Consider the following 288,358-nt stretch of genomic DNA (forward strand, 5'->3'; position numbering starts at 1 on the left):
CGCCGTTATTTACAAGCCTGGTAAAGACGGAACTCAATGCGAACTCTTTCACGTGAATTCTGCAAAGATGGCAGAGCAACAAAAGAGACAAAATAGTTTAGCCACACGGTTGCTAACAGTCATATGCTATAGTTTCCCACAACTGGATTCATTATCTTATTATTATTCGTCCTTCACACAGCCGCTAGAAACAGAAATGTTGTTTAATCCATCTGCAGGCGACCGGGAGATTGATTTTTGATTCATTGATGATTTTACGACACTGTGAGCTGGTCCTAATGGAAAACGCAGTGCTGGTTCTGATGGGAAACCAAGGGCGCAGGTTTGCATAGGGACGGTAGGGACAACTTTTACCAACTTTTCAGGATGCTCAAATTGTTCCCACCAACTTTTAAGCCAAATTATTTTCATTAGACAATGAGTTCAGTTACATGGGTAATTTTGACTGTCTTCCCATATACAGCGGGGCAAATAAGTATTTAGTCATACACTAATTGTGCAAGTTCTCCCACTTGAAAATATTAGAGAGGCCTGTAATTGTCAACATGGGTAAATCTCAACCATGAGAGACAGAAGGTGGAAAAAAAAACAGAAAATCACATTGCTTGATTTTTAAATAATTTATTTGCAAATCATTGTGGAGAAAATACGTATTTGGTCAATACCAAGAGTTCACCACAATACTTTGTTATGTACCCTTTGTTGGCCAAACATTTTCTGTAACTCTTCACAAGCTTTTCACACACTGTTGCTGGTATTTTGGCCCATTCCTTCATGCAGATCTCCTCTAGAGCAGTGATGTTTTGGGCTGTCGTTGGGCAACACGGACTTTCAACTCCCTCCACAGATTTTCTATGGGGTTGAGATCTGGAGACTGGCTGGGCCACTCCAGGACCTTGAAATGCTTCTTACGAAGCCACTCCTTTGTTTCCCTGGCTGTTTGTTCGGGATCATTGTCATGCTGAAAGACCCAGCCACGTCTCATTTTCAATGCCCTTGCTGATGGAAAGAGATTTTCACTCAAAATCTCTCGATACAGGCTCCATTCATTCTTTCCTTTACACCACAGGTGTCAAACCGATTCCAGAAAGGGCCTAGTGGGTGCAGATTTGCTTTCCAACCAATGGGGAGGACACCTTTTCACCAATTAGATCTTGTACATGTGTAATCAGTTAAACTTTGTCAGGTGCTGCTTGTTTCAGCAGGAAGTTCATTGGTTAAACTCTCTGCGCGTTATCGGTTGGAACAAAATCCAGCACCCACTAGGCTCTTTCTGGAATCGGTTTAACACCTGTGCTTTACACAGATCAGTCGTCCTGGTCCCTTTGCAGAAAAACAGCCCCAAAGCAGGATGTTTCCACCCCCATGCTTCAAAGTGGGTATGGTGTTCTTCGGATGCAATTCAGTATTCTTTATCCTCCAAACACAAGAACCTGTGTTTCTACCAAAAAGTTCTATTTTTGTTACATCTGACCATAACACATTCTCCCAGTCCTCTTCTGGATCATCCAAATGCTCTCTGGCGAACCGCAGACGGGCCTGGACGTGTCCTGGCTTCAGCAGGGGGACACGTCTGGCAGTGCAGGATTTGAGTCCCTGGCGGTGCATTGTGTTACTGATAGTGCCCTTTGTTACTGTGGTCCCAGCTCTCTGTAGGTCATTCACTAGGTCCCCCCGTGGTTCTGGGATTTTCGCTCACCGTTCTTGTTATCATTTTGACGCCATGGGGTGAGATCTTGCATGGAGCCCCAGATCGAGACAGATTATCAGTGGTCTTGTATGTCTTCCATTTTCTAATAATTGCTCCCACAGTTGATTTCTTTACACAAAGCATTTTACCTAATGCAGATTCAGTCTTCCCAGCCTGTCTCTGGTGTCCTTTGACAGCTCTTTGGTCTTGACCATAGTGGAGTTTGGAATGTGACTAACTGAGGTTGTGGACAGGTGTGTTTTATACTGATAATGAGTTAAAACAGGTGCCATTAATACAGGTAACGAGTGGAGCCTCGTTAGACCTCGTGAGAAGAAGTTAGACTTCTTTGACAGCCAGTAATCTTGCTTGTTTGTAGGTTACCAAATACTTATTTTCCACTCTAATTTGGAAATAAATTCTTTAAAAATGAAACAATGTGATTTTCTGGGTTTTTTTTCCACATTCGGTCTCTCATGGTTGAAGTTTACCCATGTTGACAATTACAGGCCTCACTAATCTTTTCAAGTAGGAGAACTTGCACAATTGGTGGTTGACTAAATACTTATTTGCCCCACTGTATTGTAAGGATAGAATAGAGCGTACCATTATTAAGTGAATTATTTTCATTATGTTCAGACTTACATTTATCCCTTTTCACGTCATGAATGTGCCGGTCCATTTTTCCCCCTCAAACGCACGTGTGATTGGCTGGTGACTTGATCGCCTGCTCTTTCCTCCTGCCACACAGACACACGCAAACTCACACAACCCTGCCGACAGAAATACAACATGCCGCCTCCTCTACCCCCTTCGAAGACGAGTTTTATTAGATTTTTTTTTTTTTTTGGTCATCCAAGCGGTCCATTTCATTCAGGAACATTTTTATTTTAGATTTCACGCGGTATTGTGTCAATTTTTTTTTTCTGTTGGTCTGTGTGATATGGACACCTTGTGTGATTCCGGAATAAAGATCATATATAAATATGAAATAATCATGGTTTTTGCTGTCATAGGCACTTTAAGGCTGCTTTTGTCCACCGGCGTCGCTAAAATCAACCAAAACTGAAAAGTTACAATGTCTTGCTTTAATTCATCTTTGCACGTGTTAAGTTGCCCAACTCTTATTTATTATGAGGCTTAAATTTGAATTATGTAAAGTAAGCACTTAGGTCACCTCTTAGGTGTGTTTAAAACTTACAATATATGTAATGATATTTGCATTTTAAAAAAATCTCCCCAAAAAAAGTGAATAATTCCGAGTTAACTATGGATCGCAGGCTATAGGCAGAGTTTGACTTTTGGGGCAGGGGGGCACAACATGTTGATGACCCCAAAATGCAGTGTCAGCAATAAAATCAACTTAAAAGAATATTTAAAATAATAAGTTGACAATGTGCGTTTTTTGTTTCCCATCATTCTAGAGGGGAATCCTAAATCAGGCTGCTTCGGACAGTTATACCTTTCGCTAAGATCGTCATCCATTGAATATGGTGTGCCCGCGGGTGTCGTGCCAATGTAGTTACCCCTGTCAAAAATTGTATCCCCTGGGCGGAGCCATATGGAGGTAGATTTGTGTCTTTATTATTCAATCAAAAAAGTTGCTTCAATTCAATTCAAGAAAAATGTCAATATATATACAGCATATACAGGGTGACCCAAAAAAAAGTTTACACTCAGTTGACTGCTTGTTTAAAAGCCATTGAAACATATCTAAATAGGTTGTCATGCTTAAGTGATTCATTAAGGTCACTCAATGCAGCTGGTAATCTCTCGTCTCTACAATTCCTGTGCTTCTGCTGAAAATGAAGAAAACTTTAGCCGTACCTGAATTGCTGCGTGCCGGTCTGACACCTACTGAGATTGCAGCAAATCTGATAATGTCCAGATGTGCAGTCTACCAAGTTAAAAAGAAGCTGAAAGATACTGGAACAGCCTCACGAAAACCTGGGTCTGGAAGTGCCCGATCTGTGGGGACCAAAAAGTTGATTGACAAGGTGATATGTGGCCACCCAGAGTCCAGATCTCAATCCCCTGGATTATAGCATTTGGGCAACTGTGGAGGACAGTGCCTGTAAGAAGCCACAAACTTCTGTGGCAGCCTTGGAGAGGTCCATTGTTAGATCTTGGGAAAAGATGACAGCATCCTACCTAAAGAAGACCTGCAAGCATTCCGCAGGCGCCTGGAGGCTGTTGTGACACTTAACTCATTTGCTCCCAGAAACGTGTAAATACGTTCTATTTTTAAATGCTTCACTGTCCCAAAAACGTATTTATACGTCTTTTGTGTTTTTTTCATAAGGAGCATATATAGCTTCCGCTATATCTGAGAAACAAAGAACAATGCTCCAAAGCCCAGTTTAAAGCAATCAAACTGGCCACTGGAGAGCAGTAGCGCATTTTGTAAGACAAGGCAACCCGATTCAACAGCAGTTTAATCAACAGCGCTGGCGGCATGATGCCAGGCGGCGCTCTGAGCGAACAAAACAACCGAGAGGACGCCTGGAAGGCCAGGCGCTGGACGACCGAGCAAAACGAGTGAGACCCCCAGTGCAGCGGCTCGCCGAGCAGACCCCGCAAAAACGCAAAAATAATCCATCTTTGTGAGACAGACAACGATGAGGGAAAAGTTTACACGGCTGATGTGGCGACAACGGCGTCATCTCAGCGACAAACCGTCATCTCTCAGTAGTCGTGTGAATAAATTGTTACTTTGCTCTCAAAAGCTCTATTTGTCTGGTTGTTCATGGTATTTTGTAACAGGAAAACATGATTCAGATGTTTGGGATGTAACTAATGCAAAAAATAGTTTGTTTAAAGTCAAAGCTATGTTTGAAATGTATGCGTTTACAAAAGCTCATTTTCTCTGTTTTTTCATCAGAAATTGGAAAATTGCTCAAACTAAGTTATTTTCTAATGCTGATTTTTTTCTGCTGAAAGAAGAGAGTCTAATCTTTCTTTTGGTGGGTTCCATGTTTATATAGCAATAGAACAGATTTTTCTGTGGGCCATGCAAAATCAGTCAAAATCCAGAAAAACGGCCGGGAGTGAAGGGCCTTGCTCTGGTGAAAATGGCTGGGAGTGAATGAGTTAAGGGAGGACACATTGAAAAATATAGTGTACTGTATATGTTCTTTACAATAATGTAAAATTTGTGATTAAATTCTAATTCTAAGATGAATAAACATGGCATTTAAGTTGTATTATGGCAGTGTAAACTTTTTTTGGGGTCACCCTGTATATCTAAATATATAAATATATATATATATTTTTTTATTATGTGCAAAGCAAATGACTGTCTAAGGCAGGGGTCCCCAAACTTTTTCCTGTGAGAGCCACATAACTTTTCCCTTCTCTGATGAGGGGCCGGGGTCAGTTTGTAACAGAAAAAGTATGACGATTGCAGGAGTGCCTCAATGTAAAAATGTATTGTTTTTCAGAAGCCACAGTCAAATAACCCTTTCTGGATTCTTCACGGAACAAAAGTAAATAAAATAATAATATAATATAATTAGGGCTGTCAAAATTATCGCGTTAACGGGCGTTAATTAATTTTTAAAATTAATCACGTTAAAATATTTGACGCAATTAACGCAGATGTCCCGCTCAGACAGATTTAAATGACAGTACACTGAAACGCTCACTTGTTGTTATGGAGTTTTGCCGCCCTCTGCTGGCGCTTGGGTGAATGACCATCTCGCATATTGCCTCAAACAGATTACAATGAGGCCGTTTATGGACATTAAGAGTGAAGAGAATGCCACCGGCCGCTTGGGGGCAGCGCCGTTCCATACTCATGTAATTTCTTCTAAACATGGGAGAATTAGTAGTTGTGAGACGTTTATGCTGTATTCACAATGCAATGCAAATTGCTATTTGTGCTCCACACATATTTCGGTACGTTTTCGTTCTTTTAGTGGCAATTATGTGTCTCTTGTGGTATTTTGGGTAAGATATGTACAGATACTGTAAGTATCGTTTAGTGAAAGCACAACAAAAATAATATTCCTATCTCTCCCCAAAAAAATAATGTTCACAAAAAGAAAAGCACTTCAATCTATAGTAATGAGGCCCTATTCTGACACACAGTTAAACAACAATGCAAAATGAACTGGCATTCCATATCAAAATAGCTATGCAAAATACACGTAAAACTTAGACTTTAGTCACTCTATTTTTATTATTGTTATTTTTATTCTTCTTATTATATTAGCTCTACTTTTGATTGAAAATTTTACAAATTTTATTAAAACGAAAACATGAAGAGGGGTTTTAATATAAAATTACTATAACTTGTAACTATAACATTTATCGTTTAAGAACTACAAGTCTTTCTATCCGTGGATCACTTTAACAGAAAGAATGTTAATGCCATTTGTGGATTTAATGTTACAATAAACAAATACAGTACTTATGTACAGTATATTGTATGTATATGTCCGTTGTGTGTCTTATATTTCCATTCCAACAATAATTTACAGAAAAATATGGCATATTTTAGAGATGGTTTGAATTGCGATTAATTACGATTAATTAATTTTTAAGCCGTAATTAACTCGATTAAAAATTTTAATCGTTTGACAGCCCTAAATATAATATAATATAATATAATAATAACACTATTAATAAATAGATAATAACCAAATAAGCCAGGAAATAAATAACACAAGTAAAAAAAAAAAAAAAAAAAAAAAGTTGTTCAGAGGACCGGACCAAATGTGGAGGCGGGCCGCATCCGGCCCACGGTCCGTAGTTTGGGGACCACTGGTCTAATGTGCTCGGAAAATAATTTTGAACCATTATAAAAATATGTTTTTTATTTGTTTATTTCATTCATTTTTGTTGCAGTTTTATTGCTTTACAACTTATATATATATATATATATAAAAGAAAGTTAATTACATGCAATGACACTTTTCGGCCACCAGGGGGGACTGGCCCCCCTTAAAATCCACTTATGTCGCAGGCGATTAAAAATTACAGTACAGTATTAGTTACAGTACAACGACTTTATAGGTAAATAAAGCACTTGCCTGTTTTTTTTCTAAAATAATAGACTTTGTAACAAATCAAAGCCACAACATACCCATTGTTATAATTATAACTCACATTGCACACAATGTCCTTGCAAGTTGTTCCACTATCAGACGCTGTTTCAGTGTTGTGCTCCAGCGCAGTCGTTACGTCACTGTCCGGGGTTTCCTAGCGAAGCGAACCCAGCGGCGTCATGGCGGAGGCCGGTTGTCGGAAGACCCTGGAATGAAATGCCAGCTTTTTTTCATTTTACAGCCTTGATTGACCATCAAGCACGGGATTCGCTCACACAGCTCAGCGCAAAGAGGGTTTACCTCTTCGCCCATCTTCGAGGCATAGAGGAAACGCCACTTCAAAAGCTCCGCTGAAGTGGGTCGTTCCAGGCTGCTCTCCCGAACTGGGAGATAGCTAGCCAGCTAAGGCGAGATTGTATTATCGCTCAAATTGTTGTTCCTATAAAAGAAAGAAAGTCTGGAGCCGGCGTGTGGACTTTTTCGACAGTTTCATCGGAGGAGCTAAGCTAACTAACACAAGGCAAGAAGAACTTATTTGCACGAGAACATGCATCTTAACATGTTGATGTGGTAAAGCCGCGAGAAGTGAGCGGCGGATGAAAACAAGATGGAGAGGACGAAGTTGGGTTAGCTTATTTGGATATGTGGGCTTTCTTATAAACCCAATGGATGTTAAATATTCTGCAGGTCACATTTACAAAGATATTTCCATCGGGCGCCATTCGCCGATATAGCGAGGCTACTGCTCGTGACTAGAAAACAAAATTATTTGCGGCTGCTCATTAGAGGAAGCGCAAAGTTTGCTCATTTTGTTAGCTTCCGTGCTAGCCTCGTGTTTCATTTACGTTACAAAAGCAGCTTGAACGTTGCGCTTTCACCCGGCTGGAAAGCTTGTTTTCCAAGCTAATGTTACTTTTATTGGATTTGTGTGGAACGTTAATTGTTTTTTACGACGCACATTGAAGTTAAGTGCAGTAAGGCTTAAGATTCTTACGCTAGTCACCTTAAAATCGTATACATTGGCATGTCCGCGTACTCATATTAAAGAAAGCTTTTGTAGAATTCGTCTTTTAGTAAAGTTAGTTGTTTATTCTTACGCTCGGATATGAAGTGTGCGACTGGCGCGTTAGCTGTCTGCACACACAACTTCCCCCGCCAATAGCCGACGCTGGCTTTAGCCGGTATTAGCTAGATAGCTCAAAAGCGAAACTGTTCCTTTCACCAGAAGGCTAAGTGTCGCTAATATTGACCTAGCTCGAGCAGGCGTGGAAGTGGGGCGACTAAAAGCTCTCGTGTTGTCAAGTTAGGTATATCTACCTTGACAATTTGCTTGTTTTTTTAGCTTCTACGGGCTTTTGTTGAGACGTAAACACGCTGTTGGTGCGCAGGCCTGATAGGCCTCAGTCCGTAGGGGCTAATAGTGTTCTACTCATAGTGGCTAAAGCTGCATCTCAATAGTCGTTGCTGTCATCGCTTGTTTTAACTGTAAATATTCATACTATATGACTCCTGGCTTCTTGTTACAGCCACACGAGCAATTTGTAGTTTTAATTATTATTTTATTTTGTTTGTTAATGAGATATAACATGATGATAAATCATCTGTCTGCAAAGGATAGCTGAGCTTTGATTTGATAACAGTCAGCATACAGACCTAAGAATACTCTACAGAAAGTGGAAAAAGCTATGGTGGAGAAACCAGACTGTGTTGATGAAAGTACATAATTTCATTGCATTAACAAGGTATGTAAAACAAAAAAAAAAACCCTGCTTTGAAATAAGGTCATTTGGCAACAGTGAATATGATATAACTTATTTCACATGGCTGAATCCAGCTGCTACCTGTTAAGACCAACCATAGATTTCATAATGTATTGAGGGGGTGCGGGGCCGATAAATAGGGGGCCTGAATTGTTGGCGAGGCTGTCAAAGCTGACCAAGTGGAATCCCAGACAAGGAGTTTTTTTCGTTGAAAATTCTTGTGAATTATTGATATGGACGTAAAACAGTCTTGATTCTTGGTTAAAAGAAAAAAAAAACGTGCAGTTAGCATTTATTTGACATAAATATGTCGAAGTACAATGCTAGTCTGTTAGTGGATGTAGCTAGCGGCCACTTGATGTAAACAGAGCTTTTCCGGTGAAATTTCTTGTGAATAAATGCTTAAATCCCTGAATTCATTATCGATATGGACGCAAAACAGGCTCCATTCTTGGTTAAAAGCAAAAAAAAAAAAAAAAAACTACAAAAACGTGCAGTTAGCATTTATTTTTCATAAATATGTCAAAGTACAATGGTAAACAGAGCTTTTCCAGTGAAAATTCTTTTGAATAATTGCTTAAATCCCTGAATTCTTTATAGATATGGATGTAAAACAGTCTCAATTTTTGGTTAGAAGCAAAAAATTCTGTGCAGTTAGTATTTATGTAAATATGTCCAAGTACAATGCTAGTCTGTTAGTAAATGTAGCTAGTGGCCACCTGATGTAAAGAGAGCTTTTCCAGTGAAAATTCTTGTTAATAAATGCTTAAATCCCCAAATTCTTTATAGATATGAATGTAAAACAGTCTCGATTCTTGGTTAAAAGAAAAAAAATATGCAGTTAGCATTTATTTTACGTAAATATGTCGAAGTACAATGCTAGTCTGTTAGTGAATGTAGCTAGCGGCCACCTGATGTAAACAGAGCTTTTGCGGTGAAAACTATAGTGAATAAATGCTTAAATCCCTGAATTCTTCATAGATATGGACGTAAAACAGTCTCAATTCTTGGTTAAAAGCAAAAAACAAACATGCAGTTAGCATTTATTTTACGTAAATATGTTGAAGTACAATGCTAATCTTTTAATGAATGTATCTAGCATCCGCTTGATGTAAACAGAGCTTTTCTGGTGAAAATTCTTGTGAATAAATGCTTAAATCCCCGAACTCTTTACAGATATGGATGTAAACCAGTCTCAATTCTTAGTTAAAAGCAACAACAAAAAAACGTGCTGTTAGCATTTATTTTACATAAAAATGTCAAAGTACAATGCTAGTCTGTTAGTGAATCTAGTTAGCGGCCGCCTGATGTAAACAGCTTTTTTGGTGAAATTCTTGTGAATAAATGCTTAAATCCACGAATTCTCTTTAGATGTGGACGTAAAATGGTCTGGTTGAAAGCACACAAAAAAAACGTGCAGTTAGCATTCATTTGACCTATATATGTTGAAGTACAATGCTGGTCTGTTTGTGAATGTAGCTAGCGGCCGCCTAATGTAAACTGAGCTTTTCTGGTGAAAATTCTTGTGAATAAATGCTTAAATCCCTGAACTCTTTATAGATATGGACGTAAAACAGTCTCAATTCTTAGTTAAAAGCAACGACAACAAAAAGTGCTGTTAGCATTTATTTAACGTAAATATGTCAAAGTGCAATGCTAGTCCGTTAGTAAATGTAGCTAGCGGCTGCCTGATGTAAACAGCTTTTCCAGTGAAAATTCTTGTGAATAAATGCTTAAATCCCCTAATTCTTTATATATATGGACGTAAAACTGTTTCAATTCTTGGTTAAAAGCAAAGGAAAAAAATGCAGTTAGCATTTATTTTCCGTAAATATGTTGAAGTACAATGCAAGTCTGTTAGTGAATGTAGCTAGCGGCTGCCTGATGTAAACAGAGCTTTTCTGATAAAAATTCTTGTGAATAGATGCTTAAATCCCCAAATTCTTTATAGATACGTCGCGATTCTTGGTTAAAAGAAAAAAAATATGCAGTTAGCATTTATTTTACGTAAATATGTCGAAGTACAATGCTAGTCTGTTAGTGAATGTAGCTAGCGGCCACCTGATGTAAACAGAGCTTTTGCGGTGAAAACTATAGTGAATAAATGCTTAAATCCCTGAATTCTTCATAGATATGGACGTAAAACAGTCTCAATTCTTGGTTAAAAGCAAAAAACAAACATGCAGTTAGCATTTATTTTACGTAAATATGTTGAAGTACAATGCTAATCTTTTAATGAATGTATCTAGCATCCGCTTGATGTAAACAGAGCTTTTCTGGTGAAAATTCTTGTGAATAAATGCTTAAATCCCCGAACTCTTTACAGATATGGATGTAAACCAGTCTCAATTCTTAGTTAAAAGCAACAACAAAAAAACGTGCTGTTAGCATTTATTTTACATAAAAATGTCAAAGTACAATGCTAGTCTGTTAGTGAATCTAGTTAGCGGCCGCCTGATGTAAACAGCTTTTTTGGTGAAATTCTTGTGAATAAATGCTTAAATCCACGAATTCTCTTTAGATGTGGACGTAAAATGGTCTGGTTGAAAGCACACAAAAAAAACGTGCAGTTAGCATTCATTTGACCTATATATGTTGAAGTACAATGCTGGTCTGTTTGTGAATGTAGCTAGCGGCCGCCTAATGTAAACTGAGCTTTTCTGGTGAAAATTCTTGTGAATAAATGCTTAAATCCCTGAACTCTTTATAGATATGGACGTAAAACAGTCTCAATTCTTAGTTAAAAGCAACGACAACAAAAAGTGCTGTTAGCATTTATTTAACGTAAATATGTCAAAGTGCAATGCTAGTCCGTTAGTAAATGTAGCTAGCGGCTGCCTGATGTAAACAGCTTTTCCAGTGAAAATTCTTGTGAATAAATGCTTAAATCCCCTAATTCTTTATATATATGGACGTAAAACTGTTTCAATTCTTGGTTAAAAGCAAAGGAAAAAAATGCAGTTAGCATTTATTTTCCGTAAATATGTTGAAGTACAATGCAAGTCTGTTAGTGAATGTAGCTAGCGGCTGCCTGATGTAAACAGAGCTTTTCTGATAAAAATTCTTGTGAATAGATGCTTAAATCCCCAAATTCTTTATAGATACGTCGCGATTCTTGGTTAAAAGAAAAAAACATGCAGTTAGCATTTATTTTACGTAAATATGTCGAAGTGCAATGCTTGTCTGTTCGTGAATGTAGCTAGCGGCCGCCTGTTGTGAACAGAGCTTTTCCGGTGAATGATGATGTGGGCTGCCTCCTACTTGAATGCGAGGCGCAGTGCGTGTTCGATCTGATCGTTGATATATTATGAAGTCTATGGAGCTACATAAGTTAATTTTTTTTTGATGCATTCGAAATTTAGTTTAGAGGTATATTTATCTGTTTTTTTGTGGGAATATGTGTTTGAACCATTTGGTAAGAGTGTTGTTTAAAAAAAAGAAAAAGAACATTTGCATTTTATAGCATTTAAGCTCGCGGATTTTGGTTATGTAAGTCAATTGTTCTTTTGTTGTACTTAAATCCTCTATCAACATTTTTTTATACCGTTTGAGGCTCAGCTCAGGTATCTAACTTTTTTTTTTGTTCCTTATCCGATTAATCGATTATTCGAACTAGCTAGCTCATCGATTAATCGACTACTGAAATAATCGATAGCTGCATCCCTACATTGGTTAGAGATGTAAAAATGAATGATGATGAAACAAGCATTTAATGCCACTGCCTAAATCACGAGTTTGCCAAATCTGATTAAATCTACATTTTTGCAGAAACCTTGTCTCATGAACATGCAATTAATTGCTTGAACGATCTGAATCCTGACCGTGACGGGTGCAAACTAATAATAGATTTGCATAAAACTCCTTGGAAAGCAAGAATAAGATAATTCACTTTGTCACACCCATGAAAGATTTGGAAATCCTATGAACTCGTGATCTTGAACGCTGAAATCAAGGAGCAATTCCAGTTTTGTCGGAACTGCAATATTAAACTAACAGAAATTTAAAAAAAAAATAAGATTCACTCTGTGAGTCAGCTGCGGCTTCAGTACTATTCTGAATAGTCAGTGTTAAAAAGTGGTGGAAAAAGACCGCGTTGATGAAAACTCATCTTTACATTTTGCAATAAGCATATAATAATGTACATTTCAATCTTGCGTTTCAGTTTGACCACGTTGACCACAAGATTAGAGGTGGTGTGGGGGAAGTCTGCATTCTAGACTGCAGGATGGCAGGACGCAGTGAGGATGAAAGTGTTAGCAACAGCAGTGGCGAATCAAGGTAAGTCAAACTACATAAATTGAGTCCAAGTGACTTTTGTGGTCTGTCGTACTATTTTCGCTTTAATACAGTAAATTCTCAAGCCCCGTTCAGACATGCTCTGAAGTCCGATAGTGTTCTACTATTTATCTGGTACGCGGTCCTGTGTGAGCGCAATTTGCTGGCTCGGTTGACTCAAAAATTAGCCAGAAATGTATCGGTTTGCAACTAGGCATGTGCCGGTAAGAGATTCTGACGGTATGATAGCCTTAAGCCAAAATATCACGGTATTGCAATTACAGCTCTAAAATGTGTTACTTTGAGATATCTGCTTTAAAAATTGAACAAGAATTGTATTTTTCAAAGCATATTAGCAAATTAAAACATAAGTATAATGTTAAAATAAATTTAAAAAATAACTGAAATATTCAAAATAAAATTAACATAAATGCAGTCCTTTATGTGAGCGTAAACCCACAGCCACAGCTCAAGATTATTACCATCAGAACAAAAATATTGAAATATTTTCCATAAAAGCACGTGTGTATGACTCGCATCATATTTACATTATACGCACACTCTTTCCCAACACAGTTGTCAGAGAGAAAAAACACGTTTTACCACCGCTAGACACACTAAACACACTGGAGTTAAATCATGTAGCTAGTGAGAAACGTTCATGATAGTGTTTACTAGACGTTTGCAAATTACCGGTTTAAAGTATACCGTGGATTGAAAATGTCACGGTTTCAAAACCGCAAAAATTTTCCATCATACCGTCCCTAAGTTATTAGCTTTTTTTTTTTTTTTTTTTTTTGGCCCAAAAATGCATGGAGAAATCCCTGCCTTGCATCTGCAAGGCTCAACACTCCCTCACCGGTTGTTGCTCAGTTTCAGTGAGTCAGCTGTGCTGGACAATTCCTGGAGGAGGTGAAACTCCTGAACTTCCCCCCCCCCATTGAAGAAAATGAAATCGCCGGTATGGTAATACTTCGGCTACAGAAAAGTTACAGACGGCCGCGGCTTAGAGGAGGAAGGCCAACCAACGTAAAACATGTTTGCGGAGGGTGGCTGATGAGGAGGCAATATCTCCAGTATGATTTCGCATTTATACAAAATGAAAGGACTGCCTTTTTTCAAATTGTATTTTTGAAAATTTTTTGTTTTGTTTTTTGTTTTATTTAACATTATACTTATGTTCCAATTTGCTAATGTTTTGAAAAACAAAAATCGTATTCAATGGAACAAAAACATTGTTTTTTTTTTTAACCCAGATTTATCAAAGTAACACATTTTAGAGCTGTAATTGCAATTAGGGCTGCAGCTATCGATTATTTTAGTAGTCGATTAATCAATGAACTAGTTTGTTCGAATAATCGAGTAATCGGATAAGGAACATAAAAAATACGTTAGCTGAGCCTTAGACGGTATAAAAAATTAACAAATAAGGATCTATGTACAACAAATGAACAATTGGCTAACTTACATAGCAAATATATAGCTTAAATGCTATAAAATACTAACATTTTTTAATGGGCTTAACAAATGGTTCAGCCACATATTACCACAAAAATTGGCTAAAAATACCTTAAAACTAAATTACGAATGCATTAAAAGTCACATTAGCTCTAACAAAACTTAGCTTATGTTGGCCTTAACAGGGAGCAGCTGGATTCAGCCATGTGAAATGAGGCAGACAAGAGGGCTGTGTATCCACCAAATCAATAAAACTAAATGCAAACACTTTCAAAACAAACCATTAAAATGTCACTTTAATTAAACGAATACTCGAAGCAGCAAAATGTAATTCGACTTTTTTTTTTTTTTTCCTAATCGAATACTCGAGTTAATCGATTAATCGTTGCAGCACTAATTGCAATACCGTGAAACCGTGATATTTTGGCTAAAGGTTATCGTACCGTCAGAATATCATACCGGCACATGACTGGTGTTTACTAACTTTTAATTTTGTATAAATGCGAAATCATATTGGAGGTATTGCCTCCACAGCAGACACCCTCCACAAACATGTTTTACATGTCGGTTGGCCCGTTTCCTTTATGCCGCGGCCGTCTGTATCTTTTCTGTAGCCGAAGTATTCCCATACCAGCGATTTCGTTTTCTCAGATGGGGGAGGGGGGGGAGTTCTGGAGTTTCACCTCCTCCAGACATCGTGTAGCACAGCTGAATCACTGACACTGAGCAACAACCGGTTGGGGAGGGATTTTTCCATGCATTTTAGGGACATAAAAAATAGCTAATACCGTAGGGATGGTATGACGGAAAATTTTTGCAGTTTTGAAACCGTGATATTTTCATACCACAAGATACCTTGAAAACGGTAATCAGCACATGTCTATTTTAGTGCTGCAACGATTAATCGATTAACTCGAGTAATTGATTAGAGAAAAAAGATTCAAATTTTGCTGCTTCGAGTATTCGTTTAATTTAAGTGGCGTTTTAATGGTTTATTTTGAAAGTGTTTGCATTTAGTTTTATTGATTTGGGTGGATACACTGCCTTCCAGTCTGCCTCATTTTATCATGGCTGAATCCAGGTGCTCCCTGTTAAGTCAACATAAGCTACGTTTTTGTTTGAGCTGATGTTTTTTTTTAATGCATTCGTTATTTAATTTATAAGTATTTTTAGCCTTTTTTGTGGGAATATGAGTCTGAACCATTTGTTAAGACCATTGTAAAAAAAAAAATAAAAAAAGTTCGCATTTTATAGCATTTAAACGAGCAGACTTTTGCTATGTAAGTTAGCCAATTGTCCTTTTGTTGTAGATAGATCCTCATTTATTTATGTTTTATACCGTTTGAGGCTCAGCTCTGGTAATTTAATTTTTCATATTCCTTATCTGATTACTCGATTATTCGAACTAATGGTTCATCAATTAATCGACTACTAAAATAATCGATAGAAGCAGCCCTAGTCTATTTGCAACCACCTCACAAGTCCGGTACCTTGCCGTGTCGCCATATGTCTGGATTCAGCAGGTAATGTTCCACTTCAGAGTGCAGAGGTTGATGACGAAGCTATCACGTGACTACACTATACTACACTACAGGCAGTAAACCTATTGACTATATAGATAGCAAACAAGATCTGACAACCTTTCACCGATTTTTTTAGTGATTTCTTGGGAAGAGACTTAGCGTTTGAATGGGACCGCGAGGGACACTGTAGCAGAGCAACGGCAGTACAAGTGTTTATAGCGTTTTTTTTTTTTTTTGGTTTGTTTTTTAAATAAACGTTGTGATTGAGAATGTGTCGTTGTGCAGTCTGGTCTCTTACAAATGAAAGGGTCAAATTACTCGGGTAAGCATCGGTCCATTTCCCTGTCTGATAGGCATGAATCAGGTAGATTGTGGGTCACATCACACCGTAATGTTATGGTTTATTATGTCTGAACCAGCCTTCATTGTCAGTTACTGCACGACAGTATGCCCCATACTGTGCCTCAACATTGTGAAACTATAAGTCAAGTTCTCCAGTTTTACACAACAGTGTCCTAAGATTCTCACTAGCTCTGTGTGACATTTACATGTTTTCTTTTTCCTATTCAAATTTAACAGCAATTCAGATGATGAATCCGGTTCTGGATCGGCATCTGGATCCGGCTCAGGTTCCAGTTCAAGTTCCTCAAGCAGCAGTAGCCAGTCGGGGAGCAGCGACTCAGGAAGTGGCTCAGACTCTGGCAGTCAATCAGAATCTGAGACGGAGAAATCCAAGGAAAAAATTGATCCTCCAAATAAGTCAAACATTGATGGCGCGGAGGTACAGTTTTATTTCAATTTGTATCTGTATTGTATTAATTTTAAAACCGAATTGTCTATAAACTTAGAGCTGTTTTTAGCGCACATCTTGCTGTTTCATTTCATCACATAATGCCCAACTATTGTTGTTGAACATTTAACTTTTCTTTCTAATGACTAAATGCAGTTTTGGAAGTCCAACCCAAGTATCCTAGCAGTCCAACGATCTGCTATGCTCAGGAAACAACAGCTCCAGCAGCACCAACAGCAGAGACAAAGCTCTTCAAACAGTGGATCTGATGAGGTGATGTGGTGTAACGGCTTATTGTTAACTTATCGTGGATTAGAACTCTCCAAATATTTACGAGTAAGTTATTATTGTGAAATTATCCCAGGACTCATCAAGTAGCGATGAATCTGACTCTTCAAGTGGATCCAAAAGGAGAAGAAATTCAGGCTCCTCTGACTCCGGATCAGGCTCTGGATCAGGAAGTGGATCTGGATCAGACTCCTCTGATGAGAACAATAGTCATGAAACCGTCTCAGACTATGAGCCCAGTCAAACAACAAAAAACAGAAAGCCTCCAACTAAGTAAGTAGATGTGACCTGTGAATTGTAAATACAGTAGATGGTTGCATTATCTCTTCGAGTGACTACATTCTATCTTTATGAAATAAATATATGCTAATTTGAATGTTAATTCAACTGAACAAACAGAAACCTAGTTTTACGCACTAGACACAAGAGTTTTGTCAACTAAGGCTAGGTTCATACTGCAGGTCTTAATGCACAATTCCGATTTTTTTGTCATATTGTTTTTTTGGTGTGCCCGTTTAGTATGCCTTTGTCCATTGAGCCCGTTCAAGTATTTTGCATGCGCAAATAATTCGCAGTACGACACGTGCTGAGCAAACTGACCCACATGGGCAGATGCATCAAAACAAATGACTACACATGCTGTCCGTACATCATTCCAGGGTGATCATATTTTGATTTGCCAAAAAACACAAATAACAGACATTAATATTCCCTGTTTAGTCTTATATTCAAAGTTTATATGGATTGATAGAACGCAGGCACGCACTGTGCGTCATTTTGCCCCGACTCAGCAATGTAAGCAAGTTTGAAATATTGATTATTGGGCGCACAGAAAAAAGCCCACCTCCTGCGTAAAAACCTAGTTCAAGCTAGGCGCTAAAGCTAATGCACAGCTACATCGCTGCCATCCTGCCTGCCTCTCTTGCTCTTTGCTGACGTAATTGCTGCATGAATTGCGATTTGGGAGACTTGACAGTTCAGACCACCGCCACATTCTTGAAAAATGTGTCCCTAAAATTTTTTAGCCCAGATTAAACCACATACGAAAGTGACTCAGATCGGATTTGAAATGTTCCACCGTTATGCGATTTGTTCCGTTCAGACTATCAAGTTAATGCCTCACTCGAGTCTGAAAAACATGAAAAAATTGGATTCATGCATTAAGACCTGCGGTCTGAACCTAGCCTGAATCAGTTCCATCTTTGTTGTCAACCGAATTTCTGAAATGTTCACCTATTACAGACTTTAATGAGCTTCGGGGGTCTGCATTTGTTGTAGTAATAACCACGCCATCCACTGGTTTGAGTTGTTGAGCAGAACTAGTAATGGTTTGTTTTGAAAGTTTAGTTTCATTGATTTGGGTAGATACACTGCCCTCAAGTGGCAACAGTCAATATGACATACCTCATTTCACATGGCTGAATCCTGCTGCTCCCTGTGAAGACCAACATAAGCCAAGTTTTTGTTTGAGCTAATGTTTTTTAATGCATTCGTAATTTAGTTTATTGGTATATTTAGCCGTTTGTGGGAATATGTGTTTGAACCATTTTTAAGAATATTGTTTAAAAAAAAAAAAAAAATTAAGATAGCATTTGTAGAATTTAAGCTAGCAGGATTTTGCTATGTAAGTTAGCCAATTGTTCTTTTGTACATAGATCCTCATTTTTTTAATACAGTTTGAGGCTCAGCTCAGGTATTTTAATTTATGTTCCTTAGCCAATTATTCGAACTAACTAGTTAATCAATTAATCGACTACTAAAACAATTGATAGCTGCAGCCCTAAAATGGATTATCATCTGATTTGTGTGATGTTTGTATTATGAAATGAAAAAGGTGATTCAATTTTGAGGTAAAAAGGTCAAAGGTCACAGAGGTCAGAGAATGAATGTCTCAATAAATTGATACCCAATTAGCCTATTTAACTTAAATTTGTAGGTTAGGTGATATGTTAAGAAAAGTAAGAAGTCACAAATATGGCTTTTTTTTTAAATCAAAATATTTTTGTCCCGGATGTAGACAGTTTACAATTTTTTTTAATTTTAAACTTTCGTAGTGTCCAAGTCCATATTTTTGTTATCTTTTGTCAGAATGAATTTTCGAAACGGCAAGAAGAGCAGCTCCCAGAAAAAGAAAACCCAGAAATGTTCATCTTCTGAGGACGAGGAGAACTATAAGAAGGTCGTCGCCGCTGGTCCACGACGGCAGGCCACAGTCAACATCAGCTATAAGGAAGACGAGGAGTTGAAAACAGACTCGGATGACCTTGTGGAAGTTCTTGGGGAAGATGTCCCTCAACCGGAGGAAGATGAGTTTGAAACACTGGAGAGAGTGATGGACAGCAGATTCGGAAGAAAAAGGGGTAAGAATAACGTTGACCTTTGCACTTTCCTAAAAACTAATGTTTAATATCATTTAAACAGCTGTGGGAAGTGTGACTACTGTATACGCAGTAGAAGCAGATGGAGACCCAAATGCGAACTTCAATTCAAATAAGGAGGCAGGAGAAATCCAGTACCTTATAAAGTGGAAGAACTGGGCCCACATTCATAACACTTGGGAAACAGAAGAGACCCTTAAGTTGCAAAATGTCAGGGGTATGAAGAAACTGGACAATTTTAAGAAGAAGGATCAGGAGAAAAAGAAATGGTAAGAACAGCATTTTGTACTCGTATTCTGCGTGTGATCTTGCACTAAAAGTCAGGTGTCTCTAGTGGATTTGATTTTGTTCTCACAAAAATAGCTTTGTTTTTGAGCAGAGTGAATCTTAGGAATTATGACCATAGTTCTTACATGATTTTATCCTTTATCGCCAGGTTAAAGGCAGCCTCACCTGAGGATATTGAGTATTTCAATTGTCAAGAAGAACTAATTGATGACCTGCACTCTCAGTACCAACTTGTGGAGAGGATCATAGGTAAGCTTTCAATGTAATTTGTTTATTAGGTTAAGGCCTAGTCTGTCAATGTGGCGGCCGCCATATGTAAACAGAGCTTTTTTCGGGGGAAAATTGTTGTAAATAAATTAGGGCTGTCAAACGATTAAAATTTTTAATCGGGTTAATTACAGCTTAAAAATTAATTAATCGCAATTAATCGCAATTCAAACCATCTATAAAATATGCCATATTTTTCTGTAAATTATTGTTGGAATGGAAAGATATGACACAACATGGATATACACATTCAACATATGATACATAAAGACTGTATTTGTTTATTATAACAATAAATCAACAAGATGGCATTAACATTATTAACATTCTGTTAAAGCGATCCATGGATAGAGGGACTTGTAGTTCTTAAAAGAAAAATGTTAGTACAAGTTATAGAAATTTTATATTAAAACCCCTCTTAATGTTTTTGTTTTAATAAAATTTGTAAAATTTTCAATCAAAAAATAAACTAGTAGCCCGCCGTTGTTGATGTCAATAATTACTTACACAATGCTCATGGCTGCTGAAGCCTATAAAATCAGTCGCACCCAAGTGCCAGCAGAGGGCGGCAAAACTCCATAAAACACAAGTGAGCATTTCACTGTACTGTCATTTAAATATGACTGAGCGGGGCATCTGCGTTAATTGCGTCAAATATTTTAACGTGATTTATTTAAAAAATTAACGCCCGTTAACGCGATAATTTTGACACCCCTAAAATAAATGCTTAAAGAGTATTAAAACACCTGGGGAAATGCCAATATTCCATCATATATCCATAAACGCATGCCTTTTGGATTCATATCATGCCACTTCGTGTAATTGCACACATCGCAACACTAAGAAAATGATAGAAATTTGCGTCGATTGTCAATCTAAAATGACCGGCACCCGAGATCTCGGAAATCTAGCATATTGTGTGCGTGACGTCACGACTAGTGCTTGGGTCCTGACAAAGTACTGAATGGCGGCGATTAGGCATGTGCCGGTATGAGATTTTGACGGTACGATAACCGTGAGCAAAAATATAGCGGTTTCACGGTATCACGGTATTGCAATTATAGCTCCCAAATTTTGAGATGTATGGGTTTAAAAAAAAAAAAAAAAAAATTCCATTGAACAGGTTTTTTTTTTTTTTCAGAACATATTTGCAAATTGGAACATGAATATAATGTGAAAATAAATTAATGTGAAAATAAATAAATTAACAAAAACTAACAAATATTTTATATAAAATTAAAATAAATAGAACCTAGACTATACCCACAGCCAGAGCTCAAGTTGCTCAATAATAGAGCAAGAACAAAATAATTGCTATAAAAAAGTAAGAACACTTCTAAATAAAATTAAAAATATATACCGTATGACTTTTTTTGAGGGGGAGAAGCTGAAGTTTCGCCATTTTCAGCCACTGTGTCAACTCTCTTCTACACGATGTCATGCCTTTGTGTTAAAAAGAACAACGAATTCATAAGTTAATAAGTTAGTTAAAAATGTGTAAGTTAGTTTTATAAGTTAGTTAAAATGTAAATATTGTTGAGGTTTCAAGGTTTCATTTAAAACAAAAAGTGAGGAGTGAGACCTCCTTTCGCAATTAGCGATCTTTGACGCGATCCTTTTTTTTCTCCCCCCTTCATTCAAGCTTGTTTCTCACTCAGCGGCTGTGAGACATAAAACGTCGACCAAGCTGCTCTCCCAGCTTAGCCTAGGCTAACATTAGTCTTTGTAAGTTTTAGTTAGTTTGTATATTGAATTTGAAAGGAAAATGTATGTTTTGTTTTTGGCGACCTTTTTCATGGTGCTACTGCTATCCTGTTGAACCTACTCACATGTGGAAAAATACAATTGTATAACGTTTTAAATGTATTCATTTGTATATTTCACCACGATTTGAGGTCAATAAATTGAAGAAAAGTACGCCTTGTGTTTCGAGGGTTGGTTTTTGGGTTTGCTGGCTGTTTAGCAGAATAGCGTTACTGACACTCACGGCAATAAACGGGAAGGGTGAGCGCTGCCGCACCAAGCCACTTCGGCTGCATTTTGGCACATGAAAAATAGTGAATACCATACTAAGGTATGACGGAAAATTTTAGTGGTTTTGAAACCGCGACGTTTTCACACCACGGTAAACCGTGAAACCGATAACCGGCACATGTCTAGCGGCGATGATAGCGGACAATTTTGTTTCTAGTTGCAGCAATGAGTCCGACGTAACGAACGTTCTTCTAATGGTGACGAGGAGAGTTATGAACCTTTCTTTGGTATTTTGGGTTATCAATTTGAGCCCAAACAAAAGCAAATGCGGCCTAATGAAATGATCATTGAGGGGAGCAATCACACTGATGAAACACCGGCAACAGATCGTGTGGGAAACACCGAATGGTTTGTTTTGCATTTCTTTTTGTGAAGCTGATACACCGTGACCGCAAAATAAAGTAATGTATAGAATAATTATCATTTATTGTGCTATCATAGGTTTTCGCTCTGCCAACAGACACAAATATGAATGGGATTAGAGGATTTGTTGTATATATTTTACGAGCGATAATTCATACATGTGTCCAGTCCTATACCCAATGCGTGATATGTTTTTTTATTTTCAAAGAGTACTCACTCTGGCCATCTCGAGCTTGGCTACTCCCCTCCCTTGCTTTGCCTGGGGTGGTGGGGTGGTCTCATCAGTGCCAGTCATCGTCCTCTTTCTTGATATCTCGGGACATTTAGGTGGCTGTGCGTGTATGGTGGGCAACGCATCTGCTTTCAGCAGCAATTTCTTAGCAAAACCTGATTTCATTTGTCCGTAGTTTGAATAGCTTTCAGTTGTAAAATACGCACCACACAAAACCGTGCCGGAGGCTGGGTCTGCAAAATTAGCCCTCTTTGCATGGACGAACTTTACTCATTGTCTGCGTAGTCCAGCTCTTTTTCTCTAGTTCGGGAACTCATGGGTACTACATTGCGACAAATGGCTATTTGTAAACCACATAGCATGACAGGTGTGAACCATATAGGGATTTTTTGATAAAACACAAACACAACTCTCTCGTCAATAAACAACGATGGCACCTGCCTCGACCTTTTGTTTCCTGGCTGTGACGTCACAGCCCCATTCAGCTGTTTCCGGGCTACATTCGGAAATGTTCGTAATTTTCGATAATTGGTCATTAATGTGATTTATTTTTTTGTTAACTTTATCGATATTTGTTATCTTGCCACATAACTGTTCTATTGACATCTCAGAGCCCCTTAATATTATAATTCTCTTTAAATCCCTAAATTCTTTATAGATATGGATGTAAAACAGTCTTGATTCTTAGTTTAAAAAAAAAAAAAAAAGTACAGGTACCATTTATTTTACGTAAATATTGCTAAATGGTGCACTGAAAGTCGAATCTGACCAGTCAATATCATTTTGAAGTCTATGATACGTACCCCAAAAGGTTATCAATATGCTCCCCACCAAGAATCGAAATACTGTTTTAAAAATACTGTTTGAAAAATAAAATGAACCAACAGGTTGCTACCAAAATTTTCTACTAGAATATTGTCTGTTAACTCATTAGCTGCCATTGACTGTGCTGGACGTCCAATCCATTTTGACTGAGAGGGGATGAATGAACATGGGTCACTTCCTGTCAATTTTGGGGACATTTACGGATCACTTCTTGTTGATTTTGAGTCGCTTCGTATTCATTTTGGAACATAACCTCCAGTTCAGTAACCCAAAAATAAATAGCAAATTACCTGAAATGCCCCAAAATTAACTCGACGGCCGTTGTTGACGGCAATAGATGTCCATCCCGTTCGAAGTGTCAAGGATGGCAGCCAATCACCCTCCTAGCTCAAATAAATTGGACATCTACTTGTGATCAACACATTAAAATTCTCATCAGAAGGATTAAAAGTTTTTGTTTTTATTAGTTGTAGATTATTGTATGATTTCCTGACCGATGTATTGGTAATTGTTGTATCGCCATACCGTGATCATATTTTTAGATAAATATAGGAAATTTCTTCAAACTTTCATTTTTATTTTTTTTTACCTTGACACATGATCCGGTCAAAACACGTCGGGTACGATAAGAAAACACTTGGGTGTCAGAAGAAAATAAATATTTTGAGATTGAAGTTGAAGTAGATTTTCATCTGTGTCTGAATATTTTTGAACAGGTCACTCTAACCAGAAGTCAGCTGCTGGTTACCCAGACTACCTGTGCAAGTGGCAGGGATTACCGTATTCAGAATGTAGTTGGGAAGATGGAGCTCTGATTTCCAAGAAGTTCCAGAAATGTATTGATGACTACATGAGCAGAAACCAATCAAAGACCATTCCATCCAGAGATTGCAAGGTATGGAAAAAACTGTTTAAATCTCTTACTTGATGTATTACAGTGTTAAAATGAGTCAAACGTGAATGTAAGTGGTCCTGTTTTTTAGTGTACTCAAACAGCGTCACTTTTTCTTCAGGTGCTGAAACAGAGACCAAGGTTTGCGCCTATGAAGCAGCAGCCCCATTACATAGGAGGTGATGGATTAGAGCTCCGAGACTACCAGTTGGACAGTTTGAACTGGATGGCACACTCGTGGTGCAAGTACGACTCGATCAATCTTGCCTCTCATCAACGTAAGCTAGCGTCTGTGTGTTTTCAATTAACCAAAATGTTTTCTTCTGTTCTGTCGGAATATTTAGAGGCAATAGCTGCATCCTCGCTGATGAGATGGGTTTAGGGAAGACCATCCAGACCATCTCTTTCCTCAACTATTTGTTTAATGAGCACCAGCTTTTTGGGCCTTTCTTGCTTGTTGTACCGCTTTCAACGTTAACCTCATGGCAAAGAGAAATCCAGTTGTGGACACCTCAAATGAATATTGTCGTCTACTTGGGGGATATAAGTAGTAGGAATATGGTAAGATGAATCCTTGGTTGACATACTTCCTTAACTACTGAGCCCCTAAAGGTACATTGACAAAATAAAATAAATTTAAGCAATTAAGGCCAATTGTTGCAATTGGCTAACTTGCATAGCAAAAGTCCGCTAGCTTAAATGCTATTTAATGCTAATTTTTACAACAGTTGGCTAACTTGCATAGCAAAAGTCAGCTAGCTCAAATGCTGTATAATGCTAATGTTTACAACAGTTGGCTAACTTGCATAGCAAAAGTGTGCTAGCTTAAATGCTGTATAATGCTAATGTTTACAAAAATTGGATAACTTGCATAGCAAAAATCTGGTAGCTTAAATGCTACATACAGTGGGGAGAACAAGTATTTGGTACACTGCCAATAAGAAAACCCATTGGCAGTGTATCAAATACTTGTTCTCCCCACTGTAATACTAATGTGTACAACATTTGGCTAACTTGCATAGCAAAAGTCTGCTAGCTTAAATGCTATATAACACTAATGTTTACAATTAGCTAACTTGCATAGCAAAAATCCGTTAGCTTAAATGCTATATAATGCTAATGTTTACAACAATTGGCTAACTTGCATAGCAAACGTCTGCTAGCTAAAATGTTATATAATGCTAATGTTTGCAACAATTGGCTAACTTGCATAGCAAAGGCCACTATGTAAAATGTTATATATTCTAATGTTTGCAACAATTAGCTAACTTGCATAGCAAAAGGCTGCTAGCTTAAATGCTATATAATACTAATGTTTACAACAATTAGCTAACTTGCATGGCAAAAGTCCACTCGCTTAAATACTATATAATGCTAATGTTTACAACAATTGGCTAACTTGCATAGCAAAAGTCTGCTAGCTTGAATGCTATATCATGCTAATAGTTACTAGATAGTTTGTTGTGCACCAGATTGCTTAAATGTATTTTATTTCTATCGATGTCCCTTTAGGGATTCCGTACTTAACTATTTAAGTGGGAAATTGCGACATGCAACATTGCTCACTTTCACAAGCCCGAGCTGCATGGATTACTAATTTGTACCAGAAGATGGCAGACATTTAGTAACTAAGGATGTCTCGATGCTGATTTTTTTACTTTAGATCTGATTTTTTTTCAAAATATATTTTATAATGATATTTTTAGACCAGTAATATTAATGCAAAAAAAAACTTTTTTGTATTAAACCTCTGCTGGTACCTCCTCAAGAATATTACACAATGCTCTGTTACTTTCATTAATTTTTAAAGAGCAGTAGGCTCACTCGGCGGACATATTTGTTGCCTAGTAGTTTGATTTACAGCAGCCAAAGAGCACTATGGTACAGAAAACATGCGATCACCTGATCGGATCCAATCAATCCAATACTGTCCAATACTCCTAAAATTGGGTGCTGATACTGAGTATCAGAACGGGACATTCCTACATGAGGAACCATATTTGCAGCTCCAGCTTGTTAGTTAGCAATGTTGCTTGTTGCAGTGTTGCGACTTTAACGCTTAAAGAGTAAACTTAACAAACATTACCAATGCAGTTATACCATGAAAATTTTAATAACAGAATCAATTCTTTTCCCCATTTGTAGATCAGAACACATGAATGGATGCATGTTCATTCCAAGAGGCTGAAATTCAACATCCTCCTTACCACATATGAGATTCTTCTCAAGGACAAGGCTAGTAGCTATGTCACGTAAACATCTATTAGCAACAGTTCTTTATTTCTAAGTCATCCACACTGTTGTGCACAGCTTATAGTATAATGTATTATGCTAATAGCATAAAAAAAATGCTGTGTCTGAAACATTCCTTTATGAAATATGCTTCCTTTGACTTTTTGTTTCTCTGTAACTTCATATACTTTAACAAATAAATGTATTATTTTTTATTAAAGTGAGGGGAAATTAATTAAAAATGGGGACTTGGATTATTGTTGTTGCTATTGTTAGCATTTAAACTAAACTTGACCAATATGTCTGCAGTCTTTTTTGGGCAGCGTTAATTGGGCATTCATTGGTGTGGATGAGGCACATCGACTGAAGAATGATGACTCGCTCCTCTACAAGACTATGATTGACTTCAAGTCCAACCACAGGCTTCTGATCACGGGAACGCCTTTGCAAAACTCTCTCAAAGAGCTATGGTCCCTGCTGCATTTCATTATGCCCGAAAAGTAGGCAACACCATTTGCTACCTTATAACAGTTTTCAAATTACCCGTCTATTTTTCGAGTAAAGCAAGTAAACAAAACAACTAATTTCTGCATGTAAACATTATATTTACTGCTTATACTTTGTTGATTCTGAGAATGATTAAAATATCTAGCCTTAACTCTCATTTTATTGTATTTTTTTTCCCTTCCAAGATTTCACTCGTGGGAAATGTTTGAGGAGGAACATGGTAAAGGACGGGATTCTGGCTACACCAGTCTGCACAAAGAACTGGAACCTTTTCTTCTACGCAGAGTCAAGAAGGATGTGGAGAAATCTCTCCCTGCCAAAGTGGAGCAGATCCTCCGAGTAGAAATGAGCGCTATCCAGAAACAGTATTACAAGTAAGGACCATAAAAATGTTTAAGTCTGTTAGAAACACTGAACAATTTCCTCTATCTATTGTGAATGTAGATGGATCCTGACCAGGAACTACAAGGCTCTGAGTAAAGGTACCAAAGGCAGTACATCAGGTTTCCTAAACATTATGATGGAGTTGAAGAAGTGCTGTAACCACTGTTACCTGATTAAACCTCCCGAGGACCATGAGTTCCTCAACAGAGCTGAAGCATTGCAGGTTTGATTTTTAGAATTGCATTTTGTTACATTTCAATGCATCTACAGTATATTTAAGCTGCAGTATGTGTTTGCTACTTAGCCTATTAATGGGTTTTATCATCAATTTAGGTCGAAATGATTTTTTTCTTCTAACTTTCTCATAGTGTCTGTAGTAATAGCTGCACTTCAATACAGTACACCACCCCAAAAAAATGTTCAGTCGTTACTAATTCATTCAAAAGTACTTACGTATTTTTTTTATGCTTTTATTACAATGGTCAGATGCGGCGCCAACTGTCTGCATTAAAGTGCTCTAATGACAAACCCGTCCCAGCAGACTAAAAGCCTTTTACTTTGCAAAAGCAAACCGTTTCGGGTACATCATCTTTCCAAATGCTTTCTTGAAAATTCTAACGCCATGTGTGATGCAACAAATGGAACACAGTCAACCTTTATGGATTACTAATTTCCTTCTGCATTCCTGCAATTAACGACAGACGTCCAAGTCATTTAAAAGCGCAATACAGGTAGTCCCCAATTTACGAATGAGTTCTGTTTCTGCGCTGGCCATGTAACCGCTTAAGTTGGAATCAACCCTTTAAATATCTCAAAAACACCCTCTTAATTAAAAAAAAAAAAAAAAAAAAAAAAAAAAAACTATCCATGTATTACAGTGGGATGAAAAAGTATCTGAACCTTTTGGAATTTCTTACATATCTGCATAAAATCATCACCAAATATTAGGGTTGTTCCGATCATGTTTTTTTGCTCCCGATCCGATCGTTTTAGTTTGAGTATCTGCCGATTCCAATATTTCCCGATCCGATTGCTTTTTTTTGCTCCCGATTCAATTCCAATCATTCCCGATAATTTTTCCCGATCATATACATTTTGGCAATGCATTAGGAAAAAAATGAATAAAACTCGGATGAATATACAGTGCTGCTCAAAAGTTTGTGAACCCCCTCAACATTTTGGAATTTTCTATTATTTCAACCTGATTTCCTAATCAATCAATTCAGTAGTTTTTTTTTGTTTTTTTAACAGTTGTGTTGTCGAGACTAAATTAAAAAGAGTTTTCATCAACTGATGTAGGTGCAAAATTGAACTGTTTGGTCACAACCAAAACCGCCATGTCTGGCGAAAAGTCAACACTGCATACCACCAAAAGAACCTTCTCCCAACAGTGAAGCATGGAGGTGGGAATGTCAAGATCTGGGCTTGCTTTTCATCCTCAGGACCTGGACAACTCCACATAGTCCAGGGAATCATGAATTCTGAGGAATATTGTCAAATCCTAGAACATAACCTGACACCATCTGTTTTGAAGTTAAAGCTTGGCAGAAGGTGGATCATGCAACATGATAATGATCCAAAGCATTCCAGCAATACAACCAAGGAATGGCTGAAAAAGAAGAAGATTCGTGTTCTGGACTGGCCCAGTCAAAGTCCTGACCTAAATCCCATTGAAATGCTGTGGCGGGACCTGAAGCGAGCAGTTCATGCCAGACGCCCATCAAACCTCTCTCAACTGACTGCGTTCTGCAAGGAAGAATGGGCAAAAATCCCCCAAAGTAGATGTGAGAGGCTGATTAGTCACTACAGAAACCGTTTGGTTGAGGTAATCTCTGCAAAAGGAGGCGCAATATCCTATTAACTGAAGGGGTTCACATACTTTTGCACACATGATATCTGAGTTTTTCTTAAATCAACCACTTTTGTTAAATAAAGAATGACAATATAACTATTTCTTTTGTTTCAGTCCATTATTTGGAATGTCAGTATTGTGGATTTGGGTATAACTTAACATTTAATAAGGTTATTTTAGTTTTTTTTACAAAAAAATCTGACCATCGCTGTGGGGTTCACAAACTTTCGAGCAGCACTGTATACATTCAACATACAGTACATAAGTACTGTATTCGTTTATTATGACAATAAATCCTCAAGATGGCATTTACATTATTAACATTCCTTCTGTGAGAGGGATCCACGGATAGAAAGACTTGTGACTTTGTATATTGTGACTAAATATTGCCATCTAGTGTATTTGTTGGGCTTTCGGTAAATGATACTGTAGCCATGCCCCAATACATGATGGGAAGTGGAACCATGACTGTGCGTAGTGCTACCAATTGATATATCTTCTATGCGTTGGGAAATAAAATAAGGTGTTAAGAAAAAGATCAATTGCTACATTGTTTCCCATGATATTTCTAATCGGAGGGAGAGGGATTGTAAGGCTTTAGTCAATTAAATTAAACCTCCAAAGGCTGCCAAAGCTCATTCTTATTTTTCGCTGCCTTTTATATCTCTATTTAGGTAAAATGGTGCCATTACAGACTGAGCGCGACAATGCGTGAGTGGGTCGTGTAATGCATGCATTAATTGCGTTAAATATTTTAACGCGATACATTTTTAAAATAACTTATTACCACCGTTATCAGGATAAATTTGATAACCCTACCTTAAGCCTAAACTAAAGACTCTGGATGAGTGTAACATATTATGTCTGTGACGTTAAATACCATTAGAAAACGATTTAATTAAAAAATATATACAGTGGGGAGAACAAGTATTTGATACACTGCCAATGGGTTTTCCCATTGGCAGTGGCCACTGTATATATTAAAAAAAGGCATGGCCGATATTTTTTTGCCGATTCCGGTATTTTGAAAATGACGTGATCGGACCCGATCGATCGGCATCCTGATCGATCTGGACATCTCTACCAAATATGATTTTATCTTTTTCATGATTTTTTCATCTGTGTGATTTTGACAAAGATCAGCTCACATTTGATGATTTTATGCAGAAATTTGAGAAATTCCAAAAGGTTCAGATACTTTTTCACACCAATATATACGTAATTGTACTGTCCTCACCAAGACATTGGAGCCAAATCCTAGTTAGACTGCTAAGCTCCGAAATGAACACGTCAGACATCCGTGTGGTTTGCTGACATTATTAAGCTGCTCATGACATCAACACTTGCAGAATGAAACTAAAATAAAATTAAATCAGTCTAGGGCTGCAGCTATCGAATATTTGAGTAATCGAGTAATCGACTGAAAATTCTATCGATTAATCGAGTAATCGGATAAAACAAATATATTTTTAGGTGAAGAGCAATTATAAATATACATGAGAAAACAAGACATTTCATCTAAACTTGAACCATTTTCAGTCAATCAATGTCTTTATTTTCGATGTATATTGTTGAAAACAGTCAACAATTGCATCTCAGATGTAACTAGAATAAAAAAAGACTAATTCAGTGCTTTCACGCAAAAAACTTTTAGATCTTATTAAAAAAAAATATATATATATATATATATATATATATATATATATATATATATATATATATATATATATATCTTACCTAAAAATGCCGTTATGCTTGATAACACACATCACTTAAAAGTTTGGATTTTTTTCCCACTTGTTTCAATTGAATTTCTCTTTGTGTCAAGCCATTTTTTAAGTTCTAGTCAAGTTTTAAGTTAGTCTAAACTGTAAGTCCTGATAGGATTTTGAGTTTTTGCAGTGTTCAAAATAAATGTATGATACAGGCTGTATTGGAGCACATTAGGGACCAGTGCTATTTGGTGTTTTATCAAGAAATGACTACTGAGCTAAAATTGATAGTTAGCATGATTAAGTTTTTATTTTACACCCTCATCACGCCACAATGCTATGTTATGTTAAAGCCTGTATGTAAGACACGTTAGCCACGCATCGACAGTGGTCATAATTAATTGAAACCTAGCCCTCCGCAGGGCTAACGTTACATGAGCTTGTAGCGACAGTAACGTTAATCTTATTTATTAGCGCTCTACTGCTTTAAGATGGCGGCTGTTTACTAACGCTGCCCAGACGCGGCCGAGTCTGTCATTTCGCATCTAGTTCAACATACATGTGATCTCTATGAGATGCATCAGACGCTACCTGTACCAACGTAGCATCGTGCGGGCTAGTATTTAGCAACGTCGGCGTCGTTTGTGGCGGCTGTTGGCTGCAGTAAGTTTTTTTTTTTTTTTTCCTTCTTCCTCTCTGCACGTGACAGCGCGTTGTCCCGCATTAAAAGTAGTCCGAGCAAAACGTGATGCTTAGAGCTGTCAAAATAAACGATTACTCGAGGTGAATAAAATTACTCGGATCAGTTTTTAAACTCGAGTTACTCGAGTTGCTCGAGTACTCGTTTCAGCTCTAAATCAGCCCCTTCAATAAGGGCAATTCAAATTTGCGTTTACAATTAGCTGCTGATACAGCAATATCTAACAATTAGCATGTATCAGTTAGTGTCTACACATCATCAAAAGCAATCACATAAACTTGCCCCAAGTATTCGACCACAATTGAAAACGCACAATAAACATTAGAAGGGAGACGTACTGCTGTAAACTAAGATGACTTGTTGCGAATGCTCATCTTTCAATTCCATTGATTGGACGTCTAGCGTTGTCAATTGTTATTAATGAGTTAAGATGTATGGATAGGGAGAAAACGTCTTTGCTTATAGCCTGAAATTTAAACGATACGTTTTGGATCTTTTCCTTTCAGCAACTTATCCGCAGCAGTGGCAAGCTGGTGTTATTGGACAAGCTGCTGGTGCGTCTGAAAGAGAGAGGCCACAGAGTTCTTATCTTCTCCCAGATGGTTCGGATGCTGGATATCCTTGCTGATTACCTGAGAAGCCGACAGTTCCTCTTTCAGGTGTCTTTTCACCTCCGTCGCCATAAGAAGCGTTTTAAAAGCATTGATCTGCAATTCCTGGCTATTCTGTCTTTTCTTTCTCTTTGCTGATCCAATTAGCGATTAGATGGCTCTATCAAGGGTGAGATGAGGAAGCAGGCGTTAGATCATTTTAATGCTGATGGCTCAGAGGCAAGTTAAAGTTGTATTAAAAATGTATTCTGAGAAATACATTAATTGAAATAAGGATCTATCATATACCCAAATTTCTTCCTCTTTATGTCCACAGGATTTCTGTTTCCTCTTGTCCACACGGGCTGGTGGACTTGGTATCAATCTGGCTTCGGCTGACACAGTTGTTATCTTCGACTCTGACTGGAACCCCCAAAATGATCTTCAAGCCCAGGCCAGAGCTCACAGAATTGGACAAAAGCGACAAGTAAGCAAATGAGTATACTAGGCTCGGGTGATTAATTAACACTATAACCGAGCAATCGAGTTGTTGGTCAGATGGCACGGTAAAATTCATTATAGTTATCTATAACTGTTTCTCCTTCCAGGTGAACATCTACCGTTTGGTGACAAAGGGTTCAGTGGAAGAGGAAATAATAGAGCGAGCAAAGAAGAAGATGGTGCTGGATCACCTTGTCATTCAGAGGATGGACACGACAGGAAAAACGGTTCTCCACACGGGCACTGCTCCCTCAAGGTAAGCCACACTTGAGAATATCTTGCTGTTTGACATGTCAGAGAAATCTGAATTTTCATATCATTTTGTTATATGCAGTTCAGCACCATTCAACAAGGAAGAGTTGTCTGCAATCTTGAAATTTGGTGCTGAGGAGCTTTTTAAAGAGCCAGAAGGCGAAGAGCAGGAGCCCCAGGTAAAGAAAGAAAAAAAGAAAACAGAACTGGGCAATTACATTATTTTAATCGTGATTAATAGCATGAGCTCCTTAAATAATCGCCTCATTTTGCACAAAATGGATTCAGAAGTAGTATATTGTGCAGTTAATATCTTGAATGTACTGCCATACGAATGAAAGTGCCGTGGCATTTATTGGGCAACACTTTGAACTAGAATTGTCCCATATTGACCTTTAAACAGTTATCCAAATATTGTCCAACTCCAAAAGTTCGATATCAAACCGTTAGAGGTAGAGTTGTTTATTATGCCAGTGCTTCTCAATTATTTTCTATTACGCCCCCCAATTCTCTGCTGCCACTGTAAATGGTATCATATGTCTACAAAATAATTATTTTTATAAGCTCTTTATAACATTGTGTCCTTTTTTTATATTAAAGGAAAACAAACAACTTCAACTTAGAATAAAGTATAACAGAGGTTAGCATATACTGCGCATCAATAGGTTACTGTAAACGTAAAATACTTATAGACATATATTTCCGAGGCAGAACCGTAGCAGAAAGCACTCACGAATGTCAATGCGACCAATATACACAGCACTGTGCAAGTAAATAAATACCTTGTGAGTCAAACTGGGTCACAAAATAGATGCAGTGAATTATTTTGACTGACAGGTGGCAGCCACGCACTTCAAAATGTCAACTGGTTTCCCACACTGGCGCATATAGACAGCACAGACGTATTGTTATGCAAATTACAAATTAGAATGTATCTTGAAATTTAAAAAAAAAAAAATCTCATTTGCAAGGCGTGGCGGCTTATGTTTTAGTGTGGCGGTGCGCCACAATCTTCCGTGTGTTGGGGAAACCTTCCATACAATCATTAGTGTTGGCAATGTTTCCAGGATAAACTTATTAAAACTTACCATTGCATGTCAATAATTGCAGTATGAACGGCAACATTTGTAATCCAGCAGCTCTGCAGGGAGCAGGCTGTCTAGGCAAGCAGGGCGGAGTGATATCACATTGTTTTTTTGCCACAGCTGATTTTTTTATTTATATGTTATTATTATTATTATTATTATTATTATTTTATTTTATTTTATTTTTTTTTTTTTTTTTTTTTGTGGGAATGAAAGGGACTCCACAGTAGACTGAGCATGAGTGGCTTAAGCACTCCTCTCTATTGTGGACATATTACAGATCTAAAAAAAAAAGTCCTATAGAATGAAATGAATGACAGCAGTTTGGTGTGACGTTGTTTTGGCCGCATGGGTATTTCGAACAATGATCTGCATTTTGGATTTATTTGACTTCCGTTAGATCTGTTGATATTGTTTTTAATTGGCATGCTAAGCAGGCACCATTGACTCGTGCTAGCTAGGGCACTCCGGAGCCCTGAAACTAACAAATAACTGACAAACGGCACAGAAATTGTTGAAATCAACTCCCCTGACTACTGTAATTTTCGGACTGTAAGCCACTACTTTTTCCCCCTCATTTTGAATCCTACGGCTTATAGTCCAGAGCGGTTTATTGTAGAGGTGCATGATAATTATTGGTCTGATAATTATCGGTCCGATAATAGGAAATATGACGTCATCCCAATAAAACCAATAACATTATATGTTATCGGGCCTATTAATTTTGGCACGGTGTCGATGGATTGGGATGTGTGCGTTTGTTTCCACTCCTGTTTTGCCAGTATGCAAAGTTTTGTTACTGTTCTAGAGGGCCTTATTTTTCCATCATTGAGTGATGAACCTTACTATGGCAATTAGCAAATGTTAGCATTTTACAGTTATTGAGAGGCATTTTGGTTATTGATAAGCTTGCTGTCCTATAATTGCCAGGATAAGAAAGTTGTTTCATGTACCAAGACGACAAAAGTCACCTTTCCTGTTGCACCAAATGTTTTATCTGCTGACAAAGCACCTTTTGGGTTTATGCTTGTTTTAGTTCTGTGCTTATTGTTCAAAGGAACACATCGTCAATGATATTGACTGATTGATTGTGATTGACTCAAATTATATTTATTTGAAAAAATTAATATGGGCACTTTATTTGAAGTCAAAACTGTTCTTGTCTTTGTTTTGTGCATTATAATAATGTTCATGTCATCATGAAAATTCTGGTTGGTATCGGTTATCGTATCGGTATTGGCCTCACGGAGCAGGAAGTTAGCGATATCGGTATCGGTTTCAAAAATGGATATCGTGCACCTGTAGTTTATTTGTTGATTTATTTTGGTTAATAGGTAACACTTTATTTGACAGCGGTGTCATAAGACTGCTGTAAGACCTTCATAATTATGACACTATCATGGGCATTAATGAATGCTTGTATGATCCGGCAAATTATGTCACTAACTCCATTTACGTCACGGTCAGATCTTTTGCATCCATTCAAAAGTGAGATCATTTGCCGGATGACACAAAATTATATGTCATAAGCATTTGTTCATGCTCAGGGCAGGTTCATGCCGTAATTATGACGGTCAAATAAAGTGTTACCAAATACCATAGCTAGCAATTCATGAAATAACTGGAACAGTAACTGAAGAAATGATTACCACAGAACATGAATTATGATTATTTACATCTGTAGTGCTGCAATGCATGCTAGGAGGCATGTTGGATGACAACAGTGTTGACAGCAGGTGGTAGCAGAGGTTGACTGTCTGCCCCAAGGGAGCAGTGATGGCCAAGTGAAGCTTCTTGAAGCAAAGTCATGGTGGTTCATTTGGTCTTAGACAGTCTTATGATGCTGCTGTCAAATAAAGTTTTACCGGTTAATATTTTTTGGTGTAAATATCCCATTAGGACAACTGCGGCTTATAGTCCAGTGCGGCTTATATATGAACACATGCCATTTTCGTGTCAAATTTTACAGGAGGCGGCTTATGGAACTCTCCAAAGGGACAAATAAAGTTTATTGGATTGAACTGAATATTAATAAACATCTTAATGTCTTCTTTTGTGGCTCTGCTGTTAATGCGTGATTGAAATAACTAACTGCTTTGATTAGTGAGTTAACTCAAGAGTTGCTGTTCTGTAGGAAATGGATATTGACGAGATTCTCAAAAGAGCTGAGACCAGAGAGAATGATCCCGGACCTTCCACGGTGGGAGAAGAACTGCTATCTCAGTTCAAGGTGAAATTTTAAGAATTGTTTTTCTCGTCAGCAATGTCTGCCAGGTGCTAGCATGAACCTTTCTTTCAAGTTAGCATCTGCTAAATGGGTGTGGTTCTTTGGCCCGTGCAGGTTGCAAACTTTAGCATGATGGAAGAAGAGGAAATAGACATGGACTCTGAGCGTAGCCAGCGGAGTTGGGATAGCATCATTCCTGAGGAACAGCGGCGGAGGATGGAGGAGGAGGAGCGACAGAAGGAGCTGGAGGAGATCTACATGCTGCCGCGGATGAGGAATTGTGCCAAACAGGTCATTAGTAAAACCTCAGTTCAACAGGTTGTTTATTTTGCATACACGACATTTATATTTGTGGTTTTAACAGATAAGCTTTAATGCCGGTGAAGGCAGAAGACAAGGCAGGAGCAGAAGATACTCGGGGTCCGACAGTGACTCTCACTCAGATCGAAAGAGGCCAAAGAAACGAGGTCGGCCTCGGACCATTCCACGGGAAAATATCAAGGGTTTCAGTGACGCCGAGATCCGAAGGTGACTGACAACTTCCCATTTGAGTGTATGGCCTGTTTCCACACGCTTGTCAATATTTATTTGAACTTTTTATCAGGTTTGTCAAAAGTTACAAGAAATTTGGGGGACCACTGGAACGGTGAGTGAAAAAATTATGGCATATCAAGATTTATTCTTGATGCATTGCACTCTTGAACATTTCTTCTCCAATTTTGTAAATTCAGGTTGGACGCCATAGCTCGTGATGCAGAACTCGTAGATAAGTCTGAACACGACCTCAAACGTTTGGCTGAAACTGTTCATAACGGCTGTGTGCGAACGCTAAGGGAAAATCCTTGTGGACCGGAAAAAGCTTCTGGTAATTAAAGAACTCATTATGATCAAGGGAACATTGCCTTTTAGCTACTAATGCTAGTTCCTACTCGACTACTACTACTCTACTAGTTTTACTACAAGACTATTTGCCGTGGGTTTGCAGGATACTAATTTGTCTAAATGTTTTCTTTCACTAGGAGGCAGGAGAGGGAAAGTAAAAGGACCCACATTTAGGATCTCTGGTGTTCAAGTCAACGCCAAGCTTGTTATTTCTCATGAGGAAGAGCTGGCTCCACTTCACAAAGCCATTCCTGCAGACCCAGAGGAGAGGAAAAAGTGTGTTTAAAAAATAAAAAAAAAAAGCTAAAATATTGTCATTTTGCAAATATAAACTATAGGGGAAAATCTTCCGGTTGTACAGATCAACTACAATGGTATGAAAAAGTATCTGAACCTTTTGGAATTTGTCACATTTCTGCATAGAATCATCATCAAATGTGATATATTTGACAAAATCACACAGATGAAAAAAAATGTCTGCTATAACTAAAACCACCCAAACATTTGTAGGTTTTCATATTTTACTATCGAGAAGAATGGGCCAAGATTAGTCCTGATCGATGTGCCAGACTGATCCGCAGCTACAGGAAGTGTCTGGTTGAAGTTATTGCTGCCAAAGGGGGGCCACAAAATATTAAATGTGATGGTTCACTTATTTTCCCCATTCTGTCATTGTTTGCATACTATAGTCATTAAAATATGACAACCTAAAAATGTTTGGGTGGTTTTAGTTAAAGCGGACGGTTTTTTTCCCCCATCTGTTTGATTTTGACGAAGATCAGATCACATTTGATGATTTTATGCAGAAATTGGAGAAATTCCAAAAGGTTCAGATACTTTTTTTTTTATACCACTGTAAATAATTGTATACCATTGAAATGATAATAATGCCTCGTTGGATTTTGCACTAACCGGACAAATCCGTTTGTAGAGACATTCGTAAGTAGAGGGTGCTTTGCTGAATTTTTCTGTTGTTCTTAGGTATATGATTCCATGCCACTCAAAAGCAGCGCACTTTGACCTCGAGTGGGGGAAAGAGGATGACTCCAGCCTGCTAATCGGAATCTATGAATACGGTTACGGCAGCTGGGAGATGATTAAAATGGACCCAGACCTCAATCTAACACACAAGGTGAGTTCTGAGCAGTGTTGTTTTTGTTTTGTTTTGTTTTTTTGGTTGTATTTTTGTATAAAAATTTGACTTTCTGAACAGCTTTATAAAACAGAAGACAAAATAATAGACCTGGTGGCAATACGCAATACAGTACACGTGAGCAAACACGGCTAGGATTCATTCTGACAAAGTGTCACGAGCAATAAGCCAAAAATGTCATGCACCACGAACATCTGCTAGAAACTACTCAGCATGCTTGTCTCGTCAGACGTAAACCAGCAAACGACTTGGTTTTTAGTCATTTAAAATGTGTGTTTAGCTGATTATTGTTACATTATTGTAATAAAAAAAGGGGTCGTCAACAAAATATAATGAAAACAACACTGGTTCGGGTTGTCTTGCACACCTTTGATGTCAATAATGTAAATAAGATGGGGTTTTTTTCTTGTCTGATGGTTCAGTGCCAGACTTTTTTTTTTTTTTTTTTAAAGCCATTTACTTGCAGAAAAATGGAACTTAATGCCATGAATTATCATGCAGGGAAGTCACCAGCGTGACATCACAAGCGCAAATCAGCATTTTACATTTTTTAAAGGGAACCACGGACAGAAAGCCTTCTTAAAAGATAAATGTTACTATGAGTTCTGATAATTTGGTATTCAAACCCCTCTTAATGTTTTAGTTTTTAACTAGTAGGTCGCCATTGTTGTTGACGACGCAATGCACTCTGGGCGGTGACATCACTGGGCAGCGCTGCCGTACCTCTACAGTGTCAGACTACATAAACATGTCGCAGAAAAGTGATGAGCAGGACACCACTGTTAATATTTCACAAACCAAGCAGGAAAAGCAATTAAATGAAGGTCTCCAGCGCGTTTTCCGTGCAACAGACGAGAGCGTAGACCACATGACTATACTTCTGCGTGACGTTGGAGTCATGATTTTCCTTATAAAGAAATCGCAACCCATATGCGTTGTCTGTCTGTGCGGTAAAACCTGAAAGGGAAACCTAACTGAAAAAAAAAGTGCTGCTGGCTTGACCACGGAATTACAAAACGCGACTCTTTTCAGACAGGAATCCGACAACAATAGCATAGGGATTGCGTAAAACGGTTTATTGAACACAAAAACAAAACGCGATTGAGAAAAGCGAGAGACAAAAAGGGTCTGCGACAGTAGGTCGGGATCAAAACAAAACAAAAAAACCGAGGGAAAACTGCGGTGAGAGGTAGACAAACGTAAAAAACAAGGCAATGATGCAACTAGCAACGAAGGGATATATAAACTTTCAAATGGCAGCAAGTCAAAATCTTGGCAAGCCGCCTAGGATCGGTTATAAGACACTGCTGATGAACTGGAATTGGATGCAGGTACGACATTGAGAACTCGTTCCACAGCTCTGTAACAAAACAATCTGACCAGCAGCAGAATGTGACAAAATCATGCCAGTCCTCATACTAGCTTTGCTTGCTAGCTTCTCCCAGTCCAGCCCAACCGCGTTATCATCCCTAACTTGCATTGTGCGCGTAAAATATGGCACCCCCGTATTTCAAAACATGTAGATATTATAGATTTTAAAATGAATGGCATTAATATGTGTTTCTAACAACATATTTTAGTAAAGGAAAACAAGTGTCTTATTAGAGCCTACAAGTCTTTCATATCAATGATCTGTTTCAGCTGCTACCAGATGACCCTGATAAGAAACCCCAGGCCAAACAGCTACAGACCAGAGCAGACTACCTCATCAAGTTGCTGAGCAAGGACCTCGCCAAAAAAGAAGCTCAGAAACAAGGAGGAACAGTATGTTGCACATTTGTTTTCTCTTCATGTATTTGTGAATTCTTTGGATTAACACGACTTTTATTTGAAGGCAAATTCTCGGAAGAGGAAGCCAAGAAGCAAAAAGAGAGAAACTCTGAAGCCAACTCCGATAGACGAGATGATTAAGAGCGCTTCGTCGGATCCCCCGTCGGACAAACGGTCTGACGATGAGGATGAAATCGAGGAGGAAAAGGTACTTTGAAAATCCGCCGGTATGTTTGACTCGGTGATGAAAGCGCTCGAGTTGATGCGGGACCGTCAACTATTACAGGAGGAGACGCCGGCGAAGGCTCCGAGCAGACGAAGCAGAGATCCAATAAAGGAAGAGAATCAGGACGAAGAGGAAGATGAGGAGGAGGAAGATGAGGACGACGACGAGGAAGATGAGGAGGATGCCCAACACGACGATGGCTCTTCATCTGGTGAAAGGGAGTATCATGAGGATGTTAAGATAGAAGGCAAAAAGGAGCAAAAAGAAGACATCTGGGACAGTAAAGAATCAAAGGAGCCAAAAGAGAAAAAAGAAGTCAAACCTTTAGAAGTGGTCCACAAACAGGAGGACGACACGGAAGAGGTGAGCCCAGTTGAATGAGAAACTTCACAAAAGGCACAAGTTAAAACTCTGTTTGACTTCATCTTCCAACAGGCCGAAAGCAAAGCTGAGGTCAGAGAACGAATAAAGAAAGCTCCTGATCTACCGGTCCATATAATGGCAAGTGGAGATAATTTTCCAATATCTGAGGAATCTGAAGAACTCGACCAGAAAACCTTTAGCGTGGTATGTTCAAAACTTTTCTGAACGCCAACAACAACGAGCCAATTGATGAGTTAATCGTAAACATTGTTGTTTGCAGTGTAAGGAGAGGATGCGGCCTGTAAAAGCGGCGCTTAAGCAGCTGGACCGACCGGAGAAGGGACTATCTGAACGGGAGCAGCTCGAGCATACGAGGCAATGTCTCATCAAGATTGGTGACCACATCACCGAGTGTCTCAAGGAGTATTCCAATCCTGACCTCATCAAACAGTGGAGAAAGTAAGAAGGATTTCTCAACAACAGAGTATTTGGTCTTTCTCAAAATGAATCATTTGTTGAATAGGGCAAGTGACTATTATTCTGATTCAATTTATTTCGGGCCATTCGGCGGAGTCAAAACCCAGACCACAATCCTATAGAGAATTTGCGGCTGGAATTGAAAAGGGCTGTTCATGCCCGATACCTGCGCAAGTATCCATACATTCATCATCTACCGCTTAGTCCGGGGTTGGGTCGTGGAGGCAGCAGCTTTAGCAGGGAAGCCCAGACTTCCCTCTCCCCATCCACTTCAACCAGCTCTTCCGGCGGGATCCCAAGGCGTTCCCAGGCCAGCCGAGAGACAGTCTCTCCAGCATGTCCTGGGTCGTCCCCAGGGCCTCCCGCCGGTGTTACATGCCCCGAACACCCCGTCAAGGAGGTGTCCAGGAGGCATCCGAACCAGATGCCCAAGCCACCTCAGCTGGCTCCTCTCTACGCGGAGGAGTACCGGCTCGACACAGAGTCTCTCCCGGATGACCGAACTTCTGACCCTATCTCTAAGGGAGAGCCTTGACACCCTGCGGAGGAAACTCATTTTGGCCGCATGCATCTGGGATCTTGTTCTTTCGGTCACACAGCTCGGGACCATAGGTGAGGCTAGGAACATGGATCGACTGGTAGATCGAGAGCTCCTTCTTCACTACGGACCGGCGCAGAGTCCGCATCACTGAAGACGCTGCACCGATCCGCCTGTCGATCTACCCTCACTCATAAACAAGACCGCGAGATACTTGAACTCCTCCACTTGGGGCAGGATCTCATCCCCGACCTGGAGAGGGCACACCACCCTTTTACGACTGAGGACCATGGTGTCGGCTTTGGAGGTGCCAATGATCCTATCTTGTCTGGGGCTTTATGCCCCAGGCAGGGTCACCCCTGGCAACAGGTCCTAGGTGAGGGACTAGACAAAGCATGACTCCAAAGACTCCCTATAATAATGAACACAAATAGTCAGTTTTCCCTTGCCTGGACGTGGGTTTACCTGGGCCCCCCTCTGGAGCCAGGCCTGGAGGTGGGGCTCGAAGGTGAGCGTCTGGTGGCCGGGCCAGTTCCCATGGAGCCTGGCCGGGCACAGCCCGAAAAGGAAACATGGTTCCCCTTTGACATGGGCTCACCACCTGTGGGAGGGGCCCAACGGGGTCGGGTGCGTAGGGTGTTGGACGGCAGCTAAAGGTAGGGGCCTGGGCAGTCCGACCCCCAGCTACAGAAACCAACTCTTTACAAAGTATTTTCCAATAAATTTTTGTTGTAAAAATTAGAGATAGACTGATATATCGGGCCGATATTTGGAAATTTGACGTATACTGGTATCGGCCTTTTTCTTAATCCGACCGGTCGATATGAAAACGTCAATTTAAAACTAGGGATAGGGCCCAGGAATCACACCATTTTTCAGAGGATGGCAATCGGGCGAAAAGGATCAAGTTTTTAATGAAGAAAAATATATTTGTTTTTCAGCTTCATGCTTGTACAGTCTCACTCTCCTTCTTGCTGCTTTTCTTGGTCAGCAGTGCACTGCGAGTTTTGCTTGTTAAAGTTAACGTTGATTGACAGTCGTTGAAGCTTTGATCTCGCCAGAGAAGCTTGGAAGCGCTACCTTCAAAGACGCCGAAAATGTTAATCATCGTTTAGCTTGCTAAAAACTCTAGCGTGCTGTGGCAACTCATTGTGTGCGGCCGTTCGTCAGCTATGACGATAACGAAAATATTTCTTCAACAAACAATTTTTCATCACGATGACACACTGAAAATGTGTCTTGGGAGACTAAAACATAACGGGATGGATGCCAGTTGTTGTCTGACGACATTAGAACAAGATAAATTCACCATACTTTCCGTCATAAATTAACTTATGTGTAGTAAGCACACATTCAGCAGTGTTTGGTCGTGTCACTAATGTGTGACGTGCTGCGCCTTCTCCCCCACACCCCACACAAACGCTTAAACGTGTGCCCTTTCCAGGCTCCTTTTGTGAAACATATGTGTCAGGTGCTGCTTGGTAAATTTTTGCTTTCTTATCTTGGCTAGATATGCCATATTGCTTTAGCCTTTAAAGGTCTGTGCTGAGTGATCATCACACACTAAACTAATTTGTAGTGTTAGCATAGTGTTCGCATTAGCATTTAGCGTGGTGACTTGGTGTCTTCTTGAACTCTTGGAAAGCATTTTACATACATTTTGTGGTGTCCAGCTGAGTTTAATTCATTGCGAATAACGGTCTGTTTTCCTGCTGAGTGTGTATTATCACCATGAAAATGGTGATTTACTTGTAGACTACAATTATGTGCCCCTATGTCATGTTCATTCGAAATTTTTGGAAACATTTATTCATGATTCTAAAACGACGAAAACATTTTGAGAATTGTCGACTAAAACTAGACGAAATGTGAGTTTTCATTGACTAAAACTAAACGACGACGAATACATTTTGAAATGACTAAAATATGACTAAGATTAATAAGTATTTTTGTTCTAAAGACTATGACGAAAATTAAAATGGCTGCCAAAAACAGAACTGTTACCAGAGAAGCTTGGAAGTGCTACCTTCAAAGACGCCGAATGTGTTAATCCTTGTTTAGCTTGTTTAACTCCAGTGTGCTGTGGCAACTCATTGTGTGTGTGCGCGCGGCTGCTCTCAGCAGTGAGCGGATTTGACTGGACTCACTCGGTAAAGCATTTTTCCACGTTATTCCTGTTTGAAAATAATTCACATTATGAAGGCGGCACGGTGGGACTGTAACAAGTTAGACTTAAAGTGCATGTGACACGAAAAAGCATGTTTATTTCATAATACACGTGGTATTTTATGCTCCTGAATGATATGGACCGCTTGGATGTGTGTGGAAGCGATCGCTATATTTATTTAGTTTTTTTAATCCCGCGCCATGAAAATGAGTGACTTCCGGCATGGGTCTTGCATTGAGGAGGAGGGCACTGTGACGTGTACGGCTGAAGATGTCCTATTCACTACAGCCGTACTGTTGTGTATGAGGACGAAGGATTCAGCTGATTTTGCGGATTAATACGTTTATTTTTCGCACCACGCCAGCCAAACGGCTGCAGAAAAATCTTGCTTTATGAGGGAGAGGCATATGCGCCTTTTTGCAATTTCAAAAGGTTCCCATTCACCGTGGATATTGGCCAAAACAAGCCCTACTATTGGATTTACAAGGAAGTGAGTAAACATCTTGTTTTGTATTATGTCAAATACGAATACAGCGATTACAAAGTAAACACTACAAACTTTCTTTAAATAAAGGACTACTTACGTTTGATCATTGATGGGCATGTAAAAAGCTCTCCTCATGCACATTAGCTGAACGTTAGCTGCACAACAACTGGAGCTGCCCTCCTCCGGGGAACGAGCTATAAATTGCTCTCCGCCGGGCGGTTTGCCGGTCCGCGAAGACAATCGACAACCCGCTCGTCATGTCAAATAATCCGGGCTAGTTATGTGTGATTTTCTGCTTCGAAGACTTTGAAACATCACTCGGTTTGGGTTAGCATGCCGGCTAGCTGTCACGCCTCTTGGTTTGTTTACATCCTCCGAAGCCGGGGAAGGGAAATGACATATGTCCGATTTAGGTGTCATAAAATATTGTTCGGGAGGTGCGACAGTAAAGGTGAAGTCGACAGTTTTGACCATTATGGAGTAATTTTGCCATGTCGTCCTGAATAAGTGCATTTTTATGATTTCATATTCCATTTAGCACAAGACTGTATTTGTCATGACCATGCCATTTATTTAGCAATTGGGGGAAATACTTGGATAAAAAGAATATCCTGTAAAAATATTGGAGTAGAGAGACTGAAACAATGACATTTCGCGGCTCTCTTCGTCGCGTTTTCCTCATTCTGAATAATTCCCCTTCAATGGGCTGAATAGTAAAACCGATGATCCCAGTCTACCGCTGACGTCATCCACCTGTTGGGGACGCTAAAGCCCTATAATGGTAGGCGTGGCTAACCGGCAGATTAAAAGACTCATTTCTCGTCATCTGCTCTTTGCGAAATTGTTGTATATAGTCGAATCGTCTCAAAATATGATTCTAATTCACATAATAATCTTATTTAAGACTTTTTTTTCTCCTGTCGTATGCTCTTTAAACTTTGGAACAAGGGTTTTTTCATGAGAGCAATTTCTAATCTAGGAAATTTAGACACTTCTAGAGCTATTATTTTTTTATTTGTGTGATTAAATAAACCTGCTTTTAAGCATTTTAATGAAGTTCATTGTTTGCATTATTCAAATTATTTTTACGCCATTTTATTTATTTTTTTTACACTTTTACTGCAAATGTATATCGGCTGCAAAAATCGGTTAACCTCTAACTACTAACAATCGGTATCGGTACTGGAAAAACTCATATCGGTCAATCTCTAGTAAAAATGCCAAATTGTTTTGACAAACTGATTGATGATTGATTTACGAATGCAATAAAAGGGGAAAACATCCAAGTGCGTGAATACTATGATAGGGACTGTATGTATCGCACAAAATGACACATTTTCTACCACTATTACGATTGCGAATGTTGTTTTAATGAGGCATCTAAAGCCCTTCATGTTCGGTGCTAATATTGTTTTTCTTTTACAGAAACCTGTGGATATTTGTTTCGAAATTCACTGAATTTGACGCCAGGAAACTGCATAAATTATACAAACACGCCATCAAGAAAAGGCAAGAAAATGCTCAGGTACGTACCATAACCATCAAATATTCAATTGACACTTTTCAATTTATCAAATTAATTCATCTGCTATTTCAACTAGTCATGCATGAATTTAATTGCAAATTTGCATTTTTGGTTGTTCACAATCCTTTTTTTGGAACCGCCAACTGACATGAAAACTAATGAAATTTTTTAAACCAGTGCTGCGACAATTAATCGATTAACTTAAGTAATTCGATTAGAAAAAAAAAGCTTCGAATCAAATTTTGCTGCTTTGAATACTCATGTAATTAGAGTGGTCTTGTAATGGTTAGTTTTGAAAGGGTTTGCATTTAGTTTGATTTGGCAGTGAATGTCATAACTCATGAAACATGGCTGAATCCAGCTGCTCCCTGTTAAGACCAACTTAAGGCAAGTTTTTGAGCTAATGTTTTTTTAATGCATTCGTAATTTAGTTTAGAGGTGTATTTAGCTGTTGTTTTTTTGTGGGAATATGTGTTTGAACGATTTGTTGAGAGCATGTTTTAAAAACGCTGGCATTTTTTAGCATTTAAGCTAGCTGACTGTAGCTATACAATTGTTCTTTTGGTGCACTTAGATCCTCATTCTTTGTTTTTTATACCATTCGAGGCTTAACTCAGGTATTTTAATTTATTTTTAAATGAAAGTGCAATTGTGCATAGTTTGAAGAAACACTCAGGAATTTTATTTTGAAAGTACAATCTTAGCAAGCTTTTGTTTTGCATCGCTAAATTTTATTCTGCAACGCATTAAATGTTCCTAATCCGATTACTCGATTATTCGAACTAGAGCTGTCCCGACTAGTCGACATAGTCGACGTCATCGATGACGTAAATCCTCGTCGACGGTTAATGAAGGGTTAAAAATATATATGCGTGGAGATTTCAGAATGTCGACGCTCTGTATGCAAGCGGGGAAAGCGGCACAAAGCCAAAAAAGCGCACCAGAGTGTCCAAAACATTGACTTATTTCAAAGAAACAAAGGACGGTACACTCTTGTGTCCTGTCTCTTCAATGCCAAGCTTGGCTGCATGTCGGCCGTGAATAAACACCTAAAGCGCCGTCACCCAGTTTGTAAGTCCATCTAACTATCTAACGACATGTTTTATTGAAGTTGCTAAGCTTTTCACGATATGCAATTTATCGCACGGCAAATAAAAATGAGGGCGGTAATTTTCACGGCTGCCTTTTATCGCTGCGCACATGCGCGCGTGCATACATTGGTGCGTGCGTGCTGATGGCATATGAGACTCCAGTTCCTTTCTCTTATCAACACGCTGTAGAATTAAAGTTCAGACATACAAAATAAGAAAACACATCTATATTAAACACTGTAACATTAGCACTGCTACACTGAGGTGAATGGGGGGAAAAAGGCAACTTACTTTAGCCTGCCATAAAACATTGGCAGTTGTCTCGTGAAAGCAAACTTGCGGTTAAAAGGTGACACTTCTGACATGAAAAATCGCTGGTTAACAGCATTTGCAAACTTGCCAAAAAAATGACCAAAAAAATCTATTACTGACACTACATGCAATGACAAAAAGTGCTTTTTTTGCAGCATGTAAAGCTGAAGTTAGCGGTTTAGCGAACGTACTTCCGGTGAACATTTCAAAATAAAAGCATGTCATGTTCATCATATAAATAGCGATTTCTGGAGTTAATCCCACATACTTCAGAATTCTGATTCTACACTAAGCCTTTAAAATGACACCCTTTATGAAAAATCTATTAACGTGTTTATTTGTACTTTATTAAATAAATGTAAGTGTTCCAATATGTTTTTGTGAATTGATAAGCGTCAACAAAAATTTCATTTTCACAATTTTTTTATTATTAGATTAGTCTACTAATCGTAAAAATAGTCTGCTGACTAATCGGGAGAAAATTAGTCGTTTGGGACAGCCCTAATTCGAACTAACTAGTTGATAGATTAATCAGCTACTAAAATAATTCATAGCTGCAGAGCTAGTTTAAACTACAAATCAGAATGTATATGAATGTCATTGTAATTAGCTGGAGCAAGCCATTTCTACATCATGTGTGATATTTTTTAATTCAGATAATCTTCCAAAAATTAGAAGCACTTTTTTAATCAATCCATGATTGTGTTTGTTATTTGTAAACAGGCAATGGAGCAAAACACCAGGAATTCAAACCCAATCGGTTTTAAAAACACAGGTAATTTCTCCATTTTACGTTCAGCGTGAGCTCACTTTGTCACCGCTTTCCTCTTGACTAATAATTTTGTACCTTTTATCTCAAGATATCGAACGTCTGAGAGACAACTCCCACCAGGACGACAGCAGCAGGGACAGTTACAGCTCCGACAGGCACCAGCCCTCTGCTCGTTTCCACGACGGCAGCAAGGAGAGGCACTCCGCGGAGGCCCACAGGAAGCCCGCCGGAGAGTCGCGAAAGCGGCCGTACTCCACGTTCAGCAACGGCAAAGACCACAGAGACAACTACAGACCCGACAGCAGGGATCGAGACAGGCACGACAGGTGAGCGGGTAAAAATCCATTCGAGATTGAAGTTTTTAAAAATAAACCTTCTCTCTTCTGATTTTCTGCTCATAAAAGGGAATAACTATTAAAGGGCAAGTGTAACTTTCCAAATATAAATGTGTTCATCAAAACAACCATGACATTTTTAACGCGTAACTGCGAGGATAATTTGCGTTTTTTTTTTTTTTTTTAACTGATTACTAAGGATGTAACGGTACATGTATTTGTATTGAACCGTTTCGGTACGTGGTGCTCGGTTCGGAACGATGGCGTACCGAATGAGTTTCTGACGTAATGTAACCCTTACTTTTCGAGGCTGTGAGTCAATCGGGTTACAGTTTCTTTGTGTAGATTATATTTACTCAGTCTTCTCTACTATAATGAGGACCATCACGGTAGGACAGTGTATAACCCAGAAACGTCAACGGCGCGACAACGTGGCTGCCACGAGAACGCAGTAAAACGCGGGAGTTAAAGTCAATCAGCCAATGCACACCAGTTGCAGTGTTAGACACGTCCCAGAAGCGGCTCAACACGACGCACGCGAAAAGAACGGGAGAACTTATTATTTGACGCAAGACTCGATCCTCCTCCGTCATTACTACTACCGGTAGCTTGGATCGGGCAGACCGGAAGTCACTCGTATAAAAATACGGTGGATCCGGTCTATTTTCAAACTAATATGCAATCGTAACCCACTTTTTGAGTCCATCAGATCTCTTGAGTGGTAGATCGGGGCACAGTTGACTTGTCTTTCTTGATTTACTGCTGTCTTCTCTGCTATAATAATAATCAACACGGCCCCGTGTTCAATACAAAACCCTCCTACCACAACAAAACAAGTAGGAACTAATATTCAAATAGGAACTAAAGTTATACAACAAAAAATATACAATATAAAAGAATACTGCAAAACTGTAAAATATAAACACATAATAAAATAAATAATAGCCCATTTAAATTGAAATGAGCTAAAACACCTGTAATAAAAAATTAAGAATAATACACAGATCCTGCCTACATAATTAAATTTATTAATTTCTGTGTGGCGCTTTAACTTGAGAAAATCCACCAATAAAGCTTTTGAAAACCGTTCATAAGAAAAAAATGATTCATTGAGGCATTTCATTTGTAAAATACATGTTAAAATCTTTGTCATTGGGATTGCTTTTCTCTTTAGCACAGGACTTTTTCCTCTTTCTTTCATAAGAAAGCTGATCGATACGCGGGGTCTGAAACGCAAATTGTTGTTTGATTAGCTTTAAATACCCGCTACTTTTTGAGCGGAATTCTAGCTTTGTATAGGCTAAAGTTCCTATTGTTGAAAGCACAAAGGTGGCTAAGTTAAATGGTTGCACTTCCTATCATGCATTTGGGCAGAACAGTTAAATGGCTACAGTATCATTTACTGACAGCTCAACAAATGCACTAGATGGCCATATTTAGTCACAATATACAAAGTCACATTTATCCTTTAAGAATTACAAGTCTTTCTATCCGTTGATCCCTCTCACAGAAAGAATGTTAATAATGTAAATGGCCTCTTGAGGATTTATTGTCATAATAAACAAATAAAGTACTTATGTACTGTATGTTGAATGTACGGTATATTCGTCCGAGTTTTATTCTTTTTTTTTTTTTTTTCTTAATGCATTGCCAAAATGTATATGATCGGGAAAAATTATCGGGAATGATTGGAATTGAATCGGGAGCCAAAAAAAAGCAATCGGATCGGGAAATATCGGGATCGGCAGATACTCAAACTAAAACGATCGGGATAGGATCGGGAGGAAAAAAACATGATCGGAACAACCGTATTATTATTATTTATTTTTTTTATAAGATCTAAAAGTTTTTGGAGTGAAAGCAGTGAATTAGTCTTTTTTTTTTTTTTAAGTCACATTGGAGATGAAATTGTTGGCTGTTTTCAACAATGTGCATCGAAAATACATTGATAGACTGAAAATGGTTCAATATTACATGAAATGTCTTGTTTTCTCATCCATATGTGTAATTGCTCTTTACCTAAAAAAAAAGTTTTATCCGATTACTCGATTAATAGATAGAATTTTCAGTCGATTACTTAATTACCAAAATACTGATAGCTGCAGCCCTACACTGTACTTCCTGGTCTCACGCGCACATCGGCCACTATTTTCGACAGCAAAATACGGCAACCCCACTTGAACAGTGTCTCTGCCTCATCTGCGTTGCCAATGCAATTGATAGATAATAAAATATAGACACAACGACATGGATTTTTACCACTTTCCCACTAAAATGACTGTGAACCAGCTTTCTAGTCGCCGGTTTTAATATATGGACTACATGTCCCAAGATCACCCTGGGCTCACGCAGCCAATTGCATGGGACTTGGGGGATCTAACGTAGCACATTGAGGTTGCTATTTGATTATATCTAGTGCGGAAGTGTTGTCGGAGCATTGAAAAAGTTAACATACGCCGCAAAAGTCACGTATGCTCATTACTGCAGCTGTCAAAAGAGCCAGATCCGGCTCGCGAGCCATAGATTCCCGACCCCTGCTAATCCAAGTACTACAAGTGTGCGCACCTAGCCATTAAAGTATTATGTCTTTTGACTGAAACTTCTTAATGTTTTGTCTTTGATAAATATTTCTTCCTTGCTTAGACGTCGACTGTGACAAATTGATTGACATGTGCGCCTTGCAGACTTTACAGCGACGGTAAGCAACGAAAGCTAGAGGAAGCGCGCCCCGGCAGAGACCACCGGCCGGACCCGAAAGATCTCTCGCACTCGGACCAGCGCTCGTCTTACCGCTACCACTCGGACTGGCAGACGGAGCAGCGGTCCTCGGCCGGCGGACCCCGCTCCCCCCGGGACCAGCGCTCCCCGTACGACTCGCGCTCCCCGTTGGGCCACCGCTCTCCTTTCGACTACTCGTCCGACCACAAGAGCACACCGGAGCAGATCTGGAGCGGGCGCAAGACATAACAGGAGCTACCCGGGCTGGCTAACGCAGCCCACTCCACTCCCCCCCGGTGCCTTACAGGGAAACTGTAGAAAGCACTGTGCCACGACCGGAGATGAACGCTAAACGGCGCCTCGAAACCAGGCAGCAAAGAAAGAAAAAAAAAGACAAAAAAAAAAATCATAGCATATTTTTGTATTTAAGAGTTCAACGCTGCACGCAGCACATTTTTTGTTATTTTTTATAAAGTTTCCTTTTCTTTTTACCTCTGGACACAATCGACCCTGAGCGCTGCCTCATACTCCCACCGACCCGTGACACTGGATCCTGCGTTTTGACTGTTGTTCATGTCCGTCTCTCCATTTTTATTCAAATGTGATTACCTTATTTAAGTGTTAAGTCAGTCGAAGCGTCAGACGTCACACCAATCAAGCTGACGTAAAGGTCCAGACTGGGCTCAGGCTCGCTACCTGACGTACCTCATTTACAGAATTTCTCAGTTGTTGGTGAGAGGAGTAATTTAAGAAGATTTTAGCTGTAAAAAATGCATTTGCTTTCGACATTTTATGAGCAATTTCTTCCCTTCCGTGACCTTGTTTGTATATTGATGTAAGATAGTAAATCGGTGGTCTCTTTCCTCAGGCTTTTTGGAATTTATTAAGATTTTACTTTATCAACTCAGGCAACTTTTTTTTTTGTTCCGCGACGAGTTTCTGTATCATAGTCCTTTCACGCTTTCAGAATGTAACTTTTTGCTAAAGGGAAAGTTTGTTTTGAGTGCTTCTTTGTTGAAATCAGTCTAAAAAGACCTGCTTAGATATTTTTTTCCACATTTGTTTCTCTTTTCTGTTTGGCATTTCGATGTAGGCAATAATAATGTCAATGTTCTATGCAGCCAAGTATATTTGTGGTGAACCACCTAAACGAATGAAGTCACTGCTACGGTTCGGTGTTGTACATAATTTCCCCTCTATATTTCAAATTTACACTGAGAGTGCATGGATTTTTATGAACCGTTTTTATATAGTTGTTTATGAAGCCATTAAAATCAATCACTGTACTCTTCAACTAGCGCCGAATATGATTACTCGTTGTATTCGAATGATTCTGTGCGAGAGTAATTGGGCAAGGGTTTAGGTTTGGTCTCAACATTGGTAGGGACGATATGACGGCATAACATTTTTTGAAGGGAGCGGGAAATCAGGGCTACATTTCTCACCAATATGGACCTAATTAATTGATAGGCTGGAATTTAGTCGATCAATTATTTTGATTTATTGTGCATTGATCAATGCAAAATATTGAATTTTACTAGCTTTCATGTCTATTAGTTCAGGTGAAACCAAGAGCGTAGGTTTGCATAGGGTTACAGTGCCCTCCATAATTATTGGCACCCCTGAAAAAGATAGGGCTGTCAAACGATTAACATTTTTAATCGAGTTAATCACAGCTTAAAAAATAATTAATCGCAATTCAAAACATCTATATAATATGCCATATTTTTCTGTAAATTATTGTTGGAAGGGAAAGATAAGACACAAGATGGATATATTTTAGGGCTGTCAAAATTATTGCGTTAACGAGCAGTAATTCATTTTTTTAATTAATCACGTTAAAATATTTGACGCAATTAACGCACACGTCCCGCTAAGACAGTATTCTGCCGTTTGCCAAGTTTTACAGCAAGGCTTTTTGTGCTGTCTAACAGCGAACTCTTGTGGTCGCTTTGCGACATAACACCATTTACCATTTCTTGCCATTTCAATATGGCTGCACGACGTCTCGGGCTGACGCCTACGTTGTAATGTTGTGCTTATATGATCCTTGGACAAGATTTGTCCGTAAGTATGGTTGTTGTAAAGAATGTACATATTATGTTAGTAAGCGAATTGTTATATTTTTTGTATGAGACGCTTCTTGTTTATGTTTAGTGAACCTGTATAGCGTGCTAAGCTAACGTTGTTGCTAATGCAATGCTTGTGTACTGTTTTTTTTGTAGTTTTACGACGGTCTAAAGAGGACAATGGTTTGAGGCCATTTTATTAATAAATCAGATGAAAAAGGAAGAAATCTGATTATTAAGGCGTCGTTCACTCTAGCTAGCGTCGTCTAGCTTTGGAAAAAGTAGACGCTTCAGAGTGAGGACAGCATAGACAGATTTAAATGACAGTAGAGTGAAATGCCCACTACAGTCCTTATTTACCGTATGTTGACTGTATATATCCATCTTGTGTCTTATCTTTCCATTCCAACAATTTATTTTACAGAATATACATATAATTTACAGAAAAATATGGCATATTTTATAGATGGTTTGAATTGCGATTAATTACGATTAATTTTTAAGCTGTAATTAACTCGATTAAAAATTTTAATCGTTTGACAGCCCTAATATATATATATATTCAACATGCAGTACATAAGGACTGTATTTGTTTATTATAACAATAAATCAACAAAATGGCATTAACATTCTGTTAAAGCGATCCATGGATAGAAAGACTTGTAGTTCTTAAAAGAAAAATGTTAGTACAAGTTATTGAAATTTTATATTAAAACCCCTCCATGTTTTCGTTTGAATAAAATTTGTAAAATTTTCAATCAAAAAATAAACTAGTAGCCCGCCACTGTTGATGTCAGTAATTACTTACACAATGCTCCTGGGTGCTGAAGCCTATAAAATCAGTCGCACCCAAGCGCCAGCAGAGGGCAGCAAAACTCCGCAAAACACAACAAGTGGGCCTTTCACTCTCTGTCATTTAAATCTGTCTGAGCTGGGCAAGTGCGTTAATTGCGTCAAATATTTTAACGTGATTAATTACCGCTCGTTAACGCGGTAATTTTGACAGCCCTAGTTTTTTAGCTTCTAGTATATATATATTTTTTAATTCAAATAATATGGGACCTTAATGGAAAAAAAGAAAAATCCAACCTTTAATATAAGTGCATTCATTCAGTGGGGGAAAAAATCCCACATGAAGAAAAAATTATTTGACATCAAATAATGTGTGTCACAATTATTTGCACCCCTGGTGTTAATGCATTGTACAACCCCCTTTTGCCAACAGAACAAGGTCTGGGGACTGAGATGGCCATGGAAGGAGCTTGATTTTGTGTCTGGTGAACCATTTCTGTGTAGATTTGGCCATATATTTAGGGTCATTGTCTTGCTGAAAGACCCAATGACGACACATCTTCAGCTTTTGGGCAGAGGGCAACAGATTTTGATTTAAAATGTCCTGGAATTTCAAAACCTTCATGATGCCATGCACCCTAACAAGGTTCCCAGGGCGTTTGGAAGCGAAACAGCCCCACAGCATCACTGACCCACCCCCATACTTCACAGTGGGTATGTTAATGTGTGTGAGATATTGGACTGTGCCAGTGATTTCTGTAAGTCTTTAGCAGACACTGTAGGGTTCTTTTTTTTACCTGAGTATTCTGCGCTGAACATTTGGCATCATCTTTGGTGGACGGCCACTCCTTGGGAGAGAAGCAACAATGCCAAACTCTCTTCATTTATAGACAACCTCTGACTGTCGATTGATGAACACCCAGACTTTTAGAGATGGTTTTGTTTTTTATACAAATCAACAATCCTTGATCGCAGGTCTTTAGACAGCTCTTTTGACCGAGCCATGATGCACATCAGACAGTGCTTCTCATCAAGACAATTCTCAACAGGTGTGTTTTTTATAGTGGGCAAGGACAGCTTTAAACAACTCATCAGTGATTGGGCAATGTGCACACACCTGACTTAAATAGTTTGATAAAAATTGGTTTCAATTGCTCTATAAGTCTCCTTAGGCAGAGGGTTCACTTATTTTCACGCCTTCTGTCATTGTTTGCATACGATCCTCATTCAAATATGAAAACCTATAAATGTTTGGGTGGTTTTAGTTTAAGCAGACGCTGTATTTTCATCTGTGTGATTTTGACTAAGATCAGATCACATTTGATGGTGATCTTATGCAGAAATGTGAGAAATTCCAAAAGGTTTAGATACTTTTTCATATCACTGTACCAACTTTTCAGGATGCTCAAATTGTTCCCACCAACTTTTAAGCAACCATATTTGCTTTATATAATTAGTTAAGTTATATAAGTAATTTAGATTGTCTTCTTGCAAGGATGGAATAAATCCTGCCATTATTAAGTTCATTATTTTCATTATTTTCAGAATTGCATTTATCCCTTTTCACTTGCTTAATGTTTCAGTCCATCTTTTCTGCCCCATACAAGTTTGATTGGCTGATGACTTGACCCGCCCCCTCCCGCTAAACAGACGCCCCACTGACAGCCCGACAGGAATACCACATGCCGCCGCCTCCTTCGAAGAGGAAGGATATAAGAAGGTTTTTTTTTTTCAAGCAGCAGCCTCTGTAAGTACTGTAAAAAGACGTAAATGTTGTGGAGGTGGGGCAAACACCACTAATTTTGCTGCTGAAAGTCCGACCTGCATCAGAGTTAGCATAGCATTAAACTTGCTAGCCGCCAAAACTACTGTGGTCAGGCCAGCCTCCAAAAGGAACAGAAGTCAAGCTAGCCGTCCCTCAATTAGATCATTATGTGCATTACGGTAATGCAAAATAATTGCTGGTCATGTGATGCAGGACGTTTATCGGTATTCATTAGCTAGCACTGCGACAATCGATTAACTCGAGTAATTCGATTAGAAAAATGCTTCGAATCAAATTTTGTTGCTTCAAGTATTCGTTAGAGTGGCGTTGGAATGGTTTGTTTTGAAAGTGTTTGCGTTTAGTTTTATTGATTTGGGTGGATACACTGCCCTCTAGTGGCAACAGTGAATATTACATCACTCATTTTACATCATAGGCAGAGTTTGACTTTTGTGGCAGGGTGGGGGGGGGGGGGGGGGGTAAAATATGTTGATGACCCCGAAACACGGGGGTCATCCCCCATGACCCTAGTAAGGATTAGCGGCTCGGAAAATGAATGAATGTATATCCATCTTGCTTCTTCTGTCCTCAGGTGGTTTATGCTAAGCTAAGCAAATGACCGTCTCTAAGGTGCTAGTCACATGATGTTCGAAAAATAATTTTGACCCATTATAATCTTTTTTTTTTTGTTATTGTCATTCATTTTTGTTGTTGTATTGCTTTAAAACTTACTATAACAACTAACCAACTATAGACAGCATTTTACCGGCAAAGTCTTAATTTTAAATTCATATATAGGAAAGTCAATCCACCTACCAGGGGGGGATTTGTCCCCCGGCCCCCTCCTTAATCTCCGCGTATGGCTGAATTCAGCTGCTCCCTGTTAAGGCCAACATAAGGAATGTTTTGAACTAAAGTTTTTTTTATGAATTTGTAACTTAGTTTATAGGTGTATTTAGCTATTTTTTTGGGATATGTGTTTGAGCGATTTGTTATGAGCATTGTAAAAAAAAAAAAAAAAAAAAAAAGGCATTTTATAGCATTTAAGCTAGTGAGCTTTGGATATGATTCAAGTATTTGTTTAATGAGCGTGGCATTGTAATGGTTTGTTGAATGTTGTTGTTGTGAAACGGTGAATATAATATTCTTAACTCATTTAACATGGTTAAATCCAGCAGCTCCCTGTTAAGACCAACGTAAGTTAAGTTTTTGTTTGAGCAAAATTTTTTTTTTTATGCTTTCGTAATTTATTTTACAGGTGTATTTAGCCGTTTTTTGTGGGAATATGCGTTTCAATGATTTGTGAAGAGCATTTTCAAAAAACGTTAGCATTTTATAGCATTTAAGCTAGCGGATTTTTGCTAAGCAAGTTAGCCAGTTGCTCTGTTGTTGTACTTAGATCCTCCTTTATTTATTTTTTGTATTGTTTGAGGCCAAGCTCAGGTATTTTAATTCATTTATAAATGAAAGTGCAATTCTGCATACTTTGAAGAAACACTCAGGAATTTTATTTTGAAAGTGCAATTTTAGCAAGCCTGTTTTACATCTCCTTTAATTCATTCTGCAACACATTAAATGTTCCTAATCCGATGACTCGATTAATCTATCAACTAGTTGGTTCGAATAATCTACTGCTATAGGGCTGCAGCTATAGATTATTTTAGTTGTCGATTAATCGATGAACTAATTAGTTCGAATAATGGAGTCATTGAATCAGGGCCGGCCCAGGCCATTTTGGGGCCCTGAGCAAAATAATGCAAAGGGGCCCATATTTTTGGCCCACCATTTCTTCAGAGTGTACTGTGAAACCCATACATCCAATCCAACCCATACGTCCATATTTTGTTGCACTGCATACTTCAAACTTCTCACCCTAAATGATTGTCAGTAATTACAGTAGATAGCGCTAAACCTTTTTCTAAAAGAGGAAAGAAAGAAGAATTTTTCTAAGCTTGTAATCAAGTATCAAAACTCACAAAAGTCAAATAAAGCAAACTGTAGTAAACAAACAAAAAAAATTAAACAATTGCCAGATTGGGGGCCCCCCAAAGTTGTCAGGGGCCCTAAGCAGCTGCATAGTCTGCGTTTAGGCTGGGATCGGATAAGGAACATAAAAAATTAAAATACCTGAGCTGAGCCTCAAATGGTATAAAAAAATAATAATGAGGATCTATGTGCATAAGCATTCAGTAATGTCCACGATAGTGTCATGTCATAATTTTGACGATCTTATGACAGTCTTATGACACCGCTGTCAAATAAAGTGTTACCTAAAAAAATCAACTATAAGCCACAGGTATCAAAATGAAGGAAAAAAGTAGCGGCTTATAGTCTGAAAATAACGGTAGTTCGAATGATCGAGTAATCGGATAAGGAACATAAAAAATTAAAATACCTGAGCTGAGCCTCAAACGTTATAAAAAAAAGAAGAAAAAAGAGGATCTGTGTACAACAAAAGAATATTTAGCTAACTTACATAGCAAAAGGCCGCTATCTTAAATTCTATAAAACGCTAATGTTTTTTTTTTTTTTAAAACAATGTTCCTAACAAATAGTTCACATATTCCCACAAAAAAACGGCTAAATATACCCATAAACTACTTTACAAATGCATTTAAAAAAACATTAGCTCAAACAAAAACTTAGCTTATGTTGGTCTTAACAAGGAGCACCTGGATTGTGTCACGTCAAATGAGGCAGACTAGAGGGCAGTGTATCCACCCAAATCAATAAAACTAAATGCAAACACTTTCAAAACAAACCATTAGAATGTCACTTTAATTAAACGAATACTCGAAGCAGAAAAATTGAATCCAAATATTTTCTTTCTAATCGAATACTCGAGTTAATCGATTAATCGTTGCAGCACTAGACTGCTACAATAATTGATAGCTTCATCCCTAATTGTATGCCTATTGCCATCAATGGCAATTTGCTAAACGTGATCACCGAAATATTAGGTAACGCTTCTTAACGTGATGATATCATTCATGTTGTCGTGGCGGAAAACATTCAACCAATTCCAGTTAGAAGTTTATTGGGTTCACCCAGGGTTGATGTACAGTTACTTGTCAAACAAGTACTGACAAAGGGAAATGGCTTTGACGTTACACAGCAGACAAGTCATCCATTAAATACAACAAGGCAACATTATTTTTCGTAACAGCTCTGCAGAAATCGTCCCGGTTAGGAGCTCTTCTTCTCCTCAAACATGATGTTGGCGGTGGCTTTTTTGGCTGGGAACACACACGAGAGTAAAGTGTCACTGATGTTGAGTCACTTGACTGGTAAAATGTGTATGACTCACCTTCATCTTTAAACTTATCAGCAGCTTCTGATGCCTTATCCTTAATGTTCTTGACCGCGTCGTCTATCTTGGCTTCGTTCTTAAGGAAAAAGGGGCGGATGATGCGGTTGTAAATCTGGACCGAGCCGTTGGAAGGAGTCGGAGCCATGCACCACACCAGGAAGGCACACTGGCAAACAGGAAAAGGATGGGCTCATATATCAAATTGACCAGGATATTTGATATTGATAGCGGTGTCAAAACAAAAGAGCAGACGACACCCAGGTTACCTTTCCGATGTAGTAAAATGGGAACCAGGAGAGGAAAATGTCCGCAAAGAACTCAGCCACGCTGAAGAGCCCGTACACCACCCAGTAAGTCAGCCATTTTGTATCGTCATCTTTGGTGGCACTTTCTATAGCCTTGATGCTGCAGGAAAGATGCAAACATCAAGATTTTGATGCTAAATATTTTTACAGCACAAACAACTGACACCACTTTTAGCTGGTTTACCTCAGATTGACCTATAAAAGAACTAGGGCTGCAGCTATCGAATATTTTAGTAATCGACTGAAAATTCTATCGATTAATCGAGTAATTGGATAAAACAAATATATTTGTAGGTGAAGAGCAATTATAAGTATCCATGAGAAAACAAGACATTTTATCTAATGTTGAACCATTTTCAGTCAATCAGTCTTTATTTTCGATGTATATTGTTGAAAACAGCCAACAATTGCATCTCAGATGTAACTAGAATTTTAAAAAAAAGACTAATTCACTGCTTTCACTCAAAAAACTTTTAGATCTTATTAAAAAAAATAATAATAATTTTACCTAAAAATGCCGTTACGCTTGATAACACACATCACTTAAAAGTTAGGATTTTTTTCCACGTGTTTCAATTGAATTTCTCTTTGTGTCAAGCCTTTTTTAAGTTCTAGTTAAGTTTTAAGTTAGTCTAAACCGTAAGTCCTGATAGGATTTTGAGTTTTTGCAGTGTTCAAAATAAATGTATGATACAGGCTGTATTGGAGCACATTAGGGACCAGTGCTACTTGGTGTTTTATCCAGCAATGACTACTAAGCTAAAATTGATAGTTAGCATGATAAGTTTTTATTTTACACCCTCATCACTCCACAATGCTATGTTATGTTAAAGCCTGTATGTAAGACACGTTAGCCACGCATCAACAGTGGTCATAATTAATTGAAACTTAGCCCTCCCGCAGGGCTAACGTTACGTGAGCTAGTAGCGACAGTAACGTTAATCTTATTTATTAGCGCTTAGCGCTCTACTGCTTTAAGATGGCGGCTGTTTACTAACGCTGCCCAGATGCAGCAGAGTCTGTCAATGTGCATCTAGCTCAACATACATGTGATCTCTATGAGACGCATCAGACGCTACCTGTACCAACGTAGCATCGTGAGGGCTAGTATTTAGCAACGTCGGCGTCGTTTGTGGCGGCTGTCGGCTGTAATAAGTTTTTTTTGTTTTTTTTACCTTCTTCCTCTCCGCACGTGACAGCGCGTTGTCCCGCATTAAAAGTAGTCCGAGCAAAAGGTGATGCTTAGAGCTGTCAAAATAAACGATTACTCGAGGTGAATAAAATTACTCGGATCAGTTTTTAAACTCGAGTTGCTTGAGTACTCGTTTCAGCTCTAAAAAGAACTGTAAATACAGTGGGACAAATAAGTATTTAGTCAACCACTAATAGTGCAAGTTCTCCCACTTGAAAATAATATTATAGAGGCCTGTAATTGTCAACATGGGTAAACCTCAACCATGAGAGACAGAATGTGGGGAAAAAAACAGAAAATTACATTGTTTGATTTTTAAAAAATTTATTTGCAAATCATGGTGGAAAATAAGTATTTGGTCAATACCAAAAGTTCATCTCAATACTTTGTTATGTACCCTTTGTTGGATATAACCGAGGCAGAACGTTTTCTGTAACTCTTCACAAGCTTTTCACACACTGTTGCTGGTATTTTGGCCCATTCCTCCATGCAGAGCTCCTCTAGAGCAGTGATGTTTTGGGGCTGTCGTTGGGCAACACGGACTTTCAATTCCCTCCACAGATTTTCTATGGGGTTGAGTTCTGGAGACTGGCTATTCTGCATAGCCAGGTATCGGGGCCAAAAATGGTATCGGTGCAACACTGATGCTAAAGTTTACAGCAAATGGCTAACTTGCATAACAAAAGTTCACTAGCTTAAATGCTATATAATGCTAATGTTTACCAGATAGTTTCTGGTGCACACTAGAAACAATCGGGTGTGCACCAAAAATAAGCTCGTAAAATTAGCATTGTATAGCATTTAAACTAGTGGACCTTTGCTATGCAAGTTAGCCAATTGTTTCAAACATTACCATTATATAGCATTTATGCTAGTTGACGTTGCTATGCAAGTTAGCCAGTTGCTGTAAACAGTAGCATTACAGTATATAGCATTTAAGCTAGCTATGCAAGTTAGCCAATTGTTGCAAATGGTGTACCATATGCAGGCTATTTTTAGACCGTGACGTCGCATCGTAAAGCGGAAGTAAAGCCGAAGTGGGACATTATAGACCCGCCCTCGCATAGACCCAACGTAAAAAGTGCTACTTTTCGCCGGTAATCTTTCAAAAACGAACATGCCGATCACGCATTGCTTTTTTGGAACTTGTAGAAACGACTCTAGACATTACGACCATGAAGGATGTTTTCCTCATACGTTCCCGGAAACCAAAAACTCGCGAGGAAAAAATGTGAAAACCGAATCAACTTGCGCGGTCTTTCACACCAGCTCGGCGAATCCATTCACATTTCATATGCAGTAAACATTATGTTGGGTTGGCATGGTCTTTCAGAGGACAAAGAGGCTGACAATGAATGACCTGAAAAAAATTACAATGGTATCTGACTGCCACTGTTACCGTTTCTGTTATATATATATAAACAACTTTAGTAAGGGGGAAGTGTAAATAAATTATAGGATTAAGATGTGTTATCAATGAAAAAATTAAAAGTGTTCGTTGGCTGTCACTGAGTAGCATTTGCGATCGCTACACAAAGCTAACTAAATTACCCCCAAGAACGGTAAGAGACGTAGGACAACCAGAGGATATATAAGAAAGACAGGGCTGATGGTAAAGGATAGCTTGTTGAAACCGGAGAATGTCATTGTCAGTTGCGTCGATAAAAAAAAAAAAAAGCTAAAGCTATGCTTAGGTCGGCTCGTTTTTTTTCGTCTTTTTCAGCCTTCGACACTAAAGCCATCTCTTGAACTGAACATTTTTATGTTCTTCCACATCTATGCCAGTCAATTTGGCACCAGGCACATCATTTTCGGAGAGAATTGTAGGTTTAGCGCTGTAAACATCTCCTTCGTACACGATTTCCATTCATTTCCTATTAGGGACAAACGGTGGCTTGTCCTAGCTTTGTCCTAGCTTAGCAACAGTAGCTAATGCCATGAATATTAATGAGCGGAAGTGACGTGTTGCTTGCGGTACGCCATTGCTAACTTGCATAGCAAAGTCTGCTAGCTTAAATGCTATATAATGTTAACGTTTGAAACAATTGGCTAACTTGCATAGCAAAAGTCCACTAGCTTAAATGCTATATAATGCTAATGTTGACCAGCTTGTTTTTGGTGCACACCAGATTGTTTCTAGTGTGCACCAGATAGTTTCTGATAAACATTAGGCTTATTTAGCATTTAAGCTAGTGGAATTTTGCTATGCAAGTTAGCCAGTGGTTGTAAACATTAGCGTTATATAGGATTTAAGCTAGCGGAGTTTTGTTATGCAAATTAGCCAATTGTTGCCATGTTGCAAATTACTAACTTGCATAGCAAAGGTCTGCTAGCTTAAATGCTAAATAATGCTAATGTTTACCAGATTGTTTCTAGTGGGCAACCAAAACTATCTGGTTTGCACCAAAAACAAGCTGGTAAACATTAGCATTATATAGCATTTGCTATGCCAGTTAGCCAATTGTTGCAAATTGCTAACTGGTATAGCAAAATTCCACTAGCTTAAATGCTGTATAATGCTAATGTTTAAAACAATTGGCTAACTTGCATAGCAAAAGTCCAATATCTTAAATGCTATTTTTTGCACAACCAAAGTCCCCTAGCTTAAATGCTAAATAATGCTAATGCTTACCAGATAGTTTCTGTTGCTCACTAGAAACAATCTGGTGTGAACCAAAAACAAGCTGGTAGACATTAGCGTTATATAGCATTTAAGCTAGTGGACTTTTGCAATGCGAGTTAGCCAGTTGTTTTAAACATTAGCATTATAAAGCATTTAAGCTAGCGGACATTTGCTATGCCAGTTAGCAATTTACAACAATTGGCTAACTGGCATTGCTAATGCTAATGTTTACAACAATTGGCTATTTTGCAAAACCAAAGTCCACTAGCTTAAATGCTAAATAATGCTATTTTTTACCAGCTTGTTTTTGGTTCACATCAGATTGTTTTTTCTAAACTTATCTGGTAAACATTAGCGTTATTTAGCATTTAAGCTTGTGGACTTTGGTTGTGCAAAATAGCCAATTGTTGTAAACATTAGCATTACATAGCATTTGCTATGGCAGTTAGCCAATTGCTGCAAATTGCTAACTTGTACAGCAAATATCCACTAGCTTAAATGCTATATAATGCTAATGTTTAAAACAATTGGCTAACTTGCAAAATAGCCAATTGTTGTAAACATTAGCATTATATAGCATTTGCTATGGCAGTTAGCCAATTGTTGCAAATTGCTAACTTGTATAGCAAATATCCACTAGCTTAAATGCTATATAATGCTAATGTTTAAAACAATTGGCTAACTTGCATAGCAAAAGTCCACTAGCTTAAATGCTATATAATGCTAATGTTTACAAGCTTGTTTTTGGTGCACACCAGATTGTTTCTAGTGGGCAACAGAAACTATCTGATAAACATTAGCATTATTTAGCATTTAAGCTAGTGGACTTTGGTTGTGCAAAATAGCCAATTGTTGTAAACATTAGCATTATATAGCATTTGCTATGGCAGTTAGCCAATTGCTGCAAATTGCTAACTTGTATAGCAAATATCCACTAGCTTAAATGCTATATAATGCTAATGTTTAAAACAATTGGCTAACTTGCATAGCAAAAGTCCACTAGCTTAAATGCTATATAATGCTAATGTTTACAAGCTTGTTTTTGGTGCACACCAGATTGTTTCTAGTGGGCAACAGAAACTATCTGGTAAACATTAGCATTATTTAACATTTAAGCTAGGGGACTTTGGTTGTGCAAAATAGCCAATTGTTGTAAACATTAGCATTATATAGCATTTGCTATGCCAGTTAGCCACTTGTTGCAAATTGCTAACTGGCATAGCAAATGTCCGCTAGCTTAAATGCTATATAATGCTAATGTTTAAAACATTGGCTAACTTGCATAGCAAAAGTCCACTAGCTTAAATGCTATATAATGCTATTGTTTACAAGCTTGTTTTTGGTGTACACCAGATTGGTTAAATTTATTTTATTTCTGTCAAAGAACCTTTTCAAGCTACCAGATCGGTTAAATTTACAGTATTTTATTTTGTGTCGATGTGCCTTTTCAAGCTAAATTGATTTTTTTAAAACACTACAAAACCAAAATGTTCAAACTGATATTTGTGTTGACAGCTCGATGAGTTTCAACACCGTCCATTAAGTGGGTCGGTCTTTCAATGACTCCCGGGCCACCCCACCCCAGTCCCCCCCTGACTGTGTCAATACTCAATACACCTCTGTTGGGGTTGGGTCACATCATAATCCTCTCACTCCCAGTCACACCCCCATAAGTACAAACACACACAAGGCTGTTGAGAGATGACGTTTATGCAAATCAACAGTAAAGTATAGGTTGCTGTGTGTTTAGACTTTTCTCTCTCCACGCCATGTCCTTGAATTGTAACACGTAAAAAAACTAACACTAATGTATCTAGTTCTTTTGCCCTGACCTTCAAATTGGTTTCACTGCGGCCCGCAATCTGTTTGTGGGATTGTAGGCAATCGCGTGAGTTGTTGCTTAATGAAAAAAAAATATTAAACTCGGTGTCTCATGATTGTACAACAAGGCCTAGTTTTGTCTGAGCTTTTAAGTTTGTAACATGAAACTCCTTGTTTGTGTTCAAAAAGTAAACAAAACATTCTTAAAAGTTATGTGTATTTTTGAACATTTTTCAAACTTGTGACCTGGATTCAGTAATTAAAAAATAAAGGAAAACAACTAATGAGTTGGTTGTGATTTAAATGCGGAGAAGGCAGATGCGCTATACTGCTGACGTTGTGGACTGAGTGAAAATGAAATTATGACGATAATTTTATGATGCGGATGTCCTGACCACAATTTTTTACACCCTAGTCTGAGTCACTTGATTTTAAGCATCTAATTAGGCCGCAGCCTGATTCCTCAAGAGATGCATTGAGAATGAAAAAAAAAATCAAATAATTGGTCATTCAATTACAATTAATCAGTTCTAATTTCAATATGCGACGGTAAAATACAGGAATACTAATACCTTGATTAAAGAAACTAATGTATTGATGCGTTAAGCACAATCATATGACGGACGCCCAAACGAGAAAAAAAACAAGGAATATAAAATGTCGTACTGTTAGTATGAGAATACAGCGATCCCTCGTTTTTTGCGATTAATGGGGAACCCGCTGCAAAACGTGAAAAACCCCAAAGTAGCAATTTTTTTAAAATTGTGTATTCAGATTGTGCATTGGAAAGAGATACATATAAGACATGTTTTTTCACTTTTTTTCCCCAAAATTTCCCCAAAACTTATGTGAATATAATAGGGCTGCAGCTATCAATTATTTTAGTAATCAAATAATCTATCAACTAGTTAGTTCGAATAATCGAGTCATTGGATTACGAACATTTAATATGTTGCAGAGGTAATTTTAGGACATGTACGGTGGTGTGAAAAAGTATCTGAACCTTTTGGAATTTCACATTTCTGCATAAAATTACCATCAAATGTGATCTGATCGTTGTCAAAATCACACAGATGAAAATACAGTGTCTGCTTTAACTAAAACCACCCAGACATTCATAGGTTTTAATTAGGGTTGTTCCGATCATGTTTTTTTGCTCCCGATCCGATCGTTTTAGTTTGAGTATCTGCCGATCCCGATATTTCCCAATCCGATTGCTTTTTTTTTTGCTCCCGATTCGATTCCCCGATCATATACATTTTGGCAATGCATTAAGAAAAAAAATGAATAAAACTCGGACGAATATATACATTCAACATACAGTACATAAGTACTGTATTTGTTTATTATGACAATAAATCCTCAAGATGGCATTTACATTATTAACATTCTTTCTGTGAGAGGGATCCACGGATAGAAAGACTTGTGACTTTGTATATTGTGACTAAATATTGCCATCTAGTGTATTTGTTGAGCTTTCAGTAAATGATACTGTAGCCATGCACAAATGCATGATGGGAAGTGGAACCATGACTGTGCGTAGTGCTACCAATTGATATATCTTCTCTGCGTTGGGAAATAACATAAGGTGTTAAGAAAAAGATCAATTGCTACATTGCTTCCCCATATTGCTTCCCATGATATTTGTGATTGTAAGGAGAGGGATTGTAAGGCTTTAGCCAATTAAAAAAAGGCTCCAAAGGCTGCCAAAATTCATTCTACTCATTTTACGCTGCCTTTTATCTCTCTATAAAGGTAAAACGGCGTCATTACAGATTGAGCGCGACAATGCGTGAGTGGATCGTGCGGCGCATGCATTAATTGCGTTAAATATTTTATCGTGATACATTTTAAAAAAAAATAATTTCCGCCGTTATCGGGATAAATTTGATAACCCTACCTTAAGCCTAAACTAAAGACTCTGGATGAGTGTAACATATTATGTCTGTAACGTTAAATACAATCAGAAAACGATTTAACTAAAAAGTATATATTAAAAAAAGGCTTGGCCGATATTTTTTTGCCGATTCCGATACTTTGAAAATGACGTGATCGGACCCGATCGATCGGGACATCTCTAGTTTTAATATTTTAATGAGGACAGCATTCATACAATGACAGAATGGAGAACAATAAGTAAGTAAACCCTCTGCCTAAGGCAATACTTTTCCAATAGAGGGGCGGGTCCCCCCAGTGGGGCGCAGAGTGATGCTGGGGGTGGCGCACGTGACCTTGGTGAACACACTTTTTTGCCGAACTAGAATAAAGTGTAATTGCACATCTGCTGAGTGGATGGCAGTAGAGCCGGGTGGTATACCGAAAATTTACCATTACCGAAATTCTTCACGATAACCGACGTAATTTTGACCATATCGGTAAATTCGGTAATTGAATACAACAATAGAATGTAATCTTTTCATCCCGCTTTGACTCTGTGTTATGCGGCTGTGTTCATTCCCCTTTAAGAAAGCAGTCAGTGTGCTTATGTATGAAGTCACGTGGTTAACAAGAACTCAAACAGAAACCTGGTAGGCTAACGCTAACGGCTAAGGCTTCTGCGAACTTTCACCCGACATTAAGACTCTTGGTGGCCACCAGACGTGCTTTCACCCACTGTCCTCCCTGGTTCTCACACTAAAAGGCAGCAGCACTCAAAGCAACATTACCCCGCGTGACTTCCAATATTCTAAAATAGCGACAATCAACAAAAAAACACTGCAACGGCCAACTATTTCTTCACTAAAATACGCAGCAACTGTGTCCGTCTCATTTGCAAAGAGACAGTCGCTGTTTATAAAGAGTTCAAAATGTGAGGCGATATTACAAACGAGACACGCTGACATATCCGACCAGATTACAGGGAACTTTACGCAGCGAGAAATTGAAGCAACTTGAAGCTAGTTCAATTTCACAGCAGCAGTATTTTGCAGGAGCCCGAGAGTTGAAAGAGAACGCCACAAAGGCTAGTTGCGAGATTGTTGAAATTGTTAATAAAAAAATAATAAATGTGAAAAAATGAAAATGTGACACACAGAATGGGTTGCTAAAATTGCTTAAATATATTGTTCTACGTAAAGGGCGTCAGCCAAGTTCGGCCCCCGACATTTTTACTACACCAAATCTGGCTCCCTTTGCAAAAAGTTTGGACACTCCTGGATTAGGGTGTAAAATAAAAACATGATAATGCTAACTGTCAATTTTAGCTCAGTAGTCATTGCTGGATAAAACACCAAGTAGCACTGGTGCCTAATGTGCTCCAATACAGCACAGCATTAATTTTGAACACTGCAAAAACTCAAAATCCTATCAGGTTTAGACTAATTTAAAACTTAACTAGACCTAATAGCTTGACACAAGTGGAAATTCAATTGAAACACGCAGAAAAAACACCTAACTTTTAAGTAGAGCTGGGAATCTTTGGGCACCTAACGATTCGATTACGATTCAGAGGCTCCGATTCAATTATAAAACGATTATTGATGCACCCTCCTTCTTTTTTTTTTTTTTTTTTTTTTTTATGTTTTGTACATTAGTTCCAAAATTGTTCAAAAATACTCTCAGGCTAAACCAAACTACTATTTCAGTATCAAGTTAACATATAGCAGTAAAAAAATATACAAAAATAAATAAACAGTAAATAAAAAACTCCAGTCCCCATTCTGTATCAGCAGCTTTAAACTACATTCAATTAATTTAATGTTGTGAATCAACCGTTAAAGTTGTTAAAATTGCTCCCGTTATTCCATAATTTCCCTTTTGTCTACTTTCGACATGTGAAAGTTTTAAAACTATTTTAAAGATAGATTCAAGTCAATATTTTACCGATTTAGGAGTATTTTAGATAAAAAGTTAATTAGGTTCGCTTGGAAGGTTCGCTACAACAGCCTTGCAGGGAAGTGTACTGCTTTAAGATGGCGGCCGTTTACTAACGCCCGCATCTAGTAGATGTGCAGCTAACGCTAGCGAATCTTTATTGCATCTAGTCCTATATAAATGATATCTACCGTCACATTATGTGGACGTACTTTGTAGCAGCTTTTCGGCAGCAGTCAGGTATATTGTTGTGTTTTTTTATCTCGTGGCATGAGTTGAGCTAGAGCTGCGAGTTGAGCATTGGCATTACCCGAGGGGCCGGGTAATGAGAAGCATGATGTCTAGGTACTCTCGCTTCGTTCCTCATTGCGACCCGAAGACCGCGCGGCGCACTGAGTGTGTTGTACTTCCGCTTTACTTCGCATATTTCAATAATCGGAATTCGGATGTTTGTGAATCTTTCTCGAATCTTTCACGGCTGAATCGCGAATAATCTAAGAATCGGAAATTTTGCACAACTCTACTTTTAAGTCGTGTGTTATCAAGCGTAATGACATTTTTAGGTAAGAAATATATATATTTTTTATAAGATCTAAAAATTGTTGGAGTGAAAGCAGTGAATTAGTCTTTTTTTTTGTCACATTTGAGATGCAATTGTTGGCTGTTTTCAACAATGTACATCGAAAATAAAGACATTGATTGACTGAAAATGGTTCAATATTACATGAAATGTATTGTTTTCTCATCTATATGTATCATTGCTCTTTACCTAAAAAAAAAAGTTTTATCCGATTACTCGATAGAATTTTCAGTCGATTACTCGATTACTAAAATATTCGATAGCTGCACCCCTAGAAAGCAGTGAATTCAATTTATTATTTTTTTTCAAGTCACATCTGAGATGCAATTGTTGGCCGTTTTCAACAATGTACAGTACATCTTAAATAAAGACATTGATTATCTAAAAATGGTTCAGTGTTAGGTGAAATGTGTCTTGTTTTCTTATGTTTATTTATAATTGCTCTTATCTTAAAGAAAATGTTTTATTCGATTACTCGATGGATTTTTCAGTAGAACACTCGATTGCTAAAATATTCGATAGCTGCAGCCCTAGCTAACTTAATACATAACTACTGTACTCCAATGCGTTTCGCTATAACTTGACAAGAAATAGGTTATTAGGAAGTGCGTGTATATGTTTGTTTGTGCGGGTGGGTGTGGTCCCTCCTTGATATTGCCCGGTCGACTTACGATATGTAGGCTGGGTAAAGAAAGCCGATGAGGTTGCACAGCAAGGAGGCTCCATAACCGATGACCAAGTACACTGCGATGATCCCAACGATAGCTGGAATACAACAGCACAGCTGCTTGACACAAATAAACTACACCATATCATTCCTTGTTACGGTTTACGCGTCTTTATTTAGAAATGGCTTAAAATATTCACACACACGCTATCGTTATCTGACGGCATTTTACACGTCAGAGGAGCAACGACCGCCACGGTGCTGCTGACTCGCCAATGCAGTCTTTTCTTTTCCCATTAACACTCACCGAGAGCGATATACGTCCTACTAACTCCGGTTTTTGCTTCGATTTTAGCAAGAACGTCAGTCAGGAGGTTCTTCTCGTGGAGAAACTTGTCAAATCTTTCTTTGAGTGCCTGTGCCATGGTTGCTCTTCCTTCCCGGACGAGGATGAATTAGGAAGTTGATCTATGGTAAACTGCGACACTCGTGAAACCCAACACTCCCGTTAGTTGTAAAGCAACAAGGTAGAGAGGATATTAGCAACCGCTTCCGGTAAATGTTTTCAGAATAAAGACAGCATCTTGCTAAAAGCTAAAAGCACGCATTTGATAAATGCTACATTATTAAATGGGGTTTTGCATAGCAAAGGCCCATATAACTGTTTGACCGATCGGCACCGTTCAAATATAGAAACTACCGGAATTTTCGCGCGACACGGGGACTTTTTCGAACAACCCTCAAAAAATTTCCGTTCGTCCGTAAATGCCGATTTAAAAAATATATGGCGGAAAACACAGACAAGACTGAAAAAGCAGTTTCTGCTCTTGCACTCCTCTTTAAAAGAAACTGCTGTATTTTAATCTAAAACAACTGTTGTGTTTGATAGAACAATATGTCTACATGCTGCCATAGCAGATTCATGGCACATGAAGCCCCCGAACTATTTTTAATTTGTCCGTTTTACCCTGAAAACCCCGTTTACATACGTCGCGCAACCGCTTTTGTTTTAACCCAGCAATAAAACAAAGGTAATTAATTATATTTATTATTCAAAATGTCTGTCGTTTTTATCTTAGAATCATTCATTGATGTCTCATATTTCGTTTAAAAAAAAAAACGACTTAAAAAAAATCATTCACTCACATATTTTAAACTTTTAAACAAATTATGTCACAATGAAAAAAATGGCGTCTGTAAAAAAGTCACGGCTATCTACCTCATAACTCGCTTAATTGTAATTTTTTTGTTAGTGTCACATTTTCTCCAATATGTTAGATGATAAATAATTGATCCAAACAAAAAAAAGTTGAAAAAAACGTTTAAAAGGGAAAATATATGAAAAAGAAAATCTCGACCACTCCTTGATGTCTGCGATTTCTGCATCGCGACCCTTGTTATATTACCCTGTTTCACACATAAAAACCCCCCAAAATCCAGCTTTGGCCATTCACAGCTGTGTCTTGACACTCAGTGATTCATACTACGTGGAATTTTTGGATGAAAACAAGATAAGTATGTGATAATATCTCATTAAAGTCATGGCGTCTGTAATTCTGTTCTCGCGTGCTCTCACCTCCAGATAGGGTTTTGCTGTTTAGAATTTTTTTTTTTTTTTAAATGCCCTCCTGCTCAAATTTTTTCTTCCCCTAGAAAACTGAGATTTTAAGCTTTCCAATGATGTATCACACATGCATATCGGACAATTTTGAAAGTTGGCTAAATTGGGGGTCTCAGAGCGGAACTTCAAGTCACCTGAGTGTTTTCCGCCATATATATTTTTTTCAAAATGTATCTAGTCCACCAAATATCACATAATTTGGACATAAAAAATTCCGGGATGGCCAGGGACAGAAAAGTTGTATACAGAATTTGGAAAAAACTTCACCAAAAACGGTCCCATTCATTTTTAATGGGATGCCATTGACAGCCTTTTGAGTCCAAATTTCCCATTCATTTCCAATGCCGTTTACTTTGCATTGACGCCCATGTAAACAGATGCCAATGAGGACGATGCACGTCAGTGCCATTGACAGCCATGTATGTCAATTCTATTGATGCCAATGTACTTGGATTCCATTGACGTATATGTAAGTCAAAGCCATTGGCGGCCATGCGCGTCCAAATTTCCCTTTCATTTCCAATGGCATGTACATTGCATTGACGCCCATGTACACTGATGCCACTGACGGCCATGTATGTCGATTCTATTGATGCCAATGTACTTGGATTCCATTGACGCATATGTACGTCAGTGCCATTGACGGCCATGTACGTCCAAATTTCCCATTCATTTTCAATGGTAAAAAACCTATGTCCCATGTATGTCCATTCTATTAATGACAACGTACTTGGATTCCACCGACGCATATGGAAGTCGATGCCATTGGAAGCCATGAACGTCCAAATTTCCCTTTCATTTGCAATGGCATGTGCATTGCATTGACGCCCACGTACACTGATGCCATTGACGACCATGTATGTCAATTCCAATGATGCCAATGTACTTGGATTCCATTGACGCATATGTAAGTCGATGCCATTGACGGCCATGTGCATCCAAATTTCCCATTCATTTCCAATGACATTAACATTGCATTGACGTCCATGCACACTGATGCCATTGACGGCCATGTATGTCGATTCTACTGAAACCAATGTACTTGGATTCCATTGATGCATATGTTAGTCCATGCCGTTGACGGCCATGTACGTCCAAATTTCCCATTCATTCCCATTGGCATTTACGTTGCATTGACCTGATATCATCAGGACATGTCCCAGAAATGTCCCCAAATCAACAGGTAGTGACCGGATAGTGTCCCCGAAATGTCCCCAAATCAACCTGGGCGGGCCTAAGATCTGTGGCAAAGCCCCATAGTAATTTCTCCAGAAATTGCAGTTTCTAGATGTAAAATATTTATGTCACACTGCTGTTGCCATAGTGTTGCACTTCCTGTGGGTGTGGGATTACAGTATAAAAGGATTCTCTGTGATGTGTCGGGGGCAATATTGAGAAGCACACTGAATAAAGAAGTGTTTTTCCATTCAAGTCTCGGCCTAACATGTACTTCGATTAAGGAAGTACATAACACTAGCATTATTTTAAAATGTTGAAAACTTTTCACCACATACAGTACTATCCTATTGCAGTTTAAGGCGAATGAACATCATCATTACTCACGTTCAGGGCCGGCCCAGGCCATTTGGGGGCCCTAAGCAAAGTAATGCAAAGGGGCCCATATTTTTGGCCTACCATTTCATCACAATGTACTGTGAAACCCATACATGCTATCCAACCCATACATCCATATTTTGTATATTAGTCAGATTTTGTTGCACTGCATACTTCAAACTTCTCACCCCAAATGATTGTCAGTACTTACAGTAGATAGCGCCAAACCTTTTTCTAAAAGAAGAAAGAAATAAGTTAAGGAAGAACTTATATTTTTTTAAGCTTGTAATCAAGTATCAAAACTCACAAAAGTCAAATAAAGCAAACTGTAGTAAACAAAATAGAATATAAATTAAACAATTGCCAGATTGGGGGCCCCCTAGTGATCAGGGGTCCTAAGCAGCTGCATAGTCTGCGTATAGGCTGGACCGGCCCTGCTCACGTTCTAAAAACTGGCTGACTTGATATAACTGAAAAACGGAAGTCTGTGACCACATGGCAAGCATTTTTGTCGGTATTTTGGTTGTCATTGTATTTATCACTAGTAATTAAACCCGTTGATTAAAAATGCTATTATTTAATTCCCAATACTATAATTAATCGGTGAATTTAAAGAGTTAAAAACAACAACAACCATTTTTCGTTAATTCATTGTTCCTGCGAGACCCAGTCCAGGGCAAAGTCAAGCCAACATTCAGTTTGGTCGGCAGTTTGTGCAGCCACGCCTCTTAAAAAAGATTTTTCTTTTTTGAGCTCCAATGATATTGCCAAATACAGTAAGTACGGGCAATACAGGCAACAATTAGTGACTGTGGTATGCATTTACGACAGTTTTATCTGTTTTTTTAAAAAAAGAGGACATCAATGTTCAGACATCCGTTTAAAAATCCAAATCATATACGCCATTGTTAGAGGAGTTGACGTGTTTATATGATGAGCTCGACAAACACTATTTGGAACCCCAGTGTCATAAGCGGATGGCTCCATACATCAACAAAATGCTTGTCGCTAAAATATGCACACATACATTATAATGAAACAAAAAGTGTTTTTTTTTTTTTTTTTTTTTTTTTAAATAAACAGCAGTCTCGTGTTAGCTTAGTTTTGCTACGCGCAGGCCTAACAAACTTGATAGGTGATGGCGCGGTTTTGTCTTGACGGACATCACAACGCACCAATAACATTCAAAGGAAAAACTCGCGCTATCTCCTGATTGGATAGTTCACTTCCTGTTTTCTAGTGTCTCTGTTCTCGCCAGAGAAGTTCGGAAGCAATATTTACAAGTTTTTATCGACTGCGGAGTCGTGTGAGGACTCCTTCGGTAATAAGGATGTAAGTAGAGACACGCGGATGTAGCTTGGTCCGCCTATGGCTTTTGTTCTAGTTCAATTTACGCGAGAGACTCGACGTTTTCGACCAACATGGAAACAAAAAGACTAGAGATACCTTCTGGGATACTGGACGACCTCTGCAGGTAATTTGATGCTTGGTTGTTTGATAGCAATTCTCATAATTACAGTGGGTTCACGTTCACGTTAAATCAGTTTCTTATTTCGAATGAAATTTCTTCGCAGATCTCCACTGCTTTATCGAACGAAAAGGCAACGTCTCAAGAGGTTCTGTTGCTTCTTTTTTGTGCATAGAGATGCGTAATCCAGAATCTTTTGCCACAAATCCCTTTTATCTTTGTTTGAACTGAATTGATGCGAGCATATTCGAGGCTTTATATCAAAGGGCGTCGGTTTGGTCTCAACATTGGTAGGGACGATATAACAGCATACCCTGCATTGGTGCTGCAACGATTAATCGATTAACTCGAGTACTTGGTTAGCAAAAAAAAGATTCAAATTAAATTTTGCTGCTTTGGGTATTCGTGTAATTAACTCATTTGCTCCCCAAAACGTATGAATACGTTCTATTTTTAATTGTTTCAGTGTCACAAAAAACATATTTATACGTCTTTTACGTATTGTTGCACCTAAACTGCAATGCACAATGCTCAAAACTCATTTTAAAGCAATAAAACTGGCCACTGGAGGGCAGTAGTGCAATTTGTAAGAACTCATCTCGGGCCAAGAAAGGAAGTGAAGAAAAATAGTCAGTAAACGGAAGTTGGAGGGATCTTGTGAAGACGCGTGAGAATTTGAGAAAAATGTGGGGAACGATCGGAAAAAAAGGCAAACGACTCTGGAAGAGTGTTTTGAAAAGAGAACGAAACCATTGTCAAAGAAGGATTCCAAAAAATTATTTTGATGAGACAGACGGTGACTGCCACAACAGCGTCAGGTTCCGCACGTGTTCTGTGGAGCTCACGTTGCGTTACTTCTGAGCCCGAGGTTGAAACCAACGATGAAGATGATGAAAAAAGTGAGACCGATCTTGATTCGGACTCATCAGATTACTGGGAGCCACCTCATTCAACCGGGAGCAGCCAAGAGACTTCCTCGTGGCTATGTGCGCAAATAGTTCAACAGTTCAATAGTTTAGTTATGTGTAAATAAATTGTTACTTTGCGATCTAAAGCTCTATTTGTCTTGTTGTTTATGTTATTTTGTAGAACAAAAACATTATTCAGATGTTTGGGATGTCACAAAAGCGAAAAATAGCTATGTTAAAGTCAAAGTTTGAAATGTATGCTTTTACAAAAAGCTCAATTTCTCTGTTTTTTCATCAGAAATTGGAAAATTGCTCAAACTAAGCTATTTTCTAATGCTGATTTCTAAAGAATGGAAAAAGATATGAACTAACTTTTTTTCTGCTGAAAGAAGAGAGTCTAATCTTTCTTTTGGTGGGTTCCATGTTTATATAGCAATAGAACAGAATTTTCTGTGGGCCTTGCAAAATCAGTCAAAATCCAGTAAAACGGCCAGGAGCGAAGGGCCTTGCTCCGGTGAAAATGGCTGGGAGTGAATTAGTTAAAGTGGCGTTGTAATTGTTTGTTTTGAAAGTGTTTGCATTTAGCTTTATTGATTTGGGTGGATACACTGCTCTCTAGTCTGCTTCATTTCACTTGGCTGAATCCAGCTGCTCCCTGTTAAGACCAACCTAAGCTAAGTTTTTGTTTGAGCTAAAGTTTTTTTTAATGCATTCGTTTTGTAGTTTATCGGTATATTTAGCCATCTTTTTTGGGAAAATGTCTGAACCATTTGTTAAGTGCATGTAAAATTAAAAGTTAGCATTTTATAGCATTTAAGCTAGCGAACTTTTACTTTTTTGTTGTACTTATATTCTCATTTATTTATGTTTTATGCAAAATGCAAGCCATTTCCTTATTAAAACGTGTGCCATGATCCCAGTATTTGACATAATACAAAACACTGTGTTTACTCGCCTCTTACTTCCTTGTAAATCCAGTGGTCCTACAGATGTAGTGCTGCAACGATTAATCGATTAACTCGAGTATTCGATTAGAAAAAAATATTCGAATTAAATTTTGCTGCTTCGAGTATTCGTTTAATTAAAGGGGTGTTGCAATGGTTTATTTTTAAAGTGTTTGCATTGATCTGGGTGGATGCGCTGGCCTTTATTCGGCCTCATTTCACATTGCTGAATTCAGCTGCTCCTTGTTAAGATCAACTTAAGTTTTTGTTTGAGCTAATGTTTTTTTTAAATGCATTCGTAATTTATAGATATATTTAGCCGTTTTTTGTGGGGATATGTGTCTGAACCATTTGTTACGAACATTGTAGGAAAAAAAAAAAAAGTTTGTGGCTCAGATCAGGAAGTTTAATTTTTCATGTTCCTTATCCGATAACTGATTATTCGAACTAACTAGTTCATCGATTAATCAACTACTAAAATAATCGGTAGCTGCAGCCCTACACAGATGTATGTCACACTTTTTATTTGGATCGAATGTTTTTGCGTATTGAATCGAAGAGGGCGTATCGAACGGTTCAATACAAAATACTTGAAATATTTTTCACATCACACTCTACGGTGCTTTGGTTTAAAGTGGATTGTGGGAAAAGCAACGAACTGTTAAAGTCAATTAGACACACATGCTTTAGTCCTTTATTCCAATTGGCAGATACAAGTCCCGTGAACATTGGAAATTCTAAACTTCTGAGAAATGGCAGCTAAATAGATCATGTTTCTTGAGTTCCTCCCATTTAGGGGGGTTCGTCAAGTGTTTAATTACAAGTTAAGGTAGGTTAACAATTCTGGTAAATTTCTTCTCCACTAATAATCTCTGTCCTGTGTCTCAACAGTCGATTCATCCTACACATTCCTAGTGAGGAAAGGGATAATGCCATCCGGGTGTGCTTCCAGATTGAGTTAGCTCACTGGTTTTACCTGGACTTCTGCATCCCGACCACACCTGCCGCTCCACACTGTGGAATCAGAGACTTTGCAAGAGCTGATATCCTTTTTCACGATTGCGCTGTGCTCTAAAATGTCCTTCTTAGAACTGAATGTTATTGTTTGAATGGCAAAAATATCCATTTATTCTACATATGAAGAGCAACGGCATGTGCCGGTATGAGATTTTGACAGTATGAAAAAAATGCCGCAGTTTCATGGTATCACGATATTGCAATTATAGCTCTAAAATGTGTTATTTTGAAATGTATGGGTTAATATTTTTTTCCATTGAATGGATTTTTATTTTTCATAATTATTGGCACCCCTGGTTAAGATGTGTTTTTTAGCTTCTAATAATTTTTTTTAATTCAAATAATATGGGACCTTAATGGAAAAAAAGAAAAAAATCCAACCTTCAATACAAATTCATTTATTCAGTGGGGAAAAAATCCCACATAAAGAAACAATTATTTGACATCAAATAATGTGTGTCACAATTATTAGCACCCCTGGTGTTAATACTTTGTACAACCCCCTTTTGCCAACAAAACAAGGTCTGGGGACTGAGATGGCCATGGGAGGAGCTTGATTTTGTGTCTGGTGAACCATTTCTGTGTAGATTTGGCCATATGTTTAGGGTCATTGTCTTGCTGAAAGACCCAGTGACGACCCATCTTCAGCTTTCGGGCAGAGGTCAACAGATTTTGATTTAAAATGTCCTGGTATTTCAAAGCATTCATGATGCCATGCACCCTAATAAGGTTCCCAGGGCCTTTGGAAGTGAAACAGCCCCACAGCATCACTGACCCACCCCTATACTTCACAGTGGGTATGAGGTGCTTTTCAGCAAGCAAATCTTTCGTGGCACGTCAGACCCACTTAAGAGTGTTTGTTGCCCAAAAGCTCAATCTTGGTCTCATCTGACCAAAGTACACGGTCCCAGGCTTCAACTGGGTCCCAGGCTTCAACTGGGACCGTGTGCTTTGGTCAGATGAAACCAAGATTTGAGCTTCTAAATATTAGAAGCTAAAAAACACATCTTAACCAGGGGTGCCAATAATTATGGAGGGCACTGTATTTGCAAATAGGAACATATATACATTGGGGCAAATAAGTATTTAGTCAACCACCAACCGTGCAAGTTCTCCTCCGTGAAAAGATTAGAGAGGGCTGTAATTGTCAACATGGGTAAACCTCAACCTCATGAGAGACAGAATGCGGGGAAAAAAAACCCCAGAAAATCACATTGTTTGATTTTTAAAGATTTTTTTCCAAATTAGAGTGGAAAATAAGTATTTGGTCACCTATAAACAAGCAAGATTTCTGGCTGTCAAAGAGGTCTAACCACTTCTAACGAGGTCTAACGGGGCTCCACTCGTAACCTGTATTAATGGCACCTGTTTTAACTCATTATCGGTATAAAAGACACCTGTCCACAAGCTCAGTCAGTCACACTCCAAACTCCACTATGGCCAAGACCAAAGAGCTGTCGAAGGACACCATGGGGATGGCGTGGCTCAGTGGTAGAGTAGTTGTCCCCCAGCCCAGAGGTTGTGGGTTTGATTCTGTGAACTCTGATGAACTCGCCAAAGTATCCTTGAGCAAGATACTGAACCCCACATTGCTCCTGGTGCTGTGTCACCAGTAGGTAGATGACGATGTAGTGTGATGTGCTTTGAGCGCCTCAAGGTGGAAAAGCGCTATACAAGTATAACAGAGACAAAATTGTAGACCTGCACCAGGCTGGGAAGACTGAATCTGCAATAGGTATAACGCTTGGTGTAAAGAAATCAACTGTGGGAGCAATTATTAGAAAATGGAAGACATACAAGACCACTGATAATCTCCATCGATCTGGGTCTCCATGCAAGATCTCACCACGTGGCGTCAAAATGATAACAAGAACGGTGAGCAAAAATCCCAGAACCACACGGTGGGACCAACAGAGAGCTGGGACCACAGTAACAAAGGCTACTATCAGTAACACAGTGCGCCGCCAGGGACTCAAATCCTGCACTGCCAGACGTGTCCCCCTGCTGAAGACAGTACACGTCCAGGCCCGTCTGCGGTTCGCTAGAGAGCATTTGGATGATCCAGAAGAGGACTGGGAGAATGTGTTATGGTCAGATGAAACCAAAATAGAACTTTTTGGTACAAACACAGGTTCTCGTGTTTGGAGGAGAAAGAATACTGAATTAAAGCCGAAGAAGACCATACCCACTGTGAAGCATGGGGGTGGAAACATCATGCTTTGGGGCTGTTTTTCTGCAAAGGGACCAGGACGACTGATCTGTGTAAAGGAAAGAATGAATGGGGCCATGTATCGGGAGATTTTGAGTGAAAATCTCCTTCCAACAGCAAGGGCATTGAAGATGAGACGTGGCTGGGTCTTTCAGCATGACATTGATCCCAAACACACAGCTAGGGCAACAAAGGAGTGGCTTCGTAAGAAGCATTTCAAGTTCCTGGAGTGGCCTAGCCAGTCTCCAGATCTCAACCCCATAAAAAATCTGTGGGGGGAGTTGAAAGTCTGTGTTGCCCAACGACAGCCTCAAAACATCACTGCTATAGAGGAGATCTGCATGGAGGATGGGCTAAAATACTAGCAACAGTGTGTGAAAAGCTTGTGAAGAGTTACAGAAAACGTTTGGCCTCCGTTATTGCCAACAAAGGGTACATAACAAAGTATTGACATGAACTTTTGGGATTGACCAAATACTTTCTTTCCACCATGATTTGCAAATAAATTCTTTAAAAATCAAACAATGTGATTTTCTGTTTTTTTCCCCACATTCTGTCTCTCATGGTTGAGGTTTACCCATGTTGACAATTACAGGCCTCTCTAATATTTTCAAGTGGGAGAACTTGCACAATTAGTGGTTGACTAAATACTTATTTGCCCCACTGTAAATGGGAAATCATGATAGCGGTGTTGCCTGCACTTCGGCTGTCCTTCTTCCTCTAAGCCATGGCCGTCTGTTTCTTTTCGGTAGCTAAAATACTCCCATACTAGCGACTTTTTTATCGGGAAAAAAGCTCAGGTGTAGTTTTGACAGCGACAGCCATGGTGTAGCACAGCTGACTCACTGAGCAACAACCGGAGGGAGAGGGGTGAGCACTCCCGCTCCAAGCCATTTCAAGCTGCATTTTCGGGACATAAAAAATACCTAATACCGTACGACGGTTTGAAGGTAAATTTAGCGGTTTTGAAACCATGACGTTTTCATACCACAGTAAATAAACCTTGAAACCAGTAACTTACACATGCCTAGCGGAACAATTGTAGAAAAGAATGTCTCAGTTTAATAAGGGTCAATTAGTGAATTTGTTGTCTCTGACTGAACATGTTAGAAAAATAAGAATCAAATAACTGCTTGTTAGTTTAAGGAACACATAAGTTTTCTTGACAACTGCAAACTTTTCCAACACTGTCCATTCCTGTTGCCCCATGGAGAGGATGTCCAGAAAGTCCTCGAGAAGTGGAAGGAGTACAAGATGGGTGTGCCTACATATGGAGCTATCATTCTTGATGAGTCATTAGAAAGTGTGAGTTTTCATTCATTAACAGTAACATTACATTTTTTAGTAAAAACGGTGCTAAATATTGATATTATTTTTCGTTATGGTGCTCCTCACAGTTGAAACGTGCATCTGTAAAATGCATGGACAATATCGTAGTATAAATATGTGATGTAAAAGTAGTAATGGTGTAGTTTATGGCTCTTTGCATGATGCAACGGTGTTCTGCCCACACTCTGTTTGTTTAGTGTAATTTAGCAGCTAACATTTTCTCAAAAATAATCCTTTTTTTTTTTTTATTTATTTAAGCTTTTCATTGACATTTCTGTTGAAATTCACGATTAAACTAAACATGGAACTAGAGGTGCAACAATTAGTCGACAACTAATCGATAAGCAAGTTAATCGACAACTATTTTGATCAACAAATCATTATTTACGACCTTCTTCATCTTAAACTTGTCTAAATTCTGGAAATCATAACATCCAAAGAACATCTCAGTTGTAAATATTATCAGATTTCTCTATTATATTTTTGTTAAATCAAAGTAGGACCTGAACAGAAATCTGCTTTTACTTTGGAAAACAATGATTCACATTTTTGCCAATTTTCAGACATCTTACTGTCTAAACTAGCTTCTTATTAAGGATGCGACAACTAATGGATTAACTCGATTAAATCCAATTGATAAATTAGATGCCAATGAATATGATAATTGATACAGGTGTAGACTACAGTTGTCATGAAGCTGTAATAAAATTTAATTTTAGAAGGAAATAGTCATTTTTTCTTCAAATTATAATTTACAGCATGCCTAAAACAACTTCAAGGAGAATTTTAAAGGTAATTCAAAAAAGTGGCATTTATGCAATTATCGTTTAATTAATCATCCAATTACCGTAATTTTCGGACTGTAAGGTACACCTGATTATAAGCCGCCACTCACCAAATTTGACACGAAAACGGCATTTGTTCATAGAGAAGCCGCACTTGACAATAAGCTACAGCTTTCCTCACTGTATTATGGGATATTTAAATCAAAAGATATTAACTGGTAACTATTTATTTGACAGCTGCATCATAATACTGTCATCAGAACAAATGAACCACCATGAAGCTTTGAACCAATTGGCTGCAAAGCTTCATTGCTTCAAGAAGCTACATTTGTCCATCACTGCTCCCTTGGGGGAGACAGTCAACCTCTACTGCCACCTGCTGTCAACACTTATCATCCAACATGCGTCCTAGCATGTATTGCAGCGCTATAGATGTAAATAACAATCAAAATTCATGTTCTGTGCGAATTATTTCTTCAGTTACTGTTCCAGTTGTTTCATTAATTGCAAGTTACGGTATTTGGTGAGACTTTATTTGACAGTGGCGCCATAAGAATGTCATTAGACAATCATAATTATGAAATGACACTGTCATGAGCACTAATAAATGCTTATGGCAGATGTCATTTCGTGTTTTTCGGCAAATTATCTCAATTTTGAATGCATGTTAAAGATCTGAGCTAGACATAAATGGAGTTAGTGACATACAGTAATTTGCCGGATGACGCTTCATATCACCTGTCATTAGCATTCAGTAATGCCCATGATAGTGTCATGTCATCATGTTGACGGTCTTATAACAGTCTTAGGACACCGCTGTCAAAAAAAGTGTTACGTATAACCCAAATAAATACACAAATAAGCCTCAGGATTCAAAATGAAAGAAAAAAGTAGCGGCTTATAGTCCGAAAATTACGGTAATCGATTATGAAAATAATTGTTTGTGTCAGCCCGACATGGAACACAAGAATTACTTATTTAAATCACGTTTAAATTTACAAACAACGCCAGCTTAATGCTAACACATTTTGAAATGCTAATGATTGGCTAACAGAAGTTAGCATTGAAGTTGCAGTAGTTCTATACATCCAATCAAGAAATACTGGCATACAAACACATGAGTAATATATTGTATACAAACAGTATGTAACAATACTCATAGGCATTGATTTGTCCTACTCCGTTATACTAATAAAGACTAATAGTAGTTGTGTTATTTCTGTTCATACTTCACTGTAAAAGGATCCCTCAAAATGTATTTACTCGTGTTTACTAGTAGTTGAGTAAATCTGAATCCTAGTTTGCCTACTGGTGAGAGCCAAAGTGTTTCAGCAGAACTTTTGCTCATTCATTAACATTACATTCACAAATAGCTTTGTTCATGTTAGCCAAGTAATCCACAGCTAAGACTTGCCAAAGTTTTATTAATGTATTTTTTTAATAATAAATTGTGCCGTTTTTCCCCTCTCTCTTTCCAGGTATTGCTTGTTCAGGGCTACCTTGCCAAATCAGGCTGGGGCTTTCCCAAAGGGAAAGTGAATGAGGATGAAGCACCTCATGATTGTGCAGTCCGTGAAGTGAGTCATGTGTGGTTTTGCCTGTAACTGACAAGTCAACAACTGCTATCACGAGATTCGTATGTTTAAATGTCAGTACATGCTGCATTTATTTCTTTTGTTTTCTCCCCAAGGTCTTCGAGGAAACGGGATTTGACATAAAGAACCGCATTAGCAAAGATATGTACATAGAGCAGAAAATCACCGACCAGGTTGTGAGGCTCTATATCATTCCAGGAGTATCCAAGGATACAAAGTTTAATCCCAAAACAAGAAAGGAAATCAAGGTATGAAATCATTATGCTCATTCTTGTTTTGCTTCATTAGAAGGTTTAGTAATCATGTATTTTTCTTTTGCTTGTCTTTTAGAATATTGAGTGGTTCCCGATCGAGAAGCTGCCATGTCACAGGAACGACATGACCCCAAAGTCTAAACTTGGACTTGCCCCCAATAGGTTTTTTATGGCAATTCCATTTATAAGGTATGTCTGATGAAAATGTAGTTACTGTAATTTTTGCACTATAGGGCGCACCTGACTTTAAGCCACTACCCTCTAGACATGTGCCGGTTACCGGTTTCACGGTTTACCGTGGTGTGAAAACGTCGTGGTTTCAAAACCACTAAAATTTTCCGTCATTCCTTAGTACGGTATTCGCTATTTTTCATGTGCCAAAATGCAGCCGAAGTGGCTCGGTGCGGCAGCGCTCACCCTTCCACTGTTTGTTGCCGTGAGTGTCAGTGACACTATTCTGCTCAATAACCCAAAAACAATCCCTCCAAACACAAGGCGTTCTTTTCTTCAATTTATTGAGCTCTCAAATCGTGGTGAAATATACAAATGAATACATTTAAAACGTTATACAATTGTATTTTTCCACATGTGAGTAGGTTCAACGGGATAGCAGTAGCACCATGAAAAAGGTCGCCAAAATCAAAACATACATTTTCCTTTCAAATTGAATATACAAACTAACTAAAACTTACAAAGACGAATGTTAGCCTAGGCTAAGCTGGGAGAGCAGCTTCGTCGACGTTTTGTGTCTCACAGCCGCTGAGTGAGAAACGAGCTTGAATGAAAGGGGGGAGAGAAAAAAAAGGGATCGCGTCAAAGATAGCTAATTGCGAAGAGAGGTCTCACTCCTCACTTTTTGTTTTAGATGAAACCTTTCCTCAACAAAATTTACATTTTAACTAACTTATACATTTTTAACTAACTTATTAACTTATGAATTCTTTGTTCTTTTTAACACAAAGGCATGACATCATGTAGAAGAAAGTTGACACAGTGGCTGAAAATGGCAAAACTTCAGCTTCTCACCCTCAAAAAAAGTCATACAGTATATATTTTTAATTTTATTTAGAAGTGTTTTTACTTTTTTATAGCAATTATTTTGTTCTTGCTCTAATATTGAGCAACTTGAGCTGTGGCTGTGGGTATAGTCTAGGTTCTATTTATTTTAATTTTATATAAAACATTTGTTATTTTTTATTAATTTATTTATTTTCACATTAATTTATTTTCACATTATATTCATGTTCCAATTTGCAAATATGTTCTGAAAAAAAAACTTGTTCAATGGAAAAATGTTTGGTTTTTATTAAAAAAAAAAAAAAAAAAAAACATCTCAAAATTTTGGAGCTATAATTGCAATACCGTGATACCGTGAAACCGCGGTATTTTTGCTCACGGTTATCGTACCGTCAAAATCTCATACCGGCACATGCCTACTACCCACCAAATTTGGCACAAAAACGGCATTTGTTCATAGATAAGCCGGACTGGACTATAATCCGCAGCTGTCCTCACCGTATTATAGGATATTTACACTAAAAGATATTAACGGTAACACGTTATTTGACACCGGCATCATACAACTGTCATAAGACTAGGAGTGGGAACCTCAAGGCACCTCACGATACGATACGATTCGCGATACAAGGCTCACGATAACGATTATCTCACGATATCACGATACAGCAAATATCGATATATTGGTCAGAAATTTGATACATGATATTCTACGATACAACTGTTGAAACGAAAAAACATATTTAAAAAAAATAGGAAAAATACTGTTTAAGTCATTTATTAAACAGTGACACCTTTTCAGTGCAACATTGCTGTAAAATATAAATCTACTGATAATTGTGTACCTGCACATATAGAGTAAACAAACCACAACCACTGATATTTCTTGGCGAAATCATGATGAATGGCACCCTTAATTTCTTAAGTTTTAAATCTTTTGAAAAATTTTAACAGTGCTGTAAGTGTCAGTCGGCAGTTGAGCTTGGAGTGGGGCAATGATAAAATTGGTGGCTCTTTTCTTTGTATATGACCTTTGTTGTAGAAAGCATTGTTTTGAGCACTTCCACCATCTGCTTCAGCATTTGTGACGTCAGACTCAGTCAGTTACATTCTTCCTCACCTTAAAAACAACAAAATAAATAACAAATATTAGCTACTCAATAGCTTTTGAGTTGAAATTCTGATTTTTTGTGTGTGTTGGAAGTATTGAGTGAATTGAAAAAAATATGAATTGAATGTATAGAAATTAAAAATGAAATAATTACCTGTTTTTAATATGTAGGACACATTAATTATTATATGCACGTCACCTTATATATCTTGGAAGCTATTCAAACCGTTTTTATAGCTTATTGTATCAAAATGGCAGTCATAACAGTTTGTGTAGTAAACTAGATGGAAAGTGGTTCTCAAATATGTCATCAAAATAATACATTTCAATTAAAAAATCAATTACTAGTACATTGCAAAACTTTCTTGCCTCAAGTGATGCTCCATAGAAATCCGGTGTCCAATTAGTAACCAGCTGCCAGTGAACCTTATTTTATTAGACAATTCTTGCATACAGCAAAGTCCTTGTTCACCTTACTTCCTTTATTGTTGGTGTAAAATCCAAAGTGTGTCCACATGTGTGATTTTCAGCAATATTTTTCTCACTTTTTCCTCCACCGTTCTCACGAAGCTTTTTTATTTTTTTCAACCCACTTGGGGCCGCTGTTCTTCTCTAGGCGACTTGTACGCACTTTACCTTCACCGCCACTGTTGAGCGCCCCCTAGTGGACCGCCAAGGAATTGCTCAACATTGAGCAGTTTACAGCATCCATACTCCATTGTATGGCCAATATGTAAAATAAAAGTATCGATACTTGGCGGGAGCATATCGATAACCAATCGGGTTGCAAAATATCGCGATATATAGTCACACTCTTACATAGCCCAAATGAACCACCATGAAGCTTTGCAGCCAATTGGTTCATTGCTTCAAGAAGTTTCATTTGGCCATCACTGCTCCCTTGGGGTAGACAATCAAACTCTGCTGCCACCTGCTATCAACACTGTTGTTGTCCAACAAACCGCATGGAAGTCATACAAAATATTAAATTTGGATTTCACAGCACCACTACTTAATTCACTTTTGTTATGTAAAATATTTTTGTATTTGAAGTACATTTTTTGTTCAATTTTCACACTTTCTGTAGGCGACAAAATGCCAAAATTTGACCTTTATGTCCTGATTAAATGATTTTTTCAGTGTAACAAATATATTTTTGTACATTCCACATCATTTGGGAGGATCTTAGCTTTCATATGAGCCATTTCTGAAACCAATTAAATAATTAAAAGTCAGGTTATGAGCAATTGTTTCGACAAAATGGATAAGAGACAAGACTGTCAGGGACTGTATGTAACCTCAAAAGTCCAGCTTGCTCTTTTCTCAGCTCTGGTAATGAGTTTTCATCAAGGGCAATCATATAAATCATATGTACTTGATTGTAGACAAAACATAACAGCTAAACCTCTGATTGTTTCGTGTTTGGCTATTTATATTTGGTTATTGGCGCTTCCCCGGTGCAGGCCGCTAAGAGAATGGATCAGCAGGGTAAAAGGCGAGCCTTCGGATAGTGATGAAGACTTTGCAAGCAATGGCACCACTCCAAGCAAAACCCCAGACAATGCAAGGTAAACACAGCTCATCAGTCACCACTGAAATTTGGTGTGCTTGGTCATTCGCTTACTATATAAGGTTCATAAAAATAAAGGACATCAAGACCACTCATTTTTTTTGCTGCAAACAACTGAATAGAGGGAAAATTTAACAAAAAGATGTGGTTTTTCAGATTTTCGTATTTAATTTGTATATGGCGGAAAACACTCGGGTGACTTGAAGTTCCGCTCTGTCCGATACGCATGTGTAATACATCATTGGAAAGCTTAAAATCTCAATTTTCTGGGGGAAGAAAAATTTTGGACAGGAGGGCATTTTTAGAAAGAAAAATCCCTATCTGGAGGTGAGAGCACGCGAGAGCAGGATTACAGACGCCATGACTTTAACGAGATATTATCGCGTACTTACCTTGTTTCGATCCAAAAACTCCCATGTCGCATGTAATACTGAGTGTCAAGACACAGCTGTGAATGGCCAAATCTGGATTTTTTTGAGGATTTTATGGGTGAAACATGGTAATATAACAAGGGTCGCGATGCAGAAATCGCAGACATCAAGAAGTGGTCGAGATTTTCTTTTTCATATCTTTACACTTTTAACTTTTTTTTTCAATTTTTCTTTGTTTGGATCAATTATTTATCATCTAACATATCGGAGAAAATGCGACAGTAACAAAAAAAATACAATTTAGCGATAGTTATGAGGTAGATATCCGTGACTTTTTACAGATGCCATTTTTTTCATTGTGATGTAATTTGTTTAAAAGTTATAAGGTAAATAATATAATTACTTACCTTGTTTTCGTGGCTGGGTTGAAACAAAAACGGTCGGGCGACATCTGTAAACGGGGGTTTCCAGGGTAAAATGGGCAAATTAAAAATAGTTCGGGGTCTTAATGCGCCATGAATCTGCTATGGCAGAATATAGACTTGTTCTATTAAAGACAACAGTTGTTTTGGCTTAGAATACAGCAGTTTATTACCTGGTCTTTCCTTTGGAAAGATCAGGTAGTGAGATTCTACGGCCTCCCCCTATATGTTATTCTGTTTTTTGTTTTTTTTGAATGGGAATCCTTCGTCCCGCCGCACAGCCCAAACCGTAGCACCGATCGGCACCGTTCATGTATGGGCACGACCGGAATTCTCACGCGACGATGGGAATTTTTCAAACGGCCCCGAAAATGTTTCGGTTCGTCGGTAAACAGCAATTTTCCGGGAAAAAAGCAATTTTCAAAATGTATCTAGTCCTACAATTTTTTACCAAATTACATAATTTAGGTATCAAAAATTCCGGGACGGTGAGGGGCATAAAAGTTGTATACAGAATTTGGAAAAAATTTACGGTTCCCCAGAAATTTGACAAAAACCTGCCCATTCATTTTTAATGAGAAAAAAAAAGTTTCAAAATGTATCTAGTCCTACAATTTTTCACCAAATCACACAATTTGGGCATCAAAAATTCCAGGACAGGGAGGGGAATAAAGGTTATTAATACAATTTGGAAAAAATATACGGTTCCCCGGAAATTTGCCAAAAACCTGCCCATTCATTTTTAATGGGAAAAAAAGACAAGTTTCAAACTGTTACTAGTCCGTCAATTTTTGACGAAAACACACAAGATGGGCGTCAAAAATTCCGGGATGGCGAGGGGCATAAAAATGACAGTTGTAAATTTTTTGATAAAATGTACGGTTTCCCGGCAATTTGCCAAAAACTGGCCCATTCATTTTTAATGGGAAACAAAGAAAAGTTTCAAAATGTATCTAGTTTTAAAGAGGAGTGCAAGAGCAGAAACTGCTTTTTCAGTCTTGCCTGTGTTTTCTGCCATATAACCTCCCGCTATTTAAACTACCAAACGGAATTGGACAGTATTTATTGTCATGACTGTATCAGAGACGTGTGTCAACTAGGGTTGTGAATCTTTTTTCACTCAAAAAATGATTCAATTCACAATCCAAATATTTTTTATTTTAACGCTTAAAGCCAAACACTTTGGGAAAGCTATAATTTCTAAATAAAAATGAATAACAAATTATCCTTAAAATGCTTTTCTTTCATTTTGTTCATTATATAGCTTTCCATGTTTCTTGAAAAAAATCCAAATGATTTCCAATGCTGTATATTTCATCCACGTTGTCCAACATATTGTAGCTTTGCGAGTAGCTCCTCATGCCTCCTGGCATGCATGGCGCTACTGATCTAAAAATCTTTTAAAGTTCGTGTTCGGTGGAAATTATTCAATTACTGTTCCAGTTGTTTCATTACTTGCTAATTATGCTATTTGTTATTAGGTGATCTTTTTTTTTTTTTTTCTAAAACCAGACGCTTTGAATGACATTTACGTTAATGACCTATCATTTCTCACTGAATTGAGTTGGGATGGGTTAAAAGCTATGCTTTTGCTTGCAAAATGTAAATACAATTTGTTCCTTGATGGTGGCTGTTGGCTCACGTGGTTGACATCACCACTTTTACACGGTAAAGCTGTCCGTATATATCTATGTATTTACTACTTTTTGCGCTTTGTGTTTTTAATGTGCTCTATTTCTCTTAGGTCGAAATCCAGGCGCCTCACTGGTATAGAACTATTTCTTGGAGATGGTTATACCAAACACAAGTGGCCGAAGGAGCTGAGCCAGTTTGAACATAACCAGGTTAGAAAAGACATGATCTCAACAGTTGACGTTAACTGCGGCAGATTTGTCAAATATTTTAAAGAAAGTCACCCATTTAAATTGACTGCTGTTAAATCCAAATGTAACAACCAAATTTAACATAATTTTGTTCTGTAATTGTAGAGCCATCACATAAAAAGCAATGGGAAGAAATGCCAAGAGTCGCCTTACCTAAAGAAAGGAACCAATGAAAATGGTTTCAGCAGTCAGCAGATCAAAATATTATCAGTAAGTACAAGTTGTATTTAAAGTTATTCATTTGTCGTATTTTTCAATTTTTATGCCATTTTATTTACTATTCATGCAGAAGGAAGATAAACGGCTTCAACCCAGGAGACTACAAGATAGATTTGAGAAAGGTATGGTTTGATTGATTCCTCAATACAACACTAGGAAAACAAAACTCAAAAATCACACAGCGTATACTTGGTATGAAATTATTCCTGTACTACCAAAAGTAGTCAACGGTCAAACTAGGAAACCCATGATTGCGTCTTGGGCACCTGAAGTCACCTGAAATGTAGGGAAGGCTAACCTGCAATTAATAATACCACAAAAGTGATTATGTAAAGTGTAGACCAGGGGTCGGCAACCTATCGCTCTTTGAACCCATTGATGGAGCTCAGTTTTTTATTAAATAAATGAATATTTGATTAAACTCTTCATCTGGCACTTGCGAGATTTAACAAAGAAGTTTAACTTTCCTTCTGTTAGCAGCTCAAGTCCAGCTCACTGTTACGTGTGTGATTTCTTGTAAACAATAAAAATTCAAGTAAGAACATTTATAACTGCTTGTATGACTTGAACAATGTGCAACACTATAAAAATCAATACGACGACTGTGCAAACATGTCATTTCAACACAAATGACTCACAGCTTGAACAGTACACTTCAAACAGACAATTTATTGTTAATGGCTGCTGTGACATAATTACTTAACACAAGTGTTTACTTCGTTTCAATTTTTTTTTTTCCCCCAGAGCATTTTTTTAATACATACGTGCATACATGCAGCGCCCCCCCCCCCCCCCCCCCCACACACACACACACACACACATGAAGCTACACTGCTCTTAAGCCAATGAAACATTTAAGGTTTTTTGATGGCAGTAATGACACAGAATAAAGCAAACACATACAGAAAAATATCTGTGGACATTAAACGGTCATATTATTGGCTTCACTGCATTGAAATCAATGATGAATTTTTTACTAGGGTTGTTCCGATCTTGTTTTTTTACTCCCGATCCGATCCCGATCGTTTTACTTTGAGTATCTGCCGATCCCGATATTTCCCGATCCGATTGCTTTTTTTTTTTTTTTTTTTTTGCTCCCGATTCAATTCCAATCATTCCCGATAATTTTTCCCGATCATATACATTTTGGCAATGCATTAAGAAAAAAATGAATAAAACTCGGCCCGGGTCCGATCACGTCATTTTCAAAGTCTCGGAATCGGCAAAAAAATATCGGACATGCCTTTTTACATTTTTTTTTTTTTTTTTTTTAATTAAATCGTTTTCTAATTGTATTTAACGTTACATACAAAATGTCTTACACTCATCCAGAGTCTTTAGTTTTGGCTTAAAGTAGGGCTATTAAATTTATTGCGTTAACGGCGGTAATATTTAACGCAGTTAACGCATGCGCTGCACGACCCACTCACACATTGTCGCGTTCAATCTATAACAGCGCCGTTTTACCTATAGAGCTAACAGGCAGTGTAAAATGAGTAGAGTGAATTTTGACAGTCTTTGGAGCCTTTTTTTTTTAATTGGCTAAAGGCTTGAAATCCCTCTCTCAACAATTAGAAATATCATGGGAAGCAATGTGGGGAAGAAAGGTATTAGTTGATCTTTTTCTTAACACCCTATGGTATTTCCCAACGCAGAGAAGATATATCAATTGGTGCCACTACGCACAGTCACGGTTGCACTTCCCATCATGCATTTGGGCAGAACAGTTAAATGGCTACAGTATCATTTACTGAAAGCTCAACAAATACACTAGATGGCAATATCTAGTCACAATATACAAAGTCACATTTATCCTTTAAGAATTACAAGTCTTTCTATCCGTGGATCCCTCTGACAGAAAGAATGTTAATAATGTAAATGCCATCTTGAGGATTTATTGTCATCATAAAGAAATACAGTATTTATGTACTGTATGTTGAATGTATATATTCGTCCGAGTTTTATTCATTTTTTTCTTAATGCATTGCCAAAATGTATATGATCGGGAAAAATTATCGGGAATGATTGGAATTGAATCGGGAGCAAAAAAACGCAATCGGATCGGGAAATATCGGGATCGGCAGATACTCAAACTAAAACGATCGGGATCGGATCAGGAGCAAAAAAACATGAACGGAACAACCCCATCTGTATGTATTCAGGAAATTGGTGACCAACCCTCTTACTTAAGCCATGCTATTGTATTTCGTTGGGTATGTCATGCTTGAACATTTTCTTGTCATACAAATCTTGTCTGTCCAGTATTAGTGTGTAAATAAACCTCCCTTTTTACAGATGGAACTCCATGCAGCTCTTTTAATGGTCAACAGACTGCCCATCAAAAAGATTTTGAGCGCACCTTCTCATCAAAAACCTTCCTCACATTTAAATTCGACAAGGATGCCATTATGAGGTGTTTTGACTTCTGACCTCTCCTGTGATCTGATTCAACTTCGCCCGATCAGAAGTTATTTAACATGGTGTACCAGAGGAGGGTTGAAAGAACACGCCATTTATTTGTTTGTCAGTTTGACATGGCAACGTATGAAGTGAAAGGAGTGCTTCAGTGGACTTGACATTTCCGAGAACAAGTATGGCTTGCCCGGAAATTATTCTTCATGTTTTTGTTTTAAATACTGTTGAATACTAACATAAAATAAATGGGTATTAAGATTGTTTTCGGCGTTACGAGAATGTAATGGATTTTAGTGAAACAAAGTTCCGTTTGTTCGCAGTTTTTTCAAACCTGTATGGTGGCGTACAGAAGTTCGTGGTTACAATTATTTAAATAAATGAACAAGAATGGAATTTGAAAAACTTTTTTAAAGTTAGAGTGAATGGATCTGTGTTCTAAGTAGGTCATCCATTCTTTAACTTAAGAGTAATGTTTGCTGATTTCCAAAACAAGTTATTTTATTGACATTCTACATCATAGTTGTCTATGTTGCCGCATCCCCAGATATATATATATATTGGTAATTGTAACCACTGAGCTCCACTTCATCATTTGACTGAAATGTGTAGCACCGTTTACTTGTCTGATTGAATTGCTACAGTACAATAAACCCCTAGATTCATTGATTTCCCCAAAGTTTTATCACTTGTATTAAAGCCACAATGAATTTCTTGCTTTTATATTGAAAAGTCATCAGTTCTTTTAATTGTTATATTTGTTATGTTCTCTTACGGGAGTTGTAAATTGATGTGAAATGACTGCATTTATATCTCAGAGATGTTACGACGTTTGTACTGTGGTTATTATTGTACAGTTGATGTGCTTCATGAAGTTGTTTGACCTCACAAATGTAAATTAGAAATAAAGTCAAGTTTTCCTAATGTGTTTGTTTTTCTGTATTCCATGATGACAATTGAGTTTTTTATTTACTTTTATTTCTAAGGTAAAACAATTGAGAACATACACTGCTGGCCAAAAATATTGGCACCCCTGCAATTCTGTAAGATAATGGTCAATTTCTCGCAGAAAATGATTGCAGTTACAAATGCTTTGGTAGTAATAGCTTCATTTGTTTTGCCTGCAATGAAAAATCGCAAAAGAGAATGGGGGAAAAAAATAATTCATCATTTTACACAAAACAAAAATTGCCACACTTTGAACATAAGCGGATTTTTAAGGGTGGGGCAGGCCTGCCTGGTGGCTGAAAAGTGTCATTGCATGAAATTGACTTTCCTATTTATATATATATATAAGTTGTAAAGCAATAAAACTGCAACAAAAATGAATGAGATTAACAAAAAAAATATTTTTATAATGGGTCAAATTTATTTTTCAAACAGATCATGTGACTAGCACCTTAGATGGTCATTTGCTTGGCATATTGTTTAAAAAAAAATAGGGGAGAGCAATTTTATTTTTCAAATGATTTTTTTCTTTGAAAATATATTAGGGCTGTCAAAATTATCGCGTTAACGGGCGTTAATTTTTTAAATTAATCACGTTAAAATATTTGACGCAATTAACGCAGACGCCCCCTCAGACAGATTTGAATGACGGTACAGTGAAACGCTCACTTGTTAGTTGTGTTTTATGGAGTTTTGCTGCCCTCTGCTGGCGCTTGGGTGCGACTAATTTTATAGGCTTCAGCACCCATGAGCATTGTGTAAGTAATTATTGACATCAACAATAGCGGGTTACTAGTTTATTTTTTGATTGAAAATTTTACAAATTTTATTAAAATGAAAACATTAAGAGGGATTTTAATATAAAATTTCTATAACTTATACTAACATTTTTCTTTTAGAACTACAAGTCTTTCTATCCATGGATCGTTTAACAGAATATTAATAATGTTAATGCCATCTTGTTGATTTATTGTTATAATAAACAAATACAGTCCTTATGTACCGTATGTTGAATGTATATATCCATCTTGTGTCTTATCTTTCCATTCCAACAATAATTTACAGAAAAATATGGCATATTTTATAGATGGTTTGAATTGCGATTAAATTCGATTAATTACGATTAATTAATTTTTAAGCTGTAATTAACTCGATTAAAAATTTTAATCGTTTGACAGCCCTAAAATATATATATTTTTTGATTGAAGCAACTTTTTTGAGATTGAATGATTTAGACAAAAATGTCCTACCCATAATATGGCCCAAACACAAAAAGTTTTGCTTCAATCAACTTTTTCAATGAAAAATTAAGTGTTCAAATGCAAATCTTTCAATCTCAAATATTTTTTCTTATTCAAAAACGTTTTCTATGATTGATTTTTTTTTTTTTTTTTGAAGTGATTTTTCTTTTGAAAATATATATTTTTTGTATGAAGCAACTTATTTATTGATTGAATAATAAAGACAAAAATGTCCTAGCCAAAATGTGGCCCAAACACAAATCAACATTACTTCAATCAAAAATGTTGCTTCAATCAAAAAAAAAAATCATATAAAAATGGCTTTCACATGCATTTTTTTCAGTTTCAAATTTATTTTTGCATTTAAAAACATTTTTTTAAATTATTTTTATTGAAGCGACTTTTTTTTTTTTTGAAAATATATATTTTGATTGAAGCAACTTTTTTTTTGAGTTGAATAATAAAGACACACATCTACCTCCATATGTCTCCGCCCAGGGGATACAATTTTTGACTAGGGTAACTACATTGGAACGACACCGGCGGGCGTACCATATTCAATGGATGACGATCTTGGCGAAAAGTATAGCTGTCCTAAGCAGCCTGATTTAGAATTCCCCTCAAGAATGATGGGAAATAAAAAAACGCTCATTGTCAACTTATTATTATAAATATTCTTGTAAATTAATTTTATGGCTGACACTGTGTTTCGAGGTCATCAACATGTTGTGCCCCCCCCCCCCGCCCCAAAAGTCAAACTCCACTTATGTCTTTGAAAAATCATGTGATGCTTCTCTAATTTGTGTAATTAACAGCACCTGTTCCATACATGTGGCACATAACAGGTGGTAGGAATAACTAAATCACATTTGCAGTCAGTTAAAATGGATTAAAGTTGACTCAAGCTGTGTCCTGTGTGGACAACATTGAGCAAAGAAAAGAAAAAAAGACCAAAGAACTGTCTGAGGACTTAAGAAGTAAAATTGTGAGGAATCATGAGCAATCTCAAGGCTACAAGTCCATCTCCAAAGACCTGAATGTTCATATGTCTACCGTGCGCAGTGTCATTAATAAGTGTAAAGCCCATGGCATTGTGGCTGACCTCCCTAGATGTGGACGGAAAAGAAAAACTGACGTGAGATTTTTACGTAAGATTGTGCAGATGGTGGATAAAGAACCTCGACTAACATCCAAACAAGTTAAAGCTGTCCTGCAGTCCGAGGGTACAACAGTGTCAACCCGTGGTATCAGTCGGCGTATGAATGAAAACGGACTTAATGGTAGAAGGATACCCAGGGAGACCCTACTTCTGACCCAGAGACATAAAAAAGCCAGGCTGGAGTTTGCCAAAACTTACCTGAGAAAGCCAAAACATTTTGGAATAATGTTCTCTGGTCAGATGAGACAAAAGTAGAGCTTTTTGGGAAAATGCATCTAACATAGAGTTTACAGGAAAAAAATGAGTCCCCACAGTCAAATGTGGCAGAGGTTCCCTGATGTTTTGGGGTTGCTTTGCTACCTCTGGCACTGGACTGCTTGACCGTGTGCATGGCATTATGAAGTCTGAAGACTACCAACAAATTTTGCAGCATAATCTAGGGCCCAGTGTAAGAATGCTGGGTCTCCCTCAGGGGTTGTTGAGGTAATTATTGAGGTTTGATTGATTAAATATTTGCTTGATTGATTGATTGAATATTTGCTTGTGCTCATATATACCATAAATAATACATATTGCCATATTTTTCTTACTAATATAACCAGTAAATGATTATTGCTTGCTGTACCAGGTTGTAGTATAGTGCTTAAGTGTTACAAAGGGTAAAAGAGGGTCGGGGTGACAACTGCCTTGCTTCATGGCCGCATCATTGCGTAACTAGACCTTCTGAGGCATCTTCAGCACCTGGCATCTGGACTTTCGTCTAGACCTTCGAGGACAATTTTCTATCCGAGGACATCTTCCATGGCCGCAGCGTTGCATAACTGAAGTGTCTGGGTCATTTTGACTGTTTACATGATTGTTTTGACTGTTTACATGATTGTTTACATGAGCCCTTGCTTACACACGTGTATTTACTTAGTTCCACCTACATGCACACACATATCCAAGCGAAAACCACATGGGTGTCTCCAGCTTGCTCTCCCTCAGGGCGGCATCCATTTTTTTAGGACAAACCCCTAAATAAAATACCAAGGAGGGTTTTTTCTTTAGATCAATTTTGGTGACTGGCACGAGTCACTCTTTTGCTCTCCTTGGCCAAGAAAACTGAGTGTCTTCTCTCCTTATTTTTGGGTAATTTTACAATGTCTACCTAAGGATCTATTTTTGAACTTGACAGGGGTCATGGGTCTTCCAGCAGGACAATGACCCAAAACACACTTAAAAAGCACTAGAAAATGATTGAGAGAAAGCACTGGAGACTTCTAAAGTGGCCAGCAATGAGTCCAGACCTGAATCTCATAGTAAGAAACTCATTGATGGATACCGGAAGTGGTTGTTCGCAGTTATTTTGTCTAAAGGTTGTGCTTCCCAGGGCACATTCAAACCAATCAGAGCTAACTATCTCTGGTGATCACATGTCAGTATGTCGGCCAATTGAACGGATAAATGAGTCCAGACGTTTTGCTTTGCTGCGTACATTCGCACATTGACGTGACTCGTCATCGTCACACTCAGATAACTGCAGCAGCTGGGGAAACCTCCATGCCGTCCGTGGGATAAAATAAATAATAATTATCGGTGGAAACGGATTACGCTACACACAGAGGCGTAGCATGGGTCCCCGGGGGCCACAGGCTACAAGCAACATGGCGGGCGGGGGGGAAGGGGGGCGAGTAATAGGACTGGGTAGCTATGGGAACGTACGCATACCCAAGGAACCTTGCTAAAAGGAGGATTAAAATTGCTAATAAAATCGTTTAGGATTATTTTAGATGCATATGTTTTATTTTTCTTACAGAGTATTCGACAAGGAATACTATAGACCCATCAATAGACTTTTTGGGAAAAATCACCATTTCTTTAAGTAGTCACATGAATAATGAGGTGGCCTGTGAAAATCAACGTAACACAACCCGGCAAGGACTTTCCAGAGACTACTTGGTGAGTCACTCTATAAACAGTCATGTGGTATTAATAGCTGATTGGACTTTTATAAACATTTATAATCTACGTGACATGTTTAGTGCCAATTGGGATTGATAACAGAATTGTTAAATAATCTGCCAAATGATTCCATGGCATTGAAACAGTCCCTGCACTTGTCACTGCGACAGTGCAGAGTAAAGCTGCTTGTGCTAAATCTGCTGGCTGGGGGGCCCTAGGCAATTGCCTGGTTTGCATAATGGGACGCGACGCCTCTGGCTACACAAGCACTTTATTGTGCTTGTTGTTAACACTTGTGTATGTATATCTTATGTTGGTAGATTGTTTTCTTATTGGAGATGAATTGCATGTGTGGCAGCTTTGTATTTTTTGTTTTTTTACATAGCGTTTTGACAGTTGCGCTCATATTTTTGGAATCATTTATTCATTCATTCATTTTCCATGCCGCTTTTCCTCATGAGGGTCGCGGATGTGCTGGAGCCTATCCCAGCTAACTACGGGCAGTAAAAGCACCACATACCGGAACAGCGTTCTGGCCCTGAATCTTATACCGGAACTGCACTCCAGCCCTGAATCTCATACCGGAACTGTGTTCCTGACCGTTCCCGCCCACTTTCACCCCTGGTGCTACCAAGTATAAGGCTGAGGGTGCCGATACTTTTGTCCAGCCTACTTTTTGAGTTTTTAGTAAAATGATAATGATTTAATTTTTTTCATTCTCTTTTGTGTTTTCTCATTGCATGCAAAATAAATGAAGATATTACTACCAAAGCATTTGTAATTGAAATCATTTTCTGGGAGAAATTGAGCATTATCTGACAGAATTGCAGGGGTGCCAATACTTTTAGCTAACAGTGTATTCTCGTTTCCAATGATGATTGCTGCAGCAGAGTGAAGAAGCATTTCATTTCAACATATCAATTCCTGTAGGGGGAGCTAATGCAACAAAGCAGTGGTTGTCGACTACCAACAAACTAAACTAGACGAAGAAGAATAGCCCTTCTGAACTGAACTAAGTGAACAACAGCCCTTGCAGTCAGTGAATGGATTAATTATCAACAATAAGGTAATGTACACAACATTAGCAAGTTAACAATTGGTATCGTTGTTAGCATACGCTACGTGTGTCCTATAATGGTAGAAATTATATTGTTGCGGAGACTTCTCACCAAATGCTGTAAGTTTCATTTCTGCTAGGAAATGAAACTTTCAGCACGTCTTAAATTTAGTTATAATACCTGTGTATTGTATTCGTAAAAGCTTATTCTTTGCCTTTCTTGTCGCGTTTGCAAATGTCAGTCGAGCATTTATATTGGGAGCAACAGATATACTGTAAAATAAGTACAAATGATGTTAGCAATAGGCTAGGACTAGCCAAAGGGAGTAGGTGGATATTCCACCCGCGCCGGCCCTGTGATTGGCCGGCGCTTGTTTCTATGGAAGCAGGCCAGGCCAATCGGTGGCCACAGAGGCCAGAAGGGTGCAACACGATTGGTTAGTTTCCATGAACGCTATTAGCGCGAATAATAATATGAAATTGATCGTCAAATGTTGACGAAGGAATTGAGAATTGCGTAATTTAATTTTTTTTCCCTGTTTGGCCAGCATTGTCCAGAGGTGGGTAGAGTAGCCATAAATTTTACTCAAGTAAGAGTAGCATGACTTCATAATCATATTACTCAAGTAAAAGTAAAAGTTTTCATCCAAAAATGTACTCAAGTACAAGTAATAAAGTATCCAGTGAAAAGAATACAGTATTCAAGTAATGATGGTAACATTGTGTGTAACTGGTTAGTGATGTTTTTTTTTTTTTAACCAATGGTATTTTTTTTTTCCTGTTTTGAAGTTATCTATGTGAATTGTTATTACAATACTGTATAATTCCCATCACATAACCGCATTAAGCCAAAGAAATACAAAAACAAAAATTGAATTCCAGCAAGAGGAGGGAAAATAAGACAGAAATGTAGCATTATTCATCCAAAGAGCATGAGAACCCTTTAGTGGAGAAAATAGTTCCTAGTTTGAATATTGAATACAGTGATCCTCGTTTTTCGCGGTTAATAGGGACCAGAACCCGCTGCGGTAAGTGAAAAACAACAAAGTAGCGCCCCCCCATTTAATTTTTGTGTGTGTGTGTGTGTGTGTGTTCAATGCATTTATTCAGATTTAGCGTAGAAAAGACACACACACATATATATGTGTGTGTGTGTGTGTGTGTGTGTGTATATATATATATATGTATGTGTGTGTGTGAGACATGTTTTTATTTTTTTTCCTGAAAGTATAATTTAAAAAAAACTTTAAGAAATTAAAAAAAAAAAAAAAAGGTTTATAAGCACTTCAAATGTAATAATCATGATTAGTTTTAAACATGTTACTGTCCCACCAGATAATTTCAAACAAGAATAAAGCAGAAAAATGCTTGGCTTTATTAAATGCTTCATTGAGTGAGTCTACTGAAATCCGGGCAAGCTGCTTAGTCGCACTGAGATGCCACAGCAACTGTTTAACTGTTTTACTACCCACCTCTGGCATTGTCTTGCAATGAATTTCAAGTGGTAGTGCACACAATGTGGAGATTATTCATTGTTTTCTGGTATGTTATGTTGCAGTGCTGTGCGACCTGTCAAATTTGCCTAAAATGTCGCAAAAAGGAGCGAAGAGCCGGAAAACAAAAAAGTCCACTGTCGGCCGCTTCAAAGACATTCACATCGGTGAAGAAGTCAAAATTGCAATTAACCTCTCTTTGGAGCGGTTTCGTTACGGTGACCAAAATGGTAGGTGATGTTTTTATATTGCTACATCAGCAAGTCAATACATATACTGTATACTAGTGCTGTGCAATATGGGGGGGGGGGCTATCATGATATAAGCTATAACTATTGTTTTAGTGATATGCATCGTGCACCACTGATATGTACAAATATGAGTAGCAAGAAATGATAGTCAAAGTCCTCTGAATAATCACAATTATCACATTATCTTCCCTGAATGATCAGAAATGGAATTTCCCTCTTCGCTTACTTCTGAGGAAAGGGCCTACATTCATCTAATGGCACAGGCTTTGGGTTACATTTCTAAAAGCAAAGGGTAAGTATGATTCATCCGAACTACAGCAGTTGTACTGAAACTGCTAACACCATGTACCATTCAGATAATGTACGAGCCATTTTCACAAGATTTCCCATAAGGTCATACACTCAAAAGCTACTAATCACAAAGCCTCTGCTCTGCTTGATAAAAAATAATATTCCTAAACACCGTTTAACTGATACAATCTCATTCTCTGTCAGTTCTCAATGTTTTACAGGCATGCAAACTTGCCACCTTTCGGCGAAATTCCGCCGTTTTGAAATCAAAATGGGTCATTCTTCTGAATCACGTAGATCCGAGGAGAAAAAAATGGGGGAGGGGGGGGGGATCTGTTAACAAGCGAGTGAAACCGTTAACTTCAAAACCGTAGTCCATGCTCAAAACTACACTCTAGTCCAGGGGTCCCCATCTGCCGGGCCGCGGACCGGTTCTGGTGCGCATTTGCTACCGGGCCGCACAGAAATAATAATTTAATAACGACCGCATTCTGGCCGAATTAACCCTGTGCCCCTGCTTAACACACCAATATTCCTGTGTACTCTAGATATAATATTAAGGGATAGATTCAAATTTCGTCATAGAAATCCATTGATTGGACTGCTAGTGGTACATCTTGTTTGTGTATATAATATACAGTGCCTTGCAAAAGTATTTGGCCCCCTTGAATCTTGCAACCTTTCGCCACATTTCAGGCTTCAAACATAAAGATATGAAATTTAATTTTTTTTGTCAAGAATCAACAACAAGTGGGACACAATCGTGAAGTGGAACAACATTTATTGGATAATTTAAACTTTTTTTAACAAATAAAAAACTGAAAAGTGGGGCGTGCAATATTATTCGGCCCCTTTACTTTCAGTGCAGCAAACTCACTCCAGAAGTTCAGTGAGGATCTCTGAGTGATCCAATGTTGTCCTAAATGACCGATGATGATAAATAGAATCCACCTGTGTGTAATCAAGTCTCCGTATAAATGCACCTGCTCTGTGATGGTCTCAGAGTTCTGTTTAAAGTGCAGAGAGCATTATGAAAACCAAGGAACACACCAGGCAGGTCCGAGATACTGTTGTGGAGAAGTTTAAAGCCGGATTTGGATACAAAAAGATTTCCCAAGCTTTAAACATCTCAAGGAGCACTGTGCAAGCCATCATATTGAAATGGAAGGAGCATCAGACCACTGCAAATCTACCAAGACCCGGCCGTCCTTCCAAACTTTCTTCTCAAACAAGGAGAAAACTGATCAGAGATGCAGCCAAGAGGCCCATGATCACTCTGGATGAACTGCAGAGATCTACAGCTGAGGTGGGAGAGTCTGTCCGTAGGACAACAATCAGTCGTACACTGCACATATCTAGCCTTTATGGAAGAGTGGCAAGAAGAAAGCCATTTCTCAAAGATATCCATAAAAAGTCTCGTTTAAAGTTTGCCACAAGCCACCTGGGAGACACACCAAACATGTGGAAGAAGGTGCTCTGGTCAGATGAAACCAAAATTGAACTTTTTGGCCACAATGCAAAACGATATGTTTGGCGTAAAAGCAACACAGCTCATCACCCTGAACACACCATCCCCACTGTCAAACATGGTGGTGGCAGCATCATGGTTCGGGCCTGCTTTTCTTCAGCAGGGACAGGGAAGATGGTTAAAATTGACGGGAAGATGGATGCAGCCAAATACAGGAACATTCTGGAAGAAAACCTGTTGGTATCTGCACAAGACCTGAGACTGGGACGGAGATTTATCTTCCAACAGGACAATGATCCAAAACATAAAGCCAAATCTACAATGGAATGGTTCAAAAATAAACGTATCCAGGTGTTAGAATGGCCAAGTCAAAGTCCAGACCTGAATCCAATCGAGAATCTGTGGAAAGAGCTGAAGACTGCTGTTCACAAACACTCTCCATCCAACCTCACTGAGCTCAAGCTGTTTTGCAAGGAAGAATGGGCAAGAATGTCAGTCTCTCAATATGTTCTGATTTCAGGATGAGAGATTTAGACTTGTATATGTTAAATTATTATGTACTGTGTTTAATTCGAGATGTCTCTGATTGCACTATGAAATGCATTTTTCCGCGCATGCCGTGTGTCCATGTTACTTTGTCACCTTTTTCACCCCTAACCAGTTTGCATGCCTGGTTTTAACATTTGAACATTGAATCAATTCAAAACAGTAAACTATTTTTAGCATTAAAAAAATATAAGACCTTCTAAATATACTGTGTATTAACATTAAAGAACCATAAAAATTAAGATAAACAAAATTGTTTTCTTTTTCAGGAAAAACGCAAACCGATTCCTCACCATCAGGAAAAAGAGTGTCCTTGATAGCCGTCGGTCCACCATGTGCCTTGCACTCTCTCAAACCTCTCTCCATGACATCCGGAGACTTCTGAAGACGTTTCCGATCACCAGGAAAGAGCGTGAAGAACTTAGAGCCAGCAGCAAAAGCAAGCTGACTCTGGCTACTCAACTTGGTGGGTTCATGCTTAAAATGGTATGCCTGTAAACAGTGCTTAATTTGTAAATCATAAGGTGCCGGAACGCAATGTACATATGACAGCGCAGGGATGACAAGATGGGCACAGGTCCCGGAACATACGCATAAAATGGTGCTGAAAACAACACGCAAATGCCCACTTGTCATGCTGTGGAACTTACAAGCCTCAATTCAGTATTAACATGGGTTGTATGCGAGCTCGCTTTTATGTTGCCCCCTTACCAGTTTACAATGGTGACGTCACGCAGTTTTACGGTCTAAAAATTGTAGGGGTGTACGATATCTATTTTTTGAAACCGATATCGATAACTTCTTGCTCCTCAAAGCCGATACCGATATCGATAACCGATTAAAAAAAAATATATATATATATATAACCTGAGTTTTTGAACACCTGGAGGTTTTAAAAAAAAAAAAAAAATTGTGGTGGATTCAACATAGATTTGCCTTTGATCTCAATAGATTTTTCATAATGACATGGACAAAACAGTGCGTTTCACTTCTACACTGCCCGACAGCCAGCTAAGAATGAATGCACTTCCATAAACCACAAGGCTTGGTCTTTTCTTGCTTTTATGGGAAGACACTCGTCTTAATATTGTGAAAGTACAACAGAAAAATACATATGCAATACTCAATTTACAACAAACTGCACAATACACTTATATACACAACTATTATATGCATAGCATAGCACACTAGCTTGAGTTACTAAAGTATTGGCTGGCTTCTATAACACGACAATTTATGAAGTTCTGTACATATGACCCTTCACCACAGAAGTAAACATATATTGCACATCCATACGTTATAGTAAACATAAAATACTCACAGACATATATTTCCGAGGCGGAAACGTAACAGAAAGCACTCACGATTGTCAATGCTACCGCTAGACACCGCAATGTGTAAGTGAATGAACCAAACTACTGTAACAAAAAAATAGATGCAGTGAATTATTCTGACCAGCAGGTGGCATCAGTGCCCCACAAATGGTCAACTGATTTCCCATACTGTGTACTGTAAACTGTAAAGCCAGCACAGTACATATTATCGGTCCTATTAATAATGTTATTGGATTTATCGGGATGACGTCATAATTCCTATTATCGGACCAATAATTATCGTGCACCAGTAAAAAATAGCGTTCGTGCGGTACACCATTCTTGAAATTTGTTCTGTAGATGAAATTCATAATATAATTTTATTTTATACATTTTCAAAAAATGTTTTTATATTATTATTATTTTCTGTACACGAGATGTACCTGATCTGCCCAAATAAGTCCCGGAACACAGGGAGGCCAAAATCAAGAGGTGCCGGATCTTGTTCCGGTAGGATCTGGCACAAATTACAAACTTTTCAATGTTTTTTTTTTTCCGATTTTTCTTTGTTTGGATCAATTATTTATCATCTAACATATCAGGCAAAATGCGACATTAACAAAAAAAATACAATTAAGCGATAGTTATGAGGTAGATATCCGTGACTTATTTACAGACACCATTTTTTTCATTGTGACGTCAGTGTTTCCCACCAATGAATGAGACTGTGGCGGCCCGCCACAGTCTCGTTTGGGCCCCCCCCACCCCCTGAACGCCGGGAGGAGAAAAAAAAACAAAACTAATCAGATGCGTCAGTCAGCCGATTACACAGCTTGAGCCCACTCCACTCTACTACCCGCGCGAGCGAGAGCAGCATTTTAGAGCAGTATTTTATTTATCTATTTATTTAAGAGACGCAAGGGGAACGAGTAGGAAGAATGGGAGAACGAGCGAGATAGCGAGAGATAGCGGTCGCATGTCTTAGCAGCCCGCTGTTATTTTGTTATTGTTTTTCTTTATTATTGTTACCACAATCAAGTGGGTAAGCAAATACAGACTTCTCTCCTTCTTCCCCATATCCGGGGCATTACAATACTTTGGATCGGACTTTTCGGCGAAAGTGAGCGGTGGACGGCCGTCTTGGACGGAAAGCAAACTTTGATTGAACTTGCGCGGAGAGGCGGGGCCCAAAATAAAGCCTTGCTCTATTTTCAGAGCGTTGGTCACAGTAAAGTATTTATTAGTTCAAGCAGAGTAAAATGATACATATTCACGGTACAAGAACGTCGTTTCCGTGTCCATCGATTGGTAAGAAAAGGCTGTTTGTACGAGTGACGTGTGGGCGCTCCCGTCGGGGGGACATTTCGCGTGGAGTGGCTATTTTTCGGCACAACACCGACGCACCAACTTCAGACAGGAGTTGGATAAATGCGCCCCCCCCCCCAATTTCGCGAGCTCTGGGACACTCAAAAAATGACTCTCATACCTCTCCTTGCTAAGTTAATGGTACCTCGATGTGCGTTTGTGTGGAAATTTAGTTCACGAACAACGGGGAAAAAACTATTCACCTTCTCACCGAAACAAGAAAAACTCTTTACACGGCCATTAGAATTCCCCCAGTCCTGTAAATGGGTCAGTTGACAGAAGGACTGTTATTGTTCTGGTAATGTAGTACTTATGAGGGTCAAATAAAAAGGAAAAAGGAGGGCTACGACGGCGGTCTGAAACCCACGGCTCTTGGGCCGCATGCGGCTCTTTAGTGCTGCTTCGGAGCTTTTTTTTTTTTTTTTTTTTTTAATGGAAAAAGATGGGGGAGGAAAATATATTTTTTGTTTTAATAGGATTTCTAGGAGGACAAACATGATACATTCTTTCAATTCATTAATATTGTAATGAAGTTAAACTTGTGGTGTCATCGTACAACAGAGTAGTCACGTGGTGCACTATAGGATCCACTGCAGGGAAAATAAACATTTAATCATGAAGGCTAATTATGTATTTCTAGCCAACTTAGTCATTTTTATAGTAGGCTAATATAGCTAGTATTGATAATTATAAGGCTTGTACAAGGCTTTTAATTTTTTGCTGCTCCAGACATACTGTATCAGTTTTTTTTGGGGGGGGGGGGGGTCAAATATGGCTCTTTCAACAGTTTGGGTTGCCAACCCTGAGTCACTACGAGATGTAAGTCGTACTATTGCTACGAGAAAAAAAGTCGCATTATTACATAGGGTAACGTAGCTGTAATCAGCAACGCATTTTACATACATGTACCGTAGCTGAGAGCTATAACATTAGCCTAGTTAATGAAATATTTCAAATATATCTTTGTTATGGTTCTTCTTGGGGGGAAAAAAATAATGAAAAAAAAAAAAAAAAATCGCCGTGGCACGACATGGTGTGGCTGTCCAACTCTGATGCAGCCCACCACCACAGTTTCAAAAAATCCTATGGTCAGAGACCCTCCCACCACAGTCTCCTAAAATCCTGTGGGAAACACTGGACGTAATTTGTTAAAAAGTTTAAAATATGCGAGTGAATAATTTTTTAAAGTCGTTTTTATTTTTTTTAAGCGAAATATTAGACCTCAATTAATCATTCTAAGCTAAAAATGACAGACATTTTGAATAATAAATAACGTACCTTCTTTTTATGGCTGGGTTGAAACAAAAGCGGCTGCGCGACGTCTGTAAACGGGGCTTTCCAGGGTAAAATGGACAAATTAAAAATGGTCGGGGGCTTAATGCGCCATGAATCTGCTATGGCAGCATATAGACATATTGTTCTATCAAACACAACAGTTGGTTTGGCATAAAATACAGCAGTTTATTTTAAAGAGGGGTGCAAGAGCAGTTTTTAAGCACTTCAAATGTAAAAATCATGATGTAAACATGTGACTGTCCCACTGACTTATTTTTAAACAAGAATAAAGTAGAAAAATGCTTGTCTTTATTACATGCTTCATTGCGTGAGTCCACTCAAGCTGCTTACTTAGACACAATGAGTTGCCACAGCCACTGTTTAACATAGGGTTGTTCCGATAATTTTATTTTGCTCCCAATCCGATCCCGATCGTTTTAGTTTGAGTATCTGCCGATCCCGTTACTTCCCGATCCGATTGCTTTTTTTTTTTTTGCTCCCGATTCAATTAAAATCATTTCCCGATCATATACGTTTTGGCAATGCATAAGGAAAAAAATGAATAAAACTCGGACGAATATATATATTTAACATACAGTACATAAGTACTGTATTTGTTTATTGTGACAATAAATCCTCAAGATGGCATTTACATTATTAACATTCTTTCTGAGAGAGGGATCCACGGATAGAAAGACTTGTAATTCTTAAAGGATAAATGTGACTTTGTATATTGTGACTAGATATTGCCATCTAGTGTATTTGTTGAGCTTTCAGTAAATGATACTGTAGCCATTTAACTGTTCTGCCCAAATGCATGATGGGAAGTGCAACCATGACTGTGCGTAGTGGCACCAATTGATATATCTTCTCTGCGTTGGGAAATACCATAGGGTGTTAAGAAAAAGATCAACTACTACCTTTCTTCCCCACATTGCTTCCCATGATATTTCTAATTGATGAGAGAGGGATTTCAAGGCTTTAGCCAATTAAAAAAAGAAGGCTCCAAAGACTGTCAAAATTCACCCTACTCATTTTACGCTGCCTGTTAGCTCTATAGGTAAAACGGCGCTGTTATAGATTGAACGCGACAATGCGTGAGTGGGTCGTGCAGCGCATGCGTTAATTGCGTTAAATATTACCGCCGTTAACGCAATAAATTTAATAGCCCTACTTTAAGCCAAAACTAAAGACTCTGGATGAGTGTAAGACATTTTGTATGTAACGTTAAATACAATTAGAAAACGATTCAATTAAAAAAAAAAAAAAAATTAAAAAAGGCATGTCCGATATTTTTTTGCCGATTCCGAGACTTTGAAAATGACGTGATCGGACCCGGGCCGATCGGGACATCTTTAGTTTAACAAGCTAAACGATGATTGACGCACGCAGCGCTTTGAAGTTTCTGCTTCCATGTATCTCTGGCAAGGTAGGATCTGAGCCACATCAGTCCTCTTTTATGAGACCTATCCCGTTCAGACTGTCAACTTAATGCCTGACGCGAGTTGGAGAAACACGAAAAATCGGATTTGTGCATTAAGACCTGCGGTATGAACTTAGAGTTAGTCATATTTTAGTCATTTCAAAATGTCTTATTCCTCTTCTAGTTTTCGTTGACAAATACTCAAAATGTTTTCGTTTAGTCGACAAATACAGTACTTAAAAATGTTTTCATCTGTAAAAATTCAAAGGTTTTAGTCTTAAAAACAATATGAAGTCATATACACATACAATAAGAAAATGTCACACTTTGTGAACATATGGCAGAAACCATGTTGCATTTTCATCTCAGTACGTCAGGTGAAAACTGGCATTTGTCTCGTTATGTTACATCCAAGACCCGTTTTTAGCTTGTCATCGTCATGAAAAAAAAATTATGTTAGTCAACGAAATGTTTCCTTTTACTTAATGAAAACAACACTGGTTCCAACAGACAACAGCTTTGACGTGAACAGGCCAAGTGGACGCTTGAACTGCGGTGTGTCTGCGGTACCCTTGAAAAGAAGGGCATCGGAGTTGGACCGTTTTCGATGCTCGTTGCCTGTGTATGAACACGAACAAGAGATTGTCAGACTAATTAGAGAGAACAGGGTGGTACTTGTCATAGGAGAGACTGGATCTGGAAAAACTACCCAGGTAAGAACATTCTTACAATGTCACTCTTTAAACTTCCACTGAGTTGAGCATTTTTCAATTGTAAAGTGAAGCGCCGTGAATAATTCCAGAATTCACTGTATTTATACTTACTATCTTACAGTGACATTTATATTTATGTAAACTGATATTGTCATTTATTTGTTGTGTATACTGTACGTTTGGTCAGATTCCACAGTTTATACTGGATGACTGTAGCAAAAAAGGGCAGTGCTGCCAAATTTTTTGTACTCAGCCAAGACGCTTGGCGGCCATCACTGTTGCTGAGAGAGTGGCAGCAGAGAGAGGAGAGACGATTGGCAAGACGGTTGGCTATCACATTAGACTTGAGAGCAGGTAAAACATTCATCCTTGAGTCCTCGTGTGTCTGTGTGTGTTCGTTCCCAATGGAAATTTACACATTTTTAATATATCTGCGAGTGTTCTTAGACATTTTGGGCGCATTTCAGGTCAGTATCTGCTGATTTTCAGTCACTTCATGTTGATTTTGGGGCATTTTTTGGGTCATTTCCAGTGATCGGGTCCGATCATGTCATTTTCAAAGTATCGGAATCGGCAAAAAAATATCGGCCATACCTTTTTTAAATATATATATATATATATATATATATATATATATTTTTTAATTAAATTGTTTTCTAATTGTATTTAACGTTACAGACATAATATGTTACACTCATCCAGAGTCTTTAGTTTAGGCTTAAGGTAGGGTTATCAAATTTATCCCGATAACGGCGGTAATTAATTTTTTTTTAAATGTATCACGCTAAATATTTAACGCAATTAATGCATACGTTGCACGACCCACTCACACATTGTCGCGCTCAATCTGTAATGGCGCCGTTTTACCCATATAGAGAGATAAAAGGCAGTGTAAAATGAGTAGAGTGAATTTTGGCAGCCTTTGGAGCCTTTTTTTAATTGGCTCAAGCCTTACATTCCCTCTCCCTACGATTAGAAATATCATGGGAAGCAATGTGGGGAAGCAAGGTAGCAATTGATCATTTTTTTTAACACCTTGTGTTATTTCCCAACGCAGAGAAGATATACCAATTGGTAGCACTACACACAGTCCTGGTTACACTTCCCATCATGCATTTGGTTTGAATGGCTTCAGTATCATTTACTGAAAGCTCAACAAATACACTAGATGGCAATATTTAGTCACAGTATACAAAGTCACAAGTCTTTCTATCCGTGGATCCCTCTCACAGAAAGAATGTTAATAATGTAAATGCCATCTTGAGGACTTATTGTCATAATAAACAAATGGAGTACTTATGTACTGTATGTTGAATGTATATATTCGTCTGAGTTGTATTCATTTTTTTCTTAATGCATTGCCAAAATGTATATGATCGGGAAAAATTATCGGACATGATTGGAATTGAATCGGGAGCAAAAAAAGCAATCGGATCGGGAAATATCGGGATCGGCAGATACTCAAACTAAAACCATCGGATCGGGAGCAAAAAAACATGATCGGAACAACCCTAATAATAATAATGATACATTTTATTTGAAGGTGCCTTTCTGCCACTCAAGGGGTCGTTGAGAAATTCCAATTGGTTCAGATACTTTTTCATACCACTGTATCTCGATTCTTAGCATGAGCACATTAATAACCTTTTGGGATCCCAAGTATCATGGCATATCACCATTTCGATTAATTTTTATTTAGATTCATTATTGTAATCTTTGACAGATTATTCAAATGATTCTTGACTTTAAATCTGTAGGGTTTCTCCAAACACTCTGCTAACCTTCTGTACCACCGGCGTCCTACTGCGGACATTGATGTCTGGAGATGTCAGTCTGACAACTGTCACACATGTCATTGTGGTGAGTAATAAATACCTAGTCTGAAAATATGGGTGAGGACTGTATCACTTATTGTAAATGGGTTTTTTGTTTATACTGTTAGTACCGTAATTTCTGGACTATAAAGCGCACCTGGCTATAAGCCGCCAGCCACCAAATTTGACATGAAAACGACGTTTGTTCATAGATAAGCCGCACTGGAAAATAAGCTGCAGTTGTCCTTATTGTATTATGGGATATTTACACCAAAAGATATTAATTGGAAACACTTCATTTGACAATGGCATCATAAGACTGTCATGAAACCAAATGAACCACCATTAAGCGTTCAATTTGGTGCAAATCCTTATTGTTATAAAAATCTTCATTTGGCCATCACTGCTCCCTTGGGGGAGACAGTCAACCTCTGCTGCCACCTGCTGTCAACACTATTGTCATCCAACATTCCTCCGAGCATGCATTGCGGCGCTACAGATGTAAAAACAATCAAAATTCATGTTCTGTGCGAATTATTTCTTCAGTTACTCTTCCAGTTGTTTCATTAATTGCTAGTTATGGTATTTGGTAACATTTTCTTGGATAGTGGTGCCATAATACTGTCATAATTATTACATGACACTGTCATAGGCATTAATGAATGCTTATAATAGATGTCAGTTAGTGTGATCCAGCAAATTATCTCACTTTTGAATGGACGTAAAAGATCTGAGCTGGACATAAATAGAGTTAGTGACATAATATGCAACATGACACATTTTGACATCTGTCATAATAATTCAGTAATGATGATAGTGTCGTGTAACCCAAATAAATCATCAAATAAGCCCAACTGGACTATAAGATGCAGGATTCAAAATGAGGGAAAAAAGTAGCGGCTTATAGTCTGAAAATTAGGGTAGTTTCCTCATGAAATCTACTATGCTAACGTGGTTTATTGTGTTTTCTAAGGATGAGGTGCATGAGCGAGATGGTCTTACTGACTTTCTGCTCACAAAGATGCTTGATGTACTTCAGGAAATACCAACGATAAAACTGATACTCTCCAGTGCGTCCCTTGACGTTGACTTGTTCCTCAAGTACTTTGCCGCTTGGTCCTGTCCTGTTATCCACCGTAAGTCAACATCTGAAGCAGTTGTTGCTTTTCAGCTCCAGTCTCATGTAGTGCTGCAACGATTAATCAATTAACTCGAGTATTCTATAAGAAAAAATATTCGTAATAAATTTTGTTGCTTCGAGTATTCTTTTAATTAAAGTGGTGTTGTAATGGTTTATTTTGAAAGTGTTTACATTTAGTTTTATTGATTAGGGTGGATACACTTTCCTCTAGTCTGTCCATTTTACATGGCTGAATCCAACTGTTCCCTGTTAAGACCAACGTAAGCAAAGTTTTTGTTTGCGCTAATGTTTTTTTTAATGCATTCGTGATTTAGTTTTTAGGTATATTTAGTCGTTTTTAGTGGGAATATGAGTCTGAATCATTTGTTAAGAGCATTAAAAAAAAGGTTAGCATTTTATAGCAAAAAAGATTCAAATTAAGTTTTGCTGCTTTGAGTTTTATTGATTTGGGTGAATACACTGCCCTCTAGTCTGCCTCATTTCTCATTGCTGAATCCAGCTGCTCCATGTTAAGACCAACATAAGTCCAATTTTTGTTTGAGCTAATGTTTTTTTTTTTAAATGTTTTTTTTTTTTTTGAATGCATTCCTAATTTAGTTTATAGGTTTATTTTGGGGGGGGGGGGGTATGTGTCTGAACCATTTGTATATTATAGCATTTAAGGTAGCGGACTTTTGCTATGTAAGTTAGCCAATTATTCATTTTGTTGTAGGTAGATCCTCATTTATTTGTTTTTTTATACTGTTTGAGGCTCATCCTAGGTATTTTAATTTTTCATGTTCCTTATCCGATTACTCGATTATTCTAACTAACTAGTTTATCGATTAATCGACTATTAAAATAGTCGATAGCTACAGCCCTAGTCTCATGTTTGATTTCTTTCATCTATGTATTTGTTGACTCATACTTAAGATGAAATAACTTTGACTATTCTATTGAACACATTTCAACACAATACAAGAGTCTGCCTAGACATAAATATTGCTGGTGTCCATTTTATTATTTTTGAATATATGTTAGTAAATTGCTTTAACAATTAATATGAATTTTCTACATGCTTTCTTTTTGTAGTCAAAGGAAGACAGTTTGAAGTCAAGCAACAGTTTCTGGAAGACATTCTTAGGTTTACAGGTTTCAATCGAAAGAACTCGGGGAAACACAATGACAAATCCCAGAGAAGTATGAGTATTTGCCGATAGTTATTTTATGCATTGACGTCGTCCTGATAACCAACTGTAAATTTCAATTCAGAGGAGGAAACGCCAAACCTTTTGACGAATCAGTGCAAAACCGTGGAGAAAACTGGTGCTGAAGAGGTACACAATGCACAGCTGGCGTCCTCTGACCTTGTCAGGAGCAGTGATTGTGCCGCGATCGGGGAGTCCAACAAAACACTGGTAAATTGCTCCTGCAGTACTATATTCAAAAATCCCATTACGGTACTTCATGTTATATGACTGTGAATGCTGTTAATTCAGGATCAGAAGATGGTGCGCAATTATTTTTAATGTGGAAGATTAATACCGTATTGGCCCGAATATAAGACGGTCCTGATTATAAGACTCTTTTTCAAGACTCAAGTTTGAAAAAAAGACTTTTTGAACACCAAATTAATTTTTATACAGAAAATAATTACAGTACATATGAAACAAATTATTATAACAATATATTTGAGAGAAAAAGCATGTTATTTTGCCTCATTCAAATCTTAATATCAGAACATCTAAATATGTAAACTAGGGCTGTCAAAATTATCGCGTTAACGGGCGGTAATTAATTTTTTAAATTAATCACGTTAAAATATTTGACGCAATTAACGCACATGCCCTGCTCAAACAGATTAAAATGACAGCACAGTGTGATGTCCACTTGTTACTTGTGTTTTCTATGTTTTGTCGCCTTCTGCTGGCGCTTGGGTGCGACTAATTTTATGGGTTTCAGCACCATGAGAATTGTGTAATTATTGACATCAACAATGGCGAGCTACTAGTTTATTTTTTGATTGAAAATTTTACAAATGTTATTAAAACGAAAACATTAAGAGGGGTTTTAATATAAAATTTCTATAACTTGTACAAACATTTATCTTTTAAGAACTACAAGTCTTTCTATCCATGGATCGCTTAAACAGAATGTTAATGTTAATGCCATCTTGTTGATTTAGTGTTATAATAAACAAATACAGTACTTATGTACAGTATGTTGAATGTATATATCCGTCATGTGTCTTATCTTTCCATTCCAACAATCATTTACAGAAAAATATAGCATATTTTATAGATAGTTTGAATTGCAATTAATTACGATTAATTAATTTTTAAGATGTGATTAACTCGATTAAAAATTTTAATCGTTTGACAGCCCTAATGTATACTAAAGTGCAATCACATTCGTGAATGAATGGCTTCTGGTTTTTGAAATGTAGATAAACCAATCCATTGTGATAAAACAACAAAATTGCAATAACTGCATTAACCATCAAAGTGAAGTCTAACTAACTGTAGTCTTGAAACAAATCTGAAAAAGGAAAAACACTGCAATAAAATAATGCAAACTGGTTAAACCTGAGACCTGTCATGACAGAACATCGCTTCAATGATATCTGGCGCCATCTAGCGTCGTGAATGGGGAGAGTAGCTGAGATCTGTCATAACAGAACATCGCTTCAATGATATTTGGCGGCATCTAGCGTTATGAATGGGTATAATGTCTGGACTGCGAATATAAGACGACCCCCTCTTTTTTTGTCTTATTTCAATGCAAAAACACCGTCTTATATACGGGCCAATACGTTAAACTGGGTTTTTTAACTCTCAATCAGTGTTGTTTTTGGCAGCCATTTCCGTCTCAGTCTTTTGGACGAAAATACTTATTTGTCTTAGTCATATTTTAGTCATTTCATAATGTTTTCGTCGAGTTTTAGTCAACGAAAACTCAAATTTGGTCTAGTTTTAGTTGACAATTCTCAAAATGTTTTCGTCTATCAACTTCAAAAGTTTTAGGCCATGAATAAATAAATAAAAGGGTTCCAACAATTTCGAATTAACATGACAGACGAGCACATAACTGTAGAGTCTACAAGGACATTACCATTTTCATGATAATAATCCACACTAAGCAGGAAAACATCACATTATTTGCAATTAATGAAACTCACTTGGACGCCACAAAATGTGTGTCAAATGTTTTCCAAGAGTTTAAGAAGACAGAGTCACTGTGCTAAATGCTAATGCGAACGCTAACACTACAAGTTAGTTTGGTGTGTGATGATACTTAACACAGACCTTTAAAGGCTAAAAGCAACATGTCGTATCTAGCCAAGATAAGAAAGCAAATTTTAGCAAGCGGACCCTGACACATATGTTTCACAAAGTGAGCCTGGAATGGGCACAGACTTACTCACCGGCCGTGAGTAAGTCTAACTACTAACGTTATAACTACGTACACAGACAATAAAAAAATATCACACATTGTGAATTTATGACAGAAATTAACGCAAATTTTGATCTCGTTCCGGTGTGGTCAGATGACAATTGGCATCCATTTGGTTATGTTTTGGTCTCCCAAGACACATTTTCAGCGCGTCATAGTGACGTCATCATCATGAAAAAAATGTTCGTTGACGAAATATTTTCTTTATCATCATCGTTGAGGAAAACAATACTGCTCTCAATAACCTAAATTAATTTATCTCTTAATTCAAATTAGTATTTTGCACTAATTGATTCATCAATACATTGAAAGAATCATTCAACTCTCACATTTAGGTTATTTATTACACTTGAAGCTCAAAAGTTATCTAATAATTAGGGGTGTAACGGTACACACAAGTCACAGTTTATTACGTACCTTGGTATGGGGGTGATGGTACGGTGCAGGTTCGGTATAACAGGAAAAACACAAAGGCTTGTTTTTTAAGCACAGCAAGTTAAACTTTGTTCTCTGGCTAAAACAACAAAGCAGCTCTTATTAAAGTGCAAAATAAACAGAAAAAAAACAGCAAACTTGTGAATTAGTGTTTTTATTGTTCAAGCATTCTTTACTTTACAGTTTATGTACAAAAATAGACACCTCCACCCTTAGTCAATGCAGCTAGTCCCCTTGTTAACAGTCATTGTTTTTCTTCTGTCACAGAATTTAGAAAGCTCAGAGCAGATGGAACCATGGCTCCAGAAAGAGATGGACAGCTGCATTGCTAACATTTTCATCAGTGAAGACCAAGGATATATTGTCCAGCTCTTCAACCTCATTCTCTATGAAAATGTTAATGGTATGACCGTCGACTTCATAATATATTTACGGGACACGGGGCGTGGGGCCGATTCATAGGGGCCTTATTTTAAAGAAAAAAAAATTAAATTTCAAATATATTCAAAATCAAAGCTGCTACCGACCTTAAACCAAAACAGGCACCTACCTTAAGCATATATGAGTCTCAATAAGCAGTGGCAGCAAAAAAATCAAAGTCGTTCCCTAAAAAAAAATCCCTATTATTTTTTTGTGCAAGTATAACAAAACTTAAAATGGCTGTAAAATTGTCAGATTTTACACTAGATGCGCAAAAATCACGAAATGCAGAGATAATCACCTACAGTGCCTTGCAAAAGTATTTGGCCCCCTTGAACCTTGCAACCTTTCGCCACATTTCAGGCTTCAAACATAAAGATATAAAATTTTAATTTTTTGTCAAGAATCAACAACAAGTGGGACACAGTCGTGAAGTGGAACAAAATTTATTGGATAATTTAAACTTTTTTAACAAATAAAAAACTGAAAAGTGGGGTGTGCAATATTATACGGCCCCCTTGCGTTAATGCTTTGTAGCGCCACCTTTTGCTCCAATTACAGTTTGCAAGTCGCTTGTGGTATGTTTCTATCAGTTTTGCACATCGAGAGACTGACATTCTTGCCCATTCTTCCTTGCAAAACAGCTCGAGCTCAGTGAGGTTGGATGGAGAGTGTTTGTGAACAGCAGTCTTCAGCTCTTTCCACAGATTCTCGATTGGATTCAGGTCTGGACTTTGACTTGGCCATTCTAACACCTGGATACGTTTATTTTTGAACCATTCCATTGTAGATTTGGCTTTATGTTTTGGATCATTGTCCTGTTGGAAGATAAATCTCCGTCCCAGTCTCAGGTCTTGTGCAGATACCAACAGGTTTTCTTCCAGAATGTTCCTGTATTTGGCTGCATCCATCTTCCCGTCAATTTTAACCATCTTCCCTGTCCCTGCTGAAGAAAAGCAGGCCCAAACCATGATGCTGCCACCACCATGTTTGACAGTGGGGATGGTGTGTTCAGGGTGATGAGCTGTGTTGCTTTTACGCCAAACATATCGTTTTGCATTGTGGCCAAAAAGTTCAATTTTGGTTTCATCTGACCAGAGCACCTTCTTCCACATGTTTGGTGTGTCTCCCAGGTGGCTTGTGGCAAACTTTAAACGAGACTTTTGATGGATATCTTTGAGAAATGGCTTTCTTCTTGCCACTCTTCCATAAAGGCCAGATTTGTGCAGTGTACGACTGATTGTTGTCCTATGGACAGACTCTCCCACCTCAGCTGTAGATCTCTGCAGTTCATCCAGAATGATCATGGGCCTCTTGGCTGCGTCTCTGATCAGTTTTCTCCTTGTTTGAGAAGAAAGTTTGGAAGGACGGCCAGGTCTTGGTAGATTTGCAGTGGTCTGATGCTCCTTTCATTTCAGTATGATGGCTTGCACAGTGCTCCTTGAGATGTTTAAAGCTTGGGAAATCTTTTTGTATCCAAATCCGGCTTTAAGCTTCTCCACAACAGTATCTCGGACCTGCCTGGTGTGTTCCTTGGTTTTCATAATGCTCTCTGCACTTTAAACACAACCCTGAGACTATCACAGAGCAGGTGCATTTATACGGAGACTTGATTACACACAGGTGGATTCTATTTATCATCATCGGTCATTTAGGACAACATTGGATCATTCAGAGATCCTCACTGAACTTCTGGAGTGAGTTTGCTGCACTGAAAGTAAAGTGGTCGAATGATATTGCACGCCCCACTTTTCAGTTTTTTATTTGTTAAAAAAGTTTAAATCATCCAATAAATGTTGTTCCACTTCACGATTGTGTCCCACTTGTTGTTGATTCTTGACAAAAAAATTAAATTTCATATCTTTATGTTTGAAGCCTGAAATGTGGCGAAAGGTTGCAAGATTCAAGGGGGCCGAATACTTTTGCAAGGCAATGTATATTTTCAGGATCAATAGCAATATTTAACATATATTTTTGTGGCTGAACCATTTGTTAAGAGCGTTAAAAAAAAAGAGAAAAAAAAGTTAGCATTTTATCGCATTTAAGCGAGTGGACTTTTATGTAAGTTAGCCAATTGTTCTTTTGTTGTACATAGATCTTTTTTTTTACGATTAATCGACTACTAAAATAATCGATAGCTGCAGCCCTACAATATGTTATGAAGTCTATGGGTATGACAATGGGGTCCTGTATGAATATTTATAAAAGAAACCATTTTAGTCGGCAGTGTTAACTGCACAGTATGTGGAGTATGTGTGGGGTAGCCCGGAATATGAGCAGGTATTTCCTAACATTTGTTTTGTTTTACCTAGTTAACTACATGCACAGTGAGAGAATGGTCACTCCTTTGATGGTGGCAGCAAGTCGAGGGCTACTCCCTCAGATAGAGCAGTTGCTTAACCTCGGGGCAGATGTCAACCTGAAGGCTCTCAATGGATGGTAGGATATACAGTATTGCTTTATTGTTGAACTGTTGCCAGCCCAAGTGTCTTCTGTACCGTCGTCAAATTGCATTATTCTAAAACTGTCCCATGAAACGGATTTCATTTATTTAAAGGACTGCTTTGGACTTTGCAAAAAACTTTGAACAGTTTGATGCTGTTGAGCTTCTTCAGAATTCAATGTAAGTATGTTGTCTTGAAAATATGCATCCACAGTCGTATCTTCAAAGTTGCATTTTGGTCATAAATTTATATTGGGGTGAAAATTACTTTTCTGGACTGCTTATTGCACATAATAACATTTTTGTGTGGCTTTAAAAAGTGTTTGGAAAAGTTTCTTTGTCTTCTTTTGTGCAGTGCCTTAAAAATTGCGGAAGACCAGAAACAGTCGACTATGTGTGCCACTGCTGAACAGAGCACCAAAGACCAGGACCTGCTCAAACTGTACCACCACAACTTTAATGATGAGTTTGTGGACCTAAATCTCATCATGGACCTGCTACACAAGATCTGCTCAACCACAACCGATGGTGTGTCTCATCACAGTCCCTTTACTGGCTATTACCGTACTGGTCCGAAAATAAGATGGCCCTGATTATAAGACGACCCCCTCTTTTTCAAGACTCAAGTTTGAAAAAGGAGTTTTTGAACATCAAATTAATTGTTATACAGAAAATAATTACAGTGCATCTGAAACAAATGATTATAACAATATATTTGATATTTTGTCTCATTCAAATCTTAATAACTGAAGCATTTAAATATGTAAACTAAAGTGCAATCACATTTGTAAATGAATGGCTTCTGGTTTTTGAACTGTAAAAAAAACATTTGATTGTGATAAAACAACAAAATTGCAATAACTGCATTAACCATCAAAGTGAGGTCTAACTAACTAGTCTTGGAACAAATCTGAATAAGGAAAAACATTGCAATAAAATAATGCAAACTGGTTAAACTTTAGAGTAGCTGAGATCTGTCATGACAGAACATTGCTTCAATGATATCTGGCGCCATCTAGCGTCGTGAATGGGTATAATGACTAGACCGCGAATATAAGACGACCCCCACATTTTCAGTCTTATTTCAATGTAAAAAACACCGTCTTATATTCTGGCCAATACGGTATAATATTTTTTAAAATCAGTTGAAAGGCAATTCTGTTTTGAAATGCTTCACGTACAAGAAACAAGTTCTCTCAAATTGAGCTGCACATACAGTGGGGCAAATAAGTATTTAGTCAACCACTAATTGTGCAAGTTCTCCCACTTGAAAATATTAGAGGCCTGTAATTGTCAACATGGGTAAACCTCAACCATGAGAGACAGAATGTGGAAAAAAACCCAGAAAATCACGTTGTTTGATTTTTAAAGAATTTATTTGCAAATCATGGTGGAAAATAAGTATTTGGTCAATACCAAAAGTTCATCTCAGTACTTCGTTATGTATTCTTTGTAGGCAATAACAAGAGGCCAAACGTTTTCAGTAACTCTTCACAAGCCTTTCACACACTGTTGCTGGTATTTTGGCCCATTCCTCCATGCAGAGCTTCTCTAGAGCAGTGTTGTTTTGGGGCTGTCGTTGGGCAACACGGACTTTCAACTCCCTCCACAGATTTTCTATGGGGTTGAGATCTTGAGACTGGCCACTCCAGGACCTTGAAATGCTTCTTACGAAGCCACTCCTTTGTTGCTCTGGCTGTGTATTTGGGATCATTGTCATGCTGAAAGACCCAGCCACGTCTCATCTTCAATGCCCTTGCTGATGGAAGGAGATTTTCACTCAAAATCTCTCGATACATGGACCCATTCATTCTTTCCTTTACACAAATCATTCGTCCTGGTCCCTTTGCAGAAAAACAGCCCCAAAACATGTTTGCATCCCCATGCTTCACGGTGGGTATGGTGTTCTTCGGATGCAATTCAGTATTCTTTTTCCTCCAAACATGAGAACCTGTGTTTCTACCAAAAAGTTATATTTTGGTTTCATCTGAACATAACACATTCTCCCAGTCCTCTTCTGGATCATCCTAATGCTCTCTAGCAAACCGCAGATGGGCCTCGACTTGTACTTTCTTCAGCAGGGGGACACATCTGGCAGTGCAGGATTTGAGTCCCTGGCGGTGCATTGTGTTACTGATAGTAGCCTTTGTTACTGTGGTCCCAGCTCTCTGTAGGTCATTCACTAGGTCCCCTCCGTGTGGTTCTGGGATTTTTGCTTAGCGTTCTTGTTATCATTTTGACGCCACGGGGTGAGATCTTGCATGGAGCCCCAGATCGAGGGAGATTATCAGTGGTCTTGTATGTCTTCCATTTTATAAGAATTGCTCCCACAGTTGATTTCTTCACACACAGCGTTTTACCTATTGCAGATTCGGTCTTCCCAGCCTGGTGCAAGTCTACAATCTTGTCTCTGGTGTCCTTCGACAGCTCTTTGGTCTTGGCCATAGTGGAGTTTGGAGTGTGACTGACAGAGATTGTGGACAGGTGTCTTTTATACCGATAATGAGTTAAAACAGGTGACATTAATACAGGTAACAAGTGGAGCCTCGTTAGACCTCGTTAGAAGAAGTTAGACCTCTTTGACAGCCAGAAATCTTGCTTGTTTGTAGGTGACCAAATACTTATTTTCCTCTCTAATTTGGAAATATTTTTTTTTAAAATCAAACAATGTGATTTTCTGTTTTTTTTTCCTCCACATTCTGTCTCTCATGGTTGAGGTTTACCCATGTTGACAATTACAGGCCTCTCTAATATTTTCAAGTAGGAGAACTTGCACAATTCGTGTTTGAGTAAATACTTATTTGCCCCACTGTAAGACGACCCCCCCTTTTTCAGTCTTATTTCAATGCAAAAAACACAGTCTTATATTCGGGCCAATACGTTATAATATTTTTAAAAATCAGTTGAAAGGCAATTCTAAGTTTTGAAATGCTTCACGTGGAAGAAACAAGTTTGTTCTCTCAAATTTAGCTGCACATAACTGCACAAAAAACATACATATTGCCTGTTTGTCGAAACATTTAAGAAAAATTTAACCGTACTCCCTTGTAAGTCATAGTATTAAGTAAAACTACAAAACTGCACAGAACATTGACTATTCCAGCAAGTTATGATGCCAGTCCTGTACGTAAAAATCTTTATGATTAGCTACTAAATTTGGGAAACATTAACTGTGCTTAAATTTGTTTAGATTTGATCATACTTTTTTGTTTCAGGTGCAGTGTTGATTTTCCTTCCTGGATATGATGAGATTATGTCACTCAAGGACCGTATCCTCTACAGTGATACAAGATTTTCTGCCTGTTCCGAAAGGTAAAAAATAGGTTAGGAACAGCAAAAAGTAATAGATAATAAATGTAAAAGATAATTGGACAATCGGTTGCTTGGCTGTTCTATAGTGTGTGCATTCCAGTAGAACAGTTTTTGCTGTTCTTTTTCTCTCTAAACAATACTCAGCAAGGGGGCCTCGCCATAGGCGGAGTTTGACTTTTGTAGGTGGGGTGGCAAACAGTGTTGTTAATAACAGCGTTAGAATATAACGGCGTTACTAACGGTGTTATTTTCTTCAGTAGTAAGTACGTAATCTAATTAATTACTTTTCTCATCTTGGCAACGCTGTTGCCGTTACTGAGGCGGGAAATGCGTGCGTTACTATGCATTACGATGTTGATTTACTGACGTGAGAAAAGTGAAAAAGACGGACTCATGGAGACGAAATAGCAGAGCAGGAGTTGTGAGGTTGCAAGGGTGTGCGACGCCGTTGCAAATGCGATGCTACTATGCTAGGTGGCTCCAATAATACCTGACTGTAGCCGATAGCCTACAAACTACACCCACATGATGTTTCGGTAGATATCAAATATATACAGAACTAGATGGAAATGACAGACACGGCGGCATTAGCAACATGTATAATAAAGAACTAGATGCGTTAGTAAACAGCCTTCATCTTAAAGCAGTAGACTTCTCAGGAAGGCTTTGTTGTAGAGAACCTTACTAGCGAGCCTAAGTAACTTTTTATTTAAAATGCTCCTAAATCTTCAAAACTTAACTTATTTCTATCTTTAAATAATGAAACAGTTTTAAAACTTACACATGTCGAAAGTAGACAGAAGGGAATTAATGCAATAACGGAAGCAATTTTAACAACTCTTAACGGTTGATTCACAACATTAAATGACTTCCACACATAGCAAAGGTTATTTTCTAGTTAGGGTGACTATTTCTGGTAATCAACATTTTATAAAGTATATTTAAAAAATATATAATATTATAAAGAAAAACCTAACTCTATAAAAGTGGCGTCCACAAACGTGGACATTTAGGATCATGTAGACCACACTGCTTTATTAACATTTGGTATATAGGTGTGGCGTACATGATCCAAAATGTGATATCCATATTCAGTGATCATTCGCTGCCAGCCCATCTTTGTTAAAATGTATTGGATTGCAGTCAATGAATTAAAGGAGTGCCTTATAAAGGTTTAAAATGTGATTGGTCAAAAAACAGTCCCTTTGCTCTAATATTAAGTTTGATTTTATTTTTTTAAAAAAAATCTAATTAGACTTTTTAGTCAACATTTTAACCAAATGTTTATTTTTGCACAGGTACCAGGTGTTCACACTTCACTCGGACATGCCTAGCTATGAACAGAAAAAGGCCATGAAGACATCGCCACTGAATGTTAGAAAGATTGTAAGTGAAGAAGTCTTTTTTTTGTTTCTTTTTTTGCTCAAAAATGAAGTCCTTTTTAGACTGGGTCATAAGATGAAAAAAACAATTTCTCAAGCTAACTAAAAACCTATCCATCAATTTCCTACTGCTTGTTTGTCAACCTTTATTGAGCCAAGGCATCCATTTTAAAAGGGGTAAGTCTCATAGCACACCACCAGGGTGTCACTGGCGTGAATTGAAAACCAAAGATACATTTTTTTTTGGATAAACTATCAGTTTAGAACAGTGTTTTTCAACCTTTTCTGAGTCACGGCACCCTCGCGGCACACTACAAACCAAAATTGTTCCAAAATGACTTTCTGTACTGGATATTTAATTATAAAATAGTTTCTCAGCATTTTTACTTACTCAGTGTGAAACTTGAGCCTGTTTAGATGAACACAAACCCGATATCCCGGCAGGAATTTTCTTCAACAGCTGTCATTCTCGGTTTTTATTTTTATACCAGTTAGACTTGAAAAGCTCAGAATGAGCAGACGGGGGGGATTTTAGCAATGTCTTTAACCGCATCTAGGCATCTCGCGTACAATGGCTTTGCAGGGAGGTAGTATTAATGTCTCTCTTTGGATTTAGCAACAAGTTCGGCAATAACGCTTTGAGGATTTTCCCATTTACTTTTGTAGTTTTTGTTTTTTCACAAAGGCGAACTCAAAAGTCCATCGACTTGTTTTGAAGCGATGGGAGTTTCGTTTGGAGATGACGTTTAAGCTTGCTTGGAACCATGCCGCTGTTGGATAGTGTTCAAAAACTCCTTGGATTTCTAGCTAACAGCCACCTTGCTGTTCTCGAAAATGTGTTGGAATAAAAAACGGGGAGGATTGGTGGTCGTCACAAATGGATTGAAGGAATCTGACCTTGTAGCCAGATTGCCGGAATCACGCTAGCTGAACCGCCGCAGCCATGCTAGGGCAATTCCAATGACCCGGGCCGGCGGAACTCAGACAACCCTGCCAAAAGGCCAAACTCCACGCGTTCATCTTAGTCAGGGGTCTCCAAACCGGTTCCCGAGGGCCGCTGGGGGTCCTGGTTTTTGTTCATACCGATCAAGCACAGACTTTTTAACCAATGAGGTTTCTACTAAAACAGGCAGCACCTGACTGCAATCAACTGATTACACTTATAAAACAGATTGGTGAAAAGTTGTGGTGTTGTTTTGTTGGAGTGAAATCCTGCACCCACTGCGACCCTATGTGGAATAGTTTGGAGTCCACTGATCTTAGTCTTAACCCCTTGTACTGACTCCATTTTAAAAGCTGGAAAAAGGCTTCGAAACACAAGTTGACAATTTATTCCAAGTTGGCAGCAATCATACAGCACAGAAAGATCCAGGTGGAGGAGGCAAACTGGATCCAGGGTCACCATAACACAAGTCAACAAAAGATTCCCAAGAAAAATGACAACGATTACTTAAACATTCAATCTTTTACAGGCTCTGGTGAGGCGGGCTGTGGTCCGGAAGAAGGGTGTGTTTGGCCGTTGTTTAGGATTATTCTCTGTTGTGGGTTGTAGGGGTGTGCCATCTTAGGTACCCCACGATTCGATTCGATTACGATTCAGGGTGCTACGATCCGATTATTAAACGATGATCGCGGTATTGACTAGAGCTGGGAATCTTTGGTCACCTAACGATTCGATTACGATTACGATTCAGAGGCTCCGATTCGATTATAAAACGATTATTGATGCACCCCCCTAATTTTTTTTTTCATTTTTCTTTTTTTTTTCTTTTTTTTTTTTTTATGTTTTGTACATTAGTTCCAAAATTGTTCAAAAATACTCTCAGGCTAAACCACACTACTATTTCAGTATCAAGTTAACATATAGCAGTAAACAAATATACAAAAATAACATTAAATAAAAAACTCCAGTCCCCATTCTGTATCAGCAGCTTTAAACTACATTCAATTAATTTAATGTTGTGAATCAACCGTTAAAGTTGTTAAAATTGCTCCCGTTAGTCCATAATTTCCCTTTTGTCTACTTTCGACATGTGAAAGTTTTAAAACTATTTTAAAGATAGATTCAAGTCAATATTTTACCGATTTAGGAGTATTTTAGATAAAAAGTTAATTAGGTTTGCTTGGAAGGTTCGCTACAACAGCCTTGCAGGGAAGTGTACTGCTTTAAGATGGCGGCCGTTTACTAACGCCCGCATCTAGCTTTTTGTAGATGTGCTGCTAACACTACCAAATCTATAATGCATCTAGTCCTATATAAATGATATCCACCGTAACATTATATGGATGTACTTTGTAGCAGCTTTTCGGCAGCAGTCAGGTATGTTGTTGTGTTTTTTATCTCGTTGCATGAGTTGAGCTAGAGCCGTGAGTTGAGCATTGGCATTACCCGAGGGGCCGGGTAATGAGAAGCATGATGTTTAGCTACTCTCGCTCCGTTCCGTCCCGAAGACCGCGCGGTGCGCTGAGTGTTGTGTACTTCCGCTTTACTTCGCATATTTCAATAATCGGAATTTGGATGTTTGTGAATCGTTCTCGAATCTTCCACGGCCGAATCGCGTATAATCTAAGAATCAGAAATTTTGCACACCTCTAGTATTGACGATTATCACGGTTATCGTGATTATCACGATTATCGATCCATTGTACATTACTACTTAATACAGTAGCCAAACAAATTTATGTCCATTATTTATTTAAAATATCCTAATGATTCAACAGGAATGATGGAAACATGCCCATACAACAAAAAGCTGTCCTTAAGCTGCTTTTTTATTTATTTATTTATTTATTTCAAGAAAGTGCAAAAACATTAACCGTTTTAAAGGGAGTACTTATTTCTCTCAACAATACAATAATATTTACACAGGTGAAATGAATTCCACATTTTCTGGAAACAAAGTGTCTTTAGAAATAAGACTTCTTTTAACCAATATACTTTGTTTTCACAGAATTCTGTACTATTTTGCATGTTTATAGTGTTACTGCTGTACTTAATTGTGGTTTTACACGTTCTGCATATGAAATACACGTTAGCAAATTAGCTAATTATCTTAGCGCTATTAACATCTCAAAAACATCAACAAAGGCTGAACAGTACTAGAGGGCTCGTGTACTCACCTCTTTTAGATGCACACAGGTCTTAGCAATACACTCAGGACATTTTTCAATTGAAATGCCTTAAAACTACTGCTGGACATCTAAATAAATGACAAGGCGCAACGAACTGTCCCTCTTCCCCGCTTACTCTAAAAAAATAACTTGCGCACAAAAGCGTGACCACCGGGTTGCGCTTCTATACCTGCCTCTCTCAAATTTATTTTCCAGTCTTTTAAAAAGAAGTCTCTCTCTCAGTAACCAGCAGCATCCATCATAACGTGCGTGCGCCTGCTAACGGTGCCCAACGGCAGTCGTGTCTTGAATTTCGTTCTGCTACGAGCGGCTGCCATAAAGTTATGAGGGAAAAACATCGTTTTTGAACCTTTATGAATCTTAATCGAATCGTCGCGTGTCGAATCGCGATGCATGTTATAATAGATTTTTTGGGAACTCCTCTAGTGAGTTGGGCGGGAAAATTTCGGGTGTTATTGTTGTCAGGGCAACGAGAATTGAGGATTTTGCCATCCTCAGCGCCACGTGAGTGCTGAGTGTTCACTTCTTCTCCGTATCAGATGTTCCTTGTGGCAAGACAAGATGTCCCGCCATTTGTTCTGGACTGTCCGGAAGAGCTGATTTCGGGATTTGGTGGTGCAGACATGGGCTTGTAGATGTCTTGCCTATCACCTGGTTGATCAAACGGTCAAACAGTAAATACGAGAAGAAATACTATTCCCTCCAGGATAAAATGGAAAGGACACTTTTGTGTATATCGACACTTGACTAGTTAAACGGTCAAACAGTAAATACGAGAAGAAATACTATTCCCTCCAGGATAAAATGGAAAGGACACTTTCGTGTATATCGACACTTGACTAGTTTAATCAAATGATGTACGTTAGACGTGCTGGGGTCCAAATTGTCGCGGACAGCAAGGTGGCTGATGGCTACAAATCCGAGCAGTTCTTGAATGCGACACGAGCAATACCTCGCTCTACTGCACACGACCGAGAACTTTCTACCGACTCCTTCCTTCCGACTGCAACTCTGCCCGACGACGTTAAAAAAAAAAAAAAAAAAATTGCAACATTGGATAACTTCTTGTCACCTGACGATCTCTCTCGGCACATTAGTGTGCAACGGCACACCGGTTTAAAAACAAAATTCCTACATACTACGGTGTAAACTACTTTTCCGGAAAACAAGCATTATATTAACTGTACTGTGTTTTATATCTGTTATTGTTAAGACATTACATGTGATATATACAGTATGTGAAATACATTCAAGTCTACCACATTACATGTTTTGTTTTTTCCTCTAAAACCCGCCCCTCCTCAGATCCTTTCAACTAACATTGCTGAGACAAGTATCACAATCAACGATGTTGTTTTTGTGATTGATTCGGGAAAGGTCAAAGAGGTACGAAAGATTTCCATAGAGCTTATCAATAGGCAAAATAGCACATCTGTAAACAAATGTTTCTTCTTTCTGTGTAGAAATCCTTTGATACCATCAGTCGCATCTCAATGTTAAAAGCAGTCTGGATTTCAAAAGCCAGTGCTCTTCAAAGAAGAGGAAGGTAAAAACAATAATGTGCTTGTCATTTGATCAAGGAAAATTCAGACACAAATCCATCCAGTGACAGAAAAGGCTTAATAATGAAATAAGATCCTAATTACCGTAATTTTCGGACTATAAGCCGTAGAGCTGGGAATCTTTGGCACCTAACGATTCGATTACGATTACGATTCTGAGTGTCCGATACGATTATTGATGCACCCCCCTCCTTTTTTTTTTCCTTTTTTTTTTTTTAATGTTTTGTACATTAGTTCCAAAATTGTTCAAAAATCCTCTCAGGCTAAACCAAACCACTATTTCAGTATCAAGTTAGCATATAACAGTAAACAAATATACAAAAATAACAGTGAATAAAATACTCCAGTCCCCAAATTGTATCAGCAGCTTTAAACTACATTCAATTGATTTAATGTTGTGAATCAACTGTTACATTTGTTAAAATTGCTCCCGTTATTCCATAATTTCCCTTCTGTCACTTTTGTCAGTTTTAAAACTATTTCATCATTTAAAGATAGATTCAAGACAAGATTCTGCCGATTTAGGAATATTTTAGATCAAAAGTTAATTAGGTTCGCTACAACAGAGCCTTCTAGAGAAGTCACTGCTTTAGTACTGCTTTAAGATGGCGGCTGTTTACTAACGCCGGAAAGTCTGTCATTTTGCATCTCGGTGCAATAACACATGTTCTAACACCGGCGTCGTCTGTCATTTTGCATCTAGTTCTACATATATATGATATCTACTGTAGCGGTATGTTTGTAGCAACTAGCAACTGGGCGTTGTTTTGTAGCAGCTGTCGGCCGCAGTCAGGTATGATTGTTTTTTTTTTTATCTGGTGGCATGAGTTGAACATGACATTTACTCTCGGTCCGTTCCTCATTGCGTCCCAAAGACCGCGCTGACTGTGTTTTACTTCCCTTTTACCTGGTATAATTCAATAATCGGAATTTGGATGTTTGTGAGTCGTTCTCGAATCTTCCACGGCCGAATCGCGAATAATCTAAGAATCGGAAATTTCGCAGGCCTCTAATAAGCCGCTACCTTTTCCCCTAATTTTGAATCCTGCGGATTATAGTCCAGTGCGTCTTATTTGTTGATTTATTTGGGCTAGTAAATAACACTTTATTTGTCAGCGGCATCATAAGACTGTCAGAAGACCGTCATAATTATGACATGACACTATCGTAGGCATTCATGAATGTTTATGTCATTAAGTGTAATGCGGCAAGTTATGTCACTAACTCCGTTTATGTCCAGCTTGGATCTTTTACCTCCATTTAAAAGTGAGATAATTTGCCGGATAACACTAAATGACATATGTTATAAGCATTCATTAATGCTCATAACAATGTCATTTTATAATTATGATTGTGTAATGATATTCTTATGACACCAATGTCAAATATAGTGTTTAAGGTGCTTAAACGCACCTTAAACGTACCTTAAATGTAGTGCGGACAGACAGGTATAAAAATAATCGGCAAAATACTTTGGAGAAAATTATCTGTCCAAACTATGAAAAAAAAAAGTGTGACTTATAGTCCAAAAAAATACAGTATGTGCTGCAGATTTTCATAGAAGTTGAATAGTGTCTTGGTTTTTTTACTGCATTTTTGGGGAGCATGTCATATGATGACATTATTGTGGCACTGCTGTAAGCTCATGACAGATGATGATTGGCAATTTGCTTAGTTGCGATGATCAATGTCTCACAAAAAGAACTGAAAGTTAAGTATTTGTCCACAGAGCAGGGCGCTGCCAACCTGGGATTTGCTTTCACCTCTTCAGTCAACTCAGGTTCAACAGTTTGCAAGAATTCCAGGTTCCACAGCTGCTACGAATGCCTTTACAGGTAGTTCCATTTTCACTTTTGATATCAATAAATAGTTCTGTTTAGGGGTGCACAGATCACAATTTTCTGCCAGATCACTGTTTTATTTATTTTTAAGGCCCACCTAGCAATCTCAATTTTTGCTGTTCCAGATTATTTCCCCTAAAAAAAATTTGACTTTTAAAATTCCCATCAATCTGGTTTTATATTGTAAAACATTGAACATTTCTTATAAACCAAGACTTTTTAAAAAAAAAATTAAACTGCACATGCAGTACCGTATTTTTCGGTCTAAAAGGCATACTTAAAATCCTTATACTCCAGTGCACCCTATGTATAAATTCTGGTTGTGCTTAATGACCTTATAGTATTGTAGTTGCCTTTCATACAAAATAAATAAAAAAAAAAATACAGTATTCCTCGAAAAAATCTCCAAAATTAACATTTTCCGTTCCCCAAAATTCAAATGCAACAGTATTTTGCTTTGCAAAAAGCTAATTATAAGATTAAAGAACATTACTTACTACTTACTTCTGTGGTGAAGGATCATATGTACAGAACTTCATAAGTTGTGTTGTAGAAGCCAGTCAATGCTTTAGTAGCTCAAGCTAGTGTGCTATGCTATACATATAATAGTTGTGTATATAAGTGGATTGTGCAGTTTGTTGTATATATTGAGTATTGAATAGGCAAATTTTTCTGTTGTAGTTTCACAATATTAAGACGAGAGTCTTCCCATAAAAACAAGAAAAGACCAAGCCTTGTGGTTTATGGAAGTGCATTCATTCTTAGCTGGCTGTCGGGCAGTGCAGAAGTGAAACTCACTGTTTTTTTTTTCATGTCATCATGAAAAATCTGATGCGATCAAAGGCAAATCTATGTTGAATCCACCACTATTTTTTTTTTTAAACCTCCAGGTGTTCAAAAACTCAGGTTATACATTTGAAAAATTATATATTTATTATCGGATATCAGTATCAGCTTTGAGGAGCAGGAAGTTATTGATATCTGTATCGGTTTCAAAAAATGGATATCGTGCACCCTACTAAAAAAAAAAAAAAAACATCTAATTTGCAAGACGTGGTGGTGCGCCACATTCTTTTATGTGTAGGGGAAACCCTGCAGTCCTATTTTTGTGATCAACCCCCTACCAATCCCCTTATCATTTCGCCAACCAATCGTTTGGTGAAGCTTTAGTATTTTTGTTTTTGGCAGTTGAACCACAACTTATTGTTTCTGAATGTGTTATGTTTTGTGTGTTAGGAATTATGTCTGCAGACCAAATTGCTTACTTCCTCTCCAGTCGCCGAATTCTTGTCCAAAGCTCCACAACCTCCTACCGCACACGCTGTAAAGAGTGCTGTGGAGATTCTTAAGGTAAGAAATGCAAAATTATTAAACTGATTTCTTTAGAAATGTATTGTTTCAACTACATGTGTTTTAATTAGACTATAGAGGCTATGAACCAGAATGAAGATCTGACTGATCTTGGCTTCCATCTGGCTGATCTACCTGTGGAGCCCCATCTGGGAAAGATGGTGTTGTGTGCCGTGGTGCTGAAGTGTCTGGACCCGATTTTGACAATTGCTTGTACACTCGGTTATCGAGACCCATTTGTTCTTCCTGCTCTGGGCTTTCAAAAGAAAGCTGCCTTTCAATGTCGGAAACATTTCTCAGCCAATTCCTTCAGTGACCATATGGCCTTGTTGAGAGTTTTCCAGGTAATTTTGTCGGGTCAGTGCCCGCCCAAGCCTCTATTTGAAACTGACGTTTGTTTATTTATTAGGAATGGCAGAAAGCCTGCACTGAGGGCCGCGAGAGGTCCTTCTGTGAAAAGAACTTTTTGTCCAATGCCACCATGGAAATGATTCTTGGCATGAGAACACAGCTGCTGGGACGGCTTCGTGCGACTGGTTTGTTCTAATGAATTGCATTTATTTTGCATTTATCTTGCTGATAAAATTATTGGGGCCATAACCAGAGTGTGTTTCTGTTGTTGCTGTTATTTATTTTAATTAGAGGTATCTCGATCGCATATTTTTTGCACCCAGGCTGAGTCTGAGTCACCTGATTTTGAGAATCTGCCGATACCGAATAGATTTTGGATAAAAAAAAAAAAAGAAAATTTATTAAAGTTTGAACTAAAGTTCCAAACATGGTGAAGTACTGTATTTGTGTATTATTTTTAGTGCTGCAACGATTAATCGATTAACTCGAGTAACTCGATTAGAAAAAACATTCAAATTAAATTTTGCTGCTTCGAGTATTCATTAAATTAAAGTGGAGTTGTAATGGTTGATTTTGTGTTTGCATTTACTTTATTGATTTGGGTGGATACACTTCCCTCTAGTGGCAACTGTGAAAATAATATAACGTATTTTTCGGACTATAAGTCAGTTTTTTTCATAGTTTGGTTTGGGGTGCGACTTGTACCCTGGAGCGACTTATGTGTGAAATCATTTCACATGTTATCTTGGTGTTTTGGAGTGACACTAATGGTTTGGTAAACTTGTTAGCATGTTCTTTATGCTATCGTTACCTGAATAACTCTTAATAGCTATGTTACGTTAACATACCGGCCACGATGTTCATGCATCATGTAACATTATCATACTGTACACTTATTCAGCAAGTTGTTTTCCATTGTATTTTTATTTTAAATTGCCTTTCAAGATGACATATCTGTTCTATTTGTTGGATTTTATCAAGTAAATTTTCCCCAAAATGCGATTTATACTCCGGTGCGACTTATGTTTTTTTCCTCTTCGTTGGGCATTTAATGGCTGGTGCGACTGTCCGAAAAATGCGGTAACTCATTTCACATGGCTGAATCCAGCTGCTCCCTGTTAAGACCAACATATGCTAAGTTTTTGTTTGAGCTAATGTTTTTTTAATGCATTCCTAATTTAGTTGAGGTATATTTAGCTGTTTTTAGTGGGAATATATGTTTGAACCACTTGTCAAGAGCATTGAAAAAAAAAAATCATATTTTATAGCATTTAAGTTAGCGGACTTTTGCTACGTAAGTTAGCCAACTGTTAATTTGTTGTACAGTACTGAAATCCTCATTTATTTTTTTATTTACTTATTTTTTGTACAGTTTCAGGCTCAGCTCAGGTATTCTAATTTTTTATGTTCCTTATCCGATTACTCAATTATTCGAACTTACTAGTTCATCGATTAATCGACTACCATGGATAGCTGCAGCCCAAATTTTTTTTTTTTTTACTTTTTAGCCCTTGAAAATAAAAAAATACAGTATATATTTTTAAATTATAAACGTGATCTTTTTCACCCGATTCCAATCCTCTGAAAAATGGCCCAATTTCCGATCACGTGATCAGATTGGGGACATCTCTAATTTTTAAATATTTTTTTGTTTTACCAACATTTTATGAATGTATAAATTCAAAAAAATACAGTAATTACTAATAATAGTTGAAACCCTGCTTCCACATACGTTATGTAACATCACATTTTTGATCATGTTATGGCCTGCATGACTCCTAAATGTGATTAGATGCCAGGCCTTTATATGGTTGCTTTTTTTTTAATTACCAAAAATAGTCACTTGCCCAAAAAAGGGTTAAAATATTTATCAGTAATATAGTGAAATTTCTGGTGCGCCATGTGAAGAAAAATATCTGCATAAATGTGTAAATGTTCCCATGATTTTCACCATTTTTAATAGAAATACTGAAATATTTCAATCTATTTAAGTTGAATAAATTCTCCTTTAATTCCTGTTTATGTTCCAGGCTTCGTGAGAGCCCACGGGGAGAGTGATATACGAGATGTGAACGTCAATTCAGAAAAATGGCCAGTGGTAAAAGCAGCCTTGGTTGCTGGCATGTACCCGAATCTTCTTCATATCAACCCCGAGAATAACTTGCCCTCTAGTAATAAGGAGAAGAAAGTTAATTTTCACCCTACTTCCACACTGAATAGTGAGGTAAGGAGATAAACTCATTAATTTGGAACGATTATTTTTCAGTGCATGGGGATGGCAATTGGCACTTCAAGTTACTGTAAGTACATTTTGAAATGCCTTATTTTGAATCCTATCCAGGATGGAAAATCTAAATTACCACAGGCCCTTCCTGCAGACTGGGTGGTTTATGATGAGATGAGCAGAGGCCACAGGATTGCCAGTGTTCGCTGTTGTACTTTGGTGACAGCTATCACTGTAGTCATGTTTGCAGGTGGTTCCAGAAATCTTGGTTCTGACGTGACTAAAAGTACTGTTCAACAAGGTACTGTTAGTCTAGCTTACACGACGTAACTACATGAGGACCTACAGTCCATTTAGAAACACAGCTTGCATGTGCTCTCCTTGTATTTAATTTAGCGGCAGCCATAGACGATCACTTGACAGGGCGCGGAGCCGCTCTGTTTTCAAAAAACATAAAATTCAAATATTTTCAAAACCAAAGCTGCTAGCGACCTAAAACCAAAACGGGCACCTTCCTTATGCGTATAGTATGAGTCTCCATAAGCAGCGGCATCAAAAAATTCAAAGACATTCCCAAATAAAATCTTGATTAATTATTTTCTATACAAGTATAACAGTACTTAAAATGGCTATACAATTCTAATATCTTATGCTAGATGCACAAAAATCACCAAATGCAGAGATAATCACTTATACTTTCAGGATTAAAAGGAATTTGTAGCGTACAGTTGTGGCCAAAAGTTTACACACACTTGTGAAGAACATAATGTCATGGCTCTCTTGAGTTTCCAGTTATTTCTACAACTCTGATTTTTCTCTGATAGAGTGATTGGAACAGATACTTCTTTGTCACAAAAAACATTCATGAAGTTTGGTTCTTTTATGACTTTATTATGGGTGAACAGAAAAAAGTGATCAAATATGCTGGGTCAAAAATATACATACAGCAGCGCTAATATTTGGTAACATGTCCCTTGGCCATTTTCACTTCAATTAGGCGCTTTTGGTAGCCATCCACAAGCTTCTGGCAAGCTTCTGGTTGAATCTTTGACCACTCCTCTTGACAGAATTAGTGCAGTTCAGTTAAATTTGATGGCTTTCTGACATGGACTTGTTTCTTCAGCATTGTCCACAAGTTCTCAATGGGACTTTGGGAAGGCCATTGGAAAACCTTAATTCTAGCCTGATTTAGCCATTCCATTACCACTTTTGATGTGTGTTTGGGGTCATTGTCCTGTTGGAACACCCAACTGCGCCCAAGACCCAATCTTCGGGCTGATGACGTTAGGTTATCTTGAAGAATTTGAAGGTAATCCTCCTTCTTCACTATCCCATTTACTCTCTGTAAAGCACCAGTTCCATTGCGGGCAAAACAGCCCCACAGCATAATAATCCCACCACCGTGCTTGACGGTAGGCATGGTGTACTTGGGGTTAAAGGCCTCACCTTTTCTCCACCAAACATATTGCTGGGCATTGTGGCCAAACAGCTCGATTTTTGTTTCGTCTGACCACAGAACTTTCCCCCAGAAGGTCTTATCTTTGTCCATGTGATCAGCAGCAAACTTCAGTCGAGCCTTAAGGTGCCGCTTTTGGAGCAAGGGCTTCCTTCTGGCACGGCAGCCTCTCAGTCCATGGAGATGCAAAACACGCTTGACTGTGGACACTGACACCTGTGTTCCAGCAGCTTCTAATTCTTGGCAGATCTGCTTTTTGGTGATTCTCGGTTGAATCTTCACCCTCCTGACCAATTTTCTCTCAGCAGCAGTTGATAGCTTGCGTTTTCTTCCTGATCGTGGCAGTGACAAAACAGTGCCATGCACTTTATACTTACAAACAATTGTTTGCACTGTTGCTCTTGGGACCTGCAGCTGCTTTGAAATGGCTCCAAGTGACTTTCCTGACTTGTTCAAGTCAATGATTCGCTTTTTCAGATCCATGTATGTATATTTTTTGACCCAGTAGATTTGATCACTTTTTCTGTTAACCCGTAATAAAGTCATAAAAGAACCAAACTTCATGAATGTTTTTTGTGACAAAGAAGTATCTGTTCCAATCACTCTATCGGAGAAAAATCAGAGTTGTAGAAATAACTGGAAACTCAAGAGAGCCATGACATTATGTTCTCCACAAGTGCATGTAAACTTTTGACCACAACTGTATATTTTTGCCCGAAATAGCGGCTGTTTTTTAAATTTTTTTTATTTAGGGCAATTTTGACATAAGATTTAAACAGCTAATAAATCACCATATTTTCACATGAGAAAATACTTAAAGAAAGCATGCAGAATCATCTTAATTTTACTCAACAAAAGCAAATTTAGCATTTTTCTATATACAATCACAACTTATTGAGGTGGAATTCTGATGTCACTATTGCCACAGCACGTCTTGCCGGCTATCTGGGCCTTGTTGTTTTTAGATTGAAATGTTACATAAAATAAAACCCGTAAAAGCCATTTTTTTTGTATGGATGCAGAAATGTCTAGATTACTCATTTTTTGCCGAAAAACTGGCAATTGTTGGAAAATTACCTGATTATTTGAATATAAAGTTACGCTATTGTGTATGGATACAAAACCCAACATGGCGGCCATCATAAGACAGAGCTTTAAGTAGGGCTAAGACTAGCTGGCTAAACCAGATTCTGGCAATTGCTTCCGCGGAGACCAAATTGATTTGTGTTGCTAGCTACCAGGTCATTTGCCTGTGAGATGATTAGCCAACAGTTGAAGTACATACCTGGGGTCACACTTTTTTGTTGAAGTGCTGCGTGTTCGTAGTTGTTTTTTCCACCTAATTTATTCAATTTAATTCTGAAAATTCTGCCTCTTTGCCAATATGTTATGTCCTTCAGACAGTCTAATGGATGACATGAGTGACAGTGACACTGAAGACTCTGCTGAGATGAGAATTGACGATTGGCTCGTCTTCCAGACGAGCAGTGAGGTATGGAAATATTGCCATCTACAATATTTCAATATTTGTTGTAATGAACATACGGTGAGGAGCAGAAGTATTTACACACCTTGTGATTTTGCTAGTTCACACTCTTATAAAATAGGTATAGATCTGAAATTTCAATCATAAATGCATTTCTACTTATAGAGACATAATCTACAAAAAATAGGGAAATCACACAGTAGGATTTTTAAAAAATAATTTATTTGTAATTTACTGGGGTTCATAGGTTTTCGTACCCTTGAGAATCAGCAATAATTATGACGCTCAAAGAGTTGCCAGTCTACCTTAAAAATATCCACCTTTACCCCACCCACCATCTGTTTTAGCTCAATATTGTCACCTGTGCACCGCAGTCAGTCAACAGCTACCATGGACAAGACCAGAGAGCTTTTGAAAGACACCAGAGAAAAATTGTTGGGCTCCACAAAGCTTGAAAAGGCTATGGGACAATTGGAAAGCAGCCGCTGTGAGAATAAATCAACAGTTGCCGCAATTGTTAGAAAATGGAAAAGGCTAAACATGACAGATAATCTACCTCGAACTGGGGCTCCATGTAAAATCCCTCTTCGTGGGGCATCACTCATGATGAGAAAAGTGAGGGCTCAGCCTAGAATTACACGGGAGGAGTTGGTCAATGACCTGAAGAGAGCTGAATGCACACAGTAGAACACTACAGTGCAGTGGTTTAAAATCATGCATTGCTCAGAAGGTTCCCCTGTTAAAGCCAGTACATGTAAAGGCCCGTCTGAAGTTTGCCAAGGACCATCTGAATGATGGAGAAGGGTCATGGGAGACAGTCATGTGGTCAGATGAGACCAAAGCAGAACTTTTTGGTGCAAACTTTACTCGTCGTCTGTGGAGGAAAAAGAAGGATGAGTACAATCCCAAGAACACCATCCCCACTGTGAAGTACGGGGGTGGAAACCTCATGCTTTGGGCCTGCTTTTCGGCAAAGGAGACAGGACAACTGTACTATATAAAGCAGAGGATGAATGGTGAAATGTATCGTCAGATTTTGAGCCACAACCGCCTTCCCTCAGTCAGAGACATGAGGATGAGTCGTGGCTGGACCTTCCAACATGACAATGATCAGAAGCACACAGCCACGCTCACCAAGGAATGGATGCATAAAAAGCATATCATGGTTCTGGAGTGGCCTATCCAGTCTCCAGACCTCAATCCAATAGAAAATCTTTGGATGGATCTGAAACAGACAGATTGACAAATTTATGGAAGTTTTGTGTGGTGAAGTGGGCCAAAAATCTCTGTTTCCATATGTGAACACCTGGTGAAGAACTACAAAAAGCGGCTGACCCCTGTTATTGCAAACAAAGGCTTCTGCACTAAATCCTACCACTGATTTTCTCAGGAGTACAAATACTTATGAACCCCAGTAAATTGCAAATAAAATTACTCAAAAATCACACAATCTGAGTTCGGGGTTTTTTTAATTTTAGATTGTCTCTATAAGTCAGGGGTCCCCAAACTACTGCCCGCGGCCCTCCACATTTGGTCCGGCCCCCTGAACAATACCAGAGAGCATTTTGATTTAAAAAAAATTTTTTTTCTCAATAGTGTTATTTATTTCCTGGCCTTTTTCTGGGAAGAACTCTGAAAGGGTTATTTGGTTATTATCTATTTAATTAATCGTGTTATTATTATTATGAGGGGTGTCAAACGATTAAAATTTTTGTTCGAGTTGATTACAGCTTAAAAATTAATTAATTGTAATTAATCGCAATTCAAACCATCTATAAAATATGCCATATTTTTCTGTAAATTATTGTTGGAATGGAAAGATAAGACACAAGATGGATGTATACATTCAACATACGGTACATAAGTACTGTATTTCTTTATTATAACAATAAATCAACAAGGTGGCATTACCATTATTAACATTCTGTTAAAGCGATCCATGGATAGAAAGACTTGTACTTCTTAAAAGATAAATGTTAGTACAAGTTATAGAAATTTTATATTAAAACCCCTCTTCTTGTTTTTGTTTTAATAAAATTTGTAAAATTTTCAATCAAAAAATAAACTAGTAGCCCGCCATTGTTGATGTCAATAATTACTTACACAATGTTCATGGGTGCTGAAGCCTATAAAATCAGTCGCACCCAAGCGTCAGCAGAGGTCGACAAAACTCCAAAAAACACAACAAGTACACATTTCACTGTGCTGTCATTTTAATCTGTTTGGGCATTTGTGCGTTAATTGCGTCAAATATTTTAACTTGATTAACTACAAAAATTAATTACCGCCCGTTAATGTGATGATTTTGACAGCCCTAATTTTTATATTATATTCTATCTTTATTTTATTTACTTTTGTTCAGTGAAGAATCCAGAAAGGGTTATTTGATTGTGGCTTTCTGAAAAACAATAAATTTTTACATTTAGGCACTCCTGCAATTGTCACACTTTTTCTGTTCCAAACTGACCCCGGCCCCTCATCAGAGAAGGGAAAAGTTATGTGGCCCTCACAGGAAAAAGTTTGGGGACCCCTGCTATAAGTGGAAATGCATCTATGATTGAAATGTCAGACTTCTACCTATTTTCTAAGTACCGGTAGGTGAACTTGCAAAATTACAAGGGGTGCAAATACTTCTGCTTCTCACTGTATCAGGAAAAAAAATACAAATTTTTCACTCAGTAATTGCAGGCTTTTTAATCATTTTGTAACATATTGTCAGTCAGCAGAATTGATGTTTGACCTAAGAAGCAAGTGGCATAATCTCTTCATCAGTAGAATCTGTTCCCCTTACAAACCATGGTCCAAACAAGATGAGATGACTCTTCAAACCCTTGTTTCCGTAAGTCTATTAAAATAATAAAAATACATTTTTGTGTTCTTTCTGAAAATTGGTGAGGAAAAAACGTAAAATTATTGTCACCTTACATCATGAGGCTGTGTGGAATTTCAGATGAGTTAGCCTTAAAATCTAACCTGAAAAAACAGACATTCTGTACACATGTAAAACATACTTTGTATGATTTTTTAAAAAAATATACTACCATGTATTTCCCCCTTTCAATCATAATTCAGCAATATTAGCTTTTATTATTTATAAATCATAGTTCATACATCCAGTTTATATACCATTAATTTAAAATCCTGTCTTGCAGGTGCTTACAACAGAGGAGCATGCAGCAGGCTTGAAGCAGCCCTCAGGGATAGGCCAGCGTCCCTTTCCTTTCCAACACTCTGAAAACAGTCGAAAGCTTTCCTGGAACGGAACGAATGACAGGTAATCTGCATTTTCCAGTGCATTAACCTTTTCGTAACTTGAAGATTCTCTGAATTTTAAACTTTTTCAAAAGTCGACGTGGGAGTGTTCCCTTGTTGAACTGTGCTATCTGTGTAATTTTTGATTGGAAACGCAATCAAATTTAGCCAATTCCTGGTTCTAAACTGATGTATTCAAGATTTGATTCTCTCAAGCAGGCATTTGTTGAGCAATATTATTATTTTATCACTGTTTTCCTCCTTATACTTCAGGAAACCAGCATTCCCAGGCCTGCATCCCAAAAAACCACAAAGCAGCAACAAGCCAACACTTGGCAAAAAACATCTCACTGCGCAAGGGCACCCCTATGGCAGTTCCGCCTCATCTTTAAGCATGGAAACCCCATCTGGAAGCCCACTCTCTTTATTCTCAGGAAAGGTAATCCTAAAATCTGCTGAAAAACATTTTAAAAGTTATTGCAGTTTTGCTGCAACTTGGCAAATCATTGTGAAGGCAGATTAATATTTCAAAATTTTCTGATTATTTTCCCAGCATTGCACAAAAGACCTGTTACCCCAGCAGGGCTTTTCATCAGTTCGTTACTTCGTCATGAAAAGCAGCAACAAGAGGAACATTGAAATTTCGAAGGAGAAAGGCATATGGTCTACCAGTCCAGGTAATGAGAAAAAACTGACCAAGGCTTTCCAGGAGAATGAAGTGATCCTCATCTTTTCTGTTCAAGGCTCTGGACACTTCCAGGTACATCATTTTACATTTTTCAACATACGCAATAAACAATTGACCTGTTGCAAACTGCCTCCTGAACGGCCATCCTCCAATCATATACAGTTGTGGTCAAAAGTTTACATACACTTGTGAAGAACATAATGTCATGGCTGTCTTGAGTTTCCAGTTATTTCTACAACTCTGATTTTTCTCCGATAGAGTGATTGGAACAGATACTTCTTTGCCACAAAAAACATTCATGAAGTTTGGTTCTTTTATGACTTTATTATGAGTTAACAGAAAAAGTGATCAAATCTGCTGGGTCAAAAATATACATACAGCAACACGAATTAGTAATTTCTTGTTAGTGATTATTGACTTGAACAATCATTGACTTGAACAAGTCAGGAAAGTCACTTGGAGCCATTTCAATGCAGCTACAGGTCCCAAGAGCAACAGTGCAAACAATTGTTTGAAAGTATAAAGTGCATGGCACTGTTTTGTCACTGCCACGATCAGGAAGAAAACCCAAGCTATCACCTGCTGCTTAGAGAAAATTGGTCAGGAGGGTGGAGATTCAACCGAGAATCACCAAAAAGCAGAGCTGCCAAGAATTAGAAGCTGCTGGAACAAAGATGTCAGTGTCCACAGTCAAGCGTGTTTTGCATCTCCACGGACTGAGAGGCTGCCGTGCAAGAAGGAAGCCCTTGCTCCAAAAGCGGCACCTTAAGGCTCGACTGAAGTTTGCTGCTGATCACATGGACAAAGATAAGACCTTCTGGAGGAAAGTTCTGTGGTCAGATGAAACAAAAATCGAGCTGTTTGGCCACAATGCCCAGCAATATGTTTGGAGGAGAAAAGGTGAGGCCTTTAACCCCAAGTACACCATGCCGACCGTCAAGCACGGTGGTGGTAGTATTATGCTGTGGGGCTGTTTTGCTGCCAATGGAACTGGTGCTTTACAAAGAGTAAATGAGATAGTGAAGAAGGAGGATTACCTTCAAATTCTTCAAGATAACCTAAAGTCATCAGCCCGAAGATTGGGTCTTGGGCGCAGTTGGGTGTTCCAACAGGACAATGACCCCAAACACACATCAAAAGTGGTAATGGAACGGCTAAATCAGGCTAGAATTAAGGTTTTCCAATGGCCTTCTCAAAGTCCTGACTTAAACCCCATTGAGAAATTCCTGAAGAAACAAGTCCATGTCAGAAAGCCATCAAATTTAACTGAACTGCACCAATTCTGTCAAGAGGAGTGGTCAAAGATTCAACCAGAAGCTTGCCAGAAGCTTGTGGATGGCTACCAAAAGCGCCTAATTGAAATGAAAATGGCCAAGGGACATGTTACCAAATATTAGCGCTGCTGTATATGTATATTTTTGACCCAGCAGATTTGATCACTTTTTTCTGTTCACCCAAAGAACCAAACTTCATGAATGTTTTTTGTGACAAAGAAGTATCTGTTCCAATCACTCTATCAGAGAAAAATCAGAGTTGTAGAAATAACTGGAAACTCAAGAGAGTCATGACATTATGTTCTTCACAAGTGTATATAAACTTTTGACCACAACTGTAAGTCCTGGAAACCGTTGTTAACTCATTCACTCCCAGCCATTTTCTTCGGAGCAAGGCCCTTCGCTCCCAGCCGTTTTACTGGATTTTGACTGATTTTGCAAGGCCCACAGATAGTTCTGTTCTATTGCTATATAAACATGGAACCCACCAAAAGAAAGATTAGACTCTCTTCTTTCAGCAGGAAAAAAAAGTTAGTTCATCTTTTTCCATTCGTTAGAAATCAGCATTAGAAAATAGTTTAAGCGATTTTCCAACTTGTAATGAAAAAACGGAGAAATTGAGCTTTTTGTAAAAGCATAATTTCAAACATAACTTTGACTTTAACACAGCAATTTTTTGCTTTTGTGACATCCCAAACATCTGAATGTTTTCCTTCTACAAAATAACATAAACAACAAGACAAATAGAGCTTTTGATAGCAAAGTAACAATTTATTTACACATAACTAGTGCTGCAACGATTAATCGATTAACTCGAGTATTCGATTATAAAAAAATATTCAAATTAAATTTTGTTGCTTCGAGTATTCGTTTAATTAAAGTGGCGTTTTAATGGTTTATTTTGAAAGTGTTTACATTTAGTTTTATTGATTAGGGTGAATACACTGCCCTCTGGTCTGCCTCATTTCACATGGCTGAATCCAACTGCTCCCTGTTAAGACCAATGTAAGCTAAGTTTTTGTTTGGGCTAATGCTTTTTAATGCATTCGTAATTTAGTTTGTAGGTATATTTAGCCGTTTTTTTTGTTGGAATATGAGTCCGAACCATTTGTTAAGAGCATTGTTAAAAAAAACGTTAACATTTTATAGCATTTAAGCTAGCTTTTGCTGTGTAAGTTATTCAATTGTTCTTTTGTTGTACATAGATCCTCATTAATTTTTTTATATCGTTTGAAGCTCAACTCAGGTATTTTAATTTTTCGTGTTCCTTATCCGATTACTCGATCATTCGAATAACTACTTCATCGATTAATCGACTACTAAAATAATCGATAGTTGCACATAACTAAACTATTGAACTGAGAGATGACGCTGTTGTGGCCGCGGCTGTATCGGCAGACGGGGTAAATTTTTCCCTCATCGTTGCCTGTCTCATCAAGATAATTTTTTAAATCTTTCTTTTGTAGTGACCACTACCTCATAAAAGAATTCACCTAGGGAACTTGTGTGGGGCATGTGCCTTGTGTTTTACATCGTTCTCCACATTTTTCTCACGCTTCTTACTAAGGGTGTAACGGTACAAGTATTTGTATTGAACCGTTTCGGTACGTGGTGCTCAGTTCGGAACGGAGGCGTACCGAACGAGTTTCTGACGTAATGTAACCCTTACTTTTCAAAGCTGTGAGTCGATCGGGTTTCTTGGTGTAGATTATATTTACTCTTGTCTTCTCGACTAAAATGAGGACCAACACAATAGGACAGTATAACCCAGAAACGTCAACGTGGCCGCCGCGAAAACGCAGTGAAACGCGGGCGTTAAAGTCAATCAGCCAATGCACAGCAGTCACAGTGCGGCCGCGTGTTAGACACGTCCCAGAAGCGGCTCAACACGACACACGCGAAAAGAACGGCAGAGTTGACAATTTGACGCGAGACGCAACCCTCCTGCGTCAATACTACTAGCTAGGATCGGGCAGATCAGAAGTCACTCGTGTAAAAATACGGTGGATCCGGTCGATTTTCCAACTAATATGCAATCGTAACCCACTTTTTGAGTCCATCAGATCTCTTGAGTGGTAGATCAGGGCACAGTTGACTTGTCGTTGTTGATTTACTGCTGTCTTCTCTGCTATAATAATAACCAACACAGCCCCGTGTTCAATACAAAACCGTCTTACCACAACAAAACAAGTAGGAACTCATATTCACATAGGAAGTAAAGATATACAACATAAAATATACTATATAAATGAATACTACATCACATTTGTAAAATATAAACTCATAATAAAATAAATAATAGCCCATTTAAATAAAATAAATTGAAATGAGTTAAAACACCTGTAATTAAATAATAAGAATAATACACAGATCCTGCTTACACAATTAAATTTATTAATTTCTGTGTGGAGCTTTAACTCGAGAAAATCCACCAATAAAGCTTTTGAAAACCATTCATAAGAAAAAAAAATGACTCAATGAGGCATTTCATTTGTAAAATACATGTTAAAATCTCTGTCATTGGGATTGCTTTTCTCTTTAGCACAGGACTTCGTTTTTCTTCTTTCTTTCAGAAAGAAAGCTGACCCGCTACTTTTTGAGCAGAATTCTAGCTTTGTATAGGCTAATGTTCCTATTGTTGAAAGGTGTGTCATAAACAACTAGCACATTTATATTTTGCATTTTGTTTTCTTATTGTACCGAAAATGAACTGAACTGTGACCTCAAAACCGAGGTACGTACCTGTCAGGGAAGCTCAAGGTTGAACTCCAAGACAAGTGTTACCTCGATAGCTAGATCAGAGAAATAAATACGACCCCAGCCATGGATTGATTTTCTTTATGTACAAGAGCTCTCGGGTACAGACGCGGAGTAACGCACAAAGCGCCTCTCCGCATGTGGACAAAAGAGAAATACAGGGTATGCCTCTATTTATGGGTTGACAAAACGAAACCGAAAACATTTAAAAACATCTCTCATAGGGGAAAACCACCTTAAGCTATAACCTTGAATCACTAGCTGTGGCCAGGATGAAGTTTGATAAGCCACAATTGCCACATTGTATTCATTCAGGGCATATTGGAAAACAACAGGAAAATGACAGTCCATATTTGGGCATACTGTGATACAGTCAAGGCTACACTCAACAGATTAATGTAACAATGATGCTCAATGTTCTCATGCAAGTCATCAAAAGCATACAAAATATCAAGTATAATGGTTGTGTTTTAAGCATGAGTAAAATTCTCTCACAGTACCGAACCGAGATTTTTGTGTACTGTTACACCCATACTCCTTACTTCTTCCAACTTCGATTTCCTGACTATTTCTCTTCATTCATTTCATGCGCTACTGCCCTCCCGTGGCCAGTTTTATTGCCTTAAAATGGATTTTGAGCGTTGTGCTTTGGAGTGACGTTGCATCAGAACCTAGAAATGTCTCTTGTGAAAAAAAAAACGTAAAAGACGCATAAATACGTTTTTGGGACACTGAAACAATTAAAAATAGAACGTATTTCTACGTTTTTGGGAGCAAATGAGTTAATTAATCCATAATTATTGGCACCCCTGAAAAAGATGTTTTTTAGCTTCTAATATTTTTTTTATTCAAATAATATGGGACCTTCATGGAAAAAAAGAGACAAATCCAACCTGTAATACAAGTGCATTCATTCAGTGGGGAAAAAAATCCCACATAAAGAAAAAAGTATTTGACATCAAATAATGTGTGTCACAATTATTAGCACCCCTGGTGTTAATACTTTGTACAACCCCCTTTTGCCAACAAAACAAGGTCTGGGGACTGAGATGGCCATGGGAGGAGCTTGATTTTGTGTCTGGTGAACCATTTCTGTGTAGATTTGGGCCATATAGTTAGGGTCATTGTCTTGCTGATAGACCCAGTGACGACCCATCTTCAGCTTTCGGGCAGAGGGCAACAGATTTTGCACCCTAACAAGGTTCCCAGGGCCTTTGGAAGTGAAACAGCCCCACAGCATCACTGACCCACCCTCATACTTCACAGTGGGTATGAGGTGCTTTTCAGCATGCGCATCTTTCGTGGCACGCCAGACTCACTTAGAGTGTTTGTTGCCAAAAAGCTCAATCTTGGTCTCACACAAAAATACACACGGTCGCAGTTAAAGCCTGGGACCGTGTGCTTTCTCACACAATAACACATCTTTTTCAGGGGTGCCAATTAGAGATGTCGATCGATCGGGTCCGATCACATCATTTTCAAAGTATCGGAATCGGCAAAAAAATATCGGCCATGCCTTTTTTAAATGTTTTTTTTTTTTTTTTTTTAAATTAAATCGTTTTCTAATTGTATTTAACGTTACAGACATAATATGTTTCACTCTTCCAGAGTTTTTAGTTTAGGCTTAAGGTAGGTTTATCAAATTTATCCTAATAACGGCAGTAATTAATTTTTTAAAAAAATGTATCACGTTAAAATATTTAACGTAATTAATGCATGCGCTGCACGACCCACCTACGCATTGTCGCGCTCAATCTGTAATGGCGCCACTTTACCTATAGAGAGAGATAAAAAGCAGCGTAAAATGAGTAGAGTGAATTTTGGCAGCCTTTGGAGCCTTTTTTTAATAGGCTAAAACCTTACAATCCCTCTCCCTACGATTAGAAATATCATGAGAAGTAATGTGGGGAAGCAAGGTAGCAATTGATCTTTATCTTAACACCTTAAGTTATTTCCCAACGCAGAGAAGATATATCAATTGGTAGCACTACGTACAGTCATAGTTCCTCTTCCCATCATGCATTTGGGCACGACTACAGGATCATTTACTGAAAGCTCAACAAATACAATAGATGGCAATATTTAGTCACAATATACAAAGTCACAAGTCTTTCTATCCGTGGATCCCTCTCACAGAAAGAATGTTAATAATGTAAATGCCATCTTTAGGATTTATTGTCATAATAAACAAGTACAGTACTTATGTACTGTATGTTGAATGTATATATTCGTCCGAGTTTTATTCATTTTTTTCTTAATGCATTGCCAAAATGTATATGATCAGGAAAAATTATTGGGAATGATTGGAATTGAATCGGGAGCAAAAAAAAAAGCAATCGGATCGGGAAATATCGGGATCGGCAGATACTCAAACTAAAACGATTGGGATCGGATCGGGAGCAAAAAAACATAATCGGAACAACCCTAGTGCCAATAATTATGGAGGGCACTGTATGTCTGCAGTCACAAAGCTTGTCGGCTTCACAAAAGTAACTGAGGGGAGGCAGAGCTTTTGCGAGAGGTCAATTGGAAGGTGTTCTGTGGGACACATTTTGGTCCTACAACAACATGCAACCAACATTTCAAGCCTTCTTTAAAATTCAAGCAGCAAAATTGTTTTTGGTTTTCCAGGGATACGGCCGTATGTCATCGACAGTCAGTCACAACAGTTGCTACGATTGGGGGTTCGGGCAATTAGGGGGCGTTTTTGGTGTGGAGTGGCTCTGCAAGGAAAGCTTACCTTTCCATTGCACCCATCACATCATTAACCCACTTAACGAAAACAAGAAAGTCCAAATCAGCAGAGACGGACAGGTGAGTTACCTTTAGAAGTAGAAGGTTCATGTTTTATTTCTGCAATTTACTTGAAAACCATTTGCAATACTCTAATGTCTTTTTTTCCCTTTTCCAGGAGTTATATGCCCACACAGGCAGACAGCTGCTTTCTCTTTGGGAAAAAACACCCAAAGTTGTAGCTAATAGCTAAAATGTTTGCACTTCAACGACATAATGGAGAAACCTTTTTCCATTTTTCCTACCAATGTTCACCAAACTACTTATGTTCGGAAAGTCTTCCTGAAATTGCTTTGAATGAATTTAAAGTATTCATGTTTGTCGTTCAAATAGATTCACTCCAATTCAAGACAATGTAAGTATGTAGTTTATTTCAATGTTCACGTCTTCTCAACATTTCCTCTGTTCAAAATGACCGATTACGGGTTCATGTAGTTGAGTAAATAAAATTATTCGAATTTTTTATGTTCACATAATATGAGAAAATTAAATGCTGCTTTTTTATGAACATTTAGTATTTATGCTATGTCTATGAAATTGTTGATGTTACTTATTCTTTGAAGCAAAAATGTTTGTCCATGTAAGTATAAATTTCCAGCCCTCTCATTTAAGATGATTGAGATATCTTTTGCCATTGTAAATGCCAATAAGAAGAGTTCATGTTAAATAATTTACTGTTTTAAAAATAAATAAACTGTTGTTATTGTTCCACTCTTGGTCTGGGCTTTACATTGCTTTACATAGTTAATGATTCTTACGACATTCGAAAAACTTATACTGTTATTTTCGGACAATAAACCGCTACTTTTTCCCTATCTTTTGAACCCTGCAGTTTGTAGTTCAGTGTAATTTTTTTCCCTATGGAATATTTATTTTTGCAGCTGCAAGGCTCAACCCTCCCCCACCGGTTTGTTGCTCCGTGTCAGTCATCTGTGCTACACAATGGCTGGAGGAGGTGAAACTCCTGAACTTCCCCCCCATCGAAGAATACGAAATCGCTGGTATGGGAATACTTCGGCTACAGAAAAGTTACAGACGGCAGCGGCTTAGAGGAAGAGGGCCAACCGACATGTAAAACGTGTTTGCGGAGGGTGACTGCCGAGAAGGCAATACCTCCAATATGATTTTGCATTTATACAAAATTAAAGGTTAGTAAACACTGTTGCTTCCCACCAACTCCAGCATGTTTAGTGTGTCTAGCAGTGGTAAGATGTGTCTTATTCTCTATAGCAACTGTCTGTGTTGAGAAAGAAAGTGTGTGGATAGTGTAAACATAATACGAGTCATACACATTTGCTTTTTATGGAAAATAATTCAGTGATTTTTTTTCTGATGGTAACAATGTTGAGCTGAGCCTGTGGGGTAAGGCTCATCTAAAGAACTTAATTTATTTTAATTTTGTTTAGAATATTTCGGAAAACACGGACAAGGCTGAAAAAGCAGTTTCTGCTCTTACACCCCTCTTTAAAATAAACTGCTGTATTTTAAGCCAAAAGAACTGTTGTGTTTGATAGAACAATATGTCTATATCCTGCCATAGCAGTTTCATGGCGCATTAAACCCCCGAACTATTTCTAATTTGTCCGTTTTACCCTGAAGACCCCCGTTTACAGATACCGTGCAACTGCTTTTGTTTCAACCCAGCCATAAAAAGAAGCTAAGTAATTTATTATTTGAAATGTCTCGTTTTTAGCTGAGAATCATTAATTGATGTCTAATATTTTCTAAAATTATTCACTCGGATATTTTAAACTTTTAAATTACGTCACAATGAAAAAAATAGTATATGTAAATAAGTAAATGGTAAATGGTGTTATAACTGATATCTACCTCATACTACCGCTTAATTGTATTTTTTTTTGTTACTGTCGCATTTTCCCCGATATTTTAGATGATAAATAATCGATCCAAACAAAGAAAAATTGAAAATTAACATTTAAAAGGGTAAATATATGAAAAAGAAAATCTCGACCACTCTTTGATATCTGCGATTTCTGCATCGTGACTCTTGTTATATTACCATGTTTCACCCATAAAATCCCCCAAAAATCGTGATACATGCTACATGGAGTTTTTGGATCGAAACAAGGTAAGTACGTGATAATACCTCGTTAAAGTCATGGCGTCTTTAATTCTACTCTTTCATGTTCTCACCTCCAGATAAGGTTTCGCTGTTTAAAATTTTTTTTTTTTTTTTTGAAAACGCCCTCCTATTCAAAAATTTTCTTCCCCCAGAAAATAGAGATTTTAAGCTTTCCAATAATATATCACACATGCGTATCGGACAATTTTGAAAGTTGGTCAAATTGGAGGTCTCGGAGCGGAACTTCAAGTCACCTGAGTGTTTTACGACATATATATATGAAGGAAAACACTTAGGTGACTTGCGCCCTCCCAGCAAGTTTAATGGCAAGGAGATTGTCTCTGAAGAATGCAGAGGCGTCACGTCCCATTAGGCAAACCAGGCAATTGCTTAGGGCCCCCAGCCAGCAGGGGCCCCCAGAGGGCCAACAGATTTAGCACACGCAGCTTTACTGCACTGTCGCAGCGACAAGTGTAGGGAGTGTTTCAATACCATGGAATCAATTAGCAGATTATCTAACGATTCTGTTATCAATCCCAATCAGCATGTACCATAGATTGTACATGTTTAAGAAAGTCCAATCAGCTATTAATACCACATAATTTTTTAAAGAGCGACTCACCAAGTACTATCCTGAAAGTCCTTGCCGAGTTGCTTTACACTTATTTTCACAGGCCACCTCATTATTCATGTGTTTACTTAAACATAAGGTGATTTTTCCCAAGAAAGTCTATTAATGGGTCTTTCGTATTCCTCGTCGTATAAGAAAAATATAACATATATGCATTTAAAATAATCCTAAACAATTTTATTAGCAAATTTAATAATCATTTCGGTCGGTAGTCCACCAATCAGTGTTTTTTTACGGAATGATTTGAATTTGATGGGTCGTAGGGTCAATCTGACTACTGATTTCACACAAAGGTTTGTGTTTTTAGTCTTTCTTCTATTGCTCCAAGTCAAACTGTCACCCTTACTTGCACACGCTCGAAGGGCCCCATGTTGCCTGGGACCCCCGGGGACCCTTGCTAGCCTCTGGAAGAATGGCTACATTTCTTTTTAGTTGTATTTTTATAGTCTTCAGACTTCACAGGGTCCAAAATTGAACCCCAGCTAATTATTGATGGATTTTTTTTAGTATAAAAGAATTAAACTGTTGATTTAAGTGTCATATTTCTCCTCCTTGAAGTATTAATATACATTTGTACATTGAGAAAGTCGCTTTTAATGGGCTTTAAGAGTCATAGTATTCATTAAAGTTCCTTAGGGCAATTACACACGAACATCGGACTTGAAACATTAGATCTTCTTACCGCGCCAGGAATTACGCTGAGCATCTGATTGGTTGTTCGCTCTCACCAGACATCGTGCACGTCATCCTATTGGACAACTCTTACGGCTCTGACGCATGGTCGCCTATCTCGATTTCTGATTGGCCAGGAAGTGTGCGCGCTTGGTAGCACTGCACATGACAATTGTATCCTGTCATCCGATTGGTCGAACATTCTCTATGTGTAGACATAGGTTACGCTTCCATGTCATCCCCGTACATAAATACGCTTCTGCCCGGGCTGCTCTAACTCTAAAGGTGCTAGTTTTGATACGAGTCCAAACAAAATCCAACTCCTGGCGTTTCACTCAAACAGGTAAGAAACTATCTAACGTGACGAAAAAATTCGATTAGTTGGATTCTTGTTTATGATACTAGGTCTTCGATTGTGTGTCTGCTTTATTTATGTACTTATTTTACACCATGTGACTAGTATTCAATTGGGAAATTATGATGATAAATTGAAATGTAAGTTGTTTTCCAAGATGTCACAAGACCGACGTGAGCTAACTGGACAGCATGTCCGTCAAGCTATTTCGTCCGGTTGGAAAATTTAACCATTTGACGACTTCTTTCGGGAGATTAAAATCATTAAATAGGTGTTTTTCCCAAATTAAAATGACAATTTACTCCATGGTCAAATTTGGCATGTGGTAACTTTAAATGTGCTTTACCGTCACACTACTTTAAAAACGAATTATGATCGAGTTACAGATGTAGGCACTGCCGTGATGACCTAGCTTAACTTTCGGCAAATTCTGTCGGCCTTTCACCTAGTTTTCTGAACATTTTGTGTGTGGTCAGTCAACTAAAGTCTGACGTTGTGTAGCCTTTATCATTCGTTTTCAATAACTGTTGATAAAATTGGATAAGTCACTGACATAGCATTATTATTTATTTACACGACACAGTACATTTGGTTATCCTGTTCAGTTTTTGTTCGGGTACTCGTCAATAATGTTAATTACTTATGTATAGTACGATTTCTTATCGCTTATCCATTTTGTACAAACAATTGATAATAACCTGACTTATAATTATTCAATTGGTTTCAGAAATGATTCATATGAAAGCTAAGACCCTCCCAAATGATGTTGAATTTACAAAAATATATATTTGTTTTACTGAAAAAGATTCATCATAATGAAGACATAAAGGTCCAATTTTGGCAAGACAAAAGTTTTGTCGCCGACAGAAAGTAGTGTGAAAATTGAACAAAAAATGTACTTCAAATTAGTGCTGCAACGATTCATCGATTAACTTGAGTATTTGATTAGGAAAAAAAATATTCGAATTAAATTTTGTTGCTATTTAAAGTGGCGATGTAATGGTTTATTTTGAAAGTGTTTGCATTTAGTTTTATTGATTAGGGCGGATACACTGCCTGGTCTGCCTCTTTTCACATAGCTGAATCCAACTGCTCCCTTTTAAGACCAACATAAGCTAAGTTTTTCTTTGAGCTAATACATAATTTAGTCTATCGGTATATTTAGAAGTTTTTGTGGGTATATGTGTCTGAAACATTTAAGAGCATTGTAAAAAAAAAAAAAAAAAAACTTTAGCATTTGATAGTATTTAATCTAGCGGACTTTTATATTTAAGTTGGCCAATTGTTCTCTTGTTGTACACAGATTCTCGTCAAAAAAAAATAAATAATTTTAACGTTTGAGGCCCACCTCAGGTATTTTAATTTTTCATGTTCCTTATCCGATTACTCGATTATTCAAACTAACTGGTCCATCAATTAATCGACTACTAAAATATTCAATAGCTGCAGCCCTACTTCAAATACAAAAATATGTTATATAACATAAGCGAATTAAATAGTGGTGCTGTGAGATCCAAATTTAATATTTTGTATGATTTTCATGTAGGGATGTAACAAAATATCGAAATGGTGATATATCGTGATACTTCGTATCCCAAAAGGTTATCGATATGCTGCTACCAGGAATCGCGATAGTGTTTTAAAAAGATGTCAATGTCTTAAAAAACAATAAAAAAAAAAAAAAGGAACCAACAAGTTGCTACCAAAATCTTCCACCATAATAGTGCCTCAATTAACTCTAAGGCTCTATTGATGATGCTCGATGCCCAATCCATTTAGATTGTGAACATTCATTCATTCAAAACCAGAGCATTCAGTCAATCTGTCCGATTTTCAGGGCATTTACAGGTCACTTGCTGTTCATTTTAGGGTATTTACAGGTCATTTCCTGTTGAGTTTGAGTCGCTGCCTATAGACCCCAATCACCAACGTCACACAATCACGTGATCGCTGTATTGTGCCACCATATTGTCCGTCATTGTGTGTCGAATTGTCAATGATCGTAGTTTGTAAAGGTGGATTCACTTGCAAATTATGGAAGCCCTGGTGCTTTCAGACGCTTTTAACTCATTGGATGAGTTGCATAAAAGCCGTTATTTGGAAAAGCTTCGGTCGATCCAGTCGCCAGATCCATATTTGATGCCCAAACCACAAAATTTCCAATCATACTCCAGTTTATGTCACGATGAGGAGTCGGGTACCCAAAATCTGCACCGGCCCGAATATAAACCGACATTTGGTCAGCTGAGCGTCACCGTTGTCACGATTTTAAAATGAAATTTGATCGACAACGGGCCGGTGTGTGCCGAAAAATAGCTGCCCCGCGTCAAATGTTCCCCCTTCCGGGAGCGCTTATTTATAACGCTTTATTGACGTGAAAACATCAAATGTTTTCATGGACGCATTGCAGTAATGGATTTACGACTGTAAGATCAGTTTTAAATAATTAAATTACACAAAATATTAGTAATGTTATGTATTTTAGCAACAAATCTTGAACTGGGCCACATAACCATCTTTGAACAGAAATGTATTAGTCTACAGGTTTTCACGAGCATATCCCAATGACAATCACACAGCTATGACATTTATTAGTTCAGGCAGAGTAAAATACATATTCACGGTACAAGAAAGTCGGGGACATTTCACGCAGGGCGGCTTTTTTTCGGCACAACACCTGTTGTTGCGCTCACCTTCTTAGTGCGCGACCGTGGCGACGAGCTTCATAGTCTCCGTCTGATGTCTGCGATCGTGTTGGTATCATATTGATGTTTTCGCCGCTGTTAAACTGCTGTCGACACAAACGCATCATGGACCGAGATAAACAAACCGCGCTGCTTTCGAGATTTGCCCTTTTAACAACGGGCACACAGCAACTACTAAAATGACCGTTTATCTTCTCTGTTACTGCAACCAACCACCACACATCCCTTCACCATTTTGATTAATCAATGTCACGGCTGCCATCCCTCCCACTTCAAATGGACTTGACGTCTACTTGTGATAAACTCATTCCAATTCACAACAGAAGCTTGTTTTTTCTGTTTATTAGTTGTTTGTAGACTATCTTAGAATGATTTCCTTACCAATATATCGATAATCGTTGTATCGCCACATCGTCAGATCATCGTCATTGTGAGCTTTGGTACCAAGAGGTTCCCACTCCTACTTCCATTGGCTTCGGCAAGGATTCGTACAATTTATTGATCAAGTCATCAGGAACATCAAAGAAAGCAGCTTTGCATGCCTCCCAGAGTTCATCAGCATTCTTGGGTTTCGTCTTCCATGCTTCCTCTTTCATCCTACCCCAGACATGCTCAATGATGTTCATGTCTGGTGACTGGGCTGGCCAGTCCTGGAGGATCTTGATCTTGTTGGCCCTGAGGAACTTTGAGGTAGAGATTGAAGTATGCGATGGAGCACCATCCTGCTGCAGAATTTGTACCTTTTTTATGTTTAGGAATAGAGGTGTGCAAAATTTCCGATTCTTAGATTATTCGCGATTCGGCCGTGGAAGATTCGAGAACGATTCACAAACATCCAAATTCCGATTATTGAAATATGCGAAGTAAAGCGGAAGTACACAACACTCAGCGCGCCGCGCGGTCTTCGGGACGGAACGGAGCGAGAGTAGCTAAACATCATGCTTCCCATTACCCGGCCCCTCGGGTAATGCCAATTCTCAACTCACGGCTCTAGCTCAAATCATGCAACGAGATAAAAAAACACAACAACATACCTGACTGCTGCCGAAAAGCTGTACATCCATATAATGTTATGGTGGATATCATTTATATAGGACTAGATGCATTATTCATTTGGTAGTGTTAGCAGCACATCTACAAAAAGCTAGATGCGGGGGTTATAAACGGCCGCCATCTTAAAGCAGTACACTTCCCTCCAAGGCTGTTGTAGCGAACCTTCCAAGCAAACCTAATTAACTTTTTATCTAAAATACTCCTAAATCGGTAAAATATTGAATTGAATCTATCTTTACAATAGTTTTAAAACTTTCACATGTCGAAAGTAGACAAAAGGGAAATTATGGAATAACGGGAGCAATTTTAACAAATTTAATGGTTGATTCACAACATTAAATTAATTGAATGTAGTTTAAAACTGCTGATACAGAATGGGGACTGGAGTTTTTTATTTAATGTTATTTTTGTATATTTGTTTACTGCTATATGTCAACTTGATACTGAAATAGTGTGGTTTAGCCTGAGAGTATTTTTGAACAATTTTGGAACTAATGTACAAAACATTTTTTTAAAAAAAGAGAAAAAAAAAGGAGGGGGGGGTGCCTCAATAATCGTTTTATAATCGAATTGGAGCCTCTGAATCGTAATCGAATCATTAGGTGCCCAAAGATTCCCAGCTCTAGTTAGGAATGTAAGACGCAGCTAATATCTATGGGGTCAGATTAGTCTCATAAGTACTCGTACATACATTGTGGGATTCGTAAACACATAGCACGCGAAACACACACACATTGTGGGATTCGTACACACATAGCATGCGAACCACACGCAATTGTGGGATTCGTACACACATAGCACGCGAACCACACACATTGTGGGATTCGTAAACACATAGCACGCGAAACACACACACATCGTGGGATTCGTAAACACATAGCACGCGAAACACAAACACATTCACCAAATGTGTGTGTGAATTGTTTTACGCGCATTTGCAACGTGCTTCCAATTACAAATTCCCACTTACGAATACAAATTCCCACTTACGAATGTGTGGATCGTTTTGATACCCGTCATGCGCAACTGAGAAGAACACATGCATTTTTTTAACTGGAGCCCGTCTTCAGCCAATCAGACGTCTTCTTCTTAAACAGCCAATCACAAGGGCTGGGCTGTTTCGTTACGTCACTGCTGTGCGCCTTCAAGTCCGGTGTACTGAGTGACAAGTGACAAATGGGGAGCTTTTGTAAAAGTAGGAGCCCCGTTTTTGACAGCTCAACTCGACCGCGGGGACTATCGATGCAAGGTGTCCCGTCGAACAAATGTAGCGTACGTGTAGCATACGTTTAACGGTTTTGCCTTTCTCTGTCATTGACAGCTGAAGACGTCCCATCCATTTTGAGTGGGAGGACCTCCCATGCACTTCAAATGTATTGGATGTCAACTGGTGAAAAACTCATTGAACCGCTCAGCAGAGGGATGATGAGAGCAAGATTAGATGTCTAATACTGTACTATATGTGGCACATTTTTAACAGGCTTTTTTTCCGCTAAATAAGTCTTTTTAAGATTACTTTCTCCATTTCAAGCCTATTTGAAAGTCATACTTGGGAAAATTCAGACTTCTTAATGTATGATTGTGATGTCTATGCTTAAACCAATTTAAGACCATTTTAAAAGGAAAAAAATAGACATTATAAGCCTGTTAAAAATGCTACCTACAGTGACAGTATTTAAAGGATGGTAGTCTATTACGGATATAAAAAAATATATTTTTTGAAAGACTTGGAGCAACAGAGCTTTCTTGCCAAATGAATCACATTTGATACACTTAGGATTTAGAACTCTTTCCTCAAAAAAAAAAAAAAAAAAAAAAAAAATGGATGCAAGTCAACTCATGCATCTGCATGTTCCATGAGAAAAACAGGATTTAACAAGGAAAATAGATATTAGAGCGCTTATTACACATTTTTCTTTACAAATTTGGAAAAAAAAAAGGTTTAAGACCTTATTTTTCACATTTTGTGATTCTCTGACAATTGCTCCATATTGCAGGCATTAAGGGGTTAAGACCTGCCACATGAATTTTACTACCTTTTTAAACACTTTTTTTTATTGCGACAAACCTAATAAGTGATCAATGATGGCAAGAGAGGATAAAGCGCAGCAGCAAATCCTCAGATCTGTTCTTTGGATGCCTTTGAAAGTAAATAGTGACATTGAGAGCAATCAGGAGTTCAATTATGTGAGGTGAGGAGACCAAGTAAGTTTTGAGACATTTTTTTAATTTAAATAGACATCTCAGACTCCCAGCCTGTAGGAGGGCACAGGCTAGATCTCCTCGAGCCTTCAGAACTTCGGGAAGGTGGGTCTGGTTGTGCCTGAGATCTCCATTGGCCATATACTCTTCCGCAAACTGAAATGGCATTTTAGGCATTCTGTTACATATCAGTGCTAAACAACAACAGCAGCAAAGTTTTACTGCAGAGACTCCGAAATCTTAAAATCATTACCTTTAATGTGAAAACCCCACAGCTACTGTTGTTCTGCTGCTTGTTATGGGCCACAGTTTTGGTAGTCCAAGTTTCTATTTGGAACTCACGGCCCGCCAACCTCAAGAAGTTCCTAATTATTGTTTTATAAGCAAAACAATGAAGATGAACATTGAACTATTAACTTCCATATTAACATAATACTAGGAATTTAAACTTTCTGAAGCGGTTACCTCCAATTCCGCAAGATTTTGCTCATATTTGTCCTCGTTACTCAAGGGATCGTTGATCACCAGTGTTCTCTTAGAAATGTGGACAATCTATAAAAGGTTAGTTCCTTTGTGTAATTCTGCACAATGACAGATTTATGTAGTTAACTTAATGAAATTTAACTTCTGTATGGCATCAGCTAAATTAATAGCTATATATAATACATTCCAGAATCGGTAGGTCTTAAGAAAATATAAGAAACCCACTAACCACTAAAATCCAATGAGCGCATACAGGACAGGACAGGACAAATACACTTTTTTTTTCAACAGGGAATTTCCTCTGAAGAACATACAATACCAAATTATTGTTATTTTGGGTTACTGGCGTTAAAATAATATAGCTAAATATTGGCATGAAATGGATTACCTTTCTAACAGGCTGAAATTTTCCCAAAAGCAGACTCCCAGCTACCACAGCAGAGAGTTGGTGAATGGGCTCCTGTTAAAAAAAGGGGTAACAACATTACAACTATACTCCGGCAAAAAATAAATGCATTGAGAAAAACTATATCCAGCACTTGGCTGCTGCCTTTCAATGAGGATATGCATGTATGCATCAAATACTTGCATAGCAAAATAAAAAAATTGGCAAAAGGCAAGAATCTTTGTTATTTGCTAAACACTTATTGCTCCCACTGACTTCATCAGACAGCCAGCCGTTGCCTTTTAGCGTATGAAAAGATGTGTCATATAATTTATACGGTCCAACGACAGCCTCCACCTTGCCTTGATCCTCTGCAGCCCACAGTAATTTAACTGAAAACACAACATTGTTAAATCAAAAAAGTTATTAATTACGGCACTTGACCAGATGACCATCCGGTCAAAATTATCTACTGAATAGGCCAAACCACCAAACAAATCCTGTCGGTCGTTCACCAATTTTGTAAGAGCTGTACGAAGTAGAAGGGTACAATTAGATATACATTTTAGAACACCAACAACAACTTGCCGTTTTATGTTTGCTATTTGTCCTCTCATCCAGCCCATTCGTCTTAGGATGATATGCAGCTGTAACACTCCTTTCAATGCACAGGAGGCACAAAGGTTATCGTTGAGCTGAAAAATTGATACATTGTAAATAAATCCAATTAAAAAAATAAAAAATAAAAAAGGGGGAAAACAACAATGCCAAAATCCCACTGTGAAAATAATTTAATGCATTCAGATACCTAATTGACAAATTCTCTTCCTTGGTCGGACAGGATTCTTTGGGGGCATCTGTGTCTATAAACAATTGAGCAGATACGTTATGCCACTTCTGATGCTGTTTTGTTTTTTAAAGGAAAGGCCTCAACACACTTGGAAAAATAATCGGTGGCAGTAAGAATGTACTGAAAGCCATCCTTGGTTTTTGGGAGAGGCCCAGTCAGGTCTATCCCAACCAACTCCCAAACAGCAGACACCTGTGAAAGGCAAATCCAATATTGAACATATCTCTTACAGCTATTCCTACAAAATCTGAAGAGCACCATGTTTTATCTTTGAAGTTTTTAACTTAATCTGGGTAGATGGCTCCCACCTTGATATGAAGGGAACACATAAAAACCTAATTTTCACGCATGTCCAAATATTAAATACATGCGTGACATTAGACAAAGCTGTTTCCAATTTTTCACGCATGTAATAAAAACCAGAAATACATTTCTTTGATTACACACGGTCAGTATGAAAATATACCTTAATGCTTTGTAATGGCTGTGTCACACACAGCCAAAGAGTTACCAGTCCTCTGACATCCGTCGCATTCAGAGACCTTAAAACAAATCGTCATGAGAAACGGGTCAGGTTAATAAGATCTGAAATAGCTCACCAAAATTAGTTAGTGACAAAATGCAGAAATAAACCATCACATACCCACCAGTCAATGTCCACCGTCATGCCATCCCAATAATTTCTGGAGTACATTGAGGATCTGGTTTTAACAGTGCCTGTGTGTGCACCAATTGAAGCCGAGTGTACTTCATTAAACAGTGATCGTGCTTCTGTTTGGGACTGGATCACATATAAACACAAATACACACAAATAACAATTATATAGCTGTATACACACACACACACACATATATATATATTATAAATAACAGCAACATCACAAATACTTTGCCTACTCACCCTTCAGTTTGAGCTTCTGCATATATCTTCTTAAAGCACATTTCTGAGATTCACTATAAATTAGGGAATTCACCCCTAGACATAAAATTGAAAATCTCCTGGAACCTCTTCTCCATGTTGTACACCAACTGTAAAGCACATGCACAGAAAGACAAATTTGAAAAATGACTTCCAAATACTTTATACATACACTCCCGAAAACAATGATTAGCAGTTAAGCTTTTTTGAAAAATTTTAATATATATAGGACTTAGCCTTCTCCTTCTCAAAATATAATGGCTTAATTGGGTCACTAGCCATATGGTTAATTTCTGTATGATTTCAAGCACGAAACTCCATTAAAACCCAGGTGACCCAAATGTTTAATGCTTATATCATACAATGCTAACTTCCGTACGCTGTTAACCGGCTATAATGTAAAAAAATCTCTCTTGAACAATAACCGAATCGCCATTAAAACTTTGGCGACCAACATGTTTACTGCTTAGACGTTAACTTCATTACGCTTTTGTCTTGCAATATCATCAATATTCCAATTCAGTCTTTCGTGTATATGTATTTGCTTACAGAGGTTAGCGGACAAAACGCACTATACAATGAATATACTTTAGAAATATTACTCCCTTCCAACGACAACAATAGAAGCAAGGAAGCTAGTGTTTACTCCTTATCATGAGACGTTAACTTCGTTACGCTTTCGTCTTGCAATATCAACAATATTCCAATTAAGTATTTCGTGTATATGTAATTGCTTACATAGGTTAGTGGTCAAAAGGCACTATAAAAAGAAAATACTTTAGAAATTTACTTACCCGCACGACAACCGCATGAACTGCGTTGTAGTCTAAAAGGAATCTCCAGCCGGACTTGAAGGCGCACAGCAGTGACGTAACGAAACAGCCCAGCCCTTGTGATTGGCTGTTTAAGAAGAAGACGTCTGATTGGCTGAAGACGGGCTCCAGTTAAAAAAATGCATGTGTTCTTCTCAGTTGCGCATGACGGGTATCAAAACGATCCACACATTCGTAAGTGGGAATTTGTATTCGTAAGTGGTAATTTGTAATTGGAAGCACGTTACAAATGCGCGTAAAACAATTCACACACACATTTGGTGAATGTGTTTGTGTTTCGCGTGCTATGTGTTTACGAATCCCACAATGTGTGTGTGTTTCGCGTGCTATGTGTTTACGAATCCCACAATGTGTGTGGTTCGCGTGCTATGTGTGTACGAATCCCACGATGTGTGTGTGTTTCGCGTGCTATGTGTTTACGAATCCCACAATGTGTGTACGAATCCCACAATGTGTGTGTGTTTCGCATGCTATGTGTTTATGAATCCCACAATGTGTGTACGAGTACTTATGAGACTAATCTGACCCCATAAATATCTGTTGATCTCTCGCACACCCCCATACTGGATGTAACCCCAGACCATGATTTTGCCACCACCAAACTTCACTGTTTTCTGAGTGAATCTCTGATCCATGCGGGGTCCAGTAGGTCTTCTGCAATATTTACGGCGACTGTGGTGTAATTCAATGTAAGATTCATCTGAAAAATCCACCTTTTGCCACTTTGCCAGCATCCATCCTTTTGATAGGCTGTGGGCCTTGGCAAATACCACACGTTTTTTTTTTAAGTCTGCACCCTGAGAGATAAATAGCCTGAAATATCAACAAATCTTAGCTGCCTCTTACATTCCTAACTAGGCCTGAACGATATTGGAAAAAACTATTGTTGCGATTTTTTTGAGGTGTGCAATATATTGCGATATTATATTGCGATAGTAATAAAATTTAAAAAAAAAAAAAAAAATATATATATATATATATATATATATATATTTTTTTTTTTTTTTTTTTAAGAAATGTTCACTAGATGACTTGAATAGCTGTTTGGAAATACTTTGCATGACACACCGTGACCACAGTGTATTCATATAATACCGTTTCATTAGTGAATGATTAAGATTGCTGTATGAAGGGATCCAGGAAGCCATGTCTGCTCAAAATAGATAATTTATTGAACACAATATTTGACACTTCAACAGCAGCAAATATATTACATGACAAATAAAAGAGCAGGTGCATTCGTCCCCCAAGTTTTTGACAAAATATAACAATAAATAAAAACTTCTGTAAAATAACAACAAAGTTGTAAACATATTTGAACAAAAATATTAAATATGACAAATAAGAGTTGTTCACAAACTATAACAATAAATAAAAACCTTAGTAAAACAACAATAAAGTTGTCAACATATTTGAACTTAAATATTAAATCTATCAAATAAAAGTGCAAGTGCATTAATCCCCTGAGTTGTTTGCACAAAATATAACAATATAAAACTGTAAAACTGCAACAAAGTTTTTAAAATATTTAAACAAAAATATTAAGTATCAAAACTTTATGTGCAGCTGTACTATAGTTATTTGAAAAATATGATTTACAATTAATTTAAATATAAAAGAAACAAACTCAATTGAACTTGTAAATAATTGAACTGAATAACTGCAAATAACTGATGAATAACAGAACCATTTTAACTCCCAAATTTCCTGCCTTCCTGATAGCTGTCACATGAATAAAAAGAAAAGACATTCCTGCAGCTGTGTTATGTATTTGTCTGCATATCGTCCACCTTCCTTGCTCAGCAATTCTCAACTGGTTCTCATAGGTTTTTGGCCAAGACTACTAGTTTATCCACCATTGCAGGCTTGAGACAAGAACGTTGGCACGTAACAATGTTCCCACCTGGACTAAAAAGCCTCTGATGGGAGGCTCGTAGCAGGAATGCATAGATACCTGCGTTTTAAATGGTCCCACATGTTCGACGAATTACTTCTTGTTGAGGCAACCACGGCGAGGCACTCTCAACAGGGCTGTTTTTTGTTCCTTATATTCTTGTCGATAGCCAAAATACTTCCAAAACTCCTTTTGGAGACAGTCTTCCCTATTCAACGTGTTGCTTGCTTTCACTTTGAAAACGGCCCCTCCTCCCTCCGCTCTGCTGTTCGGCCCCTCCTCCCTCCACTCCGCTGTAGCAGGGGAGGGGGAGGAGCCGATGACTGCGAGCTGAAGGGAATGACAGGCTGTGCGCTCTCCTTCCCGCTCCTTCCTCAAAACAAACGTTAGTGGATTAAAAAAAGTGAAATGAAAAAACTATCGCACGTCCTTGCGATGGGACTATTGCGCATGCGCACATCGCGATGGCGATGTTTAAACGATATATCGTTCAGGCCTATTCCTAACCATAAAAAGGTACAAATTCTGCAGCAGGATGGTGCTCCATCGCATGCTTAATCTCTACGTCGAAGTTCCTCAAGGCAAAGAAGATCAAGATCCTCCAGGACTGGCCGGCCCAGTCACCTGACATGAACATCATTGAGCATGTCTGAGGTAGGATGAAAGAGGAAGCATGGAAGACGAAACCCAAGAATGTTGATGAACTCTGGGAGGCAGGCAAGACTGCTTTCTTTGATGTTCCTGCTGACTTCATCAACAAATTGTATGAATCCTTGCCGATGCCAATGGAAGTAATACAAAATATTGAATTTTAGCTCTCACAGCACCACTACTTAATTCGCTTATGTTATGTAACATATTTTTGTATTTGAAGTACATTTTTTGTTCAATTTTTACACTACTTTCTGTAGACGACAAAACTTTTGTCTTGCCAAAATTTGACCTTTATGTCTTCATTAAATGATAAATCTTTTTTCAGTGAATCAAATATGATTTTGTACATTCAACATAATATTAGGAAGGTCTTATCTTTCATATGAGCCATTTCTGAAACCAATTGAATAATTAAAAGTCAGGTTATTAGCAATTGTTTCTACAAAATGAATACGCGACAAGACTTTTGTCAGGGACTGTATAGTACGAATTCTATATCTTAGCTTGTCTCGTAACCTTAGGACAACTCGTACGAACACATGGTCTTAACTATTGCAAATATTTAAAGATATGATAAGTAAGAACCATATTATTTTCATTATACTGCACAAAGCCATGAGTGTTGATATAAAACATTCTCAACCTCTACAGAATGCCTGGTTCTGCCTCTACCAACTGCCTGGGGCCATGGCCCAAAGATGTGGGTATCATTGCCATGGAACTGTACTTTCCATCCCAGTATGTGGACCAAGCTGAACTAGAACAGTTTGATGGAGTTGCAGCTGGCAAATACACAATAGGCTTGGGTCAAGCCTGCATGGGGTTCTGCTCAGACTGTGAGGATATCAACTCCCTTTGCCTGACAGTGGTCCAACGGCTGATGGAGAAGAACGGCCTCTCCTATGATTCGATAGGGCGTTTGGAAGTTGGCACTGAGAGCATTATTGATAAGTCCAAGTCTGTGAAAACGGTCCTCATGCAACTCTTTGAGGACTCTGGCAATACCGACGTAGAGGGCATCGACACTACGAACGCCTGTTATGGTGGCACGGCGGCACTCTTCAATGCTGTGAACTGGGTTGAGTCCAGCTCATGGGATGGTAGGTGAATACAGTGCTTCTGTTATGTTGGGATTTAAAAGAAAATTTATTTTACTTGTTTGTTCTTGTCCTTCGTCTTTAGGGCGCTATGCTTTGGTTGTAGCTGGAGACATTGCTGTTTACGCCTCAGGAAGTGCCAGACCTACGGGCGGTGCTGGTGCCGTGGCAATGCTCATTGGGCCCAACGCTCCTTTGGCCTTTGAACGAGGTCAGAAAAATTGTGAATTCATTTATTTTCATGACCATGAATTAAAGTAGCAAAGGGCAACATTTCAGATGTTGGCGATCACTACTGGTGCTCGATAAATATTGGTCCGATAATAGGACTTATGACGTCATCCCGATAAATCCAATAATATTTATAATAGGACCAATAAGATGTACTGTTCTGGCTTTACAGTTTCTAGTATGGGAAATCAGTTGACCATTTGCGGGCCATTGCTCCCACCTGCTGGTCAGAATAATTCACTGTATCTATTTTTTGTTACAGTAGTTTGGTTCAATCACTTACACATTGCAGTGTCTAGCGGTAGCATTGACAGTCGTGAATGCTTTCTGTTACGTTTCCACCTCGGATATTAATGTCAGTATTAGAGATGCCGATCAATCGGGTCTGATCACGTCATTTTCAAAGTATCTGAATCGGGAAAAAAATATCGGCCATGCCTTTTTTAATAGATGTATATTTTTTAATTAAATCGTTTTCTAATTGTATTTAACGTAACAGACATAATATGTTACACTCACCCAGAGTCTTTAGTTTAGGTTTAAGGTAGGGTTATCAAATTTATCCCAATAACGGCAGTAATTAATTTTTAAAAAATGTATCACGTTAAAATATTTAACACAATTAATGCATGCGCTGCACGACCCACTCACGCATTGTCGCGCTCAATCTGTAATGGCGCCGTTTCACCCATATAGAGAGATAAAAGGCAGCGTAAAATGAGTTGAGTGAAATTTGGCAGCCTTTGGAGCCTTTTTTTAGTTGGCTAAAGCCTTACAAGCAATGTGGGGAAGCAAGGTAGCAATTGATCTTTTTCTTAACACCTTATGTTATTTCCCAACGCAGAGAAGATATATCAATAGGTAGCACTACGCACAGTCATGGTTCCACTTCCCATCATGCATTTGGGCATGGCCTTCAGTATCATTTACTGAAAGCTCAACAAATACACTAGATGGCAATATTTAGTCACAATATACAAAGTCACAAGTCTTTCTATCCGTGGATCCCTCTCACAGAAAGAATGTTAATAATGTCCGATCACGTCATTTTCAAAGTATCGGAATCGGGGGGAAAAAATATCGGCCATGCCTTTTTTTAATATATATATATATATATATTATATTATATATATATATATATTTTTAAATTAGATTGTTTTCTAATTGTATTTAACGTTACAAACATAATATGTTACACTCATCCAGAGTCTTAAGTTTAGGCTTAATGTAGGGCTATCAAATTTATCCCGATAACGGCAGTAATTAATTTTTTAAAAAAGCTCAACAAATACACTAGATGGCAATATTTAGTCACAATATACAAAGTCACAAGTCTTTCTATCCGTGGATCCCGCTCACAGAAAAAATGTTAATAATGTAAATGCCATCTTGAGGATTTATTGTCATAATAAACAAATACAGTACTTATGTACTGTATGTTGAATGTATATATTCGTCCGAGTTTTATTCATTTTTTTCTTAATGCATTGCCAAAATGTATATGATCGGGAAAAATTATCGGGAATAATTGGAATTGAATCGGGAGCAAAAAAAAAAAAGCAATCGGATCAGGAAATATCAGGATCGGCAGATACTCAAACTAAAACGATCGGGATCGGATAGGGAGCAAAAAAACATGATCGGAACAACCCTAATTACAATGCCACTTTAACTAAACGAATACTCGAAGCAGCAAGATTTAATTCGAATATTTTTTTTCTAATCGAATACTTGAGTTAATCGATTCATCGTTGCAGCACTACATGAATGTTTTAAGTTGGAGAAGGTTAAACTGTTGCGCCTAGAAATGAACATTTCAGGCTATGCTAATGAGGAAGTGCCTTGTCTTTCACAGGCCTGCGTGGAACCCACATGCAGCATGCGTATGACTTCTACAAACCTAACCTCATGTCAGAGTATCCAGTGGTGGATGGCAAGCTGTCTATTGAGTGCTACCTGAGTGCCTTGGACCGCTGCTACTCTGTGTACCGGAATAAGATACATGCTCAGTGGCAAAGAGGTTGGTTCAAGTTAATTATTTTTTTCACACTTGATGAGGTTTTCCCCTTATTTTCTGACTTGATCATACTCAACTGTTATTGTAGTGGAAGTTTAAGTGCAACACCTCTGTTTGTTGCTCTGTATACTTGTTGGCTCGGCTAATGACTAGCTAATTGATTGAGAGGGCTTAGGACATTACTCGTTGTCGGATTTACATAGCTTGCTGTGCTAAGTTTACCCAAGTTCAGTGATCATAATGAAATGATCCTTTAATCCGATGAGAAAGAAAGTGAGAAAGTCGAATTCGAGAGTCAAGTCATACATTGGAATATTACGAGATTAAAATGGTAATATTATGTGAAGAAAGTACTGTATTGGCACAAATATAAGACGGTGTTTTTTGCATTGAAAAAAGAGGGGGTCGTTTTATATTCGCGGTCTATACATTATACCCATTCACGATGCTAGATGGCGCCAGATATCATTGAAGCGATTTCTGTCATGACAGATCTCAGCTACTCTCAAGTTTAACCAGTTTGCATTATTTTATTGCAATGTTTTTCCTTATTCAGATTTGTTTCAAGACTACTGTTACAGTTAGACTTCACTTTGATGTAGGGCTGCAGCTATCGAATATTTTAGTAGTCGATTAATCAATGGACTAGTTAGTTTGAATAATCGAGTAATCGGATAAGGAACAAGAAAAATTAAAAATACATGACCTGAGCTTCAAACGGTATAATTTTTTTTTTTTTTTTAATGAGGATCTATGTACAACAAAAGAACAATTGGCTAACTTACATAGAAAAAGTCCGCTAGCTTAAGTGCTATTCAATGCTTTTTTTTTTTTTTTTTTACAATACCCTTAACAAGTGGTTCAGACAAATATTCCCACTAAAACGGCTAAATATACCTATAAACTAAATTATGAATGCATTAAAAAACATTAGCTCAGACAAAAACTTAGCTTACGTTGGTCTTAACAGGGAGCAGTTGGATTCAACCATGTGAAAAGAGACATACCACAGGGAAGTATACCAACCCTAATCAATAAAACTAAATGCTTTCAAAATAAACCATTACAATGCCACTGTAATTAAACGAATACTCGAAGCAACAAAATTTAATTCGAATATTTTTTTCTAATCGAATACTCGAGTTAATCGATAATCGTTGCTTTCCATGCTTTTTCTTTCAAATATATTGTTATAATCATTTGTTTCGGCTGCACTATAATTATTTTCTGTATAAAAATTAATTTGGTGTTCAAAAAGTCTTTTTTTTTTTCAAACTTGAGTCTTGAAAAAGAAGGGGTCGTCTTATAATCAGCGCCGTCTTATATTGGGTGAATACGGTATATAAAACTTTTTTGTAAACAAAAAGAATTCAAGTATGAACATTTAGCACAGCTTGTATGACTTGGACAATGTACATTATAAAAATCCATACCACGACTGTGCAAACATTTCAATTAATACAAATGACTTACAGCTTGAACAGTACACTTCAAACAGACAACTTATTGTTAATGGCTGCTGTGACATAATTACTTAACACAAGTGTTTAGTGTTGAAACAACTGAAACTGAAATAAGTGTCCAACCAAATCATTTTTGAACAAGAATAAAGTACTGTAGTAGAAAATGCTTGGCTGAATTAAATACTTCTGTTTATCTACCTTAGCTGTGACTCTTGGTGGACATGTAGAAATGACAAACTCCTCATGATCACTTCTGGCAATTAATTTATATGTCTCAGACGTCTCCACACACACACATTCATTCCAAAGCGGCTTCCTTGCAGAAACTGTTTAACAAGTTAAACAAAGATTGACAGCTGCTGCACTGTGATGTCCGCTTCTTTGGCAAGATCAAAGATACCAGCATCGTTAACTTTAATAAGCAAGTGCTGCAGTGACTGAGAGGTTCAAAGAGCTGGGAGAGGGAGGGTGTGAGGCTCTGCGCAGAGCAGAAAGCAGGGCGTATGTGGATTAAAAAAAATAAAAAATATCGCACGTCCTTGCGATGGGACTATTGCGCACGCACACATTGCGATGGCGATTTTTAAATGATATATCTTTCAGGCTTAATCCTAATTGCTAGATACAGTCGTGCCCAATCCACTCACTAAGTTCAGCCGTTTCGACAAGGTTAGAGCCGCTATCCGACTCATCACGTTCATTTTTAGCGTTAACCGCTAGCGTTAGTCTGTTGCTTGGCTACCAGTAGAAAGCACTGAAAGCACCCTCTCCTGAAATTGTGAGAACCAGGGAGGACAGCGGGTGAAAGCCCGTCTGTATGCCACCAAGAGTCTACTTAATGTTGGGTGAAAGTTTGGTGAAGCTCCCTTAAGCCACACTCCATCACGTTTGCTTGTTAGCCGCCAGGATTAGCCTACCGGGCTTCTTTTTGTTTGACTTCCTGGTAACCACGTGGCTTCATACGTAAGCACACTGACTGCTTTCTTAAAGGGGAATAAACATAGCCGAACAACACAAGGTCAAAGCGGGATGAAAAGACTATATTTTCTTGTTTTATTAAATTACCGAATTCACCGACACGGTCAAAATTACGTCTGTCATCGTGAAGATTTTCGGTAACGGTAAATTTTCAGTATACCCCCTGGCTCTACGTCAACCAAAGAATTGAGAAAAGTTATTTATAAAGCCTTTCCTTTCTCTGTTACAGAAGATTCAGAGAAGCGCTTTTCTTTGGAGGACTTTGGCTTTCTCGTCTTCCACTCGCCATATTGCAAGCTGGTGCAAAAGTCTCTAGCCAGATTGATGCTGAATGACTTCCTGAACCACCCCTGCCCAAACACTGAAACGGGGCCCTTTAGTGGCCTCGAAGCTTTCAGGTAAACAGACTGCACAAACAGACTGACAGCATAGAACCTCTTACAACGTTTACATCTTCCGGCAGAGACGTCAAGCCAGAGGAAACCTACTTTGACCGAGATGTTGAGAAGGCCTTCATGAAAGCCAGTGCCGACTTGTTTGAGAGAAAAACCAAGCTGTCCTTGCTCATATCCAACCAGAATGGCAACATGTATACACCCTCTGTCTACGGCTGCTTGGCATCTGTCATTGCGCAGTATGTATTAGATAACCTTACTAGGGCTGCAGCTATCGAATATTTTAGTAATCGAGTATTCTACTAAAAATTTCCATCGAGTAATTGGATAAAATATTTTTTTCGGTAAAGAGCAATTATAAATATACATGAGAAAACAAGACATTTAGTTCAATATTGAACCATTTTTAAGAATGAATGTCTTTAGTTTTGGATGCACATTGTTGAAAACGACCAACAATTGCATCTCAGATGTGACTAGAAAACAACAAATTCACTGCTTTCACACAAAAAACTTGAGATTCATTTTAATAATATCTTATGTCTTACCTAGAAATGCCATTACGTTTGATTACACACGTCACTTAAAAGTTAGGTGTTTTTCCCACGTGTTTCAATTGAATTTCTCTTTGTGTCAAGCCATTTTTAAGTTCTAGACAAGTTTTAAGTTAGTCTAAACTGTAAGTCCTGATAGGATTTTGAGTTTTTGCAGTGTTCAAAATAAATGTATGCTACAGGCTGTATTGGAGCACATTAGGGACCAGTGCTACTTGGTGTTTTATCCAGCAATGACTACTGAGCTAAAATTGATAGTTAGCATGATTAAGTTTTTATTTTACAGCCTCATCACTCCACAATGCTATGTTATTTTAAAGCCTGTATGTAAGACACGTTAGCCACGCATCGACAGTGGTCATAATTCATTGAAACCTAGCCCTCCGCAGGGCTAACGTTACGTGAGCTAGTAGCGACAGTAACGTTAATCTTATTTATTAGCGCTTAGCGCTCTTTATTAGCACTTAGCGCTCTACTGCTTTAAGATGGCGGCTGTTTACTAACGCTGCCCAGACGCGGCAGAGTCTGTCATTGCGCATCTAGTTCAACATACATGTGATCTCTATGAGACTTATCAGACGCTACCTGTACCAACGTAGCATCATGCGGGCTAGTATTTAGCAACGTCGGCGTCGTTTGTGGCGGCTGTCGGCTGCAGTAAGTTTTTTTTTTTTTCCCATCTTCCTCTCCACACGTGACAGCGCAGCGCGTTGTCCCGCATTAAAAGTAGTCCGAGCAAAACGTGATGCTTAGAGCTGTCAAAATAAACGATTACTCGAGATGAATAAAATTACTCGAATAAGTTTTTAAAATCGAGTTACTCGAGTTGCTCGAGTACTCGTTTCAGCTCTAGTTGAAATCAAATATATTTTCTCCCAATTAGTGAGCAGCCTGTTTTTACGATTACTTGACTAATCTAATTAGAGCTTAGATCTTCAGCCTGAACCCAAAATGTCAATTATTGACGTTCGGGTCGGGCTGGACTTCTCATTTGCTAACTTTAAAAAAGAATTAGGACTGTCAAACGATTAAAATTTTTAATCGAGTTAAGCACAGCTTAAAAATTAATTAATCGTAATTAATCGCAATTTAAAACATCTCTAAAATATGCCATATTTTTCTGTAAATTATTGTTTGAATGGAAAGATAAGACAAGACGGACATTCAACATACTTTACATAAGTACTGAATTTGTTTATTATAACAATAAATCCACAAGATGGCATTAACATTATTAACATTCTTTCTGTGAAAGGGATCCACGGATAGAAAGACTTGTAATTCTTAAAGGATAGATGTGAGTTTGTATATTGTCACTAAATATCGCCATCTAGTGTATTTGTTGAGCTTTCAGTAAATGATACTATAGCGATTTAACTGTTCTGCCCAAATGCATGATGGGGAGTGGTGCAACCACGACTGTGTGTGGTGGCCGCAAATTCTATATCTTCTCTGCGTTGTGTGCAAAACATGGTGTTAAGAAAAAGATCAACTCCTGTCATTCTTCCCCACGTCGCTTCCTACATTATCTATAATTATTGTGAGAGAGAAGTCAATTAAAAGCATGGCTCCACTGAATGCTTGTATCTACTCCACTCACTTGATGCTGCCTCTGAGCACTGTATATTAGTAAAACGGCGCCATTGTAGGCTGTTTGCGGAAATGCGTGAATGGGTTGTACCGCGCATGCGTTAATTCCGTTAAATATTTTAACGTGATTATTTAAAAAATTAATTACCACCAGTTAAAGCGATAAATTTGACAGCCCTGAAAAAAAAAAGATATATATATTTATACTAAAACGATGTATGGATGTTAAACTATGGACTACTTGTTATATAAAAAAATAATTTGCATAAAACACAATGGCGCTGTGCATGCATGCGCACTCTTTTTAATCTTACCCTCCCGCCCTGGCGCCCTCCGGGAGTACGCATACTGGTATTTCCTTATCGATATGTGGCAGCAAGAAGTGAAAAACAAACTAAAGACTGGGGAATTGAAAAGGCAAACATCGCAAAGGTTGGAGTGGGGTATGGAAAGGCTTCAAATTGATTGTTGAAGATGCTATACAGAAACCTGTGTCGGCTTTGCTGAATGTAAACGAATGTGGCAGTTTGCTCTCATATGATATATTTAACAAACTTTTCCAGCGTTATTCTGTTGTGTAAATGCATTTATAATGATCATAAAATCACGCAGACTATTTAAACATTCAGAAAACTTGAATTTTTTTCTGCCAGATCGAAGAGATTAAAATGTCAAATCCACTATCCGCCTGATAGAACACACACAAATATAAAATATTAGGGCTGTCAAACGATTAAAATTTTTAATCGAGTTAATTACAGCTTAAAAATTAATTAATCGCAATTAATCGCAATTCAAACCATCTATAAAGTATGCCATATTTTTCTGTAAATTATATATATATATATTCTGTAAAATAATTTGTTGGAATGGAAAGATAAGACACAAGATGGATATATACATTCAACATACGGTACATAAGGACTGTAGTGGGCATTTTACTCTGTCATTTAAATCTGTCTATGCTGTCCTCACTCCGAAGCGTCTACTTTTTCCAAAGCTAGACAGCTAGTGAACGACGCCTTAATAATCAGACTTCTTCCTTTTTCATCTGATTTATTCATAAAATGGCCTCAAACCACTGTCCTCTTTAGACCGTAGTGAAACTACAAAAAAAAGTACACAAGCATTGCATTAGCAACAACGTTAGCTTAGCACGCTATACAGGTTCACTAAACATAAAAAAGCGTCTCATACAAAAAATATAACATTTCGCTTACAACAACCATACTTACGGACAAATCTTGTCCAAGGATCATATAAGCACAACATTACAACGTAGGCGTCAGCCCGAGACGTCGTGCAGCCATATTGAACTGGCAAGAAAGCAATAAACCATGTCGCAAAGCGACCACAAGAGTTCGCTGTTAGACAGCACAAAAAACCTTGCTGTAAAACTTACCAAAAGGCAGAATACTGTCTGAGCGGGACATGTGCGTTAATTGCGTCAAATATTTTAACGTGATTAATTAAAAAAATTAATTTTTGCGCGTTAACGTGATAATTTTGACAGCCCTATAAAATATATAAATGTTTATTGAATATGCATCTTACAGTCTTGTTTAACTGGGAGAATTCGTTACAAAAGACAGGCTTTATTTGTTATCATTATGCACAGGCATCGTCACAAATGTGATCACACAGTACACAACCACGCATCGCGTTTCCGCATTTCCTCCTTCTCCTGATTCCTCACAAATAAAACATAAAATTTCAGGGGGTTTTTGGGCTCGGGCCTACAAATAAAACATGAAATTTGGTGTGTGTTTTTATTTTTTTTTAATTTTTTTTTTTTTCAGTTGTGTCATTATATTCTGTTACAGGCACACATCATCACAGTTGGCAGGTCAGAGGATTGGAGTTTTCTCCTATGGATCTGGATTTGCTGCAACTCTTTATTCTCTCAGGGTCTCACAGGACCACACGCCTGGTGGGTTCAGTTTACCCTAATTTTACGGTTTTTGCTGTGATATAAAATTGTAGAAATACACATATTGTGATTACCTGCAGGTTCTGCTCTTGACAAACTTATCAGTAGCATGAGTGACCTCAAAGTTAGGCTGGAGTCGAGGAGGAAAGTTTCACCTGATGTATTCTCAGAAAACATGAAGCTCAGAGAAGAAACCCATCACCTAGGTATGAGTTTAAATGAAATCTCTTTTTAAAAGCTGACTGTATAAAATGTAAACACTCAATATTTTTCACCTTATGCGCAAAAGCGTATTCGTATGGATCTCGTCAAGCAAAATACATGAAGATATTACTACCAAAGCATTTGTAATTACAATCATTTTCTGGGAGAAATTGAGCATTATCTGACAGATTTGCAGGGGTGCCAACACTTTTTGGCCAGCAGTGTATCCACCCGAATCAATAAACCAAATGCAAACACTTTCAAAACAAACCATCACAGCGCCACTCTAATAAAACGAATGCTCAAAGCAGCAAAATTTAAATTGAAACTTTTTTTCTAATCAAATTACTTGAGTTAATCGATTCATTTTTGCAACACTAATAAAATGTGTCCTTCCAGCCAGTTACGTCCCTCGTGGCTGTGTGGAGGACCTATTTCCAGGTACTTGGTACTTGACACGAGTCGATGAGAAACACCGCAGGGAATATGCCAGGAGACCTCTGGACAGCGACTTGCCCTCAGAACCAGAACGTATTCGCTCCAGCACTGGCACTGAGGTACAGCTTACATTCTGAGACTTCCGTAACACGGTCATACATGACTAGGAATAATTTTCGGAACATTTGTTGCAGGTTGAAAACATCTAGGATTATTTTTATTTATTTATTTTATTTATTTACAACGAAATATAGCAACTTAATTTTTTTTTTTTTTAATAAGAACTTTTAGACCTGACTGTTTAAATCCAGAACTAAATATTTAATTTAAATCATAAATGTATATCCTATATCCTAAATGTTAAATCTGGAACCGGTTGGAACTAAATATTTAGCTTTATATGCAAATTCACGTCATTGGAGACCGGAAGTAACAAAATAAAAGCTGGAGCAGCTTAGACTGTTTACGTTGAAATTTTGAGTCACTTTTTTTTTTTTTTTTTGCACATTTACAACGCAATTTAGCAACTTAAATTAGGGCTGTCAAACGATTAAAAATTTTAATCGAGTTAATTACAGCTTTATAGATGGCAATTCAAACCATCTATAAAATATGCCATATTTTTCTGTAAATTATTGTTGGAATGGAAAGATGGATATATACAACAACAACATACGGTACATAAGTACTGTCCTCGTTTATTATAACAATAAATCAACAAGATGGCATTAACATTATTAACATTCTCTTAAAGCGATCCATGGATAGAAAGACTTGTAGTTCTTAAAAGATAAATGTTAGTACAAGTTATAGAAATTTTATATTAAAACCCCTCTTAATGTTTTCGTTTTATTAAAATTAGTTAAATTTTCAATCAAAAAATAAACTAGTAGCTCGCCATTGTTGATGTCAATAATTACACCATGCTCACTCATGGTACTAACCCATAAAATCAGTTGGACCCAAGCGCCAGCAGAGGGCGCCAAACACCAAAAAACAAGTAACAAACGGACATTACACTGTACTGTCATTTTAATCTGTTTGAGAGGGCATGTGCGTTAATTGCGTCAAATATTTTAACGTGATTAATTTGAAAAATTAATTACCGCCCGTTAACGCGATCATTTTGACAGCCCTAACTTAAATGTTTATTTTTTAATAAAAAGTTTTAAACCTGACTGTTTAAATCCAGAGCTAAATATTTAATCTAAATAATAAATTTATATCCTATATCCTAAATGTTAAACCTGGGAACTGTTGGAACCAAATAGTTAGCTTAATATGCAAATTCACGTGACTGGAGACCAGAAGTAACAAAATAAAAGCTGGAGCAGCTTATACTGTCTGTTTACGTTGATTAAAAATGAATAAAACCTACTCAACGGTGGCAGTCAGTCGGCTCTTTGACATGAGTCATTGTGATTATAACAATATATAGCTAAAATACACATTCAGGAGAAACTATTTAAAGAGTATTTTGTGTGCGCCAGCTTTTATTTTGTTGCTTTCGGTCTCCAGTCATGTGAATTAGCATATTAAGCTAAATATTTTGTTCCAACTGTTTCCAGATTTAACATTTAGGATGCAGGACATAAGTTTAAGATTTAAATTAAATATTTAGTTCTGGCTTTAAACAATTAGTTCCAAAATTTCTTATTTAAAAATAAATATGTAAGTTGCTAAATGTTTTAAATGTGCAAAAAAAAAAAAGTGGCTCTAAAAATTTTACACCACATTTTAAACACTGTGTGGCGCTAAATGTGAGAAAATTTTGTCGTAATTTTCAGCATGTGTTGCTTTACAAACGGCGCCCCCTATAGGATAGCTCTTTTAACCCTTGAGAGTCGAAGGACGCGCCGGCGCGTCCTCAGCGCACGTCGTCTTTGAAGCGCCCTCGCGTTTTAATTACGTCACCCACATGCCGTTGGTTGGTCTCGTTTTAAAGTGCGGAAGTTGCGGTTTACTCTCATTATTTGAAGTCAATCGACCAACTAAAACGTGAGATATTGTCATTTAAGTTTTATAGTTTTATTGTCCTCTCAAAAAAACATTAAAACGCTGCATGGATCATTTGTTTATGTCTATATTTCCATCATTTCTTGTCCTTTTTCAAAACGGAAGCTCCATGAAAAAAACACAAATCAAACGAACCCTTTCGAAGTCACAGTGGAAGCACAAAATGGGTTTTTTAAATAAATATAACTGCCGTGCGAGGTTCCACCGAACGAGAGGGAGGAGTGTTCTGAGCAGCGAGGTGGCGACCGACGGCCGTTTGAATCGAGCGAGCGAGCGACTTTGTGTGACTTTGAGAATGAAGGGATAACTAAATTTAGCGCAAGCAATTGTGATTTTTGATCAACGTGAGGAAGAGGATGGTCCAAATTCGTCATCATCGTCTTCTTCGGAAGAGTCTTCGAGTGAAGATAGTGACGGATTTGAACACGTGGGTGACGCCATCGACGAGCAGAGGTAAGCCAACCCACTTTTTTTTTTTTTTTTTTTTTTTTATGCTGCTGAAAAAGTTTCTTTTGAAAGTTTCTTTTGATATTGCAAGACAAAGTTAATTTTGATGCAATATAAGTGTGTGTTTGTGTATATAATAATAAAATGTGCATATCAGATCAAAGTATAATTTGTGGTCTTCTTTCTATATGAAGATTAGGGATGTAGCACATATTCAGCTATGGTATTCTTTCTATTGTCATACATATAGATTTCCATTATTATTTATTTCTGTATATATTTTTATTTTATACTTTATTATTTTCATTTATACTGACTTTTTTTTCATGTACATTTATAGTGACAATGAAAGTAAAGTGAAATGAAAATGGAAGGGTGGAAAGAGGACCGACACCCCATGGAAGTGTGGGCTGTGTGATGTAGCCCTGTGTCTAATTCCAGGACGAAACTGCTTTTCGGAGTGGCATGCCTGAAAAAAATGTAACTTATTTACAGTAAATATTTTTGAAAATACTTTTTTTCCCAATGTTATATATATATATTTTTTTCCCCACAATCAGTCTTCTCAATTTGTGTATATAAATGTGTGTTCAAGAAGCTTGATTGTGTGTACATAGTTTTCATCAGGTGATGGGCCACAATACCTAAACTCATAAAGAGATGGCCTCTAAACACTTTTTGTGTTAGATGGTATATTTTTTCACTGTTCTTCACTGTTTGGTCTGCTGTATATAACCTGTTTTGACTAGAGCATGTATAAAGGCAAAAAACGCCTATGGCTATACCTGTTGTTTATGTTGAATTGTCAAATATAAGACTATTTATTCTAAGTTTTTTTGGTTGAATGTTCATCCTAACATGTTGAATAAATATTACAAAGTTTCAAAACGGTTCGTTACGCATGTTTGGTTGTCAATTGGACATCAATATTAAAAATTTTGACAAAACGATTTAGGAATTTTTGGTCTTTTTGGGCCCAAAATGATGATTTATAATTGGTCAGTGAAGGAAACAACAGTTTGGACATGAAGTTCAAGGTGTCACAAAAAAAGGGACCAAACCAGGCCATCGTAAACAATTCTTTCTTTGAAATATAAAGGCAACTTCAAAGGCATGCAAAATAAGACAAAATAGGCCCAGACCTTAAAGGGTTAATATTTAAGCTCTTTTCATCCTTCTGCTGTGAATTGGAATGAGTTTATCACTAGTCGACATCCAATCAATTTGAACTGGGTGGGTGGCAGCGAATGAATGAATTTGCTGCCATCCGCTTCAAACGGATTGGACATCTATGACCGTCAATAGAAGACAATGAGTTAATTTTGTGAAATTTTAGATGAGAGAATTGATGTTCAGCTCGGATATTTTACATCCATTCAAAAGTGACGTAATTTTCCGGATAACACTTAATGACATCTGTTATAAGTGTTCATTAATGCTCACGACAGTGTCATGTCATAATTACAGTTGTCTAATGACAGTCTTATGGCGCCACTGTCAAATAAAGTGTTACCAAATAGCATAACTAGCAATTAATGAAAATACTGGAACAGTAACTGAAGAAATAATTAGCACAGAACATGAAGTTTGATTGTTATTCACAGTGCAGTGCATGCTAGGACGTTAGACGTAGGGGTGTGACAAAATATTGAAATGGTGATATATCGTGACACTTCGCACCCCAAAAAATTATCGATACTCTCGTGCCAAGAATCGCAACATCGTTTTAAAAAGGTGTCAATATTTCAAAAAATATATAAGGAATCAAAAAGTTGCGAGCCAAATCTTTCACCATAATAGTGTGTCGGTTAACTCTATGGCTGCCATTGCATTGCATCGCTTGACACCCAATCCATTAAGGCTGGGAAGTGCGAACAAACATTCGTTCATTTGAACGCGGAGCATTCACAGTCATTTTTGCTGATTTTTGTGGCATTTACAGGTCACTTTCTGTTTGTTTTTAGGGCATTTACAGGTCACTTCCTGTTGAGTTTGAGTCACTGTCTATTCATTTCTGGGTCACTTGACTATCTGTAACCCAAAATCAACAGGAAATGACCCATAAAATGCTCTAAAATCAACTGGAAGTGACCCTAAAATGCCCCCAAATCAACAGGAAATCACTGAAAATTAACAGGTATTGCCCTGAAATGGCCCAAAATGACCTCATTGACTGTCACTGACAACCATTGAAGTGGGAGGGGTGCATTTGAAGAAGAGGAGTTCATTCACTGCCACCCTCCCAGTTCAGATAGATTTGGATGTCTACTAGTGAAAAACTTACAGCAGAAGGATGAAGATAGCTTGTTTTTCTGTTTATCAGTTGTTGTTTTTTAGAATATCCCACAATGATTTACTGATCACTGTATTGATAAGCATTCTATCTACCTTATCTAATCTAGCTACAGTGCCCTCCATAATTATTGGCACCCCTGGTTAAGATGTGTTTTTTTAGCTTCTAATAATTTAAAAAAAAAAATTCAAATAATATGGGACCTTATTGGAAAAAAGAGAAAAATCCAACCTTCAATACAAGTGCATTTATTCAGTGGGGAAAAAATCCCACATAAAGAAATAATTATTTGACATCAAATAATGTGTGTCACATTTATTAGCACCCCTGGTGTTAATACTTTGTACAACCTCTTTTGCCAACAAAACAAGGTCTGGGGACTGAGATGGCCATGGGAGGAGCTTGATTTTGTGTCTGGTGAACCATTTCTGTGTAGATTTGGCCATATGTTTAGGATCATCGTCTTGCTGAAAGACCCAGTGACGACTCATCTTCAGCTTTCGGGCAGAAGGCAACAGATTTTGATTTAAAATGTCCTGTTATTTCAAAGCATTCATGATGCCATGCACTAGGGCTGGGCGATATGGCCTTAAGTACGTATCGCGATAAATTGAGCAGATTTACCTCGATAACGATAAATGACGATAAATTCGCCCAAGCAGACTGTTATACAATTTGAAAATTTGAATCAATGCATGGAATACAAATTAACCATTTCTCGTTAAATTTATTAAACCAGCTTTCAATTTAACAATTGCACATGCAGTCTAAACATTAAGTATTAAAAAAAAATCTTGTAAACAATAAGAATTCTAGTGTGAACATTTATAATGGCTTGTATGACTTGAAAAATGTACAACATTATAAAAATCAATATGACGACTACGCAAACATGTCATTCTAACACAAATGACTTGCAGCTTTAACAGTACTCTTCAGACAACTTATTGGTAATGGCTGCTGTGACATGATTATTCAACACAAGTGTTTATGTCAAGGTTTCAGTTTATTTATTTATTTATTTTTTCCCGAAACATTTTTTAATACATGCACCCCCACACAGACACAACCAGATTAAAGCTGTATTGCTCTGATGCCAATGAAACATTTAAGGTTTTATGATAGCAGAATAAAGCAAACACATACAGAAAAATAGCTGTGCCCAGTCCACTCATTAATTTCAGCCGTTTCGACAAGGTTAGAGCCGCTGTCCGACTCTTTTCACGTTCATTTGTAGCCGTTGTTAGCCGCTAGCGTTAGCCTGTGGCTTGGCTACCAGAAGAAAGCATCCTCTCCTGATATCGTGAGAACCAGGGAGGACAGCGGGTGAAAGCCAGTCTGGAACCCGCCAAGAGTTTACTTTATTTCGGGTGAAAGTTTGGCGAAGCTAATTTAAGCCCGACTCCATCCCGTTTACTTGTAGCGTTAGCTGCTAGCATTAGCCTACCGGGCTTCTGTGATGATTGGCTTCCTGAAAACCACGTGACTCCATACGTAAGCACACTGTCTGCTTTCTTAAAGGGGAATGAACATAGCCGAAAAAACACAGCGTCAAAGCGGGATAAAAAGACTATATTTTCTTGTTTTATTAAATTACCGAATTTACCGACATGGTCAAAATTACGTCGGTCATCGTGAAGAATTTCAGTGACGGTAAATTTTCGGTTTACCGCCCTGCTCTACCATGCACCCAAAAGAGGTTCCCAGGGCCTTTGGAAGCGGAACAGCATCACTGACCCACCCCCATACTTCACAGTGGGTATGAGGTGCTTTTCAGCATGCACATCTTTCGTTCCACGCCAGAACCACTTAGAGTGTTTGGTTCCAAAAAGCTTAATCTTGGTCTCATTTGACCAAAGCACAGGGTCCCAGTTGAAGCCTGGGACCCTGTGCTTTGGTCAGATGAGACCAAGATTGAGCTTTTTGGCAACAAAAATCTGTTGCCCTCTGTCCGAAAGCTGAAGATGGGTCGTCACTGGGTCTTTCAGCAAGACAATGACCCTAAACATATGGCCAAATCTACACAGAAATGGTTCAGCAGACACAAAATCAAGCTCCTCCCATGGCCATCTCAGTCCCTAGACCTTGTTTTGTTGGCAAAAGGGGGTTGTACAAAGTATTAACACCAGGGGTGCTAATAATTGTGACACACATTATTTGTTGTCTAATACTTTTTTCTTTATGTGGGATTTTTTTCCCCACTGAATGAATGCACTTGTATTACAGGTTGGATTTGTCTCTTTTTTTTCCATGAAGGTCCCATATTATTTGAATAAAAAAAATATTAGAAGCTAAAAAACATCTTTTTCAGGGGTGCCAATAATTATGGAGGGCACTGTATCTATCTTAGCCCGGAACATGAATTTTGATTGTTATTTACATTTGTAACAACGCATGCTAGGAGGCATGTTGGACGACAACCGTGTTGACAGCAGGTGGCAGCAGAGGTTGACAGTCTCCCCCAAGGGAGCAGTGATGGCCAAATGAAGCTTCTTGAAGCAATGAAGCTTTGCAACCAATTGGTTTAAAGCTTCATGGTGGTTGATTTGGTCTTATGATAGTCTTATGATGCCGCTATCAAATAAAGCCGGGGTCCCCAAACTTTTTCCTGTGAGGGCCACATAACTTTTCCCTTCTCTGATGAGGGGCCGGGTCATTTTGTAACAGAAAAAGTGTGAGAATTGCAGGAGTGCCTAAATGTAAAAATGTATTGTTTTTCAGAAAGCCACAATCAAATAACCTTTTCTGGATTCTTCACGGGACAAAAGTAAATTAAAAAAAAAAAAAAAAATTAGGGCTGTCAAAATTACCGCGTTAACGGGCGGTAATTAATTTTTAAAATTAATCACGTTAAAATATTTGACGTATTTAACGCACATGCCCCGCTCAGATTAAAATGATAGCACAGTGTCATGTCCATTTGTTACTTGTGTTTTGGCACCCTCTGCTGGCATTTGGGTGCGACTGATTTTATGGGTTTCAGCACCATGAGAATTAATGATTGACGTCAACAATGGCAAGCTACTAGTTTAAATTTTTGTTTGAAAATTTTACAAATTTTAGCAAAACGAAAACATTAAGAGGGATTTTAATTTAAAATTTCTACAACTTGTACTAACATTTATCTTTTAAGAACTACAAGTCTTTCTCTTCATGGATCGCTTTAACAGAATGTTAATAATGTTAATGCCATCTTGTTGATTTATTGTTATAATAAACAAATACAATACTTATGTACAGTATGTTGAATGTATATATACGTCTTGTGTCTTATCTTTCCATTCCAACAATAATTTACAGAAAAATATGGCATATTTTATAGATGGTTTGAATTGCGAATAATTACAATTAATTAATTTTTAAGCTGCGATTAACGCGATTAAAAATGTTAATCGTTTGACAGCCCTAAATATAATATAATATAATATAATAACACTATTAATGAAATAGATAATAACCAAATAACCCTCTCTGGGTTCTTCACAGAAAAAAGCCAGGAAATAAATAACACTATTGAGAAAAGGAAAAAAAAATTGTTCAGGGGGCCGGACCAAATGTGGAGGCGGGCCGTAGTTTGGGGACCCCTGAAATAAAGTGTCACCAGTTCATATCTTTTGGTGTAAATATCCCATTATACCGTCAGGACAGCTGCGGCTCATAGTCCAGTGTGGCTTATTTATGAACAAATGCCGTTTTCGTGTCAAATTTGGTGGGTAGCAGTTTATAGTCAGGCGTGCCTTACAGTTCGGAAATCACAGTACATTTTTCTCAAACGTTACTCAAGTAAATGTAACGGAGTTCTTGTAACGCGTTACTACCCAGCTCTGATTGTCACAGCTCTACTGCCCATTCATACTCTAGTCTTTCCTATCATCCCTCTCAGATGTCTTATCACCCACAATGGCACTGAATTGAACTGATTTGAAATGTTTTCTTCTAGCACATCCCAAGTCCAGCCAAGAAGATGCCACGCATTCCTGTCACCAATTCCAACGCTGACACCGGCGTCAGTAACTGAGCAACTTCCTCATGGTCCAGTGATTTGGAAACGGTGCAAAAACTAGCGCTCAAAAGGCCAACGTGTCGCAGCGGAGTTTGCGGATGCTGCCTCTTAACTTGTCCATCCTGTCCGACATCTATAAAGAGCTGACCATATATGTTGGAGATAAACAATGGTTGTTAGGAAAAGTTCATTTTATAATGCACATTTTAAATGTTTTAATTTGAGTGCAGACATTACCATTACATACAAGAGAAAAGCAAATCTATTTGGAATTTAGATTCAAAATTTTATGTTTAGATGTTTAAGTTGGCACTGATATTCTAGTCTTACCGTTCTTTTCCGACACGACATTCGGAACGCATTTATCTGTTAATTAGAATGAAAACTAACCTACACATTTTTTTCCCCAAAGACAAAATGGTCTTTAATCAGTTTCTAGTTGCATTATTATCATACTTTACGATACAGGTAGTCCCCGGGTTACGACGTACTCGACAATGCCGGAGTCTCGTCCGCCATTTTGTCTCCAGTCTTATATTTTTTGCACAAACAGTACCTAATTGTACCTCACAGTATCTTATTTTTTACTTAACTTTATTAACATGACTTGTTTGGTCCTTGCTAAAAGTGACGTTGTTCAGCTTGACAGACTGCAAACAAACAATAAAACACTCGACACAAAATGATTAGTGTTCAAACATCCATCTAGTCTGATCAATATGTAAATTTAGTCGATTAAATTAGCCTAATTTGCCTCACAAAAGTCGGCTAGCTTAAATGCTACGAATGCTAACACATAGACTTCACTATCAGTTGACGGGGTTCAGGGCTGATCCATAGGTCGCCTATTTTCAAAACCTTAAAATTCAAAATATTTTCTAAACTGAAGCCGCTAGCAACCTAAAACCAAAACAGGGAGGTACCCCTTAGGTATATATGAGCCTCCATGGGCAGTGACATGAAAAAATTCAAAGTCGTTCCCTCAAAATTCTGATTATTGTTCATACAAGTATAACAAAACTTAAAATGGCTATAAAATTCTCAAATTTTAAAATCACCTAATGACCTAATCACCTCAATAGCAATATTTAACATACAAGTTTTTGCCCAAAATAGCAACTTAATTTTGTTTTTTTAATTTAGTGCAAGTTTTCCACGGCTAGTGAATCACTCAATTTCCAAATCAGAAACTTGAGGAAAGCATGCAGAATTACTATCTTAATTTTACTAAGGAAAAGCAAAATTGGCATTTTTCTTTATACAAGCACAACTTATTTACCGGAACGTTGAATTCCGCTATTGTGTGGAGATACAAAAACCAACAAGGCAGCCGTCACAAAACAAAGAGCTTTTTAAGTTGAAAGTTAAGAGTAAATAAACGCGTAAATCGCGGAATTTTTACAGATATGAACGTAAAACAGTCTAGATTCTTGGTTAAAAGCAAAAAAATGGACAGTTATTTTTCATTTTACGTAACCATTTCAAGCAAAGCAAAACTATTGTGTAATCCAACATGGCGGCCGTCACAAAACGAGCTTTTTAAAATCAAAAATTCTTGTAATTAAATGCTCAAATTGCGGAATTTCTATAGATATGATTGTAAACAGTAGATTCTTGATCAAAAGAAAAAAAAAAACTGGCAGTTATCATTCATTTGACGTAAATATTTCAAGCAAAAGTAAGGGTATTGCGTAATCCAACATGGCTGTTGTCACGAAACGAGCTTTTTAAGTGGAAAATTCTTGTAAATAAATGCTTACACGGAATAATTTCTATAGATATGAACGTAAAACACTCTACACTCTTGGTTAAAAACAAAAAACGGGCGGTTATTGTTCATTTTGCGGAAATATTTCAAGCAAAAGTTATGGTATTGTGTAATCCAACATGGCGGCCGTCATGAAAAACGGCGCTTTTTAAGTTGAAAATTAGAGTAAATAAACGCGTAAATCGCAGAATTTTTACAGATGTGAACGTAAAAGTCTAGATTCTTGGTTAAAAGCAAAAATATGGACAGTTATCATTCATTTTATGTAACCATTTCAAGCAAAGCAAAACTATTGTGTAATCCAACATGGCGGTCGTCACAAAACAAAGCTTTTTTTTTTAAATCAAAAATTCTTGTAATTAAATGCTCAAATTGCGGAATTTCTTTAGATATGATCGTAAACAGTAAATTCTTGATCAAAAGAAAAAAACTGGCAGTTATCATTCATTTGACGTAAATATTTCAAGCAAAAGTAAGGGTATTGCGTAATCCAACATGGCTGTTGTCACGTAACGAGCTTTTTAAGTGGAAAATTCTTGTAAATAAATGCTTACACGGCATAATTTCTATAGATATGAACGTAAAACACTCTAGACCTTTGGTTAAAAACAAAAAACCCGGCAGTTATCATCCATTTTACGTAAATATTTGAAGCTAAAGTTAGGCTAATTTTTTCCATTCATTTCATTGTATTCACAATGTTTCAAAGTGCATGCATGATGCGGAAAATAAAATAATAACCTGAATCCTCGACCAAATCACTCTTGAGACACTCCTGCCTGCTTGTATGCAGTAAAACATATATCCTTTTTTCCCCACCTAAATCCGGCATTTGAACGCAGCGAGTGTTTGAGTTTATCGCAGTGAAAGCCAACTTGACTCTACCTGGGTCCGCCCCCAATTGGAAGGCGCTGCGCAATATTTGCAGGAGCTGTCTATGAATTAGCCTAATTTACCTTACAAAAGTCCGCTAGCTTAAATGCTACGAATGCTAACATATAAACGACACACATTTTAACAATAAAACACTAGACAAAAAAACTATTGGTGTTCAAACGTTCATCTAGTCTGATTATTATTAGGGGTGTCAAACGATTAAAATTTTTAATTGAGTTAATTACAGCTTAAGAATTAATTAATCGTAATTAATCGCAATTCAAACCATCTATAAAATATGCCATATTTTTCTGTAAATTATTGTTGGAATGGAAAGATAAGATACAAGATGGATATATCCATTCAATATATGGTACATAAGTACTGTATTTCTTTATTAAAACAATAAATCAACAAGATGGCATTACCATTATTAACATTCTGTTAAAGCGATCCATGGATAGAAAGACTTGTAGTTCTTAAAAGATAAATGTTAGTACAAGTTATAGTAATAAAATTTGTAAAATTTTCAATCAAAAAATAAACTAGTAGCCCGCCATTGTTGATGTCAATATTTACTTACACAATGCTCATGGGTGCTGAAACCTATAAAATCAGTTGCACCCAAGCACCAGTAGAGGGCGCCAAAACTCCGAAAAACACAAATACACATTTCACTGTGCTGTCATTTAAATCTGTTTGAGCGGGGCATTTGTGCGTTAATTGCGTCAAATATTTTAACGTGATTAATTTTAAAAATTAATTCCCGCCCGTTAACGCGATAATTTTGACAGCCATAATTGTGATGTAAATTTAGTCGATTGAATTAGCCTAATTTTCCTCACAAAAGTCCGCTAGCTTAAATGCTACGAATGCTAACATATTTACAATATTCTAATCGCTCACATGTAACCCCACGAACTGTAGCTCTAAACTTAATTACAAATGCATACACAAACATATATTAGCTGAAACAACTTACAGCCTTATGTGGGCCAAACCAGAGAGCAGCTATCCTTCGTCCATGTGAGACGGCTGAGTGCTCCTGTATTGAAGCGTTATTGAACGACAATCCAGCCAGACCCAACGCTGCCACCAGAGGGCATTGTATCCTCCATCATTAAACAAAATACAATACTTTTCTACTTTTGAATAGTTATTTTGAAATGTTCAAGGGTTCATTCTGACTTAGGCGACTTAGACGGAAACTCGTTTGTTACCCAGGGACTACCTGTATTTGACTGGAAGCGTGACTCCAAAAACTGAATTTAAAACTGACAGTGGCAATCATCTTACAAGTTCTTTCCTTCATTATTGTCTCTCCACTTGTTTTATTCCTGTTAAAGCTTGAATAAAATATACAGCATATAGGCATAAATAGTGCTCAGGTAGAGAACATCAGTCTTGAAATAAATGTGGGTGTGGGCGATTGGTGGACAGGTTGTGGTCAGCTGGGGATGGGACAGTTCTTGAAAGTCCAGTATGCCATTAAGAAGCCTTATATTTTGATGTATCAAGTGTAAACAAACGATGTCTCCTTATGTACATATTCTCAATTGTACAGACAGATATGGTGCCTCAACACACGCTGGCATCCCAAATGCAGCGTGCCTATGCTTTGCTAGTGTCTATACGGTGGCTTGCTGAATTGGTCACTGATCTTAATCATTTTCATGGCAATGTACAGTAAAAGCTGTAAAATTATTTATGCTGTGTATGTAGATAGGAGTGAATGGAAGTTTCATCGAGATTATTTTAGTCATGCAATTTCTCTAAACCTATGGGAAATAAAATACTGTATTCAACATGTGTCATTTCAAATATGTTTTTAATGATCATTTTTGCGTTCATTTTTTATGGACACCCGCACACGTTTTTGGGGGAGGGGGTGCTTTGCAAAGTACATCACATTAGGGCTGCAGCTATCGATTATTTTAGTAGTCGATTAATCAATGAATTAGTTAGGTCGAATAATCGAGTAATCGGATAAGGAACAAAAAAAATCAAAATACCTGAGCTGAGTCTCAAACGGTACAAAAATAAATAAATAAGGATCAATGTACAACAAAAGAAAAATAGCAAAAGTCCGCTAGCTTAAATGCTATAAAACACTAAGTTTTTTGTTTTTTTACAATGGTCTTAACTAAGAGTGTGACAATATCTCGATACAGCGATATATCGCGATATTTTGCAACCCGATGGGTTATCGATATGCTCCCGCCAAGAATCGATACTTTTATTTAACATATTGGCCATACAATGGAGTATGGATGCTGTAAACTGCTCAATGTTTGTTGAGCAATTCCTTGGCGGTCCACTAGGGGCGCTCGGGAGTGGCGGTGAGGGTAAAGTGCGCACAAGTTGTCTAGAGAAGAAGAGAAGCTCCAAGTGGGTTGAAAAAATAAAAAAGCTCCGTGAGAACGGTGGAGGAAAAAATGAGAAAAATATTGCTACAAATCACACATGGGGACACACTTTAGATTTTACACCAACAAGAAAGGAAGCAAGGTGAACAAGGACTTTGCTGTATGCAAGAATTGTCTAAGAAAAATAAGTTTCACTGGGAGCTGGTGACGTAGTGGACACTGGAGTTTGTGAGCTTTGCTTTCATCACTTGAGGTAAGAAAATTTTGCAATGTAATTGACTTTTTAATTTACATGTATTATTTTGATGACATTTGGTGTTGAATGATATAAAATAAACCAGGACCCTAAACTGGATGAAAATGAATATCGAACAAGCCCACATGAATTTACCGATTTATTTGAGAACCAATTTCCATCTAGTTTACTACACAAACTGTTATTACTGTCATTTTGATACAATAAGCTATAAAAATGGTTTGAATAGGTTCCAAGATATATAAAATGATGTGCATGATAATTAATGTAGCCTACATATTAAAAATAGGTAATTATTGATGTAGCCTACATATTAAAAATAGGTAATTATTGAATTTTTAATTTCTATACATTCAATTCATATTTTTTTTTATTCAATACTTCCAACACAAAAAAAAAAAAAAATCAGGATTTCAACTCAAACGCTATGAAGTAGCTAATATTTTTTGTTTTATTTTGTTGTTTTTAAGGTGAGGAAGACTGTGACTGAGCAAGTCTGACATCTTAATTGCTGAAGCAGATAGCGGAAGTGCTCAAACCAAGCAACAAAGTTCATATACGAAGAAAAGACCCACCAATTTTATCATTGCCCCACTCCAAGCTCAACTGCTGACACCTACGGCACTTTTTATTTATTTTTTGATCTCTCCAAGCGATATCAGTGGTCGTGGTTGGTTTCTTCTATATGTGCAGGGGCACAATTTGCAGTAGATTTATATTTTACAGCAATGTTGCACAGAAAAGGTGTCACTGTTTAATAAATGACTTAAACAGTATTTTTTTCTATTTTCAAATATCTTTTTTTTTTTTTTTCCGTTTCAACAGTTGTATCGTAGAATTTCATGTATCCAATTTCTGACCAATACATCGATAATCGCTGTATCGTGATATAATCGTTATCGTGAGCCTTGTATCGCGAATCGTATCGTATCGTGAGGTGCCCTGAGGTTCCCACTCCTAGTCTTAACAAATGGTTCAAACACATATTCGCACAAGCATTGGCGAAATATACCTTTAAACTAAATTACGAATTTATTAAAAAAGCATTAGCTCAAACAAAAAACCTAGCTTATGTTGGTCTTAACAGGGAGCAACTGTATTCGGCCATGTGAAAGAGGCAGACTAGAGGGCAGTGTATGCACCCAAATCAAAACTAAATGCAAACACTTTCAAAACAAACCATTAAAACACCACTTCATATAAACGAATACTCGAAGCAGCAAAATTTAATTTGAATCTTTTTTTCTAATCGAATACTCGAGTTAATCGATTAATCATTGCAGCACTACATCACATACAATGTTCATATTTTTCCCAGTTCATTTTTTCGGTACAGCTCACATCCTTTGGCGGATTCTAACCATTCCAAGTTTTAAATGTTCCAAAAATTCACGCGAACAGGCTTGCTTTAAATTATAAAAGTGGGGAACAAACATGGAAATCATGCAAAACAAGACAGAAAAATGCGGGTAAAAAATGGCAAAACTGTTTAAAAACACAAACTGCAAAAAAAAAACAACCATGAGAGACAGAATGTGGGGAAAAAAAACAGAAAATCACATTGTTTGATTTTGAAAGAATTTATTTGCAAATCATGGTGGAAAATAAGTATTTGGTCAATACCAAAAGTTCATCTCAATACTTTCTTATGTACCATTTGTCGGCAATAACGGAGGCCAAACGTTTTCTGTAACTCTTCACAAGCTTTTCACACACTGTTGCTGGTATTTTGGCCCATTCCTCCATGCAGATCTCCTCTAGAGCAGTGATGTTTTGGGGCTGTCGTTGGGTAACATGGACTTTCAGCAGATTTTCTGTGGGGTTGAGATCTGGAGACTGGCTAGGCCACTCCAGGACCTTGCAATGCTTCTTACGAAGCCACTCCTTTGTTGCCCTGGCTGTGTGTTTGGGATCATTGTTATGCTGAAAGACCCAGCTACGTCTCATCTTCAATGCCCTTGCTGATGGAAGGAGATTTTGACTCAAAATCTGTGGATACATGGCCCCATTCATTCTTTCCTTTACACAGATCAGTCGTCCTGGTCCCTTTGCAGAAAAACATCCCCAAAGCATGAGGTTTGCACCCCCATGCTTCACAGTGGGTATGGTGTTCTTCGGATGCAATTCAGTATACTTTCTCCTCCAAACATGAGAACCTGTGTTTCTACCAAAAAGTTCTATTTTGGTTTCATCTGACCATAACACATTCTCCCAGTCGTCTTCTGGATCATCCAAATGCTCTCTAGCGAACCGCAGACGGGCCTGGACGTGTACTTTCTTCAGCAGGGGGACACGTCTGGCAGTGCAGGATTTGAGTCCCTGGCAGCGCATTGTGTTACTGATAGTAGCCTTTGTTACTGTGGTCCCAGCTCTCTGTAGGTCATTTACTAGGTCCCCCCGTGTGGTTCTGGGATTTTTGCTCTCCGTTCTTGTTATCATTTTGACACCACGGGGTGAGATCTTGCAACGAGCCCCAGATCGAGGGAGATTATCAGTGGTCTTGTATGTCTTCCATTTTCTAATAAGTGCTCCCACAGTTGATTTCTTAACACCAAGCATTTTACCTATTGCATATTCAGTCTTCCCAGCCTGGTGCAGGTCTACAATTTTGTCTCTGGTGTCCTTCGACAGCTCTTTGGTCTTGGCCATAGTGGAGTTTGGAGTCTGACTGACTGAGGTTGTGGACAGGTGTCTTTTATACCGATAATGAGTTAAAACAGGTGCGGTTAATACAGTGGAGCCTTGTTAGACCTCGTTAGAAGAAGTTAGACCTCTTTGACAGCCAGAAATCTTGCTTGTTTGTAGGTGACCAAATACTTATTTTCCACTCTAATTTGGAAATAAATTCTTTAAAAATCAAACAATGTTATTTTGTTTTTTTTCCCACATTCTGTCTCTCATGGTTGAGGTTTACCCATGTTGACAATTACAGGCCTCTCTAATCTTTTGAAGTAGGAGAACTCGCACAATTGGTGGTTGACAAAATACTTATTTGCCCCACTGTATGTTGATTCAATTCATGCCAATGTACTTGGATTCCATTGACGCATATGTAAGTCGATGCCACTGACGGGCATCTACGTCCAAATTTCCCATTCATTTCCAATGGCAAAAAAACCTGTGTCCCCAAATCAACAGGAAGTGACCTGATATCAACGGGAAGTGTCCCTGAAATCTCAGCATGGCAGCATATACACATATTGTTCTATGAAACAACAGTTTTTTGGGGGCTTAAAATACAGTAATTTATTTTAAAGAGGGGTGCAAGAGCAGAAACTGCTTTTTCAGCCTTGTCTGTGTTTTCCGCCATATACAGTATATAAAAAAAACGGAGTTGTATCGGTCGAAACTCCACAGCCGGGTATCGGTATCGGGGCCAAAAAAATGGTATCGGAACAACACTACTGAAAACCAGCGTCCCGGAGTCATCTCTTCACTGTCGACATTGACACTGGCGTTTTACGGGTACTATTTAATGAAGCTGCTAGATGAGGACCTGCAAGGCATCTATTTCTCAAACTAGAGACTCTTATGTACTTGTCCTCTTGCTCGGTTGTACAGCGGGGCCTCCCGCTTCTCTTTCTACTCTGGTTAGATCTTGTTTGTGCTCCTCTCTGAAGGAAGTGGTACACAGCGTTATAGGAAATCTTCAATTTCTTGGCAATTCCTCTATGGAATAACCTTCATTTCTAAGAACAGATTGTCAAGTTTCACGTGAAAGTTAGTCTTTTTCTGGCCATTTTGAGAGTTTAATCAAACCCACAAAGGTGATGCTCCGGCAGGGCCGGCCCAGGCCATTTGGGGGCCCTAAGCAAAATAATGCAAAGGGGCCCATATTTTTGGCCCACCATTTCGTCACGGTGTACTGTGAAACCCATACAGGCAATCCAACCCATACGTCCATATTTTGTATATTAATCAGATTTTGTTGCACTGCATACTTCAAATTTCTCACCCCAAATGATTGTCAGTACTTACAGTAGATAGCGCCAAACCTTTTTCTAAAAGAGGAAAGAAAGAAGTTAAGGAAGAACTTTTATTTTTTTTTAAGCTTGTAATCAAGTATCAAAACTCACAAAAGTCAAATAAAGCAAACTGTAGTAAACAAAATAAATTCAACAATTGCCAGATTGGGGGCCCCCTAGTGGTCAGGGGCCCTAAGCAGCTGCATAGTCTGCGTATAGGATGGGCCGGCCCTGTGCTCCGGATACCAAACTAGCTCAAAAGAAGTTTTATAGCTTCTCTAACCACCTAAACTGTTTTGAGCTGTGCCAACATAATTGCGCAAGGTTTTCTAATCATCTATTATCCTTCTAAGGCAACTAGTTAGCACAATGTACCATTACAACACTGGAGTGATGTTTGCTGTAAACGGGCCTCTTTACAAAACTACGTAGATATTGCTTTAAAACCGGACGTTTCCAGCTAGAATAGTCATTTACCACATTAATAATGTATAGAGTGTTTTTCTTATTAGTTTAATGTTATTTCCATTGAAAAAAACTGCTTTTCTTTCAAAAAGTAGGACATTTCTAAGTGACCCCAAACTTTTGAACGGTAGCGTAAATATTTAAAAAATGCACTTCTCCTATTTCCCACCAGATGGCACAAAAGTAATACATTTCGCGTGACACTCCATATATTCTGCGAGTTTAACATCTTTGCTTTATCTTTTTGAGATTTCTAGCTAACCACCATTATCGCTACCCTTCTGTTTTTGAAGAACCACATAAAATTCTGACATTAGAAGCAGTAGTAGTCGATGAAATCCTCCGTGACGTGACGTGAGACACCGCCCGCCTCACTGCGCCGTCGCCGCCGCTATGCAGTCTGCATCCAGGGAGGAGTTTCTACTAGCTTACCCAGAGCGGATAGGGAGGGGAAGTCAGAAAAAAAGGTCGCAGTCTGCCCTTTCCCCCTGCTCCAATTTCGCCCCGTTTCTTGGATTAATTGAAATCTCGACCGAATCGTTTGAAATTCCACGGGGAAAACCGGCGGCTCAGGTAAGAACTTGTTTTTTCAACTTCGAAAAGTTTCCACAGTTCTTGCAAAAAAGTCCTTGACGTCACCGAAGTGTGTGTGGCAACAGAATGAAAAGTTAAGTGAGGCAAATTTGTTCATCGGTGGTGTTTGTTGCGTTTAAAATAATAATAGTAAAATTTAAAAGAGGTGTTCGCGCGTGGGTTTGCACACAGCAGCGCCCAGTTGTGCTCGTAGATAGCCGGTGTTTGCTAACTTGAACCTCAACCGAACTGTAGGCTCCAGTGTTTTAAGATTCCGCTATGACGTGTTAAGTCGTCGATATAAATATGTTAAACATAAAAATTAGAGTATAAGGACGAGTGTGTATTACGTGGAAGCTATTGTTGTTGTGAACATTTCCGTATTTTCCACTACGTTTAAAAAAAAAAAAAATTTAGGACGTTTTAGCTAGGGTGTCTGGCCCCTCCAAAGAGAGGGCGAATGAGCGAATATTATTTCATTTGGCTTCAAACTAAAATAAGCCCTTTGTGCTTCAGACAAAGCTTTAGCCTCTGGGTGTCAATTCTCACACCGCTATGTTGAGAGGGTGTGACACACTGGAGGAATTTGCCTTCATAGGTCGTTACTTTGATAAGCAAAGCATTGTCATCGGGCCAGGTTTGTCAAATCCTTGTTAGGAGGTTGGACGTGAAGGCAAGTGGATACAGATTATATCAACTGATTTATTTCACAACAGGAATCTAGACTGCTGTACAGCCATGTGACATTTTGTTCCAATCTGCTTCTACTGTAAATAGACGGAGATGAACAGTGTTGTTCCTTAAAACTAGCAGAAACAAGCAAATTGGGATTTTTGGGGGGGAAACATTTCATTTTCGGTTCAAATCTGTGTTTCTTTCTTTTTAACCCTGTAGAGGACAGTCACTATTTTTGGTAGAAAATAAATACCCATAATTTTTGCACTATAAGGCGCACCTGACTATAAGCCGCCACCCACCAAATTTGTCACGAAAACTGCATTTTTTTCATAGATAAGACGCACTGGACTATAAGCCTCACTGTATTATGGGATATTTACACCAAAAGATATTAACCCGTAACCAGTGTTGTTAATAACGGCGTTACAATATAACGGCGTTACTAACGGCGTTATTTTTTTCAGTAGTGGGTAATCTAATTAATTACTTTTCTCATCTTGGCAACGCCGTTACAGTTACTGAGGACGGAAAGGCATGCGTTACTATGCGTTACTATATTGGTCGAAAAGTCTGAGGGAGACGGACTCACCGAGACGACAGAGCAGGAGTATGGATGAGGAAAGAAAGTTGTGACGCCGAGCAAACGCGATGCTAGGTAGCTCCAATAATACATGTTGTAGCCGATAGCTAGTACAAACTACGCGCGCATGTTATGGTAGACATGATAGATATCACATGTACTGTACATAGATATAACTAGATGCAAAATGACAGACATGGCACTAAATGAGTTAGTAGACAGCCGCCATCTTAAAGCAGTACTTTTTAGGACGGCTCTGTTGAAGAGAACCTTCCTAGCGAACCTAAGTAACTTTTTATCTAAAATACTTCTAAATCGGCAAAATCTTGACTTGAATCTATCTTTAAATGATGAAACAGTTTTAAAACTTTCATATGTTGAAAGTAGAGAGAAGGGAACTAATGCAATAATGGGAGCAATTTTAACAACTTTTAACAGCTGATTCAGGGTAAAGGGTAAATTAGGGTAAAGAATTGGGCTCGGGCCAATTGTACCAAAAACCTTCACAAAAAACTTCACATAGTGTGGCCAATGTTTTTTTTTGTTTTTTTTTTTGAGGAAAAAAAAAAAGTAATTATCACCAATTACTTTGCCAAGTAACTAATTACTCTTACATTCAGGTAATTGAGTTACTAACGCAATTACTTTTTGGGAGAAGTAATTTGTAACTATAATTAATTACTTTTTTTCAGTAAGATTAACAACACTGCCCGTAACACTATTTGACAGCGGCATCATATGACTGTCGTAAGACCAAATGAACCACCATCAATTTTTGAACCAATTGGCTGCAAAGCTTTATTGCTTCAAGACGCTTCATATGGTCATCACTGCTCCCTTGGGGTAGACAGTCAACCTCTGCTGCCATCTGCTGTCAACACTGTTGTTGTCGAACATGCCACCTAGCATGCATTGCAGCGCTATAGATGTAAATAACAATCAAAATTCATGTTCTGTGGTAATTATTTTTTTCAGTTACTGTTCCGCTTGTTTCATTAACTGCTAGTTATAGTATTTGGTAACACTTTATTTGACAGTGGTGCCATAAGACTGTCATTAGACAATCATAATTATGCCATGAAAATGTCATGAGCATTTAGTGTTATCCGGCAAATTATTTCAGTTTTGAATGGATGTAAACGATCTAAACTGGACATAAACGGGGTTAGTGACATAATTTTCTGGATGACACTTAATGACACAAGCATTCAGTAATGCCCATGATAGTGTCATGTCATAATGATGACAATCTTATGATGCCGCTGTCAAATGAAGTGTTACCTATTAACCCAAATAAATCAACAATTAAGCCGCACTGGACTATAAGCCGCATGATTTAAAATGAAGGAAAAAAGCAGCGGCTTATAGTCCGAAAATTACGCCTAATTTTCGCACTATAAGGGGCACCCGACTATAAGCCGCAGCCCACCAAATTTGGCCCGAAAACGGCATTTGTTCATAGATAAGCTGCACTGGACTATAAGCCGCAGCCATCATCACTGTTTTATGGGATATTTACACCAAAAGATAGTAACCGGTCACACTTTATTTGACAGTGGCATCATACGACTGTCATAAGACCAAATGAACCACCATGAATCTTTGAACCAATTGGCTGCAAAGCTTCATTCCTTCAAGAAGCTTCACTTGGCCATCACTGCTCCCTTGGTGGAGACAGGCAACCTCTGCTGCCACCTGCTGTAAACCCTGTTGTCATCCAACATGCCTCCTAGCATGCATTGCGTTGTGCAGATGTATATTTTAATCAAAATTCATGTTCAGTGCTAATTATTTCTTCAGTTACTTTTGCAGTTGTTTCATCAATTGTTAGTTATGGTATTTGCTAACAATTTATTTGACAGTGGCGACATTAGACTGTCATTAGACAATCATAATTATTGACATGACACTGTCCTGAGCATTAATAAATGTTCATAACAGATGTCATTTAGTGTTATCCGGCAAAAGATTTCACTTTTAAATGGATGTAAAAATTCAAGCTGGAAATAAATGAAGCTAGTGACATCCAGTAATGCTCATGATAGTATCATGTCATAATTATGACTGTCCTATGACTGTCTTATGATGTGTTACCTATTAACTCAAATAAATCAACATATAAGCCGCACTGGACTATAAGCCACAAGTATTAAAATGAAGGAAAAAAGTAGCGGCTTATAGTCCGAAAATTACGGTAACTGTTACATATCATACATAAGCGGATTCTAAGGGGGGCCAGGTGGGCCAGGCCCCCCTGGTGGCTGAAAAGTGTCATTGCATGAAATTGACTTTCCTATATACGTATATGGCGGAAAACAGGTGACTTGAAGTTCCGCTCTGAGACCCCCAATTTGGCCAAATTTCAAAATTGTCTGATTCGAAAGAAAGTTTTTGAGCAGGAGGGCATTTAAAAATAAAAAATAGTAATAATTTATACAGCAAAACCCTATCTGGAGGGGAGAGCAGAATTACAGACGCCATGACTTTAACGAGATATTATCGCATACTTACCTTGTTTCGATCCAAAAACTCCATGTAGCATGTATCACTGAGTGTCAAGACACAGTTGTGAATGCCCACAGCTGGATTTTTTTGGGATTTTATGGGTGAAACATGGCAATATAACAAGGGTCGCGATGCAGAAATCACAGACATCAAGGAGTGGTCGAGATTTTCTTTTTCATATATTTACCACTTTAAACTTTTTTTTCCCCAATTTTTCTTTGTTTGGATTGATTATTTATCATCTAACATATCGTAGAAAATTTGACGGTAATAAAAAAATACAATTAAGCAATAGTTATGAGGTAGATATCTGTGACTTTTTCACAGACGCCATTTTTTTCATTGTGACGTAATTTGTTTAAAAGTTTAAAATATGCGAGTGAATAATTTTCTTAGTGTTTTTTTTTTTTTTTTAAACGAAATATTAGACATCAATTAATGATTCTAAGCCAAAAATTACATTTTGAAAAATAAATATAATTAATTACCTTCGTTTTATGGCTGGGTTAAAACAAAAGCGGTTGCGCGACGTCTGTAAACAAGGGGTTTCAGGGTAAAATGGACAAATTCAAAATAGTTCGGGGGCTTAATGCGCCATGAATCTGCTATGGCAGCATATAGACATATTGTTCTTGGTTCAGTTGTTTTGGCTTAAAATACAGCAGTTTTTGTTTCAGAGGAGTGCAAGAGCAGAAACTGCTTTTTCAGCCTTGTCTGTGTTTTCCGCCATATTTAAAAGTTGTAAATCAGTAAAACTGCAACAAAAATGAATGAAATTAACAAAAAAAAAATTTTTATTATGGGTCAAAATTATTTTTCGAATAGATCATGTGACTAGCACCTTAGGCGGTCATTAGCTTTGCATGTCATAACAAAAAAAAAAAAAAAAGGGGAGGGAAATTTTATTTTTTAAATGATTTATTTTTCTTTAATTTAATCTTTCTTTTTTTTTTTTTTTTTTTTTTTTTTGATTGAAGCAATTTTTTTGGGATTGAATGATTTAGACACAAATGGCCCAAACACAAAAAGGATTGCTTCAATCAAAGAAAACTTTTTCAATGAAAAATTAAGTGTTCAAATGCAAATTTTTCAATCTCAACTATTTTTTCGCATTCAAAAACGTTTTCTATGATTGAAATTTTTCTTTTTTTGATTGAAGTGATTTTTCTTGTTGAAAATATATTTTTTTTGAAGCACCTTATTTTTTGATTGAATCATAAAGACAAAAACGCCCAAGCCAAAATGTGGCCCAAACACATATCAACATTACTTCAATCAAAAAAGTTGCATCAATAAAAAAAACCTTGACTCCAATCAAAAAAAAAAAAAATCAATTAAGGAAAAATAGCTTTCACATGCACTTTTTTGAGTTTCAAATTTATTTTTGCATTCAAACACTTTTTTTTTTTTTTTTTTTGATTGAAGCGACTTTTTTTTTGATTGAATAATAAAAGACACAAAACTACCTCCATACGGCTCCGCCCAGGGAATACAATTTTTGACTGGGGTAACTACATTGGCACGACACCGGCGGGCGTACCATATTCAATGGATGACGATCTTGGCGAAAAGTATTGCCTAAGCAGCGTGATTTAGAATTCCCCTCAAGAATGATGGGAAACAAAAATCTCTCATTGTCAACTTATTATTATAAAGGTTCTTGTAAGTTAATTTTATTGCTGACACTGCGTTTCGGGGTCATCAACATGTTGTGCCCCCCCCCCCCCCAACAGTCAAAACTCTGCCTATGCTTACATATTATTAATTTTTATTATACATTTATAAAAGGGATGCTCGGATAGAAAGACTTGTAGTTCTTAAAAGGAAAACATTATTGTGAGGTAAAATCATTTGATATTAAAACCTCTCTTTATGTTTTCGAACTTATACAATTTGAAAAATTAGTTTAACGAGTTGGTCGCATTGTTGTTGCTTGTTTACGCTGCATGACAGACATTTCGAATAATAAATATAATGTCAACATGTCATCTGTTCAACCCTTTAAATTTGAACCCGAGAGGAACATGAATGAGTATGGCAGCACTGTCAATATTTCACAAAACGAGCAGTAAAACCAAAATCAACAGGAAAGACTGGATGAGGTCAGTGTTGTTTTCGTCAACGATGACTGTAACGAAAATATTTCGTCAGTGAACACTTTTTTCATGACGATGATGAGACGATAACGAGCTAAATATGTGTTTTGGGAGACTAAGACATAACAAGATGAATGCCAGTTTCGCCTGAAGAGACGACAACGAGACGAAAACGAACAAATGTTCACAATGTGTGACATTTTATGTGTTAGTCTGCATTGTAGCAGTGTCTGGTTGTGTCATTCATGTGACGTGCTGCTGCTGTCCAGGCTTGCACACATGGTAAGATTTGTTTTCTCATCTTTGCCAGAGAGAATATGCAATGTTGCATGAGCCTTTAAAGGTCTGTGCTGAGTGATCATCACACACTAAATGTAACTCATAACGTTAGCATAGCATGCACGTTTCCATTAGCGTTAGGCTAATGCTAATGGAAAGCGTCCTCTTAAACTCTCTGACAACTTTTTATACGGTTGTATGATCACCAAGTTGTCCTTGTAGACACTACAATATGTGCTCGTCTGTCAATGTTCATTCAAAATAGTTGGAAACCGTTATTTATTTATTTATTTTCGGAGTCAAATGTTTTTAATTTTACTGATTAAAACATTTTTAGTAAAAGTCGACTAAAACTAGACGAAATTGAGTTTTCGCCAACAAAAGCTAGACGAAGACAAACACATTTTGAGATGACTAAAATCTGACGAAGACTAATAAGACTGAAACTAAAACGAAAATTAAAAAAGCTGCCAAAAACAACACTGCATGAGACGAGACGGGAGTATGAAACCGTGTTGGCAGTGAATGAGTTCATAAGAATTCTGCCTTCATTGGTTTATCCTGCTTATTCCACTTCTCTGTGAAATCTGAGTTTACGTGTACCTCGGTTACTTATATGTACACCTTTCAATTAGAGGTGGAGGTTCAACAAGGTGGAGGGGCTTGTTGCTACTTGCTTTCTGCAAGTATCGAACAAGCAGAATGGTAAAACTCTGCTCTATGCAACTCGTATGTGTGGCCACGCATGCTAAAAGACTTGACTTTGTGTGAAAACAGCAAGATCAGCACATAAATGCTGATACACACGAAACAGGTAAAACGTAGCAAAGAAAATAATAATAATAAATACAGTGGTATGAAAAAGTATCTCAACCTTTTAGAATTTCTCACATTTTTACATAAAATCAGCATCAAATGTTATCTGATCTTTGTAAAAATCACACAGATGAAAAAAAGTGTCTGCTTTGAAACCACCCAAACATGTAGGTTTTCATATTTTAATGGGGATAGCATTCAAACAATGACAGAAGGGGGAAAAAATATAAGTGAATCCTCTGCCTAAGGAGATTTAAAGAGCAATTGAAACCATTTTTTACCAAACAATTTAAGTCAGGTGTGTGCTCAATCACTGATGAGTGGTTTAAAGCTGTCCTGCCCACTATAAAAGACACACCTGGTAAGAATTGTCTTGATGAGAAACATTGTCTGATGTGCATCATGACTCAATCAAAAGAGCTGTCTGAAGACCTGCGATCCAGGATTGTTGTTTTGTATGAAGCTGGGAAAGGATACAAAACCATTTCTAAGTCTGGATGTACATCAATCGACAGTCAGAGAAGTTGTCTGCAAATGGAGAGAGTTTGGCACTGTCGCTTTTCAACCAAGGAGTGGCCGTCCACCAAAGATGACGCCAAGTGTTCAGTGCAGAATACTCAGAGAGGTAAAAAAAAAAAAAAAACCTAGAGTGTCTGCTGAAGGCTTAAAGTGATTCTCGATCTTTAAGACAAGTAATGCTTAAAGGATAAATGTTAGTATGAGTTATAATAATTTGATATTAAAACCCCTCTTAATGTTTTCGTTTGAACAAAGTTTGTAAAATTATTTTAAGTGATAGGTCGCCATTCTTGTTACGTCGCAGTGCGTGACGTCACCGGGCCCGTTGCCGAAATACCAGCGTGTCACTCTTAGCTGCACCAACATGTCGTCGGTTCTGCCCTTCCAATATGAACCATATCGGAAAAGTGAAGAGCAGGACAGCACTGTCGGTCGTTCACAAGACGAGCAGCAAAGGCAAAATGAGAACAGGAAATACAGTACCTTATAAGAGAAGAATTGGGCAAAACTAGTGATGTACTCGCTGCAAGTGCGTCTCAATGATAACGGAGCAGAGAGTGTATGCTGTTGAGAACTCCGGTTTTTGTTGGCAGATCTTCAAGGTAAGATACTGCGTTTTCAAACTTATCCCAGTATAATTATGTAGATTGTTAGTGTCCAGAGCTGTCGTATCCTTTACATACAGTACAAGCCAACAGTTTGACGGGAACAAATCCTGGAATTGAGTGTAATCCATGTCTTGTACATTGTACAACGCGTGGTAGGTAGGATACGTGCATAAAAGTACCAAAAAGGGGAGAAGCTTCCACTTATGCACATTTATTCACACAAAAAATAATATTTTCACCTTCACCACTCGACACTCCGGAGCTCAGCGGTACGCACACACGCGTTCCCAGACGAACTCCAATATAAAAGTAATGTCCATGTCAGAGTCACTGTTGTCACTGTAGCGTGCCATAGTGCTTTAAAGTGCCTGTGACACGCGGAATTTTATGCCCCTGAATGATATGGGCCGCTTGGATGTGTGTGGAAGCGATCGCTATTTTTATTTAGTTTTTTGAATCCCGCGCCATGAAAATGAGTGACTTCCGGCTTCGGTCTTGCATTGAGGAGGAGGGCGCTGTGACGTGTGCGGTAGAAGACGTCCTCTTCACGCTACAGTGTACTGTTGTGTATGAGGACGAAGGATTCAGCTGATTTTGCGGATTAATAAGTGTATTTTTCGCATCACGCCAGCCAAACGGCTGCAGAAAAATCATTCTGTATGAGGGAGAGGCGTATGCGCCTTTTTGGAGTTTTAAAAGGTTCCCATTCACCGTGGATATTTACTGTGGAACCATTGGACTTACGAGGAAGTGAGTAAACATCTTGTTTTGTATTATGTCAAATACGAATACAGCGATTACAAAGTAAATATTACAAACTTCCTTTAAATGAAGGACTACTTATGTTTGATCATTGATAGGCATGTAAAAAGCTCTCCTAATGCTCATTAGCAGCAGCACGTTAGCTACACAACAACTCCAGCCACCCTCCTCCGGGGAACGAACTGTAAATTGCTCTCCGCCGGGCGGTTTGCCGATCCGCGAAGACAATCGACAACCGGGTCGTCATGTCAAATAATCCAGGATAATTATGTGTGATTTTCCGCTTCGAAGACTTTGAAACATCACTCGGTTCGGGTTAGCATGTCGGCTAGCTGTCACGCCTTCTTGTTTGTTTACATTCTCCGAAGCCGGGGAAGGGAAATGACATATGTCCGATTTAGGTGTCATAAAATATCGTTCGGGAGGTGCGACAGTAAAGGTGAAGTCGACAGTTTTGACCATTATGGAGTAATTTTGCCATGTCGTCCTGAATAAATGCATTTTTATTATTTCATATTCCATTTAGCACAAGACTATTATTTGTCATGACCATGCCATTTATATAGCTATTGGGGAAAATATTTGGATAAAAAGAATATCCTTTAAAAATATTGAAGTAAAGAGACAGAAACAATGACATTTTGCCGCTCTCTTCGTCGCGTTTTCCTCGTTGTGAATAGCTCCCCCTCGACGGGCTGACTGGTCCTTCTCAAGCCATTTATATAGCTATTGGGGAAAAATACTTGGATAAAAAGAATATCCTGTAAAAATATTGGAGTAGAGAGACAGAAACAATGACATTCGCGTTTTCCTCGTTCTGAATAATTCCCCCTCAATGGGCTGAATAGTAAAACCGATGAGCCCAGTCTACTGCTGACGTCATCCACCTGTTGGGGACGCTAAAGCCCTATAATGGTAGGCGTGGCTAACCGGCAGATTAAAAGACTTAATTTTTAACTTTGCTAAATTGTTGTATATAGTCGAATCGTCTCAAAATATGATTCTTTTTCACATAATAATGCCATTTAAGACTTTTTTTTCTCGTGTCATATGCTCTTTAATTATTTGGTATGATTTGGGGAAAACTCCTACGAAGAATAGTCAACAAAAAAAATAACAACAGTAATCCAAATACCCGTTTTTGCACTCACTCGAAGATCCAGGAATTAGACCTCCCACGGCAACATTGCAGCAGCGATCAGGCCGTCGAATCCACATAATAGACTGATCCGAAAAGTCACTGTGGGACCGTTGAATCCACAAAATAAATAGACAGATCCGAAACCAATATTGCAGCCGCGGTGGGACCGTCGGATCCAGAAAATAGACGGATCCCTTACTTGACTAAGGGTCCAGGAAAAATGTTCGTGGGCCAGTTGTAACGCGTGGTAGGTAGGATACATGCATACAGGGACCAAAAAGGAGAGAAGCTTCCACTTATGCACATTTATTCACCAAAAAAATAATAATTGTACCTTGACCACTCACGTCACTCCCCTTGTTTCAATTTGACTGGGAATTGCATCCAAAAGCAGCAAATCGTGGCATTTTACTTCGCGGGTTTAGGCAGCAATAAGCAATTGTTGAACACGAAAGATACCAATGACGTCATCACTGCGAGCCCGCAAACCATGGCGCCAACTAACGGTCAAAATATGGACTAAATATTATAAAATATTGCCATTGATTTAACATTTTATGTGTTTCTAACAGTATGTTTTAGTACAAGAGAACAATTGTGGTTTATTAGAGCCTACATGTATTTAAGGTAGAGGATCACTTTAAAGAAATCACTGGCACAGTCCAATATATATGTGCACACATCAACTATATGTAAAACCCAACAATGGTGTTCATGGGAGGACTCCACAGAGGAAGCCACTGCTGTCTAAAAAAAATTGTTGCTTGTTTAATGTTCGCAAAAAGGCACTTGGACACTTCACAGTAGTTTGGGCAAAATATTTTTTGGACCGATGAAACCAAAGTTGAATTGTTTGGGAGTAACACACAACGTCATGTGTGGAGGAAAAATGGAACAGCTCACCAACATTAACACCTCATCCCCTCCGTGAAGCATAGTGGAGGGAGCATCATGATTAGGGGTTGTTTGCTGCCTCAGGGCCTTGACAAGTTGCAATTATTAATGGAAGAATGAATTCAAATTTTTTTCAGGATGTTTTGCAGGAAAACCTGAGGCTGTCTGTCAAACAGTTGAAGGTAAAAAAGAGGATGGATGCTGCAACAAGACAATGATCCACAACACAGAAGTAAATGAACTTCAGAATGGTTTCAGAAGAACAAAATACACGTTCTGAAGTGGCCAAGTCAAAATCCAGACTTGAACCCCATTGAGATGCTGTGACATGACCTAAAGACAGCGATTCATGCCAGACATCCCAGGAATATGACTGAAGTACAGCAATTTTGTAGAGAAGAACGGGCCAGGATTAGTCCTGATCGATGTGCCAGACTGATCTGCCGCTACATGAAGCGTCTGGTTGAAGTCATTGTTGCCAAAGGGGGTGCCACAAAATATTAAATGTGACGGTTCACTTACTTATTTTTCCCCCTTTCTGTCGTTGTTTGCATACTATCCTCATTAAAGTATGAAAACCTATAAATGTTTGGGTAGTTTTATTTAAAACAGGCACTGCATTTTCATCAGTGTGATTTTGACAATGATCAGATCACATTTGAGGATGATTTTTTGTAGAAATGTGAGAAATTCCAAAGGGTTCAGATACTTTTTCTTACCACTGTATGCTCGGATAGTAGCTTAGCCCATGCTCGTAAACACAGCATCCCAGCTCGTCCATTGAGTATGGTATGACCGGTGGTGGCTCTGTTGTACAATTGACTTCTTTAGTGGGGCAAACTGAAACTCCGCTAACTATTTTCGCTGTGCTCTCCGGCATTTCATTGTCCACATCTTCAATCCTTGGTTCACGCTCAGTAGTTGTTGTCGCTTTTGAAAGCTTAGGTTCTAAAAAAATTACGTTTATCCATCTTGCCTCTTCTGTCCTCAGGTGTGTTTTTTTTTTGGGGGGGGGGGGGGGGGGGGTAAGCAAAGCAAAATGCAAACCTATAAATGTTTGTGTGGTTTTATTTAGAGCAGACTGTTTTTTCATCTGTGTGATTTTGACAAAGATCAGATCACATTTGATGGTGATTTCATGCAGAAATGTGAGAAATTCCAAAAGGTTCAGATACTTTTTCATGCCATTGTAGTTGACCTTTCAAATGTTTCATTACATTAAGCTATGTACCCTGTAGGCAATTTTGAATTTCCTTTTAAAATTATGCAAGTACCCGTAGACCTGAGCCACCAAATAAACAAACCCGTCCTATATGTGTTAAAGTGACTTTAGGCTGCTGTCAATGTGTAGTGTCATGTTCCACCATCACACCAGTTAAGGAGACTAGCTTTTCATTCCAATGTGCTGCACAGATTGGCTCGTAGTGTTTTCACTCTGCCATATTTGGTCAAGACATGTGCTGCCACTCCTCATGCACAAGAAATCGTTTGTTTAAGGCATGAATAACTCCTAACCAAGTGTTAGAAAACAACAGCTCGTATAAAAGATGCTAATTATTTGTCAGACTATTTTGTAAGGTTTTTCTGTCTTTATTAGTGGTTTGTTTGGTCTAAATAGTCCATTTGGATCTGATATTTTCTAAAGGAAAATTTGAGATGAAGCATTTTGAAGCTGAAGTGGAGCCACCTTTACTATTTATAAAGTCTCTGAAATTTGAGATTCTTTACAAGAGGGTATAATAGAAGAACCATAAATTATTAATATCTGACCTGGCTGTAAGTTCAGAAAAGATGACCGTGGTACCTTTACATACAAGAATTCAGAACACTGACTTTGCCTTTCCAACATGATTCAAAACAGTTCTTGAAAAAAAAATCTAGCATTAATATTATAGTATAATAATTAAAGATGTCCACATCGATCGGGTCCGATCACGTCATTTTCAAAGTATCGGAATCGGCAAAAAAAATATCGGACATGCCTTTTTTTAATATATATATATTTTTTAATTAAATCATTTTCTAATTGTATCTAACGTTACAGACAAAATGTCTTACGCTCATGCAGCGTCTTTAGTTTTGGCTAAAAGTAGGTTTATCAAATTTATCACGTTAACGGTGGTAATTAATTTATAAAAAAATTAATCACGTTAAAATATTTAATGCAATTAACGCATGCGCTGCACAACCCACTCACGCATTGCCGCGTTCAATCTGTAATGGCGCCGTTTTACCTATATATAGAGCTACAAGGCAGCGTAAACTGAGTAGAGTGAATTTTGACAACCTTTGGAGCCTTTTTTTAATTGGCTAAAGCCTTACAATCCCTCTCTCAACAATTAGAAATATCGTGGAAAGCAATGTGGGGAAGAAAGGTTGTAGTTGATCTTTTTCTTAACACCCTATGTTATTTCCCAACGCACAGAAGATATATCAATTGGTGCCACTACGCACAGTAATGGTTGCACTTCCCATCATGCATTTGGGCCGAACAGTTAAATGGCTACAGTATCATTTACTGAAAGCTCAACAAATACACTAGATGACAATATTTAGTCACAATATACAAAGTCACATTTATCCTTTAAGAATTACAAGTCTTTCTATCCGTGGATCCCTCTCACAGAAAGAATGTTAATAATGTAAATGCCATCTCGAGGATTTATTGTCATAATAAACAAATACAGTACTTATGTACTGTATGTTGAATGTATATATTCGTCCGAGTTTTATTCATTTTTTTCTTAATGCATTGCCAAAATGTATATGATCGGGAAAAATGATCGGGAATGATTGGAATTGAATCGGGAGCAAAAATAAAAGCAATCGGATCAGGAAATATCGGGATCGGCAGATACTCAAACTAAGACGATCGGGATCGGATCGGGAGCAAAAAAACATAATCGGAACAACCCTAATACTAATAGGTGTAATAGTAGTATAATAATTATTCATTGCCAATCAGATTTTTCATAAAGGATGTCATTTTAAAGCTATTGTTAGTGTAAAACCTGAATTCTGAAGTATGTGGGATTAACTCCAGAAATTGTTATTTATATGACGAACATGACGTGCTTTTATTTTGAAATGTTCACCGGAAGTACGTTCGCTAAACCGCTAACCGTAAGCTTTACACTCCGCACAAAAGCACTTTTCGTCATTACATGTGGTGCCAGTAAGTTTTTTTTTATTTGGTTTCAATTTTTTCGTTTGCAAATGATGTTAACCAGCGATTTTTCATGTTTGAAGTGTCACCTTTTAACCTCAAGTTTGCGTTTTGGGGAAGACTGCCAATGTTTTATAGCAGGCTAAAGTAGGTTTTTTTATTTCCCCATTAGCCTAAGTGTAGCAATGCTAACGTTTACAGTGTTTATATATATATATATGTGTTTCCTTATTTTGTATGTCTGAACTTTAATTCTAACCCTATGCACGCATGCACACACGTGGCGATAACACACGGCCGTGAAAATTAGCGTGCTCATTTTTACTTACCGTGCGATAAATAGACTCATTGCGTATCGCGACAGGCTTAGCAACTTCAATAAAACATGTCGTTAGTTAGTTAGATGCACTTACGATCTACCAGCTTGTTGTCTCCTGTCGCCTTCCAAAATTGCAACTGGGTGACGGCGCTTTAAGTGTTCATTCACAGCCCATGTGCAGCCTGGTATGCAGGGTTGGCATTTAAGTGACAGGACACAACAGTGTACCCTCCTTTGTTTTGTTGAAATAAGTCAATGTTTTGGCCACTCTGGTGCGCTTTTTGGCTTTGTGCCGCTCCCGCTTGCATACCGAGTGTCAGACAGTCTCAACTTTTCACGCATATATATTTTTTAACCATTTATTAACCGTCAACGGGATGTTGTGCTCTTCGACGCATTACGTAATCGATGACGTCGACTAGTCGGGACAGCTCTAATTTACACCAAAAGATATTAACCAGTAACGCTATATTTGCATCATAAGACTGACATAAGACCAAATGAACCACCATTCATTGCGTCAAGAAGCTTCATTTGACCATCACTACTCCCTTGGGGGTGAAGGTCACCCTCTTTTGCCACCTGCTGTCAACACTGTTGTCGTCTAACATGCTTTCTAACATGCATTGCAGCGCTACAGATGTAAATAACAAGCCAAATTCATGGTCTCTGCTAATTTTATCTTTAGTTACTGTTCCAGTTGTTTTATTAATTGCTAGTGATGGTAGTTGGTCCGTCAACGGGATGTTGTGCTCGTCGACGCATTACGTAATCGATGATGTCAATAGTCGGGACAGCTCTAGTCATAATTATGATTGACTAATGACAGTCTTACGGCACCAGTGTCAAATAAAGTGTTACCAAATACCAGAACTAGCAATTAATGAAACAACTGGAAGAGTAACTGAAGAAATAATTAGCAGAGAACATGAATTCTGATTGTCATTTACATTTGTAGTGCTGCAATGCATGCTAGGAGGCATGTTGGACAACAACATTGGTGGCAGCAGAGGTTGACTGTCACCCCCAAGGGAGCAGTAATGGCCAAATTAAGCTTCTTGAAGCAATGAAGCTTTGCAGCCAATTGGTTCAAAATCTCATGGTGGTTCATTTGGTCTTATGACAGTCGTAAGATGCCACTGTCAAATAAAGTGTTACCAGTTAATATCTTTTGGTGTAAATATCCCATAATACAGTGAGGACAGCTGCGGCTTATAGTCCAGTGCAGCTTATCTATGAACAAATGTCGTTTTCGGGCCAAATTTGGTGGGTGTGGCTTATAGTCAGGTGCGCCTTATAGTGTGAAAATGACGTACCGTATTGGCCCAATATAAGACCGCCCTGATTATAAGACGACCCCCTCTTTTTCAAGACTCAAGTTTGAAAAAAGACTTTTTGAAAACCAAATTAATTTTTATGCAGAAAATAATTACTGTACATTCGAAACAAATGAATTTAACAATATATTTGAGAGAAAAAGCATGTTATTTTGCCTCATTCAAATCTTAATATCTGAACATTTAAATATGTAAACCAAAGTGCAATCTCATTCGTAAATGAATGGCTTCTTGTTTTTGAAATGTAAATAAACCAATCATTTGTGATAAAACAGCAAAATTGCAATTACAGCATTAGAGCTGAAACGAATACTCGAGTAACTCGGGTTTAAAAACTGATCCGAGTAACTTGATTCACCTCGAGTTATCGTTTATTTTGACAGCTCTAAGCATCACGTTTTGCTGGGGCTACTTTTAATGCGGGACAACGCGCTGATGTCACGTGTGTAAAGGAAGAAGCAAAAAAAAAAAAAAAACATCAGCCAACAGCCGCTACAAACGACGCTGACGTTGCTAAATACTAGCCCGCACGATGCTACTTTGATAGCAGGTAGCGTCTGATGAGTCTCATAGAGATCCCATGTATGTTGAACTAGATGCGAAATGACAGACTCGGCCGCGTCTGGGCAGCGTTAGTAAACAGCCGCCATCTTAAAGCAGTAGAGCGCTAAGCGCTAATAAAGAGCGCTAAGCGCTAATAAATAAGATTAACGTTACTGTCACTAGCTCACGTAATGTTAGCCCTGCGGAGGGCTAGGTTTCTATTAATTATGAACACTGTCGATGTGTGGCTAACGTGTCTTACATACAGGCTTTAACATAACATAGCGTTGTGGAGTGATGAGGGTGTAAAAAAAAAAAACTCAATCATGCTAACTAATATCAATTTTAGCTCAGTAGTCATTGCTGGATAAAACACCAAGTCCCTAATGTGCCCCAATCCAGCCTGTATCATACATTTATTTTGAACACTGCAAAAACTCAAAATCCCATCAAGACTTACAGTTTAGACTAACTTAAAACGTAACTCGAACTTAAAAATGGCTTGACACAAATACAAATTCAATTGAAACACATGGGAACAAATCCTATCTTTAAGTGATGTGTGTTATCAAGCGCAACGGCATTTTTAGGTAAGATATATATATATATATATATAATTTTTTTAATAAGATCTAAAGGTTTTTTGAGTAAAAGCAGTTAATTAGTCTTTTTTTTAATTCTAGTTCCATCTGAGATGCAATTGTTGGCTGTTTTCAACAATATACATCGAAAATAAAGACATTGATTGACTGAAAATGGTTCAAGATGAGATGAAATGTCTTGTTTTCTCATGTATATTTATAATTGCTCTTCACCTAAAAATATATTTGTTTTATTCGATTAATCGATAGAATTTTCAGTCGAATACTCGATTACTAAAATATTCGATAGCTGCAGCCCTAAACAGCATTAACCATCAAAGTGAAGTCTAACTGTAACTGTAGTCTTGAAACAAATCTGAATAAGGAAAAACATTACAATAAAATAATGCAAACTGGTTAAGCTTCAGAGTAGCTGAGATCTGTCATGACAGAACATGACTTCAATTTTATCTGGCGCCATCTAGCGTCATGAATTGGTATAACGTCTAGACCGTGAATATAAAATGACCCCCTCTTTTTCAATCTTATTTCAATGCAAAAACACCGTCTTATATTCGGGCCAATATGGTAATTGTTGATTTTTATTTTAGGGGATCGGGATAAACTGAATGTTCTGAACTGTGGTATTGTGGTATTGAGCAGATTCATGCTGGCAGGAATAATCATGCCATGGTCGAGTTCTTTGTGGATGTAGCTCAACTTTCCATTTCTGACATAATCTTGTTCTTTAGACCAAAAACTAGCACCTCTGCTGGTTGCCGTTGAGCACTCCAATTTTATATCATTTCCTCCCAGACATGATTTTAACTTGTGGCTGCCATTGATGGACATCAGTGGCTACCAATGAGTTAATGATGGATTCATATTTTTATTTGGCGTCGACAGAAACTCCCCCTTGACCATGGACAGGATAAAACGTTAGAAAATACTTGACCACAATGAATGCTTTGACGTTCTATCTCTGGAAACAGACATCCTCATTGAAAGGATCCTGACTTGACTAAAGAATGCCAGCAGGAAATATTTCAGCTCGCATGATTTTACTGAAGATTATTGAATGTCACAATTCTTAACAGAAACCAATGGATGAATGTCTACATCTTGGATTTGAGTTGTGAGATGGTAGGTTTATTTGGAAAAGGTTAAAAGAAATGTAATGACTCCAGCATCTGAATTGTGGTTAATATCCAGAAAGTTTAAAAAAAAACAAAAATTCTCATTTACACAACTAGAGGATGTTCTCTGAACATTCCTGCAGTCTGTGGGGAGTGGCTGTTTTTAGTCAGTGGGATAAGGCCTCATAAGCATCTCTCCTCTACTCCAGTCTGTTATGATGCTGATGTTCTGAGGAATGCAAAGCTGAATTCCTCTGCAGCTCTGGAGGCAGTAGAGCTACCATTGCACTGACTAGGAGTGGGACAATTTGAGGTGTGCGAAATTTCCGATTCGTGGAAGATTCAAGAAGGATTCACAAACATCCAAATTCCGATTATTGAAATATGCCAAGTAAAGCGGAACTAAAACTGAGTCAGTCAACTCAGTGCGTTTTCACTTTTTTTCCAATGTAAGAATTTTAATTTACTGGGCCAAATTTAACTCAGTACGGTTCTCACTTTTTCCGAATGAGAGGGTTTTTATTTACTGGACCAAATTTAGCTTAGTGTGTTTCTCATTTTTCCTAACTAAAGACTAACTTTATTTTTTATTTATGGGGCCAAATTTAACTGAATGTACAGTATATCTCATTTTTCCTAGCGACAGGACTAACTTGATTGGTAGCCCGTCTAATTGATCGTGAAAAAATCGTTCTCAATACACCTGTACAAAGAGGTCACTGTGAGATGATGCCTATAGCCACGGGACCAGGGACAACCAAGGATTAACCCTTTGAAGCGGTAGTAAATTGTTGTAAAGAGTATTTAACAGGAGTCCTGAGGGGGACTTGCAAATTTCGCCCATTCCTGTTTAAACTGTTCATCAATTGCTAAATTTTTCCCACCACTTGCTGAAGCTAAGTTCTAAGGCAACATCCATGTTTTTACGATCCCCTGTCGGGGCTCGTGAGGGGGATTGAAGGGAATAGGTACCGTTCTCACACACACCATATCATTGTTTGCATTAGTCTAACACATTCATCTAACTATAGTTTAGGCAGACTTCACTCCAGGCCCTTGAACACAGTAAAGTGAATCACGCTCGTGAGGGGGAAAAGGAAAAATGGTACCATTTCTTCGATAGTATGTGTATTGTTTATCGATCTATTAGCTGCAATCAGTAACGAGTCCTCAGATGAAAACCAACAAATCTGTTACGGTCCCTGAATGCGGAAGCAAGCAGATAACAATGACATAGGGATTGCGTAAAAGGGTATATTGAACACACAAAAAAACATGCGATCGCGAAAAGGGAGACACAAAAAGGGTCCGTGACAGTAGGTCGGGATCAATAATTTTTTTTTTTTTTTAAACCTGAGGGAAAACTGCGGTGAGAAGCAGACGAACGGAAAAACCAAGGCAAAGATGTAAATCACAACGAAAGGGTCAAGAATACAAACTTTCAAATGGCAGCAAGTATCTCGGCAAGCCGCCTAGGATCAGTTTAAAGACACTGCTAATGAGTTGGAATTGGATGCAGGTATGATATTGTGACCTCATCCCACAGCTCTGTTACCAGCAGGAGAATGTGACAAAATCATGCTAGTCGTCATACTAGCTTTGCTTTCTATGTAGCACAGCTACTCTCCCAGTCTAGCCTAACTGCGTCATCATCCTCAGCATGCATTGTGCATTTAAAAACATGGCACCCTCCGTAGGTCAAAACATGTACCAAATATTATAGATTTTTAAATCAATGATAATATGTGTTTCTAATAACATATTTTGGTAAAAGAGAACAATTGTGGCTTATTAGAGCCTACAAGTCCTTAAATCCGAGGTTCCCTTTAAAGGGCAATAGAATCTTGGAGACAAATTAATTGGACTGGTTAAGACTTGAGAAATCCCAGGGAACCAGATTAGTTTTACGGTAAACTGTATTGTTTAGTTTAGGCATCACTCATTTTTGTGTCAAGTAGTTGGCATGCAAAATATTTCTGTATACTTTGGATTTAATGAAGGAGAGATTTTTTTTTTTTTTCTCCCATTACCAAAAAAGTAGAGGATAATCTCATTTAGGCAAAAATGTAAACATTCTTGCCTGAACCAGTTGGCTTGTACCAATTCGCAAGTAGCAAGTAAAATCAACAAATCAGTCTTCCCCGTTGACCCTCCCACCACCTTGGCCAGATATTGAATTGCATTGCACCCAGTGCATGTAAACTATGTGAGTAACCCAATTCATTTAAGCAAGTAAATTTAGGTCATTCATGTCCAAGTTTAGAATGAGCCACAAAAATGTCTGGATAAAGCCCCATCCTATACTAAATATATTTAGATTGTTACACAAAATAGCATGATGTATAAAATGCTGAATTATTTTATGGCTGTTTTTGATATTCTTTTCATTGGGTGGAAGCTGCAACATACTAAATAAATTTTGTTGACATTGTGTCGAGAATTAGTGACGTTCCAGATCAAAGCAGTCTCATTCCTTTTTTAACATACAGTAGATAGATGCCTGTTCTAAAATTTGCATCATACACTGCTGGCCAAAAGTATTGACACCCCTGCAATTCTGTCAGATAATGCTAAATTTCTCCCAGAAAATGATTGCAATTACAAATGCTTTGGTAAAATACCTTCATTTATTTTGCTTCCAATCAAAAAACACAAAAGAGAATGGGATTATTTTTTTTATCATGATCATTTTACAGCAAACTCCAAAAATGGGCTGGACGAAAGTATTGGCACCCTCAGCCTAATAGTTGGTAGCACAACCTCTAGACAAAAGGACTGCAAACATCCGCTTCCGGTATCCATCAATGAGTTTCTTACAATGCTCTGCTGGAATTTTAGACCATTCTTCTTTGTCCAACTGCTTCAGGTCTCTGAGATTTGAAGGAAACCTTCTCCAAACTGCCATTTTCAGATCTCCCCACAGGTGTTCTATGGGATTCAGGTCTGGATTTATTGCTGGCACCTTTAGAAGTCTCCAATGCTTTCTCTCAAACCATTTTCTAGTGCTTTTTGAAGTGTGTTTTGGGTCATTGTCCTGCTGGAAGACCAAAGACCACTGAGGGAGACCCAGTTTTCTCACACTGGGCCCTACATTATGCTGCAAAATTTGTTGGTAGTCTTCAGACTTCATAATGCCATGCACACGGTCAAGCAGTCCAGTGACAGAGGCAGCAAAGCAACCCCAAAACATCAGGGAACCTCCGCTGTGTTCGACTGTGGGGACCGTGTTCTTTTCTTTGAAGGCCTTGTTTTTTTTTTCCTGTAAACTCTATGTTGATGCCTTTTCCCAAAAAGCTCTATTTTTGTCTCTTCTGACCAGAGAACATTCTTCTGAAACATTTTTGGCTTTCTCAGGTGAGTTTTGGCAAACTCCGGCCTGGCTTTTTTATGTCTCTGGGTTAGAAGTGAGGTCTTCCTGGGTTTCATACCATAGAGTCCCTTGTCATTTAGATGCCGACAGATAGTACGGGTTGACACTGTTGTACCCTTGGACTGCATGACAGCTTGAACTTGTTTGGATGTTCGTCGAGGTTCTTAATCCACCATCCGCACAATCTTTCGTTGAAATCTCTTGTCAATTTTTCTTTTCCGTCCAAATCTAGGAAGGTTAGCCACAGTGCCATGGGCCTTACACTTATTGATGACACTGCGCACGGTAGACACAGGGACATTCTGGTCTTTGGAGATGGACTTGAGATTGCCCATGCTTTCTCACAATTTGCTTCTCAAGTCCTTAGACAGTTCTTTGGTCTTCTTTCCTTTCTCCATGCTCACAGTGGTACACACAAGGACACAGGACAGAGGTTGAGTCAACTCTAATCCATTTTAACTGGCTGCAAGTGTGATTTAGTTATTGCCATTACACAAATTAGGGAAGCATCACATGATTTTTCAAAGGGTGCCAATACTTTTGTCCGGCCCATTTTTGGAGTTTTTGTGCAAAATGATCATGATTTCCTCCACGACCCTCGTGAGGAAAAGCGGCATGGGAAATGAATAAATGAATGAATGATCATGATTTAATTTTTCCCATTCTCTTTTGTGTTTTTTCATTGCAAGCAAAATAAATGAAGATATTACTACCTAGAAATTTGTAACTGCAATCATTTTCTGGGAGAAATTGAGCATTATCTGAGAGAATTGCAGGGGTGCCAATACTTTGTGCCAGCAGTGTACATAAAATTATATACAGTATATATTAGGGCTGCAGCTATCGAATATTTTAGTAATCCCAAAAAATGTTGGAAACATTTGTTTATTTAATTTTGGATTAAAACTGTGATTTCACAGACAAAAGCGTTTTTAGTAATCGTCGACTAAAACTAGACTAAGACAAACACATTTTGAAATGACGAAAATATGACTAAGACTAATAAGTATTTTCGTCCAAAAAACCTAAGACGAAAATTAAAAGGGCTGCCAAAAACAACACTGTGTCTATCGGTTTCTATCAATCAGTCCTCAGGTTTTTTAAAAAAAATTTTTTTTTTTTTTTAATAAGAACTGATTAATTAAATGTAGAATTTTAGTTGGGAGTTAGCCAGTAGAGGGCATGTGCGCACAGCACATGGACGTATTGGTGTCTTTACCTGTAGTAGCACATTAGTGCCTCTTTATACAGTGGGGAGAACAAGTATTTGATACACTGCCGATTTTGCTGGTTTTCCCACTTGCAAGCCATGTAGAGGTCTGTAATTTGTATCATAAGTTCTCTTCAACTGTGAGGCACGGAATCTAATACAAAAATCCAGAAAATCACATTGTATAATTTTTAAATAATACATTTGTATTTAACTGCATGAAATACGTATTTGATACATTACCAACTAGTAAATATTCCGACTCTCAGTTCTTTTTTAAGAACCCCCCTGTTCTCCACTCATTACCGGAAGTAACTGCACCTGTTTGAACTTTTTACCTGTATAAAAGACACCTGTTCACATGTGCAAACAAACAAACTCCAACCTCTCCACAATGGCCAAGACCAAAGAGCTGTGTTAGGACATCGGGGATAAAATAATAGACCTGCACAAGGCTGGGATGGGCTACAGGAAAATAAGCAAGCAGCTTGGTGAGAAGGTAACAACTGTTGGAGCGATTGTTAGAAAATGGAAGAAGTTCAAGTTGACGGTCATTCTGCCTCGTTCTGGGGCTCCATGCAAGATCTCACCTCGTGGGGCATCACTGAACATGAGGAAGGTGAGGGATCAGCCCAGAACTACACGACAGGACCTGGTCAATGACCTGAAGAGAGCTGGAGCCACAGTCTTAAAGAAAACCATCGGAAACATATTACGCCGTCATGGATTAAAATCCTACAGCGCACGCAAGGTCCCGCCGCTGAAGCCAGTGCATGTCCAGACACGTCTGAAGTTTGCCACTGACGATCTGGATGATCCAGAGGAGCAATGGGAGAAGGTCATGTGGTCGGATGAGACCAAAATTGAACTTTTTGGTCTAAACTCGGCTCGTCGTGTTTGGGGGAAAAAGAAGGATGAGTACAACCCCAAGAACACCATCCCAACCGTGAAACATGGAGGAGGAAACATCATTTTTTGGGGCTGTTTCTCTGCCAAGGGTACAGGACGACTGCACAGTATTGAGGGGAGGATGGATGGGGCTATGTATCGCCAGATCTTGGCTGAAAACCTCCTTCCTTTAGTGAGAGCCCTGAAGATGGGTCGTGGCTGGGTCTTCCAGCATGACAACGACCCAAAGCACACAGCCAAGGCAACTAAAGAGTGGCTCTGTAAGAAGCATCTTGAGGTCCTGGAGTGGCCTAGCCAGTCACCAGATCTGAACCCGATAGAAAATCTATGGAGGGAGCTGAAAGTCCGTGTTGCCCGGCAGCAGCCCCGAAACCTGAAGGCTCTGGAGAAGATCTGCGTGGAGGAGTGGGCCAAAATCCCTGCTGCAGTGTGTGCAAACCTTGTCAAGGACTACAGGAAACGTTTGGTATCTGTAATAGCAAACAAAGGTTTCTGTACCAAATATTAAGTTCGATTTTTGTGATGTATCAAATACTTATTTCATGCAATTAAATGCAAATGTATTATTTAAAAATCATACAACGTGATTTTCTGTTTTTCTGTATTAGATTCCGTCCCTCACAGTTGAAGAGAACTTATGATACAAATTACAGACCTCTACATGCTTTGCAAGTAGGAAAACCAGCAAAATCGGCAGTGTATCAAATACTTGTTCTCCCCACTGTATATCTTTTCGATGAATGAAACACTCCACTAGAACATATTCCTTCGTTCCGCTTTCTTTCTTTTTTTAGTTTCTGTCTGGCTTTCTTTTTGCTCAGTGGCTGTGAACTGTCATTATATTCCAGTCCACTGAGTATTCAGCTTCATCAGCATAATCTAAAATAAATGGAAAACAAAAACTCCCTCAGTGAGAATTCACTACACCTCTGTTTTGGATTGGGCACATTGGTGTGGAGAATTTGTGGGAAAACAAAATAACTTATCTATTTTATGTTTGACAAACAAGATCAGGGTAAACACAGCTGCATAAAATTCAATTACAAAGAGAGCAGTTTGGTTTAGGTGGGTTCAGTAGCAACACTATAATAACTACTGCCAGCTAGTGCATCTTTGATACTGACAGCTGTTCCATTGTTCCACTTTATTCACTGGCAAACATTTATTTGTACTACTTATCTGCTTAAATAATCCCTTACAACAGGGGTGTCAAACTCATTTTGGTTTGCGGGCCATATTTATGGCAATCTCGTGTGGGCCGGACCAGTTTTTTTTTTTTGTCAAATAAGTAACATCAATGGCACTGAAAGACGAAGATTCACAGCCTATCCTTCCAGTTTTAGTGAATTGGACGTCTGTCATTGTCAATGGCAAACATTTACCGTAATTTTCGGACTATAAGGCGCAACCCACCAAATTTGACACAAATTTGTTCATAGATAAGTCGTACTGGACTATCAGCCGCAGCCGTGCTCACTATATTATGGGATATTTACACCAAAAGATATTACCGGTAACACTATATTTGACAGCGACATCATAAGACTGTCAGAAGACCAAATGAACGACCACGAAGCTTTGAACCAATTGGGTTTAAAACTTCATTGCTTCAAAAAGCTTCATTTGACGATCACTGCTCCCTTGGTGGAGACAGCCACCCTCTGCTGTCAACACTGTTGTCGTCCAACATGCCTCCTAACATGCATTGCAGCGCTACGGATGTAAATAACAAGCAAAATTCATGTTCTGTGCTAATTATTTCTTCAGTTACTGTTCCAGTTGTTTCATTATTTGCTAGTTATGGTATTTCTTAACACTTCATTTGACAGTAGCGTCATAAGCCTATCATAATTATGACATGACACTGCCATGAGCATTAATGACTTATGACTAGGGCTGCAGCTATCGATTATTTTAGTAGTCGATTAGTAGATGAAGTAGTTAGTTTGAATAATCGAGTGATCAGATAATTAACATACTCAAACAGCATAAAACAATTAGGATCAAAGTACAACAAAAGAACAATTCGCTAACTTGCATAGCAAAAGTCTGCTAGCTTAAATGCTAAAAAATGCTAACTTTTTTTTGTTTTCACGATGCTCGTAAGAAATGGTTCAAACAACAAACCCATATTCCCACAAAAATGGCTAAATATACCTATAAACTAAATTACGAATGCATTAAAAAAAACATTAGCTCAAACAAAAACTTGGCCTATGTTGGTCTTAACAGGGAGCAGCTGGATTCAGCCATGTGAAATGAGTTATGTCATATTCACTGTTGCCACTAGAGGGCAATGTATCCACCTAAATCAATAAAACGAAACACTTTCAAAACAAACCATTACAACGCCACTTTAATTAAACGAATACTCGAAGCAGCAAAATTTAATTTTAATCTTTTTTTTATTTGAATTTCTCGAGTTAATCGATTAATTACTGCAGCACTACTTATGACAGATGCCATTTTGTCTCTGTTTTGAATGGATGGAAAGATCTGAGCTGGACATACTGTAAATGGAGTTAGTGACATAATTCAAAATGTCATCAATGCCCATGATAGTGTCGTGTCATAATTATGATGGTCTAATGGCAGTATTATGACACCACTGCCAAAGAAAGTGTTACCTATTAACCCAAATAAATCAACAAATAAGCCGCAGGATTCAAAATGAGGGAAAAAGTAGTGGCTTATCGTCTGAAAATTACGGTAGTGAATTTTGCGTCACTTCCTTGTCATTTTAAGATACTTACGGGTCCATTTTGGATCATTTCCTGTTGATTTTTCGGGTCGGGGATGCTTCATGTTGATTTTAGGGCATTTCTATTTTACTTCCTGTGGATTTGGTGTCACTTCCTGTTAGGTTTGGGGAATTTTTGGGTCATTTCCTTAGCTGCCATTGACGGCGCTAAACGTCATTTTGACTGGGAGGGGGCGAAAGTGAAGCCAAGTGCAGTAGAGCATGCACTCAATCACAGAAATCTATGGTTTTTCTGGTGCCAATGTCTAAATAAAATGTTTTTTAAAAATTTTTTATTTACAGTATGAATGAGCCTGCCTGCAACGTAGAACCACGCCACGGGCTGGATTGAACATGCTAACGGGCCACTTTTAGTACCTTAAATCAGGGGTCCCCAACTTTTTTTTGCACCACGGACCGGTGTGATTTGGGTATTTTTTTCACAGGCCTGTGTTCTGTCAAATTTTGCACCCTTATAAAATTTTGCTCCCAAAGCTTTTGCGTTTTTCACCTTATTAACATGTTTAACATGTATTAACATTGAGAGTCAATGTTATCCAACGGTGCCCAAAAAAAAAAACAACTAACTATTTACATTGTAAACATACATGTGCAACACGAAAATGGCGTAAATTAATGCTTGACGACACAGCGAAGTCGTTAAGTGAGAGAGCTGCGTGCAGTTGTTGTGTGCAGCTAACATGGCAAACGTATGTTAATATTCCTTTCTTTAAAGAAAGTTTGTACGGTTTACTTTGGAATCGCTGCATTCACGGTCAATTTTAACCTTACGCGCATGCCAAATTTGTCAGAACAACGGCAATGTGCGGCAGAAAAATACAGCAAATATAAAATAACATTTGTTTTTAGCCCCGTCGTGTTAAGTGCAGGGAAAATACAACTCACCTGCTGAATCAGTGGGGGGCCTGAGCTTGTTTCGTTGAGACGAGATGGTCCCGAGATGGGAGAGTGAGAGAAGCCCGCTTCAGAAAGATACGATGTTGGAAATTGTAGCACAGTTTTCAGTGCTCTCCTAGCGATGTCAGGATATTCCGAAATGACTTTAATCCTAAAGCTCGTTAGAGTTGTTATCTCAAATGTACGTTTAAGGTGGCCGTGATTTGCATAGATAGTAGCATAGATTTTGTTTTCGTTGAGGTTGTAGGCTCATCTTCTGGCTCTTCAGGTTCGATTTTCCCCGTAAAAAAAGAACATTTGTTCTTTGGATAGATTTCTTGGAACAAATGTGATGGGCGAGGACCTACGTCATACGTTATTATCGAGGCCAAGCACACATACAAATACAAAACAAGATGTACCACTAACAGTCCAATCAATGCATTTCTATGACGACCTCCTATCCTGGAGTTGTATATCTAGAGTAGACAAGGATATTGGTGTGTTAAGCGGCACAGGCAAAAGTCAATCGGCCAGAATGCAGTTGTGAATAAATTATTTATTATTTCTGCTCGGCCCGGTACCAAATGCGCCACGGCCCGGCCCGGTCGTTTGGGACCCCTGCCTTAAATGACAACTTCTAATCAGGCGTCAGTACATGTCAAAATTACTCCACCAGATGTAGTCACTGAAATTCACTCAAGTTTGGACAAACCGAATTACAGTTTGCACAGAGAAATTTTAAATTTTCAAACATTAAATTAATGTGATGTACATGACAAAGATTTATCCGTTAAATCAATGAATTGCCCAGCCCTTGTTTATGCTTTAGTTGGAGTGTGTTTTGGCAGCACAGGCCACCTAACTGTCTATATGCCCAAGTCATATGCAAAAAATGGACATGAAACAGAGATGCTGTTCAGATGATCTCATTTACACTATTTTGGCAAGCTATTCATCACCTCTACTGCCCTTCTGTCAACACTAGCATACTTTGACTAAGACTAGTTGCCCCCTCACCTTCTTTTCCTCAACATGCACTTCCAGGACCACATTCACTGACAACGCAGTATTCAGTGTTATCAAACACTCTGACAGACAATAATCCTGTATCTACAAATGAAGCACTAGGTCAGTCTCATGATTCCATTTCACTGTTTCTTAAAATGATAGAATTAGTAGTTATCAAATGCGTTCCAGAGCTTGTTTCTTGGTACTCGTTGATACTCTTTTTTTTTTGTGTTGATTTTTGCTCATTGTTTTTCTGACCCACTAACTAAGGACATAGACCTGAAGGACTTGCAGCACAACTGGGCAAATTATGGCCCGTGGACCACAACTGTCCCAACTAAGATCTCTTCATCTCCCTCGTGCATCTATGAAGTCCGACTAAAACGTAAAGTATATGATGTATATATTTTGACATGTGCAAGCGAAAAATAGCAGCAGCGTTTTCACTACTAGTTTAGCCTTTGTTTTGAAATTTGTCCAGGCAGCAATCTAACGTCGGCTGGTTTGAGCTTAATCCTGCCGGTGGCTCACCTAAGCCAATGCACAGTGACAAATAAAATCTGGTCTGCACTTTCATATTTTATTTTAACTCAAAGCTAAATTTTAAATAATTTAAAGCTAAAATTATTATTCTTTATGATTTGGATGACGTAGAAGAAATGATCACTGCCATCATTAGGGTGTATTGCCTCATATCTGCCGATTTGTATCACGAATCGCAGGTCCTGATTCGATTGCATCCCGATGAATCCCAATACCACATTTTAAAATGATTATTGTGATATTTGCATATCACTTTAAGAAAAACAAATCAAAATGGACATAAAAGTACATTTACATCCAGCACTTAAGTAAACATGTTTTATGTTTGGCTTTCATTATAAAATGTTCTCTTTTTTAACGCAAACCTGCTTAAATGCGGGATTCTAAACATGAAAAACAAATCTTAAAGGATGTCTAGCATGTCAATAACGAACAGTTACAGTCGTATGAAAAGTATCTGAACCTTTTGGAATTTGTCACATTTCTGCATAAAATCACTATCAAATGTGATCTGGTCATTGTCAAAATCACACAGATGAAAAAAGAGTGTCTACTTTAACTAAAACCACCCAAGCATTTTTAGGTTTTTATTAGGGGTGTCAAACGTTTAAAAATTTTAATCGAGTTAATCACAGCTTAAAAATTAATTAATCGTAATTAATCACAATTCAAACCATCTATAAAATATGCCATATTTTTCTGTAAATTATTGTTGGAATGGAAAGATAAGACACAAGACAGATATATACATTCAACATACGTACTGTATTTGTTTATTATAACAATAAATGAACAAAATGGCATTAGCATTATGAACATTCTTTTTAAGTGATCCATGGATAGAAAGACTTCTAGTTCTTAAAAGATAAATGTTAGTACAAGGTATAGAAATTTTATATTAAAACCCCTCTTAATGTTTTCGTTTGATTAAAAGTTTCAATCGAAAAAATAAACTAGTAGCTGTCAATAATTACACCATGCTCACTCATGGTACTAACTAAAGACGTCGATTGGGTCCGATCACATCATTTTCAAAGTATCGGAATCGGCAAAAAAATATCGGACATGCCTTTTTTTAATATATATATTCTTTTATTTAAATCCTTTTCTAATTGTAGTTAACGTTACAGACAAAATGTCTTACACTCATCTAGAGTAGTTTTGGCTTAAAGTAGGGCTATCAAATTTATTGCGTTAACAGCGGTAATTAATTTTTAAAAATTAATCACGTTAAATAATTAACGCATGCGCTGCACGACCCACTCACGCGTTGTCACGTACAATCTATAAAGACGCCGTTTTACCTATAGATAGCGCTAAAAGGCAGCGTATAATTAGTAGAGAGAATTTTGACAGCCTTTGGAGCCATTTTTTTATGTGGCTAAAGCCTTAAAATACCTCTCTCAGCAATTAAAAATAACGTGGGAGGCAATGTGGGGAAGAAAGGTAGTAGTTGATCATTTTCTTAACACCCTATGTTCTTTCCCAACGCAGAGAAGATATATCAATTGGTGCCCCTACGCACAGTCATGGTTGCGCTTCCCATCATGCATTTGGGCAGAAGTTAAATGGCTGCTGTATCGTTTACTGAAAGCTCAACAAATACACTAGATGGCAATATTTAGTCACAATATACAAAGCCACATTTATCCTTTAAGAATTACAAGTCCTTCTATCCATGGATCCCTCTCACAGAAAGAATGTTAATAATGTAAATGCCATCTTGAGGATTTATTGTCATAATAAACAAATACAGTACTTATGTACTGTATGTTGAATGTATATATTTGTCCGAGTTTTAGTCATTTTTTTCTTAATGCATTGTCAAAATGTATATGATCGGGAAAAATTAACGGGAATGATTGGAATTGAATCAGGAGCAAAAAAAAAAAGCAATCGGATCGAAAAATATCGGGATCGGCAGATACTCAAACTAAAACGATCGGGATCGGATCGGGAGCAGAAAAACATGATCGGAACAACACTAGTACTAACCCATAAAATCAGTTGGACCCAAGCGCCAGCAGAGGACGCCAAACACCAAAAAACAAGTAACAAGCGGACATTACGCTGTACTTTTATTTTAATCTGTTTGAGCGGGGCATGTGCGTTAATTGCGTCAAATATTTTAACGTGAGTAATTTTAAAAAATTAATTACCGCCCGTTAACGCGATAAATTTGACAGCCCTAGTTTTCATATTGTAATGAGGATAGTATGCAAACAATGGCAGAAGGGGGGCAAAATAAGTCAGTGAACCATCACATTTAATATTTTGTGGCCCCCCAATTCAGCAGCAATAACTTCAACTAGAGTCACTAGACCCTTCCTGTAGCTGCAGATGAGTCTGGCACATCGATCAGGACTAATCTTGGCCCATTCTTCTTTACAAAACTGCTGTAGTTCAGTCAGATTCCTGGGATGTCTGGCCTGAATTACTGTCCTCAGGTCATGCCACAGCATCTCAATGGGGTTCAAGTCTGGACTTTGACTTAGCCACTCAAGAACGTGTATTTTGTTCTTCTGAAACCATTCTGAATTTGATTTACTTTTGTGTTTTGGATCATTGTCTTGTTGCAGCATCCATCCTGTTTTTAGCTTCAACTGTCTGATAGACGGCCTCAGGTTTTCCTGCAAAACATCCTGATAAACTTTGGAATTCATTTTTCCATTAATGATTGCAAGTTGTCCAGGCCCTGAGGCAGCAAAAACAGCCCCAAATCATGATGCTCCTCCACCATGCTTCACAGTGGGGATGAGGTGTTGATGTTGGTGTGCTGTTCCATTTTTCGTCCACACATCACATTGTGTGTTGCTCCCAAACAATTCAACTTTGGTTTCATCAGTCCACAAAATATTTTGATGGTGATTTTATGATGAAATGTGAGAAATTCCAAAAGGGTCAGATACTTTTTCATCCCAATGTATTCTTATTGATTTCATTCAGTCCTTTATTTTTTTCATTACGCGGCTTTCCTGCTCCTGTTTTTAAAACTAAAAGAACTTTAAATTTTGTGTTTGAATATGTCTGGAGAAGACTTTGAACAAAGCTTCCGGTGACCTGCGCGGACGATGGCGTCACACACGAGACTGGGCGTGGCGTTTATAAACGCACCTTAAACGCAGTGCGAACAGGTGTAAAATATTGTCCGAATTACAGGGCATAAAAATGTATCCTTCCTAGTGTAGCCGTCACCTTAATTGGTGTCCACTTGTGGAAATTTCAATTGTTTGGACATTTTTTGGAAAGGGACGCCTGTTCGTTAAAGATCGGACAGTATATATCAGAGCACAAACTAAACATAAAGTAAAATAATTTTTACAGAGAGAATTATTCTGCGCTGAAGATTCCAATAAACACAGTGGATTGCATCATTAATAAATGAAAGGAAGATGTTCCATCAATACCATTAGGACTCTTCTTAGGAGAAGGGCCTGCATCAAGGATGTGGCTAAGAACACGTTGGTCACTCTGTGAAAGCTCTAGCATTTCTCTTTTGTACAAAAAAGAAAGTATCCCTAATGGATATTGGCATGTTGTCAGGGCTGATGCAGATAAAACAAATTTGGCAGGAGTGTGACAGTTGACAAGACAGCATCCCCATGTAACGGAAGGAAGCCTGGCTAACAAAGGAAGTCAACAAAAAGGCCTTAACAGCATGGATGACTCTGCAGAAAAGTTGATGTTCCATTTTTGTCAGAATAGTTCATGATACTATACATTTCATTCAAGCCCGCAGCAGGTATTTTGACCATCCCAGAGTCACTTTAAGATGCTTTATGGGTGCTGGAGTTCTTAACAGTTCATACCAGGCTTGGCCAAGACTGACATCTAATGTACGGTTCGTTTCACTTCTTTGGCTCCATCACTTTATCCGAGCCTGAGCACTATTACGCATACGTGGTCAACTAGGAGTTTTTGTATAACCATAAACTAGCACCTGGCACTGTTGATATAAGGAGAACAAACATATAAAAAGTAAGATGTCCTGATTGCGGAACTAACAGTTTGTTGTGCACATTTAATTTGTGGTCCTTGTTATTCAACATTTTCTTTCTGCTATAATATTTGAGTTGAGTTTTTCTTCTCACTGTTTATAATTTCAATATATGTCTTGACATAATGTGTAATAGTACATGCATTAATACTGTATATCTTAAAAAAATCCGTTAAATTCATTCTAGTCAGCTTTCATAGACTGTAGAGCTGGGAATCTTTGGGCACCTAACGATTCGATTACGATTACGATTCAGAGGCTCCGATTCGATTATAAAACGATTATTGATGCACCTCCCTCCTTTTTTTTTTGTTTTTTTTGTTTTAAATGTTTTGTACATTAGTTCCAAAATTGTTCAAAAATACTCTCAGGCTAAACCAAACTACTATTTCAGTATCAAGTTAACATATAGCAGTAAAAAAATATACAAAAATAACAGTAAATAAAAAACTCTAGTCCTCATTCTATATCAGCAGCTTTAAACTACATTCAATTATTTTAATGTTGTGAATCAACCGTTAAAGTTGTTAAAATTGCTCCCGTCATTCCATAATTTCCCTTTTGTCTACTTTCGACATGTGAAAGTTTTAAAACTATTTTAAAGATAGATTCAAATCAATATTTTACCGATTTAGGAGTATTTTAGATAAAAAGTTAATTAGGTTTGCTTGGAAGGTTCGCTACAACAGCCTTGCAGGGAAGTGTACTGCTTTAAGATGGCAGCCGTTTACTACGCCCGCATCTAGCTTTTTGTAGCTGTGCTGCTAACGCTACCGTATCTATATAGCATCTAGTCCTATATAAATGATATCTACCGCAACATTATGTCCATGTACTTTATAGCAGCTTTTCGGCAGCAGTCAGGTATGTTGTTTTGTTTTTTTTAATCTCGTGGCATGAGTTGAGCTAGAGCGTGAGTTGAGCATTGGCATTACCCGAGGGACCGGGTATTGAGAAGCATGATGTTTAGCTACTCTCACTCCCTTCCTCATTGTCCCAAAGACCGCGCGGCCAGTATCACGTTTTTACATGAGTTATCATGTAAAAATGTTAAAATTCACATTTTTACATAATTATCACGTTTTTTTACATGATAATTATAACATTTTTACTCGACAGTTGTCACATTTTTACATGACAACGTGTTTTTACATAATTATCACATTTTTATGATAGTTACCACGTTTTTACATGGTTATATTATGTAAAAATAAACATATGATTATGTTTTTATATGATAATTATCACATTTTTACATGATAATTATAACATTTCTACACGTTTTCACATTTACTATGTCATTTTTACATGTTAACTATCATGTGATAACTATCACATAAAACATGTTAATTATCATGTAAATATGTGGAAACTCTTTTACATTGTTTTTACATGATAATAATCACGTTTTTACATGATATAACATTTTTGCACGAGTGTTCATATATTTACATAATTATCTTGTTTTTACATGATAACTATCATGTAAAAACATGTTAATAGTTTCGACATGATAACTATCATGTAAAAACATCTATATAAAAGTTTCCACATTTACATGATAATTAACATGATTTAACATGATAATTATCATGTTTCTACATGATAATTATCCCATTTTTACATGAGTGTTCACAATTTTACATGATAATTAACATGTTTTTACCTGATAATTATCGCATTTTTACATGATACTGATAAATTCTCTCATGTTCACATGATAATGTAGTTATCACATATGTACATGTTTTTATATGATAATTCTCATGTTTCTACATAATTATAACATTTTTACACAAGTTTTCACATTTTTACCTGATAATTAACATAGTTTTACATGATGATTATCGCGTTTTTACATGTGATGAATTTTCACATGTTTACATGATACTTTAGTTATCATGTATTTACATGGAAATTATCACGTTTTTACATGCTAATTATCACGTTTCTACATAATAATTCTAATATAGTTACACGAGGTTTCACAATTTTACATGATAATTAACACGTTTTTAGATCATTAACACGTTTTTAGATAATTAGCACATTTTGACATAATTATCATGTCAAAATGTGCTAATTTTCATAAAAACATGTACAAATGTAAAAAATGGTATAAACTTGTAAAAACGTGATTATTATCATGTAAAAACATTATGTGAAAATCTGATAACTACAGTATCATGTAAACACGTGACAATTTATCACTTTGAAACTTTGAAAGAGGAAATTGCAGAATGGCTAACGATTTGAAAAATTCTTTTCATTTTTATTTCATTCTTGGGTTGAGACATGAGAATATTTTAAAGCACCGTGGATGGTGTTAGAATAAGTATGCGTTCTCACAGATGGAATTCAAAATACATGCAGTCATGCATTTCACATTTTTACATGACAGTAATCATGTTTTTACATGATAATTTTAACATTTTTACAAAATTATCACATTTTTACATGATGGTTAGCATGTTTTTATATGATACTGGACTTTTTTTTCATTCTCTTCTGGCGGTAATCCACTTCTGTATTCCCAGCCTTTGATAAAACTTTTGTTTTTAAAATAAATGACATTAATGAACAAGAATGTGCAAAAAGCATAAAGCAAAATCTCAACGATGCTTCAAATGAATCTGTAAACTTTCAGAAAAATATTAACTTCTAAGCTATTTCAGTAACAACCACTATTTGCCATCACAGATCACACTGCGTATGACAGCCATCCAGGAATAGCCGCGTTTTTTTCCGTTGCATCTCCTCTTGCTTCTCCATGCTGTTATTAGATGCTATTGCTGTGCTGGCAATTTTTCAATTTAGCAGTTATTTTTGACAATTACACAGGCAAAACTTTTATTTTAGGTCAAACGTTTTGCAACTGTCAAAGTCAACACATTTCTTTGTCTTTGCTCACAGGACGTGGCTACTTCTAAGAAATGTTACTTCTCCACTTTTCCTCAGCTCTTACAAGAGGTCCTTTAAGACACAGCAGACAGGATACGCCGCTTCCAGCTGAATCATAGCTGGGGGTGTGTTAACTGCTGGAATGCCCTTTTATGGCATAGAAGAACTTTTTAACACAGGAAATGATGTCATGAGTAAGCGAGGAGGAGTAGATCTTGAGGTCACTGACTTTTAACAGCAGACAGAGGCAATCAGGAACGTTATTTTTTATTATATTGGATATTATCAAGCACTGTAAAAACAGCATCTGTTCAAACAAGTAACGCATTTCAGTAGAAGAAAAAGTTTACAAGTACTGACCTCATTCACCCTTTTTTAACTGAGAAGTCTCCAAAATGGAATAAGCGAGATGTTTTCTTAGTTTTCTTCCTTGCTAACCCTAATCATGTCCAAATAACAAGGATGAATATAGAAAGAACAGCAGGAAAATGATTTAGAGAGGCTGAGGATCTCAGAGTCTGTTGTGACACTGAATCCATGCGAGTAGGATGGTGACACTTAACGCCCTGTTTTTTCTCCATGTTGTCACTATGCTGCCACTTACTGACGCTAACATGCAACCTCCGGTTCATTTTAAAAAGAAACTTGCTTTCACAGTGCGTCCTTGTCCTCATTATTCAAATAGACCTTCAGCTCAAGGTCTTGAAAATCTGTCATGTCAGAAAATTTTCCCCCCAAAATAAGTCAGTATTTTTTTTAAATCTTAAGTAGTGCACTCAAATTTGACTAGAGTTGACATGTAAATGTGCCTTGAATTTAGATACAAAAATATCTTAAGAAAGTAGTAATGTTGGAGCAGGTGTCAGTTTTATGGGTATGCTTCTGTTCTGTGGATGAAACTGTAACTTTTCCGGTTTGTAAGTCATTTGACTTATGTTCCTCATTTTTAAACTTAACTTCATGTGCTTCTACAACCCCTAGCAAAAAGTAGGGAATCACCCGTCTCGGACGAGCACTCACTCCGACATTTTATCATGTAGAACAAATTCAGATAAAAAGCTTGAAAAAATGATGAATTGGTTCAAAAGTGCAGCTCTTCAGAAACACTAAAATAAATGAATGTCTAAAATGTCAATGTAAACTTGTGCATTCATTGAAGATTTAACCACTGCCATCTCCCCAGTACCTTTGCCTGACATGCAGCCCCATATCATCAAGGACTGAGGGAATTTTGGTTTTCTTCAGGCACTCATCTTTGTAATTCCCACTGAAACAGCACCAAACAAAAGTTCCAGCATCATCACCTCGTCCAATGCAGATTCTTGACTCTTGACACCTCGTCCAATGCAGATTCTTGACTCTTGACAAGGTGATGACGCTGGAACTTTGGTTGGAAAAAAAAATAAAAAATAAAGCTTCCTATTTGTCATGCTAATTACACATTTTAAGTAGACACAACTCAGATTCTTAAATGCAACCACCAGATGGAAAGTGCCCTCTTATTGTCAAATGATGGTAATAAATGTCTGCTCAAGACATTAAATGATGCAATGCCAATCAAAGAGATCTATTAATTCATTGGGTAATCCACGATGATCATCATCACTAAAACTGTCAATCAAAACTAAACTAAAATTGTACAATTAATTATTGTTGTATCAAATGTAACACAGTTTTATAAACAGTATTTTGTAAGGTTATGACTGAGTGGCCTACAAAATTCGAAGGAGCTGTGTTGTCTTATTTTTGTAAATACTGCAAATCAGGGGTGTCAAACTCAATGTATTAGGGGATGGCTAGAAATTGAGTCTGGGTGAATATGGGTTGAATCAAAGCCCCCCCCCCCCCTCCCCCCCAAAAAAATCAAAAAAACAAAAACAATAAGAATAATCCTGCTAACTTGTAGGTAAAAACACCAGCAAAAGGTATCATTAGCTATAGTTTTGTTAGACTTGTAAAAGTGTGTTTTAGGGAACGACTTTAAATTTTTTTCATGTTGCTGCTCATAGAGACACATATACTGTGGGGCAAATAAGTATTTAGTCAACCACTAATTGTGCAAGTTCTCCCACTTGAAAATATTAGAGAGGCCTGTAATTGTCAACATGGGTAAACCTCAACCATGAGAGACAGAATGTGGAAGAAAAAACAGAAAATCACATTGTTTGATTTTTAAAGAATTTATTTACAAATTAGAGTGGAAAATTAAGTATTTGGTCAATACCAAAAGTTCATCTCAATACTTTGTTATGTACCCTTTGTTGGCAATAACGGAGGCCAAACGTTTTCTGTAACTCTTCACAAGATTTTCACACACTGTTGCTGGTATTTTGGCCCATTCCTCCATGCAGATCTCCTCTAGAGCAGTGATGTTTTGGAGCTGCCGTTGGACAACACTGACTTTCAACTCCCTTCACAGATTTTCTATGGGGTTAAGATCTGGAGATTGGCTAGGCCACTACAGGACCTTGAAATGCTTCTTACGAAGCCACCCCTTTGTTGCCCTGGCTGTGTGTTTGGGATCATTGTCATGCTGAAAGACCCGTCTCATCTTCAATGACCTTGCTGATGGAAGGAGATTTTCACTCAAAATCTCTCGATACATAGCCCCATTCATTCTTTCCTTTACACAGATCAGTCGTCCTGGTCCCTTTGCAGAAAAACAGCCCCAAAGCATGATGTTTCCACCCCCATGCTTCACAGTGGGTATGGTGCAACTCAGTATTCTTTTTCCTCCAAACAAAAGAACCTGTGTTTCTACCAAAAAGTTCTGTTTTGGTTTCATCTGACCATAACACATTCTCCCAGTCCTCCTCTGGATCATCCAAACGCTCTCTAGTGAACCGCAGACGGGCCTGGATGTGTACTTTATTCAGCAGGGGGACACTTCTAGCAGTGCAGGATTTGAGTCCTGGCGGCGCATTGTGTTACTGATAGTAGCCTTTGTTACTGTGGTCCCAGCTCTCTGTAGGTCATTTACTAGGTCCCCCTGTGTGGTTCTGGGATTTTTGCTCACCGTTCTTGTTATCATTTTGACGCCACGGGGTGACATCTTGCATGGAGCCCCAGATCGAGGGAGATTATCAGTGGTCTTGTATGTCTTCCATTTTCTAATAATTGCTCCCACAGTTGATTTCTTTACACCAAGCGTTTTACCTATTTCAGATTCAGTCTTCCCAGCCTGGTGCAGGTCTACAATTTAGTCTCTGATGTCCTTTGACAGCTCTTTGGTCTTGGCCATAGTGGAGTTTTGAGTGTGACTGACTGAGGTTATGGACACGTGTCTTTTATACAGATAATGAGTTAAAACAGGTGCCATTAATAGAGGTAACGAGTGGAGCCTCGTTAGACCTTGTTAGACTTCTTTGACAGCCAGAAATCTTGCTTGTTTGTAGGTGACCAAATACTTATTTTCCACTCTAATTCGGAAATAAATTCTTTAAAAATCAAACAATGTGATTTTCTGTTTTTTTTTTCCACATTCTGTCTCTCATGGTTGAGGTTTACCCATGTTGACAATTACAGGCCTCTCTCATCTTTTCAAGTAGGAGAACTTGCACAATTGGTGGTTGACTAAATATTTATTTGCCCCACTGTATATTACCTTGTATTTATCTCGTTTAATATGGCTGAAATTAAGACATTGTTTTTATTATAAAAAAGATAATTGCTTCAATCTACAACAGTTTTCACCCGTCAGACTCCTTCCCACTGAAGTGACCACTGTAGATGTACAATTATCATAATTTTGTCACTCTAACTTTGAATATAATTGCATACTGTGTAGGGGGTTGAACAAAAAATCGTAAAGGATTGTAATTGACTACTCCAAAATGACTTAGTTACCGTGTTGTTGATTCAAAGTTTCCTAAAAGAAAATTTTTTTTGGGAATAGTTGTATAAAATTTGTTTGGACTTTTTTTGTTAATTTTTAAATTAATTTGTTCTCTTTTAGGAGTGAGTTGGGTGGACGTGCAGAACAGACATCATGGTGGCCTTATCATTAAAGATCGGCGTGGGAAACGTGGTGAAAACCATGCAGTTTGAGCCCTCCACGATGGTGTACGACGCTTGCCGCATCATCAGGGAGAGAGTGACAGAGGCACAACTTGGACAGCGTGAGTTCAACACAACTTTTGGATTGCAGGCCAATACAGTAGTTATACTCCCACCTAAATTCATTAACCCCTTCTAGGCTACTCATTGAACTCATTGGCACTAAAACATGAGCATTCACAGCCTGTCCTCCCAGTTTAAATGAATTGGACGTCTGTCGTTGTCAGTGAAAGACGATGAGTTAATAGTAGCTTTTCTCTTTCCCTTTTTTTTTTTATAAACTTACCGTATTTTCCGCACTATAAGGTGCACCTTCAATGAAGGGCCTATTTTAAAACTGCTTTCAAATACACTGCTGGCCAAAAGTATTCTCACCCCTCAAATTCTGTCTGATAATGCTCAATTTCTCCCAGAAAATGATTGCAATTGCAAATGCGTTGGTAGTAATATCCTTATTTGTTTTGCATGCAATGAAAAAACACAAAAGAGAATGACATTTTTTTTAACATCATCATCATTTTACACAAAATTCCAAAAACGGGCCGGACAAAAGTATTGGCACCCTCAGCCTAATACTTGGTAGCACAACCTTTAGACAAAATAACTGAGAACGAAGGCTTCCGATAGCCACCAATGAGTTTCTTAGAATGCTCTGCTGGAATTTTAGACCATTCTTTTTTGGTCAGCTACTCCAGGTCTCTGAGATTTGAAGGGTGCCTTCTCCAAACTGCCATTTTCAGATCTCTCCACAGGTGTTCTATGGGATTCAGGTCTGGACTCATTGCTGGCCACTTTAGAAGTATCTAGTGCTTTCTCTGAAAGCATTTGCTAGTGCTTTTTGAAGTGTATTTTGGTTCATTGTCCTGCTGGAAGACCCATGACCTCTGAGGGAGACCCAGCTTTCTCCCAGTGGGCCCTACATTATGCTGCAAAATTTGTTGGTCGTCTTCAGACTTCATAATGCCATGCACACGGTCAAGCAGTCCAGTGTCAGAGGTAGCAAAGCAGCCCCAAAACATCAGGGAACCTCCGCCATGTTTGACTGTGGGGACAGTGTTTTTTTCTTTGAAGGCCTTGTTTTTTTCCTGTAAACTCTATGTTGATGCCTTTTCCCAAAAAGCTCTACTTTTATCTCATCTGACAAGATAACATTCTTCCAAAAGGTTTTCGGCTTTCTCAGGTAAGTTTTGGCAAACTCCTGTGCCTGTCTTTATGTCTCTGGGTCAGAAGTGGGGTCCTACTGGGTATCCTACCATAGAGTCCCTTTTCATTTCGATGCTGACGGACTGCAGGACAGCTTGAACTTGTTTGGATGTTAGTCAACGTTCTCAATACACCATCCGCACAGTCTTTCGTTGAACTCTCTCGTCAATTTTTCTTTTCCGCCCACATCTAGGGAGGTTCGCCACAGTGCCATGGGCTTTACACTTATTGTTGACACTGCACACGGTAGACACAGGAACATTCAGGTCTTTGGAGATGGACTTAGCCTTGAGATTGCCCATGCTTCCTCACAATTTTGCTTCTCAAGTCCTCAGACTTCGGTCTTCTTTGTTTTCTCCATGCTCAATGTGGTACACACAAGGACACAGAGCAGAGGTTGAGTCAACTTTAATTCATTTTAACTGGCTGCAAGTGGGATTTAGTTATTGCCACCGCCTGTTATGTGCCACAGGTAAGTTACAGGTGCTGTTAATTAGACAAATTAGAGAAGCATCACGTGATTTTTCAAAGGGTGCCAATACTTTTGTAGGGCCAATTTTTGGAGTTTTGTGTAAAATGATAATGATTAATTTTTTTTTTCCATTCTCTTTTGTGTTTTTTCATTGCAAGCAAAATAAATGAAGATATTACTACCAAAGCATTTGTAATTGTAAACATTTTTGGGATGCCAATATTTTTGGCCAGCACTGTATGCTATTATGGTAGCCTACATGACCTTAAAATGTGGATGCCAGGTCTTTATAAGGTTTGTATTTTTAATACAAAACAACATAAAATAGTCACTTGTCCTAGAAAGGGTTATTGTTAAAAAAATCAGACAAGAATGTTAAATGCACAGCAGGTTTTTGATCAGATGTGGCTGGCATTTTCCTTTGTCATTTACGAGATCACAATCAATAGGGAAGCCACACCCTAGAGTAGAGGCAATTAGCAGCCTTAAATGTTTATGATCATGTTGTTGATAAACCCTAACTAGTCTCATGCCTTTGTTATAATAAGGCATTTATGTGTATTTCTGGAGCATTTTTCTCATTAATGCTCATGAATGCAGGTTGTCAACTATTTTTAGTACGAGTTCGTTATCTTTTGACGTTGCGTTGAAAACGTGTGCATGCCTGAGTAATACTTTAGTGGAACATTTTTAACATTTTGAGCACTTGTATTGGTCACACACAGAATATTTAGAGCAGTAGAAACAAAAAGCATTAAAGCAATTAATCAGCTTTGTTATTCTTTTGTTGTTGTTATTGTTGCAGCCAACGACTATGGACTGTTTCTCTCTGACGAAGACCCAAAGAAAGGCATTTGGCTTGAGGCTGGAAAAGCTCTAGACTACTACATGTTGAGGAATGGGGTGAGTCACTCCTAAAAAGGAAGACAGAAATGAAATCCACACTGTTTTACTTTATGGGCACTCAACGAATTATAGGGACTTAGTCAGCTAAATGAACATTTGTTTCAAATAAACGTTGATCACATCAGTATTTTAGAAAAGAACAAGCTGTATTACTATTATTACTATGTAATTTGACAAGTGACAAGCTGTCATTTAGCCAAACTTTTAGCGTTGAAATTTAAAACAAAGAGAATTTCCGTTTCAACTAGACTCCTCCCGTTTTCACTATACTTTCACTCATACATACATACATACATACATTCTCCTCTCACGTTCATACATACTTTCCTCACATACATATATATTCACTCTTATACACATATATTTTATTTATACAAACATACATTTCACAGACTAAAAATGTGTGAATGTGAGAGCAAACATGTATGAATATAAGAGTGAAAATGTATGAACGTGAGAGAGAAAATGTATAAACGTGAAAGTATGTGTGTGAGAGGGCCAGAATGAAAAATGTCTTGTACGGCCCCTCATACCTCTACGTGCACGTTCGGTATGACAGCTCGCTAGTTTCCGTCCGTCCGTCCAGTTACTGTTCCAGTTGTTTCATGAATTGCTATTTATGGTAGTCAGTATAATAACACTTTATTTGACAGTGGCACCATAAGACTGTCATAAGACCATCATGATTATGACATGACACTGCCATGAGCGTTATTGAATGCTTATGACAGATGTCATTTTGTGTCATTTCGGCAAATGATCTCACTTTTGAATGGATGTAAACGATCTGAACTCGACATAAATGGAGTTAGTGACATAATTTGCCGGATGACACTTTATGACCTCTGTCATAAGCATTCTTTTATGCCCATGAGAGTGTCATGTCATGATTATGACAGTGTTATGGCAGTGTTATGACGCCGCTTTCAAATAAATTTACAAATAAGCCGCAGGATTCAAAATGAGGAAAATTAGTGTCTCATCGTCGGAAAATTCCGGTAAAAGGAATAAAAACATAAATACACACTGTTTACAGCACCAAGTAACGCTCTAAAGTTGATTTTATTTTCTCCATTGTGGCTCATTGCATGCCACTGATGACAATAGCGGCCCACTTCATTTAAACTATGAAGATTGACAGTGAATGCTTCAGAATCGGTTATATCTTGTAGATCTTAAAATATTCAGAATATTTTGTTCTGCAGATCTTATATTTTTACATCCACATGAATAACATTTTTTCTCTCAGGACACTCTGGAGTACAAGAAGAAGCAGAGACCTTTGAAGATCCGCATGTTAGATGGGACCGTGAAGACAGTCATGGTGGACGATTCCAAGATTGTCAGCGACATGCTCATGACCATCTGTGCAAGAATAGGTCAACGACATTACACAATTGAAGTCCTGAAAATGCCCTTTTGAAAACTCCATTCATGAAATGTATAATTCTAGGCATTACAAACTATGATGAGTATTCGCTGGTGCGAGATATTGGTGAGGAGAAGAAGGAAGAGATCACAGGCACTCTTAAAAGAGACAAAACCCTGCTCAGAGATGACAAGAAGATGGAGAAGTTAAAGCAGAAGCTCCACACGGACGATGAATGTATGTTATTGATGTGTTTTCAACATCTAATTGATGTTAAATAAAGCCTAATGATTCTAGAAATGTCTTTTTTTTTTTTTTCAAGTGAACTGGTTGGACCATGGACGGACCTTGAGGGAACAAGGCGTCGAGGAGACGGAGATGTTGTTGCTGAGGAGGAAGTTCTTCTATTCAGACCAAAATGTCGACTCTAGAGACCCAGTACAGCTCAATCTTCTTTATGTACAGGTACACAAATGATTTAAAGCTTTTTAACCACGTTTTTTGGAGCAACATCCAGAAAATTCCCAATGTTGCTTGCTATTTTGGTACCATATGGATAATTATTTTTTTCAATCATGACCAAGGACCAGTGTTGTTTTTGGCAGCCATTTTAATTTTCGTCTTAGTCTTTTGGACGAAAATACTCATTAGTTTTAGTCATATTTTAGTCATTTCAAATTGTGTTCGTCAAGTTTTAGTTAACAATTCTTCAAATGTTCTCAAATGCAAACTTCAAAAGTTTTAGTCTATGAAAAAAATAAATAATTAAAAGTTTTCCAACAATTACGAAAAACATGACAGACAAGCACATGCTGTAACTGTAAAGTCTACAAGAATATCACCATTTTCATGATAATACATACTCATCTGGAAAACAGCACATGATTTGCAATTAATTAAACCCACCTGGCAAAACGAACTTAATGCAAAATGTTTTCCAAGAGTTTAAGAAGACACCGAGTCACTGCGCTAAATGCTAATGCTAACACGAGCGCTATGCTAACTAGAGGTGGGAATCTTTGGGCACCTAACGATTCGATTACGATTACGATTCAGAGACTCCGATTCGATTATTGATGCAAAACCTTTTTTTTTTTTTTTTTTTTTTTTTATTTAAATGTTTTGTATATTTGTTCCAAAATTGTTCAAAAATCCTCTCAGGTTAAATAAACCAAACTACTATTTTAGTATCAAGTTACCGGTTAAAACCAGTAAATAAAATACTCAAGTCCCCATTCTGTATCAGCACCTTTAAACTACATTCAATTAATTTAATGTTGTGAATCAACCGTTAAAGTTGTTAAAATTGCGCCCGTTATTCCATAACTTCCCTCATGTCTACTTTCGGCATGTGAAAGTTTTAAAACTGTTTCATCATTTAAAAATAGATTCAAGTCAAGATTTTGCCGATTTAGGGGTATTTTAGATAAAAAGTAATTAGGTTCTCTATAACAGAGCCTTCTAGAGAAGTCTACTGCTTTAAGATGGCGCCTGTTTACTAACGCTGGAAAGTCTGTCATTTCACATCTAGTCTAGATATATGTGATATCTACCATAGCCGTATGTTGCCGTATGTTTGTAGCAACTACCAACTGGGCGCTGTTTGTAGCGGCTGACGGCCGCAGTCAGGTATTATTGTTTTTTTTTTTTTTTACCTAGCGGCATTAGCTGCACATGATATAGTCCGTTCCTCATTGAGTGTCGAAGACCGCTCTGACTGCGTTTTATTTCCCTCTTACCTGGTATAATATAATAATCGGAATTCGGATGCTTGTGAATCGTTCTCGAATCTTCCACGGCCGAATCACGAATAATCTAAGAATCGAAAATTTTGCACGCCTCTAATGCTAACGCTACAAGTTAGTTTAGTGTGTCATAATCACTCAGCACAGACCTTTAAAGGCGAAAGCAACATGGCTTATCTAGCCAAGATAAGAAAGTAAAACTTACCAAGCAGCACCTGACACATATGCTTCACAAAAGTAGCCTGAAATGGGCACAGGCTTAAGGCCCAAGTACACTGCATGCGTGATCGTTGCGGTTCCGGTCCGGTTCAGTGTTGCCTGCGTGCCACGCAGTCCGTCAAAAACAGGCAAATCATACCGGCTGCTGCACGGCTGCGGTCCGCCAACTCCGTCCCCTCGTGAGCTCTCGCGTGATCGCGCGCGATCATGTGCCATTTAAATCAACGACAAACACACAGAGTCTGTAGTATGTACTCATCAGAGAAGCAGAGAGAGAGCACATTTTTTTTCTTGCATATTGATAATGTAACGTTTGCTAAGCGGAAGTTTGGCCGCGAAAACAACACACGAGCTTCAACGCCTTTTTCCTCTTTTTCTTTATTAACTTCCCGCCACCTCACCAATGCAAAAACAACAACTACAGTGGGGAGAACAAGTATTTGATACACTGCCAATGGGTTTTCCCATTGTCAGTGTATCAAATACTTGTTCTCCCCACTGTATTTACACTGACGCTATCTAGTCCACCAATCGGAGCGTCGCGCTGGTGCACCAGCACACCAATGACAGCCCCGCGTTGGTGCATAAATTAACCCACCGATGACAGCCCCGGCGACACTACAATATTTTATTTGTGTCTGTCTCTTAATTCCAGATTGACTGCATCATGTTGAGATCAGGGCTCCGTGTGTGGAGGGAAGGGGGGCTATTATGCCCTTGGTTGTGTCGGTGCGTTTATATCTTTGTGCACATTTAAAATTTATGGCACATAACATCTCATAGAGCTGTTATAAACAACTGATAAATAATCTGTCATATTTATAAAATGGATAGCGAATTATATTCGACATGAACTAAAAAAACAGCGTACTTGGAATTGGTGTCTCAACACTGCAGATTCATGTGGCCAGCGCAAACTATTGTTTTTTCTATGAAGAGTCAAGTGAAATGTAGGAAAGAAAGAGAAACGTCTTGAATAGACCACCAGGTCGAAACTTGTGGGTGTCTCTTTTTTCTCTTTCGTCTCTTTTTTCTCTTTCGTACTTTCCCCCCTCGACTCTGTATACAAACCGAGATTGTTTGTACGCGGGGCACGAGAATTTCTGCAGTGGAACCACTTCCAGATACGCTTTTTCTTTTTTTTTTTTTTTTTTTTTTTTTTTTTTTTTTTTTTTTTTTTTTGCTTAGCACGTCGTGTTTGATATCATTGCCAGAAAAACACACATAATAGGACACTTTGCAGTTTCGCTTTTAATGGTGTCCTTATAGTAATATCTTCTGCATGTATATCACTTTGTGGCTTTCCACCTCCATGATGAAGCGCTCATCATCCATTTTCGCTCGTGTTTAAACCGTGATTAGGCACCCGGGCTTTTGACGTCAGGCCCAGCTCCGCCCATTTTGCCGGATGCGTGTCCGGCAAAAATAGAAAATAGCCTATACCATCCGGCGGGCATGCGGCACGCCGGAGGTGGTTCGCAGTCAAGCCGGAGCACTGACGCGGCCGGTATACGTTGAACAATAGGATATAATGGGAACGGATTGGCTCCGGCGCTATTTTTTACCGGAGTCGGACCGGAAACGCAACGATCACGCATGCGGTGTACTTGGGCCCTTACTCACCGGCCGGTGAATAAGTGTTTGTGTGGGGTGAGGGGGAGGCACAGCATGCCACATGAGTGACACGACTAGAGCTGAAACGAATACTCGAGCAACTCGAGTAACTCGGGTTTAAAAACTGATCCGAGTAATTTTATTCACCTCGAGTAATCGTTTATTTCGACAGCTCTAAGTGTCACGTTTCGCTCGGACTACTTTTAATGCGGGACAACGCGCTGACGTCACGTGCGTAGAGGAAGAAGCAATAAAAAAATATAAAAAACATTTCCGCAGCCGACAGCCGCTCCAAACTACGCCGACGTTGCTAAAAACTAGCCCGCATGATAAGTTGGTAGCAGGTAGCATCTGATGAGTCTCATAGAGATCACATGTATGTTGAACTAGATGCAAAATGACGGACTCGGCCGCGTCTGGGCAGCGTTAATAAACAGCCGCCATCTTAAAGCAGTAGAGCACTAAGCGCTAATAAAGAGCGCTAAGCGCTAATAAATAAGATTAATGTTACTGTCTGGCTCACTAGCTCACGTAACGTTAGCCCTGCGGAGGGCTAGGTTTCTATTAATTATGACCACTTTCGATGCGTGGCTAACGTGTCTTACATACAGGCTTTAACATAACATAGCTTTGTGGAGTGATAAGGGTGTAAAATAAAAACTCAATAATGCTAACTATGAATTTCAGCTTAGTAGTCATTGCTGGATAAAACACCAAGTAGCACTGGTCCCTAATGTGCTCCAATACAGCCTGTATCATACATTTATTTTGAACACTGCAAAAACTCAAAATCCTATCAGGACTTACAGTTTAGACTAACTTAAAACTTAACTAGAACTTAAAAATGGCTTGACACAAATAGAAATTCAATTGAAACACGTGGGAAAAAATCCTAACTTTTAAGTGATGTGTGTTATCAAGTGTAATGGCCTTTTTAGGTATATATATATATATATATATATATATATATATATATATATATATATATATATATATATATTTTTTTTTTTTTTTTAATAAGATCTAAAGGTTTTTTGAATGAAAGTAGAGAATTTGTCCTTTTTTTAATTCTAGTTACATCTGAGATGCAATTGTTGGCTGTTTTCAACAATATATATCGAAAATAAAGACATTGATTGACTGAAAATGGTTCAAGATTAGATGAAATGTCTTGTTTTCTCATGTATATTTATAATTACTCTTCACCTAAAAATATATTTATTTTATCCGATTACTCGATTAATCGATAGAATTTTCAGTCGATTACTCGATTACTAAAATATTCGATAGCTGTAGCCCTAGACACGACCAAACACTACTCAATGCTTGCTAACAACACATACAATAAGAAAATATCACACATTGTGAATTTATGACGGAAACTATGGCGAATTTTCGTCTCGTTCTCGTGTGGTCAGATGACAACTGGCATCCCTCGTTATGTTTTAGTCTCCCAAGACACGTTTTCAGCGCGTCATCGTGATGCCATCGTCATGAAAAAATTGTTAGTTGAAGAAATGTTTTCGTTATCGTCATTGTTGATGAAAACAACACTGCCCAGGACAAACAAACAAGGATCACAGGATATAAAAGTGTTTTCATATTCATTGACTGGTAATGCTTTTCTGTGTGCGTGTGTGTTGATGTGGACAGGCCCGTGATGATATTCTAAATGGGTCTCATCCAGTCTCCTTTGACAAGGCCTGTGAGTTTGCTGGTTATCAGTGTCAGATCCAATTTGGTGACCACAATGAGTCGAAACACAAACCTGGATTTTTAGAGTGAGTATTTGTTTATTTTTATTTTTTCAAAGCTATCCTCTATTTTAATCCATGTTGATTTACGTTCCGAACAGTTTAAAAGAGTTTCTTCCCAAAGAATACATCAAACACAAAGGAGAAAAAAAGATATTTCAGGTAAGAATCTAACAACAGATAGCCATTCAAATAAATTCATTTCTTCAAATGTATGGCCTAACTGTTTTATTAAAAATACGTTTGGTACAGTTTGCTCACATCACACTAACACTACTAGCATTATAAGTTCAAATGGAAATTTTACATTAGATTTACATGGACAAAATTTATTTCATCAGATAAGCGTTCTTATGATGTTTACGATTGGATGCACTGTTTTCGTGGACACTCAGGCACCACATGTTCGGTCGGAACAAATTATTTTGACTTGCGCAGATTGATCAAATACAGTGGGGCAAATAAGTATTTAGTCAACCACTAATTGTGCAAGTTCTCCCACTTGAAAATATTAGAGAGGCCTGTAATTGTCAACATGGGTAAACCTCAACCATGAGAGACAGAATGTGGAAAAAAAAACAAACAGAAAATCACATTGTTTGATTTTTAAATAATTTATTTGCAAATCATCGTGGAAAATAAGCATTTGGTCAATACCAAAAGTTCATCTCACTACTTTGTTATGTATCCTTTGTTGGCAATAACGGAGGCCAAACGTTTTCTGTAACTCTTCACAAGCTTTTCACACACTGTTCCTGGTATTTTGGCCCATTCCTCCATGCAGATCTCCTCTAGAGCAGTGATGTTTTGGGGCTGTCGTTGGGCAACACGGACTTTCAACTCCCTCCACAGATTTTCTATGGGGTTGAGATCTGGAGACTGGCTAGGCCACTCCAGGACTTTAAAATACTTCTTACGAAGCCACTCCTTTGTTGCCCTGGCTGTGTGTTTGGGATCATTGTCTTGCTGAAAGACCCAGCCACGTTTCATCTTCAATGCCCTTGCTGATGGAAGGATATTTTCACTCAAAATCTCTCGATACATACATACATTCATTCTTTCCTTTACACAGATCAGTCGTCCTGGTCCGTTTGCAGAAAAACAGCCCCAAAGCATGATGTTTCCACCCCCCTGCTTCACAGTGGGTATGGTGTTCTTCGGATGCAATTCAGTATTCTTTCTCCTCCAAACACGAGAACCTGTGTTTCAACCAAAAAGTTCTATTTTGGTTTCATCTGACCATAACACATTTTCCCAGTCCTCTTCTAGATCATCCAAATGCTCTCTAGCAAACTGCAGACGGGCCTGGACGTGTACTGGCTTCAGCAGGGGGACACTTCTGGCAGTGCAGGATTTGAGTCCTTGGCGGCGCATTGTGTTACTGATAGTAACCTTGATACTGTGGTCCCAGCTCTCTGTATGTCATTCACTAGGTCCCCCTGTGTGGTTCTGGGATTTTTGCTCACCGTTCTTGTTATCATTTTGAGGCCACGGGGTGAGATCTTGCATGGAGCCCCATATCGAGGGAGATTATCAGTGGTCTTGTATGTCTTCCATTTTCTAATAATTGCTCCCACAGTTAATTTCTTTACACCAAGCGTTTTACCTATTGCAGATTCAGTCTTCCCAGCCTAGTGCAGGTCTACAATTTTGTCTCTGGTGTCCTTCGACAGCTCTTTGGTCTTTCTTGGCAATAGTGGAGTTTGGAGTGTGAATGACTGAGGTTGTGGACAGGTGTTTTTTATACCGATTGTGAGTTAAAACAGGTGCCATTAATACAGGTAATCTTGCTTGTTTGTAGGTGAACAAATACTTATTTTCCACTCTAATTTGGAAATAAATTCTTTATAAATCAAACAATGTGATTTTCTGTTTTTTTTTTTCCACATTCTGCCTCTCATGGTTGAGGTTTACCCATGTTGACAATTACAGGCCTCTCTAATATTTTCAAGTAGGAGACCTTGCACAATTGGTGGTTGACTAAATACTTATTTGCCCCACTGTAAATGTGTCCATGTAAACGTAGCCAATGGCAGCGGAACGACTCCATTTTTTAAAATATATGTTCACGTTTTTAATGTGAATATCTTAACTCTTTCCTTGCCATTCTGATCCAAATAATGCTTTGTAATAACTAATTTGACACTTTGGTAATTATTTCTACTGTCCTTACAGGCGCACAAGAACTGCCAAAACCTGACAGAAATAGAGGCCAAAGTCAGCTATGTGAAGCAGGCCAGGTCTCTAAAAACCTATGGAGTGTCGTTTTTTTTGGTCAAGGTAAAAACACTCCTGTCGCAATTAGATGTTATCTCTGAACTGACTGATGACGTCCGTATTATGTGTCACCAATAAATAACCTTCAGGAGAAGATGAAGGGCAAGAACAAACTAGTCCCGCGACTCTTGGGCATCACCAAAGAGAGTGTGATGAGGGTGGACGAGAAAACAAAGGAGGTGATCCAGGAGTGGAACCTGACGAATATCAAACGTTGGGCTGCTTCACCGAAGAGTTTCACTCTGGTAAGCTCCTTCTACAAAGACCAAGTTGACGCTTTCAGGGCAGGCCACAATTTTTGCAATTTACCGTAATTTTCGGACTATTAGCCGCTACTTTTTCCATTCATTTTGAATAGTCCAGTGCGGCCTTTTTGTTTATATAGTTCAGTTAATAGTTAACACATGCCTCCTATCATGGATTGCACCGCTACAGATGTAAATAACAATCAAAATTTATGGTTTGTGTATAATTATTCAGTTACTGTTCCAGATGTTGAATTAATTAATTAATTCAATAATTACAGTATCACTTTATTTGACAGCGGCGTCATAAAACCGCCATAATTATGAGATGACACTATCATGGGCATTACTGAATGCTTATGACAGATGTCATTAAGTGTCATCCGGCAAAAATATGTTACACTTATGTCCAGCTCGGATCTTTTACATCCATTCAAAAGTGATGTAATATGCCGGATCACACTAAATAACATCTGTTATAAGCATTCATTAATGCTCGTGTCATGTCTTGATTATGATTGTCTAACGACAGTCTTATGGCGCCATTGTCAAATGGTGTTACCAAATATTATAACTAGCAATTAATGAAAGAACTGGAACAGTTACTAAATAAATATTTAGTACAGAACATGAATTTTGATTTTTATTTGCATTTGCAGCGCTGCAATGCATGCTAGGAGGCATGTTGGACAACAACAGTGTTGACAGCAGGTGACAGCAGAGGTTGACTGTCTGCCTCCAAGTGAGCAGTGATGGCAAATGAAGCTTCTTGAAGCAATGAAGCTTTGCAACCAATTGATTCAAAGCTTCATGGTGGTTGATTTGGTCTTATGACAGTAGTATGATGCCGCTGTCAAATAAAGTGATACCGGTTATTATCTTTTGGTGTAAATATCCCATAATACAGTGAGGAAAGCTGTGGTTTATAGTCCAATGCAGCTTATCTATGAACAAATTTCGTTTTCATGTCACATTTGGTGGGTGGCAGCTAATAGGTGCGCCCTATAGTGCAAAAATTACGGTAACTAATTCGACATCTCTATATTTTTTGTTGTCCATACTCGCTTTTAGCTGTGAATTCATTGAGGTAGGCAGTAGCTACCTGCATTGACTTTTGTTGTACTGGTATCAATGACAATTAAAGATCTATTTATTAGACACCGCCTTGAAATTAGAGTAAATTAATAAAACCAAAATCTTGGAATAATTGTTATTTAATCTGCTTTCAGGATTTTGGAGATTACCAGGATGGTTACTACTCAGTACAGACCACTGAAGGAGAGCAAATAGCACAACTTATTGCTGGTTACATTGACATCATCCTTAAGAAGGTAACGGACATTAGTATTGCAGAACGCTGCAGTCTTTTCAGCCCTGTCATGTCATATTATGTCAGTCTGTCCATCCATCCATCCATCCATCCATCCATCCATCCATCCATCCATCCATCCATCCATCCATCCATCCATCCATCCATCCATCCATCCATCCATCCATCCATCCATCATCTACCGCTTAATCCGGGGTTGGGTTGCGGGGGCAGCAGTTTTAGCAGGAAAGCCCAGACTTCCCTCTCCACAGCCACTTCAACCAGCTCCTCTGGCAGGATCCCAAGGCTTTCCCAGGCCAGCTGAGAGACATAGTCTCTCCAGCGTGTCCTGGGTCGTCCCCGGGGCCTCCCCCCAGTGGGACATGCCCGGAACACCTCTCCAGGGAGGCGTCCAGGAGGCATCCGAACCAGATGCCCGAGCCACCTCAACTAGCTCCTCTCAACGCGGAGGAGTAGCTGCTCGACGCAGAGTCCCTCTCGGATGACAGAGCTTCTCACCCTATCTTCAAGGGAGAGCTCAGCCACCCTGCGGAGGAAACTCATTTCGGCCGCTTGTATCTGGGATCTTGTTCTTTCGGTCACGACCCACAGCTCGTGACCATAAGTGAGGGTAGGAATGTAAGTTGACTGGTAAATCGAGAGCTTCGTCTTTCTGCTCAGCTCCTTCTTCTCCACTCCAGACGGGTGCAGAGTCCGCATCACTGCAGACGCTGCACCGATCCGCCTGTCAATCTCCCGCTCCCTCCTACCCTCACTCGTAAACAAGACCCCAAGATGCTTGAACTCCTCCACTTGGAGAGGGCACACCACCCTTTTCTTACTGAGAACAATGTTCTCTGATTTGGAGGTGCTGATCTTCATCCCCACCGCTTCACACTCGGCTGCGAACCGCTCCAGTAAGGGTTGGAGGTCACGGCTTGATGAAGCCAACAGCACCACATCATCTACAAAGAGCAGAGATGCAATGCTGAGGCCACCAAACCAGACACCCTCAACCTTTGGCTGCGCCTTGAAATTCTGTCCATAAAAGTTATGAACAGAATCAGTGACAAAGGGCAACCTTAGCAGAGTCCAAACCTCACAGGGAACGAATCCGACATACTGCGGGCAATGAGGACCAAACACAGATCGTACAGGGACCAAACAGCCCTTACCAACGGGCTCGGTACGCCGTACTCCCGAAGCACTCCCCACAGGACTCCCCAAGGGACACGGTCGAACACCTTCTCCAAATCTACAAAACACCGGTTGGGCGAACTCCCATACAGCCTCGAGGTCCCTGCCGAGGGTGTAGAGCTGGTCCACTGTTCCACGGCCGGGACGAAAACCACACTGCTCCTCCTGAATCCGAGATTCGAATTCCTGACGGACAGCGCCACATCATCTGCAAAAAGCAGAGATGCAATGCTGAGGTCACCAAACCGGACCCCCTCAACGCTTCGGCTGCACCTAGAAATTCTGTCCATAAAAATTATGAACAGAATCTGTGACAAAGGGCAGCCTTGGTGGAGTCCAAACCTCACTGGGCACGAATTCAACTTACTCCCGGCAATGTGGACCAAACTCTTACACCAGTCGTACAGGGATCGAACAGCCCTTACCAAGTGGCTTGGTATCCCGTACTCTCGGAGCAACACCCCACAGAACACCCCGAGGCACACGGTCAAACGCCTTCTCTAACTAGATACATTTTGAAACTTTTCTTTGTTTCCCATTAAAAATAAATGAGCAAGTTTTTGTCAAATTTCTGGGAAACCGTACTTTTTTTCCCAAAAATTCTGTCTGTGACTTCTATGCCCCTCGCCTTCACTGAATTTTTGATGGCCAAATTGTGTGTTTTGGTCAAAAATTTAAAGAATAGATACATTTTGAAACTTTTCTTTTTTTCCTATTAAAAATAAATGGGCAAGTTTTTGGCAAATTTCCAGGGAACTGTAATTTTTTTCCAAATTCTGTGCATAACTTTTATGCCCCTCACTGTCCTGGAATTGTTGATGCCCAAATTGTGTGATTTGGTCAAAAATTGTAGGACCAGATACATTTTGAAACATTTTTTTTCTCATTAAAAATGAATGGGCAAGTTTTTGTCAAATTTCCAGGAAACCGTACTTTTTTCCCAAAAATTCTCTGTGTGACTTCTATGCCCCTCGCCGTCACGGAATTTTTGATGCCCAAATTGTGTGTTTTGGTCAAAAATTGAAGGACTAGATACATTTTGATACTTTTCTTTTTTTCTCATTAAAAATGAATGGGCACGTTTTTGGCAAATTTCCGGGAACCGTAAATTTTTTCCAAATTCTGTATACAACTTTTACGCCCCTCACCGTTCGGGAATTTTTGTTACCTAAATTATGAATTTGGTCAAAAATTGTAGGACTAGATACATTTCGAAAATTGATTTTTTTCCGGAAAATTGCCATTTGCGGCGCAACGGACAATTTTTCGGAGCCGTTTGAAAAATTAGAAGAAATCCCATTAAAAAAACAACAACTGAATAACACTATCTGGGTCTTTTCCCAAAGACCCAGATATTTACACAAAACACATGTAGACCGGTTGGGTGAACTCCCATGCACCCTCGAGGACCCTGCCGAGGGTATAGATCTGGTCCACTGTTCCACGGCTGGGACGGAAGCCACACTGCTCCTCCTGAATCCGATATTCGACTTCCCGGCGGACCCTCATCTCCAGCACCCCTGAATAGACTTTACCGGGGAGGCTGAGGGGTGTGATCCCTCTTAATTGGAACACACTCTTCTCGCCTATCTTACGGGGAAGTAGCACGAGCTGGTGTGCGAGGCAGAGAAGGAACAAGGAAATCAGGATTAGTTGCACTTTATGAGCACCTTTTGAAAAATTTGGGGGCGTTTTAGAAAAGAAAGATCCTGGTGCTTATCCCCTACAGATACCAGGAGTTTCCACTGTACTTGGGAGGGGAAAAAATGCAATGCACATATCCAGCTTCATTTAAAAAAAAAAAGGATAACATCTGTACTATAATCTGGTCTATATTTAATGTATTTTAACAGAAAAAAAGCAAAGATCACTTTGGACTGGAGGGAGATGAAGAATCAACCATGCTGGAGGACTCTGTGTCACCTAAAAAGTATGTATGTGTTGGTAAATTTCTAACAGCATTCCTTTTTCATTTCTTTCTCCATTGAAAACTCCCAACAAAGTTGGCGCTGTCCTTGTTGACGCTACAATACATGAACATGAAGAAATAAGATGCTGTACTTTCTCGGAGTGTGACAATATATCGAAAAGGTGATACATTGCGATACTTTGTAGCCCAAAAGGTTATCGATAAGGAGTAGGGATGTCCCGTTCACATATTTTTGCACCTAAGCCCAAGTCACCTGATATTGAGAATCTGGCGATACCGAGTCCCAATCCGATACGATAGAATAGATAGAATAATGTAGAAAAATGGTTGTCTTTATTAAATGCTTCATTGAGTGAGTCCACTCAAATCCACTCATGCTTTGACGCTCACGCTGCTGAGAACAGCCTCTCCCTTCCACAATGAGTTGCCACAGCACACTACTACTAGTGTTTAATGAGGTAAACGATGATTGACACCTATGCGCCTGTGATGATAGAGCTACCAAGCTTCCCTGGCAAGATCAAAGCTACACCCCTGTCAATCATCGTTAACTTTAAATAGCTAACTCCATTTATTTTTTTTTGTTATACCACTTCAGGTCAACGGTGTTGCAGCAGCAGTTTAACAAAGTGGGGAAGGTCGAGACGGGCTCAGTGGCCCTGCCAGCCATCATGCGCTCAGGAGCTGGTGGTCCAGAGAGTTTCCAGATGGGCTCCATGCCTCAGGCCAAGCAGCATATCACCAGTGGACAGATGCACAGAGGACACATGCCCCCACTGGTAAAATAAACATGCCTGAAAAGCATTAAGCTATGCTTTTTTTCTTTTTTTTTCTCGAACCTGTCATTCCTTTTCCTTTAGAGGGGAGTTAAAGGTCCGTTTTTTTGGGGGGCGTAAGGGAAGGTTATTAATAATAATAAAAATACAATAAAATATTTTAAATTCGCTTGTTAAAATATGACTCAACGTTGACTTTAAATGTTATCTCATCTTGAAAAACTATGACTTTATTGTCTTCAGATTGCAACTTCTCTGAAGAAAAATGTTTTTGTTGCAAAGGTTGTGACTTTTTCTGTAAAAAAAAAAAAAAAAAAAACTATATTTACATGACATAAAATTTTTTTGCCCTCTAAAGTGGTGTTTTTCAACCTTTTCTGAGTCACGGCACGTTCATCCTTGGAAAAAATCTAGCGGAACACCACAATCCGAAATTACTTTTCTGGACAATATATTTAATTATAAAATAATTTCTCAGTATTTATACGTACTCAGTTTCAAAGTTGAGTCTGTTTAGATGAACACAAAGCCAAAAGGCAGAAATCTTCTTCAACAGCTCTCATTTTCTCTCTGTTTTTATTTTTTTTTTAGAGCAGGTACAGTGGGGCAAATACGTATTTAGTCAACCACTAATTGTGCAAGTTCTCCCAATTGAAAAGATTGGAGAGGCCTGTAATTGTCAACATGGGTAAACCTCAACCATGAGAGACGGAATGTGGAAAAAAAAAACAGAAAATCACATTGTTTGATTTTTAAAGAATTTATTTGCAAATCATGGTGGAAAATAAGTATTTGGTCTATACCAAAAGTTCATCTCAATACTTTGTTATGTACCCTTTGTTGGCAATAACGGAGGCCAAACGTTTTCTGTAACTCTTCACAAGCTTTTCACTCACTGTTGCTGGTATTTTGGCCCATTCCTCCATGCAGATCTCCTCTAGAGCAGTGATGTTTTGGGGCTGTGTTTGGGCAACACGGACTTTCAACTCCCTCCTCACCCCGTGGCGTCAATAAGATAGCAAGAACGGGGAGCAAAAATCCCAGAACCACACGGGGGACCTAGTGAATGACCTACAGAGAGCTGGGACCACAGTAACAAAGGCTACTATCAGTAACACAATGCGCCGCCAGGGACTCAAATCCTGCACTGCCAGACGTGTCCCCCTGCTGAAGAAAGTACACGTCCAGGCCCGTCTGCAGTTCGCTAGAGAGCATTTGGATGATCCAGAAGGGGACTGGGAGAATGTGTTATGGTCAGATGAAACCAAAATAGAACTTTTTTGGTAGAAACACATGTTCTCGTGTTTGGAGGAGGAAGAATACTGAAATTTATCCGAAGAACACCATACCCACTGTGAAGCATGGGGGTGGAAACATCATGCTTTGGGGCTGTTTTTCTGCAAAGGGACCAGGACGACTGATCTGTGTAAAGGAAAGAATGAATGTATGTATGTATGGAGAGATTTTGAGTGAAAATCTCCTTCCATCAGCAAGGTCATTGAAGATGAGATGCAGCTGGGTCTTTCAGCATGACAATGATCCCAAACACACAGCCAGGGCAACAAAGGAGTGGCTTCGTAAGAAGCATTTCAAGGTTCTGGAGTGGCCTAGCCAGTCTCCAGGTCTCAACCCCATAGAAAATCTGTGGAGGGAGTTGAAAATCCGTGTTGCCCAACGACAGCCCCAAAACAACACTGCTCTAGAGGAGATCTGCATGGAGGAATGGGCCAAAATACCAGCAACAGTGTGTGAAAAGCTTGTGAAGAGTTACAGAAAATGTTTGGCCTCCGTTATTGCCAACAGAGGGTACCATAACAAAGTATTGAGATGAACTTTTGGTATTGACCAAATACTTATTTTCCACCATGATTTGCAAATAAATTATTTAAAAAACAAACAATGTGATTTTCTGTTTTTTTTTTTCCACATTCTGTCTCTCATGGTTGAGGTTTACCCATGTTGACAATTACAGGCCTCTCTAATATTTTCAAGTGGGAGAACTTGCACAATTAGTGGTTGACTAAATACTTATTTTCCCCACTGTAGGTTTGAAAAGCTCAGAATTATCAGACAGGGGGACTTCAGTGTTTCCCCTAGGATTTTTTGAAGCTGTGGTGGTGGCCTGCATCGGAGTCGGACAGCCTCACCATGTCGTGCCACAGCGAATTTTTTTTCCTTCATTTTTTCCCCCAAGAAGAACCATAACAAAGATATATTTGAAATATTTCATTAGCCAGGCTAATGTTGTACCTCTCAGCTACAGTACATGTATGTAAAATGCGTAGCTGATTACAGCTACGTTACCCGATGTACTAATGCGACTTTTTTTCTCGTGGCAATAGTACGACTTACATCTCGTAGTGACTCAGGGTTGGCAACCCAAACTGTTGAAAGAGCCATATTTGACCCCCAAAAAAACACAAAAAAAAACTGATACAGTATGTCTGGAGCCACAAAAAATTAAAAGCCTTTTACAAGCCTTATAATTATCGATACTAGCTATATTAGCCTACTATAGAAATACGTAATTAGCCTTCATGATTAAATGTTTGTTTTCCCTGCAGTGGATCCTATAGAGAATGACGCACCACGTGACTACTCTGTTGTACTATGCCACCACAAGTTTAACTTCATTACAATATTAATGAATTGAAAGAATGTTTGTGTCATGTTTGTCCTCCTAGAAATCCTATTAAAACAAAAAAATATATTTCCCTCCCCCATCTTTTTCCATTTAAAAAAAAAAAAAAGCTCCGAAGCATCGCTAAAGAGCCGCATGCGGCCCGAGAGCCGCGGGTTGCAGACCACCGTCGTAGTCCTCCTTTTTCCTTTTATTTGACCCTCATAAGTACTACATTACCACAACAATAACAGTCCTTCTGTCAACTGACCCATTTAGAGCACTGGGGGAATTCTAATAGCCGTGTAAAGAGTTTTACTTGATTCGGTGAGAAGGTGAATAGTTTTTTCCCCGTTGTTCGTAAACTAAATTTCCACACAAAGGCACGTCGAGGTACCATTAACTTAGCAAGGAGAGGTATGAGAGTCATTTTTCGAGTGTCCCAGAGCTCGCGAAATTTGGGTGGGGGGGCGCATTTATCAAAGTTTCGTCAGCCGTAATTGTCTGAAGTTGGCGCGCCGGTGTTGTGCCGAAAAATAGCCACTCCACGTGAAATGTCCCCCCTGACGGGAGCGCCCACACGTCACTCGTACAAACAGCCTTTTCTTACCAATCGATGGACACAGAAACGACGTTCTTGTACCGTGAATATGTATCATTTTACTCTGCTTGAACTGATAAATCGTTTACTGTGACCAACGCTCTGAAAATAGAGCAAGGCTTTATTTTGGGCCCCGCCTCTCCGCAGTCTCTCAGCGCAAGTTAGTCAAAGTTTGCTTTAGACGGCCGTCCACCGCTCACTTTCGCCGAAAAGTCCGATCCAAATTATTGTAATGGCCCGGATATGGGCAAGAAGGAGAGAAGTCTGTATTTGCTTACCCACTTTATTGTGGTAACAATAATAAAGAAAAACAATAACAAAATAACAGCGGGCTGCTACAACATGCGACCGCTATCTCTCGCTATCTCGCTCGTTCTCCCATTCTTCCTACTCGTTCCCCTTGCGTCTCTTAAGGGGGGGCCTGCATAGTTACGAACATTAGGCTACAATACACAATGAATAGGTGTCCGCTGAACTCCTCCCACTCGGCTGCCGCTAGTTTGAAGCGGCCTTAAATTTTTTTTTTTTTATTTAAATAAATAAATAAAATACATCTCATTTGCCAGGCGTGGCGGCTTTCATTTTAGTGTGGCGGTGCGCCACAATCTGTTGAATATAGGGGAATCCCTGGGACTTTATAGTTAGCAATGTCTTTAACCACATCAAGGTCGAGCATATCGCTGACAAGTTGTATTAATGTCGCTGGTACAGTGTGGAACTTTTTGGATTGAGCAGCAAGTTCAGCAACAAGGTAACTGGTTTTCAGGACTTTCTCATTTATTTACCTTTGTAGTTTTTCCTCAAAAAGTTGCCTGTTTCTTTGTGTTTTCACAAAGACAAAATAGTCAAAATAGTCAAGTTATTTTGCTGTCCATGAAAATGTGTACAGTAGACGTGCTGGGGTCCACAAGGTGGCTGATGGCTAGAAATTCAAGCAGTTCACACCGGTTGAAAAACACTGCTCTAAAGTATGTTATGATTTTTTTTCCTTATCACAGTCTTAGTAATTGTATATTTTTGCAGACTTCAGCCCAGCAAGCCCTGACCGGAACCATCAACTCCAGCATGCATGCCGTTCAGGCTGCTCAAGCCTCTTTGGATGACTTTGACACCCTGCCTCCCTTAGGAACAGATGCTGTAAGATATCACACTCCTTTCCCCTAATTTTGAAACATTTAAAATACTTAAACAAAATACTGAATGCTTTGTTCATTCTTGTGTTAAAGGCTTCCCAAGCTTGGCGCAAAAACAAAATGGACGAGTCCAAACACGAGATCCATTCTCAGGTGGATGCTATCACAGCTGGCACTGCCTCTATGGTTAACCTCACTGCCGGTAAGTGATGCCACAATTATATTGAAAAACAGCGATTACATGGCTTCCTGTATTTCTTTTATATATGGCGGAAAACACTCAGGTGACTTGAAGTTCCACTCTGAGACCCCCAATTTGGCCAAATTTCAAAATTGTCCGATATGCATGTGTGATACATCATTGGAAAGCTTAAAATCTCAATTTTCTGGGGGAAGAAAAGTTTTGAACAGGAGGGCATTTTTTGAAAAATTTTTTTTTAAAACAGCCAAACTCTTATCTGGAGGCGAGAGCACGCGAGAGCAGAATTACAGACGCCATGACTTTAACGAGATATTATCACGTACTTACCTTGTTTCGATCCAAAAACTCCATGTAGCATGTATCACCGAGTGTCAAGACACAGCTGTGAATGGCCACAGTTGGATTTTTGGGGGATTTTATGGGTGAAACATGGTCATATAACAAGGATCGCGATGCAGAAATCACAGACATCAAGGAGTGGTCGAGATTTTCTTTTTTATATATTTACCCTTTTAAGCATTTTTTTCAATTTTTTTTTTGTTTGGATCGATTATTTATCATCTAACATATCAGAGAAAATGTGACTGTAACAACAAAAAAAATACAGTTAACCGATAGTTATGAGGTAGATATCTGTGACTTTTTTACAGACGCCATTTTTTTCATTGTGACATAATTTGTTTAAAAGTTTAAAATATGTGAGTGAATAATTTTTTAAAGTATTATTATTATTATTTTTTAAACTAAATATGAGACATCAATGAATGATTCTGAGCTAAAAACAGCAGACATTTTGAATAATAAATATATAAATTACCTTTGTTTTATGGCTGGGTTGAAACAAAAGCGGTTGCGCGACGTCTTTGAATGGGGGTTTTCAGGGTGAAACGGACAAATTAATAATAGTTCGAGGGCTTAATGTGCCATGAATCTGCTATGGCAGCATATAGACTTATTGTTCTATAAAACACAACATTTGTTTTGGTTTAAAATACTGCAGTTTCTTTTAAAGAGGAGTGCACGTTCAGAAACTGCTTTTTAAGTCTTGTCTGTGTTTTCCGCCGTATAGCAATCGTCATCATTCACAAATACAGTGCCCTCCATAATTATTGGCACCCCTGACAAAGATGTGTTTTTAGCTTCTAATAATTTTTAAAAATTCAAATAATATGGGACCTTAATGGGAAGAAAAGAGAAAAATCCAACCTTCAATACAAGTGCATTCATTCAGTGGGGAAAAAATCCCACATAAAGAAAAAATTATTTGACATCAAATAATGTGTGTCACAATTATTAGCACCCCTGGTGTTAATACTTTGTACAACACCCCTCATCTGACCAAAGCACACGGTCCCAGTTTAAGCCTGGAACCGTGTGTATTTTTGTGTGAGACCAAGATTGAACTTCAGCTGGGACCGTGTGCTTTGGTCAGATGAGACCAAGATTGAGCTTTTTGGCAACAAACACTCTAAGTGGGTCTGACGTGCCACGAAAGATGCGCATGCTGAAAAGCACCTCATACCCACTGTGAAGTATGGGGGTGGGTCAGTGATGCTGTGGGGCTGTTTCACTTCCAAAGGCCCTGGGAATCTTGTTAGGGTGCATGGCATCATGAATGCTTTGCAATACCAGGACATTTTAAATCAAAATCTGTTGCCCGTCTGCCCGAAAGCTGAAGATGGGTCGTCACTGGGTCTTTCAGCAAGACATTGACCCTAAACATATGGCCAAATCTACACAGAAATGGTTCACCAGACACAAAATCAAGCTCCTCCCATGGCCATCTCAGTCCCCAGACCTTGTTTTGTTGGCAAAAGGGGGTTGTACAAAGTATTAACACCAGGGGTGCTAATATTTGTGACACACATTATTTGATGTCAAATAATTTTTTCTTTATGTGGGATTTTTTCGCCACTGAATGAATGCACTTGTATTGAAGGTTGGATTTGTCTTTTTTTCCATTAAGGTCCCATATTATTTGAATTTAAAAAAATTATTAGAAGCTAAAAAACACATCTTTTTCAGGGGTGCCAATAATTATGGAGGGCACTGTAAATCCCTTTAGCCTGGATTAAACATGTATTATATGAATAAAATCATATATTGCATTTTTTTTGCACATTCAGTTTTTAAATACATAGTAAATAAATACAATTAAACTAAATTGAAACTGAGAAACTAAGATAATATTTTTATAATGGAGGATATTATAAATTGCTTTAAGAATATAAAATACAGAAGAAATTAAAAATACAATGATAAATGAGAAAAACAAGGGGGAAACTTGGGTCTAATCAAATACTGAATGCAGTACACAAGTTTCCTTGTGCTTTTTTGTAACAATGACAATAAATATTCTGAATCGGTAATACAAAAACATGTATATTGTGTATGTTGATGTGCCTGTATTCCGTCCTCAGGTGACCCAGCAGAGACAGATTACACAGCAGTGGGCTGTGCTGTTACCACCATCTCCTCCAACCTCACCGAGATGTCAAAGGGTGTCAAACTATTGGCAGCGCTCATGGAGGATGAAGGAGGAAATGGACAGCAGCTGCTGGGTGCTGCCAAGAACCTGGCTGGTGCTGTCTCTGACATGCTAAAGACTGCCCAGCCTGCTAACACAGAGGTATTTGTCACAGTTTGAACATTAACACTGTAATTTTGGACAAGAAAAATGTCTGTAATGATTTTCTATGTATTTATTAAAGCATTACTGTTTGGGGTTTTTTAGCCTCGCCAGAATCTACTACAAGCTGCTGGAAATGTGGGCCAGGCCAGTGGAGAGTTACTTTCACACATAGGGGAGACGGACACTGATCCACAGTTCCAGGTATGTACACTTTTATTTTAAACTGTCATTTTATGGTAATTTATCCATAGGTCTGGTTGGCTGTGTAAATCTGGTCCAAAACATGTGCCCAAATTGATTTCAGCTCTCACTTTACGCCAGTGCTTCTCAATTATTTTCTGTTACGCCCCCCCAAGGAAGACGTAAATGTTTCGCGCCCCCCCAAACTCTGCCGCCACTGTAAATCGTATCATTTGTCTATAATATTACTATTATAAGTACGCCTCTGCCTCACATTGTATCCTTTTTTTCTATTAGAGAAAATAACAGATCAATTTATAAAGTATAACTTTATTAACATTGTTTTGTTTGTAACAGAAAAGACAACGCGCATCATTTTGCCTGAATTAAAAAAAAAAAAAAAAAAAAAAAAGTCGCATCCAAACTGTAAAAATACACTCATGGTACATTTTTTACCATTTGATACAGAAAAATAAAATCAGTAAATAACAACAAATTCACATTGATTAGAAACATTAACTCATGAGGACAATATGCCAAAAAATTTGACCGAAAAACAAAACGGAATAGAAGAAAAAATAGTGTCTTTGGACAGAAGGACAGTTTTTATTTTCACTGCTCGCTGCTCACAATATCACCTCCAGTTTGCAATGGTGTGGGGTTATTTTGCACTGAGCATGCTAACAGTGCTCACTGGTTTACTGATATAACACTGACAAAGCGGGACGATTGTTGGCAATATTCGGCAGGTTTTCGCTGAAAAAAAACCAAGCGGCTTATCATTGAGATTGGGGTCTAATGTCTTTAAGTGGCGTCTTAATTGATTTGGCTTCCGGCTGTCCACTATAATCATTTTTAGACACAGTAAACAGTGGTCTTTCCTCATCTACCACTGTATTAAATGTCAAAGCCGGAAGGCAAACGGCCCGAAAAAAAGCGCATTCTCGGCGGCCGAGGGAGAACCAGAGTTGAGGGCGGTCGTCGTGACGATCCCAAGCCGAAAATGGCACTTCTCGGACAGACACGTGAGAAGACAGTTGGTCGCTGCGTGAGTCCGGCCGGAAAACGGCTTTTGAAAACGGCGCACAGCTCTCCATGACTCTCTTCCGTGTGCTCTTGCTTACTTCAAAAATACTGCGCACACTTTGAAAATGAGAGCGCCACTGCCACCCACTGAGTGGATGTGCAAGTACACTTTATTCTAGTACGGCCAAAAAAAAAAAAAAAAAAGTATGTTCCCCGAGGTCACTCGCGCCACCCCTGGCATTGTTCTGCGCCCCCCTGGGGGGGCGCGCCCCACTATTTGAGAAGTACTGCTTTACGCAAAAGTGAAGAGAATTTTGAACGTTTCCAAAGTGTTGGTGTTCTATAAATATACAATGTTTTTTTTCTGTCTTTTTTTCTTATCTCTATATTTGACAGTTTCGAGGTAAAGGATCTTTCAGGGCTACCAGATGGAGAGTGCCCTCTTATTGTCAAATGATGGTAACAAATGTCTGCTCAAGACATTCAATGATGCAATGCCAATCAAAGAGATCTATTTATTCATTTGGTAATCCACGATGATCATCATCACTAAAACTGTCAATCAAAACTAAACTGAAATTGTACAATGAATTATTGTTGTATCAAATGTAACACAGTTTTATAAACAGTATTTTGTAAGGTTATGACTGAGTGGCCTACAAAATTTGAAGGAGCTGTGTAGTCTTATTTTTGTAAATGCTGCAAATCAAGGGTGTCAAACTCATTTTATCGGGGGGTGGCTGGAAATTGAGTCTGGGTGAGTATGGGTTGAATCGAAGCCCCCCCCCACCCCCAAAAACAAAAACAATAAGACTAATCCTGCTAACTTGTAGGTAAAAACACCACCAAAAGGTATCATTAGCTATAGTTTTGTTATACTTGTAGAAAAAAAAAGAAGTTTTGTTTTAGGGAACGACTTTAAATTTTTTGATGCCGCTGCTAATGGAGACTCTTATACAGTGGGGCAAATAAGTATTGAGTCAACCACCAATTGTGCAAGTTGTCCTACTTGAAAAGATTAGAAAGGCCTGTAATTGTCAACATGGGTAAACCTCAACCATGAGAGACAGAATGTGGAAAAAAAACAGAATATCACATTGTTTGATTTTTAAAGAATTTATTTCCAAATTAGAGTGGAAAATTAAGTATTTGATCAATACCAAAAGTTCATCTCAATACTCTGTTATGTACCCTTTGTTGGCAATAACGGAGGCCAAACATTTTCTGTAACTCTTCGCTTCGTGTAAAGAAATCAACTGTGGGAGCTAGTGATGATGCCGATCGATCGGGTCCGATCACGTCATTTTCAAAGTATAGGAATCGGCAAAAAAATATCGGCCATGCCTTTTTTTAACATATATATTTTTTAATTAAATCGTTTTCTAATTGTATTTAACGTTACAGACATAATATGTTACACTCATCCAGAGTCTTTAGTTTAGGCTTAAGGTAGGGTTATCAAATTTATCCCCACAACGGCGGTAATTAATTTTTTAAAAAATGTTAAATATTTAACGCAATTAATGCATGCGTTGCACAACCCACTCACGCATTGTCGCCCTCAATCTGTAATGGTGCTGTTTTACCCATTTAGAGAGATAAAAGGCAGCGTAAAATGAGTAGAGTGAATTTTGGCAGCCTTTGGGGCCTTTTTTAATAGGCTAAAGCCTTCCAATCCCTCTTCCTACGATTAGAAATATCATGGGAAGCAATTTGGGGAAGCAAGGTACCAATTGATCTTTTTCTCAACACCTTAAGTTATTTCCCAACGCAGAGAAGATATATGAATTGGTAAAACTACGCACAGTCATGGTTCCACTTCCCATCATGCATTTGGGTTGAATGGTTGCAGTATCATTTACTGAAAGCTCAACAAATACACTAGATGGCAATATTTAGTCACAATATACAAAGTCACAAGTCTTTCTATCTGTGGATCCCTCTCACAGAAAGAATGTTAATAATGTAAATGCCATCTTGAGGATTTATTGTCATAATAAACAAATACAGTACTTATGTACTGTATGTTGAATGTATATATTCGTCCGAGCTTTATTCATTTTTTTCTTAATGCATTGCCAAAATGTATATGATTGGGAAAAATTATCGGGACTGATTGGAATTGAATCGGGAGCAAAAAAAAGCAATCGGCTCGGGAAATATCGGGATCGGCAGATACTCAAACTAAAACGATCGGGATCGGATCGGGAGCAAAAAAACATGATCGGAACAACCCTAGTGGGAGCAATTATTAGAAAATGGAACACATACAAGACCACTGATAATCTCCCTCGATCTGGGGCTCCATGCAAGATCTCACCCCGTGGCGTCAAAATGATAACAAGAACGGTGAGCAAAAATCCCAGAATCACACGGAGGGACCTAGTGAATGACCTACAGAGAGCTGGGACCACAGTAACAAAGGCTTCTATCAGTAACACAATGCGCCGCCAGGGACTCAAATTCTGCACTGCCAGACGTGTCCCACTGCTCAAGTCAGTACACATCCAGGCCCATCTGCGGTTCGCTAGAGAAAATTTGGATGATCCAGAAGAGGACTGGGAGAATGTGTTATGGTCAGCTGAAACCAAAATAGAACTTTTTGGTAGAAACACAGGTTCTCGTGTTTGGAGGGGAAAGAATACTGAATTGCATCTGAAGAACACCATACACACTGTGAAGCATGGGGATGGAAACATCATGCTTTGGGGCTGTTTTTCTGCAAAGGGACCAGGACGACTGATCTGTGTAAAGAAAAGAATCAATGAGTCATGTACCGAAAGATTTTGAGTGAAAATCTCCTTCCATCGGCAAGGGCATTGAAGATGAGACGTGCCTGGGTCTTTCAGTATGACAATGATCCCAAACACACAGCCAGGGCAACAAAGGAGTGGCTTCGTAAGAAGCATTTCAAGGTCCTGGAGTGGCCTAACAAGTCTCCAGATCTCAACCCCATAGAAAATCTGTGGAGGGAGTTGAAAGTCCGTGTTGCCCAATGACAGCCCCAAAATATCACTGCTCTAGAGGTGATCTGCATGGAGGAATGGGCCAAAATACCAGCAACAGTGTGTGAAAAGCTTGTGAAGAGTTACAGAAAACATTTGGCCTCCGTTAGTGCCAACAAAGGGTACAAAACAAAGTATTGAGATGAACTTTTGGTATTGACCAAATACTTATTTTCCACCATGATTTGCAAATAAATTATTTAAAAATCAAACAATGTGATTTTCTGTTTTTTTCCCCCACATTCTGTCTCATGGTTGAGTTTTACCCATGTTGACAATTACAGGCCTCTCTAATATTTTCAAGTGAGAGAACTTGCACAATTAGTGGTTGACTAAATACTTATTTGCCCCACTGTATGCCTAAGGGAGGTGCCTGTTTTGGTTTTAGGTTGCTAGAAGTTTGGGTTTTGAAAATATATGAATTTTAAGTTTTTGAAAATCGACCCCTTATGTATCGGCCCTACGCCCCGTTTCCCGTAAACTGATAGTAAAGTCTATGATTTTCGTTACCAATATTGTTGACGAAAGCAACACTTTCTAATTGGAAATTTTGGGAAAATATTGCCGCTCTTCATTTACATTTCTGTGGCTGCAATTTCCCAACAGTATCTAATGGAGAATAATAACGGGGAGGGTTTAAGACTACATTTCATCATGGCACCATTTAATCCGCATGAATCATCACTGAAGGTTGTCTCAACATTTCCCTGGGGTGACGGCAGAAATTAGCTAATCCGGTGATAAATCAACCACTCATACTCATGAATCATTACTCAGTCTTAATTTACTTCACTGATTTGATTCAGTCTTAAATCCAGTTCACTTAATTTGTATGTCAAGACGTCATAATAAATGTGTCTTCTCTCACTGTTTAATAATAATGTGCATGTTTGCCCTTTGCAGGATATGCTGATGCAGTTGGCTAAAGCTGTGGCTAACGCAGCGGCGGCCCTCGTGCTCAAAGCTAAAAACGTGGCCCAGAAGACAGAGGACTCAACTCAGCAGAATAGAGTTATTGCTGCAGCCACCCAATGTGCTTTGTCCACGTCTCAGCTTGTGGCCTGCACGAGAGTGAGTGAGACTAAATGAGGAATAAGGGTGGGACAATACATGAATAATATCAATTTTTGCTATGAAAAAACACATACCGTGTTTTTCAGTCTATAAGTCGCAGTTTTTTTTGTTTTTTTTTCATAGTTTTGCGGGGGTGCGACTTATACTCTGGAATGACTTGTGTGAAATTATTAACACACTATTATATCATTTTAAATGTTATTTTCACACTGCATGTTTTTTATGCTATACAGTGATCCCTCATTTTTTGCGGTTAATGGGGATTTATTCTGATCTATCATTGGAAAGATACATATAAGACATGTTTTTTTTTAACCTTTTTTCCCCAAAGTATAATTAAAAAAAACTTTTATGTGTGTGTGTGTGTGTGTGTGTGTGTATATATATATATATATATATATATTATTAATGTTTTTTAAGATGTTTTTTTACACACAATGAGTTGCCACAGCAACTGTTTAACAAGTTAAACGATGATTGACGGCCATTTGAAAGTCAAGTCCGTGGAAAGATCAAAGCTTAACCGTCTGTCAATCATTGTTTACTTTTATAAGCAACTCCAGTTCACTCTCTGATGAACAAAGAGCAGGGAGAAGGAGGGTGGGAGGTAGTGAGCGTGAGACTATGCGATCTTTTTTTAATTGAAAAAAAAAATCCGCGATGGACTGAGGGCACGAAGTTTGAAGCGCGAAGATTTTTAAGCACTTCAAATGTAATAATTATGATTTAATGTTATGTCCCACCGAATTATTTTTAAACCAGAATAAAGTAGAAAAATGCTTGTCTTTATAAAACGCTTCATTGCGTGAGTCCACTCAAATCTGCTCAAGCTGCTCACTTACACACAATGAGTTGCCACAGCAACTGTTGAACAAGTTAAAGGATGATTGACGCATGCGGCGTGTTGAAGCTTTGGCTTCCAAGCGCCTGTGTCAACATCAAACATTAAACGTCTGTCAATCATTGTTAACTTTAATAAGCAACACCAGTGCACTGCCTGACCAACAAAGAGCAGCAGGAGGGAGAGTAAGACTACGCAAATGGCTCATGACGGCTCATCTGTTTTTTTATTATTTTTTTTTTTATTGGAAAAAAATCCGCGATGGACTGAGGGCGCGAAGTTTGAAGCATGAACTAGCAAGGGATCACGGTAATTATCTGAATAACTCTTAATAGCTATGTTACTTTCCCAGTTCGTTGTTTATGCGTCATGTAACGTTAGCATACCGTACACTTGTTCAGCCTGTTGTTCTCTATTGTATTTTTGATTAGATCTTCAGCTAGCATGTAAAGTTAGCATACCGTACACTTGTTCAACCTATTGTTCTCTATTGTATTTTTATCTTTCATTCGAGCATCAGCTATCGATTCGTTAAGTCATCAATTAATCTTTCGATTAGTTCGTTCGAATCATCGAGTAAACAGATTACGAACATTTAATGCGTTGTGGAATAAATATTAGTCGATGTAAAACAAAAAAACAAGTGTTTATGCTTCCAATATTTATTTTGGCTTGCCAAGATTGCACCTTCAAAGAGCATTAAATGCCACTACAAAATAAAATACCTAAGTGTTTCTTTAAACAATGAGGAATTGCTCTTTCTAAACAATATTAAAAAAATACTATTACTACTAATACTACATTGCAAAAGTCTGCTAGCTTAAATGCTATAAAATGCTTTTTTTTTTTTTTTTTTTTTAAACAAAGCTCTTAAGAAATTGTTCAAACACATATTCCCACAATAAAGGGCTAAATATACTAAACTAAAATAAATATACTAAACTAATCAACGAATGTATAAATAAGCATATTAACTCAAACAAGAACTTATTTTAGTTTTAACGGGGAGCAGCTTGATTCAGCCATTTTAGACGAGTTATGTCATATTCACTGTTGCCACTAGAGGGCAGTATATTCACCCAAACCAATAAAACTAAATGTAAACACTTTCAAGACAAACCATTACAACACCATTCAACTTAAACGAATACTCGAAGCAGCAAAATTCGATTCAAAGCTTTTTCTAATCAAATTACTTGAGATAATCGATTAATAGTTGCAGCACTATTTTTGATTGTCTTTCAAGATGAAATGTCTGTTGGATTTTATGAAATAAATTTCCCCCAAAATGTGACTTATGATCTGGTGCGACATATGTTTTTTTCCTTTTTACAGCGCATTTTTTGGCTGGTGCAACTTATGGTCTGAAAAATACAGTATCTCTAAATTTTCATTTTGTTTTCTTTTAATATCTTAAAAAAGCTACTTGTATAATAAAAGGGGGAAACACTTGCAATATTTGGAGATACATGCTTTTCAATGCACAGCAGCAAAATGTTCTTCATTGAAGTAGATTTGTTATATGCACTAGCATCAGTAGTAATTACTATCTTGTTATTAACATGATTGTGGTGAAGGTTGAAATATTTGAAAACTTTTTGCTTCTGTCATGCCTCATGTAGGTGGTGGCACCAACCATCAGCTCCCCAGTGTGTCAGGAGCAGCTTATAGAAGCTGGCAAGCTGGTGGCTAAGTCAGTGGAAGGTTGTGTGGATGCCTCTCAGGGCGCCACTAATGACGAAGGCCTCCTGAAGCAAGTGGGCGTGGCTGCAACAGGCGTCACGCAGGCCTTAAACGAGCTACTTCAACATATCAAACAGTACGCCAGTGGAGGCCATCCTATTGGTCGTCACGGAGAAGCCACAGATCGCATTTTGGATGTCACAGAAAACATCTTCAGCTCGATGGGAAATGCTGGTGGGTTTCGGGTTTGGAAAAGTCTGGTGATCAAGCAGTTCGAACCGAAAGTGAAAAACAGAGAAGTAGCGCACCCATTTTTTGGGGTGCGAGTTCAATGTAGTCATTCAGATTTAGCATTGTAAAGAAATACATTTAAGACATGTTTTTTCATTTTTCCTAAGTATAATTGATTTTTTTTTAATGTATATGTATATATACATATTTATTTTAGGTTTCTTTTTCTTTACATCCCTGAAGTTGTTTACCCATGAAACAATCGACTGCCGGCCAGGAACAAGGCCACAGGGGACAATATTGAAATGTTGACGGAATGCACGTTGCGTTGCGACGATTGAGCGACCGCTTGGAAAAAATTGCCTCAACAGCGAAAACCCGTTCCAACTTCGTCCACTCCATGATGCTCACTGGGGTTCCTGAAAATCAAACACAAATAACGCACATTAGGAACTAAACTTTAAGCACCACCCTCTCAAATAAGTCCATCCCTGCCACCTTCAGAGCAACCATCACTTCAGGGCGCCAAATTTAAATAAGCAAGTTGCTCTGCCCAACCCTGTACATCTAGCATCAAATAAAATATTGCTATAATAGATATTCTAATGTTTAACAAAACTTAATAAATCATATTTTATGCACTTTTTTTTTTCTAATTTCTAAACAAAAAAGCCTTTCAAAGTTCCTCAGGCAGATTAAAACAATGTTTTGTTTTTCTCCATTTTTTAAATATTGCAGGCGTATGTTGAGAAGAGGATACATTTCCCCCAATTCTTGAATTAGGTGTATGATTTGAAACTTTACGGTTTAATAAAATCCAAAATAAGTGAGTTTAAATTAAATGTTACTTATTAATTCCATCCTTAAAAAAATAATTGGTAACACTTTATAATAACTATCTGTTTTATAGTTAATAGATCATTAGTAAACTGTCGATAAATGATTTATTGTTGATTTGTGAAGTATTTGTTAACAGTTTGTTAAGCATTTACAGGGTGTTCCTAACCTGAAACACAGTTTGTGTAGAAACGTTTCAAGTTTTTGTGTGTAACGTTTGGCATTTCTGTCTTTTCAGTATAAGAAATTTGGGAAGTTAGCTCACGGGGGGAGGACAGTACATTTGCGTCCAAGTGATGCCAGTAAATGGTATCGGCGCCCTAAATGTTGGTACTCGTCGATACCGATACCACCAATTCGGGCCGGATCGGCGCCCCCTGCCGATACTGGTATCGGTATCGGTGCAACTTTAATATTTAACCAATAAAACTTATGACCTTCAACATAAGTGTATATAGTTTTATTAAGATCCATCAACTAGCATGGCCTTTTAGAATGGGGTCAACCATATTGGAACACCCTGTAAATGCTTAACAAACTGTTAACAAATACTTCACAAATCAACAATAAATCATTTATCAACAGTTTACTAATGCTCTATTAACTAGTAAAACGGATAGTTATTATAAAGTGTTACCAAATAATTAAAACAATAATTAATTCCCCAGAATTATCCTAAGATCACACCTCAAATGAATGTCACAAATCTCTTGTCGCAGCTGTACTATAAAGAACATTACATCACGGCAGCATGACAATCACCACAGAAGATAAACACAATATGCATGTTAAATGCTGATAATCCCCAATCAAGCAAACACAAATGTCATTGTGGAAACCGTCAAACAATCAACAAATGGCGTGTTTAGTTCCATCCTTCACAAATACCATATTGCTATGTATTGGAATTTGGGGGTTAAAATGGCTAATGTGCATTCAACATTTTTTCATCTAATGGCGATGTTCCCTTTGTAGGTGAGATGGTTCGCCAGGCTCGTATCCTTGCTCAGGCCACATCCGATCTGGTCAATGCCATCAAAATGGATGCGGAAGGCGAGTCCGATCTGGAAAATTCACGAAAGCTTCTGTCAGCTGCCAAACTCTTGGCTGATGCTACAGCCAAAATGGTGGAGGCGGCCAAGGTCTACTTCATATTTTAATAGTAGATTTTTCGTAACTTTGTTCTTGTTTTGCTTAAATTTGGCCATTTTGGAAGGCCAGCCTATGCTAGTGTGCAGTTGTCCATGTCACGTAAACAACTGGGCCAATAGCTGGAGACGAGAGCCAAATGCCAAGACCACTAATGAATAGGGTTGTTCCGATCATGTTTTTTTTGCTCCCGATCCGATCCCGATCGTTTTAGTTTGAGTATCTGCCAATCCTGATATGTCCCGATCCGATTGCTATTTTTTTTTTTTTTTTGCTCCCGATTCAATTCCAATCATTCCCGATAATTTTTCCTGATCATATACGTTTTGGCAATGCATTAAGAAAAAAATGAATAAAACTCGGACGAATATATACATTCAACATACAGTACAAGAGTAATGTATTTGTTTATTATGACAATAAATCCTCAAGATGGCATTTACATTATTAACATTCTTTCTGTGAGAGGATAGAAAGACTCGTGACTTTGTATATTGTGACTAAATATTGCCATCTAGTGTATTTGTTGAGCTTTCAGTAAATGATATCGTAGCCATCTGTTTTGCCCAAATGCATGATGGGAAGTGCACCCATTACTGTGCGTAGTGGTACCAATTGATATATCTTCTCTGCGTTGGGAAATAACATAAGGTGTTAAGAAAAAGATCAATTACTACCTTTCTTCCCCACGTTGCTTCGTATGATGTTTCTAATCGTAGGGATTGTAAGGCTTGAGCCAATTAAAAAAAGGCTTCAAAGGCTGCCAAAATTCACTCAACTCATTGTACACTGCCTTTTAGCTAAGTAAAACGGCGCCATTACAGATTAAACACGACAATGCGTGAGTGGGCCGTGCAGCGCATGCATTAATTGCGTTAAATATTTTAACATGAAATTTTATTTAAAAAATTAATTACCGCCGTTAACGGGATAAATTTGATAACCCTACCTTAAGCTTAAACTAAAGACTCTGGATGAGTGTAACATATTATGTCTGTAACGTTAAATACAATTAGAAAACGATTTAATTAAAAAATATATATTAAAAAAAAAGGCATGGCCGATATTTTTTTGCCGATTCCAATACTTTGAAAATGACGTGATCGGACCCGATTGATCGGACATCTCTACTAATGAACGCCAAAACTCAAATGTTGAACTTATTTTTTACCCTGGATAATTATGTCAAAGACAGTATAGTCTCAGTATAACATGAAATGGTACTTGTTTCATCCAGGGAGCAGCAGCAAACCCTGATAGTGAAGAGCAGCAGCAGAGGTTGCGAGAGGCAGCCGAAGGTCTCCGAATGGCCACTAACGCCGCTGCGCAGAACGCTATCAAAAAACGTCTGGTCAACAAGCTCGAGGTAAATCAAACTCAAAGAAAACATTGTCATGTCAAACAAAAAAGATCAAATGTATATTGTTTTTGTTTCAAAGTGGGAATAGTTTGAAGGAAGGCTTTGTGACTAGGGTTTGTGACTATTTAATTTCAGAATGCCGCAAGACAAGCAGCTGCAGCAGCGACTCAGACAATAGCCGCAGCTCAGCACGCTGCTTCATCAAACAAGAACCAGGCTGCCCAGCAGCAGCTGGTCCAAAGCTGCAAGGTAAATACATATTTCGCACGCTGCACAATTATCTCACTGTCATTGACGGTGATCAGAGGTGGGTAGTAACGAGTTGCGTTTACTCTGCTACATTTTTCTTGAGTAATTTTTGTAGAAAAATGTACCTGTAAGAGTAGTTTTACCACGCCCAGCATTTTTTACTTTTACTCCAGTAGGTTTAGTAAAGAAGAAACTCTACTCTTACTCTACTGCTAGTTTGGGGTACACTAGAGTCGTTACATTTTTCCTCTGTATTCTACATATTGGTTTTTACTTTTTTGCCAAATACTGTATTGGCCCAAATATAAGACGGTGTTTTTTGCATTGAAATAAGACTGAAAAAGTGGGGGTCGTCTTATATTTGCGGTCTAGATGTTATACCCATTCAAGACGCTAGATGGCGCCAGATATCAGTGAAGCGATGCTCTGTCATGAAAGATCTCAGCTATTCTCAAGTTTAACCAGTTTGCATTATTTTATTGCAATGTTTTTCCTTATTCAGATGTTTCAAGACTATAGTTACAGTTATATGGAGTCACAGGAGTGCCAAAATTAAAAATAAATAAATAAAGTGACTCCCAAAATTAAAAATAAATAAATGAATGAATAAATAAATATAAAGAGAAATAAATATATAAATGAATAAATGAATAGGTAAATAAATGAACGAATAAATAAGTATGAAGAGAAATAAATATATAAATAAATAAAAATATAACGCTATACGTTGTCATTGACATTTACTTTTGGTCATTGAACACCACAAACGGAAAAAACAATGACAATTGTATTTTTTGCCTTTGCCTTTTCTGTTTGGCTTTTACATTGTCATTTGTCGATTGCCTTTCCTCTTCGGGAATGTACAGTGGGGAGAACAAGTATTTGATACACAGTCAATGGGAAAACCCATTGGCAGTGTATCAAATACTTGTTCTCCCCACTGTAAATGGCAAATGCGCAGAGAAACGGTCTGTCAATCAAATTACGTTAGGCGGGGCTTTCCAACCAGGAATAGTAGTCGATAACTGATTGGTTTCAAAACCAGAAGGCATTCATTTACGAATGTGATTGTACTTTAGTTTACATATTTAAATGTTCAGATATTAAGATTTGAATGAGGCAAAATAACATGCTTTTTCTCTAAAATATATTGTTATATTCAGGGGTGCACATAATTTTTTTGCCCAGGTTCTCAGAGGAGGACCTGGAGATGTGACTTGGTCCTCATTCAGCTTGAGAGCCGACCCGCCTGATGCGATAAATTTATGACAAGCTTTACTTAGAGCTAATTAACTTTAATTAATTATATTAACAATTCATGCTTGATTAACATCAACTGGCACAACAAAATTACCATTACTTTGAAGTGAAATGTAAAGAAATAAAAAGCACCATTTCAAAATAAAGGGCATTATGCGGCTCCCACATTAACTCCAAGCCTTTTTAAAAGTGGGATGTCCTCCTCATAAAGACCTCATTGAACGTGCATGTTTAGCTTTGTAAAATCCGAGCAAAAACACGTTTGTCAGTGCATGTCGCTGTTCACTACCTTTATTCCGCCCTATTCCGCCACTTGTCCATAGGGCGAGTGGGGTCCTGTTTGACATCGATAGTTTGCTTAATTCCCACATGCTCTCTGTTTTTTTCGTGCTTTTCAAAGTTTGGATGGCTGAAATTCTTTGACCCTACATAAAATGCGCTGCTCTTATCGGCGACATTGGGATTCTCACGGCACATTTTGTACCGCATTTCCGTGCGAGCATCATTTGCTTCTAGCCATGATACCTCCTGTAGCCACTTTTCAGCAAAAGTCCTTTTTTTCGGTAGCTCCGGTGACATCTCTGTCGTCTGTCTGTCTTTAGACGGGGGTGGGGGAACACGGAAGTAATTACTCAGTATGGCCTGCCTCTTCGACATTTTGAGAAGTTATTTTCTGGTGTCCGCCGCAAATACAGTGGTCAGCCATCGGTACGCAAAAGCGTATGGAATCCGTTGAGGGCCAGCGCGTTTGTCTACGTCCAGTACGCATGCGGACCACTTATGTGCACCCCTGGTTATAATCATTTATTTCAGATGTACTGTAATTATTTTCTGTATAAAAAATTTGGTGTTTAATTCAATTCAATTTAATTTCATTTGTATAGCCCTAAATCACAACAAGGTTGTCTCAAAGGGCTTTGCAGAGGCAATATGATACACAGTCAGAAACAGCAAATGAAGTAAACAAAGATGAATAGATAAAGTTCAAGTCCTGGGCATCCCCCATCCTTGGACCCTCCATGTCGGCAAGGAAAAACTTCAAACTCTTTGGGAGAAAATGAGAAACCTTGGGGAGTACCACAATCAGGAGAGATCCACTCCCAGGACGGATAGACAGGATGCACCAGGGCTGCTAATGGGAATTAGTAGACGGGGTTACAGTCTGTAAAGATGCAGTAGAGTAAAGGAACAAGAAGAGGTCCATCCAGCCAGGGGTCCGGATAGTCAGGAGGCTGCAGCTGAAAAAAATGCCTCTCCCCAGAGGGGAGGGGGGAAAGGGGACACAGTGTGACTAGTGATGAAGAGACTAGTTATAGATATTAATATTGGAAATAGAAATATTGTGTTTGTTTAAAAAGTCTTTTTTCAAACTTGAGTCTTGAAAAAGAGGGGGTCGTCTTATAATCAGGGCCGTCTTATACTCGGGCCAATACGGTATTGTTAAATGAGACGTCACAAACATAATCATGTCACATGACCACACACAACCTTGCAGTTGGAAGTCAAACCGGCCTGTTCAATCACGTGGCATCTTTAAAGCGCTTTGAAAAAAAAAAAAATCACTTTCACGTCGTCTCTCATGGTCAACGGCAGTGAATGTAGTAAAATTATCATTTTATGTTTACTCTGGGTTATTTAGATTAATTTTATTAATGTTTATCTCCATTAATGGGAATGAGTATGTGAATATGATAAAGTAATTCTGCATAATAACATTGTTGTTTTTTTATTTGGGCATCTACTACTGATTGGGTTGAGATGACGTTTATTTATTTATTTTTTATCATTTTTCTTTCAGGTGGTTGCAGAGCAGATCCCTCATTTGGTTCAAGGAGTTAGAGGCAGCCAGTCTCAGCCTGACAGCCCCAGTGCTCAGTTGGCCCTCATCAGTGCAAGCCAGAACTTCCTGCAGGTAACACAAAACACACAGCGACAAGACAGTAAAGGCGCTGATTAGTCGTTAAAGATTGGCTGTATATTGCTAAAAACAGTTTAAAATAGAAACAAATTAATAAAAATAGACCGCATCTGCAACATAGACAGATTTTGTCATCTCGTTTTCCTCCTGATGCTTGTCAATAAGTTCTCCAATAAACTTTGATTGCCTCCCATTCCCATTTTTGCCATAATGTACGTAATTTTTGCTAATGTGCCATACAACACCGAATTTTAGGGCTCCCCCAACTGTCAAATCCCGCTTTAACCACTGGGGACAATCAACCCCCGCAAAAGTGACAAATGGTCGTTACTTGTATGTTTCAGCCTGGTGCTAAGATGGTCACAGCCTCCAAAGCTACAGTTCCTACCATCAGTGACCAGGCATCAGCGATGCAGCTCAGCCAGTGCGCTAAGAATCTGGCTAGTGCCTTGGCTGAGCTACGTACTGCATCACAGAAGGTACCATGTGTTGTGTTTTAAAGTTCTGTTTAGGAACTTGAAATCGATAAAATTCACGTATACTTATATTAGTCAGTCAGCCATTTAGGAACTTTGTACATGTACAGGCTCAAGAAGCATGTGGGCCACTGGAAATAGATAATGCTCTGTCAATGGTGAGACGTCTGGAGAAGGATATTCAGGATGCTAAAGCTTCAGCGGATGAAGGCAAGCTCAAACCCTTGCCAGGCGAGAATGTGAGTCGCATACACTGTGACATGGACAAAGACATACATGTTCAAACAAAGACATGAGTCAGTAACAGTTTCTTTCTTTGTGCATCGCTGTTTTGGTTACAGCTTGAGAAATGCTCCCAGGACCTCGGTACCAGTACGAAAGCAGTAAGCTCAGCAATAGCGCAGTTGCTAAGTGAGGCAACCCAAGGCAATGAGAACTACACAGGTATGTTAAAACACTTTTTAAATAAGTTGCATTGAATTATGAGTTGCCAATTTTCATAAATGTATGTGATGAAAAACACCCTTACTCACTGCTTTCAGCTTTTCGGGTACAATAGTGGAATTCTCGGTGTCATTTTACCATATATGAAAAATAACTGAAAACATGTTGCAACAAGGTAGACATTGATGGTGTAGTGGTACAGGCGCTACTAGCTTGGGATCGATTTAGAGCTGCAGCTATCGATTATTTAAGTAATCGGTTAATCTATTAATTACTTAGTTCGAATAATCGAGTAATCGGATTAGGAACATTTGATGCATTGCAGAATAAATTTTAGGACATTTAAAACAAAGGCTTGCCAAGATTGCACTTTCTAAAGAGCATTAAATATCTGTTATAAAAAATAAAATTCCTGAGTGTTTTTTTCAAACTATGCAGAATTGCACTTTTATTTCACGAGAACAATAATTAAAATACCATAGCTGAACCATAAACGGTATTAAAAAATAAATAAATAATGAGGTTCGAAGTAGAACAAAAGAATAATTGGCTATTTGGCTAACTTGCATAGGAAAAGTCCGCTAGCTTAAATGATATAAAATGCTATCGTTTTTTTTTTTTTTTTACAATGCTCTTAACAAGCAATTCAAACACATATTCACATAAAAACTGCTAAATACAGTATACCTCTAAACTAAATTATGAATGCATAAACAATAATGTTAGCTCAAACAAAAACAACCTTATGTTGGTTTTAACAGGAAGCAACTGGATCCAGCCATGCTAGATGAGTTATTTCATACTGACCGTTGCCACTAGAGGGCATTGCAACCACTAAAATAAATAAAACCAAATGCGAACTCTTTCAAAACAAACCATTAAAACACCACTCTAATTAAACAAATCCTCGAAGCAGCTAAATTTGATTCGAAGCTTTTCTCTAATCGAATTACTCAAGTAAATCAATGAATCGCTGCAGCACTAGATCAATTGCCACTTCGTGTTGGTGTGATTGTGAGAGTACAAATGGTTGTCTGTAGGGTGACCAGTTTATGATGTACTCCAGGGCTGCAGCTATTGATTATTTTAGTAATCGATTAATCTATCGAATAGTTAAAAAAATTGGGTTAGGGGCATTTAATGCATTAGTGAATCAATTTTAGGAGATGTAAAACAAAGGCTTGCTAAGATTGCACTTTCAAAGCGCATTAAATGCAAATACAAAATAAAATACCCGAGTATTTCTTCAAACTATGCAGAATTTAACTTTCAAAATAAATTAAAATACCTGAGTTTAGCCTCAAACAATATTACAAAAAATATATAAATGAGGATCTAGGTATTAAAAAAAATGGCCAACTTGCATAACAAAGTCTGCTAGCTTAAATGCTATAAAATGCTGAGGTTTTTTTTTTTTTTTTCTTAACAATCCTCTTAACAAATCGTTGTAACACATATTCCCACAAATAAAAGTCTAAATTTACCTATATGCTAAATTACGAAAGCATTAAAAACATATTCATTCATATAAAAATATTCTCTAAGCAGCTTCTTACTTGAGTTTTGCAGGTTAGCATGTTCACACAGTTTAACGTTATGCTAACTCTGATGTAGGTCGGACTTTCAGTAGCAAAATTAGTGATGTGTTTCCCGCCTCCACAACATTGGTGTCCTTTTAAATTACTTACAGTGGCTGCTGCTGGCCCAAAAAAAACCGAAAAGGGGTAAATATAAGTTTGAACATAATGAATATAAATCACTCAATAATGGTGGGATCAACTCTATCCTTACAACATATGGAAAGGCAATCTAAATGACCTGTATAGCTGAACTCATTATACGTATAATGTATATAAGGTTGTTTAAAGGTTGGTGGGGACAATTGGAGCATTCTAAAAAAGTTGCTAGTGTTATGTCCCTACCATCCCCATGCAAACCTACGCCCTTGGACTAAATGGTGGATGAGGCACTGGCGTTGTGAAGTCGAAACGTTATAGGTCTAGGACATCATAACCCGAGGGCTCCCTGTATTAAAAATACTAATTCCTGCTTGGACTTAATTGTAAGAGCAGCTAAGTTTTACTGTATCAATGCAGTAATTTTTAAATGAATCTTCTTTTTCAAGGTATGGCAGCCAGAGATGTGGCTCAAGCTCTTAAGTCCTTGGCCTCAGCAGCAAGAGGAGTCGCTGCCACGACAGACGACGTAGGCGCACGTACTGCTCTGCTAGACTGCGCCAGTGATGTCATGGACAAATCGGCCAACTTGATTGAGGAGACTAAGAAGGCCATCAACAAGCCAGGAGATGCGGAGAGTCAGCAAAGGCTTGCCCAGGTCAGAGAAATAGATGTGGCGATCGAACAACAGATTTGGCAATTTTGCTTTTTTCAATTACATTATTTTAGGTTAGGATTAGGTCTATTGTTTGATTCTTTTCATAATGATTTAAGAAAAAAATAATATTTTGTGCGTCTACTTTTGCATGTAGGTGGCTAAAGCAGTGTCTCAGGCCTTGAATAGATGTGTGAATTGCCTTCCTGGTCAGAGGGATGTTGACAACGCCATTCGGACAGTGGGTGAAGCCAGCAAATCTCTCCTGGCTGACTCTGTGAGTGCAATGTACCATACAGATAGTCCCCGGGTTACGACGTACTCGACTTGTGCATTTTCGACTTTACGACGCGGGAGTCTCGTCCGCCGTTTTGTCTACCGTCTTTTTAATTCTTTTTTTAGTCGCACAAACAGTACCAATTTTACCTGACAGTATTTTATCTTTTACTTTACTTTATTACCATGACTTGTTCTGTCCTCACTAAACGTGAAGTTGTCAGCTTGACGGACAGCAAAAAAAGTAATTGTGCTTTTTGAAGCTTTTTACTTCCTTCACTTTTGACAATTTGTAAAGCTTTAACACACATATGCACAGGTCTGTTCAAAATGACACACATTTTAACAATAAGACACTGGACACAAAATGCTTGGTGTTCAAATGTCCATCTAGTCTGATCAATATGTAAACTTAGTAGATTAAATTAGCCTAATTTGCTTCACAAAAGTCCGCTATTTTAGATGCTACGAATGCTAACTTATTTAAAATTCTTATAGCAAGTCGCTCACACGAAACTCCACAAACTGTAGCTCTAAACTTAACTACAAATGCATAAACAAACATAGTATGTTAGCTGAAACAACTTACAGCCTTATGTGGGCCAAACCAGAGCACAGCTATCCTTTATCCATGTGAGATTTCTGAGTGCCAATGTGTGGAAGCATCATTGAACGACAGTCCAGCCATAGCCAACGCTGCCACCAGAGGGCAGTGTATCCTCCACCATTAAACAAAACACAATACTTTTAGACTTTTTGGATAGTGTTTTTGAATTTTAAAGGGTTCATTTTGATTTATGTGGAAATTCGGGTTACGTCGCCAGTGTAGGAACGGAATTACATAAAGTGACACCATTTTTTGCCTTCCGATACTGATTCCGACAACAGGCTGTATATAATCGGCCAGTGCTGATATTAAGCTTAACTTAAATGCTATAAAATGCTAACGTTTTTTTTAATTTAATTTAATTTTATTTTTTTAAATTTTAACAATGCTCTTAGCAAATCGTTAAAATACATATTCCCATAAAAACTGCTAAATATATTATATATATATATTATAAATTAGGAAAGCATAAACAATTATGTTAGCGCCCAAACAAAAACTTACAAACTTATGTTGGCCTTAACAAGGAGTAGCTGAATGCAGCCATGTTAGATGAGTGATGCTATATTCACTGTTGCCACTACAGGACAGTGTATCAACCCAAATCAATGAAACTAAATGCAAACACTTTCAAAAGAAACCATTACAACGCCACAAACTAAACAAATCCTCGAAGCAGCAAAATTTGATTCAAAGCTCTTTTCTAATCGAATTACTCGAGTTGCAGAACCAAAGTGCTCTATTTTTTACGGCAGTGTGCATAGCTTGTGGCCATGTTGGGTCTCTCGAAAAGTACGTATTGCACAGCATCGGTGCGTTATTTCGTAGTACTCCCTCGATACTAATGATACCGTCATTTTAGTGCTGTATCGGCACCTATACTGATACAGCAGACCACAATGCAGTAGTAATGATAGTTAATATGCTAAATATGGTATTATTGTTTGAAAATTTATCCTAGTTATTAATCCTCGTTTATCGCTAAAGCACAAACCATTTTATCGTACTTTCAGAAACTCCTGCTCTATTAATCGCAACACAGAAACTTGGCTTTTTAAAATTTCTTTTCTATTTTTTGTTATCCAATATCCTATTTTTCTGTTCCGTCTAGGGATTTCCCGATCGCATATTTTTGCGTCCGAGTCGCCTGGTTTACAGAATCTGCCGTTAGTCCTGATCCGAAAAAAAGTCTTATTTTTATATCTATATTTGGGGAGCCCTATATTTTTTAAAATTAAAAACCCTTTCCTTTTCACCCGATTCCAATTGTCTGAAAAATGTCCTGATCGACCCAATTTCCGATCACGTGATCGGATCGGGGACATCCCTGGTCGTGCAAAACTCCCAGCAAACGTTAATCTTTTCCTTTCTAGTTTCCGTCCAGTGGAAGGAGCTTCCAGGAGGTTCAAGCTCAACTTAATGAAGTGGCAGCCAATCTCAACCAGTCAGCCAATGAGGTTGTTCAGGCATCACGAGCCACCACCCAAGACCTGGCCAAGGCCACGAGCAAGTTTGGACAGGATTTCAGCAACTTCTTAGAAGCTGGCGTTGACATGGCAGGAACATCACAAGTCAGTATGACAGTATCAAAATTGCCTCATTTATAAATGCAAACAATTTCATTCAAAATGAACCTGTGTTGTTTTTCTCCAGTCTAAAGAGGACAAGACACAAGTGGTGTCCAACCTCAAGACCATCTCAATGTCATCAAGCAAACTACTGCTGTCAGCCAAAGCACTGTCTACTGACCCCAACTCTCCCAATCTCAAGAACCAGCTTGCAGCCGCTGCTCGGTAACATTTGTCTTGATCTTTCCGTTTAATATAACTATTTTTTTTGTTCTTTTATCTCATTCGTCTACCTTTATATTCACAGGGCAGTTACAGATAGTATCAATCAGCTCATAACCATGTGCACTCAGCAAGCTCCGGGTCAAAAGGAGTGTGACAATGCCCTTCGAGAGCTGGAGGTACAACCACATATCAACTAGTATAATTTTCTTTTCTTGTCTCTTTGCTAGTTTGTATTATCCTGTTTTACTCACAACTTTTCATTTCAAAAAAAGGCATCACAAATCCATCCAAGAAATAATTGTATTTGATTGTTTCTACTACTCGGAACGAAATATTTAATTGGCCTGAGGCAAATGCTATGCTAGGACGCGACGATTCGGGTCATAGAAACGCCATAAAGAACTTAAACGCTACTTCAATGTCCATATTAAGGTCGTTTTCACAGGCTTAAACCCAGAATTACATTCATTAAATTGAAATAGCTTTCCATGGATTTTTTTCTCCCGACTTCCAATTCCGCGCGAGCGCCGACATCAGGCACAAGTTTACAACAGTAGAACCGATGTGATTTTCAAAATAAAGCATGTAGAGAAACAATTAGTATTTGACGTACTATTTCAGATAACTTATGGCAAATAGTGTGTAAATAATGAGCTATATATATGGCGTAAAACACTCAGGTGACTTGAAGTTCCGCTCTGAGACCCCCAATTTGGCTAAATTTCAAAATTGTCCTATATACATGTGTGATACATCATTGGAAAGCTTAAAATATCAATTTTCTGGGGGAAGAAAATTTTGTACTGGAGGGAATTAAAAAAAAAAAAAAATTTTTTTTTAAACAGCAAAACCCTAACTGGAGGTGAGGGCACGCGAGAGCATAAAAACGCCATGATTTTAACGAGATATTATCGCGTACTTGCCTCTTTTCGATCCAAAAACTCCATGTAGCATGTATCACCGAGTGTCAAGACACAGCTGTGAATGGCCACAGCCGGATTTTTGGGGGATTTTATGGGTGAAACATGGTAATATCACAAGGGTCGATGCAGAAATTGCAGACATCAAGGAATGGTCTAGATTTTCTTTTTCATATATTTACCATTTTAAATGGCTTTTTTTTTTTTTTTTTTTTTTCTTTGTTTGGATCGATTATCATCTAAAATACTGGGGGAAATGCAACAGTAACGGGAAAAATACAATTAAGCAATAGTTATGAGGTAGATATCCGTGACTTTTTTACTGACGCTAATTTTTTAATTGTGACGTAATTTGTTTAAACGTTTAAAATATGCGAGTGAATATTTTTTTTAAAGTCATTTTTTAAAACTAAATATTAGACATCAATTAATGATTATAAGCTAAAAATGACAGACATTTCGAATAATAAATACTATTACTTCTTTTCATGTCTAGGTTGAAACGAAAGCGGTTGAGCGACGTCTGTAAACGGGGGTTTTCAGGGTAAAACGGCCAAATTAAAAATAGTTCGGGGACTTAATGCGCCATGAATCTGCTATGGCATCATATTATAGACATACTGTTTTATTGAAAAAAAACAACCGTTCTTTTGGCTTAAAATACAGCAGTTTATTTTAAAGAGGGGTGCAAGAACAGAAACTACTTTTTCAGCCTTGTTTGTGTTTTCCTCCACATTCATTTAGATGTCTTGTTTAATTATCCAAATCATAAATTAGAATGTATCTTTAAATCTGCAAAAAAAAAAAAAAAAAAACTCGCTAGGTGTGGCGGCTTTTATTTTGGTGTGGCGGTGCGCCACAATCTTTTAAATGTTGGGTAAACCCTGGAGTTTAGGTAATTAATTTCTACATTTACAGCATCAGAACTAATTTCATCACAATTCTTCATTGTTTTCAAATGTCTAGTCTAGGGGTCAGCAACCCCTGGCTCTCAAAACCGTCTCATGCATCTCAGTTTCTATCAAATAAAGGAATATTTAATTAAAATTTATTCTAGTGCTTGCGAAAGAAAAGAACGAAAATGAACTTCCCTTTATTAAGCAGATTAAGTCAGGGCTACTGTTTTGAGTGTTTCAAAACAGAACACTCACACAGGTCATGAATTCGCCAACTATGTTAAGTCACGGTTGCTTATACTTCTACTTGGTGGTGGATAAAAATGTTAGCAATATGTAGTAATGTTGTTTCTTGTCTAGTCGGTGAGAGGGATGCTGGAGAACCCGACAGAAGCAGTCAATGAGCTCTCCTACTTTGATTGTATTGACAGTGTCATGGAAAACTCCAAGGTTAGACACACTTGGTTGACTATTCCTGTACTGTCGCAGGCTTTTTTACACTTTAAATCCAACTTTTTGTCTTCTGCTGCTTTATGTTGAAAGATCCTTGGTGAATCTATGGCGGGTATTTCCCACAATGCCAAAAACTCCAACCTGCCTGAGTTTGGCGACTCAGTCAGTTCTGGCTCCAAGGCCCTGTGTGGTTTGACAGAAGCTGCTGCACAAGTAAGAATTGGTTGGCGGAATGGTGGCACAATTTAGACTAGGAGTGTCCACATTTCTTCCACTGCGTACAAAAACTGACCTGATGTGTTATTTTTTTAGGCTGCCTATCTGGTTGGAGTTTCTGACCCCAACAGTACTGCTGGTCAGAAGGGTCTGGTAGATCCTGCTCAGTTTGCTCGAGCTAACCAGGCAATTCAGATGGCCTGCCAGAACTTGGTTGACCCAGGATGCACCCAGTCACAAGTAAAGACCATTTCAGCATTTCACCGATTTTCATGTTTTGTTTAATATAACATTTGATTTTATCTAATTTTCTATCCTTCCATAGGTGCTCTCTGCAGCCACCATTGTAGCCAAACACACGTCTGCACTATGTAATGCTTGCCGACTGGCTTCTTCTAAAACTCCCAACCCTGTTGCCAAGAGGCAGTTTGTGCAGTCAGCCAAAGAGGTGGCCAACACAACTGCCAACCTAGTGAAGTCAATTAAGGTTTGTCATATACATTTTATGGTGTTGATTAGAACTGGGTCATAATCAGAGGTGGGTAGAGTAGCCAAAAATTTTACTCGAGTAGCGTTACTTCAAAATAATATTACTCAAGTAAATTAAGAATAGCGATCCAAAAAAATGTACTCAAGTTCAAGTTAAAAAGTATTTGGTGAAAAGAATACTCAAGTAAAGAGTAACATTGTGAGTAACTGCTAACATTTTTGTTTGATTTTTTTTTTTTTCAACAATGGCATTTTATTTTCTCAACACAAAATTATCTATGATGCTGTATAACATGTCACGTGCTAATTCAAATTTTCAGTCGGCCATAAACTTTCAGTTAGTGCAATAAACAATTAGCAAATAGGCACTTCAACATAGTAATATGTAGTAATACATTTAAAACATTTTTAATAAGTCTTTCAGGTGGTTTTCTCATTCGCGTAGATCTTCTCAGTGGTTCTGTCATTGGAGATGATACAGGTCGGCTCAGGTGGTTGTGTGTCACTTTGTTGTTCAGCTCCAGCATCCTGACTCTCTGTAGCCGTATGACCCTTTAACAGACTCTATTTCTTCTCAATCTGTGTCCATCCTCTGTCTCAACAATGAAAGATCTCTGACTGATTTTACTGAGCACAGAAAGCTTTTCTGTCCCAACAATCCTGTCCTTCGATCCTTACATTTTCATTCACCAAGAAAGGTTCCTGATAGGTTTTGTTTGTTTTCTCCTTGTGTGACTTGTCCCTGTGATTGCCCATTGATTTCACCTGTTGTGCTTGCCCCTAGTGTATCCTCAAACCTGCATCCTCCTGTGTCACCCACCTGTTCCTCGTTGACTCGTTACCCTGCCTCTGTGTCTATATAAGCTCCCCGTTTTTGTTGAGTCTTGCGCGACATTGCCAATGTTCATGTCCACGTTCTGGTCAGCATTATTCTAGTCTATCCAAGCCCTCGTGTTCCAAGTTAGGTTTTTTTTTTTTTTTTTTTTTTAAACCTGTCTTTTGTTATTGACAGTTTTTTTTTTTGCCTCTGTGCTTTCTTTGGATCACCACAGCCTTTGTTTTGTATTTTATTTTTTGTTGGCTTTAATTAAATCATTTTTGCACCGTTCATCTGCCTCGCCTCCCTTTCCCTGCATTTGGGTCCACCTGCCTGCCCGCGTTACTTGACAGTTCCAAGCATCTGGTTGTTTTTATCATATGCCATTTTCTGCCTGTGTTTGAGCCGTTTATTGTTGTCAGTCCAGTTTTTGTTTTCACACCCGTAACCTGACCCGGATTAAGCGGTAGATGATGGATGGATGGAAGGAACTGTTGTTATAATTATACTGTACAATAACCCAGTACATAACCCCATTAAGCCAAAGAAATACAATAAAAGGGGAAAAATCATTGAAATGCAGCGAGTGAAAAAAAAACTGACAGAAATGAAGCATTATTCGTCCAAAGAGCATGAGTGCCTTCTAGTGGAGAAAATAGTTCCAAGTTTGAATAGTAAATAGTTCCTTCATAGTTACTATTATGAAATTTCCGTGGTCAATCGGCGCCAAATAAAACTTGGTGGAGAGGTTTAAATCTACCTCTGGTGTTATTCAGGCAATACAAAGAGAAATATTTAAATTAGGGCTGTCAAAATTAACGGGTGGTAATTATTTTTTTAAATTAATCACGTTAAAATATTTGACGCAATTAACGCACATGCCCAGCTCAAACTGATTAAAATGACAGCACAGTGCAATGCCAAATTGTTACTTGTGTTTTTTGGAGTTTTGTTGCCCTCTGCTGGCGCTTGGGTGCGACTGATTTTATGGGCTTAAGCACCCATGAGCATTGTGTATTGACATCAACAATGGCGGGCTACTAGTTTATTTTTTGATTGAAAATTTTACAAATTTTATTGAAACGAAAACATTAAGAGGGTTTTAATATAGAATTTCTATAACTTGTACTAACATTTATCTTTTAAGAACTACAAGTCTTTCTATCCATGGATTGCTTTAACAGAATGTTAATAATGTTAATGTCATCTTGATTTATTGTTATAATAAACAAATACAGTACTTATGTACCGTATGTTGAATGTATATATCCATCTTGTGTCTTAACTTTCCATTTCAACAATATTTTACAGAAAAATATGGCATATTTTATAGATGGTTTGAATTGCGATTAATTACGATTAATTCATTTTTAAGCTGTAATTAACTTGATTAAAATTTTTAATCGTTTGACAGCCCTAATTTAATTATATTATTTTCCGGCTAATGAGTCCACATTTATTTAATAGTTTGGTTGGGCCTTCTGGTGCGCCATATGTGTTTGTTTTTTTCCCCCCACACTGATGTAGCGTTGTTTAGGCTCTCGTTGTCCGAGTAACTAATTTCACGTTGTTAACAAATGCCTATTTAGCCTGTTGCTATCGATTTTATTGTTATTACTATGGCATATTTGGTCTCCGATAATTAGAATCCCTCCTCCTAGAAATTGTGTTTACTCCAGTATGACTTGTATGTTTTTTTTTCCTCTTCATTGTGCGGTTTTTGCTTAGTGCGACTTATAGACCGAAAAATACGGTAAATAGTAGTACTGTATTTAACATGATAATAAGCTCGTAAATGTTCATTATATCATTGTAGGCTTTGGATGGAGCCTTCAATCAAGAGAACAGGGAAAAGTGTAAGGCTGCGACTGGTCCTCTCATTGAAGCTGTGGACAACCTAACAGCTTTTGCCTCCAACCCAGAATTTGCCAGCATTCCAGCTCAGATAAGCCCTGAGGTTAGTTCAATCTTGAATGTTGCACGAATTAGTGGAAGCACTTTTAATTATCACACGAAAAAAAAAAACCATTAGACTAGAGCAGTGGTTCTTAACCTTGCTAAAGGTACCGAACCCCACGGGTTTCACAGGTGCATTCACCGAACCCTTCGGATTTACGTAATAAAACTTTTTTTTTTTAAAGAATTCAAAACCTAGCAAAGTAACATCTAATTCCTGTTCAAAATTCTTCCAGATTTGTAATTTACTTCAAATAATTTTGATTTATTTTCATGTTGGTAAGTGGAATTAAACTCATTTCATTTCACGCTGACTTTTTTTTGTTTTGTTTTCATGTCGACATTCTCGTTTTATTGTCGCATGAATGGTTGTTCGTTTCCTTGTGCCCTGTGATTGGCTGGCAATCGATTCAGGGTGTACCTTGCCTACTGCACATAGTTAGCTGGGATTGGCTCCAGCACCCCCGTGCCCCTTGTGAGGATAAGCGCCTCGGAAAATGAATGAATGAATGAATCCTTGCATCAAATACTGTTTTCATAGAGTAAAATGATGCCATTTATTTACTGTATTCTTAATTATCCACGCAGTTCACGCTGTCTGTTTGTCTGGTATACTTCCTCGTACCAAGTGCTAGTCAACCTTCCACTGAGCAAACTGATTTCTCCTCCTATTAGATAGAGGGCTAGCATTTGAAAGAAATGAAATAAAGCCTGTAAATTGAGGGCAAACCAGTCCAAAACCTGGTCTAAAACGCCACTTTACCTAGATTTAGTCAGCGTACAAAATAGGGCTCTGCGTTTCTTAACCTTCACCGAACCCCTGAGGCTTATTCACCGAACCCTTGGGGTTCGATCGACCTCCAGTTAAAAACCACTGGGCTAGAGTTACATCTCTAACTGTACATGATTTAATTTTAGGGTCATGCTGCCATGGAGCCTATCGTAGTAGCAGCAAAGACTATGCTGGAAAGTTCAACTGGCCTGATTCAGACCGCGCGCTCTTTGGCCGTCAACCCTAAAGACCCACCCAAGTGGTCCGTGCTGGCTGGACACTCAAGAACTGTATCTGATTCCATCAAGAAACTCATAACCAACATGAGGTAGAAACTTACTATTTTTTCATTACCATACCTGATACATGAGGGAATGTCTGTCCTGCCTATCTAATGCTCTTCTCCATTGAATGGAAATCAGTATCAGTTGATATATTTTTAGCTGAAACTCCACCCCCAAAAAGTACCAGTACAGTGGTACCTCGACTTACGAACTTCTGTACTAACGTTATTTTCAGGTTCTGACACATCTAGATAGGAAAGTATTGCCTCTTGTTATGAAAGAAATTTCTGGTTGCGAGAGGCAAAAATACCATACAATACTGTAAAAGATACGTATGTACTTTCTGCTTTTAATTGTCGCACCATAAGATCATGCTGCCCTTTTGGTCTTAATCTTTTCCTTTCAACTTCAGTATGCTGCTCTCCTATTGGTCTATTGTTGATGATGTTTCAAATTGGGTGTCGCAGTATGATGACACGCACAGTTGCGATTGTGTTATTGTTACTGCAGCGGGTCGACGTCTGAGCCAAATGAGCACAAGGCTCCTCGTGTTTTTGTCTCACAAAGAGTTTTTTTTTTTTTTTTTTTTTAAGGCCAAAGACTGTTCATTACATTAGTAGCATATTAGAGCATAGGCTTCCTCACGTTTTTGTGTCATAAAGAATGAGATCGTCGATAGCGCTATTGACCGACCATCACCGTCCAAATATTAAAATGACCGGAATTTCCCCGTGACGCAGGGAATTTTTCAAATGACCCTCCCAAAGTTTCGCATTCGCCTGTAAATGCTGGTTTTTTGAAGAAAAAAAAAATCAAAATTTATTTAGTCCTCCAATTTTGACCAAATCGCATCATTTACGCATAAAAAATTCCAGGTAACGGTATAAAAGTTGTATACAGAATTGACCGAAAACTTACAGCTCCCCAAATTGTCCCATTCATTTTTTGTTGTTGTCTTTTTTTATTATGACAAAACAGTGAACAGGAAAGGGTTATGAGGAAACAGAAGAAAAGAGACACAAGCAACAACAAGAAATACATTGAACGTCTACACTGACTACTAATATGTTGGTGTTATCGTCAGCTAGATGTATTTCCGGATGACACCATGTGGGGGGCCTGTTGACCAGGGAATGTGGGGGACGATGGTGGGGGAGTCTATAAGCTAAGAAATTGAAAGGGGTAGAGTGTACACAAATCAGCTCCGTGATCTAGAACCTAGTAATTGTGTGAATCCCTTGTGAGTGTAAGCCTGTTGGCGACCGACCCAACGCCGCCCCATCGCCAATCACGGCACCGAGACCCCCCACCCAAGCTCGCCCTATCACATCCAGCCGCACGTGAGCCCCACCAAGCGTGCGACAGCCACGCAGACGAACGGAGATGCCACGCGGCCCCCACCCAGCCAGCCAGGGGAGGGAGGGCAGCCTTTGGGGGGGGGGGGGGGGGGGGGGTTCACCGCAGCCCATCCCTCCTCCCGCAGCCCAGCAAAGGAGCCATCACCCCCCACCCGCGCACCCTTCAACCGGCCTTCAGGGATGGCAAGAGGGGAGGTGCGCCAATCCCAAAGTGTGGGACCCACCTACCATTCATGTCCCATTCATTTCTAATGGGATGCTATTGACAGCATTTACGTCCAAATTTCCCATTCATATTCATATTAGGGATGTGCTATCAAAGGCACCCCACGATTTGATTCGATTACGATTCATGGTGCTTCGATTTTATAATTGAACGGTGATCACAGTATTGACGATGATCACGATTATCAGGATTATCGATGCATTATACATGATTAATTAATAATGTAGCCAAACAAATTTATGTCCATTATTTATTTACAATATCCTAATGATTCAACAGGAACGATGGAAACCTGCCCATAGAACAAAAAGCTGCCCTTAAGCTGCTTTTTTTTTTCTTTTTAACAAGAAAGTGCAAAAACATTTACCTTTTCAAAGGCAGTAGTTATTTCTCAACATGCCTATACAACACAAAGCTGACCTTAAGCTGCTCTTTTTCACAAGAAAGTGGAAAAGCATTAGCTGTTTCAAAAGCAGTACTTATTTCTCTCAACAATACAATAAAATTTACACTGGTGGAATGAATTCCACATTTTCTGGAAACAAAGTGCCTTTAGAAATAAGACTACATTTAACCAATATACATACTTTGTTTTCACAGAATTCTGTAATATTTCGCATGTTTGTGGTGTTACCGCTGTACTCAATTGTGTTTTTACACATTCTGCATCTGGAGTAACTTTTGTACACCACTAAATACATGTTAGCGAATTCGCTAATTAGCATAGCGCTCAGTGCTAACTAGTTACATCTCAAAAACAACAACAATAAAGGCTAAACAGTACAAGAGGGATTGTGTACTCACCTCTAATAGACCCACACAGGACTTTGCAACACACTAGGGACATTTTCCAATTAACAAGACTTGAACCTACTGCTGGACAACTGAAAGACAAGGAGCAACGAACGGTCTCTCCTCCCCTCTCACTCTAAAAAATAACTTGCGTACAGAAGAGTTCTTGCCTGTCTCATACACAAATTTATTTTCGAGTCTTTTGAACAGGGGTAAATCTCGCTCAGTAACTTCCACTGCAGCCATCCTAAAGCATCCTAGGGGTGTCTTGAATTTCTTTCCGCGAGCAGCGGCTGTGGTAAAGTTATTTGGGAAAGTAATCGTTTTTGAACATATGAATTGTAATCGAATCGTCACGTGTCAAATCTCGATGAAACTAATAAACGGTGTATTGACACTCCGCTAACTCATATGATAATAAATAACAGAATATTTAGGGTTGTCAATTTTTTTCTTGGCAAACATGAAATGAACTTTTGTGTGTTTTTTTTTTTAATCAGCAGTAGTTTTTACTTAATACTCTCCTGTAGATTAATGTTTTTAGTACGGTGTATCACGAACAACAGTGACATTTAACTGAGGCCAGTCCGCTGTATTCTCCTCTAATAGTTTCTATCTTGATTGATTCCATCAGAGAAAAGGCTCCTGGTCAGAGGGAGTGTGACGATGCCATTGAGGTTCTGAATGGCTGCATCCGTGAAGTTGACCATGCTTCTCTTGCTGCCATCAGCCAGCAATTAACACCCCGGGAAGATATTTCCATGGAGGTAAACACGAGCTTGGCTATGAATCGATGATGTTCTTTGCGGTGCCTGTACTGTTAAAATTAAAACGGAAGAGCAAAATGCTTCAATGTGGCACAACATCCTGTGATTGATGATCTTAAACCCATTGTGTTGTGTGTTGCAGGCCCTTCATGAGCAGATGGCTGCCTCAGTCCATGAGATTAGCAATTTAATCGAACCAGTTGCTGTGGCTGCTCGCTCTGAGGCCTCCCAGTTGGGCCACAAGGTAAGACTCAAGCATTGTCACCATGATGGAACTATGTTTTTAGCATAGAATTCATAACCTATTGACATGACATGGGAAACGGGGCCGATTCGTCGGGGGCCTATTTTCAAAAACTTCAAATTCAAATATTTTCAAAACCAAAGCTGCTACTGACCTAAAACCAAAACAGGCACCTACCTAAGCCATATATGAGTCTCCATTAGCAGCGGCATCAAAAAAATCATAGTTGATCCCTTAAAAAATCCTGATTAATTATTGTTTTATATAAGTATAACACAACTTAAAATGGCTATAAAAGTGATTTTGCACTAGATGCACAAAAATCACCAAATGCGGAGATAATCACCTACATTTTCAAG

At 38.2% G+C, this 288,358-nt stretch overlaps 7 protein-coding genes across 16 annotated transcripts in view; 5 read left to right on the forward strand and 2 right to left on the reverse strand.

The window, feature by feature from the left end:
• Positions 1–12,660: 12,660 nt before the first annotated feature.
• Positions 12,661–53,386, forward strand: chd1 (chromodomain helicase DNA binding protein 1). Its single transcript, XM_057818373.1, has 35 exons — positions 12,661–12,776; positions 16,334–16,535; positions 16,701–16,817; positions 16,909–17,105; positions 18,921–19,192; positions 19,254–19,479; positions 19,647–19,747; positions 23,936–24,114; positions 24,233–24,357; positions 24,456–24,672; positions 26,257–26,346; positions 26,653–26,843; positions 27,036–27,224; positions 27,295–27,457; positions 32,005–32,157; positions 32,257–32,328; positions 32,426–32,575; positions 32,697–32,845; positions 32,924–33,020; positions 36,061–36,156; positions 36,268–36,444; positions 36,518–36,681; positions 36,758–36,799; positions 36,885–37,018; positions 37,173–37,311; positions 38,017–38,167; positions 39,830–39,952; positions 40,023–40,166; positions 40,245–40,547; positions 40,620–40,751; positions 40,828–41,006; positions 45,642–45,741; positions 47,868–47,919; positions 48,005–48,242; positions 50,936–53,386. Exons 1-35 carry the CDS (start codon positions 12,724–12,726, stop codon positions 51,216–51,218), a joined length of 5,400 nt encoding a protein of 1,799 aa, XP_057674356.1. The 5' UTR covers positions 12,661–12,723; the 3' UTR covers positions 51,219–53,386.
• Positions 53,387–58,615: 5,229 nt separating this feature from the next.
• Positions 58,616–70,429, reverse strand: reep5 (receptor accessory protein 5). Its single transcript, XM_057819821.1, has 5 exons — positions 70,214–70,429; positions 69,911–70,004; positions 59,172–59,310; positions 58,903–59,071; positions 58,616–58,831 (listed from the first exon to the last, which is right to left on the reverse strand). The coding sequence occupies exons 1-5, from the start codon at positions 70,329–70,331 to the stop codon at positions 58,782–58,784; spliced, it is 570 nt and encodes a 189-aa protein (XP_057675804.1). The 5' UTR covers positions 70,332–70,429; the 3' UTR covers positions 58,616–58,781.
• Positions 70,430–74,318: 3,889 nt separating this feature from the next.
• Positions 74,319–93,509, forward strand: dcp2 (decapping mRNA 2). The gene is made up of 11 exons (XM_057819959.1): positions 74,319–74,555; positions 77,293–77,444; positions 80,805–80,932; positions 83,220–83,318; positions 83,432–83,584; positions 83,667–83,779; positions 87,182–87,286; positions 89,826–89,925; positions 90,070–90,174; positions 90,254–90,305; positions 92,479–93,509. The coding sequence occupies exons 1-11, from the start codon at positions 74,503–74,505 to the stop codon at positions 92,610–92,612; spliced, it is 1,194 nt and encodes a 397-aa protein (XP_057675942.1). The 5' UTR covers positions 74,319–74,502; the 3' UTR covers positions 92,613–93,509.
• Positions 93,510–98,815: 5,306 nt separating this feature from the next.
• Positions 98,816–148,686, forward strand: ythdc2 (YTH domain containing 2). Of its 2 annotated transcripts, XM_057819806.1 has the most exons (32): positions 98,816–98,953; positions 100,503–100,667; positions 100,890–100,980; positions 103,263–103,459; positions 108,880–109,082; positions 109,270–109,436; positions 110,840–110,942; positions 111,870–112,032; positions 113,109–113,216; positions 113,289–113,434; positions 116,172–116,307; positions 118,637–118,763; positions 118,882–118,947; positions 119,123–119,295; positions 121,983–122,079; positions 123,378–123,465; positions 127,899–127,979; positions 128,057–128,139; positions 129,885–129,990; positions 131,233–131,346; positions 131,418–131,690; positions 131,756–131,882; positions 133,728–133,921; positions 134,039–134,222; positions 136,778–136,869; positions 139,583–139,702; positions 140,016–140,137; positions 140,389–140,554; positions 140,669–140,792; positions 140,859–140,875; positions 147,466–147,648; positions 147,746–148,686. In XM_057819806.1, the coding sequence occupies exons 2-32, from the start codon at positions 100,532–100,534 to the stop codon at positions 147,818–147,820; spliced, it is 4,062 nt and encodes a 1,353-aa protein (XP_057675789.1). In that variant the 5' UTR covers positions 98,816–98,953; positions 100,503–100,531; the 3' UTR covers positions 147,821–148,686. The 2 variants fall into 2 exon arrangements, with proteins under 2 accessions (XP_057675789.1, XP_057675788.1); XM_057819805.1 differs by having other exon boundaries at positions 140,669–140,875; positions 147,746–148,684.
• A 2,503-nt stretch (positions 148,687–151,189) lies between these two features.
• On the forward strand, positions 151,190–187,451 carry hmgcs1 (3-hydroxy-3-methylglutaryl-CoA synthase 1 (soluble)). Of its 2 annotated transcripts, none has more exons than XM_057818774.1 (10): positions 151,190–151,356; positions 163,998–164,446; positions 164,529–164,654; positions 166,530–166,694; positions 169,362–169,530; positions 169,596–169,766; positions 173,495–173,601; positions 173,682–173,807; positions 174,205–174,362; positions 182,940–187,451. In XM_057818774.1, exons 2-10 carry the CDS (start codon positions 163,999–164,001, stop codon positions 183,015–183,017), a joined length of 1,548 nt encoding a protein of 515 aa, XP_057674757.1. In that variant the 5' UTR covers positions 151,190–151,356; position 163,998; the 3' UTR covers positions 183,018–187,451. The 2 variants fall into 2 exon arrangements, with proteins under 2 accessions (XP_057674757.1, XP_057674758.1); XM_057818775.1 differs by having other exon boundaries at positions 169,365–169,530.
• Positions 157,333–160,958, reverse strand: LOC130905408 (uncharacterized). Of its 5 annotated transcripts, XM_057818777.1 has the most exons (13): positions 160,760–160,949; positions 159,948–160,075; positions 159,690–159,827; positions 159,513–159,588; positions 159,135–159,238; positions 159,005–159,059; positions 158,687–158,854; positions 158,473–158,588; positions 158,200–158,271; positions 158,041–158,112; positions 157,794–157,880; positions 157,582–157,693; positions 157,333–157,484 (listed from the first exon to the last, which is right to left on the reverse strand). In XM_057818777.1, exons 6-12 carry the CDS (start codon positions 159,051–159,053, stop codon positions 157,667–157,669), a joined length of 591 nt encoding a protein of 196 aa, XP_057674760.1. In that variant the 5' UTR covers positions 159,054–159,059; positions 159,135–159,238; positions 159,513–159,588; positions 159,690–159,827; positions 159,948–160,075; positions 160,760–160,949; the 3' UTR covers positions 157,333–157,484; positions 157,582–157,666. The 5 variants fall into 5 exon arrangements, with proteins under 5 accessions (XP_057674760.1, XP_057674761.1, XP_057674762.1 ...); XM_057818778.1 differs by lacking the exon at positions 158,041–158,112 and having other exon boundaries at positions 160,760–160,958; XM_057818779.1 differs by lacking the exon at positions 158,473–158,588 and having other exon boundaries at positions 158,785–158,854; positions 160,760–160,919.
• A 5,630-nt stretch (positions 187,452–193,081) lies between the features above and the next one.
• Positions 193,082–288,358, forward strand: part of tln1 (talin 1) — a 131,840-nt gene continuing 36,563 nt past the window's right edge. Inside the window, exons 1-42 of one of the 4 annotated variants that reach the window (XM_057818300.1) lie at positions 193,082–193,271; positions 221,405–221,488; positions 221,639–221,753; positions 232,765–232,927; positions 235,346–235,443; positions 236,696–236,825; positions 236,900–237,052; positions 237,138–237,280; positions 242,047–242,174; positions 242,249–242,309; positions 244,323–244,427; positions 244,514–244,669; positions 245,899–246,000; positions 249,029–249,105; positions 249,704–249,884; positions 254,126–254,239; positions 254,329–254,437; positions 256,858–257,066; positions 257,172–257,270; positions 258,672–258,734; positions 262,184–262,351; positions 264,818–265,112; positions 266,922–267,088; positions 268,333–268,461; positions 268,591–268,704; positions 271,763–271,876; positions 272,227–272,361; positions 272,469–272,597; positions 272,700–272,802; positions 274,928–275,136; positions 275,291–275,410; positions 277,390–277,587; positions 277,670–277,809; positions 277,892–277,985; positions 279,986–280,075; positions 280,169–280,291; positions 280,391–280,534; positions 280,620–280,781; positions 283,417–283,557; positions 284,475–284,656; positions 287,623–287,755; positions 287,898–287,999. In XM_057818300.1, the coding sequence (XP_057674283.1) occupies positions 232,798–232,927; positions 235,346–235,443; positions 236,696–236,825; positions 236,900–237,052; positions 237,138–237,280; positions 242,047–242,174; positions 242,249–242,309; positions 244,323–244,427; positions 244,514–244,669; positions 245,899–246,000; positions 249,029–249,105; positions 249,704–249,884; positions 254,126–254,239; positions 254,329–254,437; positions 256,858–257,066; positions 257,172–257,270; positions 258,672–258,734; positions 262,184–262,351; positions 264,818–265,112; positions 266,922–267,088; positions 268,333–268,461; positions 268,591–268,704; positions 271,763–271,876; positions 272,227–272,361; positions 272,469–272,597; positions 272,700–272,802; positions 274,928–275,136; positions 275,291–275,410; positions 277,390–277,587; positions 277,670–277,809; positions 277,892–277,985; positions 279,986–280,075; positions 280,169–280,291; positions 280,391–280,534; positions 280,620–280,781; positions 283,417–283,557; positions 284,475–284,656; positions 287,623–287,755; positions 287,898–287,999 (5,250 nt within the window). In that variant the 5' untranslated portion in view covers positions 193,082–193,271; positions 221,405–221,488; positions 221,639–221,753; positions 232,765–232,797. The remainder of the gene's footprint in view (positions 193,272–221,404; positions 221,489–221,638; positions 221,754–232,764; positions 232,928–235,345; positions 235,444–236,695; positions 236,826–236,899; positions 237,053–237,137; positions 237,281–242,046; positions 242,175–242,248; positions 242,310–244,322; positions 244,428–244,513; positions 244,670–245,898; positions 246,001–249,028; positions 249,106–249,703; positions 249,885–254,125; positions 254,240–254,328; positions 254,438–256,857; positions 257,067–257,171; positions 257,271–258,671; positions 258,735–262,183; positions 262,352–264,817; positions 265,113–266,921; positions 267,089–268,332; positions 268,462–268,590; positions 268,705–271,762; positions 271,877–272,226; positions 272,362–272,468; positions 272,598–272,699; positions 272,803–274,927; positions 275,137–275,290; positions 275,411–277,389; positions 277,588–277,669; positions 277,810–277,891; positions 277,986–279,985; positions 280,076–280,168; positions 280,292–280,390; positions 280,535–280,619; positions 280,782–283,416; positions 283,558–284,474; positions 284,657–287,622; positions 287,756–287,897; positions 288,000–288,358) is intronic. The other 3 variants (XM_057818297.1, XM_057818299.1, XM_057818301.1) reach the window with 3 other exon arrangements.

Source organism: Corythoichthys intestinalis, chromosome 17 (assembly GCF_030265065.1).
Source record: "Corythoichthys intestinalis isolate RoL2023-P3 chromosome 17, ASM3026506v1, whole genome shotgun sequence".
Lineage (NCBI taxonomy): Eukaryota > Metazoa > Chordata > Actinopteri > Syngnathiformes > Syngnathidae > Corythoichthys > Corythoichthys intestinalis.

Bases quoted from the DNA above. Each gene is read 5' to 3' on its own strand.
- LOC130905408 (XM_057818776.1), bottom strand. From the start codon at position 159,053: ATGCCCCCAAAGAATCCTGTCCGACCAAGGAAGAGAATTTGTCAATTA. The intron at 158,855-159,004 runs GTATCTGAATGC...GTGCATTGAAAG, and splicing joins GAAGAGAATTTGTCAATTAG to GAGTGTTACAGCTGCATATC. The intron at 158,272-158,472 runs GTCAGTGGGAGC...TTTTTTTAACAG, and splicing joins ACGGCTGGCTGTCTGATGAA to GAGCCCATTCACCAACTCTC.
- reep5 (XM_057819821.1), bottom strand. From the start codon at position 70,331: ATGGCACAGGCACTCAAAGAAAGATTTGACAAGTTTCTCCACGAGAAG. The intron at 70,005-70,213 runs GTGAGTGTTAAT...GTTGTATTCCAG, and splicing joins TAGGACGTATATCGCTCTCG to CTATCGTTGGGATCATCGCA. The intron at 58,832-58,902 runs GTGAGTCATACA...GTGTGTTCCCAG, and splicing joins TGATAAGTTTAAAGATGAAG to CCAAAAAAGCCACCGCCAAC.
- chd1 (XM_057818373.1), top strand. From the start codon at position 12,724: ATGGCAGGACGCAGTGAGGATGAAAGTGTTAGCAACAGCAGTGGCGAA. The intron at 26,347-26,652 runs GCTAGTAGCTAT...ATATGTCTGCAG, and splicing joins AGATTCTTCTCAAGGACAAG to TCTTTTTTGGGCAGCGTTAA. The intron at 36,800-36,884 runs GTGAGTGAAAAA...TTGTAAATTCAG, and splicing joins TTTGGGGGACCACTGGAACG to GTTGGACGCCATAGCTCGTG.
- dcp2 (XM_057819959.1), top strand. From the start codon at position 74,503: ATGGAAACAAAAAGACTAGAGATACCTTCTGGGATACTGGACGACCTC. The intron at 80,933-83,219 runs GTGAGTTTTCAT...CTCTCTTTCCAG, and splicing joins TTGATGAGTCATTAGAAAGT to GTATTGCTTGTTCAGGGCTA. The intron at 83,585-83,666 runs GTATGAAATCAT...CTTGTCTTTTAG, and splicing joins AAACAAGAAAGGAAATCAAG to AATATTGAGTGGTTCCCGAT.
- ythdc2 (XM_057819805.1), top strand. From the start codon at position 100,532: ATGTCGCAAAAAGGAGCGAAGAGCCGGAAAACAAAAAAGTCCACTGTC. The intron at 128,140-129,884 runs GTAAAAACAATA...ATTTGTCCACAG, and splicing joins GCTCTTCAAAGAAGAGGAAG to AGCAGGGCGCTGCCAACCTG. The intron at 131,691-131,755 runs GTAATTTTGTCG...TTTATTTATTAG, and splicing joins CCTTGTTGAGAGTTTTCCAG to GAATGGCAGAAAGCCTGCAC.
- hmgcs1 (XM_057818774.1), top strand. From the start codon at position 163,999: ATGCCTGGTTCTGCCTCTACCAACTGCCTGGGGCCATGGCCCAAAGAT. The intron at 169,531-169,595 runs GTAAACAGACTG...ATCTTCCGGCAG, and splicing joins AGTGGCCTCGAAGCTTTCAG to AGACGTCAAGCCAGAGGAAA. The intron at 173,602-173,681 runs GTGGGTTCAGTT...GATTACCTGCAG, and splicing joins CTCACAGGACCACACGCCTG to GTTCTGCTCTTGACAAACTT.